Source organism: Dendrobates tinctorius, unplaced genomic scaffold, assembly GCF_039654945.1.
Source record: "Dendrobates tinctorius isolate UK_male_01 unplaced genomic scaffold, ASM3965494v1 ptg000082l, whole genome shotgun sequence".
NCBI classification, from domain to species: Eukaryota; Metazoa; Chordata; class Amphibia; order Anura; family Dendrobatidae; genus Dendrobates; species Dendrobates tinctorius.
The window spans coordinates 3,899,289-4,187,646 of record NW_027361750.1 but is presented as its reverse complement, the minus strand read 5'-3'; the positions used below and the strand labels follow the sequence as shown (position 1 = coordinate 4,187,646).

General features: G+C 42.5%; 2 protein-coding genes across 6 annotated transcripts; both read right to left on the bottom strand.

The window, feature by feature from the left end:
* Positions 1–61,286: 61,286 nt before the first annotated feature.
* Positions 61,287–223,899, bottom strand: EYA1 (EYA transcriptional coactivator and phosphatase 1). 4 transcript variants are annotated; one of them, XM_073583848.1, is made up of 17 exons: positions 223,801–223,899; positions 221,782–221,909; positions 198,061–198,138; positions 193,909–193,975; positions 192,947–193,092; positions 189,543–189,680; positions 182,623–182,705; positions 181,975–182,161; positions 148,744–148,883; positions 148,276–148,359; positions 113,730–113,819; positions 76,208–76,266; positions 73,699–73,859; positions 71,478–71,592; positions 71,251–71,372; positions 70,500–70,600; positions 61,287–64,813 (listed from the first exon to the last, which is right to left on the bottom strand). In XM_073583848.1, exons 2-17 carry the CDS (start codon positions 221,903–221,905, stop codon positions 64,733–64,735), a joined length of 1,776 nt encoding a protein of 591 aa, XP_073439949.1. In that variant the 5' UTR covers positions 221,906–221,909; positions 223,801–223,899; the 3' UTR covers positions 61,287–64,732. The 4 variants fall into 4 exon arrangements, with proteins under 4 accessions (XP_073439949.1, XP_073439952.1, XP_073439951.1 ...); XM_073583851.1 differs by having other exon boundaries at positions 189,543–189,665; XM_073583850.1 differs by having other exon boundaries at positions 192,947–193,089.
* A 59,716-nt stretch (positions 223,900–283,615) lies between these two features.
* LOC141096933 (uncharacterized) lies at positions 283,616–288,207 on the bottom strand. 2 transcript variants are annotated; one of them, XM_073583847.1, is made up of 6 exons: positions 287,634–288,207; positions 285,053–285,231; positions 284,850–284,980; positions 284,699–284,777; positions 284,549–284,620; positions 283,616–284,437 (listed from the first exon to the last, which is right to left on the bottom strand). In XM_073583847.1, exons 2-6 carry the CDS (start codon positions 285,221–285,223, stop codon positions 284,324–284,326), a joined length of 567 nt encoding a protein of 188 aa, XP_073439948.1. In that variant the 5' UTR covers positions 285,224–285,231; positions 287,634–288,207; the 3' UTR covers positions 283,616–284,323. The 2 variants fall into 2 exon arrangements, with proteins under 2 accessions (XP_073439948.1, XP_073439947.1); XM_073583846.1 differs by having other exon boundaries at positions 283,616–284,620.
* Between the last annotated feature and the right edge of the window lie 151 nt (positions 288,208–288,358).

Below are 288,358 nucleotides of genomic sequence, written 5' to 3'. Positions count from 1 at the left end.
GTATTACCCAATTTTTTTGGAGCCTCATCTTTTGCATTGTAGGTTACCTGCCTGCATTGTAATAGCTCCAAAAAGTTGGTGATACTATCAGTTTCAATTCTTTGTTCTCATACTTTGAGTTTGTTTCAAACAAAGAAACCACATAAAAAGTTCACCAAACACTACATTTTGAACTTGTGTAGGCCACATCAGCTCCTATTAAAGTCTAGTCCACACACACACACTTCATAAAATTAGTGTTTCTTGTACCTGTAACCAGCTGTTCAGGAATAAGCACACTAAGGCCCCCCTTTGTCCTTTTTTGCCTATCTTAAGCAGTCTTGCAAGATGAAGAAGGCAGGGAGTAAGGCGCGGGGGCGTGGGCGTGGGCATGGAGTTTCAGCAGGGAGAGGACGTGGGGATTCTGCAGGGAGAGGACGTGGGGATTCTACAGGTAGAGGACGTGGGGATTCTGGGCCTGCTGCGGGCACCAGTGGATCAGCATCCCCCAGTTTTAGCAGGCAACAGTCCTTTATGCGCAGCTTTGTAGGACCTCAACGTACCCCACTGCTGCGGGAGGAACAAATTGAAGCCGTTGTCGGATGGATGGCAGCTAACGCATCGACTTCAATTACTTCCGCATCCTCTCAGGGTCAGAGCACCGAAGAGCAACCATCTGTCTCTTCACCACCTGCCAAAGTGCCCAGGCAGTCAGAGAGACATGGACAGGAGCCATCACAATCTCTACTTCTGTTCTCGGAATCTGTTGGCTTGGAAAGAGGGGGCCAGCCAAGCAGCATTCCTGAATGTGAAGAAGAGGGAGTATGCAGTGATGCGCAACTTCTTTGTCCCTCTGAATCTGAAGAGGCGAGTGGGCCAGTGCCTATGGTCAGCACACCTCAGTACGCATCAGATGATGACGAGACTCAGTTGCCACTTTCTGGTGCGTACGGTGCTGGCGAGACAACCCCGGAGAAGCAGCTGTTTGAAGAGGGGAGGGAAGATGATGAGGTCCTTGACCCATCATGGCGTGAGCAACAGGAAGGTGGTGGGAGCAGCTCGGAGGAAGAGATTCCCCTACCGGCCAAAACAGGAGGCAGAGGGAGGGGGAAGACTTGGTTGCCTGTACCCTCCACTTCGGCACCCGTTAGGAGCATTCCTCCTTCCAAAGGCAAACCGGGCGCTCACAAGAGTTGCAGTGCGTGGTCCTTTTTTGACACAGTTGCAGATGACATTTGCTTTGTCAAATGCAAGCTGTGTCATCAGAGAGTCAAAAGAGGGAGAAATGTCAGCAACCTCAATACCACAAATATGTGGAAACATGTGCGCACCAAGCACGAGTTGGAGTTGCATAGACACCCTCAAGACGTAGGCCAACGTACAGCACCACCTACCACCTCTTCAGTTCGTGTTGGGCCCTCTTCCTCCAGCTCACACACTGCTGGTTCGGCTTCCTCACAGGATCGCCAAGGAAGAACCTCTGCCACTGTTGTCCGGAGACCCTGTCAGATTCCACCCATAACAGCACGTTCCCATCCATCACAGCCATCGGTAGCACAGGCATGGGATAAAAGGCGCCCTTACTCGGCAAACCATCCCCGAGCACAGTCTCTGAATGCTGGCATTGCCAAACTTCTGGCAGTTGAAATGCTGTCATTCAGGCTGGTGGACACTGACACCTTCCGGGACTTAATGGCATTGGCAGTCCCCCAATACAACGTGCCCAGCCGCTTTTATTTCAGCAGGCGAGCCGTCCCTGCCCTGCAGAAACATGTTGAGGGCAAAATAAAACATGCGCTACTAAACGCCGTTAGTAGCAAGGTCCACCTGACCACCGATGCGTGGACCAGTAACCATGGACAGGGACGATGCCTTTCCCTCACTGCCCACTGGGTCAATGTTGTGGAGCCGGGTACGGATCTGGAGAGTGGCGCTGTACGTGTTCTTCCAACGCCACGGATTGCAGGACTCCAGTCTGTACACATAGACTCCTCCTCCTACTCAAGTTCCTCAGAAACAGCAGAGCAGGAGCCTGTTACGACCGATATGAGCACAGCCGTGGCCAAACGTCAACAGGCTGTACTCAAATTAATTTCTTTGGGGAATCGAAGCCACACAGCGCAGGAGCTCTGGAATGCTATCAAGCTGGAGAGCGATGTGTGGTTTGGGCCAGCGAATCTCCAGCCGGGCTTGGTAGTGTGTGACAATGGCCGAAATCTGGTGGCAGCTCTTGGCCTAGGCAACCTCACACACATCCCATGTCTGGCACATGTTCTTAACTTGGTCGTGCAGAGCTTTCTGAGGGACTATCCGGATCTTGATGCACTGTTGCACAAGGTCCGCATAGAGTGCGCTCACTTGCGACGTTCCAGCACGGCAAGATCGCGCCTCGCTGCTCTGCAGCGACGATTTGGCCTTCCAGAACATCGCATCATATGTGACCTACCCACCCGGTGGAATTCAACGTTACATATGTTGGAGCGGTTGTGTGAGCAGCAGGCAGCAGTCATGGAGTACCAGCTGCATCAGGCGCAAACAAGTCGCACTGTGCGCCGTTCACACTTCAGCACCATTGAGTGGGCCTCTATGAAGGACATCTGCCTCGTTTTGCGTGCCTTCGATGAATCCACGCGGATGGCGAGTGCAGATGATGCACTAGTCAGCATGACTGTCCCCCTTATCTGCCTGCTTCAACAAACACTGCAAGCACTAAGGGATGAGGTTTCAGAAGAGGTGGAGGATGAGGAGTCCCAAATGCCATCTGCTTCTGGACAGTCTGCGCTACGTGTTTCCTCACAAAGGCCTAGGCAGGGGACACTTTGTGAGGAGGATGAGGAGGAGTCGATGGAGGAGGAAGACATCTCTCCAGAGGAGGGAGGTACACAAACCTCTACTCAGTATGTACAGCGAGGGTGGGGTGATGCAGAGCAGGTCGAGGTCACGCCTCAAACAGGGGACAGCGGTTCTTTGGCAGTTGGGAGTCTGCAGCACATGGTTGATTTCATGCTGCAGTGCCTGAGAAACGACCGCCGCATCGCCCACATTCTCGTCTCGGCTGATTATTGGGTGTACACCCTCCTAGATCCTCGCTACCGGGACAGCGTACAAAGGCTCATACCAACGTTGAACCGGGAGCGTAAAATGCGGGAGTACGAAGAGTCACTGGTGCAGTCCATAATGTTTTCCATTCCACCCGACAGCATTGTTGCAAGTGCTTTACAAAGCAGCTCTGTGCGTCGAGGCAGTGGAGGAAACTCTGCACAAAGAGGGAGCAGAGGCAGTGCCGCAGCACAAGGCAAGACCACTATGGCCCAAATGTGGCAAAGTTTTGTGTGTCCACCACAATTGTCTACACCATCAGCGACGCCTCGAGTCAGCAGGAGGCAACGCTTCCGTCAGATGGTGTCAGACTACATGTCTTGCCCTGTCGCTGTACTCCCAGATGGCTCTTCCCCCTTCAAGTTTTGGGTCTCTAAGCTGGATACATGGCCAGAGCTTAGCCAGTATGCATTGGAGGTGCTGGCTTGCCCTGCTGCCAGTGTATTATCGGAACGTGTCTTTAGTGCCGCAGGTGGTGTACTAACAGACCGTCGCACGCGACTATCTTCCGATAATGTTGACCGGCTGACTTTTCTGAAAATGAACAAGGCCTGGATCTCCAAAGACTTTGCCATTCCTCTTACAGACTAAATTAGTGGTTGGCAACTGTATCCAGGTCTGCTGGTGTGTTCATTTTTCTACCACCTGAACTATAATCCCTGTGCTTCAACACAGCCAGTTGTCGCTCAGATGTGTCGTCTGCACAGAGAAACACACTAGCTCCTGTGTTACTGGGGTTCAGTAATGCCAGCTGATCCCCTGCTGTGTGGACGGCAGAGTCACCAGCTCCATCAACATTCAAACCACTACTGATTTTTAACCGTGCCCAACTTAGGTCTCTGGCTCCACTGTCTCTACTATTTCCCCTGACCTCCAACCCCGCCATCTACATCTCTGAAGTGGCGTCAGCACAATCTACACTTGTTCCTGTGTTCCTGTGGCTCAGTTCCATCAGTTTATCCCCTGATGTGTGTCCGGCAAGGTCTCCTGCTCTGTCCACATTCCCATAACCAGTAGTGGGAATGAGGACAGAGCTGGCGAACTTGCCGGACAAACATCAGGGGATCAACTGATGGGACTGAGCACCAGTAACACAGGAACAAGTGTAGATTGTGCTGACGCCACTTCAGAGATGTAGCTGGCGGGGTTGGAGGCCAGGGTAAATAGTAGAGACAGTGGAGCCAGAGGCCTAAGTGGAGCATGGTTAGAATCAGTAGTAGTCCACAACCTCCATAAAAACCGCTGCCCATTGGCCTCTGCATGCGGCATGCGTAATCCTGGGCACCAACAGCGTCAGTTGGTGTTCAGAAGTGTCGTCTCCACAGAGCCAAACACATTCGTTCAAGTGTTAGTGGGGTTCAGCACTGCCAGCTGTTCCCCTGCTGTGGAGATGGCAAGTCTCCTGCTGCCTTCACCTGCCCAAATCCAGTAGGCCCCAGCCTGCTCCTCGCCTAATCCTGGGCTCCAACAGCGTCAGTTGGTGTTCAGAAGTGTCGTCTCCACAGAGCCAAACACATTCGTTCAAGTGTTAGTGGGGTTCAGCACTGCCAGCTGTTCCCCTGCTGTGGAGATGGCAAGTCTCCTGCTGCCTTCACCTGCCAAAATCCAGTAGGCCCCAGCCTGCTCCTCGCCTAATCCTGGGCTCCAACAGCGTCAGTTGGTGTTCAGAAGTGTCGTCTCCACAGAACCAAACACATTCGTTCAAGTGTTAGTGGGGTTCAGCACTGCCAGCTGTTCCCCTGCTGTGGAGATGGCAAGTCTCCTGCTGCCTTCACCTGCCAAAATCCAGTAGGCCCCAGCCTGCTCCTCGCCTAATCCTGGGCTCCAACAGCGTCAGTTGGTGTTCAGAAGTGTCGTCTCCACAGAACCAAACACATTCGTTCAAGTGTTAGTGGGGTTCAGCACTGCCAGCTGTTCCCCTGCTGTGGAGATGGCAAGTCTCCTGCTGCCTTCACCTGCCAAAATCCAGTAGGCCCCAGCCTGCTCCTCGCCTAATCCTGGGCTCCAACAGCGTCAGTTGGTGTTCAGAAGTGTCGTCTCCACAGAGCCAAACACATTCGTTCAAGTGTTAGTGGGGTTCAGCACTGCCAGCTGTTCCCCTGCTGTGGAGATGGCAAGTCTCCTGCTGCCTTCACCTGCCAAAATCCAGTAGGCCCCAGCCTGCTCCTCGCCTAATCCTGGGCTCCAACAGCGTCAGTTGGTGTTCAGAAGTGTCGTCTCCACAGAACCAAACACATTCGTTCAAGTGTTAGTGGGGTTCAGCACTGCCAGCTGTTCCCCTGCTGTGGAGATGGCAAGTCTCCTGCTGCCTTCACCTGCCAAAATCCAGTAGGCCCCAGCCTGCTCCTCGCCTAATCCTGGGCTCCAACAGCGTCAGTTGGTGTTCAGAAGTGTCGTCTCCACAGAGCCAAACACATTCGTTCAAGTGTTAGTGGGGTTCAGCACTGCCAGCAGTTCCCCTGCTGTGGAGATGGCAAGTCTCCTGCTGCCTTCACCTGCCAAAATCCAGTAGGCCCCAGCCTGCTCCTCGCCTAATCCTGGGCTCCAACAGCGTCAGTTGGTGTTCAGAAGTGTCGTCTCCACAGAGCCAAACACATTCGTTCAAGTGTTAGTGGGGTTCAGCACTGCCAGCTGTTCCCCTGCTGTGGAGATGGCAAGTCTCCTGCTGCCTTCACCTGCCAAAATCCAGTAGGCCCCAGCCTGCTCCTCGCCTAATCCTGGGCTCCAACAGCGTCAGTTGGTGTTCAGAAGTGTCGTCTCCACAGAGCCAAACACATTCGTTCAAGTGTTAGTGGGGTTCAGCACTGCCAGCTGTTCCCCTGCTGTGGAGATGGCAAGTCTCCTGCTGCCTTCACCTGCCAAAATCCAGTAGGCCCCAGCCTGCTCCTCGCCTAATCCTGGGCTCCAACAGCGTCAGTTGGTGTTCAGAAGTGTCGTCTCCACAGAGCCAAACACATTCGTTCAAGTGTTAGTGGGGTTCAGCACTGCCAGCTGTTCCCCTGCTGTGGAGATGGCAAGTCTCCTGCTGCCTTCACCTGCCAAAATCCAGTAGGCCCCAGCCTGCTCCTCGCCTAATCCTGGGCTCCAACAGCGTCAGTTGGTGTTCAGAAGTGTCGTCTCCACAGAGCCAAACACGTTCGTTCAAGTGTTAGTGGGGTTCAGCACTGCCAGCTGTTCCCCTGCTGTGGAGATGGCAAGTCTCCTGCTGCATTCACCTGCCAAAATCCAGTAGGCCCCAGCCTGCTCCTCGCCTAATCCTGGGCTCCAACAGCGTCAGTTGGTGTTCAGAAGTGTCGTCTCCACAGAACCAAACACATTCGTTCAAGTGTTAGTGGGGTTCAGCACTGCCAGCTGTTCCCCTGCTGTGGAGATGGCAAGTCTCCTGCTGCCTTCACCTGCCAAAATCCAGTAGGCCCCAGCCTGCTCCTCGCCTAATCCTGGGCTCCAACAGCGTCAGTTGGTGTTCAGAAGTGTCGTCTCCACAGAGCCAAACACATTCGTTCAAGTGTTAGTGGGGTTCAGCACTGCCAGCTGTTCCCCTGCTGTGGAGATGGCAGTCTCTCCTGCTGTCTCCGCATTACAAAGACAGTAGGCCTCTGCCTACACCCTCCTATTTCCTGGGCTTCAACACAGCCAGTTGTAGTTCGGAAGTGCCGTCCACACGGAAAGAGATACTTGCTCCCGTGTCTCAGTGGGGTTCAGTAACGTCAGCTGATCCCCTGCTGTGTGGATGGCAGTCTCTCCTGCTGTAAACTCATTCAAAATACAGTAGGCCTCTGCCTACACCCTCCTATTTCCTGGGCTTCAACACAGCCAGTTGTAGTTCGGAAGTGCCGTCCACACGGAAAGAGATACTTGCTCCCGTGTCTCAGTGGGGTTCAGTAACGTCAGCTGATCCCCTGCTGTGTGGATGGCAGTCTCTCCTGCTGTCACCTCATTCAAAATTCAGTAGGCCTCTGCCTACACCCTCCTATTTCCTGGGCTTCAACACAGCCAGTTGTAGTTCGGAAGTGCCGTCCACACGGAAAGAGATACTTGCTCCCGTGTCTCAGTGGGGTTCAGTAACGTCAGCTGATCCCCTGCTGTGTGGATGGCAGTCTCTCCTGCTGTCACCTCATTCAAAATTCAGTAGGCCTCTGCCTACACCCTCCTATTTCCTGGGCTTCAACACAGCCAGTTGTAGTTCGGAAGTGCCGTCCACACGGAAAGAGATACTTGCTCCCGTGTCTCAGTGGGGTTCAGTAACGTCAGCTGATCCCCTGCTGTGTGGATGGCAGTCTCTCCTGCTGTAAACTCATTCAAAATACAGTAGGCCTCTGCCTACACCCTCCTATTTCCTGGGCTTCAACACAGCCAGTTGTAGTTCGGAAGTGCCGTCCACACGGAAAGAGACACTTGCTCCCGTGTCTCAGTGGGGTTCAGTAACGTCAGCTGATCCCCTGCTGTGTGGATGGCAGTCTCTCCTGCTGTAAACTCATTCAAAATACAGTAGGCCTCTGCCTACACCCTCCTATTTCCTGGGCTTCAACACAGCCAGTTGTAGTTCGGAAGTGCCGTCCACACGGAAAGAGATACTTGCTCCCGTGTCTCAGTGGGGTTCAGTAACGTCAGCTGATCCCCTGCTGTGTGGATGGCAGTCTCTCCTGCTGTCACCTCATTCAAAATTCAGTAGGCCTCTGCCTACACCCTCCTATTTCCTGGGCTTCAACACAGCCAGTTGTAGTTCGGAAGTGCCGTCCACACGGAAAGAGATACTTGCTCCCGTGTCTCAGTGGGGTTCAGTAACGTCAGCTGATCCCCTGCTGTGTGGATGGCAGTCTCTCCTGCTGTCACCTCATTCAAAATTCAGTAGGCCTCTGCCTACACCCTCCTATTTCCTGGGCTTCAACACAGCCAGTTGTAGTTCGGAAGTGCCGTCCACACGGAAAGAGATACTTGCTCCCGTGTCTCAGTGGGGTTCAGTAACGTCAGCTGATCCCCTGCTGTGTGGATGGCAGTCTCTCCTGCTGTAAACTCATTCAAAATACAGTAGGCCTCTGCCTACACCCTCCTATTTCCTGGGCTTCAACACAGCCAGTTGTAGTTCGGAAGTGCCGTCCACACGGAAAGAGACACTTGCTCCCGTGTCTCAGTGGGGTTCAGTAACGTCAGCTGATCCCCTGCTGTGTGGATGGCAGTCTCTCCTGCTGTAAACTCATTCAAAATACAGTAGGCCTCTGCCTACACCCTCCTATTTCCTGGGCTTCAACACAGCCAGTTGTAGTTCGGAAGTGCCGTCCACACGGAAAGAGATACTTGCTCCCGTGTCTCAGTGGGGTTCAGTAACGTCAGCTGATCCCCTGCTGTGTGGATGGCAGTCTCTCCTGCTGTCACCTCATTCAAAATTCAGTAGGCCTCTGCCTACACCCTCCTATTTCCTGGGCTTCAACACAGCCAGTTGTAGTTCGGAAGTGCCGTCCACACGGAAAGAGATACTTGCTCCCGTGTCTCAGTGGGGTTCAGTAACGTCAGCTGATCCCCTGCTGTGTGGATGGCAGTCTCTCCTGCTGTAAACTCATTCAAAATACAGTAGGCCTCTGCCTACACCCTCCTATTTCCTGGGCTTCAACACAGCCAGTTGTAGTTCGGAAGTGCCGTCCACACGGAAAGAGACACTTGCTCCCGTGTCTCAGTGGGGTTCAGTAACGTCAGCTGATCCCCTGCTGTGTGGATGGCAGTCTCTCCTGCTGTCACCTCATTCAAAATTCAGTAGGCCTCTGCCTACACCCTCCTATTTCCTGGGCTTCAACACAGCCAGTTGTAGTTCGGAAGTGCCGTCCACACGGAAAGAGATACTTGCTCCCGTGTCTCAGTGGGGTTCAGTAACGTCAGCTGATCCCCTGCTGTGTGGATGGCAGTCTCTCCTGCTGTAAACTCATTCAAAATACAGTAGGCCTCTGCCTACACCCTCCTATTTCCTGGGCTTCAACACAGCCAGTTGTAGTTCGGAAGTGCCGTCCACACGGAAAGAGACACTTGCTCCCGTGTCTCAGTGGGGTTCAGTAACGTCAGCTGATCCCCTGCTGTGTGGATGGCAGTCTCTCCTGCTGTAAACTCATTCAAAATACAGTAGGCCTCTGCCTACACCCTCCTATTTCCTGGGCTTCAACACAGCCAGTTGTAGTTCGGAAGTGCCGTCCACACGGAAAGAGACACTTGCTCCCGTGTCTCAGTGGGGTTCAGTAACGTCAGCTGATCCCCTGCTGTGTGGATGGCAGTCTCTCCTGCTGTAAACTCATTCAAAATACAGTAGGCCTCTGCCTACACCCTCCTATTTCCTGGGCTTCAACACAGCCAGTTGTAGTTCGGAAGTGCCGTCCACACGGAAAGAGATACTTGCTCCCGTGTCTCAGTGGGGTTCAGTAACGTCAGCTGATCCCCTGCTGTGTGGATGGCAGTCTCTCCTGCTGTAAACTCATTCAAAATTCAGTAGGCCTCTGCCTACACCCTCCTATTTCCTGGGCTTCAACACAGCCAGTTGTAGTTCGGAAGTGCCGTCCACACGGAAAGAGATACTTGCTCCCGTGTCTCAGTGGGGTTCAGTAACGTCAGCTGATCCCCTGCTGTGTGGATGGCAGTCTCTCCTGCTGTAAACTCATTCAAAATACAGTAGGCCTCTGCCTACACCCTCCTATTTCCTGGGCTTCAACACAGCCAGTTGTAGTTCGGAAGTGCCGTCCACACGGAAAGAGACACTTGCTCCCGTGTCTCAGTGGGGTTCAGTAACGTCAGCTGATCCCCTGCTGTGTGGATGGCAGTCTCTCCTGCTGTCACCTCATTCAAAATTCAGTAGGCCTCTGCCTACACCCTCCTATTTCCTGGGCTTCAACACAGCCAGTTGTAGTTCGGAAGTGCCGTCCACACGGAAAGAGATACTTGCTCCCGTGTCTCAGTGGGGTTCAGTAACGTCAGCTGATCCCCTGCTGTGTGGATGGCAGTCTCTCCTGCTGTAAACTCATTCAAAATACAGTAGGCCTCTGCCTACACCCTCCTATTTCCTGGGCTTCAACACAGCCAGTTGTAGTTCGGAAGTGCCGTCCACACGGAAAGAGATACTTGCTCCCGTGTCTCAGTGGGGTTCAGTAACGTCAGCTGATCCCCTGCTTTGTGGATGGCAGTCTCTCCTGCTGTAAACTCATTCAAAATACAGTAGGCCTCTGCCTACACCCTCCTATTTCCTGGGCTTCAACACAGCCAGTTGTAGTTCGGAAGTGCCGTCCACACGGAAAGAGATACTTGCTCCCGTGTCTCAGTGGGGTTCAGTAATGTCAGCTGATCCCCTGCTGTGTGGATGGCAAAGTCTCCTGCTGCCTACACAGTTGTACCACTACTGATTTTTAACCGTGCTCCAATTAGGCCTGTGGCTCCACTGTCTCTCGTATTTCCCCTGTCCTCCAACCCTGCCAGTTACAGCTCCGAAGTGGCGTCTGCACAATCCACACTTGTTCCTGTGTTACAGGTGTTCAGTCCGATCAGTTAATCCCCTGATGTGTGTCCGGCAATGTCGCCTGCTCTGTCCACATTCCCATTATCGGAATGTGGACAGAGCAGGCGACATTGCCGGACACACATCAGGGGATTAACTGACCGGACTGAACACCTGTAACACAGGAACAAGTGTGGATTGTGCAGACGCCACTTCGGAGCTGTAACTGGCGGGGTTGGAGGACAGGGGAAATACGAAAATCAGTGAATCCACAGGCCTAAGTGGAGCTTGGTTCAAATTAGTAGTCTACAACCGATCTTAAAATTTCTTCAATGCAGCCTAAGCCTGCTCCGTGCTTGTCCCTGGGCTTCAACACAGCCAGTTGTTGCTCGGAAGTGCCGTCTTCACAGAGTAAAACACTAGCTCCTGTGTTTGTGGGGTTCAGTAACGTCAGCTGTTCCCCTGCTGTTTTGATGGCAATCTGTCCTGCTGCCTCCCAATTGACAGCACATCAGGCCTCAGCCTGCTAAGTGCTTGTCCTGGGCTCCAACATCGCCAGTTGCTGCTCATAACTGACTTTGGCACGGGTACTCCCTCCTGCCCAGCTTGGTTCCAGCCCTGCCTGCTGTTTCCGGGAAGTGTCAATGTCAGTTTGCCACCCCAAGTTGCCATGTCGTGTTGCGGTTGGGTTAGCCGAGGCTAGGGTGCCAGCAGTTTAGGTGCTTCCTATGTGGACTGCGGGTTCTGGTAAGAAAGGTTTGTTCCATAGTGCCAGTAGGACAAGCACCCCCTGTAGGACTGTGTGATTCGGTAACTGCGGCCAGCTTGCGGCATGCCAACTTTGCTTTTCAGGGGTAACTTCTGATACCCCTCCGGGTTCCAGCACCGTCAGCTGGTTCTCATCAGAGCCTTTGGCCTAGGTGCCTCCATCTCGGTATCCGAGTTCCAGCAACGTCTGCTGGTCCTTGGTAGTGCTTTGTAGCACAGGTACCTCCTGCTTAGTAACCGGGTTCCAGCACCGTCAGCTGGTCCTCGGTTGTGCCATTGGCTCTTATTCCTTCTGCTGCCCCTCCGGGTGCCAGCACTGTCAGCTGGTCCTCGCTATTTCCATTTGCTCTTGCAGCTTATGCTACCCCTCCGGGTTCCAGCACCGTCAGCTGGTTCTCGTCAGAGCCTTTGGCCTAGGTGCCTCCATCTCGGTATCCGAGTTCCGGCAACGTCTGCTGGTCCTTGGTAGTGCTTTGTAGCACAGGTACCTCCTGCTTAGTAACCGGGTTCCAGCACCGTCAGCTGGTCCTCGGTTGTGCCATTGGCTCTTATTCCTTCTGCTGCCCCTCCGGGTGCCAGCACTGTCAGCTGGTCCTCGCTATTTCCATTTGCTCTTGCAGCTTATGCTACCCCTCCGGGTTCCAGCACCGTCAGCTGGTTCTCGTCAGAGCGTTTGGCCTAGGTGCCTCCATCTCGGTATCCGAGTTCCGGCAACGTCTGCTGGTCCTTGGTAGTGCTTTGTAGCACAGGTACCTCCTGCTTAGTAACCGGGTTCCAGCACCGTCAGCTGGTCCTCGGTAGTGCCATTGGCTCTTGTTCCTTCTGCTGCCCCTCCGGGTGCCAGTACCGTCAGCTGGTTCAAGAGGACAAAGAACAGGAAGACAACCACCAAGATGCAGAACAACAAGAGAGAGAAGACAAAGAAGCATAAAAAAAACAAAGCAGAAGAACATTAAGCATAAGACTAATACTCTGAGCAAATGATATTATCTTATTTATAAGCAGAAGAAGACTAAGCAGTGTATGGGGGTGAGTCCGTTCCTCCTCGTGGTGCCCCTGGAAAAGGCCTGCTTCTGCAGGCCAAACTGAACGCGGACAAATCCTGTTGTAAATCTTTTGTGACAGGCAGAACGGAAGGTGTAAACTTCTAACTTTTCTAGATAACAACTACAGGAATGCCTGACACAAACAAGAATATGATGAAGAAGAATAGGAAGAAGATGAAGAAGCTGAATATGTAGAATAATAATTGTTGAATAAGAAGAATATGAAGAATGTAAGAAAAGGAAGAAGAAGAAGAAGAAGAAGAAGAAGAAGAAGAAGAATGTAAAAAAAGGAAGTAGAAGAAGAAGAAGAAGAATGTAAAAAAAGGAATAAGAAGAAGAATGTAAAAAAAGGAAGTAGAAGAAGAAGAAGAAGAATGTAAAAAAAGGAAGTAGAAGAAGAAGAAGAAGAATGTAAAAAAAGGAAGTAGAAGAAGAAGACATACATGTCTGGCAAAATATAAATGAGGCTAACATAGTCAATATCTTTGTAACTCCTAACATCTTTAAAAAAAAAAGTTTAATTCCTGCTATTCCATTTGATTGGGCTAAACCTCTATGGCTTTAATGTCTCCTCCACCTCCCACAATACATTCTACATTATTCTTAGTTGTTTTTCTTCATGTAGAATTAACCTACAAGGAAAGAAAGGTTTTTTTTTAATTCCGATATTTTGGCCCCATTGACTTGCATTGGTTCCCGGTATCGGAATCGGCGATACCGATACTTTTTTTTAAGATCGGCCGATCCATTCCGATCCGATATTTTCAAGTATCGGCTGGTATCGCTCAACTCTAGTTATCAGTTATCAGGTATCAGGTATCAGTTATAAGTTATCAGTTATCAGTTATCAGGTATCAGTTATCAGGTATCAGGTATCAGGTATCAGTTATCAAGTATCAGGTATCAGTTATCAGGTATCAGTTATCAGGTATCAGTTATCAGGTATCAGGTATCAGGTATCAGTTATCAAGTATCAGGTATCAGTTATCAGGTATCAGTTATCAGGTATCAGGTATCAGGTATCAGTTATCAAGTATCAGTTATCAGATATCAGGTATCAGTTATCATTTATCAGTTATCAGTTATCAAGTATCAGTTATCAGTTATCAGTTATCAGTTATCAGGTATCAGTTATCAGTTATCAGTTATCAGTTATCAGGTATCAGGTATCAGGTATCAGTTATCAGTTATCAGGTATCAGTTATCAGGTATCAGTTATCAGTTATCAGGTATCAGGTATCAGGTATCAGTTATCTGGTATCAGTTATCAGTTATCAGGTATCAGTTATCAGTTATCAGTTATCAGGTAACAGGTATCAGTTATCAGGTATCAGTTATCAGGTATCAGTTATCAGGTATCAGGTATCAGTTATCAAGTATCAGTTATCAGTTATCAGGTATCAGTTATCAGTTATCAGTTATCAGTTATCAGGTATCAGGTATCAGTTATCAAGTATCAGTTATCAGTTATCAGTTATCAGTTATCAGTTATCAGTTATCAGGTATCAGTTATCAGTTATCAGTTATCAGTTATCAGGTATCAGGTATCAGTTATCAAGTATCAGTTATCAGGTATCAGTTATCAATTATCAGGTATCAGTTATCAGGTATCAGGTATCAGGTATCAGTTATCAAGTATCAGGTATCAGTTATCAGTTATCAGGTATCAGTTATCAGGTATCAGTTATCAGTTATCAGGTATCAGTTATCAATTATCAGGTATCAGTTATCAGATATCAGGTATCAGGTATCAGTTATCAAGTATCAGGTATCAGTTATCAGTTATCAGGTATCAGTTATCAGGTATCAGTTATCAGGTATCAGTTATCAGTTATCAGTTATCAGGTATCAGTTATCAGGTATCAGGTATCAGTTATCAGTTATCAGTTATCAGTTATCAGGTATCAGGTATCAGTTATCAGGTATCAGGTATCAGTTATCAAGTATCAGGTATCAGTTATCAAGTATCAGGTATCAGTTATCAGGTATCAGTTATCAGGTATCAGTTATCAGTTATCAGGTATCATTTATCAGGTATCAGTTATCAGGTATCAGTTATCAGTTATCAGTTATCATTTATCAGGTATCAGTTATCAGGTATCAGGTATCAGTTATCAGGTATCAGGTATCAGTTATCAGATATCAGTTATCAGGCATCAGGTATCAGTTATCAGGTATCAGTTATCAGGTATCAGTCATCAGTTATCAGGTATCAGTTATCAGGTATCAGTTATCAGGTATCAGTTATCAGATATCAGGTATCAGGTATCAGTTATCAGGTATCAGTTATCAGTTATCAGTTATCAGGTATCAGTTATCAGTTATCAGGTATCAGTTATCAGGTATCAGTTATCAGATATCAGGTATCAGGTATCAGTTATCAGGTATCAGTTATCAGTTATCAGGTATCAGGTATCAGTTATCAGGTACCAGATATCAGTTATCAGGTATCAGGTATCAGTTATCAGATATAGAATCATAGAATCATAGAATCATATCAGTTATCAGGTATCAGGTATCAGTTATCAGATATCAGTTATCAGATATCAGTTATCAGGTATCAGTTATCAGGTATCAGGTATCAGTTATCAGTTATCAGATATCAGGTATCAGTTATCAGGTATCAGTTATCAGATATCAGGTATCAGTTATCAGGTATCAGTTATCAGGTATCAGGTATCAGTTATCAGGTATCAGTTATCAGATATCAGGTATCAGGTATCAGTTATCAGGTATCAGTTATCAGTTATCAGGTAACAGGTATCAGTTATCAGGTATCAGTTATCAGGTATCAGTTATCAGGTATCAGTTATCAAGTATCAGTTATCAGTTATCAATTATCAGTTATCAGTTATCAGTTATCAGGTATCAGATATCAGTTATCAAGTATCAGTTATCAGGTATCAGTTATCAATTATCAGGTATCAGTTATCAGGTATCAGGTATCAGGTATCAGTTATCAAGTATCAGGTATCAGTTATCAGTTATCAGGTATCAGTTATCAGGTATCAGTTATCAGGTATCAGTTATCAGTTATCAGGTATCAGTTATCAATTATCAGGTATCAGTTATCAGGTATCAGGTATCAGGTATCAGTTATCAAGTATCAGGTATCAGTTATCAGTTATCAGGTATCAGTTATCAGGTATCAGTTATCAGGTATCAGTTATCAGTTATCAGTTATCAGGTATCAGTTATCAGGTATCAGGTATCAGTTATCAGTTATCAGTTATCAGGTATCAGGTATCAGTTATCAGGTATCAGGTATCAGTTATCAAGTATCAGGTATCAGTTATCAAGTATCAGGTATCAGTTATCAGGTATCAGGTATCAGTTATCAGTTATCAGGTATCATTTATCAGGTATCAGTTATCAGTTATCAGTTATCAGTTATCAGTTATCAGTTATCAGGTATCATTTATCAGGTATCAGTTATCAGGTATCAGGTATCAGTTATCAGGTATCAGGTATCAGTTATCAGATATCAGTTATCAGGCATCAGGTATCAGTTATCAGGTATCAGTTATCAGGTATCAGTCATCAGTTATCAGGTATCAGTTATCAGGTATCAGTTATCAGGTATCAGTTATCAGATATCAGGTATCAGGTATCAGTTATCAGGTATCAGTTATCAGTTATCAGTTATCAGGTATCAGTTATCAGTTATCAGGTATCAGTTATCAGGTATCAGTTATCAGATATCAGGTATCAGGTATCAGTTATCAGGTATCAGTTATCAGTTATCAGGTATCAGGTATCAGTTATCAGGTACCAGGTATCAGTTATCAGGTATCAGGTATCAGTTATCAGATATAGAATCATAGAATCATAGAATCATATCAGTTATCAGGTATCAGGTATCAGTTATCAGATATCAGTTATCAGATATCAGTTATCAGGTATCAGTTATCAGGTATCAGGTATCAGTTATCAGTTATCAGATATCAGGTATCAGTTATCAGGTATCAGTTATCAGATATCAGGTATCAGGTATCAGTTATCAGGTATCAGTTATCAGGTATCAGGTATCAGTTATCAGGTATCAGTTATCAGATATCAGGTATCAGGTATCAGTTATCAGGTATCAGTTATCAGTTATCAGGTAACAGGTATCAGTTAACAGGTATCAGTTATCAGGTATCAGTTATCAGGTATCAGTTATCAGGTATCAGGTATCAGGTATCAGTTATCAGATATCAGTTATCAGGCATCAGGTATCAGTTATCAGGTATCAGTTATCAGGTATCAGTCATCAGTTATCAGTTATCAGTTATCAGGTATCAGTTATCAGGTATCAGTTATCAGATATCAGGTATCAGGTATCAGTTATCAGGTATCAGTTATCAGGTATCAGTTATCAGATATCAGGTATCAGGTATCAGGTATCAGTTATCAGATATCAGTTATCAGGCATCAGGTATCAGGTATCAGTTATCAGGTATCAGTTATCAGGTATCAGTCATCAGTTATCAGTTATCAGTTATCAGGTATCAGTTATCAGGTATCAGTTATCAGATATCAGGTATCAGGTATCAGTTATCAGGTATCAGGTATCAGGTATCAGTTATCAGGTATCAGTTATCAGATATCAGTTATCAGGTATCAGTTATCAGATATCAGGTATCAGGTATCAGGTATCAGGTATCAGTTACCAGGTATCAGTTATCAGGTATCAGGTATCAGGTATCAGTTATCAGATATCAGTTATCAGGCATCAGGTATCAGTTATCAGGTATCAGTTATCAGGTATCAGTTATCAGGTATCAGTCATCAGTTATCAGTTATCAGGTATCAGTTATCAGTTATCAGGTATCAGTTATCAGTTATCAGGTATCAGTTATCAGGTATCAGTTATCAGGTATCAGACATCAGGTATCAGGTATCAAACATCAGGTATCAGGTATGAGAATCAGGTATCAGACAGAGTATTTCTGATGTTATCAGGTATCAGTTATCAGTTATCAGGTATCAGGTATCAGGTATCAGTTATCAGATATCAGGTATCAGACATCAGGTATCAGGTATCAGACATCAGGTATCAGGTATGAGAATCAGGTATCAGACAGAGTATTTCTGATGTTTGATTTTGATATATGATTGATTTTGATATATGATCATGTCCTAAAATGGACACTGTACTAGTTTACAAATGCGTGTCTCCAGAAGCACAGGCTGGCCATAATGTAGTGGTGACTATAGCGTACTGGTCACTACAATGACAGTTTGCTATTTTCACTCAGCAACATTCATTGCTGCTTGTTTCTGGAAAATACCCATGGAGTCAAAATCATCACTACACTAGATGAATTCCCCAAGACGTATAGTTTCCAAAATGCGGTTCACTTGAGGGGGGATTCTTCTCTTAGCAATTTTGGGCTTTGTATATGGAGTCCGCAAACTGTTCTAGGAAAATCTGCGCTCCAGGAGGCAAATAGCGCTCCATCCCTCCCAAGTCACTCAGTGTAGCTAAGTAATACTGTACATCCAGATATGGGGTATTGATATGCGGTGTCCACCGGCCATCTGGAGGCATATTTACCCCTCTCCTATATACTGAAAAGCTCATTACCTTAGAGAGATCATTCTCCTCAATGCCTAAAGCACCATCGTCCTTTCTGATAGATGCCTATAAGCTCAACACAATCTATATACCACACGTAACTGAAGAAGGTCACATTGACCGAAACATCTTTTTTCGTGTACTACAATAAACGGCCTTACAAATACCTTTAAGTTGAGTGCTAGGTTCATATTTGTTGCTTTAACGGTTTGGGAACCTAACCTTAGCACCATCTTGAGTTGTGCTCACGGTGTTCTTTATACAAATGTAAAATCTGGCACTAAAGCAAAATAGTGGTGTTAAAAATGTAGTTATTTTTTCTTCACTGCCCAATGGTATAAAATTCTGTGACACACTCATGGTCTCAATATGATCACTGCACCCCTAGATGAATTCATTGAGAGGTGTAGTTTGTAAGATGGGGTCACTTATGGGAGTTTCTACAGTTCTAGCACTTCATGGGCTCTCCCAGTGGGTCACAATCTGGCACTCCTTGTCTTCTGAGCTTTGCACTTTGCCTGAAAAACATTTCTTGATTACATGTAGGGTATTGGCACACTCTGCTAGGGACAGCGGAACGCACTAAATATTAAAAAACAGAAAGTGAGTTCGCCGCCCGGGGTCCACCGTGCAGAGGTGTTAAACTGCTGCTATATAATGGCAGACACGTTATATAGCGGTATAGCACATGTGGGTTATACGTCACCTGATGTGCATTGTCGAGCTCTGTTAACCTCACAGAGACGCCTAAGTTATAAACATAAAAGCCGAGCCTGTTGACCTCACAGGTCTCAGCGGTGTGCACACATGGTATACGGTCACAGGACTAGGCCCAAGACTCAGGGTCAATGTCCGACTAGACCTACCGTGCATGTGTCGTCGCTACCGCGGACGCCAACAAGTGCTGCTGACTGCAGCACGGCGACCGACTCAGCCGCCACACGACAATGCCCAAGAGGGGGTGCACTGTCGGACGCTAGTGCTGTAAGATATGAACTGTGGCCTGTAGCGCGCCACTGACTGGCGCTGACTCTATGGCTAAGTCCCTATCCACACACGTAATATCAGAGGGAGGGGATCTTAATGAGTCATTCGCAGGCACATGCATTCATCATCATTCACGCAGATAGCAATTAGAGTCTATACTAGCGCATGGACGTGCGGCCATGCGGGCCTTTTATAGCCGTACGCTTCCGGGACCTTCCAGATCTCTGAGATGGACCAATCAAATCAGGAGAAGGACCTGAGCATGTGACTCCCGATCTCCACTAGGAGATCATCTCGTGAGCATGCCCAGTAGCGCGGCGAGAGGACTTAGCCTCTGAAGTGGCTTGCTGCAGAGCAGGCTGCGCTACTATTGGTGGTCTAGAGGTGGCAGCAACAACCAGACCCAGAGAACTGGTCTGAGCAGGGAGTCTGGATCGCTGAGATTGCTGTGCAGGTCCCTGAGAGGTCGGAGGGGAATGGGAGATCGCTGGCTGCATGGCTCTGGATTCCTGCTGTGCAGCTGCAGGAACCTGATGCCTAACATTACCCACCTCCTAGGGCCTCTGAGCCTCGCTACGCTCAAAGGCCGTGATCAGGAGCGGAGTGTGGATGTTCTGCACTGGCTCCCAGGTCTGGGCCTCTGGACCATGACCCTTCCAGTCCACCAAATAAAATCTTTTGACACGCACAATCCTGTGTCCCACAATGGCATTAACCTCAAACTCATTCGAAGACAAGTCTGATGAGCCGGCAGATGACTCGGAGAACCAGGCCATGTGAACAGGTTTGAGAAGGGACATGTAGCAGACATCAGAGATGGCCAAATGTGGTGGAAGAGCCAGGCGGTAGACCACCGAGCTGATTCGCTCGAAAACCTTAAAAGGTCCGATGTATCGTGGCGCGAACTTGGTAGTCTCAGCCTGCAGCTTGATATTTCAAGCAGAGAGCCACACCAAGTCGCCAGGGGAAAAGGTTGGAGCGGGACGCCGATGTGTGTCGGCGGACGCCCTCATTCTTTCTTTAGAGGCTCGAATAGCATCCTGGGTGCGATCCCAAATGTCGTGAGCCTCCACTGCCCAGTCTGCCACCCTGGAATCAGTGGAGGACACAGGTATCGGAACAGGGACACGTGGATGCTGGCCGTAATTAAGAAGGAACGGCGTCTGACCAGTGGAATCAGCCACTGCATTATTCAGGGCAAATTCAGTCCATGGTTGCAAGGATGCCCAGTCATCCTGCCTGGCAGAGACAAAATGCTGCAGGTACGTGACCAAGGTTTGGTTAGCTCTCTCAACCAACCCGTTCGTCTCAGGGTGATAAGCAGAGGACAGGTTTAGCTCAATGCTGAGTAGGCTGCAGAGCTCCCTCCAAAACCAGGATGCGAATTGGGGACCTCGGTCACTGACAATTTTGTCTGGCATGCCATGCAAACAGAATACATGTTTTATGAACAGTATGGCAAGACCACGAGTGGAAGGCAACCGTGCGAGTGGCACCAGATGCACCATTTTAGAAAAATGGTCGGTGACAACCCACATGACCGCACTGCCACCAGACTTGAGCAGGCCAACCACAAAATCCATGCCAACCATCTCCCAAGGTCTGTCTGCCACCGGCAGAGGATACAATAACCCAGCTGGCCTCTGTCTAGAGGACCTGTTCTGCACACACGAGACGCATGCCTGTATGTATTCCTTTGTGTCTCGAGCCATGGACGGCCACCAATAAGACCTTGTCAGGAGTTCTGTGGTCCGCTTATTGCCGAAGTGACCACCCACCCTGAACGCGTGTGCCCACGCAAGAACTTCCGGCCTTAGCTGAGGAGGGACAAAGGTCTTGCCCGGCGGCACTGACTCGAGAGCAACTGGAGCCTCGGTCCTAAAACTTTCAGTAGGGAGAATTAGCCGAGGCTCAGCCTCCTCTTCCTCCGCTGAAACCACCAAGCGCGAGAGAGCATCCGCACGGACGTTCTTCTCCCCAGAGAGATAGTGCAAGGTGAAGCGGAAGCGGGAGAAGAAGAGCGACCACCTAGCTTGACGAGAGTTCAAGTGCTGGGCCGTTTGTAAATAGACCAGATTTTTATGGTCCGCATACACCTGGAAGGGAAACCGGGCTCCCTCCAGGAGATGTCTCCACTCGGAAAAGGCCAACTTCATTGGCAGCAGCTCCCTGTCCCCGATGGAGTAGTTCTTCTCTGCCGGTGAGAAGGTCTTAGAGAAGAAGAAGCAGGGATGCTTCCATCCTTGAGCATCCTTCTGGAAAAGGACTCCTCCTGCACTGACGGAAGAAGCATCTACCTCTAGGATAAAAGGTTTCTCCACATCCGGACGGTGTAAGATGGGAGCGCCAGCAAAATGGGATTTTAGAGATGAGAAGACCTTGGAGACTTGTTCAGACCAAGCCTTAGGATTAGCTCCTTTCTTTGTGAGAGCGACCAGAGGAGCTACCAGCGTGGAGAAGTGGGGGATGAACTGGCGATAATAGCTGATGAACCCCAAAAAGCGCTGCACCGCTTTGAGTGAATGTGGTTCCTGCCAGTCCATTACCGCTTGCAGTTTGGCCGGATCCATAGCCAACCCCTGGGCCGAGATGATGTAGCTCAGGAACGGCAAGGACTCCTGCTCAAACTGGCACTTCTCCAGCTTGGCGAAAAGAGAGTTCGCCCGCAGATGGTCGAAGACCCTGCAGACGTCTCTCCGGTGGGAGGTCAAATCTGTCGAAAAGATGAGGATGTCATCCAGATAGACCACCACCGAGGTAGAGAGCATATCGCGGAAGACGTCCTTAACAAAATCCTGGAAGACAGCAGGCACATTACAGATGCCGAAGGTCATGACCAGATATTCATAATGGCCGTCCCTGGTGTTAAATGCTGTCTTCCACTTGTCTCCTTCGCGAATGCGGATCAGGTAGTACGCCCCCCGTAGATCTAATTTTGTAAAGATCCGGGCCCCTCGCAACCTGTCAAATAACTCAGAGATCAACGGAAGAGGGTACTTATTTTTAACCGGTATGGCGTTGAGACCTCTGTAATCAATGCAGGGACATAACTCTCCGCTCTTCTTCTGCACGAAGTAAAACCCTGCACCAGCCGGCGGCACCGACTTCCTGATAAAACCTCTTGCCAGGTTTTCCCGGATATATTGAGACATAGCTTCCATCTCGGGGAATGATAGCGGATACACGCAGCCTCTAGGAGGTTCCATGCCTGGCAATAGATCTATAGGACAATCGTAAGGACGGTGCGACGGAAGCGTCTCCGCAGATTTTTTAGAGAAGACGTCCGCGTATTGATGGTACAGTTTGGGAAGCATGGAGAGATCCACGGGTACTTCAGTGGAAGCTACCTGAACACTGCCCCTCAGGCACCTTCCCTCACAGTCCTTGCTCCAACCCAGTATATTCCCCGAAGCCCAATCAATATGAGGGGAATGGCAACGGAGCCAGGGAACTCTGAGAAGCACCTGGTCGATGCCATCAGGCAAAATGAACAAGGACAAAATCTCACGGTGGGACGGTGAGATTGAGAGACCGAGTGGTGCTGTCAGGTGGGTCACCGGAGATGGTAAAGGTGCACCATTAACCACCCTGATGGTCAGGGGTTGGGTCAGTAACACCAGAGGAATAGCGTGCTTTATTTAGGGCGAAGGTCGAGGACATAAAGTTCCCTTCTGCCCCAGAATCCAACGTGACCTCTACCTCCCAGGTGGAAGCTCCGCTATCTAAGGTCCCTCGGAATACTGGTTTGGGAGAAAAGGGTTTCATATTAGTTAGACTACCACCTATGACCACTGAACGTGATCGTTTTTTTGACCACAGAGGACACATGCTACCGAGTGACCAAACTGCCGACACTGGTAACAACGTGCGGAGCTTCGCACCGGACGTGGCTTGGGGCCGGCGCGAGACACCTCCATGGGTTCAGAAGGTGTAAGCTCCTGAGCGTGAAATCTTAGCGGCACGGAGAAGGTGGGAGCAAAGTTAACCCTTCGTCTGGATTGCACACGTTCCAGCCCACATTCCGTAAACCGGAGATCAATGCAGGTGGAGATGGCAATCAATTCCTCCAGACTTGTGGGGACCTCTCTGGTTGTTAGAGCATCTTTGACATGCTCCGCTAACCCTCCCCAAAACACAGGGCTATATCAGGCCACTCCAGTTCGGAAGCCAAAGTCCAGAATCGGATGGCATATTGGCTCATCGAGAGAGACCCCTGTGTTTGGGCCAATAATTGGAGAGAGGTGTCGTGCATGATCCGTGATCCCAAAAAAGACCTGCTTCAGGGCCGTGAGGAACTGAGCAGCGCCCTGAACCATGGGGTCATCACGCTCCCACAATGGCGTAGCCCACTCTAACACCCTGCCTGATAGGAGAGAAACAATGAACCCCACCTTAGCCCGCTCTGTAGGAAATCGCGTGGCCAGTAACTCAAGCTGGATAGAGCACTGATTCACAAAACCCCTGCAGGCAGTGCTGTCACCGCAAAACTTATCGGGCAATGGGAGGCGGGTTATTGTCGGCATAGGCGTGGGTGTGGACACACGTGAGACAGCCTCTGCGACTGCCTGAGCAGCGGCCACTGTAGCATTCGCAGCTGAGGTGGAGCTCTCAATAGCCGCCAACCTGCTCTCCAGCTGCCGAATGTACCGCTGTAGCTGCTGCAGGTCCGCCATTACTAGCCAGACCCTGGTGCTAGTATAATGTTAGGGATGGTGGAATGCATTAAATATTAAATAACAGAAACTGCGTTCGCCGCCCGGGGTCCACCGTGCAGAGGTGTTAAACTTCTGTTATATATGGCAGACGCGCTATATGGCGGTATAGCACACACGGGTTATACGTCACCCGATGTGCGTTGGCGAGCTCTGTTAACCTCACAGAGATGCCTAAGTTATAAACATAAATGCCGAGCCTGTTGACCTCACAGGTCTCAGCGGTGTGCACACACGTATACGGTCACTGGACTAGGCCCAAGACTCAGGGTCAATGTCCGTCTAGACCTACCGTGTGTGCGGCATCGGTACCGCGGACGCCAACAAGTGCTGCTGACTGCAGCGCAGCGACCGACTCAGCCGCCACATGACAATGCCCAAGAGGGGGCGCACTGTCGGACGCTAGTGCTGTAAGATGTGAACTGTGGCCTGTAGGGCCACTGACTGGCGCTGACTCTATGACTAAGTCCCTATCCACACATGTAATATCAGAGGGAGGGGATCTTAATGAGTCATTCGCAGGCACATGCATTCATCATCATTCACACAGATAGCAATTAGAGTCTATACTAGTGCATGGCCGACCGGCCATGCGGGCCTTTTATAGCCGTGCGCTTCCGGGACCTTCCAGATCTCTGAGATGGACCAATCAGATCAGGAAAAGGACCTGAGCACGTGACTCCCGATCTCCACTGGGAGATCGTCTCGTTAGCATGCCCAGTAGCGCGGCGAGAGGACTTAGCCTCTGAAGTGGCTTGCTGCAGAGCAGGCTGCGCTACTATTGCTGGTCCAGAGGTGGCAGCAACAACGAGACCCAGAGAACTGGTCTGAGCAGGGAGTCTGGATCGCTGAGATTGCTGTGCAGGTCCCCGAGAGGTCGGAGGGGAATGGGAGACTGCTGGCTGCATATCTCTGGATTCCTGCTCTACAGCTGCAGGAGCCTGATGCCTAACACACTCAGGAAAAAAAGGACCTCAGTTTGTTGGAAAAAAGTCCTATTAGCTCTTAGGAAAATTAAAAACTAGGGCTAAAACAATATTTTAGTGGAAAAAAAGGTAATTTATTCTTTCTTCACCGCCCAGTGGTATAAAATTTTGCAATGCACATGTGGTGTCAATATGATCACTGCACCACTAGATGAATTCATTCAGTGTATTTTGTAAAATGAGTTCACATATATGGGGTTTCTGGTTTTCAGGCACCTCAGAGGCTCTGCCAATGTGACATGGCACCCACAAACCATTCCAGCAAAATCTGAAAGTCAATATGGCACCTCTTCCTTCAGAGCTTTGCACTGTGCCTTAAAAGTAGTATTTCCCCACATATAGGGTATCAGTTTACTCCAGAGAAATTGCACAAGTTGTATGGTGCAATTTCTCCTGTTAATCTTATGAAAATGCAAAATTTGGGGCCAAAATAATATTTTTGAGGGGAAAATGTGATATTTTTATTTACACATCTTAACATTAAAAACTTCTGTGAAACACCTGGGGGTTCAAGGTGCTCAATACACATCAAGATAAGTTCCCTAAGGGGTTTAGTTTCCAAAATGGTGTCACTTGTGGGGGATTTTCACTGTTTAGGCACATCAGAGATTTTCCAAATGCGACATAGTGTCTACTAATTATTCCAGCAAATTTTGCATTCATGAAGTAAAATGTTGCTCCTTCCATTCCGAGCTCTGCTTTGCGCCCAAACAGTGGTTTTCTCCTTCATGTAAATTATTGCCATGCTCAGGAGAAATTACACAACAAATTTTGTGGTTCATTTTTTCCTGTTACCTTTGTCAAAATAAATAATTTTGGATCTGAATTATTTTTTTGGCAAAAGTTAAATGTTCTCTTTTTTCCCCCACATTTTTTCCCACATTCCAAAAATTCCTGTAAAGCACCTGAAGGGTTAATAAACTTGACGGATGCAGTTTTTAGAATGATACTTTGGGGTATTTTTTTACCATACAGACCCCTCAATGTGACTTCAAATATGATGTGGTCCCTAAAAAAAATGGCTTTGTAAATTTTGTTGGAAAAATGAAAATCACTGGTCAACTTTTAACCGCTATAACTTCCTAACAAAAAAAATTGGTTCCAAAATTATGCCGATGTAAAGTTGACATGAAAATTCAAAGATTGAAAATTGCAAAATTTTTGCCAAATATATGGGTTTTTTTCACAAACGCAAGTCATACCAAATAAATTTTACCATTATCATCACGAAAAACAATTTTGAAATTACCTGGATCCATTGAAGCATTCCAGAGTTATGACCTCATAAATTGACACTGATCAGAATTGTAAAACTGGCCTGGTCATTAACGTGCAAGCCACCCTTGGGGATAAAGAGGTTAAAAAAAGCATCCTGTAACTTTGTTTGCCTTTTTTTGCTGCTGCATCACACTGTTTACTCAAGTGCAGTCTGTGATCTATTAGTATACCCAAGTCTTTTTCACATGTGCTGTTGCTTAGTTCTATTCCTGCCATTCTGTACATGTAATTTTCATTTTTCTTACCCAGGTGTAGAATCTTGCATTTCACCCTGTTAAATACCATTCTTTTAGTCCCTGCCCATTGTTCACGCTTATCTAGATCCTTCTGAATCCTGTCCCTGCCTTCTTTAGTGTTAGCTATCCCTCCTAGCTTTGCATTTGATTAGTTTACCTTCAGATCCCTTATCTAGATCATTTATAAAAGCATGGATAAGAACAACAGTAGGGCGAGGACAGAGCCTTGCAGCACTGCACCTGAAACACTCTTCCAATTGGATATGCAACCACTCATTGAATACAATCACTGAGCCAGTTATGAATCCACGTAACCGCACCCTTGTCAATCCTATATTTGGTCATTTTTTAATAAGGATAGTATGAGATACATATATACATACATGCTGTTTAATAATTTATTCAAAGATCTTTCCTGGTATAGAAGTAAGGCTCACTGGCCTATAGTTTCCTGTCTCCATCTTTCCTTTTTTGAAGATAGCGACTATTGCCCTTCTCCAATCTTCTGGGACTTTTCCTGTTCTACAGGATTTTTGGCTGGCTTGTGGTTCTGCAATTTCCTCTGTAATTTCCTCAGATGTCTAAGTTCAAGGTCACACATTGTGTGAGTGGTGATGGTGAGATGCTACAGCAGGTATCACTGAAATGGCACCCTTAAACCAAATAGGTATCCCACCAAAGTATACAAAAATCACTGACAGTGGTGGAAAAATAATAAAACTTAACTTTTAATAATATTGTGAATAAATAATTAAGTAAAACATCCACCGTGCTTGTGTGCAGTCTGTCCAACAGACCCCTAAAGGGGATCACAGAGGACATTGATATAGATAATAAAAATATATATGACACTAAAGGGTTGATTGTGAATTGTAGGATCGCTACTACCAATAGGTGGCGCTGTAGAGTAAAAGTCCTCTTTCTTTCTGAAGAGGCAATTTGCATATTATTTTCCCAGAGGAGCATTGCACGGCGAATAAGTCTGCTTACCTTGACAAGCCACAGCTGGCATGTCACTCTCCGCAAGGAGAAACCTTACTTCTTAGACCCTAGTCCAGAGCCTCTCACCTTGCCAAATCAGATCTCATACTTTGCACTGACGAGAGCCAACAGCTCGAAACACCGTGTCTGCAAATTGAGATTCTGATTTGGCTTGTATCCTAAGTCATACTACAAGACTCGTTAAAGGGTTGATTGTGACTTGTAGGATCGCTACTACCAATAGGTGGCGCTGTAGAGTAAAAGTCCTCTTTCTTTCTGAAGATGCAATTTGCATATTATTTTCCCAGAGGAGCATTGCACGGCGAATAAGTCTCCTTACCTTGACAAGCCACAGCTGGCATGTCACTCTCCGCAAGGAGAAACCTTACTTCTTAGACCCTAGTCCAGAGCCTCTCACCTTGCCAAATCAGATCTCATACTTTGCACTGACGAGAACCAACAGCTCGAAACACCGTGTCTGCAAATTGAGATTCTGATTTGGCTTGTATCCTAAGTCATACTACAAGACTCGTTAAAGGGTTGATTGTGACTTGTAGGATCGCTACTACCAATAGGTGGCGCTGTAGAGTAAAAGTCCTCTTTCTTTCTGAAGAGGCAATTTGCATATATTAACAGATTCATGGACACCCTCCAATATTAACCTCTCCCTATAATCATCCTCCACCTTACTATTTTTCTGATGATATGGGAAAGGATCACTAGGTATCCTTTCTTAAGGAAAGTGTTTGGTAATTATTGCACTATGCCATTTTCCTGACGATATAACGATGCATTATTCCTAATTACTGACAGCCAATTCAAAAATAGACTGACAGCAAACAAAAGTGCTCATATTATTGCATATAGACCCCATTAGAATAATAAGTCTTCCTGATATAGTGTCACTATATTAAATGACTACAACTAAAGGCTTGTTTTGCTCAGATGAGGCAAGAGAATGACATCCAGTCACTGAATGGATCACCTCACACTCATTCAGTCCTTAGATGCCACCCCTCATAGGCACATACTATCCCTCTATTTATAATGGGACTAATATATTCACAGTCTGCCAGAGATGCTGAGCCATGATAATGGGCCCTGTCACACCTCTGTAATTTTACCTCAACGCGTTTCACCCTACACTCTTGTATTAGGGTACATTAGGAGGCTTATCTATTTAGCTTTGTACTTAGCTATGAATTTACATCAGAGCATTATAGTCTCGGCCACGATGAGACCCGCGCAGCAACATGGACGCCAGGCATATATAGACAATGCCCCGCCTCCCACCTCTGATGCGCACATGCACTGACCAACCAGAAACTCTGTAACAAGGAGCCAATGGGAGGCGGCCATGTGTAGTGACGGTGCCACTACATCAGCAGGAAGACGTCCGTCGCTAGGTAACATATGCACAGATAGAATTGCAAAAGAAGCTAACAAATTGTACCGCTAAAATTCACTTTACATAGCGCCACATCCGATATCTTAGGTCCAACAGTAAAACATGCAAATGGTAAAAGAAGGGGGAAAGACAGTGAATATCTATCGCCCCACTTTCTTATATTGCACATCATTGGGGGAAAGGAGTACCTCGAAGCATAGAATCCAAAAATATATATCAGACCACAAGGAATATATTCAAATGAAAAAAACCTTTATACAAATTGGCAATAGAGTAGTGCTATATATTAAAAACAAGTGCCTGTGCACGGGTTGACAGATACATAAAAATGTGGCAATCAATATAATGTATTGATAAATCAATGGTGGACCCAAAAAGAAAGGGTTTTATTTACATTCAAAAGAAAAGTGGCAACAAATAATTAAAATATAATCTGGTGCATATATTAAAAGGAGGAACCCACAAATATAGAGAAGATACTATCAAAGTGCCATAGTGCAAAAAGAAACATATAGGCAAATAGCCTAAACCATAAGGTGCAGAGTGCAAAAAGTGCAAAAATTAATACCAGGTGGATATACCTTTAAGGGTCCATCAATGTGCTGGCACAGCACACTCCAAGATGCGCGTTTTGGAATTGCTTCCTTCGTCAGGGGGTGTCATCTGCGTAAAACCAGGGGCTTTAATTACATGTCGAAAGTCAGTATCGCCGATGATTGCGTCTGAAGTCTGTACGGCGCATGTGCAGCCAGGAGGACCAGGAAACCCAAGAGCCCATACCATGTAAACGGATGCACGGGGTCAGAGTACCCAGCGTTACAAAGGACACGCAACACAGGACACTAGGGAGCCGTGACACAAACAGCGCATGCGCACAAACACTGGACACTCAATATGGGCACTGTATGAATGAGAATGGTGGCCAAATAATGAGTATATAAGTAGACGAGGCAAGAGATGCCTTATCTATAAGGAATAGCAAGTGTACATATATAATTGTATGGAAGAAAAACTAAATAAATAAAGATAAATACATATATGTGTACGATTAAACAGAAAGGATAAAAATAAATCTAGTTAATAAATAAATGATAAATTAAATAGTAAATATTGTGAGTAAAAATAATTAATGAATTAATCAATCAATCAATTAATTAGATGTGAACAATAGTAAATAAAATTGTATAAGAATATCAGTTTATACGGTATATATGCCAAGAGTGAATAAGGATATTACAGATCATGAAAAAACATGTGATAATGATCAAGAAACTAATAATTATAAAACTAATTACGATAAGGAATAGGATAGAGAAAATGATGAAAAATAAATATATTCAAATTCAAAGAAGCTTTATTGGCAGGATTAAATACACATTAGTTTTGCCAAAGGAAGTGTACAAACGGAAATAGGGATAGAGACTGTAGGGATGTTGGGTAGGGGCTGTAGGAAAGGTGGATGGGGCAGATCCAGGATGGGGCTATAGAAGTCCATGGCATAGGGAAGGTGGATAGGGGGATGGGGGCAGATCCAGGATGGGGCTATAGAAGTCCATGGCATAGGGAAGGTGGATGGGGGATGGGGGCATATCTAGGATGGGGCTATAGCAGTCCATGGCATAGGGAAGGAGGATGGGAGGATGGGGCAGATCCAGGATGCGGCTATAGAAGTCCATGGCATAGGGAAGGTGGATGGGGGGATGGGGGTAGATCCAGGATGGAGCTATAGAAGTCCATGGCATAGGGAAGGTGGATGGGGGCAGATCCAGGGTGGGGGCCATAGAAGTCCATGGCATATCATAGTTCTCTTTCTCACAGTCTATGACATTCGCTCACATACCGCGTTGCTATCTCCACTGCTTTTTCTTCTTCCCCCAGCAGGATATATGTTTTCTCTTCCTCCTTCATGGTGATGAAATCAGGGAAGAGATGTGAGAGTCTCCTGATGTGAGTGTCCCTCACTGCTGAGTATTTGGAGCAGTGTAGCAGGAAGTGGGTTTCGTCCATCAGGGCCTCCTGGTCACAGTGTTGGCACAGTCTTTCCTCCCTGGGCTTGTAGCTCTGCCTGTGTCGGCCGGATTCGATAGCCAGACTGTGGGCACTGAGTCTATATCAGCTCAGGATCTTGCGGTCTCTGGGGTCCGGGAGTTTCTCCAGGTATGGGGCCAGTCTGTAGTCTCTCTGTAGACTCCGGTACATGGTCAGTTTCTGTGAGCTGATGATGTCGTTCTTCCAGTCACTTATGTACCTCTCCTGGCCTTCGTCTACCATCTCCTGATTCCGGCTTTTGTCAGGTTGTTGTTATTGGTATTCTGGTCAGGTTGGGTTTGGGAGGGCTGTTCCGAGGGTCCTGGTTTTTCTGTTTCACCTACATGTGTCAGGGCTTTATGTTGATGGGAGCTTGGATTGCTCCTATGTAGGTGAGCCTGGAATGACAGTGCCCTCTTTAGAACCGTTTGGTGTAGAGGGAATCTGCCCAGCTCGGCCCGGCAAGCACTGTTGGAGATGCTCCGATTGACTTGGAGAAGGTGCTTGCAGAATTCTAGGTGGAATATTTCTGTTGGGCTGGAATCCCACCTTGACCAGTCTGGGTAGGTGTGAGGACCCCAGACTTTGCTGCAATACAGGAGGATTGGGTCGAAGATTTTTAACCAGACCCTTACTGGTGGCTTCAGATGGTAGAGTTTCCTTCGGATGGCATAGAAGGTTTTGCAGGCCTTATCTTTCAGGGTCTCTATGGCTTGTTTGAAGCTCCCTGACCGGTGAATCTCTAGGCCCAGGTAGGTATATTTGTCCGTTCGTGTAAGGGCACAGTTGTTGAGGACAAATGAAGGGTGCTGGTCTGATTTTCTCTTTCTCTTCTGGAACACCATAATGGTTTTCTTTAGGTTGACCGGTAGTGCCCAGGTGGAGCTGAATTTCTCTAAGATTTTCAGGTTGTCTTGGAGGCCTTTCTCAGTTGGTGACAGAAGCAGCAGGTCATCTGCATACAGCAGGAATTTCACCTGCGCCTCATGGAGGGTGAGACCTGGTGCTGTGGAAGATTCCAGAGAGGTAGCCAGCTCGTTGATGTAAATTTTGAAGAGCGTTGGGCTTAGGCTGCAGCCTTGTCTGACTCCCCAGCTCTGCTGGAAATAGGCTGTTCTTCTGCCGTTCACACTCATGCTGCAGAGGTTCAGGTGTAGGAGCTTTTGATAGCATCGTAGGTCTTTCCTCCGATTCCGCTCTCCAGCAGTTTCAGGAATAAGCCTGGGTACCACACAGAATCAAAGGCCTTTTTAAAGTCCACGAAACAGGTGTATATCTTCCCGTTCTTTGTATTGTGGACGTGTCTCTGAATGAGGCTGTGCAGGGTGTAGATGTGGTCAGTGGTGCGATGGTTTGGCATGAACCCTGCTTGGCTCTTCCTGAGGACATTGTGCTCGGTGAGGAAACTGAGAATCCTCTTGTTCAGGATGCTGTTGAACAGTTTTCCCAGGTTGCTGCTGACACATACTGTATTCCTCTGTAGTTGGCAGGGTCATATCTGTCCCCATTCTTGTGGATGGGTGTGATGAGGCCTTGGTTCCAGGTACGAGGGAAGTAGCCGGCACTTAGCACAATATTGAAGAGTTTAACCATTGCAGCCTGTATTTCTGGTGGGCTCTACTTCAGCATTTCTGGTAGGATTCCATCTAGGCCACCGGCTTTTCTGCACCTTATGGAGGAGATTCTTTCTGCTACTTCCTGTAATGTAATAGGTGTATCCACAGGGTTTTGGAAATTTTTTACTTTTTCCTCCATTGCTTTTAGTTTTGCCATTATGCTTTCCTGTTCTTGGCTTAGTTCTTCCTTTAGAATGTCTTTATAGGGGTCTCTGAAGTACTGGAGCCAGATGTTACCATTTTGGATATAGATGTTGTTTTTTTTGTCTTTCGTGCCCATGTGGTTCCATAGTTCCCAGAAGGAGTTGACTTGGAGGGCGTCTTGAAGTTGGATAAACTTGGTAGAGATGTAACTCTGTTTCTTCCTCCTGAGGATGGTTTTGTACTGCCTTTGTATGGTTTCATAGACTTCCCTTAGACCCGGGTGGTTGGGGTTTCTGTGTTTCTTGTTTGAGGCTGTTCTCAGGGTCTTCCATACGGCTTTAAATTCTCTGTAAAACCATCCATTGATCTGTTTTTCTTTTGGTCTCTTGTAGTTGACTTTTTAAAGGTCAGACATTCTGGCCATTGCATAGAATATATTGTTGAGGTTTTTTGCAGGTTGACTCACTCCCTTTGGGTTAGGCTGGTACTTGTAGTTGTAGAAGTGGTGGAGCATCCGCTGTATTTCAGGTCTGCTGGGAGCCTCTTTATACTTTAATGCTGACATTTTGTGCCATTTATAGGCTGGAGGCCGGTTGAATAGGCCACTCTGCTGAGGCTTTTGAGTGGATGGTTTCTTTGTAGATTTCAAGTACAGAAGAAGTTGGCTGTGGTCTGACAGGTGTGTTTGTGGGGAGACTATGAAGGCTCTGATATTTGCTAGGTTCATATCTGTAATGGCATAATCTACTACACTTCTCCCTACATGGGAGTTTACTGTACACTTCCCTAAGGAGTCTCCTTTGATTCGTCCATTAAGAATATGAAGTCCTAAACTTCTACATACGCTTAGGAGCTTTTTACCACTTTTGTTGACTGTACTGTCATAGCTGTTTCTCTCTGTGAGTACTGAGTCTTGGCCATAATTCTCTCCTCCAAATATATAGATGTTCCCATCCGTGGTCAGGAAGTCGTTTTCTCTCCCTGTTCTTGCATTGAGGTCTCCAAAGATGAGAACTTTGCCCAGGGCTTGATAGTGGGCGGCTTCTCTTTGCTAGATCTTGAACCAGTCAGGATTGAAGTAGGGTGACTCTGGTGGTGGTATATAGGTGGCGCAGAGGTGGACATCAGACTGAGAGGTGAGGATGGAGCTGCTGATCCTGATCCATATGTGGCTGCCTCCTCTCTTCACCGGTTTGATGTACTGAATATAAATAAATGTACATATAAAAATAAAAAATAAAGAAAAAAGAATAAAAATAAATAATGAAGATGAATTGATATATGTGATATCCTTCCAGAAAAAAAAACCAAAACAAATATGCTGTCAAAGTCCATATGAACACCCCAGTCTTCAGAGGATGAGAATCCCTCCAGAATTACAGTTCAAAGTACAGTAACGTGGCAACAATCGCGAACGAAGACCACAGGGACATCAAGTGGAAGACCAACAAAGGTAAGTCATGTAAAAAAGTAAATCTACAAGGAATAAAAGAGATATTAATATCACGTAAAATACACACAATAAAGATATAAAAAATATAAAAAGGATAAAATAAAAAGCATAATTTTACATAGACCAGAAAGTGACTCGCACAAAGGGAGCAAAATTCAAGTTCTTGTTTAGGCCACCGGGGGGAAACAGTTCCTAGGGTCCATATCCATTTTGCCTCCAACCTGGCCAGGGGGATGCTTATTTGACCACCCCATTAGTTTTGTACAATCATATCAATCCCCAAAACTTTCAAGAGGAAAGCATCACACCTGTGATGTAGCTTAAAATGTTTTGGAATTGTTTTGAGTTTGTTTTGCAGCCTGTATGCCCAGATCATGTTCCTGAGTGTGGATTTTGAGCTGACGGGTTGTTAGACCTACATGAGTCAGGGGGCATGGGCATGTGGCATAATATATTACTGTTTTAAATGTGCAAGTTATTGCATGTTTAATCTCATAAGTCTCTGTCCCTTTAGAATTGGAGAATTTGTAAGCCCTATCAATGTTGGGACAAGCCACACACTTGCCACAAGGTTTACAACCCAGATTAGGTTTAAAATCGGATAAAAAAGTGCAAGGTTCATTAGTGTAGTGGCTACTGACAAGATAATCCCTTAGGCTCTTGGATCTCCTAAATGTAATACTTGGTTTGGTCCCAATATATTGTGGTAGAAATGCAATATATTGTGATAGAATTGGATCCCCATGTAGGATTGACCAAGGTTTCTCAAGGATTGAATGAATTAGATCAGACTGCCCATGAAATTGGGTTATATAACTGACCAATTTGTTTGAGGTTGGTGACTTAGTAGAATAAAGTGCTTGATGGTGTGTGGTGTGTTTGTCCTGATTATATGCTTTTTTAACTAACTAACGGCTATAGCCACGGTCTAAAAACCTTCTGCTTAAGTTCTTCATCAATAGAAGCAGTGATATACCGCATCACAATATGTACATGCTCCCTTAGTTTAGTCCATATTAATATATTCCATAAACTCCCTACACTGTGTGAATACTATTTTACCTATAAATTGTCTATCTAAGGGGGAAACTTGTAAAAGAGGTGGGAAATAGAAAAAAAGAGGAGGGAGAGTTGATGACTTCAACCAGCTCTCTCTTCTATGAACTCTCATTTACTGCTACATTCCTCAATTGCCACCACTAAAGAAAAAAAAAATATATTTTTAAAAAATGTATCTTTACCTCATTAATATCCTATATTCAGACAACTATAACGTATTCCTTTAACCCCTTCATGACTCAGCCTATTTTGTTTTCAAATAATTTTATTGTTTTTTTTTAAATAAACAGGGTAGGGAAAGGAAGGTAGGAAGGGAGGGAAGGGAGTGGGGAATAAACAACCTTGTACAGGTACGGAAAAAAAAATTAAAAACTAGAGAACCCACAAACAGGCATAGAATAACATATATCGAATAACAACATAAAAGAAAAAAAAAATTGACAATCCTTATCATGGGGTAACATTCTTGGAAGGAGATACAGCATCCCAGTACTAAAGCGCCCAGGTTTAAACTTCAAAATATAGTGCATTTTGTTAAGTCTAGTTGATATGAAATTTGTTGTTCCAGGTCTTCCATTATTTTGAGTATTTGTGAATGTGATTGTTGTTAATCGCAAATCTGCGTTCTAAATCGCTGTGTTGGCCTATCTTGTCAAGTATGTCTGAAAACTTGGGAACCTCTGCTTTCTTCCACCATTGTGCTAACATGGTCTTGGTCACTAAGAGGATGTGTATGATAATGTGTCTTACTGAATCATCAAATTGTTCCATGTCTAAAGAAAGAAGTGCTCTTTCGGGTGTAATTATGAAGTCCTTAGCAATGAGGTCAATGTGCTGTGTGACTTGAAGCCAGAGGTTTTTGATTTTTGAACAACCCCAGAAAATATGGTAGAGGTTCCTTTGGTGTCCACAATCTCTCCAGCACAAGGAAGATAGCTCTGTGCTAAAATGCGATAACCTCGTCGGGGTATAGTACCATCTATTTAACAATTTGAAATAACTCTCATGAAGACCCATTGATATGTTGGAATTGTAAGTGTTTTTGATGGCATCGTTCCAGTTCTCGAGACGGATATCAGCACCAAAATCGGACTCCCATCTCTTCATGTATATGTTTTTGTGGCTCTTTAGGTCTTTGACAACAGATCTATACAAATTACGCAAACTCCATAGGTTTTTATTTTTAAGGTTGCACAGTAGTGAAGAAATGCATTTCATAATTCAAAGTCTTCCCTTTTAATTATATTTAACCCTGATCTCACCGAATTTCAGGAACTCCACTCCACTAAAAACATCCCCCACCCTTTTAATTCCAGATTTCCCCCAAACCTCCGGTATCGGGAGATCATCCATCAGTGCCAATGAAGATAGAGGCAACTTTAAGATTTGCTCTGCTTTTTTGATATTTTTAGTCGGCTTAATGAGATCCCTCCAGGCTGAGAATATCGGCCGGAATATAGGATGAGATGAGTTCGCACTGGGCTTTTGCAGAAGGAAGTGAAAGAAAAGTTTTTGAATGGAACCTCTATCACTAGCATCTCTCTCCAAGCCATACCAAGCTGGATGTGTCATGTTTTCAGTAAACCAGTGCCAGCTCTGTTTGATGAGCGAGGCCTGATAATAAGCGTATATGTTGGGCAGTCCTGCGCCCCCATGTTTTTTATTTTTGTACATCAAGTCTGCAGATATTCTTGCTTTTTTACCTTTCCAAATAAATAGTCGGATGAGCTCTTGAGCTTTATCAATGGTTTGGCGCGGAAAGCTAACTGGTAAAGTCCTAAATATGTATAAAATTTTGGGAAGAATAAAAGTTTTGACTGCCAGAATCTTCCCAAAGATGGAAGTCTCTAGCTGAGCCAAAAAGGATAGATCACCTGTAATAGTCTTTATAATGCTGTCTAAATTGGCCCTAACTGTGGCTTGGATTGATCCAGCTATTCTAATCCCTAGATAGACAATCTCTTTCTCCTCCCAAATGAACTGGGTTTGGGCCTTTATTTTGCTAATTTCAGATTGTTTCACGTTTAGAGTTATACATTTTGATTTGTTTGCATTTATCTTAAAATAAGATGCTCTAGAGAATTTTTCTAGTTCAACTGAAAGGGCTTTAATGGAGTTTGCAGGATCCAATAGCGTAAGGAATAGATCATCTGCGAATAATCCAATTTTAAAATTTCGTGATGGCAGTTCAAAGCCTTTAATATCATTGTTTTTTGGCTTATTTTTTTGGCTAGGGGCTCTATGGCCAGCACAAATAGAAGGGGGGACAGGGGGCACCCCTGTCTCGTGCCATTGGTAATGTTGAACGGGTCGGAGAGGAAATTGTTTGCATAAATCCTGGCACTCGGACCCGAGTACAAGGCGAAGACTGTTGATAGAAACTTCTCATCAAAGCCAAGTCTAGCGAGAGTTGCTTTTAAGTAAAGCCAGTTTAGCCTATCAAACGCCTTCTCGGCGTCCAGTGCCAGAAAAGCAGTTTGGGTACTCAGGTTGGTCGCTAAATTTATCAGATTCAACACCCTTCTAGTTCCGTCTGAGGCCTGGCGGCCCTCTGTAAAGCTTATTTGATCATCCACCAACAGACGTGGAAGGATGTTTTTTAATCGGTTTGCAATGATCTTTGAGTAGATTTTAATATCGCTATTTATGAGCGATATTGGCCTATAGCTCTGTATCCTCTCGGGGTCCCCCCCCCCTCCTTTGGAATCATGATAATTGTTGCCTCTAACATCTCCTTTGGGAAGGAACCCCGAGAGGACGCCAGATCAAAGACGGAAGCCAGCTGTGGAGCCAGAACTTTTGAAAAGGATTTATAGTAGTCTCCAGAGAAGCCATCCGGCCCTGGTGATTTTTGGGACTGCAGTTTCTTGATAACGTCAGCAATTTCTCTCTCTGTAAAAGGGCTATTGACATAACTCAAGTCCAGCTCATCGACTCTTGGTAGATCGATACTCTGTAGAAAAGAATCTACAAAATTCGAGTTAACCACCGGTGTTTGGGGGTCATCTTTCAGGTTATAGAGATTTTTAAAGAATTCTGCAAACGAGTTGACAATGTCCCTAGGGTGAGTTTTGGGGTCACCCGAGGGAGATACTATCTTATTTGTTCTCCTTTTAATTCTTTCTCTTTTTATTTTCCTCATCATAAACCTGGTAGGCTTGTTAAGAGACGCATATGATTTGTACCTAGATGCTTTGATGACTGCATCATATTCCTGGTAGATTTCAGATCTCAAACTCTGTCTAAGTCTCAAAATCTCAGCCTGGACGGTCTGGGAAGGAACTTTTAAGTTTGTTTGTTTTTTCTCTAGATCATTAATTTGGGCCTGTAGATTTGAAATATTTTCCCTATTTCTCTTCTTATGTTTAGAAAGAATTTGCATAAGACACCCCCTCAGGACCGCTTTATGGGCGTTCCAGACCGTGAACTGATCTACTTCACCAGGTACGTTTTCCTTGAAGTAGTTTAAGAGAGCGTTTTCTATTTCTTGTTTGTAACCTGGTATATATAGCAAAGCTGAGTTAAGCTTCCAGCGGAATGGTTTGTCAGGGGGAGGACCCACAAGGAAGTCAATGAGAACCGGGGTATGATCTGAGATGGACTTCTGCATGAAGCGAATGTCCTTAATTTTGGACAGAGTGAATATGTTAGTAAGTAGAAGATCTATCCTGGATGCTGTCTTATGTACATCTGAAAAGTGGGAATACTCACGTGACGATGTATTCAAGCAGCGGAAAGCATCATAAAGCTCATTTTGAATTAACCAGTTTTTTAAAGCTGGGACCTTGTGGCGAACTAAAGAGGATGAATCAATGCTGCTATCTGGGACAATATTAAAGTCGCCCAATAAGATGAGTTCGCCTGTTTTAACTTTGTCATTTTTTTTGATAAGCTTGTTCAAGAAGCAAATGTGTCCCTTGTTGGGTGCGTATACATTCACTATTGTGCATGGCCTTTCATGGAGTAAACATATGAGTATATGAAACCTGCCCAAGGAGTCTGGTATCTCTTTTATGAGCTGAAAAGGAATGGTGCCACCTACCAATGTGATGACCCCAGCATTTTTCTTTGTGGAAAGTGACTTGTACATGTGTGGGAAGTTCTTGTGCTGGAAGACCGGGTGTCGATCGGAAGCCAGTTTAACCTCCTGAAGGCATACCAATTCTGCCCGGGTTTGATTGATCTCCTTCCATACCGCATACCTCTTATTCGGACTGTTGAGCCCCCTAACATTGTACGATAAATTTTCATCGTTAGAATGCAATATCAAAACAGGAAAGGGAAACAAATAGAACAATGAAATACAGAAAAAAAAAAAAAAATTACGAACTTGAGAGTTCTCCTGGAGGACTCCAAACTGGTTGGTGTCTCACCTTTGATCGGGGGAAAAACGAGAAAAAAATTAAGTGGCAAGTTCCCACAGTGACAACGATAAACTGTAATTACGGGTACTAATATTCATGTTCAGGAAAAGGAAATAATAGTGACCCCCTAATAAATTCAAACATAAGACAAAGGTCAATCCTAATCCCTATCTCTAAAGGATGGCTCATCCATCAGGAATTTAAGAAACCTCTGACCCTCGTGAGGAGTATAGATGGGGTAGTGTTTATCTTTATACCAGACTAAAAGCTTGGTAGGGAAACCCCATCTATATGACACTCTAAGTTCCCTAAGTTTAGAGGTCAGATCTCTGAAGGAGCTTCTTGCGTCCATAGCCTCTTTGGAAAAGTCTTGGAAAATCTTAAGATCCTTATAAGGCTCAGGGGGTGAACCTCTCTCTCGCAAAAATTTTAAAACCTCCTTGGCTTCAAAGAAATGGACCCTGAGGATAGTGTCCCTGGGCTTTTCCTGTGGGACCCCTTTGGGACGTGGGAGGCGGTGTATACGATCGATATTGACTTCTAATTCTGTCAATTTTGGCGATAATTTTTTAAACAAATTTTTGGTGTAATCAGAGAGATCTGCCTGGGAGTCCGACTCAGGGATACCTCGTATGTTTAAGTTATTTCTCCTGCTTCGGTCTTCCAGATCCGTCAATTTGTTTTTAAGGGAAATAACCTCCTTTTTGAGGAGTGAATTCTCCTTTGAGAGGTAAACTATATCCCTCTCCGCCTGTACCATCTTTACCTCATATTTCTCAACCTTTTGGCTAAGATTTCTGCAAGTTTCCTGTAGGGCCTTGGCCTGAGTCTCAAACCCTATTTTTAGGGCATCACTGAAGGACTGGAAGAGATCCGCCATGAATCCTTCAGTGGCTTGTTTGTTGGACCCCTTGTATTCCCCCAGGTTAATGGATGGAGGAGGAACCTCAAACGAAGGGAATGGACCTCCATTATCCCTCCTAGGCTTCTGCCTTTCAGGGCTTGTGTTTGGAGTATAGTCAGCTAAGACACTGTCGGAGTCCTCAGATGAGAGACTCCCAGTCTTTCCTTGATCGCCTGGTCCCTTCCTTTTGTTTGATTTGGAAGTGTCCATTTCCTCCGTAAGAGTCTCAATTGGAGGGGGGGGTTTAATGTTGCCCCCTAAATTTTTATTTTTTTGAGGCGTTTCAGGTTGTGTTTTAGATAGGGTTTTGGTCAATGAGCTATTAGTACCTGATCCCCCTTTTGCAACTTTGACAGATGCAGGGTTCTGAGATTTTTTTATATAAGGCATTTTTGGCTCGTCTCCTTTCAGGGGTGACCTAGATTTTATTGGTCTTAACAAATTAGAGATATCGTTGTATGATTTAGAGTGTGCCCCAAAATTGTGCCTTGTGACCCTGTGTGGGCTATTGGAAGCTCTGCCCCTACCTGACTGCATCTTGGTTTGCCACAAACCCTTCCCAGACATCAGATCTATGACCCCTTTAAATTAGTCAAACAAGTTAAGAAAAATGGTCAAAAAGCAAGTTTCCCAAAGGAGTTAACTGAGAGACCCTTAGTGAGCGCGAGTAAAGTCACACAATTCTGCAGTATCAATATCAGCACCCCACTGTATCTCTGATCCTCAGTTGAAATAAAGGTAATCTTCTGTTATAATTCACTGGTCAGATGGCTACCAGGCACCAGGACCACCAGCCATGAACTGCAGACTCTGTTATATTGTATGCCTGCACCGCTGATATGCTGAAAGCAGCCAGTGAACAATCCCTAGCGACGCTATATGGGGATAAAGAGTGCCTCCCAGATGCTTGTGTCCTTTCCCCAGTACCCCTGTGGTTAAGTCTCTGCTGTGTTGTACAGTTTGTGGGAGTATCTGTGCCTGTCACAGGGGAGACCGCTGACTGAATGCTGCAGGGCCTGTGACGTCAGGTCTGCTCAGTGCTGACAGGCTGGAAGCTGGGAGCGGTCGGATCTACTTCCCATTCAAGTCTATTGTGGCTGTGAGCACTAATCAGCAGCCGAATCTAGTGGCCCAAACTCGGATGTGCCTCACCTCTGCTGTCTTCAGAGGCTCCCCCTGTGCTTGTCGCCCCTGTCCGGTCCTCAATGTGGCTGTGGAACGCTGTTCTTAGCCGTTCTGATGTCTGTTCAATGGGTCCAGTGGTATCCCTCCGCCTCTCTGCTCTGTGACAAGAAAGTAATCCCCGCTGGTGTCCTCTGCTTATATCCTCGGTGTATCAGTCCAGAAAGGGTCCAGATCAGCTCCTCTGCCCCATTCTCCTCACCCTGGCCGTGAAACTTCCTGATTTCGGCGGCACTCAGTCAGAAATCCAGAAGGGAGATTGTACATAGTTCCGTATCCCTCAGCCGCAGCAGTGCCATTATCCTCTACACCCCACAGGCAAAAAACATTGCAGGCAGTTAGAATCAAGTTGTGCCTTACCGGGAGGATTCCAAATAAAGTCCTTATTGTCCTTATTCCTGGCGATGAGCCTCCAGATCAGTCCTGGCTTATATACAGCCCACAGTAGCACTCCAGTCACTTCCAGGAAGGCAGATGGTGGGAGGGTGATGTCCCTCTGTTTCTCCTACACCACTACTGTCCCAAACTTTTAAAAGTTCATATCTTCGGTCTCCTTTGGACCAGGGTCCTAGTTTTAGGCTCAGAATGTGCACCAGAGTTTCAGGAATAGAATAGGGTCCAGTATGGGTTGTTTTTGTTAACCCTTTGCACGCTTTTTTGTTGCTTTAGTGTGTGACTGTGGGAGCTTAGAGCTCTTGCCTCCTACATGCTCAGAGCCCAGGCCACGCCCCACATGACTCAGCCTATTTTGACCTTAATGACCTGGCCATTTTTTGCAATTCTGACCAGTATCCCTTTATGAGGTAATAACTCAGGAACTCTTCAACGGATCCTAGCGATTCTGAGATTGTTTTTTCATGACATATTGGGCTTCATGTTAGTGGTAAATTTAGGTCAATAATTTTTGCGTTTATTTGTGAAAAAAATGGAAATTTGGTGAAAATTTTGAAAATTTTGCAATTTTCAAATTTTGAATTTTTATTCTGTTAAACCAGAGAGTGATGTGACACAAAATAGTTAATAAATAACATTTTCCACATGTCTACTTTACATCAGCACAATTTTGGAAACAAAATTTTTTTTGTTAGGAAGTTATAAGGGTTAAAATTTGATCAGCGGTTTCTCACTTTTACAACAAAATTTACAAAACCATTTTTTTAGGGACCACCTCACATTTGAAGTCATTTTGAGGGGTCTATATGGCAGAAGATACCCAAAAGTGACACCATTCTAAAAACTGCACCCCTCAAGGTACTCAAAACCACATTCAAGAAGTTTATTAACCCTTCAGGTGCTTCACAGGAACTAAAGCAACGTGGAAGGAAAAAATGGACATTGTAATTTTTCCAACAAAAATTTTCTTTTAGCATCAATTTTTTTCATTTTCACATGGGTAACAGGATAATATGGATCCTAAAATTTGTTGGGCAATTTCAACTGAGTACAACGATACCTCATATGTGGTCATATACCATTGTTTGCGTGCACGGTAGGGCTCAGAAGGGATGGAGCGCCATTTGACTTTTTGAATGGAAAATATGATGGAACATTTAGCGGTTGCCATGTCGCCTAGTGTGCCTAAACATTGGAGCTTCCCCACAAGTGACCCCATTTTGGAAACTAGACTCTCCAAGGAACTTATCTAGGTGTATAGTGAGCACTTTAAACCCCCTGGTGCTTCACAAATTGATCCGTTAAAAAAAAGAACTTTTTTTTTCACAAAAAAATTCTTTTAGCCTCAGTTTTTTCATTTTCACATGGGCAACAGGATAAAATGGATCATAAAATTTGTTGGGCAATTTCTCCAGAGTACACAGATACCTCATATGTGGTCATAAACCACTGTTTGGGAGCACGGCAGGGCCAGGAAGGGAAGGAGCGCCATTTGACTTTTTGAATGGAAAATTAGCTTCAATCGTTAGCGGACCTCATGTCGCATTTGGAGAGCCCCTGTGTGCCTAAACATTGGAGCTCCCCCACAAGTGGCCCCATTTTGGAAACTAGGCCACCCAAGGAACTTATCTAGATGTGTAGTGCGCACTTTGAACCCCCCAGTGCTTCACAGAAATTTATAGCGCAGAGCAGTGAAAATAAATAATCATTTTTTTCCTCAAAAATGAATTTTTAGCTCGCTATTTTTTATTTTCACAAGGCTAACAGAAGAAATTGGACCACAGAAGTTGTTGTGCAATTTGTCCTGAGTACACCGATACCCCATATGTGGGGGGAACCACTGTTTGGGTGCATGGGAGAGCTCAGAAGGGAAGGAGTGCCATTTTGGAATGCCGACTTGATGGAATGGTCTGCGGGCGTCATGTTACGTTTGCAGAGCCCCTGATGTTCCTAAACAGTGGAAACCCATCACAAGTGACCCCATTTTGGAAACTAGACCACCCAAGGAACTTATCTAGATGTGTGGTGAGCACTTTGAACTCCAAGTGCTTCACAGAAGTTTATAACGCAGAGCCATGAAAATGAAAAATCTTTTTTTTTCCACAAAAATAATATTTTAGCCACCAATTTTTTATTTTCCCAAGGGTAACAGGAGAAATTAGACCCCCAAACTTGTGCAATTTTTACTGAGTACGCTGATACCCCATATGTGGGGGTAAACCACTGTTTGGGCACACGTCAGGGCTCAGAATGGAGGGAGCACTGTTTGACTTTTTGACTGCAAAATTGGCTGGAATAAATGATGGCGCCATGTCGCATTTGGAGACCCCGCGATGTGCCTAAACAGTGGAAACCCCTCAATTCAAACTCAAACCCCATCCCCAACACACCCCTAACCCTAATCCCAACCCTAATCATAACCCTAACCACAACCCTAACCCCAACACACCCCAAACCCTAATCCCAACTGTAAATCAAGCCACAAGCCTAACCATAATCCCAACCCACCCCTAGCCTTAATCTTAACCCTAATTCCAACCCTAACCCTAATTCCACCCTAACCCTAGTTACAACCCTAACCCTAATCCCAACCCTAATTCCAACCCTAACCCTAATTCCAACCCTAACTCCAACCCTAACCCTAATTCTAACCCTAATTCCAACCCTAACCCAAATTCCAACCCTAACCCTATTTCTAACCCTAACCCTATTTCCAACCCTAACCCTAATGGAAAAATAAAAATAATTTCTTTATTTTATTATATGTGCCTGCCTATGGAGGTGATAAATGGGGGGTTTATTTACTATTTTTTTTTCATTTTGATCACTGTGAAAGAATATCATAGTGATCAAAATGAATGAATCAATCTGCAGTGTTTTCAGATTCAGGCGGGCGCACTGCGCATGCGCCCGCCATTTTCTAAGATGGCAGCGCCCATAAATCATGACTGCGGGACACCGGGAGCTGGAGCGGGACTTCGGAGGTACCGTGGGGGGTGAGGGGGGGTTGGAAGGTGGGGGGAGCAGAGAAAAGGGGGAGGGGAGCAGATGACGACGGCGGCGGTACATTACCGCCGTCAGTCGGTATCGGGGCCAATCGGCCCCGTGAGTCGTCGGGGGGTCAGAACTGGGTCTCCAGCCATGTCCAATGCTACTGCAGCATCAGCTATGGCTGGATTGTAATATTTCATCAATTTTCATTGATGAAATATTACTATCGCTCTGATTGGCTGTTTCACTTGTAACAGCCAATCAGAGCGATCGTAGCCACGTGGGGGTGAAGCCACGCCCCCTGTGGTGAAGTACAAAGCCTCCTGTATCTGTGGGTCGGGTGACCTTTCAGTGACCCTGGTCACCCGACCCGCAGGGGGGCTTTGAAGTCATGACGCAGCATATGCATCATGGGTCGGATTGACACCGACTTTCATGGCGCATACACTGTGTCACAGGTCGGGAAGGGGTTAATTTTTCACCCATGTTGATAATATGACCCCCATGTCAAATTAAAGAGGTTTCAGATGACTAAATAAAGGTGGTGTAGGAAATACGTTCATTGAGACCCAATGGATTGACCATCCATTGGGCCTCTTTTCTCAAAGTACACTTCACATCATTTGAATGTTGGAATTCTTTTCACAGACTGAGACTCTTCCTCCAATTTTCTATTCAGTACTTTAGAACTGATGAAGTACAATACAATCACATTAGACCTTTTTCTATCCCTATCCTGTGTGCTCAGAGCTCCTAATCCTACACAGTACTGGCATAAAATGACATTTCTTGGCCAAACTCTTCGTTTTATACTGACTGTGAAATCCTTCTGATTTTCTATGATGGGTTTGATGCCATTACAGTCACTGAGTGTGCAACATTTGTAATTTTTTTTTGTAGATTAGGCCTCTTTCACACATCAGGTTTTCACCGTCAGGCGCGATCCGGCGCTTTTGACAGAAACCGGATCCGGCGAAATGCAATGCCGGATCCGGTTTCCCCCCCATTGACTTGCATTTGCGCCGGATCGCGCCGGATGGCCATGCGTTTCATCCGGTTTTCGCCGGATCCGGCAATGTGTCGCAATGTGTCGCGATCCGGCGTCTGGAAAAAACGTCTACTGTAACGTTTTTTGTCTCCGGCGAAAAAGCCGGACACGCCGGATCCGGCGCGTCCGGCTTTTTCACACAATGAAAGCCTATGAGCGCCGCAATGCGCCGGATCCGGCGAAAGCCTGATCCGGCGGCCGGATCCGGTTTTTTGGTCTGAGCATGCTCAGTAGCTCTGCCCACAAGACATATATAAAAGCAAGACAGTGGGACCCACAGCCACACCCAACATGCCACCCAAGACAGCAACCAGGCGCAGGAGAAGGCAGGAGACCACTGCAGCACCATTCGCACCACCACCACCCCAAATGGAGCAGCAAATAGAACATGCTGAGGAGGGGAGGCCAGCAGCAGAGGAGAGACGGTAATTATCAAATAACCCATTCCTCCAAACTAGGGCTATTGAATATCAAGATATTCATTGGCCCTTTGTTTCTCTTTATTCAACAGCCGCCCAATAGATGCAGCAGCAGCAGCAGCAGCAATGGCAGCAGCTGCAACACCACCCACAGGCATGGAGTATGGCCACCAGGAAGACAGCACATCATCTTCTGGGAGCCCTCCCTCGCATCGTCAGCGTTTGACGGTAAGTTTTTATTTCCAAAATCCATCTTCTCTGTAATATATGTCTATTCATGGCCTTTTATTTCAAAACAGGAATCACAAGATGAAGAGGAGCTCCCAGAAGAAGAAGGAAGGGGTGGACAGACACCTGGAGTGGGCTCACAATTGGTAAGTTTTTTGCATCAAACGCAGAAACACAACATCACACTACACACAACACATAGAAAACAATGTTCTGCAGACCACACACAGCAAACAAATGCCTACATCCAAAGACATAACTTTTTTTGTTTTCTTCTCTAGTCTTCCCAATCTGGTGCTTGGCCAAGAGGTGCTCGCAGTGCCTCCCAGGGTAGTCGGCGACAGCAACGCGGCGGTCACCAGCGTGTAAGTATAAATATTTTTGCTTTGTTTTTTTGCACTTTTTATTTCATTTCTTTTGTGGAGGCTAATTATGTTATTTTTGTCTTTTTCTTTAACAGCCTTCACAGCGTGCTCCCGACTCTGACGTTGAGGATGGAGGGATTGATATGGACCGCCTCATCGATCTTGTCAGAGAAAGGGAGCCGCTCTGGAATATGGCTGACCGCCGCCACACTGACCTGATCGTTACCCGACGACTCTGGGAGGAAATCTGTTCGCTCCTTGTGGGCCGCTGGGAGGACCTCGATGTTCGGGCCCAGATTACAGAGCGTAAGTATATACAGTACCGGTTGCTTGATGTAAACCAGTGTTTCCCGAACTCCAGTCCTCGTGGTCCCCACGGATCATGTGTTCAGGATTTCTATTTACTATGGAAATCCTGAAAACATGACCCCTGGGGACCATGAGGACTGGAGTTTGGGAAACACTGATGTTGTATACTAACCACTCCTTTCTCGTTTCAGGGAACAGAATTGTGAATCGGTGGCGGTCTGTGAGGGATCGTTTCAAGAAGGAGTTCAATAAAGAGATGCGGGCCCCGAGTGGATCTGGAGGACGCAGGAGCAAGTACAAGTACGCAGAAGCCCTGTCGTTCCTCCGGGAAACAATGGTCACCAGAAGGTAAATATTACACACCACATGTGAAAAAAAATGTTAGATGTAAATTTTTTTTTCAGCCAGGGCCATACCATGTCAGTATTTTAATTGTTTTTTTTTCTCTTTATTCCACAGCACGGTGAGCAGCACTCGGGAGCCTGCACGATTGGACCCTTCTGAGGCGATCCCTGAGGAGACCGGCACCGAGGGACACTTCGACCGCCCCGGTACATCTGCACCTTCCCAGCATTCCCACACATTCGACCCATCTGTCCCATCCACCAGCACAGGAGCATCGTGGCCGTCTACATTACATGAAGCTGCTGGTGAGGAGATCGCTTTCCCTTTACCCCACCCTTCTGCCCCTGCCACCTCTAGTACACCTGCGGGTACTGGGCGGCAGCGGCAGAGGGGTCAGGAAAAGACTTATGCGCCAGAGTTCTTGCATCTGAATGCATCTTTCCAGAACTGTCTAAAAGTCTTGTCAGAGCAAATCTCCGCAGGCTATCAGCAGATCAACTCCAGCATTCTGGAGGTGAAGACACTTCTGCAAACCATGCATTCAGAAGCAAGATCTTCGCCAAACCACACCTTTTTCAGGTCTGTTGTGGAGCGCATGGAAACGCTCTCTCCTGCCCAGCAGATGCATGTAATGCATTCATGCCACGCTGCTCTCCAGCAAGTTACCTCCCAACCTCCTCCTCCTCCTCCCACCACAGTAGTTCCTCCACCTGCACCCCCTCCAGCCACTTTCCATCCTCCCCCTCCTATTACATCTACACCCCCTCCAGCCACTTTCCATCCTCCCCCTCCTATTACATCTACACCCCCTCCAGCCACTTTCCATCCTCCCCCTCCTATTACATACCATCCACCTCCAGCCACTTTCCATCCTCCCCCTCCTATTACATACCATCCACCTCCCCAGCACCAGCCACCTCCCCAGCACCAGCCACCACCCCAGCACCAGCCACCTCCCCAGCACCAGCCACCTCCCCAGCACCAGCCACCTCCCCAGCACCAGCAACCTCACCAGTACCAGCAACCTCCACAGTACCTGCAAACTCCCCAGTACCAGCAACCTCCCCAGTACCAGACATCTCCCCACTTCCAGCAACCTGCCCCGTACCAGACATCTCCCCACTTCCAGCAACCTGCCCCGTACCAGACATCTCCCCACTTCCAGCAACCTGCCTCGTACCAGACATCTCCCCACTTCCAGCAACCTGCCCGGTACCAGACATCTCCCCACTTCCAGCAACCTGCCCCGTACCAAACTCCTTCCCCATACAACTTGCCATCAACATCATCTGCTCCTACAGTCCCTGCCCAACCCTCCACTCCACCACCCACCACCTCTTCTGCTTCCCACATGTCCACCCATTCTGTAGTTTTTTCCACACCTTCACCTCTAACTGTTCCTTCCCCACAACGATCCCAGTCCTCTCTCCACACTCCCAGTGTCGAAGTGTCCCGCAGCCCCTACAGCAGTATTTCCACCACACACTACACAGAATTATAATGTGTGTTTTTAAATAAAAATGACCAGTTTTATGGTTTCAGTTTTATAGTTTCAAATTTTTATTAAACATGTTTATTAAAATTTTAAAAAAGTTTACTAAAAAAAACATTTTTCAATAAAAGTTAAATTATTTTACACTGGTTGTCTGTCATTTCTTTCTGCGGCGAAAAAGGTTAAATACAGGGTATTTAAAAGGTGAAATGGTATTCAAAACTAGGTATATAACTGTGGGTAAATTTTAGCTTTTTGCCACAGATGTGTTCCTGGTTGTGTTTGAAGCAAAGTATTTCACCTAAAAAGTTGTGTTTATTGTTGGTGATTTCCTAACAATGTACACAACTTTTGTTAAAAGGTGAAATACTTTGCATAAAACACAACCAGGTACACACCTGTGGCCTAAAGCTAAAAATAGAGACCATGACAAGATAGCCAACTTTGGTTGGCAAAGGTATATACTGTTGGTACAGAAGGTACACAAGTTTGGGGCACAAATCTTTCACACTCTGTCATCCTGCCAGTGTACTCTGCCTTGAGGTGACATAAAGTATAGTGCAAAATTGTCCCTCATTACTGAAACCGTCACAGAACTTCTAGTGGTAATGTCATGGTAATCTTGCAAGGTGGTTTCTTCAGAGGTGTCCTCAATGGAAATGGGTTCCTTGCATATAACAAAATTGTGGAGTACCACGCACGCTTTGATCACCTCGTCCACAGTTTCTGTCTTGAGGTTGATCACAGTCAATAGGACCCGCCATTTGGCTGTCAGAATACCAAAGGTACATTCAACCATTCTTCTTGCTCTTGTGAGGCGGTAATTAAAAATGCGTTTTGGTCTTGTCAATCCTCTGCTAGAGTACGGTTTCAAAAGGTGTTCTGACAGCTGGAAGGCTTCATCCCCTACACAGACAAATGGCATAGGTGGACCAGATGTTTGCGGCAGCGGTCTAGGTGGTGGGAACTGGAAGGTGTTTCCATACAGTTTACGCCCCATGGCAGACAGTTTGAAAACTTGAGAGTCATTGGAGCGGCCATAGGCCCCAATATCAACTGCAATAAATTTGTATTCCGCGTCAGCGATGGCCATGAGAACAATTGAAAAATATTTCTTGTAATTGAAATATTCCGATCCAGATCCAGCTGGCTTTACAATGCGGATATGTTTCCCGTCCACAGCGCCCAAGCAGTTTGGAAACTGACATATCTGTTGAAACTTGTCAGCAATTTCAATCCACCTCTCTGTTGTGGGCTCTGGTAAAAACTCTTCAGCTAAGGAGTCCCACAGTGCACGGCATGTGTACTTCACAATTCCAGATATGGTGGAAATCCCGAGTCTGTACTGGAAATGCAGTGACAAAAGTGATTCTCCAGTTGCAAGAAATCTGTGGGGAATTAACAAACAATAAATTAGTTTTAAATCACAGCATTATACCAAAACTGACCTAACACTTGGAGATACAAATTACCACCAACAAGATTGCAGTGAAAGTGTGCTCTGATGCGATCATATCCAATAAATGTGGCTTACCTTAAAGTCACCATCAGACGCTCTGCGGGTGAAACGGAGAAGCGGCAATAGGTGTCCGCTTTTCTTATGAGGTGTGCAATGCGCTCCACCAAGTAATCAAAATTCTCCATTTTCATCCTAACATATCCAAAAAATTTATCCGGGTTTCGTCGAAGGTCCATGCATAGTGTAGAATAGACCCCACGCGTCATTCTCTTGGCTGTGATGGGGTGGATCCACAAACGTCGTCTACGATGCCTGATGCGCTGCTGTCTCGCTCTCTCCTTCTCCAGAACAATCACCCTCAAACGATTTGCCTCCGCTGTAAAATCCGCCAAATTCTTCAAAATATTTCCAATGACAACATCCATCTTCGCCAGTAACTTGCTCTTCTCTCCAACCTGCACTTTCTCCTCTACAACCTGTCAAAGAAGGGCTGTAGGAACATGCTATATATAGTTTTCCAGTAGCCAATCCCGTTCGGAAGGCCACAAGGGTCAATTTTAAAAACCGGATCCGGCGTAATCCGTCGAAAAACGGATAGAAAAACGGATGAACCGGATGAGACGGATCCGGTTTTGTCTGTCAAGAAAAAGACGGATCCGGCAGAAAACCGGATCCGTCACATCCGGTTTTACTAAACATTTGCCGGATCCGGCGTTCCGGCACGACGCCGGATCGCGCCTGACGCCGAAAACCTGATGTGTGAAAGTAGCCTTAGTATTTACATGGAACTGCTGATTTCAGGAAATTCCACTTGAATTTGATTGTCTGCAGATCAATCCACTCATCGTTACTCATACATATTTCTGTTTTCTTTCCACATGAACCTTTGCGCCCTCTAGTAGTGGTACCCAAGAACTGAAGACTTGGGTACCACTACACCATCTACAAATACTCTGCTTTTCCAGTTTCTAGCTAATATAGGCACTCTATCATTATCATCATTATCATGTCCTGCTAGCTATGCTGTTGAGTACCATTGAGATGGAATAGCGGAAAATCAGGTGCTGAAAAATCAGCATTCAACTTCTTCTTTATACTTTCGATGTCTTATTTTACTTGTCTTCGCAAAATTTGCTTTTCCAGGCCATAAACATCAGTACAAAACAAGATATCCACTGTTTTCCCACATAGTTAATTGCATAGATTGTTCTTTTTGGCAGTGGTTTGTATGTATTTCAATATGTGATTTGTATTATTCTAACCGTAAAGCAATGCAGAATATGTTGCCAGAAATATGCATAAAAATTATGGGATTAATAAAAGATAATTAAATATTGCAACAAAATGTACGCTTTGCATTGTGGCCTCTAAATGCCCTTAAAACTTTTAGCTTGGTTCCTGAGCAACAAATATAAGTTGTATTCTTAACTTTCAGTTGCCCTTCTTTCCCAATAAAGTAACCAAACAGGCTTTGTATTTGGCAAGAATTGATGCTGATACAAACATGTTCTGTGCTAGGATTTCTCAGTGTTTAATATATTTATAGCAATATGTTGCACGGTATATAATGTCTCCCAAACAGCATGACTGTGTGTATTATTACAATTCAACGTGGAAAAAGTCCAGATACAAAATTTGTTTTTATCCATTTGTGCAGTCTGCTTTAAGAAGATAGAAATAGTAGCTAAAATCGAACATTTATAGGCATCTGTTAAAACACAGTAAAGCCCCCGTTACACATAGCGATATCGCTAGCAATATCGCTGTAACGTCACCGATTTTGTGACGTAGCAGCGATATTGCTAGCGATATCACTATGTCTCATACTTACCTCTGACCGGCTCCCCCGCTGCTCATCGCTGGTCGCGCGAGAAGGTCCTGGACCATTTCTCGTCGGGTGCTTCCTGCTGGGCTTCCTGTGGCGCCGACGAGCGACGCGTGGACGCGGGCGGGATGACGTCAGGATCGCCTCGTCTGACAGGTAAGTAGCGACCCCCGACCGCTGCTATGTCGCTGGTGAGATCTGCCTGTGTGGCAGCTCACTAGCGACCACTTAGCGATGCACCAGCGATCCATATCGTTGTCGGGATCGCTGGTGCATCGCTAAGTGTAACGGTACCCTAACAGTAACTTATTGCATGTTTTAGCAACTCGCTCATTAAATCTGAATGATAGATAAATGATTATAAATGTATGTAATACACTTTTTTGACCTAGAAATCAGAATTCTGTCTATCATCTTCATCTATTTGTCTTGCGTGGTCTGAGTGTTTTCCTCTACTACTTTAGACACTTTAACCCCTTAACCCCTCAAGCCTGTTTGCACCTTCATTGAAGAGGCCAAATGTTACAATTCTGACCAGTGTCACTTTATCAGATAATAGCTGTAAAACGCTTCAACAGATTCAACTGATTCTGTGACTTTTTTTCGTGACATATAGCAATTCATGGTAGTCGGAAAATGTATTCGATATTTGCGTTTATTTGTGAAAAAAATCTAAAATTTTGGACATTTTGCAATTTTCAAACTTTTAATTTTTATACCCTTAAATTAGAGGGTTATATCACACAAAGAAGTTTATACATAACATTTACCACATGACTACTTTACATCACTTTTGTTAGGAAGTTATATGGGTTAAAAGTTGACCAGCTATTTCTCATTTTTCCAACAAAATTTACAAATTAATTTAGGCCCACATCACATTTGAAGTGACTTTGAAGGGCCAGGGAAAATGAAGATTGGAGAAGGGCAAATGTTGTCCCTATAGTCAAAAATGGGAAGAACATGAAGCCAGGAAATTACAGGCAAGTGAGCCTTACTTTTATAACAGGAAAGATCTTTGATCAAATTAAACAGCATGTTTGTAAGTACTTGGATAAGAATACAGTAATTAATCAGAGCCAACATGGATGTATGCCAAGTCATGCCAAACTAATGTAATTTCTTTCTATTATGGAATCATAGTATGGTATTGATACTTTAATTTACCTTTACAGAATTTTCTGTAAGACCTCCTCTACACACTCCTTTTTATCAGTGTTTTTCAAAACAAATGAGACAGGGTCACTGCTGCAGGCAATGCTTGGGCTCTCATAACATGTCGACTCCGGTGAGTAGAGTTCCCATTACCATTGATTTGTTAAAAGGGCGCATGAGCAGATTGAGATCACTGTCGCTGACATCTTATGAGAGCCCAGAGCCCGCATTTTCACATCGCTTGGACTCCTCCTTCAAGCCCTGGTTCCGCAGCATTGTTCTACCCCTGCCACTGCCGGCCTCCTGAAACAGTGACCCTGCCTCCTGTGACCACACCATCCCTTGCCACCGCCCCCTAGGTAAGATACCATTAAAACTGACTATATGACACACCACCATTTTATTTAATCTTTTTTTTCCCTATTTTCCACCTTAAAATTTAGGGTGCATCTTATGGTCCTGTGCATCTTATGGTCCACAAAATATGGGAATTTTATAACACTTTCTCAGGTTTTTCCTGGCATTTTCGAAACTTCTATGGAAAGCAACGAAGACTCACTCACAAAAAAGCCACACCGAAAGTAGGCTGAGTTTTTACTCTAAAAACTCTGCAATAACAATATTGAATATATAGCCATTTTCATATTTTAAACTTTTAAGAAATTCAAGGAACATTGAGCTGCAGAACTTTAAGGAGAGAAAAGGAAACGCTAAGAAAAATGTAGCTGAAAACGTGTCACAACAATGTGTGTAAAACTGGCCCAATGCTTTATTATTTTTTGCATTTCTTCATGAGGTGGTTTGACTCACACTTTTTAGCTGGTTATTGCTTACTAGATTATGGCCCGATGCTATCGCATCGGGAGGATGCGATAGCATCACACCTCTTGCCATGTTAACCCACGCCGGCGACATGTTCTTGCAGCGACGCCATCTTGAGTATCTTGAAATCCCGCAATACTCAAGATGGCGTCGCCGCAAGAGCATGTCGCCAGCGTGGATGCCGTTGGGATCCAAAATGGCGTCGGCAAAATCTCGCGAGTTTTCGCCGACGCCATTTTGGATCCCGACGTCGTCCTCGCCGGTGACATGTTCTTGCGGCAATGCCATCTTGAGTATCGCTGGATTTTGCCAATCCAAAATGGCATCGCCGCAAGAACATGTCGCCGGCGTGGATGCCGTCGGGATCCAAAATGGCGTCTGCAAAATTTTGCGAGATTTCGCCGACGCCATTTTGGATCCCAACAGCATCCACGCTGGCGACATGCTCTTGCGGCGACGCCATCTTGAGTATCGCGGGATTTCACGATATTCAAGATGACGTCGCCGCAAGAACATGTTGCCGGCGTGGAGGACGTCTGGATCCAGGATGTTGCCGGCGGAAGAAGATGTCGGGGATCGTGGATCAGCGGCGATGATGGCGTGAGTATGAGAGACGGAGTGAGAGAAGGGGTTGTATGTGGAGTGAAAGAGTGAGTGGACGTGAGTGGAAATGGTGAAAGGTGGGAGGAGTGTGTGTTGAGGAGTGGGTGTGTTGAGGAGGAGTGGTGTGTTGAGGGTTAACATGGAAAGAGGTGTGCGGTGACGTCACCGGTTACAACTGGACGGAAGTTGTTACAACCGGAAGCTGCTTAGGGCATTTATTATTATAAATGAAAAATAATGTACATATGAATACAAGTTTTCTCAGTGCTGCTGTGTACTAGTATAGAACTTATATATTGAACTAGCTGTTTCCAGCCAGCTAACGCTCGGCATGCTCATTGCTATCGAATTAACGCTGCTGGCGATTAAACTAAATAATGACAACATTCAATAGCGCTTACGCAGGTGGTAAAATTAAAATGAAGTTAATAACAATAATAATCATTAAAAATCTGAATAATACTAATGATACATTTTATTCACAGCCTCGTGTGGTAATGTGTGGGGACGGAGCCTCGTGTGGTGATGTGTGTGGGAACGGAGCCTCATGTGGTAATGTGGGGGGACGGAGCCTCGTGTGGTAATGTGTGGGGGCGGAGCCTCGTGTGGTAATGTGTGGGGGCGGAGCCTCATGTGGTAATGTATGGGGACGAAGCCTCGTGTGGTAATGTGGGGGGACGGAGCCTCGTGTGGTAATATGGGGGAATGGAGCCTCGTGTGGTAATGTGGGGGGGTGGGATTATGTGTGGTAATGTGGTGGGTGGGCGGGATTATGTGTGATGATGTGGTGGGGGGGCGGGATTGTGTGTGGTGATGTGGTGGGGGGTCGGGATTATGTGTGGTGATGTGGTGGGGGGTGGGATCATGTGTGGTGATGTGGTGGGGGGCGGGATTATGTGTGGTGATGTGGTGGGGGCAGAATTATGTGTGGTAATGTGGTGGGGGGCGGGATTATGTGAGGGGTGGGATTATGTGTGGTGATGTGGTGGAGTGGTGGAATTATGTGTGGTGATGTGGTGGGGGGCAGGATTATGTGTGGTGATGTGGTGTTGGGGTGGGATTATGTGTGGTGATGTGGTGGGGGGCGGGATTATGTGTGGTAATACGGTGGGGGGTGGGTTTGTGTGTAGTAATGTGGTGGGGGGCAGGATTATGTGTTGTGATGTGGTGGGGTGGTGGGATTATGTGTGGTGAAGTGGTGGGGGGTGGGATTGTGTGTGGTAATGTGCGGGGTGGGATTATGTGTGGTGATGTGGTGGGGGGTGGGATTATTTGTGGTGATGTGGTGGGGGGCAGGATTGTGTGGTGATGTGGTGTGGGGGCAGGATTATGTGTGGTGATGTGGTGGGGGGGCGGGATTATATGTGGTAATGTGGGGGGTGGGATTATGGGGGGGGCAGGATTATGTGTGGTGATGTGGTGGGGGGCGGGATTATGTTTGGTAATGTGGTGGGGGGTGGGATTATGTGTGGTGATGTGGTGGGGGGGCAGAATTGCATGTGGTAATGTGGTGGGGGGGCGGGATTGCGTGTTGTGATGTGGTGGGGGTGGGGATTGTGTGTGGTAATGGGGTGGGGGGCTGGATTATGTGTGGTGATGTGGTGGGGGGGACGGGATTGTGTGTGGTGATGTAGTGGGGAGCGGGATTGTGTGTGGTGATGTGGTGGGGAGCGGGATTGTGTGTGGTGATGTGGTGGGGGGCGGGATTGTGTGTGGTGATGTGGTGGGGCGGGATTGTGTGTGGTGGTGTGGTGGGGGCGGGATTGTGTGTGGTAATGGGGTGGGGGGCGGGATTATGTGTGGTGATGTGGTGGGGGGCGTGATTGTGTGTGGTGATGTAGTAGGGAGCGGGATTGTGTGTGGTGATATAGTGGGGAGCGGGATTATGTGTGGTGATGTGGTGGGGGGCGGGATTGTGTGTGGTGATGTGGTGGGGGCGGGATTGTGTGTGGTGATGTGGTGTGGTGGGATTGTGTGTGGTGATGTGGTTGGGGGCGGGATTGTGTGTGGTGATGTGGTGGGGGGCGGGATTATGTGTGGTGATGTGGTGGGGGGATGAGATTGTGTGTGGTGATGTGGTGGGGGGGCGAGATTGTGTGTGGTGATGTGGTGGGGGGTGGGATTGTGTGTGGTAGGGGGGCGGGATTGTGTGTGGTGATGTGGTGGGGCGGAATTGTGTGTAGTAATGGGTGGGGGGCGGGATTATGTGTGGTGATGTGGTGGGGGGCAGGGCTACTGTGCAGGGGGCGGGATTAGCGAGTAATCACGAGCCTCATATATATATAGATAGGAGGGAACCATAGATGTGCATGCTCCACAAAGTGTTCATCTAGAAGCCTATTTTCAAGTAATGCTCTATAAACAAACAATAGCCATAAAATGCCTTTGGCTTAGAACATTGACAAGAATGAGATAACATATTAATTCTGCAAAACTATTTTTTTGTGAATTTCCCATGGGACGTTCTGTACAAAAGTCTGCACTTCCACAAGTTTGCAAAGATGTATCCCACGATCATTTAAAATCTCAATCTCAACTCTAGCCGTATTTCCAGAGATATATTTATGAGGCCGTCCAAAGGATAACTTTGTATTACTGTCAATCACAATAAAATGCAATCATGTAAATATGTTGAATTTTTTGTTATATTTATTTCAAATACTGATTACAGTTGTCTATAAAGATTGATAGGCACTGTAATATTGTATTCAGCTTATTGGTTATATGATCTTTGGATATAGATGAGAATACATGAACAGAATTAACCCTTAGAAGTAATGGGTAATGTTTGTTTTTTTGTTTAAATCAAATATCTATTAAACATTTTTAAATGCATTATTATTTTTTTCTACTTTTTTTAATTTTCATTGTCATTTTCTGTATTTAAAAATTATAATTAAAGTACCACTCCAGCATTTGTTTTCTTCCACTGTGGCAGTGGTGCCACTAATCTAAGTTTCCTGCCCCTTTTGATCCAACACATTTATCAGTCTTTAGTCCAATAAAAAAATGAAATTATGATGTTGTGTCTAAATACGATTGATATAGAATAGAAAATAATGCAAAATGAAATAAAAGGGTACCGTAAGGTTGTCATGACGATTGTGCTAATGGTTGAGTGTTAAATCTATTTATATAAAAACAGGAGCATGCCCATTGTTAGAAATGGAGGTGTTATGGAACCCCAAAACATTCATATCAGCTTGGATCACAAAACCTCTAGTAAAATGTTTTGACATTGAGAAATACTATCCTCAACAATGAAAATGCAACACCAAGAAGGAAAATTCATGGTTTATTAAACTCATAGGATTGATAGACTTGTAAATAATATCAAAATGATGAAAAAATGGAAACTAAACATTCAAAATATCTCAATTTCTTCAGTATCTAGAATGAGCATACATGCACTTGGCTGCAGTCAATGAGATTATTAATGGTTGCCTAATGAATGTTTTGCCAGGCTGAATACTTTTGGACAAATCATCAAGATCTGCTGCTGGAAGTAACCTTTGAAATTGCCAAGCAAAGATGACGAAGAGCGATGGGGCCGGAAAGGTGGTATATACTATATTTTTTTCTGTATTTTTTTTGTGCTGAATCCATATGAGGCAAATTTACAAAAATCTGTATTCTCAAAAATGTAGATTTTTTTTAAATATTCAAAGTAATTTCACTTGAATAAATAAGCTCAGTTCCACTTAAGGCTGTGTGCACAAGTAGCATTATTTTTGCAACTTTTTTTACGAGTGAAATTGCCGTGAAAACGCAAAAAAAAGCATCCTATGCAATCCTATGTCAACTTTCCACGGGAATTCCAGACGTGTGCACATAGCCTACAAATGCTATGGATTTTACATATTTGTTGAGTTATCTTTATGACTAAAGTTCATCTCTAATTTTTCTTTCTACTAATTCATATGCCTTAGCATTGCTTCTTCATCACAGGATAAAAAGCTGTTTATAGCAAACTACATGATTGGAAAGCAAAGGAAATGCTTAATGTTAAAGTGAATCTGTCAGCAGGATTTCACCACTCAAACGATATGCACATGTAGCTCTTTCAAAGAAAAGATCAGCCATACCTTTACATGGCCGGACGCTTCCTCCTTGTCTGAGAAATCAACATCTGAATTAATTTGCAAATGAGGCTGAATAGCAAATATGGATCTTAATTCTCTGTCACTCCAGCCTTAGACCCCCAAATCTATTGTGCAATAGCTTATGAGTATGCTTATAACCCATAAGTGGAGGAAAACCATGGCAGGGCATGGAAGGGAAGAAGTGACGTTTTGGAATTGACTTTGATGGAATGTTCTGCAGGTGTTATGTCACGTTTGGAGCGCCCCTGATGTGTCTAAACAGTGGAATGCCCCCACTAGTGACCCTATATTGGAATTCACCTAGTGTTTTCCTGGTATGTGAATTTTTTTAAGTGGTGGCGTATGTGAGGTATGTAGTGTACATCAGTTTAGCATATGTGAGTAGTGTAGAGTACATCAGGTTGGCAAATGAGTTGTGTGGTGTACGTCACATTGGCATATCTGCATTGTGTAAATCAGAAATAAATGTATTAGTCCACGGATGAGTGGCAGACTCTAAAACAATCTTTTATACACAGACCAGGTTTGTCAGGGCAGATTTTACACTGATAAATGGTGTCCTTTTTTATCCCCCTTCTGTAACACACTTTGCTCCTTTGTTGCATCTTTCCTCTCTTTGCAGTTAAAGGGACCTCAACCGGGGAAATGTTGCCCTGGTACAACATGTGCACTTTCACTTCCAGAAGTACTGGGGTCCACTCCTTCCTGACTGCCAAATATTATGGCCTTGAGCATTACTTCCTGGAACTAAAGGAAGGTAAAAATCGTGATAGCACATCACAATAGCACAAAAGCATTGTACATTGCTATTGGTACAATGTGCACGGCCAGCTTTTGCTCCACACCTTGGCTTTTCTCTTGGCACTGTACGGCTGGATATGATCAGAGAGACCTACTCCCCCCATGTTCTTGTTGTACCCCAGTACACAGAGTGGATTGTAGAGCTCCTTGTACAGCAGTGGGGCGCTGCCAACACCATGTATGGTGGTCAAGAAAAGGACATCACTCTCGTCCTTGTACTTGACCATCAGCATCTTGTCGCTACATTGGGCTCTGCTCTCACTCTAAGCAGCTACCCAACTATCGTAGTAAGGAGACCTCTCCAAATGTTGTGGATAGTACACAGGCTGCGGTAGTTCGCGCAGAGAGGGACTTGAACAGTGAGATTCTGGTATAAAATAGATGATAACCTTGATCCAGCAGTGGGTGCACCAAATCCAACATAATTTTCCCACTCACTTCTAGGACAGGGGGACATTCATGGGGTTGAATCTGGGTGTCCTTCCCTTCATAAACGCTACTCTCACACAGTTTATAGAGTTTAATTTTGTTACTGCCCTGTTACTGGGCAAGTAATGCTGGAATTTAAGCCTACCCTTAAAAATGGATTAGGGACACCACCGCCATGTTCCCTACTTAGTCATGGTAGTCACATAATAACATAGTAACAGTTAGCAAGGCCGAAAAAAGACATTTGTCCATCCAGTTTAGCCTATATTCCATCAGAATAAATCCCCAGATCTATGTCCTTCTAAAGAACCTAATCACTGTAAGATACAATATTGTTATGCTCCAGGAAGACATCCAGGCCTCTCTTGAACCCCTCGACTGAGTTCGCCATCACCACCTCCTCAGGCAGGGAATTCCAGATTCTCACTGCCCTAACAGTAAAGAATCCTCTTCTATGTTGGTGGAAAAACCTTCTCTCCTCCAGATGCAGAGAATGCCCCCTTGTGACCATCACATTCCTTGGATCCTAGGAGAGCATGATTGGCATGACATATACATACTGCATCGAGGACTTCCAACCATGACGTATATATTCTGCGAATGTCGGGAAGGGGTTAAGGGCTCTTGCAGATGACCATATTTTTGGTCCGTGTGCAACCTGATAAGACATTGAATTGCATTGGATTGCATTCAGACCAATGTATGGACCATTGGACCAATAAGATGGCAAACATGTCTGAATTTCTTCCTCAGATAGAGTCTCTCTGAGGAAAATATTGCGGTATATCCGATTTGGATTTGACATTCGGATCGCTCATGGACATGCAAGTCAATGAGTGCATGGAAAAATTGGACTGAACTTGGATGACATCCAATTGTAGTCCAATTTTAATGGCTGACAGAATGGAGAAGGATAATTTTTTTTCCATTTTCTCCTCATGCGTGAAAATCGAATCACACTATGATCACACTCTGATCAAACTCTGAACAGATTTTGATCAGACTGTGACTAGCATAATCAGACAGATTTTTTTAGACCACAGAAAATATGGTCATGTGAACCTAGCCTAAGACCTTTTTTAGTGAAGTGAGTGAGTGATGTATGCTGAGAGATTTTAATCATTCCCGAATATTGGAAAATGTACCTTAAATAAATTGTATTATGCATTATTAGTTTTCATATATTCAAATAAAGAAAAATATATAATTTCAGTCAGACACAAAAAAATAAATAGCATAATTCCTTAATTGTAGTCTTCTGATTTTATTTAAAATGATTCACTCTTTTCCAAAGTTTCTAATTTTTTTCATTTTCCAGAATTAAAAATAACAAAAGTAATACAATAATAATTACATTAGGTACATGTAAAAATAAAATTAAGCACAATTTAATTTTTCACAAATTATATTTAATTAATTTAACACAAAATTGAAGAGAAGGAAAAAAAACTGTACATATCTGTGAGTACAACATGCTACTTTTATACAATACAGCTCAAATATTCATTGTTATTTAAACTGTTAAAAAATATTATAATCCCTGTGAATTTTTTTTATTAAGAAAAAGATGCAAAGTAATTGTAAGATCCAAAGTTACTAATTCTAGCAGCAGTGTGAGTTTATAGTTTTGGAGGATTTGTCATATTTGTCAATGTAGAGAATCAATTCATATACAACAATTTTCAGGTAGATCTCAAGCAGGTAAATGGAGTTTAAGAAAAATCAATTCAAAGAAATAGAGTGATATTTAATACATTTATTTAGCCTTCCATGGAACAATGTGTCAAAGACACATGTGCTTGAGATGTAGTAGATGAACTTTTGTTACTTTTTTGTTTGGAGTCACCAAAATTGAGCCCTTATATTAGGTTTCCATATGATTTAATAATGCCAAGATATTGGCATTCTAATTTGGTAGGAGTGGCAAGTTAGCACCCACTGCATGCAAAGCAGTACTTTTTTTACTCATTGGTCCAAAAGGATCACCTATACTTTTACTATAGTACATTACAAGGAGAGTACCCTCCAGAAGGAAAATTGGGCCAAGGTGAATGTACTGTCTTATATACAGTATGTGCTAAAGTCAAGGTGAGGTCTGATAGACCCGTGAATAAATGGAATAGAAGGGAACATGTATGATCATCACTAGTTGTATGGACATTGAGTGAAGCAGAGGTCACACATATTAATTACCATTCCATTCCATGGCAAACTTAGTGATCTTCATTCTCATGAATGGTGAGGGACCAAGTGGTCATACCCCTCAGCATTCCTGTATCTATCACCTGCTCTGTATATATACTACCTTAAAAATGACTATAAATTTGTCAAGTATGGGCAGTCTACATGATACCCTGTGCTTGATCTCTGCTGCCTACTTCACTTAGATCAGTTTTCCATTAATTCTGCTTTCAAGATGGTCAGTGGCATAGGGAACACAGTGGTAAATCTAAACCATGCTTTTCCTGATTTTTCTATCCCTTAGCACAGGAAAGTCTATGAAAGAAGGCATAGTTTAGACTTGTCATTGCCCTCTCCTTGCTATTGCTGCATTCATTTTAGATGCAGGAGAAATGGAACAGAAGTCTGAGCTGAGGGACAGAAGGAGTCATTAGAGTGTGCCAGGTACGGAGATTAGCTATAAGTGAGAAATGTATTGTTATTTTATGGTGTCAGACTAGGGTTACTTTATTGGGAATCGGTCATGTAAAAAAACGCAATTAACCTACACATATGGGGTTAATTTGCAGGTTAAAAGCATTCTGAAGCTGCCCGGTGCGCTGAGAGCCACACTGCCAGGAGGAAATGAACTTTATTCCTCCCGGCAGCCTCAGGCTTTCAGTGATACAGGTGGGTCGGCATGACTGCAGTCACCCACAGTGCATAGTGAGCGGAGGCTGTAAATACGCCCCACCACTACTGACAGTCGGCTCAGCAATGCATCAATACATTGCCTGCTGTCAGTCAGTGCAGGGGGTGCGGTTACAATCACCACTCATTATGCACTGAGCATTGACTAAAGCCATTCTGGCCTGCCCCTATGACTGAAAGCCAAAGGCTCCCAGGGAGAATAAAGTTAATTTCCTCCCAGCAGTGGGGGCTTTTAAGGCCCCGTTACACATAACGATGTCCCAGCGATCCCACCAACGATCCGACATAGATGGGATCGCTGGGACATCGTTAGGCTGATCGCTGGCGGGCTGTCAAATAGACAGCCCCTCCAGCGATCAGGACCAGCGAGCAAGCTGGTTTCCAATGTAAACAGCGGGTATCTCAGAGCGGCGTGGCTCTTAGATACCTGCTGTTTACATTGGAAATCAGTGTCCTGCAATGCGCGCTGGCTAGCTGGAGACCAATGATCAAAAAATGGCCCAGGACGATGGAGTGCGATCAGCAATACCCGGCGGGGGGGGGGGGGGGGGGGGAGTCGCTGATCCCCGTCACACACGCTGGCGAGATCGCTGTGGCGTCACAAAATCGGCGATCTTGCTGGCGATATCGCTGTGTGTGACGGGGCCTTTAATGTGGGCGCCAGGCAGTAGCAGACCACTAATAACCTGCAGATTAACCCCATATCTGATGGTTAATAGCAATTTTTTTTTTACATGACAGGTTCTCTTTAAAGCTTCCTCTGCTGTATAACTTCATAACTGATTAATCTGTTATATACTTTGATAGATTACTTTATTGATTCTGTAACTGTGCAGTGACAAATAACTATTGTTGTGGTTTGAAAAGCTGAACCGCTTTATATAACTGTCAAAAAAGAAAACTTTGTAAGAAGTTATTGACACGTGACATCCAATGTTTGGTCTTCACAAATTTAACTACAAAAACAAAAAACCTTTATCTACATATTTATAGCTAACTCTTTGATAAGGCACTGCACAACAGTTTGTACACACGCCGTCCTGCGCATCTCATATACCGAGGCTTTGCTATCTCAACAATATTTACCTAAACAATATGTAAAAGAATCCGTTATTACAAATTTACACACAAAAATTTCTCTGTACATAATTGTAGCTTTGATCTACATATTTCTATTTTAAATTACAGTATACATATTTTAGATCAAAGGTAGACAACCTACTGATTACCTGATTGGGCAAAAGCAGTCCCAGAAACCTCGGCTGGGATTCATAGTTTCCGGACAGCAAGACATCCAAGATTGCCTACCTTTACTTTTGCCTTTTTTGTCCAAAGTAGTTTCCGAGTCACGAAGATGGGTCTTTACTATTACCTTTGTTCTACTATATCTCTGTGCATCAATCTGAAGTATCCATCCATAAATAAGATGTAGAAACTTTCTAGGGCACTATACTAAGAAACATTAGCATAGCTGTTTATTGTGCAGTAAAACCTGCCATTCCACAATCAACTTTCCTTACGTGGAAATCATGAAGCCTATAAAGGTGTTTGTAATGTCTTATATTTCATATTCTTCACAGGTATGAACCCATTATTTTGCCTGTGGAGCTATAGTGAAAGCTAGTGTTCTTTCATTTATTAGTATTTTTTTCATTTAAAGTCATATTGCTTAAATTATCAGCAGTGTATCGAACAGAAGATATGTGCTTCCGGTTGAAATTCCAATTCAGCAATGTTGCACAGGGACACCGGAACATCTGTTTCATGTAACCCATCAGCAGGGTTTGTTTGTGTTCGGAAACAAAGTGCTGTTTTCCTGCTACAAATATTCAAGTTCCAATGCGTGGTGTAGTGCCATTAAATCTGAGTGGCTTGTTATTCTCCAGAATGGCATCGAATGCTGAAACAATAATAAACACAGAATTAAAATTTCATCATGGGGCAAACTTTTTTATTTTGAATAAAAAGAGTTTTCAATTCTCCTGGAAATGCAACTACCAAGCTAATCTATGATATAATCAATATGCAGTCTTTTAATTCAAACCTAAATAAAGTCCAGGTTCAAATCACATTTTAGCAATATGTCAGTGGTTCCATCGGGGCTTCCATCTGAAACCCTAAAAAACAGAATTCAAGTGGATCCAATGATAATAATAATCTTTATTTTTTTGTGTAACAATCTTTATTTAATAATCTTTATTTTTATATAGCGCTAACATATTCCACAGCGCTTTACAGTTTGCACACATTATCATCACTGGGGCTCACAATCTAAATTCCCTGTTAGTATGTCTTTAGAATGTGGGAGGAAACCGGAGTACCCGGAAGAAACCCACGCAAACACGGGGAGGACATACAAACTCCTTGCAGATGTTGTCCTTGGTGGGATGGAACCATCGAGTTAATGAAGCAGATTGTTAGGTGCTTCACTACACGGGGTAGATCCCAAGCCTTGTCTACCTCTGCGGTCTCCCGTTCTGCTTTGGCCGCAGTGGGAGCTGCTCAGCAAAGATTTCGGCCTTAGCATCTCTCTCAAACTCATACTGTTCACTTGGTTACTGCTGGCTCTCCAGCCAAAGCTATAGTAACTAGCAATAGGCAGCGATGGTCAGGCGTTCCAGAGGCTAAGTCCAGAAATCATCCAAATGACCATGCTCGTGAGTTGGCAACCTCTCATGAGTGGTCGGTCGTTAGCTGCTTGGGTGACATGGCAGTTTCAGATTGGTCCACGAGCAAGGTCTTGTCTGATTGGACTTGAACACAAACATATAAAAGGTTCCTTGGAGTACGCATCAGCACGCTTAGATCTTATGTTTTTGGTGTGTTGGTGGATACGCTACCACCCTGTGTGCACGTGTGCCGCTTCTAGCACGGCGATTGTGTGTCTAGGCAGGCAGTGTAGGGAGGGAACTCCCACTTGGCTCTACATCTGACTCCGGGCATCCTAAGCCACGTGTGCAGTTAGCTCAGCCGAGTGCCAGAGTGAGCACAACAACCAGCCTAGACTTTCCTGGGGGATCAGCCCTGAATGTAATAATATAGTGCAAACAGTAAATACTGATAATCAAGAATCTCAGAATAACCTAAGAGGAGTTTGCAAAATAATGTGCATGACCTCAGCAATTATAAGATGAATCAGTGCCCATAATAAATAAATATGGCATATGGTAACCACCAAAAATACATACAAATCAGTTTATACATAAGGGCAATCCCTGTGTGGCTATGTAGCATATCATATCAAGCACCGCAGTGCAATCGCAAAAAGACCCATGCCGGTCAAGTCACCACTGCTTCCATGGAAAATATAAATTGCAGAGTACAACGGAAGGACAGCATAAAATCTTCTGAAGTAGGACTCCCCGACGCGCGTTTCGCGTTAGCTTCGTCTTATCTGGATACTGTGTTTATATGCCTCTTTACTATATGGGCATTTCTTCTGCTCTCTGATAAGTGCCTTTTATGTTTTTGCTTAGGCACTATATGTACACATACACTCACTGGCCACTTTATTAGGTACACCATGCTAGTAACGGGTTGGACCCCCTTTTGCCTTCAGAACTGCCTCAATTCTTCGTGGCAGAGATTCAACAAGGTGCTGGAAGCATTCCTCAGAGATTTTGGACCATATTGACATGATGGCATCACACAGTTGGCGCAGATTTGTCGGCTGCACATCCCTGATGCGAATCTCCCGTTCCACCACATCCCAAAGATGCTCTATTGGATTGAGATCTGGTGACTGAGGAGGCCATTTGAGTACAGTGAACTCATTGTCATGTTCAAGAAACCAATCTGAGATGATTCGAGCTTTATGACATGGCGCATTATCCTGCTGAAAGTAGCCATCAGATGTTGGGTACATTGTGGTCATAAAGGGATGGACATGGTCAGCAACAATACTCAGGTAGGCTGTGGCGTTGCAACGATGCTCAATTGGTACCAAGGGGCCCAAAGAGTGCCAAGAAAAAATTCCCCACACCATGACACCACCACCACCAGCCTGAACCGTTGATACAAGGCTGGATGGATCCATGCTTTCATGTTGTTTACGCCAAATTCTGACCCTACCATCCGAATGTCGCAGCAGAAATCGAGACTCATCAGACCAGGCAACGTTTTTCCAATCTTCTACTGTCCAATTTCGATGAGCTTGTGCAAATTGTAGCCTCAGTTTCCTGTTCTTAGCTGAGAGGAGTGGTACCCAGTGTGGTCTTCTGCTGCTGTAGCCCATCTGCCTCAAAGTTCGACGCACTGTGCGTTCAGAGATGCTCTTCTGCCTACCTTGGTTGTAACAGGTGGCAATTTGAGTCACTGTTGCCTTTCTATCAGCTCGAACCAGTATGCCCATTCTCCTCTGACCTCTGGCATCAACAAGGCATTTCCGGCCACAGAACTGCCGCTCACTGGATTTTTTTTCTTTTTCGGACCATTCTCTGTAAACCCTAGAGATGGTTGTGCGTGAAAATCCCAGTAGATCAGCAGTTTCTGAAATACTCAGACCAGCCCTTCTGTCACCAACAATCATGCCACGTTCAAAGGCACTCAAATCACCTTTCTTCCCCATACTGATGCTCGGTTTGAACTGCAGGAGATTGTCTTGACCATGTCTACATGCCTAAATGCACTGAGTTGCCGCCATGTGATTGGCTGATTAGAAATTAAGTCTTAACACACAGTTGGACAGGTGTACCTAATAAAGTGGCCAGTGAGTGTATATACCTATGTTTGCATATGTACCTTGTGTACGCATATTAGACATATATCTCCTTTTATGTATTTTAAATGTTTTGTCACTATACTTTAATAAAGGCTATTTATTTTATGGCTATGTACTTCCTGAGTCTTGTTTGATGTTATAGTTGATTGGAAGTGCCATTTATTTAGGCCCAATATTTTGGATATATTTCCTGTGGGGGTAGCAATGGGAACCCCTACTAGCATCATTACCACTATGCTTCTGTGACATCTAGCAGGGTATAGTCTCAAGTGCTCTCTGTACCGCTCTGTGGAGTAACAGAGTAAGGTACTTTGCACTCTGTTCACACTGAGTGACCTTTAACTCAGTGTGTTTACGGTGCTTGCTAGCAGCTTTGCTCCGCCATTGTTCTATAGCTGTGGTTTTCCATCACTGTATGGTGGACCTCGGGTTGCGATTGCACTTTACCATCATTTATATTCAGTGCGATCCACAAACCCTAACACAGATGAATCACCTAGTGATCTTTGATCTCACTCTCAGCAGTATCGACTGATTTCAGGCAGGCATGAAAACGTTGTTGACCATGCTTTTATGCCCACTTGAAAATGAAAGGTCAGATAGAGCACAAAGTGTATCTGTTTTCTTCAATAAACTCAATAGCCTCATCGGCAGCTCTACCTGAATCCCATTTTTAGGGATTTATTTGGAAGCCCCGATGGTGCCACTGATGTATGGCTAAAATATTGTGACCAAAGCCTAAGATAGAGAAGTGTCCTTTGGAATGTTCGTATTTAGATAGGATTAATATGAATTAGAGTTGAGCGAAATGGGGCGGTCAAATTCAAAAGTTGCCGACTTTCGCTAAAGTCGGGTTTCGCCGAGCGAAACCCGACCATAGTGTGAGGTCGGCCATGCGGTCGCCGATCCGATCGCCAAAGTTGGATTTCCCAGAATGCTTGCACGTGACTTTTTTCAGCCACTGAGCAAAGACGTACACTGTGGGCAACGAGATGACATGTGCAGCATTTGGGGAGAGAGAGAGATAATTTTAGCGCACTTTAAAAAAGCAGTATGGCATGTAGGTGTGTTTACTGTCCTCCACTCCCTGCCGACTATGCTTCCCCATTGACTTGCATTGGGTTTCGTGTTTCAGTCTGACCTTCGACTTTTCACGATAGTCGGACGATTTCGTTCAACTTGACTTTTGAGAAAGTCGGGTTTCATGAAACTCGACTGGACCCTAAAAAAGGCAAAGTCGCTCATCTCTAATATGAATAAAACATGCTAACAAAAAACACATATCTATACTTTTCTAAACGTAAAAACAGTTAAAGCCCCTTTGCACATTCAGCCATATTTGCATGAAAAATTGTAACCTTATGGGGAGATGACTAGTATAGAAAGAATTGAAAATTTGTCACAGGAAATCTATTTGAGGTAAGAGAGTACTCTTCTGAAAGAGGTGTCCTTTTGAAAATGTTTCTCTGAGTTATGTAATGGAGTCAATATAGAGAGCAGCACTGTATATTTAGCTGCTATATCCACTGTATAAAATCTTTTATCTTGTGTGTTGTAGCAGAAGGATATAAAGCTGACAAATTTTATAGACTTATAAGGGTTTCCCTCAGGTTTTCAATGTAGATGTGTTTTTTTTAGTATATAAAAAATTCCAAACTCTTGAATCAAAGTGGAATAAAGAAGTTAAAAGTGATTTTCAAGTTTGTTTAAAAAACCTACAGTGGTAAGTCATCAGCATAAAAGAAGATATACTCATCCCTAGAATCAGCTTCCCATTCGAGTCCTGCTGTTCCAATAATTTCCACCAGACGGGAAGTGATGATCTTCAAACCATCAGTCCACTGATCTTGCAGCCTATCAGTGGCCAAAGTGGTCATGTCATGTGACTGGAGGTTGTTACATCATAGTTATTGGTCTGATGGATACTGACGGAACAACAACGTAGAAGTGGGGGAGTAGGTGCAAGTGGGTGAGCATAACTTCTTTTTTTATCTCCATGGTAGTTTATTGAACAAACATAAAACCCATTAAAAGATTAACTAAGCTTTATTGATTTTAATAATTGTGTCCGACATCTAAAGTTAATAAAATTTGAATTCACTACACCAGTCAATTAGATTTTTTTTCCTGGTGAAAAAGAAACCTAAAGTGGCCTGTAGTTCCTCAGTCTACTAGCCTTGATCCAGTGTAATCGTTCTCTAGCAAGGTACCACAGTCAGGATGAATCTGCTGCAGCATGCTTCCCCCAAACCTCCAGAGTTCTTCCTTTGTTGATGTGTCAGCATTTCTTATTGCCCCTATGCTCCCCACATGAGAAGATTAACACAAGAAATTCCACACAGCAACTAGACTGTAACCCTAAATGGCCCTCGGAAAGCATGCTGCAACAGATGTCACAATGCAGGAGACCAAGTGCTCGAGAGCAAGTACACTCCTGTAGGGCCACTCCTTCCAAATAGAGAATCTTTACTCTAAGTACAAAGAGACACAATACGGATAATGAATAAAAATAGCTCACGCCTGACAAGTAGATTGGGGTATAAAAGGGGTTTAGAGGCCACTTTGGAGCAAATTTTGACTGAGAAAATAAGACAAATTGGCTGATGAAATGAACTTTAAACAATACTAACTTTACATATTGAACACAATTGTTTGTTTGTTTGTTTGTTTTTAAAAGAAGCCAAAGTTTAGGTATTCTTTAAATAGTTTTTTGATTTTCGTATAGTTTACTTATCCCCTCTTATAACATATATACTCATGATAAATTGTACACCTTTTTAAAAGAAAAGCAACTTTTTTCTCTTATTGCATCATGTACATACATGAAATACACGTAAACGTAGTAACATATCATTTTCTTAGTTACCTTTTTGGCTCCTTGCTCTTCCTCTACACCATCTCCAACGACAACATAGACTACTTTTCTTCCAAACCTTTGAACTATCCTTTCAAAGCAGCTTTCTTTACCTATGCAAAATAAAAAAAGGAAATGTTATAAAATACAACATCACATTGTATTATATGTTCATTTTCTAATTTATTAAACTAGAAATATATATGCAGTATTTACTGTAAAAATGTTTGATGAGAACCTGTAATCTACAAAATAACTTTGTAATTAATCATTGTAATTTGTTTCAATTCATTACAATGTTCAATGTCTAGGTTTTTAAATTAATAAATAAAAACTGCAAAAATCAGAGGCCGAGACAGCCGTGGAAAATAAATTGTGAATTTGTCTGCTTTTGAATTAATAACTGGAAAGATTAGGATATCTTTACACATAATGGATTGCTGTGGAAAATTTTTGCATCAGTTCTCCAAAATTCCACAAAGGTCAATTTTCACCAAAGTTCATTATGTAAACCAGTTGTATGAAAAAAGTGATGTCATGTCCGTGTGTTGTGATGTCATGCCTTATGATAAAAAGTGGAGCATATAGTGATCTTAGCTATATTGTCAGGGCTGATTTATTTATTTAATTCTTTAGTAAATAGTAATTCGGTAGTTTCGGAAAATCAATTAACTTTTAATATAAATGATATCTATATGTACATTTCTGAGCCAATGAGCTCACACAGAGTAAATGTGTACATCGTACTTCATACTGTACTCACCGATTTTAGTTGCACTATAGATATTTTCTATTGGAAACACAACTCCTAATCCATATAATAAGACTTTTGCTAGTGCTGGTATAAGTTGTGTAGTTGTGACTAGTATATTTACACAATTTGTCCTATAAGACAGCAAACACAGCAAATGAATCATATTTAATAAAAAAAATCATGTGTAACAAGTACATTTCTCAATTGATTGCGTGTATTTAGCCAAAGAAAGTTACCTGGAGTGGATTATTGTAAGGGCTTTCAGTGCAAGAGTTAACCATGAGTCTGTCAGAGCTTCAATCTCAGCCCTTAGCTGTAACCAGGCTTCCCTTTTTGCTGGGCCAAGCAAACCTGTGATTAGGCAAAGAATTCGGTTTATGCATCATTACAATTGTTCCTATGAATTTCAGTTTAACATATAATGAAAAGGAGTGTAGAAAAATCTGTAAGAAAAAATGCTTAGCTTTTATTTAATGGGAGAGGCTGTTCCATCAGAGAAAAAGCCCTGTGTTCGTATGTAATATTATGGCATATGGACATGGATTTGCTGATTTCAGCTGTCCATGTATCAAATGGATAGCCATTCAATCAAATGGCTATCAATGTTATACTATAAGGGCCCAAATAAATTAGCTTAATGCCAGAGATCTTAGGAATCATACCCAATCAAACCCAAAGCGATTATCTGGACTATTGAGTAGCTATCGGGTTAAAGTGATTGTCTGTTATTAGACAACCCATTTATTTAACTTTCATTCACTGAAAAGTTGTACATATATCAATTTGAGAAAAAAATTGGACAGTAGCCATAGTGTTGTGGAAAGAAAGTATCTTTTAATTCAGACATGAAAACAAACGTCTAAGGGTATGTTTCTATAAAAGCGTGCTCCGCCCAATGCGCTGCCCCCTTTTCACCGCATCCTATCCATAGACTGGGCTATTTATCTTGCAGAGATGGAGCATCTCCACAAGATAAATAGACAAGCTGCCGTCTATAAAGAAGCGCCGCATATCAGGTGGGTGTGTCACCCGCATCTTTGTACGCATAGTATATATTAAGAGAATTAATACTGCCGAGTCTCTTAATATATGTAAATGGTGTAGGAACCTACTCTGGCACCTACGAAAGCTGTGCACATGCTTATCTATTCAACTGTTTGTACGCATAGTGGAGACGGGATTTCATAAAATCCCCTCCACTATGCTGTAACATCTGGACGCTGCAGATTGAACGTTGCGGCTGCATGCAGCGTTCAATCTGAAGCAAATCCTGATGTATTACGCCACGAGGAAGCATATCCTAAGGGTGGCCATGCACATTAAAGGAAGCTTAACAGCTGACAGAATGCTGTCTGTGGATTAGGCAGCATGCATCATACACTAGCTGCATGATTTCAGCCATATACTGTATGTTTAACTCTCAAACGCAGCAGGATTTCAGGGAAAAACATACATTAATAACCACCAGGAGCCGAAAAACATGGGAGACTAGTCAAACAAGCTGATCTCTGATGGCTTTTCTTTGTTCACTGCTCTTGAGTGACAGGTCTTACCATATATACACACTCAGGGAGAGACCTATCACTCTTCCAGGGCAGCGGGCAGGAGAAGGTGTCAGGGACCAGTCCAACTAGTCTCGTGTGCAGCTAAGTCTCTGGCAACTATTAAACTATGCTTTTCTCTGAAAAGTTGCAGCATTTGAAATTGAGCAGACTGTGTCTGAAACATGCTGCCTGTGGACATTCCCTTTAAATATAATGGGGTTCATGGTTCAGCCCTAAACAAATGATCAGCTGGTGAAAGCTCAAGAGATAAAGTACTGTATTTCCAAGGCACCAACGAAGTTGTTTCTTTTCTATATTATCCAGAGTGTATAATCAAACAAATTTCAGCTGATAAAAGGCCTGTTTCAAGCTAAAACAAGCGACAAATAGCATAGGTGATGGGAAGTTGTTCCAAGAAAGCAAAAAGCACCAAGATTGAGTTATGGTGCAAAAGATAAATTATGTTTCTGAGGATGTTCCTATCAGGAAAAAAGCTAAAGGCCCCATTATACACAACGATATTGTGAAAGATATCGTTGCAACGTCACCAGTTTGGTGACGTTGCAGCGATGTCGAAACGACATTGTTGCGAGTGACAAGTAGCAACAATTAACGATCAGTTGGCTGATCGCTAATCGTTGCCTAATGGTCTGGTCCATAATTCTATCATTGGTCTCCCACTGGAAAGCACACATCGCTGTGTGTGACAGCGAGAGACCAACGATCAGCGATGTTGGGAGCTGGTATCCAGGGTAAACAGCGGGTAACTAAGAGCCGCGCGGCTCTTAGATACCCGCTGTTTACCCTGGATACCAGCGTGCAAGCTGGTATCCAGGGTAAACAGCGGGTAACTAGGAGCCTTAGGTCCCTTAGGCCCTTAACGCTTTCAGATGTTGGCAATCTATGTACTTACCTCCAACATTATTTTTATAGGTGTTGTAGATTTCTTTTACTCTTCTATAACGAAAAGCTAATTTTCTCATCCAGTCTACACCGCCGCGGACCCCCGTTGCAAGGCAAAGGTTTGCACTAGTTGCTGCAGCTGGAAAGCCATCTGTCCCGAAGTTATACGTGCTATATTAGTGAAAAGATTAACTTGTTAAAGATGAGAGAAAATCTTTACACACTATTTTGGATACTAATATGTCACAAAATTTTGCACAACATAAAAATTGGGCAAAAATGTTGCTTTTGTCACTTTTACTCCAGTTTTGTTGCCAAAGTGGAACTGTTGGGGGACATGGAATGGTAAAGCCCACCTGAAATATTAATCAACAATGTGACATAACTTATGGGGGGGTAATATTACTTCAATCCTTGACTGGAATAACATTTTTGTCTGGAAGCGCTCTTCAGTTGTAAAATGCCAGTAGGGTTCTGTGATTTTTGCAACATGCAGCAATACTATGGCATTGTTGTATTTAGCATAAGTGATCAGAGGGGCCACAGGTTCAAGTCCCTTAAAGGTACTAACAAGAACAATGAAAAGTAAAAAAAAATAAGAAAAATAAAAAAAATGAATAAAAACGTTCAAATCTTCTCCCTTTTCCACAATAAAAAAAAATTAAAAATAGAGATAATAAAATAAAAAAAACACATATGTGGTATCACTGCATCCAGAGAAGGTTGTCAAAAAATATAAAAATAATTAACCAATCAATAAACATCATAAACGGAAAAAAATTCCAGAACACCAAAAGAATGTTGCTTTTTTGGTTGCTGCAATACTATAAAAAATGCTCTAACAAGCTATCAAAATGTCATGTCTATCCCAAGATGGTATCAATAAATACCTCCTCACCACATGCAAAAAATAAGTCATCTCAGCTCCATCGACTGAAAAATGGAAATGTAGTGAGTCTCTGGAAATGGTGACACAGCCTAAAAAATATATATTTTTTCCAAACTTCTAATTATTTTTTCAACATAAAAAACTTGACATGCTTGAAACCGCCATAACCATACTGATGAGCAGAATAATACTGCAGGGTCATTTTCACCACAAAATATATGCTGTGTAAACAATTCTCAAGATGTAATGTCAGAATTGAATTTTTTTCACAATTTCACCGCACTGAATGGAGTCCCTTAAGAGTACAACTCGTTTTGCAAAAATAAAGCTCTCAAATGTTTCTGTGAACAGAACAAGTTATGGCTCTGGAAATAAGGGGAGGAAGAAATGAAAACGCAAAAAAAACAGAAAAAGACCACGTCGGTCAGGGGTTAAACAATAGAATATGCAGAATACACTGTATCCGAAACGCGTTGTATCTCTTTTTTAACCTATGAAATAAAAAAATATGGAATATCATCTTTGGATGTGAGTCCTGGGAAGCGTTGCCGTTTATGGGCTGTATGTGTTTTCCTTGACGAACGATATCAATGTGTCAGGATCGCTGGTGAATCGCTAGGTGATCGCTGGTGAGCTGTCACACAGACAGCTTCACCAGCGATAAGCACAGCGACGCCCAGTGCCCGGCATCGCTGTGCACGTTAGTAACCAGCGCGCTGATGCAGGAAGCTGGTAACTAACGTACACATTGGGTATCCAAGGGACATTCATCCCTAGATACCCGATGTGTACGTTAGTTACCAGCTCCCTGCATCAGCGCGCTGGTAACTAACGTACACATCGGGTATCTAAGGGACGCACGTCCCTTGGATACCCGATGTGTACATTAGTTACCAGCAGATCGCTGGTCTCCCGCCTGTCACACGCAGCGATGCGTGGTGGCCAGCGGGAGACCAGCGACCAAAAAAAAAAAAAAGTCCTGGCCTTTCCTGCAGCGATCAGCGATACCGGCAGGGGGGCCGGTCGCTGATCGCTGTCACACATAGCGATCTCGCTGGTGAGATCGCTGTTGTGTCATAAAAATTGTGAATCCGCAGTGATCTCGCTAGCGAGATCGCTATGTGTGGCGGGGCCTTTAGGGGAGACCTAATATATATGTACAAGTATATCAGAGGGCAATGAACTGTTTGTACCAAGAACTGTGACAAGAACAAGGGGGCTTTCTCTTCGTTTGGAGGAAAGACAATTTCTGCACCAGCATAGAAGAGGGTTCTTCACGGTAAGAGCAGTGAGGCTCTGGAATTGTCTTCCTGAGGAAGTGGTGATGGCCAACTCACTGAATGAATTTAAGAAAGGAATGGATGCTTTTCTTGTGAGTAACAGTATAGAAGGTTACGAATAACAGAATATTATAGGTAGATGGTTGACCCTGCTTAGGGGAAGGAATTTTTTCCCTATGGAGAAAATTGGCTTCTACTCTGTGGGTTTTTTGCCTTCCCCAGGATCAATAATGCAGAACAGCTGCACTAAAAATAGGCTGAACTAGATGGACATAAGGTCTTCCTTCAGCCTTCAAAACTATGTTACTATGTTACTATGACTTGAATCAATTCCAAAAATGTAAACGTACCTTAGATCTTGTCCGTTGTCATCCGATGATACATCATCTATATGAACTTGGTCACATTCCTGCAGAAAGACAGATATATTGAGTATTTATTGTGTCTGCCACTTAACACAAATAAGTAGACAATTAATAACTTCATCCTGAAATGTTATTGCATGCCTTTTAAAGCAGTAGGTGGTGGTCTTGTAAAATATCCACTTTATGCTTTAAGTGCCTTCCAAAAACGTTAGCTGTCATTACTTTTTACTGACCTCCAACTCATTCTCAATATTTACTAAGCTGCTAAGAACAATTAGTATATGCACTTCATAACGGTCTCCTTACTTTTTAAGGTACTTTAAATATCGTACTGTTTAAAGCTGACACAGCCAGTACTTAGCCTAACTGAAACCAGACATTTTCAGTAATGTAACATGCTACAAAAATTAAACCCGATGGAAACCGCCAATGAAATTATGACCTCTGATTGCTGTTGAGCCACACACTAACACAGCCTGGGGCCAATGTTTCTGAACAGTGTACACCAAAAAATCTGTTACTAGTTTTCCATTTATTTGAGACTTGCGAGTTTTATTTATTTTGCCTTGGTTAAAAAGAAAAAAAAAAAATAAGAGTGTTCAGATTCTGAAAATATGAAATCGGAAAGGAGCAGATCAGACAAACTTTATTTTTTTTAAGGTTTAAAGGTATTTGCTACTTGTGCTGCCTACACAAAAGAGCCTTGTTACTAATCTTTTTAAAATAGAAAGTACGTGAATTATAATTAGAGCAATTTACTGGAAGAAATTCTCATTAATTTGTACTAAAGGTTCACATGATTGAATAGAATCTCATAGCCGTGATCGTTAAGGTGTTTATTTACAAATCCTCAGCCAAATACTTGTATTACACAGCTCTTTACAGTGCACGCTGAAAGTGAATTTGGGGTTTTGCGATCCAATGCTATTGTGGAATGACTGACAAAAAACCTTATGCTAACATTCCACATACAGGAAACCAAGGAATGCTTAGCATCCAGGCATACCAAGAGAGCCAACAATCGCAAATGACACACTCAATTCTCAAATATCACAATGGCTTAGAGAGCAAAAATCTCACATTGATCGGAATTTAATATCAGTTATCATGCTTGTAGAATACATTTTTCTTATTAAAAATATGTAACAAACCAGCAAATGATCACCAAGCTATGACTTGCTTACTTTGGACACATCATAGAATGATAACCATCACTAGTAAAGGACATCATGGTCAGAAGAATAGAAGGGACAAGGATAAGAAGACCTAACATGATGCTTTTATTTTTTTAATTGTTTTAATTTTAATGGAAGAAATGGAATGTGATTTTAACTTTTGTATCTTTTTTCATATTTTTAAAACATTTTTTTCTCATTTTTACTATACTTGTTAGTCCCCTCAGGGACACATCACAGGCAAGCCTATGGGCATATGGAATGATGAGTAACCCTGATGGCGTGTGTTAAATGCCGAAATTAGACAGCAGCACTTAACAGGTTAACAGCCTCATGTGAAGCTCCACTCCACCTGAAACTGTCAGCCATCATCAGCCAATGAAGATGCGGGCTCGGCTTGCAAGCCTGAATCAAAGGCAGAGATACGATATGTGACATAACTGTCCTTGTGGACCCCAATGTAAAATCCTCAACAGGGTTCCCAAATATCACAGACCATTAATAGTACTGACCTTTTAATATGGGCCACAGAGACCTTTTGGGCCCCTTAGGTTTCAGAGACTGAATGTGGTTTCAACCCCTGCACCTACCATAGTTATGGTCCAGGATGTAACTGCTCAATATATGCTTATTAAATGATGCACTGAGTTACTAAATTTCCCTTTGAGGGGAACCGTGAACTTTTGCTATCTCACTCTACAAGTCGGGATTCCACAGACTCGACTTTTGCTAGAATTGCAGGTCACTTTGCCTGGCATTAGGGCATATTTGTTGATAAGATATATTTAGTAAAATCATCTGACCATAGATGCTCATTGTTTTCGGAAATAAAATGGGCAGCTACAGACAGGTGAGAGGTAGTCTTTAAGCAAATTATCTATTTACAGAAATTTTAATTTACACATTTCTTTACATGTTCCCAAAGCCTAGTTATACGGAACTAGACTTTCATTATAATAACTTCCCTCAGATCACCATATTGTTTATCTCTGATTTGGACGTTTAAAAGTGCCCTAATTGGTCATCTATGTCCCAAAACATCATTTTAAGTATTTTTTTTTTTTAAAAAATGAACACATTAGACAATTGATGTAGTTTTATAGAAAAAAATGAAAAAAAGTAGCTACCAATCTGTTCCTAGCTAAGGTTGGGTTAGACTCTTTTTTTATGGTCCTTATGAACCTGCTCAAGATCCCCAGACATTATGGTGATGTTCCCTCTCTAGTGGAAGGGTAATGTTAAGATTTAAGCCGCTCTTCTCCTAGATACAGGAAGGAATGGAAACAAATTTTGGGCTATCCTGCCATTGCTTGGCAGCATATTATCCTATATAAAAGGGAAGCAACAAATGTATAGACATATGAAGAATAAAAAATGCACTTTAGTAACCAGAAAATATACACAATAAAAATACACTAAAAAACAAGGAGTAGTGTCAAGAGTACACACAGCACCAGGGTACCGGTAATATACGATACGATACACTTTATTGATCCCGAGGGAAATTATGGTATCACAGCAGCGTTACAACAGCATTACAAACAAAACATTAAGAACAGCATTACTACATTACAAACAGCATTACACAGAGTAATTACCAGACACAGATCTTGCACATGACTAACCACAATACGTATCAAGCAAAGGTACTCAATTCTCTGATCATTTCCATTAGTATGCCAGCCCTAGGTCATAGCCATCTTTTACCCTTAGTGAATTGTTATACATCCCCATAGCAGCCATAGCAGTAGGCACATATGATTTCCTGAATTTGTCCTTGCACTTCAGAAGGATTAGACGGCTGCTGAATGTGCTCTTCTGATTCAAGAACAGCCCGTATAGTGGGTATGTATTGTTGTGCATTATAGCCCTACACTTCTCTGAATCCTATCTTCCACTACCTCCGCAAAAGAGCCACACAAATGACAGTATGTAATAACAGATAAATCAGACGACCAACAATAAGTAACAAGCACTCACAGATAAAGTGCTATGTGCATAGGAGACCATAGTAAATTCATCCTGTCATAATATCTGTAAGAAATGCATATAGTGGTCCCTAGGAGTAACAACACTCAAAATAGAGCTATAAGTATTACCTGATGCTGTGGGGTGACAGAACCCCTTCGCGCGTTTTGTGTCCGCTTCTTCGGGGGCGAAACACGCTCTGGGGTTTGCCACCTAACAGCATTAGATAATACTTATCACTCTATTTTGAGTCCTGTTACTCCTAGTGACCTCTATATACATTTCTTACAGATATCATGACAGTGTGAATTTACTATGGACTCTGTGGTTGTTGCAGTGATATGGCACTTTACTACATTCTGGGATCTCTTCCATTATGACTAAGCATTGAATATATACATTCTTTACCTTTGTAATTATCAGTATATACGAGTTCCCCTGTGATCCTGACCCTTCTATGCACATAGCACTTTATCTGTGACTGCTTGTTACTTATTGTTGGTTATCTGATTTATCTGTTTTACATACCATCATTTGTGTGGTTATATCACCTGTACCCTGGCGCTGTGTGTACTCTTGAAAATTCTCCTTGTTTTTAGTGTATTTTTATTGTGTATATTTTCTGGTTAATAAAGTACATTTTTTATTCTTCATACCTCTATGCATTTGTTGCTTTCCTTTTATATAGGATATTACACTATTGGAATTGCATAATATAGCTGACCATTTATATTGGGTAACATTGTATGGCAGCATATGAAACAATGAACCAATACTAGCAGACATGGATGATTATTATTTTCTAGGGGACATTCTCTATTTTATATATAGCAAAGTTATAAGGAATTATAATATTTTTTTTCCTGAAGACATTATTCATGAAAGGTATACAGAAATCCCATTCACTAATATTAAAAACACTGAACCCAAAACAAAGAGCCACCACCAATTGTCAGATTTCTTTTTCAATCATGACATCAACACTAAGCTCATACACTTTTGCTCTTGTATCCAATAAACAAAGAATAGACATTTAGTTTGCATTTGATTTGCCTTCTATGTAAAATAACTATCACTTTATAACATAGGGTTTGACTTCTTTACAGAAACAATGAGTTCTGGCTCTAGTGTTTCCTAAAAGTAGCATGAAATGTCGACAAATATTGAATCAAAATGTGAACATAAAATACAAAATTTAAATATTGCCTTATTGATTGTACAAGCAGATATTTTGCATTACCAACGCCTTCCGAATATTTAGCTTTTTTTCAGTAGATTTTAAGATGGGGGAGGGAGGTTGGAGTTGAAGAAAAACTCAAACCAGCTGTTCTGTAACTGAATTAAACAGTGACCCTCAACCTCACGTTTAAAACATCTATTTTCCAGCCACCCTTCTCTCAGCGAGCAGCAAGACCCAAGGAGGAAAAGACTTTGACCCTATAACCTTTTACTCCTCTCTTGAGGTCAACTGTTCTAGATAAGGGAAAAAAAGGCATGATGAGGCCTAGATGAGAACTGAAAAGGTAGATTGTAAATAAATTACTGGTGGCAGTGTGTACGAAGACTTCTGAAATATCCTTAGCATATCTTTTTTTTAAACAGATCTGTTTTATTAATTCATTCTGGTTCATATTTGTATCAAATAGCTGTATAAGTGTATGCGATGTCCCAGTCATCGGTGATAATGTTCAGCAGAAACAGAAATGGTCAACATATCTATTTATGGTGGCATAAAAATAAATTGGGTCAGCACACCTTTAATGCCAGATAGCGTCACTCATTAGTATATAGATAACTCAATTTTAGATCTTAAGGCCCCGTCACACTAAGCGATGCACCAGCGATCCCGACCATGATATGACCCGGTCAGGATCGCTGGTGCATCACTAAGTGGTCGCTAGTGAGCTGCCAAACAGGCAGATCTCACTAGCGATGTAGCGACGCAGCAGCGGTCATTACTTACCAGTCAGACGTGGCGATGAAGACGTCCTCCTGCCCGCTTCCATGCATCGCTCGTCGGCGCCAGCAGGACGCCCAGCAGGAAGCGGCTGACAGGAAATGGCCCAGAATGTTCTCGTGCGATCAGCGATAACCAGCGGGGGAGCCAGTCAGAGGTAAGCATCACACATAGCGATATCACTAGCAATATCGCTGCTGCGTCACAAAATCGGTGACGTTTTAGCGATATTGCTAGCGATATCACTTAGTGTGACGTGGCCTTAAGATTGCTCTCATACTATGCTTGAAGAAGAGATCTACAAGAAGTCTCAAAAGCTTGCTTTATTTTATATTTGATAGCCATTAAAAGTATCATAACTACAAGATTATCTTGTTGTTTGGCCTGATTTCAGTAAAGATAGAACTTGCCAGTACAGTACAATTAGGTAGCAACCTTTGTTTAAAGTGAGATTTCTTGGCATATCATTAAAAGTTAACTGTTACTGCTGCTGAGATGTTAAGATATGATTCAGCCAGTTAACATGCCCCGATTGCCATTGAAGATAACGCTGCACATATTTACCTTTAACTACTGCATGACCTCCTTATCTTTTAGCTGATAAGGAGGCTATTATGCAAATTTCCTTATTTGCTCCCTATTGTGAAGGTGCTGCCACTTGTGTTTGCTCACAGCACAATACTGAAGAATTTCAAGCAGCTCTGTTTGTCAGCAGCTTGCAATTTTCAATTAATGGACACAGCTCATTGAGATCTTGCTAAATGTTTAGGAAGGAGGGCTGAGAAGGTGATGATGGCAATTTATTACTTATCTATAGTGCATTGCCAGAGGATATGCCTGGAAAATCTACTAAGGCTGGGTTCACACATAGCGGAATTCTCGCGGAAATTACCGTGAGAGTTCCGGAATTGCATTCCGCGGGAAAATCGCATTTTAAATTCCCGCGATTTTTCTGCTGAAAAACTAGCATTTTGCAAGCGTAATTAGCTTGCAAAATGCTAGCGTTTTACAAGCGATCTGTAGCATCGCTTGGAGAACTGATTGACAGGTTGGTCACACTTGTCAAACAAAGTGTTTGACAAGTGTGACTAACTTTTTACTACTGAGGCCGCCTATGCAGCATCAGTGGTGAAAGATAAAATGCAAAAAATAATAAAAAATAAAAAAATGGTGTTAATCTTACCTTCCGACGTCCCACGGAGCCTTCCCGCCTCTCTCCACGCTCCCGTTCCCAGTAATCCTTTGCGAAAATGCCCGCGATGACGTCTGTTCTCGCGGGATCACGACGTCTCGCTGTAATTCGCTATGACGTTGGGCGAATGACAGCGAGACTTCGCGATCCCGAAAGAACGGACGTCATCGCGGGCATTTTCGCAAAGGCTTACTGGGAACGGGAGCGTGGAGAGACGCGGGAAGGCTGCGCGGGACGTCGGAAGGTGAGAATAACAATATTTTTTGTTTTAAATTCTATTTTTTACAGGGATATGGTACCCAAAGCCCGGAGGACAGTCTCCTCTCCTCTGGACCGTAGGTACCATCCACAATTGTTCTGCTTACTTTTCGCATGGTGTGCACAGCCACATGCGGAAGGTAAGCAGAACAATGCATTCCTATGGGTGCGGGATCGCCGCGATTCCGCAAAATTAATGAGCATGCTGTGGTTTTTACCGCGAAGCGATTCCGCAACATTAGCACAGCATTGCAGAATCCCATAGGAATGCATGGGATGCTTATTTTTCGCGTTTTCGCGGCAAAATCGCACGGTTAAAACCGCCGCGGAAACGCGAAAAAATGCCACGTGTGAACTCAGCCTTACAGTTGTGCTCAAAATTGTACATACCTCAGCAGAATTCTTGCTTTCTTGGCCTTTTTCAGAGACAAATGGATGATAACACCAACATTCTTTCTCCACTCATGGTTAGTGGTTGGGTGAAGCCATTTATTGTCAAACTACTGTGTTTTCTCTTTTTAAATCATAATGACAACCAAAAACATCCAAATGACCCTGATCAAAAGTTTACATACCCTGGTGATTTTGGCCTGATAACATGCACAGAAGTTAACACAGATGGGTTTGAATGGCTACCAAAAGGTAACATCCTCATCTGTGACCTGTTTGCTTGTAATCAGTGTGAGAGTTTCTGGGATCCAGACAGACTCTTGCATTTTTCATCCAGCCACTAAATTTTCTGGATTGTGAGTCATGGGGAAAGCAAAAGAATTGTCAACTGATTTATGGGAAAAGGTAGTTGAACTGTATAAAACAGGAAAGGGAAACAAAAAGATATACAAGGAATTGATAATACCAGTCAGCAGCATTCAAACTGAGATTAACAAATGGAAAATTAGGAGCTCTGTAAAAACAAAACCACAGTCAGGTAGACTAACAGAAATTTCGTCCACAACTGCCAGTAAAATTGTTCGGGATGCAAAGAAAAATCCACAAATAGCAACTGAAATACTGGACTCTCTGAAAACTAGCGGTGTGGCTGTTTCAGGATGCACAATAAGGAGGCACTTGAAGAAAAATGGGCTGCATGGTCGAGTCACCAGAAGAAAGCCATTACTGCGCAAATTCCACAAAGTATCTCGCCTACAATACACAAAACAGCACACAGACAAGCCTCAAAACTTCTGGAACAAGATAATTTGGAGTGATGAGACCAAAATTGAACTTTTTGGCCACAACCATAAATATTACATTTGGAAAGAGGTTAATATAGGCCTGTGATGAAAGGAATACCATTCCTACTGTAAAGCATGGAGGTGGATCGCTGATGTTTTGGGATGTGTGAGCTTCAAAGACAGAGGAAACTTGGTTAAAGTTGAAGGAAAGATGAATGCAGCACGTTATCAGCAAATACTGGAAGCAAATTTGCAATCATCAGCCCAGAAGCTGCGCATGGAACATACTTGGATGCTTTGCCGAGATCCTACAACCTCCATGGTGTTGAACTACACACTCTTCTCAATACAACTATTTGTAAAAAAAATAATAAATGCTTTGGCAATATATATCTAAGGTAGTATGTATTGTCAAACTTACATTTTTTTGCATTAAGGCAGAATTTATTCAGAATTACAAAAAAAATTTACTACTGGCCTTTGATTCTGAATATGCTACAATAATTCTTAAAATAAATGCACAATTAACAATACTTCCTTCTAGTTGGGGAAATGAGTATTGTCAATGGAGATTTTTTTTTTCAATCCAAATACAATCATCCCCCCTAAAAAGGAAAAAATATTAAAATAAATTATTGGGGAAAATTTGTTAAAACTGGTATTATATACACTCCTAAAGTGGTTAACCAGTCAGAATGTGTAGATTCATTAAATGTGTAGTGGCTGCTGCTTGGTATTACTGTAGAACAGTAGCTATTTAAGATCTCGGGAGCCGAGATCTCAATCTGCGCATGTACTGCCTGCAGTGGCCATTTAACCAAAGCTCACCGCAGTGAAAAGGATGGAAAGCACAGGAACTCACAACATTTTCTGAAGGCCTAAGCCCACCGAACAACCCCACGCTCCTAGCCCAGTGACAACACAGTATCACCCACTCCTACTGCCAACTCCCTGCAGCAGCAACCCTGCCTCCAGGTATCCCTCTCCTGGCTCCACTATAGCCGCCTCCCGCCCGATACGCTACATTTCTATTATAAGATGCAACCCCATTTTTCCTCCAAATTTTGGGGGAAATAAAGTGGATCTTATAATTTGAAAAATACGATATTTATTTAAAAGCGGAGACAGATTGAATGTTAAAAAGAATAGGAGCTGTTTTTCGGGACCTGGCAATTGCCACTGTATTGTGCAGCTCTGCTCTATGTGTTTACATCTCACTGATGCTGCAGCTGGTAACAGATGACTGGTGGGGGAACTGGGGTCGGTCCTAACCGATCTGATATTGATGACCCTTCCTAATTTAGGCTAATATCTAATGAAAATAATACAGAAAGGTCACATGGAGAATGGAACTACCTCTTTCTACTAAGCTCTATCCACTCAAACGTCAAGACCAGAACATTTAAAAGTTTTGCCAAATGAGGAGCACACCAAAATATTCAGATTTGTACTCCCACTCTTCATGGCTTTTAAAAAAATACCCCCTGATTATCACTGATGACCAGTTAACAAAATGCCCCCCAGTTAAAGCTTCTGCACAAAGATTACAACATCAGTTGGAGAATGTCAGGATTTTGGTCAGTCACATACCATAGTAGTTTACCGTAAGGAAATTAGGTTTTTTTCCATCATCTGCATAAAGAACAAAAATTTTTTTTTGATAAATAACTTCAAGCCAAGATAAATCTATCCTATAGTTAGAGCTTTTATGGTAAATGGTTACAGATGAAGGTTTTTATGTTATGTTTTTATGTCTTTATTTTACTATGGGTTTAGGGAGTGATTATGAATGTTGACCTAGAGAGGCACAAATTCCAACAATGATTGTGTGTTAAGGTGAAAATATAACACCGTTTATGATGTAAAAACAAGTTGTATGAAAGGGCTTAACAGCGTTACGATCCTCTAAGTATGATTATTATGGCAAAAATAACACACTTCCACATTTGCTCAGAATTCCCAGTTTATCGTGAGAAAACTAACACCGTCCCAAAGTTTAATTGTTTCAATGCCGTATTCTGAAGGGTAAAGCAGAAAGAAAATTCCCTCTAGAAGCTGCAATTTTCGTTTTCTTTTTACATCAGCGAGCCCATTGAGACGTGCTGGAAACAGGCCAGCATACAGGAAATGATCAGTGCATTCTCTGTTCTCTTCATATCTGTCATTAGGCAATTACTTCAACTCCTTCCTCGTCCGTGTTGAATAATATAAATCCCTGGCTGTATCTGTGAGAACCTGCATTACATTAAAATGTTCAAACTTCTGTTTTTATAATGTTTGTTTGCCATCTAAAAGTATTAAGAGAAATATATATTCTATACCTTTTAATTTTGAAAACTACTAGCCAATGCGATAAATAAAGTTATGATTAAAGCTGCTAGTTGAAACGCATCAACATGTATATGGAGATTTTTTTTAACTGGATTGTCATTAAAATTATCTAAGAATTTTTAACGGAGATAATAGGTATTTTTTTTGTTTTCTTGAAGTATCTTTGTCTGCTCTGGCCGACAGGCTTTCTGGATCTCTGTAACTTTTCAAGCTGTGGTGGAGACAGCTACCTGGTGAGTTATAATCTTTTGAATAATACTTGATAGCATATAGGCTATAAATTAGATTAATTTTGTGCTGAATTTTTTCCTTTTGTACAATACATACCAAGAAAAGTTCCCATTGTATACGTTTAATAGAAGCCTGTGTTGGATACCATACAGTGGCATCTATCACCCATATGACTCCAATGAAGTAGCTAAGGCTTTTGTGCCTTCCTAAAAACCAAAAATGATATGAGCCTAAATTCATTCCACTAAACAGAGGTCAAATTGATTTTTGGGTAAATGGGGTCTATGGATGCATTTAAAGAGAATATGTCATTAGGATCAACCCTCCTAAGCAGTCTATATGGGCATTTTGATCAAACGAAGCTGAATAAAATGATACCTTGATAACTGCGATCTGACATCTTATTTCCGAGATATCCACTTTTTTATTATATGCATATGTCCCACTTGCGCATATGGACTGGGGTTGTCTTCAACAACACTTTCAATTATTAGCTCCAACAAGAACAAAGGCTGGTAAATCCATGCCACAAAATATATTTGTGCTATTTAAAAAAAATAGTTGATAGCATCGCTAGTATCAAATAAAGTTATGCTTGACAACTACGGAAAAAATGTTAGAAAAAAGATTGTGTGTGACAAATATAAGTGAAAAAAAATCAAATTAGGAAATGCTAAACCAGAGCTAGGACACTAATCAGCATTTAAGATGAAATTTAAAATTGGACAGATAAACTGGATTATAGTTTTCAGTCCAAGTCAATTAAATCCTTTGATCAGGAATGAGTGTCTTTAGCCCATCATTATTTGCCTACCATTCAGAATGAATGCATGTGAATAAGAGGTGTCCTTAGTTCACAGGATTTCATCACTAACAGTTGGCAGAGCCTGTCACACCTTGCCTTGAGTGTACTCTGCGACCCCCTTCATTTTCTCTACTTTCCCACCACAATTACTGAAGAAAGAAAGGTACAGATTACCTGTGGATCCAACACAGGATATAGAGAACAAAGCCGTCTTCAGATAGCCAGCATTTTGTTTGACAATCCAAGAAGGAACAAGTCTATATTCAGTTTAAGTCACAAGAAAAGACTTTACGTTTTTCAAAAATGTTTTGCTTTACAACAACCTGACTTAAATATTAATGCCATTAATCTCTTGCATGCTTATTATATATATATTTATTTATCCTTAACTTCCAAAACGTATATTAACTGCAAGCTACTGATACAATATTTCTCCATGTCAATAATATAAAGTGGGTGGTACTGAAAGTATTCAGACACCTTTAAATTTTTCACTCTTTTTTTCAATGCAGCCATTTGGTAAATTAAAAAAAAAGTTCATTTTTTTCTCATTAATGTACACTCTGCACCCCATCTTCATTGAAAAAAACAGAAATGTAGAAATGTTTGCAAATTTCTTAAAAAGGAAAAACTGAAATATCAGTTGGTCATAAGTATTCAGACCCTTTGCTCAGTATTGAGTAGAGGCACCCTTTTGAGTTAGTACAGCCATGAGTCTTCTTGGGAATAATACAACAAGTTTTTCACACCTGGATTTGGGGATCCTCTGCCATTCTTCCTTGCAGATCCTCTCCAGTTCTGTCAGGTTGGATGGTGAACATTGGTGGACAGCCATTTTTAGTTCTCTCCAGAGATGCTCAATTGGGTTTAGGTCAGGGCTCTGGCTGGTCCTGTCAAGAATGGTCACAGAGTTGTTCTGTAGCCACTCCTTTATTATTTTAGCTGTGTGCTTAGGGTCATTGTCTTGTTGGAAGGTGAACCTTCGGCCAAGTCTTAGGTGCAGAGCACTCTGGAAGAGGTTTTCATCAAGTTGTACTTGGCTGCATTCATGTTTCCATCAATTGCAACCAGTCATCCTTTCCCTGCAGCTGAAAAACACCCCCATAGCATGATACTGCCACCACCATGCTTCACTGATGGGATTGTGTTGGGCAGGTGATGAGTAGTGCCTGGTTTTCTCCACACATACCACTTAGAATTATAACCAATAAGTTCTATCTTCATCTAATCAGACCAGTGAATCTTATTTCTCATAGTCTGGGAGTCCTTCATGTGTTTTTTAGCAAACTCTTTGCAGCCTTTCATATGTCTTGCACTGAGGAGAAGCTTCCGTCAGGCCACTCTGCCATAAAGGCCCGACTGGTGGAGGACTGCAGTGATAGTTGACATTGTGGCTCTTTCTCTCATCTCCCTTCTACATCTCTGGAACTCAGCCACAGTGATCTTAGGGTTCTTCTTTACCTTTCTCGCCAAAGCTCTTCTCCCATAACTGCTCAGTTTGGCTGGACGGCCAGGTCTAGGAAGACTTCAAGTGGTCCCAAACTTCTTCCGTTTAAGGATTATGGAGGCCACTGTGCTCTTAAGCCCCCGTCACACACAGCGATCTCGCTAGCGAGATCGCTGCTGAGTCACAAGTTTTGTGACGCAACTGCAATCTCACCAGCGAGATCGCTGTGTATGACACTTATCAGCGACTGGCCCCCCTGCCAGGTATCGCTGATCGTCCTGGAATGGCCAGGATATTTTTTTGATCTCTGGTCTCCCGCTGGCCAGCACGCATCGCTGCGTGTGGCAGGCGGGAGACCAGCGATCAGCGAGCTGGAGCTGGTAACCAAGGTAAACATCGGGTTTCTAAGCGCCACGCGGCACTTAGAAACCCGATATGTACTTTAGTTACCAGCGCGCTGGTACAGGGAGCTGGTAACCACGGTACACTTCGGGTTTCTAAGCGCCGCGTGGCGCTTAGAAACTCGATGTGTACCTTGGTTACCAGCTCCCTGCACCAGCGCGCTCGTAACTAAGGAACACAGTGCGTAACTAAGTGACGTGCGTCGCTTGTTACACGCGTGTCGCTGTCCTGATCGCTGGTGAAGCTGAATGTTTGGCAGCTCACCAGCAATCATGTAGCGACACACCAGCGATCCTGACAAGTTCACAGCGTTGTCAGGATTGCTGGTGAGTCGCTATGTGTGACGGGGCCCTTAGGAGCCTTGAGTACTGTGGAAATTCTTTTGTAACCTTGACCAGATGTGTGCCACAATTCTGTCTTTGAGCTCTTGGCCAGTTCCTTTGACCTCATGATTCTCATTTGGTCTGACATGCACTGTGAGCTGTGGGGTCTAAGGGCCCTGTCACACATAGCGACTCACCAGCGATCCCGACAACGATATCAACGTGTCAGGATCGCTGGTGAGTCGTTACATGATCGCTGGTGAGCTGTCAAACAGAGCTGGTAACTAAGGTACACATCAGGTATCTAAGGGACATGCGTCACTTAGAAACCCGATGTGTACCTTAGTTACCAGCTCCCTGCATCAGCGCACTGGTAACTAAGGTACACATCGGGTTTCTAAGTGACACACGTCCCTTAGATACCCGATGTGTACCTTAGTTACCAGATGATCGCTGATCTCCCCCTGTCACACGCAGCGATGCGTGCTGGTCAGCAGGAGACCAGCGATCAAAGAAATGTCCATGGCTTTCCAAGAGCGATCAGCGATACCGGCAGGGGGACCGGTCGCTGATCGCTGTCACACACAGTGATCTCGCTGGTGAGATCGCTGTTGTGTCACAAAACTTGTGACTTTGCAGCGATATTGCTAGCGATATCGCAGTGTGTAATGGGGGCTTTATACAGACAGGTGTGTGCCTTTACAAATCAAGTCCTATCAGTTAATTAAACACAGCTGGACTCCAATGGAGTAGAACCATCTCAATGAGGATCACAAGGAAATGGTCAGCATGTAACTTAAATATGAGTGTCTGAGCAAAGGGTCTGAATACTTATGACAATGTGATATTTCAGTTTTTCTTTTTTAATAAATTTGCAAAAATTTCTACATTTCTGGCTTTTTCCAGTTATGATGGGGTTCAGAGTGTACATTAATGAGAAAAAAAATTAAGTTTTTTTGAATTTACCAAATGGCTGCATTGAAAAACAGTGTGAAAAATTTTAAAAAGGGGTCTGAATACTTTCCATGCGCACTGTAAATGACAGAAAAGCAACAACCATGACAATATCAGAAACAGTTTTTTAGAGTATTAAACACTATTTTTTTATAAATTCGGTAATACATTTCATGTTAAGTAGAAATGTTTTTTTCATCTCAGTTGTTGACAAGGACAATATTGATGTGAAATGCACACAATGCACCATATTTCAGCATGTCATGTCATGGACATAATGCCATTTCATAGACAAAGATCAGTAAACCACAATATTTTCTACAGTATGTACTGTGGATACAGATTTTTAAAGATGATTAAATATATTCGCTTTTAGAATTATTTCAGATTTCTTCCATGGTGTCAAAAATATTACTGGACACAGAGGGGGACTAACACATGGGATTCTACAGCTGCCGTCATACCATGACTAAGGCTAGATTCACACTAGCGTATCTTCACGCAGCGCACGGCGCCGCTAAGCCCCACCCCCTCTGGTCATCTCCTCCCTACTATCGCACAGCGCTGCATGCGATCTGCGCACCATATCTTTAGCATGGGGTGCGCAGACCATGCGCTGGCCGTGCGCTAGTAGGATTTTTGCGTGCGCTGCGCACTTTTGAAGGTGCGCCGATGTGCGCCGAATGCACCACGTTGCATTTTGGGGCACTCGGCGCACCTTCAAAAGTGCGCAGCGCACGCAAAAATCCTACTAGCGCATGGCCAGCGCACCCTATGCTAAACATAGGGTGCGCAGATCGCATGCAGTGCTGTGTGATAGTAGGGAGGAGATGACCGGAGGGGGCGGGCAGGGGGCAGGGCTTAGCGGCGCCGTGCGATGTGTGAAGATACGCTAGTGTGAAACTAGCCTAAGAAATACTTTACTAAACACTCATGCTCCCTTAGATGAGAGAAAAATGAGGTATTTGCATTCAACATCTAAGATCCAGTCATAAGTAAAACTTTGATTTTTTATGTTCTACATCAGGACATAATAAAAAAAACACCTAGTCTTTAGAACATCTTAACATTGAGAAAATATTACTTCAGATGAATAACGACACATAAAAAGTTACACCATGTTATTATTTTTTTTAACAAATCTAGGCCAAAAAGGGTAAGTAGCATCCAGGTGCTGCTAAGCAAATGCTCTTAATTATTGATTAATCGGCAAGCATGACCACCTCTGTATAAGCGAAAGTTTTGGCAGTTTGGGGAAATAGGGCATGTGTTAATATAAAGCCAAAGGGGAAAGAAATCAGCAATAATCTTAGATAAGCAATTGTTGTTATCGATCAATCTGGGATTGGGTTACAAGGCCATTTCCAAACAATTCGGAATCCATCTTTCTACAATGACAAAGATCATTCATGAGTGAAAAATATTCAAGAAAGTTGACAATCTTCCCAGGAGTAAACATGCCAGCAAATTCACCCCAAGGTCAAGACATGCAATGCTCCTAGAAATTGTAAAAAAGCCCAAGAGCTATAGCTCCGGCTCCAAATGTCTCAGTTAGCATGTTAAATGTTGACATGGTCACATTCCTGACAGAACAATTAAAAAAGCATTGACCTATATTCATAGTGAGAAGGCTACCAAGTGACACATCAGTTGGCCGTTTATTTCAGGGAGAACAACGTGATGGAACAGAAAAACTTAAAAACCCTCCTGCAATTTACAAAGGTGGGGCTAAAGAGTCCAATAGCATTACAGAGAGGGGATGGGGCAGTGGGGATAGCCCTGTAGGTTTTTTTTTTTAAGTTTTTCTGTTTGACTTTTTGGAACCTTGTTTTCTTTGTTAATAGTCTCATTTGTAAAGAACAATGTGATCGATAGTCTGAAATCGGACAAGCTCGATTGACATCTCTACCGACAAACAGCCTTTTGGAGTCCTCATGCACATTAGACCGTGGGCCGAAACCATCAGTATCAGAGAGTTCAGTGGACATTAGTCTAATGTGTATGGGGCCATAGTAGTATTTGAGCATGTTGAAGATACTTCACTAGCACACGAGCATGCTCGAATAACACCATATCGGAGCATACTCGCTCATCACTAATGATTAAGTAGACTTTCATGGCAAATCCAATCTAAAATGACAACACATTTTAAAATCAACACAACACAAGTTTTTTTTTCAAGTGTAATCCTTCATTTCAACAGGTTGCACGAGAGTGTGGTATTTAATTGTTATGTCAGCACCTCCTCTTTGCACTGCTGTTCTTATCTTATCTGTTCACTTAACCTTCTGCCACTAGTCGTTAAAATACTTTCCTAGTTTTCTGAAATGTCTAAAATCTGGAAAATAGAGTACAGGCAAACATTTTTTATAGTCTCTTATTCTTTGACATCGCATGAGAAAAGTTTATAAAGAAGCAAAATATAAACAAATGCTGAGAGAAATCATACAAAAGTCACCTGAGTGCCAAAACGGCCTTAAGCAATAACACAATTTATAAAATATACAAAAACATTATAAAAAAGAAAAATGACATGTGAAGAGAGGGTGTGGCAAGAAAAATGCAGTGGAAAACGTAAAGAAATAGGCTGGTATGGCTCATGAGCAAAACATTGGTTTAAAACTAAGCCCTGTACAACAAATGCACATGAATTTAATAAATATATTTATTAGCAAAGGTACACACATCTAAAAAAGTACCATGAGCATAAGCCAACCCCCAGTCTCACAATATAAATTGATGGCATATTGCAAGGATATACACTATTGTATTGGTAATGGATGGATTGCTGTATGTGCCATTGATAGCTAGAGCTAAGAGGTATTGGTTCTAGAAGATGTATGTGCCACTTCATCCCATAAAAGCTTGTTTCTAACTTTTCAAAAGCCGCATCGACCATAGGCTATGATATCCTACTACTTTGTTCTGTCAAATAGCTGGGTTTTGCAACATCTATACTGACATGTCATCTTCAAATATTTACATCTTTTTAAACATATAATAAGAAATTGATCATTTCAAGAAATATATATTTTTTTCCTTTTTAACCTCTTAACGCCATGGCCATTTTCCGAATTTTCTTTTTTGCTTTTTTCCACCCGTTCTTCCAAGAGCCATAACTTTTTTCATATTTTAATCAATATAGCTCCATTAGGTCATGTTTTTGGGAGATGAGTTGAGTTGTACTTTTGGATGGCGCCATTGATTGTATCATATAATGTATTGGAAATGGGAAAAAAAAATTCCAAGTTTGGCAAAATTAAAAAAAAAAGTGTAATTCCACAATTGATTTTCGTGTTTTTTATTTACCGGGTTCATTTTATGGTAAAATTGACCTGACTATATGTGTCTCCAGGTCGGTAAGAGTATGCTGATACCAAATATGTTTAATTTTTTTTTATTTACGTGGTGAAAAAAAAATTCTGAAATTTGTATGAAAAAAACATTTTTGTCTTTGTCGCCATTTGCCAAGACATGTAGTGTTTCAATTTTTCTGGATCTGGGTCTGGGTAAGGGCTTATGTTTTGCACACTGAAATGAAGTTTTAATTCATACTATTTTGAGATAGATACTATGCTTTACTTGCCTCTTAATGCATTTTATTGCAATGTTGTGTCGGCAAAAAAAGGAATTCTGGATTTTAATTTTTTTTTCTCATTACGCAGTTTATCAATCGGATTAATTTATTTTATATTTTGATAGATTGGACTTATCTGAGCACAGCGATATTAAAGTGTAATTTTTTTATTTGTTTTATTTTCAATGGGGCAAAGGAGCCCTGCAACATATGTATAGCACAAATCACAATCTACTATGAATGCCGGCCATAATCTGGCATTCACAGTTTTGTAATGACAGGCATGGAGGTCTTCTGAGAACATGACAATTCATTCACACACCGCGATTATGTGACGAAATGCTGATCAACGGGATTTATGACGCGATTCCATCTGGCGCATGCTAAATCCGCTGTCAGAAATTGACAGTGAAATTTAACTGGTTAACATTGTTAGGCGTCTGGGTTCTGCGTCTGCTCTGCAGGAATCCGGAGCCTCACATTCTGTGGTCTCCTGCTGTCTATCTACTGCAGAGAAGATTACTTTGCAGCAGACCACTCCAGAGACTAAGTTCCTCTGTGCTCCTACTGGGCATGCTCACGAGGCTATCTCCCATTGGAGATCGGGAGTCATGTGCCCAGGTCCTGCTCCAGATCTCATTGTTCCATCTCAGAGATCTGGAAGGTCCTGCACGGCTATAAAAAGCACGCATGACCGTTCGGCCATGCGCTAGTATAGACTTTTCAAGCTAATGTGTGAATGGTGATGGATGTATGACTCTGGTGACTGACTCATTTGAAACCCCTTCCTCTGATATTACGAATGTGGATAGGGAATTAGTGCAGCAGTCAGCGCCAGTCAGTGGCAAGCCCTAGGCCACTGTGCACGCCGCACCTCTACTCTAGCGTTCGACATTACGCCTGCTTCCTAGCTTTGTCGACTAGCGGCCGTGCCCTACCCCGCACTGCAGTTGCAGCCCTCCTTGGCGTCCGCAGTAGCGACACCACACACAGGTCTAGGTAGGTCTAGATGGACGCAGCTCCTCTGCCTTGGGTCCTGCTCCTGTGACCAGATACCGTGTGTGCATTTCCCTGTGGTCTGTGACACTAACCGGCTCAGCGTTTTCGTATGTTTATGTTGCGGCGCCTCTGTGTGTGAACAGAGCCCGCTTTGCGCACTTCGGGTGAAGTCTAACATTATACCGCCATATTGCTCGTCTGTCATTACCTAGCAGCGATGTAACATCTACTGCAAGGTGGACCCCAAGCGGTGAACGCACTTTATTATTTATTTTTATTTAGTGCGTTCCGCCATTCCAAAAAACATCAGCGGGTGGAGCTCCAATCCATCCACTGCTGTTAAAGGCACATGACAGCTGATTAAATCGAAGGCAGGGATGTGACAAACAACTTAAATATATGTCATATGTAGAGAAGGGGTTAATTAGATATAAAAAAAAAAAGAGCAAAAGCGCGGAGAGAACCGATTCCAATTGCAAAACTGTAGCTGATTGATGGCACCATAGCCACTCTTGTTCCCACCTCTTCTATTCTTTTTATGTTACCATTATGGAACATTTGGCGAGAGGGTGTGGTGCTCTGCTTCACAATCTGAATTTGGAAAGGTGATGATGTCAAAAAGTTTTAAAGTGCTTAGTGGCCCCACATTAGCTAAGGCTACACTTCAATATCTTTTTATAATATTATTTTGCTCTGTGTAAACCCGACAATGAAAATACCTGAATTGATCATCCTCTAACAGTGCAGAATTTCTGCTAGCAATGTGAATTCATATATGATTTTGCTATTTGGTTTTTAATTCTTTATAGAAATCAGAGTCTTCGTAACACATTATTTACTTTGCTATTTGCCAAGTTACAGTAAAAGAAAGCTGTAACATAACATCAGCCAGAGACAAAATGTGTATGACGAGCCAGCAGAGCGCAAGAAATGTGGCCCGTGCACATGTGGTTTCCTGAGAACACTGATCTTCGTTCCAATTATTGGGGTCCTGGACCAGGTTTATGAGGAAATAAAAGAAAATCAGCTCTAACCTCCATTAAGACACATCTGCATTATTCTACTTTGCTGAAAAAAAGTATCTAAAAGCTGCTCAGGCTGTCAATAGCTATAGTTCAGGTCACTTTTAGATAGCAGTGGGTTTTTGAGACCTCCATGTGGGGTTGTCTTGCAATTTGTCACAAATATCAAAAAGTTTGTGATTTTTACATTCACTATTACTGTCTTCATAACTCTTTTCTACAAACATAGATACGTATTTTCTAATATGCAGGCTATTATGCTGGCAAAATACATTATATTATTACCATAAGCATGTACAGTTTGTTATGTGCAACAATTTGTTTGACTTATCTCCTGGGGAACAAAAAAAATCCAGCACATTAAAATCCAAAATGACAGATATTTTATTGCACAGGCATTTTCTAATGAGGGACTTGTTGGCTACATTTTAGCTTTAATGGGCAAAATGTTTGCTTTTCTAGTTGGAATTGATAGTTTTGTCCAACTGCACTAGTGTAGCCAGCACTGCAGGTGGCTGTAAAGCTGTACACAAGCCAGCTATAGTATACAACACCTAGCAAATGTTATATCAAAGGTTTGTTACTAATATATATATATATATATATATATATATATATATATATATATATATATATATATATATACACACACACACAGTGGGACAAGTAAGGATTTGATCCCTTGCTGATTTTGTAAGTTTGCTCCCTGATAGAGACATGAACAGTCTATAATTTTAAGTGTAGGTTTAATTTTAACATTGAGAGATAGAATATCAAAAATAAAATCCAGAAAAACACATTGTATAAATTATATAAATGTATTTGCATTTTGCAGTGAGAAAAAAATATTTGATCCCCTACCAACCATTAAGCGTTCTGGCTCCTACAGACCAGTTTGACGCTCCTAACCAACTCGTTCAAGAAATCCCATGTCCACTATGTGTCCAGAGACACCCATGGCTCACCCGCGAAGACTGACATGTGTCTTTGAAGACCACAGCATATCAATTTCTCTTGCGGATACACGAGTCCCGAAAGAGAAATTTGACCCATACAATATATTGGACGCGGTGAATCCGTGCGGTTCAGTGAACACATGCAGATTCACCTGCGTTCAACAGACGGCAGTGCATTCGGTGCAGCGAACATGCGCTGCGTCCAAAGCGCTGCCAGTTTTGGATCGTAGGCACAAACCCTTAGTTGTGGTCATATCCTAAATAAAGTACTTAGAGTGCAGTTTCTTATATGCATGTACATCAAATAAAGATGAAAAAAATTGTTTCACAGGACCTTGGAAAACCATCATATCAATATTGCATTTCTATTGGATATGTGAACTGCAAACCTATCCTACTTGTCAGCATCCCAGAGTCCTACAAATCTATGTGCTCATTTGTAGCAAAAACATCCAAGAAAAGGGGAAACGGACAACTAGAGCTCTACTGTGGCTTAAGTTAAAAAAAAAGTGAAATTACTCAAAAATGTTTCAGAATATATAATTTAATTTTATTATTACAAGTGCCGTTCAACATGAAGCTACCTGTAAAAAGCAAAATGTTTACTTAATATGCAAAAGAAATAAAAAAAGATATCGGGAATATGGCACTTTAGGAACAAAATCAGAAGGAAAGTCTAACTATGAAACTAGTAATGTTTGCGATATCACTCTGTGGTTTTCATCACTTCGTGCTTTATTTTCATTTCCCTTTCTATCATTGTTGAAAGTAAAAGAATTCCTTTCGCTCTTGTCATGGTTATGCAAATCATTAATGAGATGACCTGCTGATGTATTTATTATGTTAGTCATAACTGTGGAAAGGAGATATATCTGCAAGACACTTAACCGGCTAATTGGAAAAATGAAGTGTGAGAACTCGGCACCCAAAAAGAATGCCACAATGTTAGCAAAAAGGATCCATCATTTAAATGAAGCAGAAGAGACAATGTGTTTGTATTACTTTCTTATACTATTGATTGGCTGTAATGTTCTTATAGTAGATCACTCTACAGATCTTCTTAAAAATATAACTCTTTGGTCCTTCAGATAACCATTAATATTCACAGGGATTTTCAAGCCACCAAAAACTAGGCTCCATAACTGCAAACATATATAAAATACCATAAAAAACTACATTGTATTGTATAAATAATAGGCTACTAAGTTTGGACAGGTTTTAGTACATTTTCTTAATGACATTTATTAATCATAATGAGAAAACTTTAGAAACTGTCTTCAAGAGAAACTATCTGCATCACCCATAGCTCTCTTTTAACCTTTTAATGACAAAGACAGGCTTGGACTGGCCAACTGGGGAATCCTCCGGTGGGTCCCTGTGCAGGAGTGGGCCATCACCCTCTTATATGATCAGTACTTGGCACTATGTACTTGAATCACTATGTACAGAAAAAGGCAGCATCTTATTCATTTAACAATCTACCCAGTTTGTTGATCTATAAATTTATAATTGAGGATAATGTAACATTTGCATTTAGTTGTAAAGGGGACCTCTTAGTTGACCACTGGAATGCCCTTGGTACCTCAGTCCGACTCTGGACACAAACATCTTTTTTTGCCCTCTGTTCCTTTTCTGACATAGCCGTACACAGGATTGGTTTTTTGTGGGTCGAATTGTATTTTTGAATCACACCATTTATTTTAATACATAATGTACTGAAAAACAGGAGACAAATTCCAAATGGTGAGAAAAAAAATGCCACTCTGCAATTATTTTAGGAGTTTTATTTTTACGGCATTCATTGTCAAAAAGAAAAAAAAATTACCTGGCAATATTATTCTGCAGGTCAGTACAACTATGCCGATACCAAATTTATATTTTTATTTTATATATTTTTTATATTTTTTGTGGTTAAACAAATCAAAAGTTTGTAAAGAATTGTGTTTATCATTGTTCCTTGAGACGTATACATTTTTTTGCTAACTGAGCTCACATTTTTACTTATTGCCATTTTGGGGTACATATGATGTTTTGATTTATTTTATTTTTTTGGGGGGGCAAAGGGAGGAGTGCGGCAACAGAATAATCGGATCACTTCTGGCATTTCAACTTTTTTTCATATTTAACATGGAGTTTTAACAATTTTCATAGTTTGACTTTTTCAAGAGCAATAAAACTAAATATATTTATTTTTTAAACATTTAATTTTTTGGGTTGTTGAGGGGGAATGGGTGCAGTTTAATTTTTTAACTTTTTTTATATTATTTTTTAGTCTTCCTAGAAGACTTCAATCTGTAATCAATCGATCGCTTAAACTATATCCTGCAGTATCACAGTATAATAGTATAGTAGTATACTATTTAATTGCTGTTTTCCTATGTAGCTCAGTCTGGCTGACTTTTACAAGAAAACCCATATATTCCTCAAGATTGTGGACCACCAATGGGAGCTGGTGCATGCGTACACTGGTAATGGCATTATTTAAATGCTGTTGTCAGAGGCTGAGAGAGGCATTTAAGTGGTTAAACTGCAGCAATCAGTGCAACCACCAGTTGCTGCAGTAGCATGCAGATGCCAGCTATATAATACATCTGCATTTGCCTGGTATGAAGCAATCTCAGCTCTTACTGAGCCAATAAAGTCTGTTTCTCTTTTACTAATTTTATACAGTGGGGAAAATAAGTATTTGATACACTGCCAATTGTGCAAGTTTTCCCTCCATAATAGAGAAGTCTGTAATTTTTATTGTAGGTACACCTCAACTGTGAGAGACAGAATATAAAAAAAAACCCAGAAAACTACATTGTACGATTTTTAAGAAAATAAATTGCATTTTATTGGATGAAATAAGAATTTGTTCACCTACCACCAGCAAAAATTCTGGCTCTCGCAATTAGTTTTTCTTTAAGAAGCCCTCCTACTCTGCACTCATTATCTGTATTAATTGCATCTGTTTGAACTTGCTACCTGTATGAAAGACACCTGCCTAAAGGTCCTGTCACACTTAGCGATACACCAGCGATCCCGACTAGCGATATGACGCGGTCAGGATCGCTGGTGCATCGCTAAGTGGTTGCTAGTGAGCTGCCACACAGGCAGATCTCACCAGCGACATAGCAGTGGTCGGGGGTCATTACTTACCTGTCAGACGAGGCGATCCTGACGTCCTCCCGCCCGCGTCCATCGCTCGTCGCCACAGCAGGAAGCCCAGCAGGAAGCTGACGACGAGAAGCGGCCCAGGATGCTCTCGTGTGATCAACGATAACCAGTGGGGGAGCGGTCAGAGGTAAGTATCAGACATAGCGATATCGCTAGCAATATGGCTATAACATCACAAAAACCAGTGACGTTATAGTGATATTGCTAGCAATATCACGATATCACTTAGTGTGACAGGCCCTTAACACTCAATCACACTCCAACCTCTCCACCATGGCAAAGACCAAACAGCTGTCTAAGAACACCAGGTACAAAATTGTAGAACTGCACAAGGCTGGAAAGGGCTACAAGACAATAGGAAACAGCTTGGTGAGAAGGCAACAACTGTTGGCGCAATTATTAGGAAATGGAAGACACAAGATGACTGTCAATCTTACTCAGTCTAGGGCTCTATGCAATATCTCGCCTCGTGGGGTAAAGATGATTCTGAGAAAGGTCAGGAATCAGCCCACAACTACACGGGAGAACTTGGTCAATGACCTTAAGAGAGCTGGGACCACAGTCTCAAAAATTATCATTAGTAACAGACTACGCTGTCATAGGTTTAAATCCTTCAGGGCACACAAAATCCCCCTGCTTATGCCAGAACATGTCCAGGCTTATTTGAAGTTTTCCAATGACCATCTGTATGATCCAGAGGAAGGTCAAGTGGTCAGATTAGACCAAAATAGTATTTTTTTTGGTATTAACTTCACTCGTCGTGTTTGGAAGAAAAAGGATGAGTACAATCCCAAGAACACCATCTCAACCGTGAAGCATGGTGAGGGAGCCATCATACTTTGGGGGTGCTTTTCTGCAATGGGGACAGGACAACTCCACGGTATTGAAGGTAGGATGGATGGGTCATGTATCGCAAGAGTTTGGTCAGCAACCTCCTTCCCTCAGTAAGAGCATTAAAGATGGGCCATGGCTGGGTCTTCCAGCATGACACTGACCCAAAACACACAGCCAGGGCAACTAGGGAGTGGCTCCGTAAGAAGCATTTCAAGTTCCTGGACTTGCCTAGTCTCCAAACTTAAACCCAATGTAAAAACTTTGGAGGAAGCTGAAGCTCAATGATGCCCAGCAACAGCCTCGAAACCTGAAAGATCTGGAGAAGATCTGTATGGAGGAGTGGGCCAAAATCAATGCTGCAGTGTGTGCAATTTTGGTCAAGAACTACAGGAAACGTCAGACCTCTGTAATTGCAAAGATTTCTGTACCAAATATTTAGTTCTGTTTTACTATTGTATCAATATTATTTCTTGCAATAAAATGAAAATTAATAATGTAAAAATCATCATACAATGTAATTTTCTGGATTTTTTTTATTCTGTCTCTATTGCAAAATCGGCAGTGTGTCAAATACTTATTTTCCCCACTGTAAATGTCTAAATGAAATAAAAAAACATCTGAATAAGATTTAAGGAATAATTATGTCAGTCACTTATAGTCAACTGGAACCCAAAATGTGCAACATTAAAGCAAATAAAATCTTGCATATGATGCCTACATGTATTGAAAAATATATGAAAGGGATGTACCATATAATAGAATTGTTTAGTTTTTCCAGCACTAAAGAGGTATTCCCATCCACCATTTACCAAAAATATATTTGCAAAGGAAATGTGGCCCCATTTTAGATAGAAAACTTTTTCAAGAACAGAGCCCTATTGTTCAATTATTTCATTAGGGAGCAATTCGAAAATCCTATTCACATTGATGAAAACTCGGACCATCTCTCCACTGGCAATGAGGTGTGCGAGTAACTTACAGGTACGACATTTTTGTCTATTTATAACTCTACAAGATGGGAATACACCTTTAAGTAAAAAAAGAGCAGTGAGTAGTCACTGTGCTTCAAGGTATTCTGCTACTTTTAGTGCACAAAGCCAGCTCTAATGCAAACCACTGGTAATTCACAAGATGCAAACTTGGTTGGTTTTTAGATAAGAAAAGTTGAACAGAGCTATGGTCAGCTGTTATTACATTGAAAATGCCTCCATCCTATGTAGGCGTAAATGTGGGAAGGTATTTTCAACTGAAATGAGTATACGAAAAATTTCAATAGATCAAAGACAAGTTTAAAGCAGATTACTTCCATATTATCAGTTTTATGACTGGGATATCAGCTGGAGGATGTAGAGAAGAATTAGACTTGGCATGAACTGTAGGAAATGCTTATACCGGTACGTAAAGAATGTTTTACTATGACCCTTACTTGTTTTGACTTGTCAGGCTACCCAATGCATCAAGATCCTTTTGCCAAGTAATTTATTGTCATTTTTTTTTAAATTATGACCGTGTTATAGACAGAACAAGAATATCCCAGGAGTCAGTTTGAGGCTGCACCAAAAGTTTACTGCTGACACCTGCTGAAGACAATTTCTATAAATTCCGCCTGACTGTTCTTAATCAGCAGTTGTCTCCTTGATGACACCAACAAACACATAAATTCCACATTAATTTATACTCAATGTTAATTCAAATACAATTCTATGCACGTAAAGCATATTTCTGCTGCATATTTGCTGTTCCAGACTGTCACTATTTCCGGCATATGTTAGGTGCTGGGATTCTTCCCCGGCATAGGAGGGATCCCAAGCCTTGTCTTCTCCTGCGGTCTTCCATTCAGTCTCGACTGCAGTGGATGCTGCTCAGAAGAGATGTTGGTCTCAGTGTCTTGCTCAGACTCGGGCTGTGCGCTTTGTTACCGCTGCCTCTCCAGGTCCAGCTATGGTAACTTGCAATAGACAGCGGCGAGCAGTCGTTCCTGAGGCTGTCCAGGATTCGATCTACTGAGAAGGCTCGTTGATGGTCGGCTGTCAGCTGCTCAGGTCCTGTGCCGGCTCTGGATTGGTCTCCTAGCAAGGTCCTGTCTGATTGGCATTATCTATTAAAGGATCTTTGGCACAACCATCAGTGTGCTAAGATCATTCATATTTGCTGTGTGTGTTGGTGGGTCAGTTACCATCCTGTATGCACGTATACCACTTAAATAGAAAATGGTAGCACACCAAATATGAAATATGTGAAATACGAATAGCAAAATGGCTTTAGTAATACATTTCATAATGGCTTTTGTAAGGCATATCAAATATGAAATAAGTGAAACATGAATAGCATAATGGCTTTTGTAATCTAGAAAAACATATGAGATACTTAGCACAAAATTTGGCCAAAAGATGTGAGCCCATTCACCAACGACAAGGTGATCTCTAAAGCTATTTTGCTATTCGTATTTCACATATTTCATATTTGGTGTGCTACCATTTTCTATTTAATATGTAAGTTACCTTTTGGTATGCACCTATTCAGACTAGTTCTAGATGTGCCGTCAGTTTTTCTATTACTTGTATACTGTTTTTCTGACTGAGCACTCCGCCCTTCATCAAGTGGTAATTTTAATCGCATTCAATCACATGTTTTGGTTCCTATCGTCCTATATATACAGGCTTTATCATGTTACTAGCCAGAGGTCAGTTCACACTAGGCAGTCAGTATAGGGACCAATTCAATCTGAGATCACCTTGTCGTTGGTGATTGGGCTCACATCTTTTGGCCAAATTTTGTGCTAAGTATCTCATATGTTTTTCTAGATTACAAAAGCCATTATGCTATTCATGTTTCACTTATTTCATATTTGATATGCCTTACAAAAGCCATTATGAAATGTATTACTAAAGCCATTTTGCTATTCGTATTTCACATATTTCATATTTGGTGTGCTACCATTTTCTATTTAATATGTAAGTTACCTTTTGGTATGCACCTATTCAGACTAGTTCTAGATGTGCCGTCAGTTTTTCTATTACTTGCACGTATACCACTAACAGCACTACGAGTGCATTTCTAGACAGGCAGTGTAGGGTAGGAACTCCCGCTTGAACTTAGCATCTGCACCGGGCATCCTCAGGCGCGGGCTCAAATGCCACCGTGTGTCAGAGCAGGTTCAATCACCAGCGTAGTGGTCGGGTGAGTTATAGGGACCCCACTAGTGTCTATTACTCTATGCTCCTGTGACAGCTAACAGGGCATAGCTTAGAGTGCTCTCAGTCTTGGTACTGCCCTGTGGAGTAACAGAGTCAGGCATGTTGCACTCTGTTCACACCGAGTGGTTTTTAACTCGGTGTGATCACGGTGCTTGCTCGCAGCTACGCTCCACCATTGTCCTCTAGCTGCAGTTTTTCCATCACCGCATTGTGGACCCCGGGTTGCAATTGCACCTTCTCATAATTTACATTTGGTGCGATCCACAAATCCTAACAGCATATTTGCAGTTCTAAACTGTTACTATTTTCTATCTTAACCACATGAAATACTCCCCTTATTTGATTTAACAGAATTCTTCACCAGTGATAATTGTGAACAAAGTGGTATAACTACTAGAGATGAGTGAACCAAGTCAATACAAATCAAATTACAGTGAGTCAGAAAAATGTGAGATTTCATTCACGCAAATCATCAAAAAAGGCTGCTGAATTTTTTACAAGTTGCAGAATATTGCATCATTTACAGAAGGCAGACATGACCTTTGGCAGGCTTCCCCATAATGCCTTTTGGCTATCACATGACTTGGTAAAGCACAGCAAATCAGTTGGGATTATCATAGTCATTAAAAAAAGGGAAGAGGTGGAATATATGATACATCAGTAGTTTAAGTCACAACAGATGATGTTACCTCTAACAGCGACACCGTCATTTTGAGACGGTGTTCTGTAAAGAGTCTGCCTGATTGCAAATGACCAAAAGGGATTGTTTTTGGACTATTTTGAAAAAAATGTGAAAAATCTGTTTCTATGACGTGGTAACATTGACATTACCTAAGGCTGTGTTTATTTTAAGCAGCTTCAGCAGGGTTAGAAATATCGCTAGGAGACCTCTGAGTGTTACAAATGTTTTGTTAGGGCAATTGGACGTTTTGCAGTATTGATATTCACAGTGAAATGATTAGCTCCAAATGAAAACATTTTTAAGAGATTGTTGAACCTAGCTAATGTGATTTTGAAAAGATGTGATCATCTTTAGTGTTTACTAGCATAAAGACAAGCTTATTAACTAGCTTTAGGCTGGAACTATACAGGATATTTGGCCGTGACTTTATTCTGCTTCTACATACCAGCATAGGGTAACACTGCAACACACAAGGTGTCAAGATTGCAACAAGCAAATTGCAAAGAAAACAACTGTTTCTGACTTTGTCAGACTTACTTGTTACAGTACCTTGCAAATCTCAATGTCACATACGAAGATCATTGCAAGCTGAATATCTCATTGTGCAGCCCCAGACTTAGGACTTTTGGCCTTTTCGTGTTACTATGGATCCAAAAAACAAGAAAACAATTCGGCACCGCTGTCACCTTCATATGCACTATAGTGCGGTACAATTTTACACACCGGCGCTGCACGCCAACTACCCATAGAACGGGTGCTCAATCCAAAGTAAAACATGCATAGCCACGTTATATAAAGAAGAACAAAAGGGATGGCACTCACCATTCTGAAGTAGTGAATTTATTATAGGATAAAAAGCATAGGCTCGGGAGAGATGTCTGAACTGTGGACAACGGCCGGGTCCCATTGAAGCGCAGTTGGCATGAAGCGGCCGTTGTCCACAGTTCAGACATCTCTCCCGAGCCTATGCTTTTTATCCTATAATAAATTCACTACTTCAGAGCGGTGAGTGCCATCCCTTTTGTTCTTCTTTATATAACGTTACTATGGATCCATAATGGGTGGAACCATTAAAATGGCAACCGTAATGTTCTATGGGGCAATACTATCTTGTAGTTGTGATTCCAGATCATGCATTCTACAAAGTCAGGTGTCACTTTAAGGTGCCATAATATAGAGATATTCTCTCCAAAAAGTAATACTTGTAATGGAATAAATGTTCAATTCAACCATGTTCAATGGAGCATGGCACAATTTTGTTGGATTTATAAGAGAAACTTATTTTACATGTATTTCCATATAGTATTACAGGTGCGGTATGGCCCCATAGACTTCTGTCAGTGCAGTATTTTAGGTTTTACATGAAAGCAATTGCATTGTAAGTATGAAGACTTGCATGCAGTAGGCTTGGTTTTCAAGAAGCAATTTTGACTTCAGACAGATTATCTTGTCATCAGAAAAATCAGCAAAAAACAACCAAATTGGCACAAAAATTTCCTACTTGAAAAGGCACAAAATAACTACCAAATTCTTATTTAATGTATATTAGTTAACAAGGATACTGCCATTGTCATTATTTGGGTATTCCTTAAATCATAAGCGACAAGATAATTTTTTGAAGAATTACCAAAAATCAAGTTAACTCTTTAATTGGACCTTTTACTTTTCCTTTAACTCATACTGGCAGGTAGATTACAGATTTAAGTATAGTAATTAAAAATTAAACAGACGTTTAAGAAATAGACTAATATAGTAATGCCAGACCTAAGGAAGGGGAGTTTATATTTCCCTAGATAAACACAGGGAAAAAAAAAATGAATGTGACATAAAATAATTCCTAATAATTCTGACTCTGGAGTGAAAGGAATATTTTTCCCCGGAATGTAAGGAAAACAAAGTACATGTAAATTATTTGATTGCGATATAATTTGCCAGTTCATCCGCGAGGAGTTTCTCTTCAGATGAAAAGGAGTCAAAATACAGGACAGATGTTGGAGAAACCACACTGGGAGCCTGTCATATACTGGCATTTTTAAATGATTTTGGCTCATCCATTGAATAAGGTGTGTTTCGTCTGATTTTGTAAAAGGAAACATGAGGGAATATTTAAAGGCCAATTGCTGCCAATTAACTTTGATCAGGAGAAGATGAATTCAAAACCTTTCAGATTCCTTCTTCTGTCTGAAATAACATACATTTCCAAAATCCAGTGAAACAGCATCTTGATGATTAATGCCTGTTGGCAGCCGTGCCACAAGCTTGCTTAACAGTCGGGCTTTAAATAAACAGCTGCCTATATCCTGGTGAAACTGAATGTGGCTTGTATAATGCGCTCCAGTTAAAGTATGGGAGAAAGCAGTTTCCTTAATTAAATAAGCTTGTTGAGGTAATATGCCCATCATTCTGTACCTACAGGCAAGTATGAAATCCCTGAGTGGGCAAATCTCACTCTAAAAAAAAAGTGTTTTCTTTTTTACAACTCAACTACCAATGTCTTAGCTCAAATCTTGACATGTTGCTCAGACGGCTATATAGTTATGCAAATATAAAAAATGTGCCTGTTTACTTAGGAAAAATAAAAAAAAAATATTGTGCTGCTCAAGTATAGCCTAAAAGTTTTAAAAGGAACTTTTTTTTTAAAGTAGATTGATTCATTAACAGAAGTCATTATTGGCATCTCTTCATCACATCCGTGTGATGCTGTATTGAAGCCGAAATTGTTTATTTTTGCAAAAAGGAATAACACCAGTCACACCATCTCTTAAAGGTTTATTTCCATTTTCTCAAGTTATTATCACCCATTCACAGGAAGAACCCTTTAAGAAATGGGACCCTTTTTGTCTTTTAGCAGTCAAGGCTGTAACGAAATGTGACATATTCCCTACTTATTTCTGAAGTGTGCCAAATCAGCAAAGCAACATATGTGGTCAACTGTTTTCTATTAAGCAAATAATAGTAGTTGTGAGGGGCTTAGACCAGTTTATTTGTACTATCATTCTATAAAGGAGATGTAATTTGCAAATTTTTGCATAAAGCATTGCTAATTAGACCTACATAGAATCATAGAATCATAGAATCATAGAATCGTAGAGTTGGAAGGGACCTCATGGGCCATCTGGTCCAACCCCCTGCTCAAAGCAGGATTCGCTAAATCATCCCAGTCAGATGTCTGTCCAGCCTCTGTTTGAAGACTTCCATTGAAGGAGAACTCACCACTTCTCGTGGCAGCCTGTTCCACTCATTGATCACTCTAACTGTCAAAAAGTTTTTTCTAATATCTAATCTGTGTCTCCTCCCATTCAGTTTCATCCCATTGCTTCTAGTCTTTCCTTGTGCAAATGAGAATAAAGTTGATCCTTCTACAATGTGACAGCCCTTTAGATATTTGTAGACAGCTATTAAGTCTCCTCTCAGTCTTCTCTTTTGCAAACTAAACATTCCCAAATCCTGCAACCTTTCCTCATAAGACAGGGTTTGCAGACCGGTCACCATTCTGGTCGCTCTTTTCTGAACTTGCTCCAGTTTGTTGATGTCTTTTTTAAAATGTGGTGCCCAAAACTGGACACAATATTCCAGATGAGGTCTGACCAAAGAGGAGTAGAGGGAAATAATGACTTCACGTGATCTAGACTGTATGCTTCTGTTAATACATCCTAGAATTGCATTTGCCTTTTTTGCTGCTGCATCACACTGTTGACTCATATTCAGTCTGTGATCTATTAGTATACCCAAGTATACTAGCAGAGATGAGATAATCATTTTGGAGGACTATGGTCCAGCAGCCCCCTACCCAGTGGAACCTATGGCACCTCTTCTGAATTATAGGCCCATCATGATAACATGCGTGCATTATGCCACAACAATGACGTTACGCTAAGCCTACAATTCAAAAGATGTGACGAGGATTGTGGTAGGTAGGGGGAGGATTGAAAAGTTCCCACCTAATTGCCATAAAATACTGAAATAGCCACTGGACCAGGGTACAGCAATTTGGTTTACTCATATCTAGCACACAGTTGGTCTTCTTAAGCAGAACCTGTATATCCTAAAGATTTTTACTGTCATCCAACTTTAGTACTCATTTTAATATCACTTGATGTATCAATTACTGTAAATAACAATATCAATTGTTTAACAAGTGACTAAACTTTTTCATTTAACCTGTTTATGACTTTGGATGCATACACACATCCAAGGTCGTGTCACTGCATTTGATTCGGGCTCCAGCACTTAGCCTGCATCTATCTCTGCACATAACAGCTAATCTGATCAGCTGTCATGTGCACCTAAGAGCCATGGGTGGATTTGCAATCCAACTGCGGCTGTTAAAGGGACTCTGTCACCTCATTTTGGCGGGCTATGTAAATGTCCTGTGTCCGGTACGATGGGCGGTGTTACGTCTCCTTTCCTCTACCCCTCCTTGGCCGCTGTCCACAATAATTCCAGGAATTTCAGTAGTTGTCCTCCAGAGTATGCACATGCGCAACGCAATCTGGACTCACACACGCGCAGTATGCTTTGCCCAACTGTGGGCAGAGCTGAAAAGCATTAGTGTGTTGCGCCGGTCAACTATGTCCCGGAAATATTTTGCTGTGTTCCGGGACATAGTTGGGCAAAGCATACTGCGCGTGCGCGAGTCAAGATTGCCTTGCGCACGCATGTACTATGGAGGACAACTACTGAAATTCCTGGAATTATTGCGGACAGAGGCCAAGGAGGGGTGGAGGAAAGGAGATGACACACCGCCCATCAGACCGGACACAAGGCATTTACATAGCCCACCAAAATGAGGTGACAGATTCCCTTTAACAAGTTAAATGCTGCTGTCAATCTCTGACAGTGGCATAACACACGCTAACCATAATTGCGTTACAAGAAATGCCCATTAGCGCACCTGTCATGTGACCATGGGGTGCCGATGGGTTGTCATGACAGATGGGGGTCTGCAGAAGACCCCCATGCCTGTCATTGTAAATCATGATTTCTGCTACACAAAGCAGGGCTGAGTATTAAAAAAATTAAATGAAAATATAAAATTTCAAATCATTCCCCTTTTGCCCCATTCAAAATAAAATAAAAAATACATGTTTGGTATTGTTGCATTCTGAAATGTCTGATCTATTAAAATGATCTATATTAATCAGATCGTTAAACAGTGTAATGAGAAAGAAAATCAAAACGCTAGAATTACAATTTTTTGGTCACCGCAAAATTGCAATAAAATGCTGTTACGGACGGTGGAAAGCACTAAATATAAAATAAAAGAAAGTACTTCGCCACCCGGGGTCCACCGTGCAGGGGTGTTAAACTGCTGCTATATAATGGCAGACACACAATATGGCGGTATATCGCACACGGGTTTAACATCACCCGGTGTGCACTGGGCGTACTCTGTTAACTTCACAGAGATGCCTTAGACATAAACATAAGTACTGAGCTTGCTGGACTCACAGATCTCAGAGAAATGCACGCACGGTATATGGTCACAGGAGCTGGGCCCATGGCAGAGGGACAGAGTCCGTCTAGACCTACCGTGCGTGCGGCGTCGCTACCGAGGACGCCCACAGGTGCTGCAGATACAAGCCGTTATGCGACAGTACCCAGGAGGGGTGCACTGTCAGACGCTAGTTAGGTGATGATATGCACTGTGGCCTGTAGCGTGCCACTGACTGGTGCTGACTCTATGACTAAGTCCCTATCCACACACGTAATATCAGAGGGAGGGGAATCTTAATGAGTCATTCGCAGGTTCATGCATCCGTCATCATTCACACATGTAGCAAGTAGAGTCTATACTAGCGCATGGCTGAGCAGCCATGCAAACCTTTTATAGCCGGGACCTTCCGGAAGCTTCCAGATCCCTGAGATGGACCAATCAGATCACGACAAGGACCTGTGCATGTGACTTCCGATCTCCAATGGGAGATCGTCTCATGAGCATGCCCAGTAGCGTGAGTTGAGGACAGCCTCTGAAGTAGCTTGCTGCTGAGCAGCCTGCGCTGCTATTGCTGGCCCAAAGGTGGCAGCAACAGCCAGACCCACAGAGCTGGTCTGAGCAGGGTGTCTGGAATGCCAGAATTGCTGTGCAGGCTCCTGAGCGGTCGATGGAGAATGGGAGACTGCTGAATGCAAGGCTCTGGATTCCTGCTGTGCAGTTGTAGGAACCCAACGCCTAACAAAATGCAATAACGGACACTCAAAGTGGTATCAATAAAAATGTCAGCTCGGCACACAAAATAAACATCAACCCTCACCCAGCCCCAGATCATGAAAAATGGAGACGATACAGGTCTCGAAAAATGTTGTCATTATTTTTTGTTACAAACTCTGGATTTTTTTTCACTATTTAAATAAAAAATAACCTATATATGTTTGGTATCTGCGTACTCATAATGACCTGGAGAATCATATAGCCTCATCAGTTTTAGCATTTAGTGAACAAGTCAAATAAAAAAAAACAAAAAGCAATTGTAGAATTGCACTTTTTTTTTGCAAATTCACCATAATTGGAACTTTTTTCCCGTTTTTCAATACACTATAGGGTTGAATCAATGGAGTCACTGAAAAGTGCTACTTGTCTCACAAAAAGCAAGCCCTTGTATGGCTTTACTGAAGGAAAAATAAAAAAAAAAGTTATGGCTCTGGGAAGAAGGGGAGCAACACACTGAAATACAAAAATGGAAAATCCCAAGGTCGAGAAGGGGTTAAAGAGTAACTGTTGGTTTAATTTTTATTTCATAAATCAATTGTACACATGAAAACAAACAATTTTGTAATATATCTTATCAGAGAAATCTGCCTCCTTCACTGACAAAATTGATCAGTTAATATTGAAATTCTCAATTCAGATGTAAAATCTGTATTCAATGAAGACAGACTTTCCCATTACTGAGATAGCAGACGGCAGCTGCTACTGATTAGATGGAAGGGAGGAGCTGTCTCTAGCTCCTCCCATCTATATAAGAGATGGCAGCTACCACTAATTAGATAGTAAGGAGCTCTGTCTCTAGCTCCTCCTATCTATATAGAATTGTATCCACAGTACTTGCCATCTCCTATCTCAGTAATAGTAAAGTCTGTCACTGAATACAACTTTTACTTTAGAACTGAGAATGTTGTTTATAACTGACCAATTCTGTCAGAGAAAGAAGCAGGTTTCATCGATAAGATATATTACGAAATTGCTTATTTTCATGTGTACTATTGATTTATTTAATACAAATTAAAACAATTGTTACTCTTTAATTATTGATTAGCCTTTGCATTATTATTATATTTATGTAATATACTTCATTGTCTTATTTTGCCTCCTTCTTTCCCAAACACTACTGCTGCTGCAATACAGTTTCAATTCAGTTGAAGATCCTGTATAAGCTCCTGTATAAGCTCCTATCAACTGTTGCTTAGCAAGGAACTCCCTCGACATGAGTAAGGGTATGTGCACACGCTGCAGATTCTGCTGCGCTGTACAGTACTTTTATTTCTTATGGAAATAAAAAACCACAGTGCACATGCTGCGGATTTTTCCGCGCAGATTTGCTGCGGGTTACAATCCGCAGCATGTCAATTCTTTGTGGGGTTTCCTACCTTCACCATTGTGAGGTGAGAAACCGCAAGACAAAACCGCAGGCTAATCCGCAGGTAAACCTCAGGTCTTTTGACCTGCGGATTTACCTGCGGATTTAACAAAATCCGCAGGGAGAAATCCGCAGCACTAAAAACTACATGGGCACATAGCCTAAGGGGTAAACGCAGAGAGCCTCAGAGAGGGAGAGTCCCACACACAGATTGTAGAAAGACAGTGTTTGCATTCTGCCGGTGAATGGTTGAAATGCATCTCTAAAGAATATCGAATTGGGAATTTAAAGAACATTGCAATGTAGCGTTGGGGAAAGAAAAGGCAGGAAAAGGTAATGAAGTACACTACAATTATTTATACAACTTTGGTTGATTTCAACAATTAGTGATACTTCCAACACAAAAAGTGTGGATTTGAATCTACTTGATCAACCAGTTACTTAAAATTCACACTGCTGCCTAGCCAAGTCTACATACATGTTCTTTCTGTATCTTTCATATATAACCACTAATGTAATCTGTAATCTGCTTTCCACAAGAAACATTACTATTTTGTTACATTTTTTACACTTTTATACCATTTTTCAAGTCCTATAAAGAAGTCTGTGGGAAAATGCCATAAAAAACATTAAACCCAGTTCAGTTCATGGTGCAATTGAAAAGAAAAAACATATAAAATCCAAAAGTATCATAAAAACACAAGGTAAAATTGCTGTGTAACTAGACATCTCAGTAATTTGCTATACACTTAAAAGAGACATCCAGGGGCAAAAATTAAACCCTGTTAAACATTGCATGTCCAAAACTCTAAGTACAAATACAGACTTAATCCCACTTTATAGATTAAACAAATTAATTCCTTTTTATAGTGTAACATTGATAGAAATTCACTAAATGAACTTTAGAGCAACAATATCTGAAAGTTCAGGTGAACATAAAAATAAATAAAAAATAATAATACAAAAGAGCATCAGCTATACTTGCACCTTTAAACTTGTTCCCTGTTGAAAAGGACCTAAATGCAATCTGACAGAATAAGGTTTTGTCATGAACAAACATTGTATGTATTTGTGTGGTCAATTTTCCTCTACCCATTTTATCAGGGCTGAAAGTAATTAGTTCTTCTCTTTGATAGAAATTGAGTGATAGGAAATATCAACTGTGGAGGACACTATAACTCCTAGTATGGGTAATAAGGGAGCTTGTCAACTCCATGGACACGACATAATGTAACACAGAACCATAGTAACTTGACTAAGATGGTTAAATCAAATGGAGTACTTACTTCTAAATCATTGAAGAACAAATGTGTATCTGCCAAGTTGAAAATCATTTCCTCCATGCGAAGTCCAAGTGACACAGATGATGGTGGATCCTTATGGGATGAAAAGAAATATTAAGTCTGGGTTTATCAATTAAATATTCCTCAATATTCATGCATTAGATAAATCATTAAATTAGTTATCCATTTTCCTAAAACTAATGGCTTATTATTATCCTTTCCTTGCAATAAGCCCTAAATAGTAGATTGGTATTGGTCAACGCTCAGCAAGTCCACAGATCAACTGTTTGAATGGGCCAAGGTGTCCCATTTGTTATTTTCTAGGCACTGTTAAATGCATTTGGTAGTGGATGTGTCCAGAAGTAGAGCTCAGTCCTATTCACTTTAATAGAATGAAGTTGTAATAAATTGCAATACTAAGTATAAGTTAGTAAACTTCTAAAATTATTGATGTGTCTGATAAACAACGAAATGCCTTCGACCTTTCAAATGGGTGATCTGCAAAGGGGCAGTTATTTCCTATATGTTATCACAATAGTACAGTATAAACAAATATGGCCATAATAATAATCTTTATTTATATAATGCTAACATATTCCACTGTGCTTTACAATTAAACATGTTCATATACAACAGTCATAAGTAACAAAGTTAAAGATAATACAATAATTAAAGCAAAAATAAGGTTGACCCTGCTCGTAAGAGCTTACAATCTACAATGAGATGTGGGAGACACAAAGTACAGGTGCTTATTTACAATGATGGTCCAACCATCATACAGAATGGGGGGATAGATAAGGGCTGCATGAGCTAGTCACCAGCCAATTTTTGTAGTGCTTTTGGTTATGGCGGAGTTTGATGGAGAATTATGTTCAGAGAAATAGTGAATGGGCGATATAGAAAAAGGACTTTGATTAAGGAACGTGATAGGATGCCCTAAAAAGATGTTTTTAGGGAGCACCTAAAACTGTGTAAGTTGTGGTCAGTCCTAATTTATAGGGGTAGAACATTCCAGAGGATTGGTGCAACTCGGGGGAATTCTTGGAGTCGGTAGTGAAAGGTACAGATTAATGTGGATGCTATTCGAAAGTCGCTTGCAAAGCGTAATGAGCAGGTAGGCCTATAAACAGAAATGAGGGAGGAGATGTAGGGGGTTCCACACTGTGGAGAACTTTGTGGGTGAAAACAAGCAATTTAAATTGAATTCTATAATGCATTCACAGCCAGGGCAATAACTGGCACAGAGCGGAAGCGTCAGAGTACCAATTAGCCAGAAAGATGACCCTGGATAGACTGGAGAGGGGAAAGTTTAGTAAGGGGGAGGTCAATTAATAGAGAATTACTGAAGTCAAGGCGAGACTGGATCAGGGCAATAGTGGGGGTTTTGTTGTTTCCATGGTGATAGCGGGGTAGATTCTGGAGATGTTCTTCAGGTGCAAGCGACAAGCGCAAGCAAGAAATTATATATAGGAGGTGAAGGAAAGATTAGTGTCAAACATATCACCCAGACAGCATGCTTGCTGCCTGGGCATTATTGTGGTGCCACACAAGGAGATGGTGATGTTAGATTTAGGGAGGTTAATAGACGGCGGGAGCAGAAGAAGGTCAGTTTTGTAATGGTTGAGTTTCAGATAGTGTTGAGCGATACCTTCCGATATCGGAAAATATCGGATTGGATCGGACCGACACCCCAAAAATATCGGATATCGCCGATTCCGATACAGGAAACCAATGCAAGTCAATGGGACACAAATATCGGAAAGAAAAAAAACCCTTACTTTCCTTGTAGGTTAATTCTACATGAAGGAAAACAACTAAGAATAATGTAGAATGTATTGGGGGAGGTGGAGGAGACATTAAAGTCATAGAGGTTTAGCCCAATCAAATGGAATAGCAGGAATTATTTTTTTTTTTTTTTAAGACGTTCGGAGTTACAAAGATATTGACTATGTTAAACGGGTTGTCCGGACTTTTCACATAATCTCAGTGCATATCTGGGCTGAAGAATGCAGACAATAAGTAATTTACCTTCTGTGGCTAGTCTGCACTGTTTCCAAGATATCATCTCTTGCTTCTAAGATAAACGTACGGGGGGGTGTTCTGGCATTGAAATGACAAATGGTCGTTTCCTCCTCCCTCACTAGTTTCACTTTCCATAGATCACTGTTCAGCGTGTGTCTGGGGGAGGAGCAGCTTGGTGGCCTGCTCGCAGCCAATCACAGCCATGCCATTAGTTACCATGCCTAACATGCATAACAGGATGTGCCCACACTTCTTAGGATTCCTCATTGGCTGAATAAAATGGCTCATTGCATTATGGGAACTTCCGATTCCGGTATTCGATATTCTAAAAGTATCGGAACTCAGTATCGGAACTCCGTTACAGCGAATATCGGCTGATACCCGATATTGCAGTATCGGAATGCTCAACACTAGTTTCAGATACAGAGTGGACATGATGCTGGAAACTGCATTCATATAGTCACTTGTGTTCTGTAGTACAGCAGGCGTGAGGTCAGGGGGATGAAGTCTATAGTTGTGTGTCATCAGTATAAAGATGGTACTGAAAGCCAAATTTGCTGATGTTCTGTCCAAATGTGGCCATGTAGAAGAAGAAAAGAGGGCCAAGGACTGACCCCTGCAGGACCACAATAATGAGAAGAAGAGGAGATGAAGTAGATCCAGCGAATGATACACTGAAGGAGCTGTCAGAAAGATATGAAGAGAACCAGAAGACAGCAGTGTCCTTTATGCCTATTGATTGGAGAATAGAGAGTAGGTGGTGGTGGTCATCAGTGTTGAAGACTGCAGAAAGGTCAAGCAGAGAGTAGTCACTGTTAAGGTTTGCTGTCAAAAGGCCATTGGTCATTTTGATGAGTGCAGTTTCTGTAGAATGTAAGGGGCAGAAGCTAGACAGTGATGGATCTAGGAGAGAGTGAGTGGAGAGGTAGCGAGTAAGGCGGGAGTAGACCAAGCGCTCCAATAGTTTAGTGATGAAAGGGCCATACTACATAGAGAGTGTAAAGCACTACACTATCATGCATCTATTTATATGTAAATAAATGTTATCCTGTTCAAATAATGTTATATTCAAAAGTCACTCATTTGTATCAACTCTTGATGTTTTTTCTGTTTGTAAACCGAATGCATGTGAGCTCTGAAATAAAACTTTTGAATTGAAAATGTTTGCCGTAAACAGATGGAATCTGTTAGAAAATGAGAGACTTCATCTTAGAGATTTCTATAGACAGTTGTTCTATCACTTTACCAGTATTAATCTATATTAAAGGATTTTTCCAGCCTTAGGTCACAAGTCTGCAGTTACTCTATGTGACTGCAGACTTGTGAGTAATCATAGCGTGCGCACTGCAAGTATTCTCCGGTGCCATCGCTGGGAGTGAACCATCATGTGACCACAAGTATGCGATTTGCATACTCCCAGCCACATTATTCCCACTAGACTGTGTGGCCTCGTTCACTACATTTGCATTGAGCAAAGCCATGCCCATCAAGTTAACACGTGACCAGATTTAGGCAAATCACATACTTGCAGCCATGTGCCTCCACTGGGAATGGAGAATTCTCACAGCGCTCAGTGTCTGTATTTACATACTGTGAATGCAGACTTGTAGCCTAAGGCCAGTCAATCCTTTTAAGGTCTTAATAGGTTGCTCTGTTTTGCACAAAATGTTTTTCTTAAATTGATCCTCCGACTTCAAAATATTCCCATATGTTCCATTGTTGGGAACCTCAGGGTTCTCCTGTGATATGTGAGGGAAACTGTCAGCTTTGATTTCCATTAAAATCTGTTTGCTGTCTATTTAATGGGATTGTCCAGTACTTTAATATTGACGGTCTTTCTTTACGATAGATCCTCAATATCAGTTGGGTGTGGGTGCAACACCAAGCACCCCGTCGATTAGCTGTTGCCGGCGACAACCGGCTTGGTTGATGTTATCAAACTGCGCATCTCCATCAACTGCATAGTGGCCACAAGAAAGCATATATGGCTACCAGCAGGATTGCTCTCCCATCAACCTCGTATTGATAACCTATCCTAACGAGAGGCGATCAATACTAAAGTACCGGACATCCTCTTTAATGCATAAAAGTACTTGCCCACCAAAGTTGGATGGTTGCCTCTCTTTACTCTAACAGATGAGATTCATGATGGTGGACCCCCTATTAATAAGAACTTCCACTGTCAACGATTTGAAAGCGGATTATCTTTCACAAATATTTGTTGCTGTTTATTTTATTAAACACATGCATTTTAAAGATATTTTTGAAGTCTAAAAAACAGAAGCCTACCTGAAAAAAAAGGAGAGAAAAGAAAACCTTATACCTCATTGCATAATATTTTTTATAGAAAAACACCACAAACGCCAAAATTGTTACAAGCCAAAACACCAAATACAAAAAACACTGATAGTCATCAAGCTAAAAACTCCTGAATTCTGACGCAACTCGTGCCAAAGAACTATCATTTGTAAGTCAGGCTGTGTGCCCATGTTGTGTTTTTGTAAGCATTTCAGCAGCATTTGAGCCAGATCAGACGCTGCAGAAACGCTTAATTTAATGCATTTTTGGCTTTTTGTGCCAATGCATGCGTTTTTAAACGCTCAGAAAACACTTAGCGGCTAAAAACGCAGCATGTTCATTAATTTCTGCATTGCTCTGCGTTTTTAGTCCTTTTCAATGTTCCCAGAAACCGCGCGGAAAAAAAAGCGCATTTTTTGTGCAAAAATCGCACAAAAAACGCGCAGAAAAAAACGCGCGGTTTCTGGGAAGGAGTCCGGTTTTCTGAGCGCTTAAAAATGCTAACGTGGGCACATAACCTCACACTCCATTTATTATGTGTTCTTGACACTGTCCAACTTGTTCAAAAATAGGCGTAGCTTCAATGAAAGTGAAGTAGTTCATTGAGAAATGGGATTGGCCAGATGTGAGACAATGATAAAGATTTGGTGCAAACTTTTATCACAAACTAAGCCAGCTATGCCAACTATTAATAGGTGTTGTAAACTTAGAGTGCACAGTCCGAAGATGGGCCAAAATAATCAAAAATCATGAACCAGAAGACTGTTTAATGTAAGTTTACACTGTCTAAAAATTAGCCATCACTAATAAATATGCCCTAAAGAACTTAGAGTTTGCAATAATTTGCTACACAATTTATAATAATATTTGGAAGCAAAACAGCTCTGTGAATGATGTGTATGAATCCAGCCCTGAGTTTATACCAGGACTGCTGACATGTTTTATTACCATGGAATTTATTTATATTTAGTAGACTGATACCATCATAATCAAATTCACTTCATACTGCAGGTTTCTGATATTCCAAGTAAATCAGTGATCTACAAAATATCTGCAGAGAATCACTGATGTTATGCGAGCCAGGCCACCCACAAAGACTTAAGGCCTTGTATTTGCGATTAACGTATAACACACTTTATGTTCTCTGAAGAAATTACCGTATCAACTGGCTTCTTGCTGAGCTAATAAAATAAAACACAGTGTCCAAACCCGCGGTTTCTAAATATAATGCAGATGTCTGCCTTGTTTTCATTTGTACGACATTTTCATGATTTTATACGTGGAACATATGCATTGATCGCTACATATATTTGCGAAATTATGTATTTGGGAAAAGCTTCCAGTTTGTTTAAAAAACATAAATTTTATGATGGGAAAAAATTAGCTCACATGAATGTGTTCTTGTTCTTTACATAGTAAACATAGCACATCGGTTTAAAGAATTTATGCTAAAGTGTTATATTGTCTTACATCAAAATGGGTCATCTAAGGGCCCCCGTCACACACCGTGAGATTGCTAGCAAGATCGCTGATTTTGTGACGCATCAGTGATCTCTCCAGCGATCTTGCTGTGTGTGACATCCATCAGCGACCGCCCCCCCCGCAGGGTATCGCTGATTGTGCAGGATCGCCCTGGGCCATTTTTTGATCGTTGGCCTCCCACTGGCCAGCACGCATCGCTGCATGTGGCAGCGGGAGACCATCGATCAGCGACGCTGCGCGCTGGTATCTAGGGTAAACAGTGGGTAACCAAGAGCCACGCGGTTCTTGAATACCCGCTGTTTACCCAGATACCAGCGTGCACGCTAGTATCTAGGGTAAACAGCAGGTACCTAAGAGCAGCGTGGCTCTTGGATACCCGCTGTTTACCCTAGATACCAGCTTGCTCGCTGGACCTGATCGCTGGTGAGTCTGTCTATGTGACAGGTCACCAGCGATCAGCCTAACTATGTCCCAGTGATCCCATCCATGTCGGATCATTGGTGGGATCGCTGGGACATCGTTGTGTGTAACGGGGCCTTACGCCTATATGTAGGATAGACAGTTTGTTTCCATTTTCTTTTTGACTGTTGCATTTTGTAGATTGTATTGTTGTCAATAACACAAATCTCTTATAACCGCCATAAATATTTATCAACTCTAAGTGATGAATGTTATACTGGTAAGGACCTGATTCCTCAGACATTCATCAGTAGAGTTGGTGACCTCCTACCTACAGTATCAGTAGTAGTAGTAAGGCGGAATTGTATACGGTTGTGGTTGTTGGCTAAATATATGTGATGCCTCCCCATTCAACTCCATGGGAGGTATGAAAACAACCCATTGGCAGGGGTCATAGCAATCGGTTTCCTGTGGATAGATGATAAATGTTCATGATTGAATTATACTTTAGCACTAAATATTTCTGATACTGATTATTTTGAAATTATACTTGCAGGCTATTTGTAAGGTAAAGTTGGCTAATAATTGTCACGGTTCCACCCCTGGTATGCAGTTACTGACAGTTCAGTCATCCAATCTAGTACAGGGGCGCGCTGGAGCTGTCAATACTTTGATTGACAGCTCAACTATCCAATCTGATGCAGGTGCATGCTGAGCTGTCAGTGTGTTGATTGACAGCTCGACTATACAATCTGAGCCTGGGAGGCATCGATTGTCTCCAAATGTTCATTATTCCAGGTGATTGCCATGCTACTTAACTGAGCTTTTTCTTCCAGATCTCTGCCAGATGCACATGCAGCTGGTGTGGTTTGTTTCCTCTGTGCCTCAAGTTCTGTATGTTGATATTTCATTGCCTGACCTTGGACCTCATTCTGACCATCCATCTATTTAACTCCTTCTGCTCTGATCTGCTATCTTCTGGTATTCTGACTTCCGAACGTTACCTGACCTTGCTTTTGTCTCTTCCCTTTGTTTATGACCTACCCTCCTGACTTCTGACCTTGGATTTCTTGACTATCCTGACTCACAGCTTGGTCACAAAAATAACATTTTTGTGGATTTCCAAGCTTATGATATTGATGACCCACTCAATCATCATCATCAATATCAAAGCAGTGGGAATCTGATACCTCCACTGATCACTTGATTTTAGTAAGGCAGCAGCTGGATGTAAACATTTAAAAGCACCAAATAGAACAGCTCCATTCACTGTCTAGTGGCTGTTGTCAGGTATTGCAGCTCTGTTTCTAGTTAACTAGATAGAATCTGAGTAGCTGCAGTTCTTGTTAATGGCTTCTATATAGTACATAGAGTGTGCTGTTTCTGCTCTGTTCGCTGTTTACATCTGATTTTCACTAGAGCAGAAACACATAATTGGTGGGGGGTACCGGTATTGAACCCCAACAAATTGATATTGATGACCTATTGTGAGAATAGGTCATCAATACATAAGCCTGGATAATCCTTTCAATTCCTTTGTGCAAATGGTCTTACTTGTACGCCCACATCAGGGTTTGCACATGTGAAGGTGGCCCAGGAGTCAAACCCACTCCACACACAGCAGATAGCAGCTAAAAAAAAACTCTTCCAAAAATTCCAAAAGAAGGAGAATACCCTGAAGGCAGTTTCCTCTTGAAAAATGTGTCATTTTTAACTACCTGAAAAACTAAGTCTGCACATGGCTAAAAAGCTCACATGTTAATAGCAAATAACTGAGGTGCTAAAAGTTTATCAATAGTACCAAACAGATGGTCTAATCTGCAAACTCAAATTTTAATGTTTTTGGTAAAATTTAGAATTTTAACTGAATAATGTAATTTAATTAAACGGAGTTAAAAAAAAATTCAACAAAGAAATAAGAGTATCACTGATTCACTGCTCATTAAGAGTATAAATGTTTGTCCACCTGTCTCTAGATATCTTGCTTCTAAATGAGTTGTCGACATAATTCATCTTCCAAAACTAGACTGCAAGCAGCAGCTGGTGTATTACATCAGAATGAGCAGTAGGAAATGAGAAAAGCTCAGATTTCATTAAAGGGAACCGGTTATCAGATTTGTGCTGTGCGAACCACTGGCAGCATGAATTAGACTGGCTGCACAGGTATGTTTCACGTTGAAATGATGCGGTATATCAGAGTAAACAAACTTAGAAAGCTGTTCTGAACTGTGGGCCTGATTCATCAAAGCATTCATGTATAAAAAGCTTTGAAAAGTCACAAAATTTTGGCGCAAATTAAATCTGCGCTAAAGCTTTGCGGTTTTGGACACTCTCGCGTCATTTTTTCCAACTCTGACAAACTGGGCAGAGCTGGGGAGAACAGAGATGAGACATGGCATTCACTACACAACTAATCTTACTCAAGCAGGGATTGGATTGGGATTTGTGGTAAGGTGTGCACCACTCGTCAGACACTCTTGATTCAAGAAGAATCAGCATCTCACTCCAGCACATCTCCTCATTAAAACTGGTATGATCAACACTGGTCTTGATGAATTAGGCTCTGTATCGCGGCTGACCAGTCTGATGTGGCCCAACCAGCCAGCTTCTACTTTGCTCCACTCCAGCTGACTGGCAGGTCCCTATGTGTGCCCTTCTATAATATAGATGTGGTACTGCTATTTTTACAATGGTTCATTCTTCTACAATAGTTAATCACCGACAGGAGAGTTCATCTGGAATTTGCAGGACGTTCGACGCTCAAATTTGTACATGTTACTATGGTGGTATGTGAAGCATGCACAATAGATACATACTGGCCGGACCATGAAAGTGAAATCCTCATTGTACTTCATCAAGATGGAGGTGTTACCAAGAACTGCACACGATCGAGAGGCTGGTATGACATCATTTTGATCATGGTTGAATAAATAATGTTTGTAATTGTCAATCATATTAATCTGGTATTAATTGCTTCATGTGCACATGCTCCTTAAGCTCCTTAAGTATGGTGAAGATGTTTTTTTTTGACTGGTGATTATACCTTATCAGGTACCTCGCTTGTATTATGCATTGTGTTGCACATTTTATTATCATGCTTGATTTAGGCTGTTTTGCCAGTTAAAATATTGCTATCCTTTTTCTGTATTATGTGTTGGAAAATAAAGAGTACACAGCTGGATGGAGCATGATGACATCCATTCAAATTTATTAGGGCTCATACTCACATGCGAGAAACTCGGACGAGTCTCACATGTCAATACCCGGCACTGCCGTCGACACATGGATCAGAGCGTTCAGCTGCATAGAAATACATGCAGCTGAACACTCTGATCCGAGTGCCGGCGGCAGTGTCGGGTATTGACGTGCAAGACTCCTCCGAGTTTCTCGCATGTGAGTATGAGACTTTATAGCGTGAAACCTGTCAGGCATGGAAAGCAGGGTGGCAAGAAGTCGGACGGTAACCACATTGGACTAGTTGGCCAAGACACATAATCCCTGGCTGGCTTTTCAAGTGTCTTTACTCTGAAATGTCAGAGTTAGGGCACATTCAGATGGCCAAATATCCTCTCGGATGAGGAGAAGATGGAGAAAAAGTCTCCATCTTCTTCATTTCCTCATTCTGTCAGTTTATGGAAATTGGACTGCACTGAGATGTCATTCAATTTCACTTTGATGTTTTCCACAGACTCATTGACTGAGTGTGATCTGAATATCAGAGTAAACTCAATCATGCAGCGATTTTTCTCTCAGACTGGCTCGGTCCAAGTAAAAAGTCTGACATTTGCAAGGACCCATAGACTAACACTGGTCCGAATGTGATCTGATGTTTTGTCAGATCTCACTCAGACAAAAAATACATCAGGAGAAAAACCCCATCCCTGTCATTATGATACACTTGTGAATGCCAGCTCAAGATCGCAATTACTGCTATACATAGCACTGCTGAAGCCCTGCTATGTATTTCACAGGTAATCAGACTATTGCAGCATTAAGTCTCCCAAGGGAACTATTAAATACAGTATAAAAAAAATATGAAAATAATTAAAATAACACAAAACTTCAAATCACCCCACTTTTGCTCCATTGAAAAAAAATAGTTCAGAAATATCCACTCTATCAAAATATAAATAAAATTAATCAGATCGGTAAACGGCATAACGAGAAAAAAAGAAACACCAGAATTACGTATTTTTGGTGCTGCAACATTGCAATAAATTTCAATAAAAGGTTATCAAAACATTGTATCTGTTAGGGTTGGCAGATCGCACTAAATAAAAATAACTAATAAAGTGCGATCGCAACACGGGGTCCACCATGCAGAGATGTTAACCTGCTGCTAGTGAGTAATGGCAGAACCATGCAGCGAGCGATCTCTAAGAACACACGGGGTTAAACGTCACACGAGTGTCGCTGGGAGCCTTTTATACCTAAAGCTCCACCCCAAACACTCACGCCGACATTGTCTGGTGGTCAATCTGGAGCTGCCAGATCACCAGAGCAGCTGACGTACGACCACCAATGCGACGCCACATCATGGAAATGCTCAGTAAGGTGATTTCTGGACTTAGAATCCAGAGCGTCCGGTCGTCGCTGCCTATCGCTGGTTACCATAGACTTGGCTGGAGAGCCAGCAGTGACCAAACGAACAGCAGGAGCTTGAGCAAGTTGCTGGGACCAACGTCTATGCTCAGCAGCACCTGCAGTGGCCAAAGCTGAACGGGAGACTGCAGAGGCAGGCAAGGCTTGGGATCTACCCTGTGCAGTGGGAGAATCCCGATGCCGAACAGTATCTACACCAAAAAGGTATCAATAAAAATGTCGTCTCAGGGTGCAACAAATAAGCCATCCACCTGCTCCAGATCCCAAAAAAATGCTATGAGATGTCGGAAAATTGTGACAAGTTTTTTTCCATACAAATTTCAGAATTTTTTTTCAACACTTAAATTAAAAATAAACTATAGATGCTTGATATCTCCATACTCGTACTGACCTGGTGAATCATATTGGCAGATCAGTTTTGCCATATAGTGAGCATGGTAAATAAAAACTTCAAAAACAATTGTGGAATTGCACTTTTTTGCAATTTCCCCACACTTTTGGGGAACTTTTTTCCTGTTTTCCACTACACTATATGGTAAAAATCAAAGGTGCCAATCAAACTTGCAACTCATCTTGCTAAATACAAGCCCTCATAAGGCTATATTGATGGAAAAATAAAAAAGGATATGTTTTTTGGAAGAAGGGGAGGAAAAAACAAGAACAAAACAACTAATAATGACCCAGAGGTGAAGGGGTTAAATAATGACAAGAGGAATGGCAACATGTTTATGCAAATTCCTTATTCTTAAAATGGAAAGCGTCACGGAAGCATTGCTAGTATCTATGTTATCTTTAGGAAAATACCATTAACAAACTTTAGATGATGAATCAAAAACTAAAGCATTGGTGACAGTGATAAACTGAGACAGATTCAATTTGGTCTAATGGGTTACTTTATCAATTCACTCATATGAAATAAAACTATCAGCCAGTGAATAAAGTCTGCTTTAACCCCTTCATGACCCAGCCTATTTTTACCTTAATGACGTGGCCATTTTTTGCAATTCTGACCAGTGTCCCTTTATGAGGTAATAACTCAGGAACGCTTCAATGGATCCTAAGGATTCTGAGAATGTTTTTTCATGACATATTGGGCTTCATATTAGTGGTAAATTTAGGTCGATAATTTTTGCGTTTATTTGTGAAAAAAAATGGAAATTTGGTGAAAATTTCGCAATTTTTAAATTTTGAATTTTTATTCTGTTAAACCAGAGAGGTATGTGATACAAAATAGTTACTAAATAACATTTCCCACATGTCTACTTTACAGCAGCACAATTTTGGAAACAACATTTTTTTTTGTCAGGGAGTTATAAGGGTTAAAAGCTGACCAGCGATTTCTCATTTTTACAACAAAATTTACAAAACGATTTTTCTTGGGACCACCTCACATTTGAAGTCATTTTGAGGGGTCTATATGGCAGAAAATACACAAATGTGACACCATTCTAAAAACTGAAACCCTCAAGCTACTCAAAACTACATTCAAGAAGATTATTAACCCTTCAGGTGCTTCACAGGAACTAAAGCAACGTGGAAGGAAGAAATGGACGTTTTAATTTTTCCAACAAAAATTTTCTTTAGCATCAATTTTTTCATTTTCACGTGGGTAAAAGGATAAAATGGATCATAAAGTTTGTTGGGCAATTTCTCCCGAGTACATCGATACCTCATATGTGGTCATTAACCACTGTTTGGGTGTGCGGCAGGGCTCAGAAGGGAAGGAGCGCCATTTGACTTTTTGAATGGAAAATATGCTGGAATATTTAGCGTTTGCCATGTCGCGTTTGGAGAGCCCCTGGGACGGCCAGGGGGGTTAGTGAGTATCGTGGGGGGGATTGGAAGGTGGGGGGGAGTGGAGGCAAGGGGGAGGGTGGCAGATTGTGACAGCGGCGGCCGATTGCTGCCGGGAGTCATGGCGGCGCCCTATCGGCGCCGTCAGTCGGCGGGGGGGTTAACTTAGTGTCTCCAGCCATGTCCGATGCTATTTCAGCATCAGCCATGGCTGGATTGTAATATTTCATCAATTTTCATTGATGAAATATTACTATCGTTCTCATTGGCTGTTTCACTTTTAACAGCCAATCAGAGTGATCGTAGCCACATGGGGGCGAAGCCATGCCCCCTGTGGTGAAGAACAAAGCCCCCTGTATCTGCGGGTCGGGTGACCTTTCAGTTACCCCGGTCACCCGACCCGCAGGGGGGCTTTTAAATCATGACGCCACATTGGCATCATGGGTCGTTTTGGCACGACTTTTCATGACGCCTATGTGGCGTCAAAGGTCGTGAAGGGGTTAAAGATGTTTTCTGTTTGAACTATTATCCCTGACAGAAGTTATATCGCTGATTCATGTTATGTAAATTAAAGCTTATAACCTGACGTTAAATTCATCCATTGGTTGTATAAATTATTCTTTTGAGAGCTGAAACCCTCCAAATTATGGTTTAGGTTAAGAAAATAAATTGACATCAGTGCAGAAATATTGATCATTTAATGGACACAGAATGGTCAGATTTTGGCAAGACAAAAGTTTTGTCGCCCACAGAAAGTAATGTGATATTCAAACAAATAATTAACTTAAAATACAAATATATGTTGCATAACATTGGTGAAAGAAGTTGTGGTGCTATTAGAGTCATATTTAAAATTTTGTGTGACTTCCATGAGCTTGAAGGACTGAATCCATGCGGTTCAACAATGATTCATACAATTTATTAATGAAGACATCAGGAATAGCAAAGAATGCAGTCTTACATGCCTCCCAGAGTTCATCTAGATTTTTTGGTTTTGTCCTCTTTCATCCTACTCCAAACATGCTCAATGATGTTCATATCTGGTGACTGGGCTGGCCAGTCCTTGAGCACCTTGATTTTCCTGGAGGAACTTTGTGGCAGAGATGGATGTATGAGATGGAGCACCATCCTGCTGCAGAATTTGACCCCTTTTATGATTTAGAATATAAGAGGTAGCTAATACTTCTTGGTATCTTAGGCTACTGATCTTGCCTTCCACCTTGCAAATGTTTTGCACACCCCCATACTGAATGTAACCCCAGACCATGATCTTTCCACCACCAAATTTAACTGTTTTCTTGGTGTATTTTGGATCCATATGGGCTCCAGTAGGTCTCCTGCAGTATTTGCGGTAGCTGTGGTGTAATTCTACTGAAGAGTCATCAGAAAAATCCACCTTCTGCCACTTTTCCAGCCTTTAGCAGGCTGTGGGACTTTGCAAATGCCACACGGTTTTTTATTTGCCTTTTGTTTAGTGCTGGCTTCTGGGCACTGTTTCGACCATGGAGGCCATTTCGACACAGAATCCTACAAACTGTTCTAGTTGACACAGGGACTTGAGGTGACCAGGCTTGTTGGAGCTCTGCTGCAGTGGGAGAGGGGCTTGCTTTGGATTTTCTAACCAACAAGCATTCGTCCTGAGCAGTTGTCTTGCGGGGTTTGCAGGACCTGGGCTTGTCAAACACATCTCCAGTCTCTTCGAAGCTTTTTGTTAATTCTTTGTACTTGATGCTGAGACACATTAAAGGTGCCAGCCACCTCTGCAGTGGATCTGGTCTTCAGCACCTTGATAATCCAGGCTTTGGTCGCAGGGTGGATTTTTGGCATGTTGTCAGAGCTCAAGTTGCAGCTCAAGTGAAGGTCTGGGGTGCTGGGTTTCTTTTTATACACACCCACCTATTAACCAATCATTTACAGAGCACAGGTGAGGATGTAAACTAGGATTGGGTGCATTATATGACCAGGCAACAAAACTTTTGTCTTGCCAAAATGTGACCATTCTGTGTCCATTAAATGATCAATATTTCTGCATTGATGTCAATTTATTTTCTTAACCTAAACCACATTTTGGAGGGTTTCAGCTTTCAAAAGAATAATTTATACAACCAATGGATGAATTTCACGTCAGGTTATAAGCTTTTATTTACATAACATGGATAAGCGACATAACTTCTGTCAGGGAGTGTATCAGTGCTTTGACTGACCCAGGGATGGTTTTGGACAAAGTGGGGCCCTGGACAAAAGTTTAAAGTGGGGCCCCAAATGCTAATATATTGCACCATCACACAGAAACATTTTGGTTGTATTTACATGTGCTGAGTTCAGGCGGTTAACTGAGCGTGATCGACAATATTGAAGTCGTTCGACGCAGCCCCCTCAGAGTATTATGCAGCCCCCTCATAGAGTATAATGCAGCCCCCCTCAGAGTATGTTGCAGCTCCCCCTCATAAAGTATACTACAGTCCCCCTCAAAATATAATGCAGCCCCCCTCGTAGAGTATAATGTAGCCTCCCTCATGCAGTATATTGCAACCACACACCGTATAATGTAGTCCATCAAAGAGTATAATGCAGCCCCCTCAGAGTCTAATGCAGCTCCCTCAGAGTATAATACAGCCCCCTCAGAGTATAATACAGCCCCCTCAGAGTATAATGTAGTCCCATCATAAAGTACAATGCAACTCCCTCAGAGTATAATGCAGCCCCCTAAGGGCATAATACAGCCCCCTCATAGAGTATAATATAGCCTTTCTCATGCAGTATATTGCAACCCCACACACAGTATAATCTACTCCCATCACAGAGTATAATACAGCCCACTCAGAGTATAATGCAGCCCCCTAGAGTATAATGTAGTCCCATCATAGAGTACAATGCAATCCCCTCAGAGTATAATGCAGCTCCCTCAGAGCGTAATGCAGCCCCCTCATAGAGTATAATGTACCCTCTCTCATGCAGTATATTGCAACCCCACACACACAGTATAATGTAGTCCCATCGTAGAGTATAATGCAATCCCATCAGAGTATAATGCAGCCCCGTCACAGTATAATGGAGCCCCTTCAGAGTATACTGCAGCCCCACACACAGACAGTATAATGTAGCCCCCTCATAGAGTATAATGTAGCCCCCTCACAGTGTATGATGCAGCCCCATCACAATGTATCATGCAGCCCCCTCATAGAGCATAATGCAGTCCCCTCATTAAGTATAATGCAGCCCCCCCACACACAGTATAATGCAGACCCCTCAGAGTATAATACAGCCCCCCACACAGTATAATTCTGCCCCCACACACAGTATAATGCACCCCTCCCACACACAATATAATGCATACACATATATACACATGTATACACACAACATAATGCAGCCCCACGCACACAGTGTAATGCAGCTCCCCCACAAGCACACAGTATAATGCAGCTCCCTCCCACACACTGTACAATACATACACATATACACACATGTATACACACAGTGTAGTGCATGCACACACACAATAGTATAATGCATACACATATACACACAGTATAATGCATACATACACGCATGCATATATATTCATAAATAATACTCCTTATTCCCCGTGCTAATCCAGGCTCTGCTCCAGTCTCATCAGCTCCACTGCTGGCACAGCATGGTGCATGATGAAGTTATGTCATTTCGCGCCCACTGAGTCACAAGCAGAGCGTAATGATGTGAGAGCGAGCATCATGTGACCATCTGTTCTCCATCACTTCTTTCAACTTATCGGTATCAATAATGCCGATAAGTTGAATGCGCGATGCGGGAGGGTTGCGACCTCTTACTCACGGGTCCCATAGCGGCCATGTGGTGTGCCATTATTAGCGACACGCCACTGGCTGAGGGCCCCTGCCTGGTCTGCCTGCTCCTAACGCTGGCCCAGGATTGACCAGCTGATCCTCTGCTACTCTGATGGGCCTGTTCAAACCTAAATAGGAATGAAAATGAATGAGTCTTAGGGTATGTGTACGCAGAGGGCCAAATGCATCAATGCTTTCAAGACAGAATTCTGATGTAATAGCTTTGAAAAGTCAAAACATTTAGGCAAAACATGAAATTGTGGAAATAATTTAAGACTTTTGGCTCTCATTCTAATTTCTCAGAGCTCTGACAAAATTGGCGGAGCTGGGAAGTGAAGAGGGCATGGTGACTGCCCCTTGTCAATTTCATGACAAGAGTTGGCATTCGCTATGCCACAAAACTCACTCCAGCAGAGTCTGGAGTAGGATTTGTGGCAAGGTGCACACCGAGGTGTATGCCACTTGTCCGTTGGTCCTGATTCATGAAGAGGTGTATGTTTTTTCATGAATGAGGAGCCTCTGACTCCAGCATGCCCACTCATGTAAATTGGCTTTTCACACCTCTCCACCCCGGTTTTGATCAATCGGGCCACAGTCTTTTTGCAGAATCTTTGAAGCAGAAAATGAGTCGAACCTCCACTTTTTTTTTTTTTTTTTTTAAGAGATTTGAGATTATAAAGATTTAGAAAGTTTATGTTCAGTTTCTGCTCCAAAAGCTCAGCAAAGAAACTCAGTGTGCATATACCTTTATACCATGTCTACACAGAATCTTTTTTCTGAGTTTTGGAGCCAAAACTGGCTATCTACACACAACAACTTTTAAACTCAGACAAATTTGATGAGTTTTTCAAGCAGGATACTCTTCAGGAAATTCTGGTATCTTTTTTTGTTTTGTTTTTTACCTTTATTTTCCAAACGTTTTTTTCAGACTTTTTTTTCTGCTGGCATTTTTTTGGAGGGTTTTCCTATGATCTTTGTGAAATCTTTTTAATGATATATTCAAGTGTGCTGAAATGGTGTAAAAAAAAAAAAATTCTAATTTCTCCACTGTTTATTTGGTTTATTTTTATGGTCCTAATTGTGCAATAACCGCATGATTCTCAAACTAAATACCGTTACAGTGATACTAAAGATGAAAATTATTTTTTTAATATATTTTTATGTAGAGATGAGCGACTTTGCCTTTTTTAGTGTCGAGTAGGGTTTCATGAAACCTGACTAGCAAAAGTCGGGTCGATCGAAATTGGCCGACTATAGGGAAAAGTTGGAGGTCAACTGAAACACGAAACCCAATGCAAATCAATGGGGAAGCAAAGTCGGCAGGGAGTGGAGGACAGTAAACACACCTACAGTGCCCATTTCAATGCCAAAAACATCAATTCTTATTACTGAAGCTTATCAACCTTAATTTACTTCATAATAATAGTTACGCATTGAAAACTGGGGGTTATTTGGCTAAAGTTGTGGGGGGGGTAGGGCTGGCGCCAGGTTTTCGTGTGACCTGGGCCAAAGAGTGTGAAAAATGAGGATGAATGACCTCATGGAGACACCATCACATGTTTCTCAATGCAGTCATTCTAGAGCAATGCCCTGCCCGTGGTTGTTCCTTCCCGGAGAAAGACCTGGCTAGTCATTGCTTGCGTTGAGAAACATGTGATGGTGTCTCCGCGGCTTGTGATTTGCATATCTGGGCCAAAGAGTGTCAGTGCGCATCTTTAACACATACCACATCTCATGAAGCTCCGATACGGCACAGAAATATAGGTATAGTACAATGACAAATAATTCACTGCTTACATAGAATCATAGAATCATAGAATCATAGAATCGTAGAGTTGGAAGGGACCTCCTGGGCCATCTGGTCCAACCCCCTGCTCAAAGCAGGATTTGCTAAATCATCCCAGTTAGATGTCTGTCCAGCCTTTGTTTGAAGACTTCAATTGAATGAGAACTCACCACTTCTCATTCAATTGACATGACATGACTGATCTATTTTAACTTGTATAATAGCTCAAAAAAAGGACAGTATATTACTCCATACAGTATTATGGCCACCTCATTGTGCTCCATACAGAATAATGAGCCCCATAAATTTCTCTATACAGAATAAGTGGTCACATATAATGTTCCATACAGTATATGATGAGCTCCACATAATGCTACAGTATATGATGGTCCCTATGGACGATGCTCCAGTGTGTTATGGGCCCAAATAATGCTCCATATATAACGGGCCCCATTTCTAATGCTCCAGTGTATAATGTGCCCCATAGATGCTGCTCCAGTGCCTGATCTGCCCCATTTAGAATGCTCCAGTATATGATGGGCCCCATGGATGATGCTACAGTGTCTTATGGGCCCAAATAATGCTCCATATATAATGGGCTCCATTTCTAATTCTCCAGTGTATAATGTGCCCCATAAATGCTGCTCCAGTGTCTGATGTCCCCCATTTGGAATGCTCCAGTATATGATGGGCCTCATGGATGATGCTCCAGTGTATGATGGGCCCTAATAATGCTCCATATATAATGGGCTCCATTTCTAATTCTCCAATGTATAATGGGCCCCGTAAATGCTTCTCCAGTGTCTGATGTCCCCCATTTGGAATGCTCCAGTATATGATGGGCCCCATTTTTAATGAACCCAGGCATGGCATGTGAAAAGAGCTCCATGGAGTAATATGAAGTGTGTGCTGTCGCATCCTTCACTTTTGGTGTGGGTGAAGGACCCAAGGAAAGGGGTTGCTCCTGACGACTCAGTGCTTACATTTTTTTAAACTTCAGAAGAGGAGGTGATAGAGCTGGAGGCTGTTTCAGCAATGTTAGCCAAAAACAGTTCCTGATGCTCTGGCATTAAAAGCAGTCTACCTACTCCCAGAAAAGGGAGCCTTACAGACCTTCCGGAGCTACACCATGACGCAGGCTCAACACCTCCTGCCTTAGCTGCTATTGTGTTTTTGGCACTACCAGCAGATGCACCATCACCACCATCAGTACCAGGTGGCCCCCCACATCCATGTCCTCTTCCACCATACTTCCTCATGTTTTGGAAAATGGACCCAAAATACCAGCAGATATATGGTACTGTATCAGAAGCGTACAGCTCTATACAGTCTAGGGATAACAGTAAATCTCCGTATATATTTCATGAGTCATACACAGACGCTCACAGGCTCAGTATGGATTACACAATAAAATAAAAAGTTGAAAAGGGGTACAGTATCACCAGATACAAGGTATATATAGTATAGTATAGTGTAAACATTCTGAATCTCTGTATATTTCAGGAGGAAGACACAAACGCTCTCAGGCCCAGTATGGATTACACAAGAATATGAAAGCTGTAAATGGGTAATGTGTTGGGGTAATCTTAAATCTCCAAATATATTTCCAGAGTAACAGACAGACATTCACAGGCTCATTATGGATTACACCAGAATCTAAATAGCAAAAAAGGTTACTGTATCAGAAGCGTACAGCTGTATACAGTGTTGGCCAAATTTGAAATCTCAATATATTTTTCCCGGAGTCACCCTCAGACGCTCACTCAGTCTGGGTTTGACCATAATAAAAAATGTTGAAAAATAGGTACTGGATAACAAGATAGCAAATATATATATATATATATATATATATATATATACACACACACATATATAGTACAATAGAAATCTCCGTATACTGTACATAGTCCCATAGTCACTCTCAGATGCTTACCCAGTATGGATTTGACCGTAATACTAAATGTTCGAACAAAGGTATTGTATAACAAGATACAAGCTGTATTGAGAATAGGGTAAAAATTGGTATCTCCAATTCATCGTATATATAGAAGGCGTAAACCACACACGCTCACTCACTATGGATGATATCGTAATAAAAAATTTTGAACAAAGGTACTGTATCAACTCATACCAGGTGTATACAGTCTAGGGGTAATTGTAAATTTCTGTCTATACTTCTGTCAGACACAGATACTCACAGGCTCAGTATGTATTACACCAGAATTTAAAAAGTAGAGAAAGGGAAAGATATTCGAAGAGTACACCAGTATACAGTGTTGTGGTACTTTTAAATCTTTGTATATGTTTCAATCTCAGTAAGCCAGTCCAGACTCTCCACTACTGGAAACTACATGGATACAAGTACAGACGGAAAGTCGAGGGTTTGCAGAAATTTGGGAATTTGGGAAATTTGGGAAAACCTCCCGGTAGATGTTGCAGAGACGATGCAGACCATCAATTACTGTGTCTGTGGAGACAGCAAAAACGGTTCTTTGTGAAGAAAGGATTGCTTTATCGCAGTAGCGTGGATCACATCACAGATACTCATCTCCATCAAATTGTGATCACAGGGAGAGATGTAGACATGGTCCTCACTGCCTATCATGATGTGTCTGGTCATTTTGGAGTGCAAAAGACAGAAGCCACAGGCTGTAGGCGATTCTATTGGATTGGCATGAGAGGAGACATTGATAAATGGTGGCAGGAATGTCACACGTCTGTGACTAATCACAACTGTGAAAGGTGATCATAAAGCACCACTGCATTCGCTTGTAAGTTGACGTCCATAACAAACGGTAGCCATTGATCATCTGAAGGTAGAGGCCAGCAGGACAGGCCATAGCTACATCTTAACCATCATCGATCAATACACCAAATTTCTAGTGGCTGTCCCTGTGAAGGATTTAACTGGCCAGACAACACAGCGGTGGAGCAGGGAGAGGTAAGTATTGCAACTTGCAAGTGCTGTGGCCATGACCAAGCAGGGGGGACACACTCATGGGCGACGGTACTGGCACAGGGCCCCTCATAGTACGCTGGTGTGTCTGATGGCGAGTGGGCCCCCCCACCATCAGAGACACTGTATTGTACTATGAGGGGCCCTGTGCCGTTGGACATCAGTGGGCCCATCCACCTGTTCAGAGCAACGACACTTGCCCGGGTGCGCCAGGTATTGACCCCAGCCATTGGGGGGGGTGGGTGGGCAGCCCAGTTAGGGAGGTTTAAAAAATGGCATATGTAGGCTGGACATTCAGCAGCTGCAAATGGCGGAATTGGGCAAGTCCGAGGAAAAGGAGGACAAAGCGAGGCAGTTTTCTGGCAACCTATGTGTCATCAGGGAAGGTGGGACAAAATCCTTTGAAACCCATGCATGGTTCATTTTAATGAAGACTAGATCTTCAACATTTTGGGTCGACAGACGGGTTCCTTTTTTCTGTCAGGATTGATCCAGCAGCACCGAACACTCTTTCAGATAACACACTAGCAGCAGGGCAAGTGAGCTCCTGTAAGGCATATTGTGCCAATTCAGGCCAAGTGTCCAGTTTAGAGGTCCAATAATCAAAGAGGAATGACCTGTGAGGGAGAACATCGATTTGGCAGGAGAAGTAGCTTGTAACCATAGTTGACAATTGCTGTCTCCTGTCACTTTTAATCAATGTAGTATTAGCAGTCGTGTGAGCGGTACTTGAGAAATCAGTCCACAACATGGTCATGAAACCTATGTCTCCAACGCCACTTCGGCTGTGTGCACCACAAACACCTCTTCCATTGTGCCCACTATGGCTCATGGGAGAACCAGCACCACTGCTGTGTGCTGGGAAAGCCTCAAACAAATGGTTTACCAAAGTTGCTTGTTTGTTAGCCAATATTATCTCTAGGTTCTCCTGTGGCATGATGTTGGGTAATTTGCCTTTGTAGCGTGGATCGAGGATGCTGGCCAGCCTGTAGTCGTCATCCTTCATCATTTTGGCAATGCGGGGGTCCCTTTTTAGGGTCCGCAAGGCTTAATCGCACATGTGGGCCAATGTTCCAGGTGTCAATAATACACTGCCCTGCTGGGTGGAGGAGCACTTTCTGGCAAATCCACATCCCTACAGTCACGCACAAACCCTGTACCTGACCTTGGAATGCCAACATTTTCTCTTGCCCCCTGAGAAGCATCCTCCTGCCCAAAATAATCATCCCCCTTATCCTCCTACTCCTCCTCTTCCTCCACATCGTCCAGGACACCATCACATGTTTCTCAACGCAGTGATTCTAGAGCAATGCCCTTCCCGTGGTTGTTCCTTCCCGGGGAAAGACCTGGCTAGTCATTGCTTGCGTTGAGAAACATGTGATGGTGTCTCCACGGCTTGTGTTTTGCATGGCTCAAGATGTAGACTGCCCAGCCATGACTCAGTTTTTCGCTACAAGTAGTCGGCCAGTACCTCTGCGGTGTGTCTGTTGTCGCCCAAAGACATCATTTTTAACACAGCCTGCTGATGCTTACCACTAGCTGTTTGATAGTGGGACACCTCGTGTGCAACACTCCCAGCTGCGGATTGAGTGCTCGTGTGACTGCGCTCTGTGGACGAGCTTTCGCTTATGGAGAAGGAGGAGGAGGGTCAAAAACCTACAGCCAACTGTTTCCTATACCGTGGGCTAGGCAGCACTGTTCCACTGCCGCTGTCCCCTGTGGAGCCTGCATCCACCACATTAACCCAGTGCGCAGTGATGGACACGTAACGGCGCAGGCCAGGCCTACTGGACCATGCATCTGTTGTGAGGTGATTGCTTGAGTGCATGGACAAAACGGTCTTTCACATGCAGGTGGAGGGCTGGGATGGCTTTTCGAGAAAGAAGTGCCGACTGGGTAGGTCATAGCATGGGACTGCGTAGGCCATGAGCTCATGGAAAGCTTCGCTTTCAACCAAATGGTAGGGCATCATCTCTAATGAGATTAGTTTGGCAATGTAGGCTTTCAAACACAGTGTATGCGGATGAGAGGATGAGTACTTTCTTGTCCTACTCAGTGTCTGGTAGGGTGAGCTGGACTGGAGAGCTGCATATGGGGGAAGTAGCGGTGGACAGGACGGAGTGAGAGGGGGTTGGTGATGGTATTGGTGGTGATGGCCTAGATTCAGTGTTGTGTTGCAAAACCATTGTGATTCCCTGAGTGCTTTGGCCTTGCGACGACACCTCAACATTTAGTGCTGGTGGTGTGCTTAACGGTGGTGGTGTTCTTACAGTGGGGGAAGTGATGGAGCGTTGCTGGGTTTGGCCTAGCGACGACACCTCAACATTTCTTGATGGTGGTGTGCCTAGCGGTGGCCTAACAGTGGGGGAAGCGATGGAGCATTGCCGGCTAACTTGAGTCGGAGCAGGTGCACATGTGCCACCTGAGTTTTTGCAGTCCGTCCACGCTTGCAAGTGCATGTTGATTAAATGTCTAAGCATGCAACCGGTATTCAAATTTCTGAGTTGTTTACCTCGACTAAAGGTCTTTCTGCACTTCTTACAGGTAACCGTTGCCTCATCAGTAGGATTTTGGACAAAGAAGTGCCACACTGCACTCTTCCTACTATGGTATACATTTTCTGGCCTTGCACGCTGTGCTAAGTTGACCGTCTGGCCAAGCTGTCCTGCAACTCTTTTAGTTTTTGGTCCATGTTTTTGGACAGCTACGGGCCTGCCAGATAACCGCTGCTGTGATGTCAATGCCTGTTGTGGATCCTTCTCCTTATCTGAACTATTGCCAGTGCCACCCTCCTCCCCCAATGGATGCCAATCCGGGTCAAGAACTTGGTCATCCATCACCTCTTCTTCAAATTCATCTGCACCTTCCTCTTTACCTTCCTCTGTGTCACCATGGAAGGTGGTATAGTATGCGGGAAGGGGCACCTGAGTTTCATCAGGGTCAGATTCTGGCTCAGTAGACTGTGAGGGCAATGTAGTGCTCTGGGTCAATGTACCAGCAGAATTATCTAGCAGTTGCTGTGCATCAGTGCACTCCATGTTAGATTCATCTTGGACTGGGGAATTCAGGATTTGACTGGATAACCCAGGCATGGTATGTGAAAAGAGCTCCGCTCCATAGAGTAATCTGAAGTGTGGGTTGCGCATCCTTAACTTTTGGTGGGGGTGAAGGAAACAAGGAAAGGTGTTTTTCCTGACCAGAACGCTGCACTGATGACTCCGTGCTTGTAGGTTTTTCGACCGTTCAGAAGAGGAGGCAATAGAGCTGGTGGCTGTTTCGGCAATGTATGCCAAAACCTGTTCCTGATGCTCTGGCTTTAAAAGCGGTTTTCCTACTCCAAGAAAAGGGAACCTTACAGGCCTTCTTGGGCCAGATGATGACGCAGGCTCAACACCTCCTGCCTTAGCTGCTATTGTGCTTTTGCCAGAACCAGCAGATGCATCACCACCATCAGTACCAGCCACGCCCCCCTGCCCACATCCGCGGCCTCTTCCACCATACTTCCTCATGTTTGGGAAAATGTACCAAAAATATCAGCAGAGAGATGGTACTGTATGAGGAGCTTCCAGCTGTGTAAGGTGTATTAAAAAAATTAAATCTACGCATATATTTTGTTAGTCACAGACGCTCTCCCAGTATGTATTTGACCGTAATCCAACAAGCAGATATACGGTACTGTATCAGAAGTGTACAGCTGTATACGTTTTTTGTGTAACTAACAATCTCCGTATATGTATTTACGGAGTGTCACACACACACAAGCTGACTCTGTATAGATGTGACTGTAATGCGAACAGCAGATATACAATTCTGTTTGAGAATCGGACAGCTCAATACGGTGTATGGAGAAATGGAAATGTCCGTATATGTATTTATGGAGTGTCACACACACACACGCTGACTCTGTATAGATGTGACCGTAATGCGAATGGCAAATATACGATACTGTTTGAGAATTGGACAGCTCTATACGGTGTCTGTATGGAAAATTGTAAATCTCCGTCTATTTTTATACGGAGTGACACACGCTGTCTCTGTATAGTTTTGACCATAATCAAACAGCAGATGTACAAAACTGTTTGAAAAGTACACAGCTCTATAGGGTGTAGGTCTGGAAAAATGGATAATCTCCTCTGTTTGTTTTTCCAGAGTCACACACAAATAGCTTTTATCTGTCCGTGATACCAGCCGGTACATGGTAGTGTGTGAGGAGCATACACTGCTATACGGTGTGTGAAAAAATGAACGCTTGGTAACTGACCAGAACAAAATAATAAAAGTTGGAGTGCTTTGAAAAAAGCAGTTTGATCTGCAGTGTACACACAGCAATGCAGCTATCAGGTAGCCTTAAAAGGCAGCCTAATCACCATTAGCGCTGCTGCACACAACAAAAATCCTCCCCTTTCACTGCACACTGCACAGTGAAAAACGCTATCAGCAGAAGCTATTTTTTTTCTTCTTCCCTGCCTAATGCTCTCCCTATTCAGAATCAGCAGCAGCACCTCTCCTTATTCTAAGATCGAATATGCAAATAAGGTCCGTGGAGCCTCATTTAAGAGTCTCAAACACGGGACTAGCCAGATGTGGATGGATACCTGGCCTTGGTATTTCCCTTGTCATATCTGTAAACTCGTAAAGAGCTGGATATTGACTTAAAGGGCCACTTAATATGGTGGCAATGGTGGTTTCCGAAAGGAGCCACTCCTTGGCTGGGTCCTTCCCTGGAGGAAGATCTGGCTAGTCCTGTGTTTGAGACTCTTAAATAAGGCTCCACGGACTTTATTTGCATATTCGTATTTCCCAGGGAGCAATGCACCTAGGATTTCACTGATTGAGCGCCTTTGCCGGCTGCCGCAGGGTTTTCTTTGACTTGTCTCCCTGAGGTCAGTGATTGTTTTGTGATCTTATTCTAAGATCGGCAGAAGTAAGATGGCGGTCGGCGGTCATGGCCTTTTATAGCCACTGTGACGCCACAAAAAGCCAGCCAATCACTTCAATGCCCTTCTCTAAGATGGTGGTGGCCGCTGCCCATGTCATCCCGTTGCCCACAGTGTGTGTCCTTCATCATTGGCTAAGAAAAGGCGCTGGAAGCATTATTTGAAATGAGACTTTGCCGCTCGGGTCGGCAACCTCATGGCCGACCTCATGCTATGGTCGGGTTTTGATCGGCGAAACCCAACTTTAGCTAAAGTTGGCGACTTTTGAATTTGACCAACCCATTTCGCTCAACTCTATTTTTATGACTTTAAAAAATTCTGAACTTTGTTAAAAAATATAAATAAACAAAAAAAATTTATTCTGTGCTACCATTTTTCGAGGCCCATATTTTTTTCCTACTAGTAGAGCGGTGAAAGGGCTTGTTTTTTAACATCTTCAGCTGACCTTTTTATTCATACCATCTTAGGGTAGAAACAATGCTTTATTCACTTCTTTTTGTATATTTTTGCAGTTTTGAGGCAACCAAACAAACACAAAATTCTAGCATTTTAATTTTTTCCCCTTTACAGCATTTACCGATTGGGTTAATTTTCTTTTTTGATGGATTGGTATTCTAGCACCCGTAAAAGACCAAATATGGATTTTTTTATATTTTTTTTTATATATATCTATTTTTAACTGCAGAAAAATAGGAATGATTATCTGAATGTTTTTTTTAATTTTTTTAAATATTTTTTAAAACTTTTTATTTTAAATTTCTTTCTCACTTAATTTTTTTAGTCTTCTTAGGGAACTGGAACTTGGATTGTTGGATCTCTTTTACTATATACAGCAAACCTTAAACACTTCTACAAGTAAGAATCAGTGTCTCCAATGACACCCAGTCTGTGGTGGATAGTCGCAGAAAAAATTACGTGATAGGTGCTGAGACTTTCAGCTGGTCCCATCTGTCATGGCAACCCACAGCTCCCTGCAATCATGTTGGAGACTGGGAAAGGTCATTGGATGCAAAAAGGAATAATCGAGCCTAATTTTGCACTTAATTGCATCTGTCATTGATAGCAGCATTCAAGATGTTATATTATATATACAGCTCTGGCAAAAATTAAAAGACCACTGCACAGTTTTATAAAAATCAGCTTTTCTACATGTCTGACAGTGTCAATTGAATTCCAACCAGAGTACACCTCATTCTACTTTATGTGCTTCTGATTAGGTGATCATCTGAACCAAATCTTATTTAGTGAAGAAAAGTATAAAAAAAACCTAGGACAAGCTGGATGGCAAAACAAGTGCTAGTAATATCCAAAAAGTAATAGGAATGAAAAAATAACTTTTAACCATGCAAATGGAGTTTAAAAGAAAAGTCTTGAGTGAGGAAAAGAAGGGCTCAATTCTGGCTTTACTAGCAGAGGAATACAGTGAGCGTCATGTTGCCTCCATCCTTAAAATTTCAAGGACGGCAGTCAATTAAACAAGGTCAAGCAGCAGACATTGGGGACAACAAAGCTACAGACCGGCAGAGGGTGAAAACGACGGTGTTATCTTCCTTCTGTAAAGCTGGAAATAACACAATTTATTATCGTGCCAACACAGACCACCCTCTGACACAGACTGCAGGGGGAGCCCAGAATCAGGAACTTCTCTTTGTCTGGCATGAAGCATCCTCATTAACTTAAAAATTCAAACACAGATTAAAAAAAGAAACATAAGATCGATTTCTCCAGCCCAGGTATCATTTTAATCAGTGTAACAGTGCCAAACAGACAATGTTAGCTCTGATGGGATGATGTGGGATATTAGCGGTAGTAGTCTGGTGGCTCTGATGGGATGATGTGGGATATTAGTGGTAATAGTCCAGTGGCTCTGGCTGACGGGATGAAGTAGGATATTAGGGGTAGTAGTCCGATGGCTCTAAAGGCATGATGTGGGATATAGGGGTAGTAGTCCGGTGGCTCTGATGGGATGATGTGGGATAATAGTGGTAGTGGTCCGATGGCTCTGACGGGATGATGTGGGATATTACAGATAGTAGTCTGGTGGCTCTGGCTGATGGGATGATGTGGGATATTAGGGGTAGTAGTCCGGTGGCTCTGATGGGATGATGTGGGATATTAGTGGTAGTAGTCTGGTGGCTCTGGCTAACGGGATGATGTGGGATATTAGGGGTAGTAGTCTGGAGGCTCTGGCTGATGGGTTGATGTGGGATATTAGTGGTAGTAGTCAGGTGGCTCTGGCTAACGGGATGATGTGGGATATTAGGGGTAGTAGTCTGGAGGCTCTGGCTGATGGGATGATGTAGGATATTAAGGGTAGTAGTCAGGTGGCTCTGGATGATGTGGGATATTAGGGGTAGTAGTCTGGTGGCTCTGAAGGGATGATGTGGGATATTAGGGGTAGTAGTCCGGTGGCTCTGGCTGAAGGGAAGATGTAAGATATTAGGAGTAGTAGTCTGGTGACTCTGGCTGATGGGATGATGTGGCATATTAGGGGTAGTAGTCCGGTGGCTTTGATGGGATGATGTGAGATATTAGGGGTAGTACTCCGGTGGCTCTGATGGGATGATGTGGGATATTAGTGGTAGTGGTCCGATGGCTCTGACAGGATGATGTGGGATATTACAGATAGTAGTATGGTGGCTCTGGCTGATGGGATGATGCAGGATATTAGGGGTAGTACTCCGGTGGCTCTGAAGGGATGATGTGAGATATTAGGGGTAATAGTCCAGTGGCTCTGGCTAACGGGATGATGTGGGATATTAGGGGTAGTTGTCTGGTGGCTCTGATGGGATGATGTGGGATATTAGGGGTAGTAGTCCGGTGGCTCTGGCTGATGGGAAGATGTAGGATATTAGGAGTAGTAGTCCGGTGGCTCTGGCTGACGGGATGATGCTGGTTATTAGGGGTAGTAGTCCGTTTGTTCTGGCTGATGGGATGATGTGGCATATTAGGGGTAGTAGTCCGGTGGCTTTGATGGGATGATGTGGGATATTAGGGGTAGTACTCCGGTGGCTTTGACGGGATGATATGGGATATTAGGGGTAGTACTCCGGTAGCCCTGACTGACGGGATGATGTGGGATATTATAGTGAATGTGGCTAGGCGAAGTGGGTGGGATAAGCACTCAGCTTTATATATTGTAATAAAACACTCCGGGATCGCCTTTGCTGGGGTCAAAGGTCACGTGCGTTCAGCATAAAACTCAGGCGCACAGCCGGGATCCAGGTATAACTGACACTGGGTCAGGTTTATTAAAGGTGAAAGCAATGCATAAAGAAAAAAAACCATAAAACAAATCCTTGCCTGTCCGGCACTAACTAAACAAGGTACAACCTAACTACTAACTGGCGGGCTTCTCCCGTCCAGCCAAACCACAGTTGCAGTGGACACTGCTTTTACTCACGTGTGTCTCTCACACAGACAGGCTCTCTGTGTTCCCAGGCTGAGACACTCACACAACCACCTGGCATCCTTTTATATCCGCCCTCCCATTATTCATTAGTCACCAGGTGAGAAACTGACCAGACTAGGCCACATAGGAAAGGTATCTGGGCGAGATATACCTGCCCTCATCCACTATTCCCACATGATTCTCACTATATATATATATATATATATAGTGAGAATCATGTGGGAATAGTGGATGAGGGCAGGTATATCTCGCCCAGATACCTTTCCTATGTGGCCTAGTCTGGTCAGTTTCTCACCTGGTGACTAATGAATAATGGGAGGGCGGATATAAAAGGATGCCAGGTGGTTGTGTATATATATATATATATATTATATATATATATATATATATATATTATCATTATAATTTGTTATAACTAACTACAGCTATTTACTATGCCCGGGAAGCACCGGGCTCTTCAGCTAATATATATATATATGTTATCAGATGCTTTTCTGTCCTAGATCATCTGTTAGAGGATGACCCAAACACACTAGATGATCATCCAGTACCATGTAAGTTGGCATGTTTGGCTGACCTTATTCATGTGTATAGGAGTTATATGATAGTTATAGGTCAAATGCTTTTTTAGATGGGAGTGATTTCAGTTATCCCCTCATAAACATGCATGCAGGGTTTGGCTAAGTGGTCCTTTTTATTCAATAATTGAAATACAAGACCAAGACATTGCCAATTAAATTCTTAATTTACGCTGTTCATTGATGGGATCTATTGGGATTTGGCTGCTTATGGAGACTCCGACAAAGTAGATTTTTCCTAGTAAGATCAGTTTCACAACTACAATTTCCATTTTACTCATTTTACCTATGCTGTTGCCAAGACAACTACATTTATACAATAAAGTTTTCAATCAGTGTAATTAGAAATGTATTGTCTCCAGGAAATCAAGTAAAGAACCCAGGCTTACTTTGTCATGGCAACTACACATGTATCTAGTGACTAAAAACTGCTATCTTTCATCTACACTGGCTGTAGAACAGTAGCAATTACCTCTAATGTGAAGATTGCTGATGCATTAGGTAAAATAAGTGCTGTCTAATGAGATAAGAAGAGAATCACCTTCCCATCTCCGCCCTCCTTTCACTAAAAGCACACATTATTATTGGTAGGCTAATTGACCTTTTGTGCCATTCATTCCACAGACCTGGGTTATTGTTCTTCGCAGACAAGTATAGAGTCATGTCCTGTCTGAAATGTGTAGGCATCGCCTATTACAAATGAGGTGCAGCATCTAAATTACTGCCTTTAATATATGATCCCAGCCTCTATTACAGGAAAATTGCAGGACAAAAACCCTAGATCAATTCAAGCTTTTTTACCCCAATTACTGTATAAATGCTACTTGATAACAGAGAATACCAACATTGATGAACAGCGAAAAAACACAAAAATTGAGCTTGGTTTGAGTTGGTACACATGCAGCATATAAATGCATGCTCACATGGCCAAAAAGCATACAAAACCTACAAAAGACAAAATGAAAAAAACCCTGCTGTAATTAAATAAGAAAAAAGCAAAAGTGCATTTAAATCATACAGAGTTCTTAGTAATACTTTTTGATCAAACATAGCATGAAAGCCGTCCCACCATCGACAAGGTGACTCTGTGGTCGGGGCAGTCCTACACTGTCTAATATTAAAAACCTTATCATGTGTCAAAGTTGACGTCTGTGTGAATAAGGGCAGTCAAGGACCGGGTCCCAACAAGTGGATACCAGTCAGGGGAAGCCTTTAAATCCAATTTCCAGCTCAGGCGAGGGAGGCTGGTGTCCGGTGGTTGGGACCCGGTCCTTGTCTGCCCTTATTCACACAGACGTCAACTTTGACACATGATAAGGTTTTTAATATTAGACAGTGTAGGACCACCCCGACCACGGAGTCACCTTGTCGATGGTGGAATGGCTTTTATGCTATGTTTGATCAAATACAGTATTACTAAGAACTCTGTAGGATTTAAATGCATTTTTGCTTTTTACTTATTTAATTACAGCAGGGTTTTTTTTTTCATTTTTTATTGATGAACAGCGGTCTACCAAGGAGCTCTCATAGAATCCACATTCTATCAACCGGAATTTTCACATTGTAGTAATTATAGTGGAATCAGTTTGCTGGAGTCAAAACAAAGTGAATCATGCTTTAAAATCAGTAGAGATTTTTTGAAGATTTGTTAGTCTCTACTTATAATTTGTGATTATCAGATGTAAGCTAGCATCGATCAGACAGACAATTTGTATACTAGGAGTAAATGTGTTTATAATATTGAATTTAGAAGAGTTAATCAATTTTTAGCAACTAAAGCTCTAAAGGAAACCTCCACTCAAAGACCAAGCATGATATCAGGCATGCTTTTGGGAAAAGGTTTGACAAAACAATTTTTCCTGGTAATTTTTTTCCCACAAAAGAAATTCCATTTTTAAGGTAAGAAGTATGATATCTTTGCATGTGGATTTTTTAGATGATGGTAAAAAAAATGCTACTATTCTAAAATTGATCGTGAAAATGTTAAAACAATATTTCAACTGATAGCACAAATTTCAATTAGTCATCATAACTATTTATTTTGGTGGAATCAATATCCATTGGTCATAGCTATTTATCTGGGTACTGTACATTTTCATTTGGTCATGGCAATGTATATTTTAAATAATGTTATCTTAATATCAAAAAGTTTTATGTCAAGGGTGTACAGATCACCTATACTTGGTTTGAACAGTCATTCTGTGCTTTCAGTCTCCCTTTAACACATATTGAAACATAACATCAACATGATAAACTATCGACATTAAATTATCAGCCAATAGAAATGACATTGGTAGGTATGGCCGGTTTAATCTTTTTGGCAAGAGGTTGTCAAATTTTGGACATTTATGATATACTTACAGGATATATTAGATACAGTTGCTACAGGTACCACCTATGGGATTTGCATCTGTCTTGAAAACTGTGTCTGTCTTGTTTTATTAGTAATGAAGAAGTGGCCATGCAAATACTGATCTCTTTGTTCCAAAAATAGCTGTGCATACTTGTTTGACTATTTTATGAACTTTCTTAGAAGTCAATGAGGAGAACAGAGTATTAGCACCTCTGTTCAGACAATGACACACAATGGGTCCTGTTTTCAAGATTGAGGCAGGTCCCAGAAATGGAAAAACCCATGAAATGAGGAGGAGCAAAAGTTACAGAATTAAGCACTGGGTATATCCTCCAAAAAAGATTCACGTATATATAGCAACTTGGAAGTGAAATTAAAATATAACTTTTAATCAATAATCTCCATTAAAAGAATTTTTCTCTTTTTTCAAAAAACTCATGAGTATGTCACTATACAAGACACAAAAATTGTGACATGCAAACAAGGTAAAGTGCAAACCAGTGATTAATCATACAACTGTGCTGCACTATCTTGTGCCAAAGTCAGTATATATACATATAATAAGCAGTCCAACCAGTATATGCAGCAATTCAGCTGATTATACTCAATTTTTGGGTCAGATATCAAAATCAGGGCATTCAAAAGAAACCTCACAAATGCTGATAACCAAGTCATCAAATCAGCCTATTAACAAAAAAATGGCCAGAATGAACCTCATATTTAAAACAGTGTTACCAATATATATACCAACACCTAATTATATACACAAAAGAAAATAGGCCCATATTAAATATATTGCAGATATTGGGCCCAATACATGGAACAATCTCACCCTGCATTTTCATGTCAGGGACCACTAGATCCATCAGGTGGTGAGATCACAGAAGGCAATGCCACTCCCGATGCGTTTCTTCCTATAAAGCTTCTTCAGGGAAGTATTAGGCTATGTGTAGGGGTCAACATATCCCCTCAGGAACTGTTATTATTATTATACATTTATATAGCGCCATTTTACCCGCTGATATGGCTCACGGCCACAAAACGGCACAGTGGTAAGCACAAGCTAGCATACAAGCAGCTTGCGAAAGCATATTCAGACTTTGGCCAATTCACAGACAAACCCCTCCCCCGGAAAAAAAATAAATATGGTAAATGAGCATATACCCTATAGCAAGTAAATAGGTAAATAACATAGGGTACTTGGCTAACATTATTCTGGTCAAAAAGCATAAAGCCATCCCACTGCGAAAAGGTGTACCCAACTAAGACAATCCTATCCTGTCTCTAGTATCGAACCCCTACCTTGTGTCAGCCGACGTTAATGTTACTAAAGGTACTGTCACACTTAGCTATGTACCAGCGATCCCGACCAGCGATATGATGCGGTCAGGATCGCTGGTAGATCACTAAGTGGTCGCTAGTGAGCTGCCACACAGGCAGATCTCACCAGTGACATCGCAGGGTCGGGGGACGCTATTTACCTGTCAGACGAGACGATCCTGCGTCCTCCTGCCCACGTCCATGCGTCGCTCGTCGTCACAGCAGGAAGCCCAGCAGGATGCTGACGACGAGAAATGGCCCAGGACGTTCTAGAGCGATCAGCGATAAACAGCGGGGGAGCGGTCGGAGGTAAGTATCACACATAGCGATATCGCTATAACGTCACAAAAACCAGTGACGTTACAGCGATATTGCTAGCGATATCGCTTAGTGTGACAGGCCCTTAAGAGCAGAGTACTATAGGGGCCTAACAGAACAGGACAGGGGCCTGACTGAGTCCATGGGAAGCTATATAGATAAAATGCCTAGCTCAGAAGGTTCTAAAGATGGTACCATATCTACCAGACACTTATGGTACATCCTGTAGATAAACCATAAACATCCATGATGGAAATACCCCTGAAAAGCTTGATGCTGCACATGGACTTTTGTAGTTCTACAAAAAATAAAGCTTATAATACTAATTTATTTTTTCATAATTGCATGAAAAAATCTCAGAAAAGATTGGACTACAGCATTCATGCTACATAAAGTCTGTGGGTAACCCCAACATTTTACAGGTGAAATAAAAGGAAAAAAATGTTCTAATTTTTTTTTACTCACCCTTCCATATCTGTTTGCATAGGATCCTGTCAATAATGAGTGGAAAACAATGATCGTCTCATCCAAATCCCAAATAAATACTCTCTAAAAAAAAAAAATCAATGAAGAAATAATATTTAGATATTTAACAAGAGAAAAAATATCATATTATCAATGTCCAAAATTCAATGGAATTAAATTAATAATTTATTATGCAGTATGAGTTCATTCTACTCTATCAGGATGGTAATAATAAAATAGGAATTCATTTAATAGGGGCGTTTTGTTCTGACCTACATATTCTGCATACGCTGGCACATGTAGGCTGCAATGAATTATTACTCTCTGCAAAAAATAATCAATAAAAAAATGCAAAAACCTAAAATAGCTATGTTATATTTCTAAGAAACCTCCAACATGACTAATGTTTAATGGATTCTACTGGGAAATAAGTTATTTCTATTGGACTCAGGTTACTGTATTACATACTTCAAGGTCAGAGTCTGGAGGTGGGGATGGGTTGTTGTTTCTGCGTCCTCGTCCCCGTGATTTTCCCTCTGATGCTCGCTGTAATCGATCAGAATCTGAATCTTTAATAGGTGTTGATGGACTATGGATAATGCTGTATTCTGTAAAAGAAAAAGAAAGGAAACAGTATTCATTTGGATTATTCATTAAAAGCTGATCTTTTATTTGCCCCAAACATAAAACCCCCAAATGTTCATAAATTATTATTCTTACAGCTCTAAAAGAAAGAACAATTTAGTTTTATTTTAGTATCTAACAATACGAGGAATTCGTACTTAATATTATTCAGAGGCACATAGGTTTTCATCAGATTAGTTACGAAGCTAAAAATCTTAAAAAGGAAAAAAATTACGAATTATTTCCTATTAGACTAGATCTTTATTGCGGTTTCCCTGAGGAAGAGGTCCGTTAGATCCAAAAACGCATTTGGGAATAAACTACAATCTATTTTTATACCTAAGTGAATTCCTTACCTTCTGCGATCCATCACCATAAATGGAATTAGTATTCATGCATGAATATATCGACGTTCCTGACCTAATAGCCAAATGTTTCACCCTGATGTATGCAACTGTTTGCCATGCAGATACATTGACTCCCGCTGTCAGGCCAAGTTCGGTGGACCACATTTTCAGTTTGAGCGCTGACCATGACAAAAATGGACAGAACGCAGACCATTGTTATACAATCGGGCTGTACATATGAGCGTTTTTTTATTTCATAAACCAAATCTGCCCATGAAATAATGGCAGGATGCACTAGATTTCCCCACGTGTCGGATGAAACTCTTTGCTTCAAGTCTTTGGGCGTGCCAAAAAAATGGATGCCATACGGAGCCACCATTTAGCATCCTTTTCTAATAATACATTGAAATTCTTTAACATAGGAAACTGTATTTAGTCTTTTTAGTATGTTTTTAATAACTGCTGATGTATAAAATGGATTATGCACAGATTGAATCCCTCAATGTCTGTCCACTATTTCATTCTTCTTCTCCGCTAGATTTCTGAAACTTAACATGGACAAAACAGAATTCATCATCTTTCCCCCATCTCACATGACCCCCCCAACAAACCTATCCATTATAGTAAATGGCTACCCACTCTCCCCAGTCCCACAAGCTCGCTGCCTCGGGGTAATCCTTGACGCTGATCTCTCCTTCAAACCACATATCCAAGCCCTTTCCACTTCCTGCCGACTTCAACTCAAAAATATTTCACGAATTCGTTCATTCCTCAACCAAAAATCTGCAAAAACCCTAGTCCATGCCTTCATCATCTCTCGCCTTGACTACTGCAACCTCCTGCTCAGTGGCCTCCCCTCGAACACTCTCGCACCCCTCCAATCTATTCTAAACTCTGCTGCCCGACTAATCCACCTGTCTCCCCGCTATTCCCCAGCTTCTCCCCTCTGTCAATCCCTTCACTGGCTCCCCATTGCCCAGAGACTCCAGTACAAAACCCTAACCATGACATACAAAGCCATCCACAACCTGTCTCCTCCATACATCTGTGACCTCATTTCCCGGTACTTTCCCGCACGCAACCTCCGATCCTCACAAGATCTCCTTCTCTACTCCCCTCTTATCTCCTCTTCCCACAATCGCATACAAGATTTCTTTCACAGATCACCCCTACTCTGGAACTCTCTACCACAACATATCAGACTCTCACCTACCATCGAAACCTTCAAAATGAGCCTGAAGACCCACCTCTTCCGAGAAGCCTATAACCTGCAGTAACCACCAATTGACCAAACCGCTGCATGACCAGCTCTACCCTCGCCTACTGTATTCTCACCCATCCCTTGTAGATTGTGAGTCTTTGCGGGCAGGGTCCTCTCTCCTCCTGTACCAGTTATGACTTGTATTGTTTAACATTATTGTACTTGTTTTTATTATGTATACCCCTCCTTACATGTAAAGCACCATGGAATAAATGGCGCTATAACAATAAATAATAATAATAATTGAATAGAAGTAACAAATGAGAAAAAGAATATACAAGTTTTCAGGGAGAAACTGAAACAATGTATTTATATGCTTGTGTGAACTTAGCCCCCCAAAATACTATGTGTTAGTCATTTCTGTGATCATCTGTATTGGTTCCCAGGCTTTTTGTTAGCACATTGCCCCTAAATATATGGAAAAAAGACAATAGACACTTTTGCATTGCATGGCAGGAGCATATATGGCACAACATGCACCATGCACATGGTGCAAATAAGGTAGATTGTCACGTTAATGACTGGCAGCTGCAAAAGACTATAATGGCTCTACTACTGATTACTAAGCTCTGCTGCTACGCTTTTCTCATGTTCTTTGAAAAATAAGTTTGGTCTTAAAATTAATATGTCTCCTAAATTCTATGCAACTTTGTCAATATTAATAATATGGAATTTTGCACTGAGGACTGAGAATGCCAAGGTTTCCTGTTGTCGTCAGTTGATTGCTTCTGAATATTCATGAGAGGCACAGTAAGCGCTCCCTTCCTTCTGCTAAGTTCAGACTATCACATTACAGGAGGAAAGAACAGAGAAATGCCAAAACCCTTTACTAACACAAAGAAAGCCTGACACAGGAGAATTATCGGAGACGTAAAAATCACTAAAAGAAAGGAAAGTGCTACAACTGCAGACCATGACTAACTGAGCTTGCAAAACATGGCAAAATAGAGTCTCTAAATATCACAGCATGTTTCCTAGGAAAAGACTTATAGTATTTATTATACATATCAGAAGAAAGAATACAGTAAAAACATAGAGTTAACTATAGGACAATGAGAATTGACAAGGTGTATGCACAATTTCTATAAAAGGAAAGCTTAGCTACAGAAAACTAAAACTATACTGTAAGTTGTTGGCTTTGAATTAATCTTTACAAATTGTTTGCAAAAATAAATTTGGAAAAAAAATTACATTTTTTTCTGACAGTTTAATATACATACCACTCTGTTATGATACCATAATAACTTTTAGATACACTATTATTCCCTGCAATATTTTGTTCTAGAAAACTTGCTAAAGCTATGCTCAATGTTTTTCGAAGACTTTTCAAAGCAGAAACTGAGCTGAAGTTAGGCAGAAATGCTATATATCCTCCTCAATAACTCAAAGCTAAATAAAAACTTCTCGTTATGAATCTTCTGCCCAGTTTATGCTCCAGAATCTCTGCAAAAAGACTCCGTGTGCACTGGTTATGCTGAAACTAAATGTGGACTTTGTGCATACAAATTGTACACCTGTAATTGACACTTAGGACTTGTGCCGACGACCGTAGTTTTAGTCCGAGTGGGATCAGTCAAAACATTGGTCCGCACCTGGCTGGTCATAGGAAAAAAAATCACAGCATGCAAAATTTGTCTCTGATAATCGTGTCAAACTCAGCCATTAAAGTCTATGAGTCCCTGGAAAAAATCCTGTTATCCGAGTGTAGTCCGATTTTCACGGACTGACAGAATGGAGTAGAAAGAGAAACTTTTTTCCTTTTTCTATTTAAATTCTTCACATCTGACAAAATCTGAGTAAACTCTAAACACACACTGATCAAACTCTGATCAGAATCGGATTACAGTGTGATTAGCATAATTTCACCAATTTTCTCAAGTGGAGAACGTACAGCCATCTGCACCTGCCCTAAGGGTGAATTAACAAATTAGTTAGTTAATATAGAAATTAGTTCTATATTAGTCGATTTGCAGCAATAAATCACAACTGATCGGTAAATATTTATTATCCATTTATTACCCAATATGTTGTTATGCAGGTCTGCTGTAGTCAACGTTCTCCCTTGTCTTCGGCGTCTGTGAATAGCAAGAAAGTGACCACTGTTTTTAGGCGCCGGGAAGTGACAACGATGCTCATCAGAGAAGCCGGGTCTCACTGCGCTCAGCTAGACTCGGCGACGGTGATGAGCATTGATGTCCCACCAGAGACATCGGGGAACATGGACTGCATCAGACCTGCGTGGTAACATTTTGAATAATAAATTGGCTGAACCAGGGAGTCGTCTTTGTTTCTGTCTTTTTATGTCTTTCAGGTATCCTTTTCTGGACTATTTGATGGATTAATTTGAACCTGCAAGGGTTTTATTTTTTTTCTTGAAAAATTGGTGAACAAGAGAAAGTGTGAGGGAGTCTTTATTTAAGTGAAGTGTTTTTTTCTGTGTGTTTTTATTACCAGGTTAGTATTGGGGGTATCTGATAGGCTAACCCCAGGGCTTGATGCCAGCTGTGATTTTTGACAAATCACAGCTGTCATAAACCCTAACTACCATTACCCAGATTGCCACCACACCGGGGCATTCGGGAATAGACAGGAAAAGCATCAGCATTGGTGCATCTCATGTGATGCACCAATTCTGATGCAGCTGTGGGCTTGAATTTTCTGGTTGGAAATGGCCCAGTAACCATGAACCTTCCCAGCCTGTGATTCTTCTTGGCTGGCTATCAGTAGGGGGGACCTCACGTTATTTTTTCTAAATTATTTATTTAACCAGGCTAAAAACACCTGTGTGAATGCACTTACAACGCATGTGCTATGTATTTAACTGCGGATTTACTGCATCTAATGCAGGTTTGGGGGGAAATTCGGCACAGAAGACTGAGTGTTTCCGCAAGAGAAATTGACATGCTGTAGCTCAGAAACCCACACAACAGATGACTTTACACAGAGTAAAAAAGACATACAGTGGACAAGGGATTTTTAACAGTCTGTACAGCGCAGCATTTTGGACTCAGTGAAAATGCGCTGCATCCAGATAGTATTACTGATCATGGGCACACAGCCTAAGGGTGTGTGCACACGCTGCGGATTCTGCTGCGGATTGATCCGCGTGGATTTTGCAAAATCCGAAGTTAAATCCGCAGGTGAAAAGACCTGCGGTTTATCTGCGGTTTTGCCTTGCGGTTTATCACCTCTATAATGGAGGAGATAGTAAACCGCAGCGGAATCCGCAGAAAGAATTGACATGTCAATTCCTTCTGTGGATTAGAAACAGCAGCAAATCCATGCGGAAAAATCTGCACCGTCTGCACTGCAGTTTCCATTTCCCATAGGATATTATGGTACTGTACACTGCAGCAGAAACTGCTGCGGATCCGCAGGGCCAAAACCGCTGCGGATCCGCAGCATGTGCACACACCCTAAGGGATGAAGAAGGCATTTTTTTCTCTTTATAATTTTGCTTTATATACAAGTCATTATACAGGAAAGAATGATTCCAAACATGTTTTCCTGTAAAATCCATGTTATCTTTAGTTTTATATGTTTATTGTTAGTCCGTAAAAGTGAAGTAATAGTCAGGCAACATTGTTCCCAATCGCTTTCATGCGATTTTTGATCAAGAAAAGTATTACTAACAACCCTTTGTTATTTAAATGCACTTTTTGCTTTTTACTTAGTTATAGCAGGGTTTTTGTTTATTTTGTTTCTTGCAGGTTTATTCAATGCTTTATGGCCAAAGTGAACATGCTTTTATATGCTGCCTGTATACCAACTTTAATTAAGCTCAATTTTTGTGCGTTTTTTTCTTTGAATTTTTGCATTTTGTGCAAGTCGGGGTGTGGCTTCACCCTCCTGAGCTGTAAATCACATTTAAAAGCCTCCCCGGGCTGGTGTCCTTAGGTCGGGACCTGGTCCTTTTGTCTGCCCTTATTGACACACTGAGGTCGACTTAGGCCGGTTTCACATTAGCGCTTTTTAAGCGCACACACGGCCGGGGGTAGCTCCGCCCCCGAGCCGGCTCTCTGCCCGGCGTGCCCGCCCCTTGCTTATAGCGCCGCCTCCTAGCGGACAGAGGCGCCTGCGATCGGCGCACCCTATCTTTAGCATAGGGTGCGCAGATCGTGCGCAGGCCGTGCGCTAGTTGCGCTTTGACCTGCGCTGCGCACTTTTGATGGTGCGCCGTGCGCGCCAAAATCGAACTTTTCGGATTTTGGCGCGCACGGCGCACCGTCAGAAGTGCGCAGCGCAGGTCAAAGCGCAACTAGCGCACGGCCTGCGCACGATCTGCGCACCCTATGCTAAAGATAGGGTGCGCCGATCGCAGGCGCCGCTGTCCGCTAGGAGGCGGCGCTATAAGCAAGGGGAGGGCACGCCGGGCAGAGAGCCGGCTCGGGGGCGGAGCTACCCCCGGCCGTGCGTGCGCTTAAAAAGCGCTAATGTGAAACCGGCCTTAGACACATGGTAAGGTTTTAATATTAGACAGTGTAGGACCGTCTCGATCAGTCACCTTGGCGACAGTGAGATGGCTTTCATGCGATTTTTGATGAAAAAATGTATTACTAAGAACCCTGTGTTATTTAAATGCACTTTTTGCTTTTTACTTAAGTAGTTATAGCAGGGTTTTTGTTTATTTTTTTTCTTGCTGGTTTTTTCTACATTGTTCCCAGCAGCGACCTGGGACTCAGAGATGCGTCCAGGCGTCTACTCCTTGCTGTTCCCATTCCATCTGAGTGCTGTTTACTTCCATTTCAGTGATTTTCCTGCTTCCCCAGCCCTCCTGTTAGGGTCTTCCAAAATAAATGCTCCAGTTTACCATTGACTTCCATTATACATGGCTCTCAAGTCGAGCCCGTCCGTGAGTCCGAACAGCTCGATTCAAGTGCTGAGCACTCGAGCATTTAAATGCTCAATCATCACTATTCAGGATCCCATTCATGATGTTATGAATCACCCTTCATCAGAACTGAGTGCAGTACTTACTGTGGTTATCCACGACTTTTTTATTTGTGAGTATGGGGCTAAGAACTAACAGGCAGATAGTTGCTAATTACCTGCATGCTTTGCACGAGGACTAAGTCTGCCAGCTTAGCTGACGATTCTCCTGCTTCATTTCACCCTTTGTAACAGAGCAGCACCTTCTTTTCTTGTCTGCTATGTTGACGGGGTAACCAAAGACACCATAAGGAGTACAAAGTCCAAAGAATATAAAATATATATAATTTTATTAGACATAATTGTCACAAACATGACGGCACCTTGAAAAAGAGCAGTGAAACGCGCGTCGTGGCATGAGGCTTTGGTCTTGATTCATATCGCTTATGGGTAAGCACTTGGGGCATTTATTTATGATGTATATTTAATTGTATTTTGGCCGGTTCCAACAGTGGGGGATTTAGTACATATACTGGCCAGTACTTTTATAATCTATTCCCATGGTGGTATAATGCACTTTGGCATTTTTTACATGGTATTTAATCTCTGACCTTGCTTTCATTACCTGATCCTTTTGTATGTATTCATGTTTGTGACAATTATGTCTAATAAAATTTTATATATTTTATATTCTTTGGATTTTGTACTCCTTATGGTGTCTTTGGTTATCAAGTTCTAATGTGGAGTGTCCTGTGGAAGCCCTCTGTTACCTATCACTGATATGGGTGGAGTGGGTGTTCTATCATACATTGTGCTTTGGATGGTTTGTTATTATATGTTGACGGGGTGTCACGACAGACGTCTTACTGATTGACCGCTGGCTGCCCGCAGTAGAGCATTCGGGAGCCGGCTATTAATCACCATGACATCAATGTCAATAGAGCAGAGTGGTAGAGAAGATGCTGCTTTGTCAATGTGAAATTAGCAGAAGTTGCAGAATTGCCAGCAATAGCCATCTGTCACCACTCTAATGCGGCAGAGATCATAGAATCATAGAATCATAGAATCGTAGAGTTGGAAGTGACCTCCTGGGCCATCTGGTCCAACCCCCTGCTCAAAGCAGGATTCGCTAAATCATCCCAGTCAGATGTCTGTCCAGCCTCTGTTTGAAGACTTCCATTGAAGGAGAACTCACCACTTCTCGTGGCAGCCTGTTCCACTCATTGATCACTCTAACTGTCAAAAAGTTTTTTCTAACATCTAATCTGTGTCTCCTCCCATTCAGTTTCATCCCATTGCTTCTAGTCTTTCCTTGTGCAAATGAGAATAAAGTTGATCCTTCTACAATGTGACAGCCCTTTAGATATTTGTAGACAGCTATTAAGTCTCCTCTCAGTCTTCTCTTTTGCAAACTAAACATTCCCAAATCCTGCAACCTTTCCTCATAAGACAGGGTTTGCAGACCGGTCACCATTCTGGTCGCTCTTTTCTGAACTTGCTCCAGTTCGGCTAAAGGCAGAACAGGCAGGTACTTTTAGTTAGCAATTACCTGACTGTTAAGGGCCTGTTACACATAGCGATATTGCTAAAGCGTCACTCACCTCCGACCGGCCCTCCCGCTGGCTATCTCTGATCGCGCGAAATCGGCCTGGTCCATTTCTCGTCATCGGCTTCCTGCTGGCGCGACGAGTAAGCCATGGACGCAGGCGGAAGACGTCACCCTCGCAGCGTCTGACAGGTGAGTAACGACTGCCGAGCATTGCTGTGTCGCTAGTGAGATCTGCCTGTTTGGCAGCTCACTAGCAACCATTTAGCGATGCACCAGCGATCCTGACCGGGTCATATCATGGTTGTGATCGCTGGTGCATCGCTAAATGTAATGGGGCCTATAGTTATTAGCCCTATAGCAAAAAATAACAAAGGTCCCAGATAACCCCCTTAACTGCCAGCATCATGTATATCGGAGATACATGGAAGACAAGTATGCTGTTATACTTCAAGGTATACTGACACTGCCCCTATGCAAAAAGCAGGGTACATGTGAGGGGGTAGCTAACTTTTACAAAAGTACTCTTTTCCAATGAATATCATGCAAGTATCACAGGATCTTGCAACAAGATCTGGTGTTCCAGGTAAATAATTTTCAACCACATTTATGATCTATTCATCAAAATGAATATATAAATAAATATCAAACAAACAGATAATAGTACTGTTAAAAATAAAATATAGAGTAGAGTTGAATTAACTGTTTTGTGTAGTCCCAAATAAAAGAAAACAGCAATATTCTTTTAAAGGGACTGTGTAAAAAAAAAAATAAATCCTAATTTTTAAATTAGGCTTTTGTGTTACATGTATTTTTTTTTTTTTAAATATTTGGCAAAGTTTTTTTTTCACATATCATGATCTTAAATGGGTTTTCCATTATTATTTGATCCCCTTTAAAATGTTCTAAGGCTGGGGTCACACTGGCGAGGAATACGGCCGAGTGAGAGGCGCTAAAAGCCCGCATTAGACACGGACGAATGATTCTCTATGGGGTCCCTCGCACCAGCCGTATATTTCTCATCCGCATTCTACGCTCCGTGCTGTGATTGTCAGCGTACTATGACCGTAGTACGCCAATGCAAGTCTGTGGGTGCGCAAAAAATACGGATTACACACAGAACACCCATGTGACTTGCGAGAAATACGCACCCGGTGTCTTTTAGAAAAGCCGGCAATTCAGTGCGCTATACAGTAAACTCACACTGACAGGTTTAATAAAGAAAGAAAGAATAGGTATAGACACATAGAATACATATATATATATATTCATATATATATGCATTCTATGTGTCTATATCTATTCTTTGGTTTCTGTTAGAAACCCTGTCATAGGGCTCCATTATATGTCCATTTTGCAAGCCTGCGAGAAAATCTCCTCATACGGATGCCATACGGATTACATACGGATGCTGACATGCGCAAAATACGCGAACACACCTTGATTACGGATGACATACGGAGCACTGTTTAGGGGCCATTCATCCGTATTACGCATGTAAAATACTGACCGTATTTTGCGTCGGTTAGTGTGACCCCGGCCTTACTCTTTTTAACAATGGCTTCTTTAATATATTACATTACCTGGACTTCTTCGATGAGCGCAGCTGACGTGACTCCTATTTGTTAACATGCTACCACTGCTTCCAGTCATTTACGTCGGATCCAGGCCTCTTCTGGGCCCAGGATTTGGATGAAATGCAAATAGCACATGACTCTGCTCCTGATGAGAGAGAAGCTGCCTATAAATGATTTGCCAGCATGTCCGAGCATGCAGTTCAGATCAGTCTCCATGGATCCTGTATAATGTGTCTTCAGGTACACTGTCAATCATTTCAGCACATCCGTCCACATTCTTATTCTGTCTGAATCCTGTGCCCAGATGATGAGCAGATTGGATATAACAGACAGAAAGTAATGCCTGCATGTCAACAGAGGAACACATGACCCACACCAGATGCAGAAGTGCAGGTAATGAAAGTATATTAACCCTTTTATGCCACAGTCCAGTTTCATTTTTACGTTTCTTTTCTTTTCTCCCCAGAACCATAACTTTTTTATTTTTCCATCACTATGGCCATGTGAGGGCTTGTTTTTTGTGGGACGAATTGTACTTTTGAAAAACTTCATTGGTTTTCCCATATCGTGTACTGGAAAAATGGGAAAAAATTCCAAGTGATGTGAAATTGCAAAAAAGTGCAATTCCACAACTGTTTTTAAGGGTTTTTTTTACCATGTTGACCAAATGCTACAGTACATCTGACCTGCCACTATGAGTCTCCAGGTCATTACGAGTTCATAGACACCAAACATGTCTAGGTTGTTTTTTTATTTAAGTGGTGAAAAAAATTCAAAGTATGTTAAAAAAAAATTGAGTCATTTTCCAATACCCGTAGCGTCTCAAGTTTTTGTGATCTGGGGCAGAGTGACGGCTTATTTTTGCGCTCTGAGCTGATGTTTTTATTGATAAAATTTTGTTGTAGATAAGATCTTTTGATTACCCATTATTGCATTTTAATGCAAAGTTGTGGCAAACAAAGAACGTAATTCTGGCGTTTTGCCTTTTTTTTTTTGCTACGACATTTACCGATCGGATTAATTCTTTATATTTTGATAGATTGGGCCACTCTGAACACGGCAATACCAAATATGTGTATATTTTAATTTTTTTGAATTGTCTTATTTTGAATGGGGAGAATGGGGGTGATTTTAATTTATATTTTTTATTTTTTTAACATTTTTAAAAACTTTTTTTACTTTACACTTGCTTCAATAGTCTCCATGGGATACTAGATGCTGTGATCATCCAATCACTTGTGCTACACACAGCAGGGCTTCAACCTGCTCTATGTAGCAGAAATGCACACTTGCCATGAGCACTTAACGCTGGGCGGCGCTCATAGCAATCTGGCAATGACAACTACAGGAGTCTGCTGAAGACCTCGGGTTGTCATGCCAACCCATCGTCGACCCGTGGTCATGTGACATGGATGCCAATGGGCGGGATTAGTTGCGCACTTCCAGCACGATCACATTAAATGCCAGATATTGACAGCGGCATTTAACAGGTTAACAGCCGTGGGTGGATCCCACTTCCACCTTCAGCTCTTAGGGGCACATGTCAGCTGTTCAAATCAGATATGATGTGGGCTCAGTGCCAGAGCCCACATCAAAGGAGAGACACGACATACGCAGGACATGTACTGCCCATGTCCTGAAGGGGTTAAAAATACTAACCAACATGCACCCATAGAAAAAAGCCACCTATGAAAATATATTAGAAAAGTGATTGCTATGAAGAGTAAAGACATAAGTAAGGGGGCAAATAGCACTGGAAACCCCCTTTATTTAAAAACCTAAATTAGCAGTCTTTCAATTTTTACACTGGCCACTGGGGGTTAATTGCTCTCTATTTTCAAGAAAACATTTCAGCAGGCTCTTTAACATCAAAGACTAGATTTAAAGGACAGGTGACACCTCTATTCATTGCTAATTGCACAGGAGCCACCATTCACATTAGATAATGTCACAGCTCCCACTGATCCCCTCCCTTCACATTGACCTCATTATATATTTCAATACAAAAGACATGGACTTAGTCTATTGCTGGTAATTTACATGCAGAGTTACTGAAAGAACATGAAGTATCAGTATAAAAAGCCTCAGTGACCAACCTGAAAATGGCAAGGTTTCTATTTTTTATTCTTTAATAAAGGTTGTAAGATGGAAGAAAATAAATATATTTTATTTTTTTTGCATTAGCACAAAAAACTGATTTAAACAATGACTTTTTCTGTTGACACATTAGGTTTAAATGAGAATTAGACACAATAAGGCTAGTTTCACACTAGCGTTTTTGAGCGCAGCGACGGCCTGCGCACGGCCGCTGCTAAGCCCCGCCCCCTGCCGCGCCTCCTCCGGTAGCTCCACCTACCAGCGCATGACGCTGCATGCGCCCTGCGTCCCCTATCTTTATCACTGGGGGTGAAGGCCGTGCGCAGTATGCGTTTGGCGGTGCATGCGTCCTTTCGACGGTGCGCCGACCTGTGCCAAACGCAACCTTCTGCAGTTTGGTTGCGCCGGCACACCGTCAAAAAGGCGCATGCGCCGCCAAACGCATACTGCGCACGGCCTGCGCCCCCAGTGATAAAGATAGGGGACGCAGGGCGCATGCAGCGTCATGCGCCGGTAGGCGGAGCTACCGGAGGAGGCGCGGCAGGGGGCGGGGCTTAGCGACGGCCGTTCGCAGGCCGTCGCTGCGCTCAAAAACGCTAGTGTGAAACTAGCCTAAATGGTTTACCTAGAAAAAAATGGCCTAGGCAATGGATCACCCATGGTCCATATTTTGCAATGTCCTGATGGTTGTTAGTTACCTTATAACCAAAATGCTAGATTCCCGCACCATTCAATGGTGCAAGGCTGGAGTCACACACAACGAATAAAAAATCGGTCCCATTTTAACGGTCCGAAATCGCACAAAGGTATCTTAACCAGTGATGCGTTTTTGATGCGATGTTTCTTCATTGATGCGACTTTAATCACATGTAAGGATCCGTTTGACATCCGTCTGGTGACATTTTCTCGCAGGGTAGCTAAATGGACATATAATGGAGCCCAATGACAGGTTTCCCCACACAAAGAATGAATAGATCTAGACACATATATTTTTATACATGTCATAGAGACACATTTATACATATATTTCAAATTCATACAGTTCATCATAGCAGAATAGCCGCAGAAACATTTGCCGGCTTTTGTATAATTATTCTCCTGCCCGACATGAAATGACACATGGTTTACATATAGTTAACCATTTCATTTCATTTTTTTTTGTTATGTCTATCACTATTAATTAGATGAGGGTTTGTGGGTAAAATTATGGAGTTGTAGGGGTTAATTTAAGGGGTTAATTAGTTGTATTAAATTGCAGGGACTCCTGCTGACGTCACTGAGGCTGAATGGAGTCAGTATCACACAGGATAGGATTAGATACACAGCTCAGCAGTCAGTATCACACAGGATAGGATTAGATACACAGATCAGCAGTCAGTATCACACAGGATAGGATTAGATACACAGCTCAGCAGACAATATCACACAGGATAGGATTAGATACACTGCTCAGCAATCAGTATCACACAGCATATGATTAGATATACAGCTCTGCAGTCAGTATCACACAGCATAGGATTAGATATACAGCTCAGCAGTCAGTATCACACAGGATAGGATTAGACACATGGCTCAGCAGTCAGTATCACACAGGATAGGATTAGACACACAGCTCAGCAGACAGTATCACACAGGATAGGATTAGATACACTGCTCAGCAATCAGTATCACACAGCATAGGATTAGATATACAGCTCAGCAGTCAGTATCACACAGGATATGATTAGATACACAGCTCAGCTGTCAGTATCACACAGGAGAGGATTAGACACACAGCTCAGCAGTCAGTATCACACAGGATAGGATTAGATACACGGATCAGCAGTCAGTATCACACAGGATAGGATTAGATACACGGATCAGCAGTCAGTATCACACAGGATAGGATTAGATACACTGCTCAGCAATCAGTATCACACAGGATAGGATTAGATATACAGCTCAGCAGTCAGTATCACACAGGATATGATTAGATACACAGCTCAGCTGTCAGTATCACACAGGAGAGGATTAGACACACAGCTCAGCAGTCAGTATCACACAGGAGAGGATTAGACACATGGCTCAGCAGTCAGTATCACACAGGATAGGATTAGATACACGGATCAGCAGTCAGTATCACACAGCATAGGATTAGATATACAGCTCAGCAGTCAGTATCACACAGCATAGGATTAGATATACAGCTCAGCAGTCAGTATCACACAGGATATGATTAGATACACAGCTCAGCTGTCAGTATCACACAGGAGAGGATTAGACACACAGCTCAGCAGTCAGTATCACACAGGAGAGGATTAGACACATGGCTCAGCAGTCAGTATCACACAGGATAGGATTAGATACACTGCTCAGCAATCAGTATCACACAGCATAGGATTAGATATACAGCTCAGCAGTCAGTATCACACAGGATAGGATTAGACACATGGCTCAGCAGTCAGTATCACACAAGATAGGATTAGACACACAGCTCAGCAGTCAGTATCACACAGGAGAGGATTAGACACAGGGCTCAGCAGTCAGTATCACACAGGATAGGATTAGATACACTGCTCAGCAGTCAGTAACACACATGATAGGATTAGGTACACAGCTCAGCAGTCAGTATCACACAGGATAGGGTTAGATACATGGCTCAGCAAACGGTATCACACAGGATAGGATTAGATACACTGCTCAGCAGTCAGTATCACACAGGATAGGATTAGATACACGGCTGAGCAGTCAGTATCACACAGGATAGAATTAGATACACGGCTGAGCAGTCAGTAACACACGATAGGATTGGATACACAGCTCAGCAGAAAGTATCACACAGGAGAGGATTAGGTACACAACTCAGCAGACATTATCACACAGGATAGGGTTAGATACACAGATACACATGTTGTTTATCAAAAGGCTCTTGAATGAGTTGAAAATAAAATACTATCAATACTTGGGTAGTCGTTTAGTTAATTTGTGTTGCAAATCTGTAGTGTTGAATATATGATGTGAAATGTTTTTATGTGCAATATAATCATTATAATTTGTTATAACTAACCACAGTTGGTTACTGTGCCCAGGCAACGCCGGGCTCTTCAGCTAGTATTCCATAAGAGCCATAAAAGCAGGTATCACAATGAGAACATTATGAGCCTTCAATAGGGATGCAATTACTGTGTACCTCCCACAATACACATCCCTCTCCCTGAGTTTAAAGTTGTGAGGTATGCCCTTCTGTGACTGTGCATGTGTGCCAAGACCCAGCAGCAAAAAAATTTTTGGGTGGAGTGAGGGTGAGTGGAAGGGTCCAATTAGAAATTTTGTTATCAGTCCCCATGGTTTCTATTTTTTTAAACAACATCCCCAAACATGAATGGGGATATAGAGGCATTGACACAGTATTAATTAAAATAATTTTATTCAAACATGGTGAAATAATGACACCTAAACAAGGAATCCTCATAGGTAAAAAAAACGGAGGTATAGAAAAACCCGGAAAGCTATAATGTCATGAGATATATAGTTACACACATAGCAAAATAGAAATATATATGAACATATATTATGTAACTAACAAAACAATGAAAAGTGCACCGTGCAATTGTGCCACATAATAATCAGTACAGAAAATTAAAAAAAAATTTTGAAAGTTTTTTTGCAATCAGAATAAGCAATATAAAGTGCACAGTGCAACTGCGCTGTATGAGGGCCAGTTAATGAAATGCAGTGTACAGTACACCATTCCTTGTAATTTCCTGACCAAAATGTATCATACTGCATATAACAAAACTGACATGATAAAAATTAAGGTGCTTCGTGCACTGTTCCAAAAAGCTACCAGCCAAAAATGTTTGATCCGGCAATCATTATGTATCACAAACTCTCCTCGCTACTCCTCCGCTTCTCCCCTCTGCAAATCTCTTCACTGGCTCCCATTCCCTCAGCATATCCAGTTCAAATTACTAATACTGACCTACAAGGCCATCTATAACCTGTCTCCCCCATATGTCTCTGAATTAATCTCCCGATACCTTCCCTCACGTAATCTCTGGTCCTCCCAAGACCTCCTTCTCTCCTCCACACTTATTCGCTCCTCACCCAACCGCCTCCAAGACTTCTCCCAAATAGCCCCCATCCTCTGGAATTCCCTGCCCCAACACGTCCGGCTATCAACCACACTCGGATCCTTCAGACGGAACCTGAAAACCCACCTCTTCAGGAAAGCCTACAGCCTGCAGTGATCCTCACCACTACTGGAGCTACCGTCTCACCATCACTGGAACCGCTGTAATCCTCCAACTTACTGTCTCCTTCCCCACCATCCTGTAGCATGTAAGCCCAAAAGGGCAGGATCCTCTCTCCCCTCTATATCAGTCTGTGATTGTTAGTTTGTTTGCTGTAAGTGATATCTGTAATCTGTATGTAACCCCTTCTCATGTACAGCACCCTGGAATCAATGGTGCTATATAAATAAATAATAAAAATAATAGTAATCCAAATGTATTACTCACAGTGAAAAGGTCCTGGTTGACCAGACCACCCGGGCGTACCCCGACAGCACTGTTTCGCCTGACCGGCTTCCTCAAACAGGGACTGTGCATGTGTGCCAAGACCCAGCAGCAAAATTTGTTTTTGGGTGGAGTGGGGGTGAGGGAAAGTGTCCAATTAGAAATTTTGTTATCATTCCCCATGGTTTCTATGTATGCCCCTGGTGCGGACCGCCAGGTATAAGCCGCTATAATAATTATCGGATGCCTCACAATCACACCTGCTCATTGTATGACCCACATTAACATTTCCCAAAGAAAAGAAAAGTATTGTAAAATTTGCAAATATAATTTCAAGCACATCCTCCATGTGAGTGACATCATTGATGGATTTTCACTACCGTGAGACCAGATATAAATATGCCTATTTGATCAGAGAAGAATAAACTTGGCATATATTTCTCACAGTTGTTCTCTTCCAAATCCACCTGTGGCTCAAATGTTATGTGAAATAAGCTTTGGGTGCTGTTTTTCACTTCAGAAGTTCAAAGTGTCCTCCTTTTCTTAACATAAGTTTTTCTTTAAGATCTTGCAAAACAGAATAAAAAAAACTTTCAACCCACAAGAGTCTTATTCCCAGACTACCTCCTGACTACTTATCAAGGAATGTACGTTTTTCACATCCAACTGGACCACAAACATGAACCGTCCTGTGCACAGACTGCTTCAAGCGTTGCTCACAAGGAATGATAACATTCAACTGGTTTGCTTCAATTGAAAAAAATGACTGCAGGTCTTTAGAAAAATTCATGACACAGCCATATTTATGGACCCTTTATAAACGCTCTATAATCACACCAACAAACGCTACATTTTTCTGTCATATTTATTTTTTTATTAGACTAAACTCATAGCTGAACAACTGACGTGCTGTCCATGTTTATTACCCTTCTTAAAAAAAATCAGTAAAACCCAACATGGAGAGATTCAACAAACATTCTGGAGCTAAAAATTAGAATCAGAGCTTAAACATATGACATATAACAAAACTGTAGTGATAGATATATTTGCAAATAATGTAAAATGAGAATAATTAGAAGGAAAAGCTGGTAAATAGTACCAATAATTATTTTCTAGAAAAATATCAGATGTTCAATAATCCAGCCTAACTAAATGACAAATCACAAAAAAAAACTGATACAATCCTTAAAGGGGTTTTACGGGAATAGAAAAAAAAATATTTAACTGAAGGAAATTTCATAATAAATTCCAAAATACATTTAATTAGCAAATCACAATAGTTTTGTCTAGGAAGGTTATCTCTATAACAACCTGAGAGAAACCTGTCCTAGAATGTTAGGACAGGAATTTGTGAACATGTGCAGCAGGAAGCTCTGCCTTCCTTTATATGTTGTGGATGTGCTCCACTAATAATATTGGGGATACTAGATGTGATGAGGTAAGAAGAGGCTGCTCACACTGCTGTCCATCCTGTACTGGAGATACCAGAGTTGCTGAGGTAAGTAGAGGCCGCTCATACTACTGTCACCCTGTCTATCTGTTCTAATACTGGGCATACCAGGGATGCTAAGGTGAGAAGAGGCTGCTCCCACTGCTGTCCACCCTGTCTATATAATCGAATACTGGAGATACCAGAGGTGATGAGGTAAGAAGAGGCTGCTCACACTGATGTCCACCACATCTATATAATCCAATACTGGAGATACCAGAGGTGCTGAGGTAAGAAGAGGCTGCTCACACTGCTGCCCACTGTTATGAATGGGTCACCGAGGAGGATAGCAGGACCAGGCTAAGTCACCAGAAAACCAGAGAGGTTGGTAACAAAGCAGATTGCAGACCCCTGATCCTATCCACACAACTAGCAGTAGCCGTGGAGCGTACCTACGATGCCCTAGAGGCCTCGGCACAGCCAGAGAACTAACTCAGCCTAAAGGAAGAAAGGTGAAATCTAAACTGCCCTGGAGCAGACCCCAAAGGAATAGACAGCCCCCAAACATATATTGTCATTGAGACAAGATGAAAACACAAATGCAGGCAGAAAAATAGACTGAGCAAATGATGGGGCCCAAACTGACAGGAAAGGAAAGACACGGTCTGCAATCACACAAAAACCATTACAAATCCAACAAGTCTGATGCACAAAAAACACTGAAGTCACACGACTTCGCCCCCACTATATCAGCACTTTGGTATATACTGAAAGCAAAGCAAAAAGAGACCAATATAACAGGGGACAGAACAAACTGACATAAGCAGTAACATATGGGCGGTGATCCAGCACAGCCCCAGCAGGAGCAAGCTGACCCACACAAAGCAGAGATAGACAAAACCATATCAAAATGCAAAAAGATTAGCAAATGAACCACTTAGCTGAACCATGCAGGAACAGAGCAGGAGACATCAGACATCAGACCTCAAAAGGCACAGAAGAAAATCACCAGCAAGGATTGAAGGAAGTCAGCTGTCTTAAATACACCAGTCAGAAACCCTAGATCTCCAATCGTCATCATCATTATCAGGCGGCAAGCCTCTGTTAATCTGACCAGCTCCACTACCTCCAGTAACCACCAGAGGGAGCCCAGAAAGAGAACTCGCAACACCTGTCAACCTGACCTGCTCCACTACGTTCAGTAACCACCAGAGTGAGTCCAGAAAGAGAATTCACCACAGTCCACCATGGTTATCAAATCCAATACTGGAGATAGCAGAAGTGATGAGGTAAGAAGAGGCCGCTCACACTGCTGTCCACCATGTCTATCTAATCTAATACTGGAGATACCAGAGGTGCTGAGGTAAGAAGAGGCTCCTCACACTCCTGTCCACCATGTCTATCTAATCCAATACTGGAGATACCAGGGGTGATGAGGTATGAATAGGCTGCTCACACTGCTGTCCACCATGTCTATCTAATCCAATACTGGAGATAACAGAGGTGCTGAGGTAAGAAGAGGCTGCTCACACTTCCGTTCACCATGGTTATCTAATACAATACTGGAGATACCAGAGGTGCTGAGGTAAGAAGAGGCTGCTCACACTGCTGTCCACCATGGTTATCTAATCCAATACTGGAGATATCAGAGGTGCTGAGGTAAGAAGAGGCTGCTCACACTGCAATCCACCATGGTTATCTAATCCAATATTGGAGATACCAGAGGTGCGAAGAGGCCGCTCACACTTTTGTATGCCCTGTCTTCCTGAAATAACAATATAAGTATCTCCAGGTCACAGCACCAAAGCTTCCTACTGCACATGCTCATAGGCTTCAGTCCTAACATCCTAGCACAGGGTTCTACCAGTGCAATAATTTGGTGGTCATTTCCTTTTGCTAATTAAATGCATTTAGGAATTTTGTTTATAACAGCATTTCTTTTAGTTATTTTTTTCCTATTCCCGTAGAGCTCCTTTAAATACTTATGCCAGATATTGGATAAATTTTACCCGAAGATTACTCAACTATTTGCTTTCAAGAAAGAAAGAGAACCTAAATTATAGAGATGATGAAATTGATTCAATTTGAATCAAATTTGAGCAAAATTTTATGAAATTTGATGATTTCATACAATTTGCATTTCACCCTATGCAAATTGACAAAAAATGCCTACCGCCTCTTTACACATTAAAGAAGATTGCATCACTTAGAGAAGGCTGACATGATTTCAGGTAAGACTTTGTGGGATTACACCTAATGTCTTGCAGCTTCACTTCACATAGTATATCTCAGCCAATAAGGATAACTATCATAAAAGCCTGAGTTGGGAATGCAGCGGCAATTTTAGGGTTATTTTAGGATAGTGAGAATCTCAACAATAGAGACAGGAAGAGAAGCCCTAAAACATTGGACAAATCCTCCAGACAGTAAGATGTTGTATGAAGACGATGATAGGAGTAGTCTGCAAATAATACATGTATTTTGATGTTATCTAGCACTCTGTTATGCACAGCACCACCATCTCTGGCCATAGACACAAATTGATAGGATCATTTGTTCTCTGTGCAGCCTGAGTGGCTTCTTTTCCCCCTCTCTTGCTGTGAGCTATGCCTCCTATGACATCACTGTTCAGAGGTCACTGCTGTGAGAGCTGCTGACTGAGTCTTTCCTCCTGCTGTGCAGGAATGTCAAGCTACATTTCATTTGAAGCACAGACAGGAAATTTTTGTACTCTGTGCTTGAATGAATAGTATCAGGATGTGAGGAGCTGCAGGACGCATCACTACTAGAGTTGAGCGATACCATCCGATACTTCAAAGTATCGTATCGGATGGTATCGGCCGATCTTTAAAAAAAGTATCGGTATCGCCGATTCCGATACCGGAAGTCCCATTCAAGTCTATGGGACTTCCGGTATCGGAATAAGAAAAACCCTTTCCTGCCCTTGTACAGCCTCTCTGGGGTCTGTACGGGCCTTTCGGGGGGCTGTGCCGGCCTGCCAGGGGGTCTGTGCAGGCTCCGGTGGTCTGTGCCGGCCTGCCGGTGGTCTGTGCAGGCTCCGGGGGGCTGTGCCGGCCTGCCGGGGGGCTGTGCCGGCCTGCCAGGGGGTCTGTGCAGGCTCCGGTGGTCTGTGCCGGCCTGCCGGTGGTCTGTGCAGGCTCCGGGGGGCTGTGCCGGCCTGCCGGGGGGCTGTGCCGGCCTGCCGGGGGGCTGTGCCGGCCTGCCGGTGGTCTGTGCAGGCTCCGGGGGTCTGTGCAGGCATCGTCCGATGGGACTACAAGTCCCATCGGGCGATGCCTGCTACCATGACAGTGATTGACACATTAGCCAATGATGGGACAGTAGTAGTCCCATCATCCGGTTAATGTGTTAAATGTAAAAAAAAAAAAAAAATTACATGCTACATTCATACTACATACTACATACATGCTACATTCATACTACATACTACATACATGCTACATTCATACTACATGCAACATACATACTACATATATACTACATGCATGCTACATACATACTACATATATACTACATGCATGCTACATACATACTACATATATACTACATGCATGCTACATACATACTACATATATACTACATGCATGCTACATACATACTACATGCTAGCTACATACATACTACATGCTACATGCATGCTACATACATACTACATACATGCTACATACATACTACATGCATGCTACATACATACTACATATATACTACATACATACTACATACATACTGCATGCTACATACATACTGCATGCTACATACATACTACATACATACTACATACATACTACATGCATGCTACATATATACTACATGCTACATACATACCACATACATACTACATGCATGCTACATATATACTACATGCATGCTACATACATACTACATATATACTACATGCATGCTACATACATACTACATGCTACATGCATGCTACATACATACTACATACATGCTACATATATACTACATACATACTACATACATGCTACATATATACTACATACATACTACATATATACTACATACATACTACATACATGCTACATATATACTACATACATACTACATATATACTACATGCATGCTACATATATACTACATACATACTACATATATACTACATGCATGCTACATATATACTACATACATGCTACATACATACTACATACATACTACATATATACTACATGCTACATACATACTACATGCATGCTACATACATACTACATACATACTACATGCTACATACATACCACATATATACTACATACATACAATACATTCATACAATACATACATAGACATACAGTACATATAACATAGAGTAACATACTTACCAATACTTGTCACATTGTTCCCCGAAGCCATTGTCGTCTACGGAATAAATATTAACATAACAAACCACAAAAATACTCACCCACGATCCGAAGCAGTCCACGAGTGTGTCCCACGACGATCTTGGGTAGAGAACGGCAGCATCAGCTGATGCTGCCGTTCTCTACGGGCTGCAGGAATCCAATGACGGAAGGTAGGTATCCTTCCGCACTGTATTCCTCCGCCACTTAAAAAAAAAAAGTCCCTAGTCTCACTTTATGCCATTGCTGTGTGGGAATTTCCCACACAGCAATGGCATAAAGTGAGACTAGGGACTTTTTTTTTTTTTAAGTGGCGGAGGAATACAGTGCGGAAGGATACCTACCTTCCGTCATTGGATTCCTGCAGCCCGTAGAGAACGGCAGCATCAGCTGATGCTGCCGTTCTCTACCCAAGATCGTCGTGGGACACACTCGTGGACTGCTTCGGATCGTGGGTGAGTATTTTTGTGGTTTGTTATGTTAATATTTATTCCGTAGACGACAATGGCTTCGGGGAACAATGTGACAAGTATTGGTAAGTATGTTACTCTATGTTATATGTACTGTATGTCTATGTATGTATTGTATGAATGTATTGTATGTATGTAGTATTTATGTGGTATGTATGTAGCATGTAGTATGTATGTAGTATGTATGTAGCATGCATGTAGTATGTATGTAGCATGTAGTATATATGTAGTATGTATGTAGTATGTATGTAGCATGTATGTAGTATATATGTAGCATGCATGTAGTATATATGTAGTATGTATGTAGTATATATGTAGCATGCATGTAGTATATATGTAGTATGTATGTAGTATATATGTAGCATGTATGTAGTATGTATGTAGTATATATGTAGTATGTATGTAGTATATATGTAGCATGTATGTAGTATGTATGTAGTATATATGTAGCATGTATGTAGTATGTATGTAGCATGCATGTAGCATGTAGTATGTATGTAGCATGCATGTAGTATATATGTAGTATGTATGTAGCATGCATGTAGTATATATGTAGCATGCATGTAGTATGTATGTGGTATGTATGTAGCATGTAGTATATATGTAGCATGCATGTAGTATGTATGTAGTATGTATGTAGTATGTATGTAGCATGCAGTATGTATGTAGCATGCAGTATGTATGTAGTATGTATGTAGTATATATGTAGTATGTATGTAGCATGCATGTAGTATGTATGTAGCATGTATGTAGTATGTATGTAGTATATATGTAGTATGTATGTAGCATGTAGTATGTATGTAGTATTTTTTTTTTTTTTTTTTTTTTAACATTTAACACATTAGCCGGATGATGGGACTACTACTGTCCCATCATTGGCTAATGTGTCAATCACTGTCATGGTAGCAGGCATCGCCCGATGGGACTTGTAGTCCCATCGGACGATGCTTGCACAGACCCCCGGACATCAGCACAGCCCCCCGGCAGGCCGGCACAGCCCCCCGGCAGGCCGGTACAGACCCCCACAGGGTGCACAGCCCCCCGGCAGGCCGGCACAGCCCCCCGGCAGGCCGGCAGAGACCCCGGGCAGTCCACACAGCCCCCCGGCAGGCCGGCACAGCCCCCCGGCAGGCCGGCAGAGACCCCCGGAAGGCCCGAAATGACGGCGCATCATGATGCGCACACACCGCGCATCATGATGACGTCAGGCCGTCAATCAACTGAACTTCCGATGCCGAATTCCGATATTGAAAAAATATCGGAAGTCGGTATCGGAATTCCGATACAGCAAGTATCGGCCGATACCCGATACTTGCGGTATCGGAATGCTCAACACTAATCACTACATGTGACTCCTCTGAAGAGACAACCAAGCAGCATGTTAACAGCAAGTAAATTATGAAGTTCTTTCATTTGCCATTGGCTTTGCAATGTTTTAATCATTTTTGCTCTTGGAAAACCATTTAAAGTTTTTCTTTGACAAGGGCAGTTAATTATCTAGAAGAAGTGGCATCTGTCAAGAATAAGATATATCAAGGAGCAACTAAACAGTCACTTCTTGAAGTTGATGTTTTGGAAGAAAAAAAAATGAGTACATGTAAAGATTCAAGTGAATTTGACAAGTGCCAATTTGGGCATGCGAGCATCAGAATTGAAGTATGTAACAATGAAAGCAGGTGGCCTTGTCTGATGAATTAATTTCTTGATTGATGTCATTTGCAGGTGTGGCAATGGTCTCTGCTCGCTCTTTCTCTCCTTACAGTGCGCAATGACAGTGCGCTCTGTTGCTGGCTTATCACTTCTGATCATAGCTGGTGAAAGAGCGCAATGCCACTGTGCACTGAAAAGAACAGTGCATAGTGACAAGATTCGACTGACTATCCATTGGAATTGACAACCAATACATGCTCAGTACAGCAGGGACTAGCCCAGCTCCTGAGACAGATCTCAATGATGGCACTTCATTTCAGTGTGGGGGCAGAGGCTACTTCACTGGGATTCTCAAACTAACACCTCATCACAAAGGTAGTAGTAACAAAATATAAAGCAGTTAGAATTTTCAATTAAAGTCGATTTACTATTAGAAAAAAATTAGACTATGAAATTGATTAGATAGAGATTTAGAAATAAAATAAAATTTAGTTTCGGACCACCCCTTTAACATACAAAGCTCTCATAGATTTGCGTCAGGGAATACTGTTATTCTTGCACAACTGTCATTAAACTAAGAGATATATCACTGGAATCAGGGTCTCTGTCCATACCTTATGCTGCGGTCAGATTACATATCGAAAACCTGCTGTATAGATGGGTTAGGAGGGCGGATACATGAGCAGTATGTATTAGCCACTAGCTGTATGATCGCAGCCATGTATGTTTGTCTCAGATGCTGTGGCGTTTCAGAGAAAAATGTACTTTTAATAGCTGCCGAGGACCAAGCTGTGCAGGTGACCAGTCATACAGGCGGGTCCACCTTGGCTTCTCCATGACAGCTGACAGTGACTGAAAGTGCAGGGCGGAGAGTAGTGGTGGGCCCTCCTGTACAACTAGTCACCCGTGTAGCACGGTCCCTGGTGGCTATTAAAAGTATGTTTCTTTCTGGCTGTGATCGTATAGCCAGTGGCTGATACATATTGCCCACAGATTAGGAAGCATGTATCAGCTGACAGGTTCCCTTTAATGATGCAAAATAGCTTAGATCACTAATAATTAAAGTGTTTTATCTCTTTTCCAAATTTCCTATAGTTTTCTAAAATCTGAATTCATTTTGAGAGGAATCATTTTAATGAATCGGTCTCTAATCGGTCTCCCTCTTACAAAACTCTCCCCTCTCCAATCTGTCTTGAATGCTGCAGCCAGGATCATATTCCTCACCAATCGTTACACCGATGCCTCTACCTTGTGCCAGTCATTACACTGGCTACCCATCCACTCCAGAATTCAGTATAAACTTATTACCCTCACCCACAAAGCCCTCCATGGCTCAGCACCACCCTACATCTCCTCCCTTGTTTCAGTATACCACCCTACCCGCGCCCTCCGTTCTGCTGATGACCTGAGGTTAGTATCCTCAATAGTCAGAACCTCCCACTCCCGTCTCCAAGACTTTACACGTGCCGCGCCAATTCTTTGGAATGCACTTCCCAGGTCAATACGATTAGTCCCCAATCCCCACAATTTTAAGCGTGTCCTGAAAACGCATTTATTCAGACTGGCCTATCGCCTCAACACATTAACCTAACCTATCCCTGTGTGGCAGAGCCAAAAGTTTTACCATAACCAGGTTCCCAGCATCATGTTCCCACATGCTTTATGCATCCATTAGCCCTCTGTGTCTGTACTGTTACACACTTAACATTATGGCTGGTCCATACAATCAGGGCAACTGTTACCACCCACCTTTCGTGTCTACCTCTTTCCTCATAGACTGTAAGCTTGCGAGCAGGGCCCTCACTCCTCTTGTTATTTGTTATAATCTACTGTATGTGATTATTGTTATGCTGTAATGTCTATTGTCTGTACAAATCCCCTCTGAAATGTAAAGTGCTGCGGAATATGTCGGCGCTATAAAAATAAAATTTATTATTATTATTATTATTTATGAACAGCAGACTCTGACTAAGGTCGGAGTCACACTTGCGAGTGCAATGCTGCCGGCGGTTCGGACCAGAGCGTTCAGATGCATAGAAACACATACAGCCGCACACTCCGGTTCTGAGTGCTGGTGGCTAGCACTTGATCAAAAATGTTAGAAACATAGAACGGGGGTCTGTTTTTTTTGTATGACCACTATAGCTTTATATCGAAACTAGTGGAAATTTATAGCAGATGTCACTATTATCTACATTTTTGCTATTACTATATTTTTATTTACTGCGCTTTTGAAGGCTTTATTACATAAAAGAATAGCCTTCTTCGGCGTGTCATGGAACAAGTAAAAAGTGTCTGCAGAAAAAGACAAAACCTGCCTGTCCTACACATGTGGTCACTTTTATTAGGAAAGAGTGCTCTCAAACACCTACCATCACCTAAACGAGCGAACAAAGACTTAGTTTCTCCCCCGCTGTGTTTGGAATCACATCCAGTATAATATACTTACCACCAGCTCCTAAGAAAAGAGCTAAGCCAGCTTGTAAGACTCCCTGCTATAAGGGATAGCACAGTTACAAGTGGCAGCCAGCATGGTGTCGGGAACTTAAAACCAGGACCAACTCAGCTGTTCCCTGTGACTTGAAGCCGGGTGTTAACCTCCTTTTACAAGCTCAGTTTCCTGATAAAACAGCCAATCTGGGCACCAAAACCCAGCGCACTTGTATCTTAATAGCAACTCTGCAGCTGTGTTCACATTTACAAGTAGAATGAACACAGATCCCCGCTGAGCGCCAACACATATTATTCCCATAGTATACCTGCAAAGCAAATTCAGCATCAGATAGACCCTTTCCTTTTTCACTAAGGACTGGAATCTCAAGCAGTATTTTTGTATGAGACCAAGAGCCTGAGAAGCACGTACCGTCTCTAAGCAATGCCTGAATGTTCTCCTAATAGACGCCAACCCACAGTCAACCTCCGGCACTAATAATAGTTTGCATACACGATCACACCGAGATAAGGCATCTAACAACGCTTACCACTCATAATATCGCTAGGAAAATGATGAGACGATCCATTTTATAACATATTTTTAAAATAGTTTGTTACATTTAGCCAATGGAACAGAACAGTCTATTACTAAGGTCTACTACTATTCTGGATTTTGCTATTTTAGACAATCATATACAAAAACCGCTCTATGAAAAAAACAGTGACCTTTAGAAAAGGGAAAAGATGAAGCCCAAGACTAAGAACATTAAAAAAATAGCTGAAATCATGGACAGGTTTACTGGGACACCTGAGAACACAATCAGATGAGAATATGGTTTGATGAAACGTTAAACTAATCTCACAGTTTTCAGAGCTGGAACCAACTTACAGGAGTATTTCAGTGTAAAGAAGCTATTACCTATTCACAGGTCTGACTATGAGACACCATATTCTGTTCCAAAAGGTGAACCTCCACCAATCTAAAAGTTATAGCTGATCCAGTGGATAGGCGATAACGTCGTTTCATGGGAATACCCTTTAAATGCACTGAAAACGCAGATGCCATGATTCAGACGAAAGAAAGAATGAAAGGGAGAGGGAAAAAGAAAGAACAAAGGAGAGATAAAGAGAGAAAAAAAAAAAAAGAGAGAGAAAGAAAGAAAGAAAGAAAGAAATATGAAGCAGCACTAGTCTCTTGCAGTGCAGGTGGGTGCAAACCCACCCATGGAAAGTTGATAACATCTTCTCATGGGAATACCCTTCGGAAGGAAGTTTTGAAGAAAGAAAGTTAGAAATAAAATAAAGAGAAAAAAAGAAAGAAAGAAAGAAGGAAAGAAAGAAAGAAAGAAAGAAAGAAAGAAAGAAAGAAAGAGAAAGAAAGAAAATTGAAGCATCACTAGTCTCATGTGCAGGTGGGTGCAATCCCACCAGCCACAACCCAATGATCCCAATAAACAAATTCGTCACAGAATCAACATTCCAAAGATTGTGCAAAATATCTGAACCTTCTATGCATCTAATGTACAGCAATGTTTCCATATGAAATGCTAGGACCTTTTTCATTTCCAGAACTAGTTTGTGACCAATTCTTACAGTTTCTACCTTTAAACAATCAAAGTATAGAAAACTACATGTTATGCACATTTATAACACCACTACATATTTCTCATAAAGAGAAAGCCATATGATGAATTAACCCTTAGTGACAACCAATATGACTTAAAACTGACCTGAGATATAAGTGATTAGCATCCTTCAATGGGTGAAAATGCAGCAGCTGGGAGCTGTACACTATAGGTGAACCCCTGCTGCAATAGTCACAATCAGAGTTGACAATGACCATGGCCATTTTCCCCCTTAGATACTGTTGTCAATAGTGACTACAGCATCTAAATGGTTAACAGAGTTTGGGGGCTCCCTCTTTAACCCCATTGGCCCTCTGAGATCATTATTGTGTGGTCCTCATTTGCCAAGGCAATTCATGGCCAAAAAACAGCCTGTGTCTGTAAGCTATAGTGACCTGTTCAGAAGATTTAGGTGGTTACTGCAACAATTTCAACATTTCTAACATTCTAACAGAATAAAAGAACATTTTACAGATGAAGCTGATGTAAAGTGTACTGCTCGCTCCCTGACAGGTTGGAGCATGGAGGGTGTGGCCCCACTGTGCCACAAACCAGACTACCCTGGAAGGGGCATGACTAAGCAGCTATCTTGGTGTTCACTAGAGCCTCTGATGGTGAGGTCAGGCTTTTGCGGCAGGTAGCTGCCAGGTACCACTCCAGGGTAGTGTCTGGCTGTGGCTGCTGATCCCACTGAGGGACAGAACGCTAAGACAGAAGCGGGATTGACTGGCAGACAGGCAGGGAGCACAGCTGGTACTCTGGTGGGTAGCGGGCTTGACTGGTAGACAGGCAAAGAGCACAGCTGGTACTTTGGTGGCCAGGCGGGCACTGCTGAGACACTGGCATGCGGGCATGGCTGCGACACTGGCATGTGGGCATGGCTGAGACACTGGCATGTGGGCATGGCTGAGACACTGGCAGGCGGGCACGGCTGAGACACTGGCAGGCGGGCACGGCTGAGATACTGGCAAGTGGGCATGACTGAGACAAAAGGGACAGGAATTGACTTGGAGTGCACAGGAACACGTGCAGGAATGAGTGGTGTATGGGAACAGGTAGAGTTCTGTGCAGACCGGAGAAGCAGGGACGGACTCGGAAAGGACAGAAACATGGACAGGTAAGAGTAGTGTGTGGGAATAGGTAGGGACCTGTTCAGACTGGAGGAGCAGTGACAGATAAAGAGCCACAGGAAGTGGAATGAGAGCGGAGCAGAACCACAACGTTGCGTAGTGAAGAGCAGAACAGAGTCGCTGGTTGCAGTGCAGCGAGCTGAACCGCAAGGAGCATGGAGCAAAGGCAGAGCCGCAGGAGTGTGGAGCAAAGGCAGAGCGTCAGGAGCGCGGAGCTAAGGCAGAGCTGCAGGGCAGACAGAGAGGACACAAGGATAGACACAACAGGGAAAGGAGCCACACACAAGGAGACAAACAGACAGAGGATAGCACTGAGTTCAGAATAGGTTAGGTACAGGAGCAGGATAAGATACATAAAAAGGACACAATACAGACAAGGACGGACATGGGAACAGATACAGAACATGGACACAGGCCTGAGTATGCAGCCCTCAGGGAGGCGGGAACATAGGACACAAAAGCACACTTTAAGAGGTCTGGGAATGCAGCCCTCCTCTGAAGGCAGAAACAAGACAGGACTTGGCACCTCAGCAGCAAAACACTGAATGAGGGAAATAGTTGCTCAGGCATCCTCCTATGGGTGGGGATGCCCTAAGTAGTTGAGGCCTCTTGACATTTGGCTGGGGACATGCACACTGACTCAATAAGAGTACTGGCGCTGCCCCCCTATGCACACAGCCAGTAAGTATGCAAAGAGCAGGCAGGAAGCAAGTGGCACCCAGCATGGAGCCGGCAGAAGATAGAACTCACCCCATGGCCCGGAGTAGTGAGTAAGATGGTGTTTAAGGCAGGTGGGGGATGGGAAACCATGCAGTGATGCCGGGAGGGTTCTACATAAAGCAGACTAGAGGGAAAAGTTATTTATTAATGTTTTTTGTGTGGTATAGCTATCTGGATTAAAGGGATAATCATTCAAATTTTGAAAATTAGAATTTTTTATCAAACTTCTGAAATTTTTTTAAATAAACAGAAAACGGGGATATGTTGAAACATTCCAGAGTTACTGCCACATAAAATGACACATGTCAGATTTGAAACATTTGACCAGGTCACTAAGGAGTTAAGCATGCATAGATCAATACCTATATAAATCAGGACATAATCGGCATTTACTGCCCCAACAGACGAAGCTTGAGCATATTTGCAAGTCCCTAATGGGGCAGAGGAGCTTCAGAAATGTGTCTACAAGAGTGGATGTCTTTACATGCACAGTGCGCGGTCAGTTGATAATAGGGCCATCTTTATTTAGGTGAATGTCTATATGCCTAGTACAGTGCCTGGACTCTATATCAGTGTCTATAGAAAGGGAACCAACTATGGAAGGTTAATGCTAAAAAGTGCTCATCCAAACTCAAATCACTGCTTAGAACCTAAGCAGACAAAAATATTAAATAAAGTATGTTAAATACAGGCAATGCTAAAAACTAAACCATTTAAATTGGGTAAGACGCGATCCTAACTAAAATTAAAACACTTATTTTTGTTGAATAAACAACAATAAAAAATAAAAACAAGATAAAAAAATATAGGGCTAAAGCCTACAAAAATGAGAGGAAATCTACAGGCAAATTATAGATTGTAGGTAAATTGGAAGATAAAAAGGTAATATGAAGGCCAGATTCAGTGGAGATTGGGGGTCCAGATTCAAAAGGAAGGAAATACAAACACTGCTGATAGTATTTCCTGGGAATCCAATGGTAATCGTATTCCTAGGTGCAGTCCATGCTATATATAGGCTCTGCATTCCTGATTACTCAATATAATCCACATAGGAGTTCAGCATTCAGCATATGGCCTCAAACCACCAGGAATCAATTGTTCCATAACTGGAAAATTATCTTATGCAAAATAGCCATCATTTTAAAGAAAGAAGTGAGCAGAAAACGGCGTCCCTCGAGTATGAGGGGAACACATTAAAAAATAGAAAAAAGAGGCCGCACTCCAGTATTTATCAAAATACAAAAAGGACTTTAAGAGCCCTGGCAATGTTTAGGCTACAATGAGTCTTTCTCAAGCATTTCAATCTGCTTGAGAAAGGCTCATTTTAACCAAAACATTGCCCCTCCGTCAGGGCTATTAACCCCTTAACCCCCGGGCCAGGGCATTTTCGTTTTTTGCTCCCCTTCTTCCCAGAGCCATAACTTTTTTACTTTTCAGTCAAATTTGCCATGTGAGGGCTTGTTTTTTGTGTGACAAGTTGTAATTTTGAAAAACACCTTTGGCTTTAACATATCATGTACCGGAAAACAGGAAAAAAATTCCAAGTGCGGTGAAATTGCAAAGAAAAGTGCAATTCCACAGTCGTTTTTTTTTTATTTATTTTTTTACAATGTTCAATAAATGCTAAAACTGACCTGCCATTATGATTCTCCAGGTCATTACGAGTTCATAGACACCAAACATGTCTAGGTTATTTTTAGTTTAAGAGGTGAAAAAAAAAATCCAAACTTTGGAAAAAAAAAAAAATGCTCTATTTTTTCCAAGACCTGGACACCATTTTGGTGTAGATAAAAAATTTTGATCGCCCATTATTGCATTTTATTGCAATGTAGCATGACCAAAAAACAATTCTGGCATTTTGACTTTTTTCTCATTACACCGTTTAGCGATCAGATGAATTCTTTTTTTATATTGATAGATCGAGCAATTCTGAACTCGGCAATACCAAATATGTGTATGTTTTATTTATTTTTTTATTTTGAATGGGGCAAAAGGAAGGATGACTTGAATTTTTATATTTTTTAAATTTTTAAAATATTTTTAAAAACTTTTCTTTATCTATAGTCTCCGTGGGAGACAAGTAGCTACAGTTGTCCGATAAGCTCTGCTGCATACAGGCATTGATCAGATCGCCTGCATGCAGCAGAAATGCTCACTTGCTATGAGCGCTGACCATATGTGATGGGTCAGTGATGGGAGGAATTCTAGCATGCTTCCTGGAAGCATGAGTTAAATGCTGTTATCAGAGCTTGACAGAGGCATTTAATGGGTTAACAGCCGTGGGTGGATCACGGCTCCACCCACGGCTGTTAGAGGCACACGTCAGCTGTTCAAAATAGCTGACATATGCCAGGAAAGATGAGGGCTCAGCACCAGAGCCCACATCAAAGGGAGGGAGTCCAATGTGAGCGTAATATTACGTCCAATGTCGGAAAGATGGTTAAAGTCCTTTTTGTATTTTGATAACTACTGGAGTGCTGCCTTTTTTTCTATTTTTATTTTCAAAAGCAAGGAAGGGATTCCAAACCTGAGAGGCCTTGCACCCGAAGTATTATTTTATTTGTGCTGTTCCAATTTTTTGTCTTAGATAGATAGATAGATAGATAGATAGATAGACAAAATAGAAGCAAAAATTGTAGACATTATTCAGCCCAAATGGCAATGTTTCAGTTCACAGAACCTTTTTCAAGCCCTATATACAGCAATTCAGCATTAGGGACCTGCTGTCAGCCAGTGGCGGAGGCGTGGTTACAGCCACTATTTTCTATACACAGAGCGGTAACTAAACCCACACCGGTGCCGCCCCTATAACTGGAAGCCAATTGCTGCCAGTGGGAATAAAGTTAATTTTTACAGCTCACACAGTTCTTTATAATGAACCATCTAACGACGAATAGATAAATATGACAGATCGTTGCAAACTTAGCAAAGTCTCAAAATATAATAACCACATATACAGGCATAGCTAATCACACAGAGAGATAGCAGAAATTCATTGGACACTTAGATGAACATGACCACAGCGCAGTGATAAATGGCGGCTAATTACCTGTGGACGGATCTGTTACTGCTTGACTGGTGATGCCAGATGGAGGCTCTTGCAGCTGGTATGTTGCAGTAGTTGAGGGAATAGTGGGACTTGTGTTGCTACTTGTCATGTAGTGTGATGGATATGGAGAATTGTTGTAATACTGCGCATATTGACCTTGGCCAAAGTTGGGATATGATGGATATTCCTAAAACACAAAACAAGTAACTAAATGAAACGTGTTGCTACTTTAGAGAAAATATTGCCAAATATAAGTGCAAACATATGTTGATGATACTTCCCACATGGAATTTATTGACCAGCTTGTTTGCACATGGTAACAGATAAGTGCAGGGGATGGAAAGAGTTTAAGTGTGCCACAAATGTATCTTTCTAACATGACCTAATATACAGATGCAACACAAATGTATGTAGGGTGGTCGAACACATGGTACCCCTCCATCGCATTACAAGCCCATTACTGCAGCACATCTGTCAGCGATGGAATTAAGTCCGGATTTATAACACAGCATGGAGAAACACTCGGAGGTTGGAAGGACAACGTCACAGCCTCGGAGTCAAGGTAAGAACACAGAAGAAAAGGGAATTGGGGGGGAAAAAAAGGCTTGTTGTGTACAACTGAAATATCCCTTCTTCCCCAACCTTTACCTGCTGGGAGCTATTAAATCCTGTTGAATTTGTGAGTGAATTGCTTCCTGCATAGATTACTGATGCTGTGGTGAAACTGCTCCCTGAAATGAAAGGAGAAAATGCTTCAAATTACTGAAACGTGTATACACCCAGACCTCCCAGACTGCGGCATCAATAGGCTCCATGTGTCGGCAAGGTTTGCTGCTTTCATGACGTGCACAAGCAGAGGAGCGATCCTGATGACTGACATCATCTGGAAGGAAAACCCACCTCATATGATGCATTTTGACTGACAAAGTAATGATCATTGTGTAATGGCTTAGGGACCATCTCATACATATGTTTTAATAGTGGTGACCAATTGCATTATTTCATTATTTTATTTTTACTACAAGCACAGGTATTTATACACATCCATGAGAGACGAGGAGTATATGACATTGGGCTGACTCTCCCTTGCATCATCTTAGCTGCAATCACTGTGGAAGCCAGGGGCTTTACATTAGAATTTGTGGAATGTCAAATGGTCACAAATAGACGGGAGCAGATTGCGGGGCAGCTTCCTTGTATCGGATCGGCTAATGACTCCCAATGCTGTTCTATCTGGAGAATGATATCAAATGGCATGTAAAAATAATTGATAAAAGTTGCAGATCACATCAAAGTTAAGATGGTCAGAAACAGGCAATAGAATCATAGAATCGTAGAGTTGGAAGGGACCTCCTGGACCATCTGGTCCAACCCCCTGCTCAAAGCAGGATTCGCTAAATCATCCCAGTCAGATGTCAACTGATATCATGTCAACTTTTATCATGTAGCTTCCTCTGTGAAGGAAAGTTTAAAGCGCCACTCCAGCAGGTTTTTTCAATGCAGGAGTGGTGCTACTAAACAGAGGTCCTTGCCCCCCGTCTTATACTTACACCCTGCCATTTTTACCTTTTTTCGATGGCACTTTGGTCCCGCAGCCTCATCTTGTGACCGCAGCTTTTTACTGGCCGGAATTCAGAAGCTACATCACAAGTTCTCAGTGCAAGTCTATGAGGTCAGAACGAGACTCTAATAGACTTGTATTGAGTTGTGATCTCCGGCTCTCCCAGCAAACACTGGATCCATCCAGCAGGTCACAAACTTCTGGAGACAGCCAGTAGTATTGGTGATAAAGGTGAAGACAGCGAAAGGTGAGTATCAGACCGGGATAGGGAACTTAGATTAGAAGCACCACTCCAGTGCTGTGATGAAAAAAATGCTGGAGCAGTGGTTTAAGAAAAAAGTCTGTTATTGCGCTCCACGGGAAAACCTTAGAGTGTTTGTTCACAACTGGACAACCCTTTTTTAAGACTATGTTCACACTTTGCTTTTTTTGTAGATTTTTTTTATGCAGGCAAAACCTGCTCTCTTGGCAGTAAAAAAAAGGCTGCTTACAAAAAGCAGGTTTTACAGTTTTTTTTTTACATTTATTTGTTGCAGATTATATGTGTCATTTGTCTACACTACATGTTTAATAAATGTAGTTTAATTCACCCAAAAATGCTGCAAAAATGCTGAAAGAATTGACATACTGCAGTGTTTGCATGAGATTTCTGAAATCTCAGTTTTTGCTGGTGCTGTAAAAAACAGCTTTTAATTTGCATAAGAAATGCAGCAAAAAATACTGCAAAAATGTGAACATCGGTGAGAAAAAAATGATACTCATCTCCCAGCCCAATGCCGGGCAATGCATCCGTGGCCTGTACCCCAGTGCCGCTGTGGTCAGCGCTGCATTCTGCAGGTATCAGCATCCGGCAGAGGTGTTAAGTGGGTGCTGCAGCCAATCAGCGGCCACTCATTGTTTGCAGTGTTCACAGTTTGTCTGAGAGGTTGTAGCATTATCACTTTGAAAGAGTTGAAAAAGGGTTTGCTTTCTCCATAAACAATGATACTCTTGGCAGTGGACTGTGTCTAAAGGCCCCGTCACACACAGCGATCTCGCGCAGCTCTTAGATACCCGCTGTTCACATTGGAAACCAGCTTGCTCGCTGGTCCTGATCGCTGGGGGGACTGTCTATGTGACAGCTCACCAGCGATCAGCCTAACGATGCCCCAGCGATCCCATCCATGTCGGATCGAAGGTGGGATCGCTGGGACATCGTTATGTGTAACGGGGCCTTTATATAACAACTTATACAATAATGGAGGAAGTTGTAATACCAGATACAGTACAATAATAAGAATGCACAATATATGGGTAATCCCTGACAACCCCTAATCTCATTTATAGTATCCTCTGGACTGCCTAGATTAGGGGGATATTCCTGATGCCCACATAAATCTTATTGGCTGACACTATTATAATCCATAGGAATAATCTTGGATTTGGGATAGGATTTTGATCTAATGACCACCTTCACTTTTCTCACGTCAGATTGCCGCACAGAGCTTATTATAAACAATGCACATTCTACAATTCTCACCAATAGACTTAAAGGGGTGTTCTCAACTTGGATGTTTATATCTAAAGTGGGAATACACCTTTAACTTGGACCTGCAATGAATGCTGGGAGATTTTCACTGTGAAGACTGCAGTATGGTGAGTGCAGTAGTGGGTTATAATAATTATAACTTATAATCACAATGCTCTTTATTTACTAAGTTATTCAACTTTTCTTATACATAAAGTCTTTTTTGAATATTCAACAAGGCAGTAGGAACATGAACCACTATAATTCGTATCAACACTGATTTATATATAATGGAGTTTATCAACATTTTTATGTAGTTTTAAATATTAAGAAGACAATTTAGAGCTGAGATAAACAACCTAAAAAATTCTCCCAATCACCATAAAAATGCACATTCAGACCAGCTGAGAGTGCATGTTTATTTCAATGAAAAGAAGGAAATTTGCCATTGCATGACATTTCAGACAACAGATTGACTCGCAAGGAAAACGAAGGTTGTCTGGCATTGTGCATAATCAATTTTATATTAATTTATAGAGATACTGTACAAGATAGCTCTAGTTGAGGAAGTAGTGTGTGAAACGTGCATCGGGGTGCAAGTGTCCTATGGTTGGTTTGAGTATTTATCGTATTCAATATGGTCTTCATTTAATCTAATATATAAAGCTCAAGTGTGTGTGTGTATGTATGTATGTATGTGTGTATGTCCAGGATTGGCATCCGCACCGTCGCAGCTACAGCCACAAAATTTGGCACAGTCACATGTCTGGACCCCGAGAGTGTCATAGGCTATGTTGTGAGGCAAAATTTTAACCCTGCGCGTTCCAATTCACCAAACAATTTTGCCCCTATCTACATAATGGGGAAAAAGTGTGTGTGTATCAAGCCCCGCCCCTCATTATGATGTCATAATGGTTGCCATGGTGATGCTGATGTCATCATAGGATGCAAGCCCTGCCGCTCATTATGATGTCATAATGGTTGACTATGGGATGGAGGATGTGTGATGGGTATATGGGCACTGGACTATGGGATGGAGGATAAGTATGATGGGTATATGGGCACGGGACTATGGGATGGAGGATATGTGATGGGTATATGGGCACTGGACTATGGGATGGAGGATATGTATGATGGGTATATGGGCATGTGACTATGGGATGGCGGATATATATGATGGGTATATGGGCATGGGACTATGGGATGGAGGATATGTATGATGGATATATGGGCATGGGACTATGAGATGAAGGATGTGTCATGGGTATATGGGCACTCGATTATGGGATGGCGAATATGTATGATGGGTATATGGGCATGGGACTATGGGATGGAGGATGTGTGATGGGTATATGGGCATGGGACGATGGGATGGAGGATGTGTGATTGGTATATGGGCACTCGACTATGGGATGGAGGATATGTATGATGGGTATATGGGCACGGGCCTATGGGATCATGGATATGTATGATGGGTATATGGGCAGGGGACTATGGGATGGAGGATAATTATAATTTGCTATAACTAACCACAGTTAGTTACTATGCCCGGGCAGTGCCGGGCTCTTCAGCTAGTACACTTATATAATCACGTATAAATATATTCATGCACTTTAATATAAATGGACTTAACTCTTTCTTGACTATGTGTGATATTTTAATGGCTATCTGCATGATTTACCAATTACCTTATTAATTACATGATCATAATTATGCACTACATGACACTTCTGCCAACAGATGGATTCTCAAGGAAACCAAAGGTTGTCTGTCATTGTGTAAGGTCAATTTTATACTAATTTATAGAGTTACTGTACAAGATGGGTCCAATTGAGGAAGCAGTGTATGAAACGTGCATCGGGGTGCAAGTGTCCTATGGTTGATTCGCGTATTTACCGTATTCACTATGGCATTCATTTGATATACTTATCTAATCACATATAAATATATTAATGTACTTTAATAAAAATGGACTTAACTCTTTCTTGACTATGTGTGATATTTTAATGGCTATCTGCATGATTTACCAATTACTTTATTAATTTCATGATCTTAATTATTACTATACCATTGTCACTAAATACCCAGTTGATGTGCTCAATGTTCCCCTGGAACATGTGTATATATATTTTTTTATTTTGATGTGATTTTATTTTACTCAGCTATAAAGCGCCATTAATTCCACAGCGCCTTATAGACATTACTGTCCCCATTGGGGCTCACAATCTAAATTCCCTATCAATATGTCTTTGGAATGTGGGATGAATCTATCAACGATCCAATAAATGCTACTGCGCAAGCGCCATCTTGGTGCAGACAAATTTTTTCCCTCTAGGAAAATGGTGTCAGCGGTGCACAGTAGCATCTATCGGGTTCCGAATTATGCTACTGCGCAGGAGCGGCCGGCGCCATTTTGAGGGAAGAATTTTTTTTCTCAACAAATTTATATCACTAAATAAAATTAATATAAGGAGATTACAGATACGGTCATGCTACAGCGCAGGTGCAGCCGCCTGCATGATGAACGTAATTTTTTTTCAAAACAATAAGATATACAGTATGTAAAATTGGTGGCAGTGACCTGCCATAAGCCATACAGGTGAATATGTAAGCAGAGCACAGTATAAAGACTCCACAAGAATCTCATTAAATGAAAACTACAAATAAAAATTAAACAACAACCACAAGACGGATTTCATCACCAGGTATCATTGTAATCAGTATAACGGCGTCGACCTGACAGTGTCTGTAGGTTACTGTGCACAATCCTGATGACAGGTTCCCTTTAAAGAAGTTTAAAAAAAATATTTTGTAGTAATAAACTATTCTAAACCGACGTATCATAGAGCTGAACTGCCATTGGACAGAATGTAAAAGAAAAAAACAAGCAATTCTTTAGATATAACATATGTACATGTAGTGTATATGTACATAGATATATCTCTATATGGTTTTTTCTTTCACTTTTTCTTTCCTTTCACCCTTTCTCTCCCTTTATATGTACTTCTGTGCTTCTAGTAAAACTTTTAGTCCCGGGATATAAAAATTCCCCTCAAAACAACACATTTCAGTTCTAGGAAATCCTGGATTTTTGCGTCTGTTTGGATGGTTACAACATAGGTCTTAGTTTGAGACTTTGAACAGAAGTTCATTTGCTTCCTATAATCAGCCTTCTTGCCATGGGCTATGTCTATCATCAGTGTACAATATACGAGGCAGAAGTTAGTGCCGTCCTCTAGGGAAAGCTCTATGAAGGCCAGATGGGCTCTTTAATCCCAGATCTTTTCCCTTTTTACATTTGCTGCTGTTCAGACATCATTTGCACTGTTTTTAAAATGTCTCTCTTGGTTCCTGGCCATTAGACACAAACATAAAGTACTTTCCCGAAAATCTGTTTTCATTATAGACCATACAGAGAACAGTTGGTCTTTACAATGACTGCCTGAAGTACATTTCTGTGAGAAAACACTATTTCAGCACAGGTTACAAAATGCCATAGAACTATATATTTATCTATATTTATCATAACTTTTTATTTTTACATCCCCTAATAATAGGATATATAAATGCAAATACTTGTTACTATTTACGTGAACAGCTTTATACATATAGGGGTATATATATATATATATATATATATATATATAGATTTATTTGAATTTAACAGATATCTATAAATCTAATATAGATAGAAATATCCATATATATAATTATATATATAATTATGCCTAATTCTAGTAATATATTTTATTATACTCATAATTATATTTATATTATACATATACATTTTTTAAATATTTAATTATAATATGGTATCATTATTATACATAATTATATTTATATAATGATATATTTAATATATTTATTGATTGCTAATTTACAATGTTTAAATACATTTTATGGAAATTAATTTCACAAATCCATAGGAAGGCAAAGAAGAGGCATAATAAAATATTCTGTTTCAATAGCTTTTAATTTATTTTAAAAAACTAAGACAGATATAAACATGTGCATTTGGTATTATATCTCTTCTATCTTTTGAGAGGCATACTGAAATATTGATATTTTAACTTCTGTAGTGTATGAAGTCATGTTCTCAAAAGGACTGATTAAACGAATATCTATAGCATATAGACTGCTGAATGGCACCTTTACAAATGGCGTCAATTGTTTGCTTTTTAACCATCTGTAAAGCAGATCTAGCAGAGTGCCCTCACTTAAGGGACTTTGTATCAGATGGTCAGTCCAGCAGCACTGTGGTTACTCAGCCAACAGTTCAAAGGTACAGAGACCTCACCAGATTCTGGCATGCCCAAGATCAATATGCATTAAGACAGCGAGACACAAGTGTTATTTCTAGAACATCAAACACCATTAGAAAAAGCAAATGTTATAAGACATTATGTCAGACTTGTATGGAACAGTGATGCAAACAATGTAGATATTACAAAAGACAATATGCCATACGAAACAACCGTAATATTTAAGGAAAATCCCTACCTTGCATTTGGTAACTATATGGAGCTTGGCCTGGCTGTGGTGCACTGAAACTTGAACTGTAGCTTTGAAATCCCGCTTGTCCTGGGGATTGAGACTGCGGTAATCCTCCTTCTGTCTTGATGCCTGCCCATAATGCACCTAAACCAGTTAGTGACATCAGATTTTTTGTCCAGATACAGTTGAAGACTACATCTTTCTGCACTAATATGATAGACTTCAACAAATGGCGTAGGCAGAAAATGGAATTGAATAAAAAATCAAAACAGACATAGGCATGAATCCTGCAAAGATACTCACAGAATATATATCAGAAAAGTCGTAACAAACATTGGCATAATTTGAAGCTCGAGATCCCTAATTGCAATATCTACAATTGGGGAGTGCCCAACTATTGCAATATCTATAACAGAGTACCCAGCTATCACAGGGACTTTATAATGTTGATCTCATGAAGGCCAAAGTGACCTTTTTTGCAATGCTTGCTTCCAAGGCACAGGCGTAAAGGCAAGCCCTGCACAATTTATAGTTATGCCCATGGTTCAATGTGAATGTCTGATGTTATCTCCTGATACTGCACCATTCCAGCAGAGGTCAATTACAGCCAGTCTTGGCACTTGTCTCTCCATCCACCATAACATAAGAGAACGTACAAGTCTCCACCACCATCCCTCTGTTAGTGTGGAAAGAAGGGGACTTCAAAAAGAAAGATGTTTCACCATGGACCCCCAGCAGCTACAAGACTATCTCTATGGTTTTAATATCCTTGTGTGATGCTTTTTTAAATAAAAACTCAATCTAAGGGCATGCAGAGTCTCGAGAATTATTCAGGTTCATCAACTGCGTAAGCTTCAAAGCCAAAAGTAAACTATTTCAATGACTCTTGAGACAAGTGACATACATTATGTGAGAACTTCTCAGCCAGTTCTGAAAACCTCAAATCATCATAAATTTATTTGAGGACCAGGTGTTAGTGATAAGTAATCCAGAGCATTTCTTGTAAAGTACTTTGGGAAATGTAACTGCCACAGCTGGAATGCTGCAGATGACATACCCACAGTGTATAGGTCTTACCTCTTTATACTTCAGATATTCACAGTAAAAGTTAAAAATATAATTTTTCAACTACAACCTATTTTTTCGAGACTACTAATACATATGTGTGTGTGTGTGTGTGTGTGTGTATATATATATATATATATATATATATATATATATATATACACACACACACACACATATATATTCAGCTCTGACAAAAATTAAGAGACCACTGCACAGTTTTAAAAAAAATCAGCTTCTCTACATGTCTTAAGGGCCTTTCACACATAGCGAGATCTCTAGCGATATCACTAAAGCGTCACCGATTTTGTGATGCAACAGCGATATCGCTAGCGATCTCGCTTTGTGTGACATGTACCTGCGACCAACCCCCCGTTAGATATCGCTGATAGCGCTCGAATTGCCTGGGCCATTTTTTCCTCCTTGGCGTCCCGCTGGCGCTGACTAGGGATGCATGGACGCAGGCGGAAGTCGTCATCATCGCTGCGGTGTGACAGGTAACAGTGACCGCCGACAGATCACTGTATCGCTGTTGCGTCGCTGGTGAGATCTGCCTGTTTGGCAGCTCACTAGCGACCATTTAGCGATGCACCAGCAATCCTGACCAGGTCGTATCATTGTCGAAATCGCATCGCTAAATGTAACGGGACCCTCACAGCCATTCCATTCCAGTGTCAGTTGAATTCCAACCAAAGTACACCTCATTCTACTTAATGTGATTCTGATTAGATGATCACCTGAAACAAATCTTATTTAATGAAGGAAAGTATAAAAAACTGTGGTGTTCACAATCTTCTTGCAATAGGACAAGCTGGATGGTAAAACAAGTGCTAGTAATATCCCAATAGTAATAGGAATGAAAAAATAACTTTTAACCATGCCAAAGGAGTTGAAAAGAAAAGTCTTGAGTGAGGAAAAGAAAGGCTCAATTCTGGCTTTACTAGCAGAGGGATAACAGCGAGCGTCATGTTACCTCCATCCCTAAAATTTCTAAGATGGCAGTTCATTACAACAAGGTCAAGCAGCAGACATTGGCGACAACAAAGCTACAGACCGGCAGAGGGCGAAAACAACCCTCCACTGACTGGGATGACCGTCATCTTATTCGAATGTCACTCAGCAACCGCAGGATGACATCAAATGACCTACAAAAGGAATGGCAAATGGCAGCTGGGGTGAAGTGGATGGCAAGTACAGTTGGTAACAGGCTCCTAGAGGCAGGGCTCAAGTCATGTAAAGCTAGAAAAAAGCCTTTCTTCAATGAGAAGCAAAGGAGAGCCAGGCTACAGTTTGCAAAAGACCATAAGGATTGGACCATAGAGGACTGGAGTAAGGAAATGTTCTCTAATGAGTCTAATTCTCTGCTTTAACCAACACCTGGTCATCTAATGCTTAGACAGAGACCTGGAGAGGTGTTCAAGCCACAGTGTCTTGCACCCACTCTGAAATTTGGTGGAGGATCGGTAATGATCTGTGGATGCTTCAGCAAGGCTGGAATTGGGCAGGTTAATCTATGCGATGGACATATGAATCAAGCCGCATACAAGGTTACCCTGGAAAAACAGTTGATTCCTTCTGCTCAGGCAATGTTCCTCAATTCTGAGGACTGTTTTTACCAGCAGGAAATGCGCCATGCCACACAGCAAGGTCACTCACAGTGTGGATGAAGGACCACCACATCAAATCCCTGTCATGGCCAGCCCAATGTCCAGACCTGAACTCCATTGAAAACCTCTGGAATGTAATCAAGAGGAAGATGGATAGCCACAAGCCATCAAACAAAGAAGAATGGCTTAAATTTTTGTACCACAAGTGGCATAAGGTCACCCAAAAGCAGTGTGAAAGACTGGTGGAAAGCATGCCAAGACGCAAGAAAGCTGTGATTAAAAATCATGGTTATTCCACAAAATATTGATTTCTGAACTCTTCCTGAGTTAAAACATTAGTATTGTTGTTTCTAATTGATTATGAACTTGTTTTCTTGGCATTATTTGAGGTCTGCAAGCACAGCATTTTTGTTATTTTGAACGCTTCTCATTTTTTGAAAATAAATACAAAATGTAGTGCTTGGAAATTTGAAGACATGTTGTCAGTAGTTTGTAGAATAAAAGGGCAATTTACATTTTACTCAAAAATATATCTATAAAGAAAAAAAATCAGATAAACTGAAAATTTTGCAGTAGTCTCTTAATTTATGTACTTGTGTGTGTGTGTGTGTGTATATATATATATATATATATATATATATATATTAAAGTTTTCTGAAAGGGTCTTCGTATGTCTGTCAAGAAGAAAAGTAAGGTAGAATGGAAAGAGTGACATATAATTAATGACAGACTGCCTACCGTAAGGAGGAATTCCATAGGGTTGTCCCGGTTGGGGGTATGTAGCATATGCTGTGGCTTGTTGCATTCCTGTGGGGAATGGAGTCTGCCCATATGCAGCCATCGCTTGTGAGGAAGGGGTGGGCAGGATATGTGGGTAAGCTCTGCTATTAAAAAAACAGAAACAAGAAGAAAAACACTTTACTAAAAATAATGACTTGTCAACATCTTCATCAACATTACTTCTCTGGTGAATTAAAAACCCTAAAAAGTATGCCGAGCTGACATGTCTACTATGGATTCCAGGAAATGAGTGAAGTAGTGAATGAAAAAAAGCACAAAAAAAAAGAAATACTGAGCTTTAAACTCGAGTACGGGGTCCAGGAAATGAGCGGAATAGTAAAGTGAATATACTCAGTCACAGAAAACGATACATGAAGTGTAGAAAAACTACTGTAATACATTAGGGAACAGTATAAACAGCAATGGCAGGGGTACATTTACTAGAAAAGGTTGATGTACAATATAAAGGAACATTCTATGATCTCATTTATGTATGGGTTGTCAGCAACTCTCATTAAAATTGGGTCTGGAATGCACTAATTTTCAGCATCAGAGGTGTCTCATGGCTTTCAGACACCGCCAATGTGAACACACTTTGATATATTTTTGGTCTCAGTAATTTCAGAAAAAAAGAGGTCAGAGAGAAAATGAACATGGAAAAGGGAGTACAATGTTACCTTTAGAGGAAAACAGAGGAAAATATTAGGAAAGTTCAAGAGACAGCGGGAGACAGGACAGAGAACGTAAGAGCAAGTAAAGGTGGTAACCCAATGCCTTCGCTGTCTCTTAGAGCACAGCAGTTCAATATGTCAGAAAGCCGCCACATTGAACTGGCAGGTATACACAAAAAAAACCATGCAATGACAGATTTATAGATGCCATGTGTTTATTACATTAGTACATAAGGAATGAAATCTTACTTGGATGTGTAGATTTGTGGGGAAAACTGGTGTGCTTGTCTGGGGCTAAATCCACTGCTTCCAATTACTGCACGCAGAAAAAGTGAAAGAAACAAATTTAATTATCCGTATTCAGGAAATACAACAGTAAACGTATTAAGATCAGAAACATTATAATAACTGTTCAATAGATTAAATAATATGAAATTAGAAAATAAATTATTAGCTTGGTGCCTCATTTCTTAGCAACACTCAATGTGCTCAAATCTTGTCAATTAGAGACATTTTCAGAATAAATAATTATACCACGGATATATATATTAAGTGAAATTAATGGAGCAAGTTTGCATGCTTAAGGGTACAAAACCATGGAGGGAGGTTAAGGGGGTGGCAAGACTTGACTGCCGATAAACCATGCAAGTCAGCCACAATTTTATGACCTGTTTCCGACATTTGGCATAATAGTACACCGATGTTGGACTCCCCCTGCTTGCTGCGGGCTCCAGCTCTGAGCCCGCACCTTTCCGGGCTTATGACAGCTGATATATATAGCTGATGTGCCCGCCACAGCTGCAGGTGGAATCGCGATCCAACCACGGCTGTTATCTAGTTAAATGCTGCTGTCAATTTCTGACATCAGCATTTAACTCATGCTTACCAGAAGTGCGTCACTAATCCCACCCATCAGTGATCCCGACACATGATCGCGGGTCACAAATGGGTCGGCATGACAACCAGCGGTCTCCAGCAGACCGGTAGTGTTCATAGCAAGTGAGCATTTCTGCTATGCACAGTCGATCTGATCATCGCCTATGTGTAGCAGAGGCGATCAGACAACTTCAGCTTCTAGTCTCCCATAGAGACCTTTGAGGCATGCAAAAAGTAAAAAAAAAAGTTTAAAAATATTTAAAAAAATAAAAAAATATAAAAGTTCAAATCACCCCTAATTTGCCCCATTCAAAATAAAACAATAGAAAAAATCAAATATACACCTATTTTGTATCTCTGCATTCAGAATCACCCAATCTATCAATATATAAAAAGAATTAACCCAATTGCTAAACGAGAAAAAAATTCAAAACGTCAGAATTATTTTTTTTGGTAGCAATAAAATGCAATAAGGGGCGATCAAAAGATTGTATCTACACCAAAATGGTATCCATAAAATGTCAGCTAGGTGAACAAAAATTAAGCCCTCACCCAGCCCCAGATCATGAAAAATGGAGACTCTAAGGTCTCGGAAAAATGGCGCCATTTTTTTAATATATATTTTTTTAACAAACTGTTTTTTTTTTTATCAGTACTTAAATAAAAAAATAACCTGGACATGTTTCGTGTCTATGAACTTGTAATGACCTGTAGAATCATAATGGCAGGTCAGTTTTAGCATTTAATGAACATGGTAAGAAAAAAAAACAACTGTGGAATTGCACTTTTTTTTTGCAATTTCACCGCACTTGGAATTCTTATTCCCGCTTTCCGGTACATGATAAAACCAATGATGTTGCTCAAAAGTACAACTCGTCCTGCAAAAAACAAGGCTTCACATGGCCATATTGATCAAAAAAAAAATGAAAATATCTCTAGTGGTGAAGGAGTAAACTTGTCATTTAAAGAGTATTTTTTCTTTTATTGAGAATTTTCTCACTGTTTTGCAGGTCGCTCTATTTGAAAACTTAGGTGGCGGGCATGTTTCTGGCTGCCCCAGTGTATTTGTACCCTAAGAGTGCGTTCACAAACTTATACCACAGATATTACAATGTAATATTTTTAACATACTTATATAGATGATTCTCCCTATAGGCCATGATTTTGGGGAATCTGTGATCACTGCATCTGAGTGGAACTATAATAAATAAGGTATGACCTAAATTGTTGCATTCATGTAAAAAAAAAAAAAGCTGTATGACAGTTTTACAGATACATTGCCATTATTAATCTAGGAAACTGTATTTGATACTGTACATTTTAAAATGTTGATCTATAAAAACGAATGGCACAAGGATGGCAAAACATAATAATCATCCAAGTTGTCTCCATGAAAATGAGACGATCTTTCATATTCTCATCTAACCATTAAAATGATGTATACATGTGTATTTGACAATGTCCCTCTTATTATTTCTAGAGGCCTGAGAAGATGTAAGTGCTTCCAGGCTTACAAACATGCGGAACTTCCCTGCCAAATCGCTTGTTTTTAGAACTCCCATTCGCATAAAGAAAATACAGAGTGAAATAAAGGATTACTAAGCTTTCCAATGATTCCACACTCATGTCCTATGACATAGGAGGGAATTATTTGGGTAAGAATATACTTAAAACAATATTTATAATAAGTGTTCTTCCCATAATTCTACAATGGTCATGGCTTTTACACACAGTTGTATTTGCATCATTAGGGAGAGAAATGCAAGCAGTGGTCATCATGAGACGTAATACAGCTTGCACTTAAAACTGAGCTATTTTTCAAAGCATTATCTGATAGAGATCTTTTTTATTCATGTACATGCACACTTGGTGCTGATCATGCATGTATTTCCAAATATGGGAGGGGAGTAACCAACTGCAGTAAGCTTCTGGTGGTGACTTAAAGGGTGTTCACATTTCACAAGGTTCCTCTTCCTTTTAATTTACATAATCTGTCAGGGAAGAGTTCTGGATGCCTCCATAAACATCAGATGGTCAGCTGATCCAATTAAAATTATTACGCTAGACCAGACCTGGGCAAAGTGCAGTCTGCGGGCCACATCTGCCCCTTTAGCTATGTCTGTCATGCCAGCGGACGACACAGCCAAAGAGCTGAAAGCATTGTACCATAGACCACAGCATGTGGTCACTCTCGCCCGCGTCCCGATTTCACCATTACCTGCATCATTGAGAATACAATGGTGATTGAGGTTGCTGCCGACTCTTTCTTCCACAATTCAGTGTGTGCGACTGAGAGCACAGCAGACACAATTACATCATTACATCATATAAGCTGTGTGGAGCCTCAGTGCACAAAGCAAAGACTGGAACAGGACGTCGGGGAAATGGGAGAGCAAGAGTGAGGTATGTGTGGGGGCTCCTACTGAATATAGGGGGAGGTGAGATCCATCATGCAGTGTGGGGATCATACAGTGTATAGGCGCCTGTGAGAACATTATGTCTTTGTAGGAGGGCTAGAAACAAATTAATTTGGAGTACTACATCCAAAGAATTAGTAAAAAAGTATAAATTTATTAAACATGTGTAAATTAAAAACCAAAGTCACATGAATCAGTATAAACATAAACAACAGTACAAGAGACACAAAAAGCTGCAGGATCGGATAGACAGTGGCTCAAGTGTCTGGGTTAGAATGGCCATATAAATAAAAATGTGCAAAATGGCTATTTCAGATGGGAACAGGTAGAACACCTTGAAGAAGCGAGCGCGAAACGCGTGTCGGTGGAGGTGTGGCGCATGCCCTGGTATAGCGGAATATGAGTAAGCACTTTTAGGTCATGGGACACTCAGGAAATGGGAATGTTTTGCACTCTTTAAGCAATGACATGTTAAAAATGCTGCTGTCCACCCTACCTGTTCCCATCTGAAATAGGCACTGTGTGACAGTACCTTAAGGAAATCCTGAAAACATGATCTGTTGGTGGGCCTTGGGGACTGGAGTTGGGGAACCCTGTACTAGGTCATCCATCTCACTAAATAACTGGGTCAATTTTGCATGTTTCAAAAGTCACTAATTAATCAAACTAATAGAGCTCTTACTAAATCTTACAGCTATTATGCTTTACCAAAGGTATAAGAAATCAATCTGTTGTGCTTTCATTGCGTTATTTCAGCTCACACCATATACCTGATCTAACTGTAATACATCCCAGTAGAATGTGTAGACTGATCACGTAATCCAATTGACCTTCATAGATTTTTCAGGACTTGATGCTTCATATCCTTTTAATATAGAATTCTATTTATTGCAAATGTCGAAAGTAAAGTCACTATGAAACCTCTGGTCTTTTTGCAGCTTGGTAGGACGTAATATAATGTATATTCAATAATTTGGTTAGACAGAACTGTGTAACTTGTGAACTAACGTGACTACAGAGCAAAATAAATAGCTGTCATTTTGTCACCGTACTGCTATGCAAACACTTAAGGAGAAACATCGGCACTTTGTCATTACGCCTTACTTACCTGACCCTGAGTAGTTGTCTAAAGATCCGTCTGCAGTCGTTGCAGTGAGGTCACTGCCGCTCATTGGCTCTGCTTTAACTAGGAATATAACAGCAATTATTACAACCACGTCATTAATGGAATATGGTAAGAATACTTAAAACTAATTCATGCATGCATATCTAGAAACTGGAAGCAGACCTATGGTATTCATAGGCGAGAAAAATAAGAATATATTCAAAAGAATTTACTCTAGTGAATTTACTTAAAGAAGCACAGCCCAGGCCCAGCTACTCTTTTATTCCCTAATCCCTTCTAAATATGTAGTGTAGTCAGGGCCGGACTGGCCATCTGGCAATTCTTGCAAATGCCAGAAGGGCCTTTCTGGTCGTGGGCCGCCTTGTCCACTATGTTAACAGAATCAGTGTTCTCAAGACACCCATACTGTTAAGAGTTGTGACTGAGCACAAAGTCGCTGACTCCGTCACTTACCCCAGTAGGCCACGGGTATCATTAGAAATATTGGTCTTGTAGTAAATCTTCTTTTATTCCATCCAGGGTAATATTAGTGATATATCCCATCTGGTGCTTGGGGACAATGACAGCATGTGCCTGTGTGATTTCAACTGCCAGGACTGAATGTCAGTCCCAGTCCGTACATGAGTGTAGTGTAAATGGGTTAAAATGCTTAATGATCGCTGTCTTCTCCAGTTTCTAGATTTGCTCCGGTCCTCTTCTGGATCACGTGTTATCAAATCAGACGAGCTGATTCACGTTGTGGGGTTTACACGTGGACTGGAAGACACTTTTTAAATGTGAGTTTAGGGAGCCTCGTAACGAGTCTTACATTACAAAAGCTGGACCATGCCCATGCTGTAAGACACTGTATGAGTGGGAAAAGTTGAAAAGAGGTTGCATGGTCCAAAAGGGGAAGGTAGAGGTGCAGGAACCCAGAGAAGACAGTGATTAGTAAGTGTTTTAATACAACTATGCACAAATTTCAAAACTTTAGGGAAATATAGCTGGAGGTGCTTCATTAAGTGATTCAACTGAGTTTACTTTGGATAACCTCTCCATGATGCAATATTTTAAGGACTTTTGCTGTAAAACATCTAGATGATACTTTCTCCTTAATTTGTTTAACTCATTAGTGACTGGGCCAAATTTTTGAAATCTGACCAGTGTCACTTTATGTGGTAATAACTCTGGGAATGCTTCAACACATCCCAGTAATTTTGAGAATGGTACATTTCGGTGGATATGTTTTGTGTTTATTTATAAAAAAAAATTAGAATAGCAATTTTCAAACTTTGAACGATTATCCCTTTAATCCACATAGTCATACCATAGCAGATCATTAATAAATAACATTTCCCTCGTGTCTGCTGTAAATCAGCACCATTTGTAAAATATTATTTCATTTTGTTAGCATTGTAGGAGGTTTAAAAATGTAGCAATAATTTTTCCTTTTTCCAGGGAAATTTACAAAAAATTTTTTAGTGACCTACTCAGGTTTGAAGTGCCTTTGGGGGTGCTATATAAGGGTAAACCCCCAAAAGTGATACCATTTTAGAAACAGCACCCCCCTGACATACTGAAAACTTATGTCAGGTAGTTTATTATCCCTTCACTTACTTTCAGGAATTAATGCAAAGTGACGTGACATGAAAAGTGCATTTTTACCACCTAAATGTCGCTAACTTCTGAACAGGCCACGATAGCCGGGAGACTCTAAGGCCGCTATTTGGTCATGAATTGCCATGGCAAACATCAACACCACACAATCATGATGTCTGGGTGCCGATGGGGATAAATAGGAAGCCCCCACACTCTGTTAACCATTTATATGATGTAGTCACTTTTGACAGCAGCATCTAAGGGGTTAAACGGCCATGGTCGGGGCTAACACTGATCGTGGCTAATGCAAGTTGTCAGATATTGTGTACAGCCCACAGCTGCTGGATTGTCACCTGTATGGGGATGCTAGTCTCTTATATCTCAGTTCAGTAAAAAGACATATTGGTGGTCAATAAGGGGTAAATGATTTGCTATATGTAAAGGAAAGTCTCTAAAACTCTGAATGCATACATAGAGCCCTTTATCTTATGACATTTTTATCAAAAATGACAGTTTTCACAGTCCAATCAAGAACTGTAAGACATTCTGAAATTACCAGTGATAACGTTCAGCAACCAATCCAGGTAGGCAGAAACATGGCAGACGTCACGGCTATAAGTTACGGAATCAAAGTCCGAGAGACGATTTGACATTAGAAATGCTCAAGTTCCACTTTGTTGACATAGTCTTCTGCAATCTTTTTAAAATGAATGTGTTACCAGATTTTTGCCACCTAATATGAGAACTGCATGATGTAGAGACAGCAACCCTGATTCTAGTGATGCGTCACTTAGTTGCTATAGTTTTAGCACTGATTGGCAGCTTTCTGCTTACGTACAGCATACTGAGGAAGCTATCAATCAGTGGTGTGGGAAGGGTTATATACAGCTAAGGGAACTGGTACATCTGTAGCAAAAAAATATATATTTTAATCAAAACTGCAGAAAGCAACCCAGTAAGTGATAAATTGGTGAAATCAGGATCTCTGCTCTTACATTACACTGCTCTTCAAATGGGGTAGCAAAATCCTGGTGAGAGATTCCCTTTAAAAATGTAATAAATTAATACACATACATGCATGCTCAGTGAATATACACAAATTTTAACTGTGGAGAGGGAAGGAAACCAAAGGCAGATACTTCTGCTGGTGGCTTATCTCTCTTAAGAAGTGTGCTAATCCTACCACTACCTTCTCCAGGATCCAGCGCTCCTCTTCTCAGTGACGTCACCGCTCTTCAGACTCTCCGGCTCACTCTATGCTCTGTGTGAGCTGGAAACCTGTTTTACAATGTAATTCTATGGTGGCTCGTTCTGACACTCCATGGGCATACGTTGAAAAAGCCACTTCCAGGTCATGACCTGAAGAGTCTGCACTGCAGTGACGTCACTGAGAAGCAAAGCATAACGGCGCTGCATCCCACAGAAAGTGGAAGTAGGTGAGTGTATTTAATGAAAAAAAAATACATGTCAGGCTTCTTTAAATGGTTACTGGTCCTGCCAAAACTGGCAGCTTTGGCCAAGATTAACATAATGTGTGTGGTCAGCACTAGATATTTGTTGGCACATCCAGGTAATTTCTATGGAAATTGTTGACAATTTAATGTCTATGATGGGACTGCCAAAGTTATCTGGAACTGCCAATAAATATTAAATGCTTACAGCAACCATAGCTTTGCAAAAGTGATTGCTGAAAATAACATTTTTACTGGCCATTTTATGGCTGCATAGACAAGTCACCAACTAGAATATGCTAAAAACATTACACAATACAGAAACAACCTTTTTCTCAAAACCGCTATAAGATTTCTACTATTAATACACATTTGCAGATAATTCGCTTATTACTAAAACCTATATAGATCTCTACAGTATTGCAACACTAAAATTCCACAATTCCATGTTGCAGTATGATGTAATAAAAGTACATGTTGTAGAATGATGTATAAAAGTACTTGTGATGTAATAAAGGAACATGTTGTTTTAGGATCTAATTAAGGGACATGTAGTATGATGTAATAAAGGAACATGTATGATGTAATAAAGGGACATGTAGTATGATGCAAAAAGGGATATGTAGAATTATGTAACAAAGTGACATTGTGAAGATATAATTTCATGTCAATCATTTGTATACTATTTGGCATGGGAGTATAAACCCCCCTTTTCTTTGTACAGCAAGGACAGGAAACCTGGCTTAGCAGGTCTTACAGTATTCTCAAAGCCTCAAAGAGAAAGCTGGTACCTAGCTCAGCTGGTGGTCAAGCCTCAAAAGAGTGTGAATGACAGATCTCACACCTTTTGCCAGCTAGGCTCAGGCCAAGGGTTTTCTTGAAATATAGAGTCATGCTGAATCGACGCTGCAAAGAAAAGCTTCTAGAACATTCTAGAAACATAATCCCATAATATGTTATGGAGATAATATATGTCTTAGCCGCACTTTGTGCATATTTCTGAGATCCCCAGAACAGGCCAAACGCCTATCAGGGTCTCGATCTGTTTTAGCACCCCAGAGTTGGGAGTTACGTAGAATGGCTAGTAGGAGCCAGGTGGTAAAGGCATGTTTGATCTCAATGCGTAGCAGGGGCCTGGTCGAATCTGATGGTGCAAAACCACCTCCCTAGGATCATCCATTAAGGAGTTATGACCCATCTAGGTTTTGAAGATTTTAGCTGCTTGAGGTGCAAGGGGAGGGGATTTAGGTTCAGTCCAAGGGGGCAGAAGTGGAGTGACCAAAAGGCATGGTCTATTGTTTTCTCTGTGGAGGTCACAACAACACATTGTGTGGGGAGAAATCAAGGAACAGAGGGGACCACCAGCCTGCCATGTAGCAGCCCCTCCCCCCACAAGCCAGGCCTTTCAACTGACAGGTAACTGATTCTGATATTCGGCATACTTTTGTAATACCACTATTTGTATATCTGACCATTGTATATGTATAACCATTGTGTATATAATATTTTGTCTTCTGTACTCTTAAGGTTATTAAATATATAATTTAACCTTGTGCTACTCTTTTAACTCGATCCACGAATACACACGTCCATGTTCTCAGCTGAACTTTCTATTCTACCGGGGATCATTTCTGACCCGATATAATCCCATTAACGGACCAATCTTATATCTAGCAAGGAACTTGTTACAGTCCTTCTTGTGATTGTGAAAGGGGCTTGTCAGAGGTGAGAACTAGTGTGGTGCCATGGCAGTGACTGCGTGGGCCATCCTATCTCACTCCCCATGCCTCCCTCGGCCCTTGTGAACAGGGGATGTCTGGGTAAAACTCTGCCAAGCTGACCTTATGTGTCCCCAGGGGGTGTGGAAGGTTACATTGGTACATGTGAGGAGACCATACCGTGTGATCCTTCTGATGTGAAATTGACATCAGGCAAGGTGGGTGGCGAGGTGAGGGTTCCTCCCATGTGGTGGCACCATAGCAGCAGTAGGATTCTGAATGATCTCTCAGGTGTCAAAGACATGTTATCTTATGATATGAGAAAGGGATAGGTTTTAGTATGATTCAATAAAGGGACATGTAGTATGATGTAATAAAGGGACATGTAGTATAATATAATAAAAGGGCGCGTTGTAGTATGAAGTGTGGTATAATGTAATAAAGGGACATGTTGTAGTATGATGGAATAATGGGACTTATTGTAGTATAATGAAATAAAGAAGCATGCTGCAGTATGATCTAATAGAGGTACATTTAATAATGTGATATAATAAAGATGTATGTAATAAAGGGACATGTAGTATAATGTAATAAAGGAACATATTGTAGTATGATGTAGTAAAGTAACATGTGTAGTATGATGTATCAAAGTTTTGACTAAAGTTTATGGATGTATTTTTTTACTTATATTTGCTGTATGTGGAAGTATCCATTTTTGTAGATCATACTGTGAAATGGATCTTTTAAGATTTCACCAGCAGTAGTTCCAGAAAAGAAAAGTTGGTTCCCAATGCTAAGTTCTCACTTGTATTACAGCTGATTTGCATTTCTTTCTAAAAGGAAAAGTAACATCCTCCTGTCCATCCGTGTTATGTTTCTTCTGCATTAATAATACTGTTGTAGGTCTCATTGTTGCTAGATCTAACAAGGAATTTGTTCTCCTTGTCAAGCTCATAATGGGGTTAATTATCCTTGCAGAAGACAGCTTGAAGACTTTATAAAGGTCTATGTTAAAACAATGCAAATAGAATAACTGTGGAATTAATTATTTATTTTACATCTCAGTACGCAAAGTTCAAGCAAATGCAGATTTTTAGACAGCTGCGTTAGCCGGCAGTGATAATGCCCAAGTCATACTATATGTAGCGTTCTAATTATTTTGTAGCTTCTATATGTACAGCGTTCTTTATGAAGGAAAAAAAGTCATTTCCATCAGAACCCTATTAAGAACTATGGAAATATAAACTTATTACCCTCACCCACAAAGCCCTCCATGGCTCAGCACCACCCTACATCTCCTCCCTTGTTTCAGTATACCACCCTACCCGCACCCTCCGTTCTGCTGATGACCTGAGGTTAGTATCCTCAATAGTCAGAACCTCCCACTCCCGTCTCCAAGACTTTACACGTGCCGCGCCAATTCTTTGGAATGCACTTCCCAGGTCAATACGATTAGTCCCCAGTCCCCACAATTTTAAGCGTGTCCTGAAAACGCATTTATTCAGACTGGCCTATCGCCTCAACACATTAACCTAACCTATCCCTGTGTGGCAGAGCCAAAAATTTTACCATAACCAGGTTCCCAGCATCATGTTCCCACATGCTTTATGCATCCATTAGCCCTCTGTGTCTGTACTGTTACACACTTAACATTATGGCTGGTCCATACAATCAGGGCAACTGTTACCACCCACCTTTCGTGTCTACCTCTTTCCTCATAGACTGTAAGCTTGCGAGCAGGGCCCTCACTCCTCTTGGTATTTGTTATAATCTACTGTATGTGATTATTGTTATGCTGTAATGTCTATTGTCTGTACAAATCCCCTCTGAAATGTAAAGTGCTGCGGAATATGTCGGCGCTATAAAAATAAAATTTATTATTATTATTTATTAAATGTTCTGGAACCTCATTTCTGAGTTGAGATCACACTGTATCACTCTCAATATGTTACATAATCATTCAGCCATCTTTTCAATGACCAGCATATGATCAATAGAGAAGTTTAGGGCCCCTCTGCCACATAAGATGGCAGTAGTATAAATTTATTATTATTATGCATTTATATAGCGCCATTTATTCCATGGCGCTTTACATGTGAAAAGGGGAAATATAGACAAGTATAATAAACATGTGTAAGACAAGGGACACACAAGTACATAAGGAGCGGGGACCCTGCCCGCGAGGGCTCACAGTGTATAGGGATGGGTGAGGATACAGTAGGAGAGGGTAGAGCAGGTCATGCTGTGGTTCAGTAGACCGAGGATCATTGCAGGCTGTAGGCTTGTCGGAACAGGTGGGTCTTCAGGTTCTTGAAGGTTTCCGTTGATGGTGAGAGTCTGATGAGTTGCGGCAGAGAGTTCCAGAGTATGGGGGAAGCACGGGAGAAGTCTTTTATGCAGTTGTGGGAGGAAGAGAAAGGGAGAGTAGAGTAGGAGATCTTGAGATGATCGAAGGTTGCGTGCGGGTAGGTACCTGGAGACCATGTCACAGATGTATGGCGGAGACAGGTTGTGGATGAATTGTATGTCATGGTTAGGGTTTTGAATTGGAGCCTCTGGGCAATAAGAAGCCAGTGAAGGGCCTGACATAGGGAAGAGGCTGGGGAATAGCGTGGAGACAGGTGGATTAGTCGGGCAGCAGAGTGAAGGATGGACTGTAGTGGTGTCAGAGTGCTAGAGGGGAGGCCAGAGAGTAGGAGGTTGTAGTAGTCGAGGCAGGAGATGATAAGAGCATGCACTAGTGTTTTTATGGTTTCGTGGTTAAGGAATGAGGGGATCCGGGAAATATTTTTGAGTTTGAGGAGGCAGGAGGAGGTGAGGGCTTGGATATTTGGTTTGAAAGAGAGTGCAGAGTCGAGGATCACCCCGAGGCACCGAGCGTGCGGGACTGGGGATAGAGAGCAGCCATAGACATTGATGGATAGGTCTGGTGGAGGGGTGGAGTGAGATGGGGAAAGATGATAAATTCTGTTCAGTTTGAGAAAGCGAGCAGAGAAGAAGGCTGAGATAGCAGACAGACATTGTGGGATTTCAGTCAGTAAGGAGGTGAGGTTGGGTCCAGATAGGTAGATCTGTGTGTCATCGGCATATAGGTGTACCATTTGTATAAATGACAAATGGTAGACAAGGGTCCCTGAAGCAAAATTTGTTTTGGAGCTCTAGGCAATATTTCTACATTTCATCTGCAGTAGAAATTTATGGTCAGACATACCACAGCTTTCCCTGGTGATAAAGGTTTAATGTCTGTCCACTGGAAGGTTGAAGTTTGATGGAGTTTTCCAGTCAATTAAAACAGGCATTAAATATAATATAATGAGATTGTAAAAAGTATATTTAATTTGCTCAATAAATCAAAGTTCCAGAGAGAGTTATTTTTTTCTTGTTTCTAGTCAATGGACAGAGTTTGACTACAAAGTTGATATGCACCCACGGCCTGTGATATATACAAAAATTAGCTTGGAAATGTAATCCCTTAGTGACCAAGCCAAATTTTTCAAATCTTACATGTGTCACTGTATGTGGCAATAACTCTGAAATGCTACAACTTATCCTAATGATTTTGAGAATGTTTTTTCCTGACACATTATACTTTATGTTAGTGGTAAATTTAGGTTGATAAGTTTTGCGTTTATTAATAAAAAATATCTTAAATTTGCCAAAAAAATAATAATTAGCTAACTTCAAATTTGAATGATTATCCTTTAAAGCCAGATAGTCGTACCACACAAAAAAGTTAATAAATAACATTTTCTTCATGTCTGCTTTACATCACCACCATCTGTCAAATGTCCTTGTTAGGATGTTAGAAAGTCTAAAACTGTAGCAGTAATTTTTATTTTTTTTCAAAGAAATTTGCAAAACATTTGGGGGACCTATTTATTGGAACCCCCCTCCAAAACAAGATACCATTTTAAAACATCACCTCTCTCAAGATATAATTTGGCCATGAGTTGCCATGGAAACTATCAGCACCACATAATTATGATGACAGGGTGTCGATGGGATTAAAGAGGGTGCCCCAACACTATGTTAACTATCTAAATGCCGTAGTCACCAATGACCGGAGCTAGAGTTGAGCGACTTTAGTCGGATCGGGTTTCATGAAACAAAATTTGTTTCAGATGAAACTGGTCCGACTAGGGCAAAAAAAGTCGGAGTTTCATCCGAAACCCGACCCCAATGCAAGTCAATGGGGAATAAAAGTCGGCATTGAGCGGATGAATGTCATCCGCTCAATGCAGACTTTTATTCCCCATTGACTTGCATTGGGGTCGGGTTTCGGATGAAACTCCGACTTTTTTTGCCCTAGTCGGACCAGTTTCATCTGAAACAAATTTTGTTTCATGAAACCCGATCCGACTAAAGTCGCTCAACTCTAACCAGAGCATCTAAGGTGTTAAATGGATAATGCCAACACCAATCATGGCTGATGCAACAGGATATAGTCGGCTATAGTGTACTGTTGAGAGCTGCTGCATTTTCACCAGTCGAAGGACGCTATTCTCTTATATCTGTGTAAAAACACTTATTTGTGGTCACTAAGTGGTTAAAACTAAAAGGTTAAACGTAGTAAGTATGGTTAATTTGGACTAAGAAAATGGTATAGAATGCTTGTTGGATCTAATATTTGACCTTATGTAGAGGTATTTTGACTAGAATTTCATCTACATTTAGCCTAAATTCTGCAATTGCACTATGCTTTATACAAGCCATCCTCCATTCCTATTCACATATCAGTACCTGTCTCACATATCATTCGTGCGGACAGAACCATTATGCCAGCTCTTGGAAACTGAACACTGCTTCAACAATTTGAACTTATTTCCGGTATATTTCTCGCACAAAATGGAAGGAATGGCTGCCTCGTAATCCAACAGAATGATTTGCTTCCTAAATGTTTGGCCAGTTTGACCATCGTAATATCTTTTTTGTTGCTTATACTTCTCCCCTTTTACCTCCTGTCTCTTTCTGATGGCTCAGTACCATAAAGTGTTGCCAATTCTCCTTTCATTCCCATCTGTGGACATTATTCAAACATTATAGGTTCCTACATGCTTCATTCGATAGCCGAAAAAGGTAAATCCAGTACCAGAAATCTGATGTACGGTATATAAAATGATCAAATTTATTAGGTAACTTAAAAATAAGACAACAGCATGATAGTCACAGCCCCGGCTTGGGGAGATGATAGGCAGACGCGTTTCAGACCCTCAGGTCTTTAATCAATGCAATGGCTTATTTTTAATACACCTAATAAATTTAATACTTTTATGTACCGTACAACGAATTTCTGAAGCTGGATTTACCTTTTTGGGCTATTGATTGATCTTCCTGCTGCTGCATTGCTAGATTTTCCCTGCTCCGCTATGGGTGAGCTGACATAATCCCCTCTCTTCTCTTTACCTACACGCTTCATGTTTTGCAATATTATATATATACAAACATATATTTATTGCATTCCTGTGAGTTTCCTTATATTTTGCTCTGCGTTTACACTTTTTTCTCTATTATTGTATTTACGTGCTATAATTTGTTGCACCTCATTTACCCACGCTTTCATATAAATGTTTAAATAAATTATTAGTAAAAAATGTTTCTTCAAATAAAATTTCTAAAACCCTTACAATAATTTAATGGATAGGTTGTAAAGCAGAATAGTTTGATGGCATTTTGCCTTTGTCCATCAGGTAGACATATGATCAGGTTACAGGCTCCAGCAGTGGAAACGCTCTGATGAAAATACCAACTCAGGGGTTATTTCTAATATATCTAATGAGAGTTATTTGACTTGATCGTTCTAGGTTTTATTTAGAAGGAATGTGGTACATATGTATTGCCTTTACTGTGTTACTAATGCAGCTATGCATGCAATTTAGCTATTGCTCACTAAAAAAGCAACAACTTGTTTTGAGAATTGCAATATACCCCCTTTGGAATATATTGGCTGAATAGATGTAACATGTTAGACGTTCACTTTTGATATCTTCCGCCTTTTTCTATATTTGAATATGTCTCGTTAATTATCATCTAATTAATAAAAAAAAATCTATAGCTCTAATTTATAAAGCAAGCAAAAATAATAGTAGATAAAAGAAGCAAACAAACAAGAAGATCAATGAAATGTAATCTATACTTTTCTGTCTATAAAACACACCTGACTGCAGGCGGCATCCAGATTTAAACACCAGAAAAATAATTCATAATAATGTAATTAAAAAACCTCACAATGAATACATGATATATCTCGTTTATAGATAGAAATTTATGTGTGATAGTAGCACAGTGGCTCAGTGGTAGCACCGTCGCCCAATGGGAACATTGATGTATGTAACGCATTGTGGAATATGATGGCGCTATATAAGCAAACAAAACATATATAATAACCCTATTGCTATATAAAGTATTTTATTTTGATAGGTTATACACTGCATGTAAAACATAACTGAAGGGAAAGGAGAACCATTGGTCCCCACATCCTATCAAGACTCCATTTTACTCAATAAATATCAAATAGTAAATAGCCCAATGTGAGTGTTTAATATATAACCTTTAATGATAACTTCAAAAATTCTTTGCAGCTACAAACACTTAAAGGAGATAATTAAAAGCCTCCTATCCATACAGGTGATAAATAACCAAAAGAAACGCGAAATGGAAAAGACAGACCAATAACTATTTCAAAAATCAAGCAAACTTCTCATAGCAGGACACGTGGGTCATAATTCTTACTGACAGTGGTCAGTTTTTTAAAAGTGGTTCATAACCCCAAAGACCCACCTCAATTATTCATGGGATAAATCCACACGTGATATCATCCTTCAACATACCACAGAAGCATATATCCGTGCATGAGTAGAAAAATAAAGGGAAGTAAAAATTGAAAAAATCTCAATCATCTCGAGGTTCAGTAGAGTCATCACATAATAGTTCAAGTCTAAGTGACTCCTGTTCATCAATAGTAGTAGTCCTAGTTTTAACCATAAAAACTTCTCGCCTAGACAAGGACAGTCCATAGTTATCCCTTACAACAAAGATGCCCTAGACTGTTCCTCCGTGCTTCCCGACATATTTTCTCCATTTAGATTCATCAGGGGAATTTACATGCACATGTCCATTTGGCCAAGATACAGGGCTATGGTGCTGACATTCCTAATTGGAAAGCGCACTTTAAACAAAATGTTCTTTGTTATGAATGGGTCACTGAGGACAGGAACAGGCTAAGCCACCAGAAGACCAGAGAGGTTGGTAACTAAGCAGATTGCAGACCCCTGATCCTATCAACACAACTAGCAGTAGCCATGGAGCGTTTCTATGAAGCCCTAGATGCTTCGTCACCGCCGGAGAACTAACTAAGCCTAAAGACAGGTGAAATCTAAACTGCCCCGGAGCAGATCCCCAAAGGAATAGAGAGCCCCCAAACATATATTGTTGGTGAGACAAGATGAGATACAAACACAGGCAGAGAACAGACTGAGCAAACGGTGGGACCCAAGCTGTCTAAACAGGACAGAAAAGATACTGTCTGCAATCATGCACAAAACCCTAAAAAAGTCCAACACTTCTGATATACAAAAAACCTGAGGCCACACGACCTCACCCCCGCTAGATCAGCACTAATATAAACTGGAAGCAAAGCAAAAAGATACTAACATAACAGGGAACTGAACAAGCTGTAACATATGAAGCAGGGCCCAGCACTGCCCCCAGCAGGGAGCACGCTGAACCTTAGCAACAAAGCAGAAAGCAAAAAAAAGGTACATCCATATTAGATGCAAAGGATTAGCAAAAGAATCACTTAACTGAACCATGCAGATCAGGCAGGGGACAAAGTAACTCCAAATGCACAAGGAGGAAATCACCAGGAGCCTCCAAGAGTAGCAAGCTCAATTATATGCTCCCAGCCAGTAATCCCAGGTTCCCAATTATCGTCGTCAGGTGGGGAACTTCCATCAACCTGGCCAGCTCCACTACTCCCAGTAACCACCAGAGGGAGCAGAGGAGGCTTCGGCTCAGAAGTCCAAGCAAGGGAATTCACAACAGTTCTTGGTCCAGCGCCTCCCATCTTCTTACAATCGCTGTCCTCCTTGCTTCGTGTGCATGACGCATCCCTGCATCATCCACAGTCTCCTCAGCTTTCCACTCTTGTGCAGGTGTACTTCTCTGCCCTGTTGAGGGCAGAGCAAAGTACTGTAGTGCGCAGGCATCGGGGATCTTTGACCTTTTCCCTGTGCCTGCACACTGCAGTACATTGCTCTGGCCTCAAAAGGTCAGAGAAGTACGCCTACATAGGAGCGTGATGTCGAGGATACTGTGTGGATAATGCAGGGACACATCATCCACACGAAGCAAGAAGGAGAACAGAGATTGTAAGAAGGGAGATGCCGGATCAAGAACATCAACACCCCTCAGACTGGGCCGCCTCGCAGGTGAGTATAATGACATTTCTTTTTCTTGTCAGGTTGGTGGCAGATATACATCATTATAGAATGCTGTATATAAGCCCTGACAGGTGGTTGCCGTATCTCATATTGGCGAAACCTGGTGACAGGTTCCCTTTAAACAATCACATTATGCCAGTTACTACTAGGTTTAACGCAACTATACTTTTTACATTGCACTTTTGCATATGAATAGACACATTTATGCACATAATAAAATTCTCCCGTGAGATTGGTGCCGTGACAATATGAAATTGCAGAACCAGCATAAGGAGACTATAGATATTAGATACTTGTGAAATCTGTTGGCAACCTGATGTACTTGGTAGACCACATTAACATATTAAGTTGGTGTTCTGCCAAAATTCTGTATTGCTTTTGATTACTTGAAAACTGGCCTGTAATTGAGATGATTGTCTGCAGAATGCACATATCTCTCCCAACTCCATGATACACGTACATGATCGGCCAAAGTATCAGCCTATCCCTATCTCCCTCAACTTCCTGAGTATGATCACTGCCATAATGAGAAGAGGACAAGCTGCCATCGCACAGAGTAGCCGAATATCCAGTTAGCCATGACAGCAGTTATCATGGAGTCAGGCTGTACCAATGCACATTACAGTTGACACTAAGGTACAGGACCTGTTTTATTTAATCTACCTTCTCCAGTTGTGCCTACAGTTTTTAAACAACTGAGGAAAAATAGGTTGATCTTAATCCCTTGCTCAAGTGTTGAACAGGAAGTTTTTATGTCACCTAAGGAATACAAATTAGTTGCCAAATTGGATGAAATTTAGCTATTCAAAGCTCAAGCACCTAGGCAAATTATCTCATCTGCATTTTACACTACCACTGTCTTCTTATGTTTTGAGCAGCTATTGGACCATCAGCCACCCTGACCTGGCCGTGTCTGCATTATATTGGCTCCATATGGTTAGACTCCTGATCAGGTAGAGAGATTACATCCCAGTGGTACTTATGCTGGCCATATACATCAGATAGGAGTCTGTCATCAGTGATCCCCCATCCAAATTAGGTTTGGCTCCACTGAGCATGCATATGTTCAGCTTGGGAAGAGGGGAGTAAGCCAATGCCATGCTCATCTGGCAGCACCAAATCTCCAGGGAAAATGATCAAATCCCTGATCTTTCTTCTTCCATGACAATTAGCTGTTGAAGTAGAGTGAAAGCACTCTTACAAATTACATAATCAAAATAAGTGGGTTTGCCAACTTTAAAGGAGTTGTCCAGTTCTATCCTACAAGTCTACAGTCTCTCTACGTAACTGCAGACTTGTGAATCCTCACATCATGCAGTGCTCTGATACCGGCATCAGATGTGGGAGATCAAGTGATGACAAGTATGAGATTTGCACACTTCTGGCCACACTCTGACTAGATTTCATTTGTCCTCACTCAATACACTTGTATAAAGCAAGGCTGCTCACATCTAGTCGGCACATGACTGCATGTATGCAGATAACACACTTGACACTCCCGACGCCTGCATCGGAGAATCCTCGCAGCGAGCATTGCGCGTGCTGTGAGGATTTCTAAATCTGAAATAGCACAGAGTGACTGAAAATTATCATGACTTACCTGGTACTCATGTGATCCAAATGGTATAATGTTTATTGACGCAGCATAAGTCTGTATAGAAAAGGCCAATGTTTCGGGTTGCAGACCTTTTTCACACCTAGACATATGCTGCATCAATAAACATTATATCATTGGGATTAAATTCATGGTAATTTATACTTCTACTACAACTGAGTACCATAACCTACCGCTAGGTTCCTGCCATATTTGCCTCATAAAATGACTCCAGACTTAAGACCGGTAAACGCCTTTAAACCAATATGCTCGGGGACTGTAAGCACTATGATAGTAAAGTAGTAGAACAAAAGGAGTGGGTATCTATAGAATGTTTACTACTTACTGTATAGCTATACATTAAAAGATGTATCCTTAAAGGGTTTTCCTACTAACGAAGTTAATTTTAATCAACATTTTAATCAATAAATCTTTGAATAATAAGTTCCAAAATTGGATGTGCTTAAAAAAATGTTCCTGTGCTGTGTTAATCTTATAAATGTGCCCCTGATATGTTCTATGTAATGCCTGTGTCTGACCATGGTGGAACATGGTCTGCTCATATCACATCTCCTGGACAGCATGGGATCACAGCTGATTCTTTATGTGAGGCAAAACATTTCCCTGCCTATTTTTAAGCAATGTTTTACCTCAAAGAAATAATCATCTGTGATCCTCTGCTCTAATGTATATGTACGCTCTTTTGCTTCCTCCCCTGCCCAGGAGATGTGGTATTATCAGACCATATTCCTGCACAGTCAGACACAGGCAGTACACAGTACAAAGCAGACACATTTATAAGATTATCTCAGCACAGGAACATCTTTTCTAAACACAAACAATTGTGGAAGTTAATTTTTTTCCAAGATGTATTAATTGAAATGGACTTAGTTCATAGAAAAACTCCTTTAAATAGTATGGGGTTTCATTTATCTGTTACATCAGGATCAGTTTCCTTGTACTAAAATTCACAACAGGTCAGGTTTCAAGACTGCCCCAGTTGTCACCTGGTTGTTTGTACAAGAGTCAAGAAAAGCAACATGCAGCATTTTTGGTTCTGGCTCTTTGAAGAGTCAATCGCAATAATTGATGACTAAAGGCCCTTTTACATTTAGCGATGCACCAGCGATCTGACCAGCGATCCGACCCGGTCAAGATCGCTGGTGCATCGCTAAATGATCGCTAGTGTGCTGTCACACAGGAAGACCTCACAGCGATGCAGCAGCGATGCAGCGCACGATACTCACCTTTCACACACAGCGATCCTGGCGTCCTCCCGCCCGCCTCCACGCGTCTCTCGTCGTCACAGCAGGAAGCCCAGCAGGAATTTGACGACGAGAAATGGAGCCGGACATTCTCGCGCGATCAGCGATGGACAGCGGGGGAGCCGGTCGGAGGTAAGTATCACACATAGCGATATCGCTAGCGATATCGCTATGTGTAAACTCCCTTTAGAATTTTTCTATAGTATATAGAAAACTATTAAATAAGTTCCCAAATCAGTTTCCCGCCTACATTATTATAGCTTGAGAAAAAAAAAGAAAGATGGATGGCTAAATAGAAACAAAGCCTGACAAGCTTCTGAACTCTTAAAGGTGTATTCTCAAATTTGGAAGTTGTCTTTCAACCATGGGACAGCGGATAACTTTCCAATCTGACTCCTAGGACCATCACTGATCCTGAGAACCAGTGTGAATGGAGTGGTAGTTGGTCATCCACACTATCAATCTATTAATTTTTATGGTAGTGGAGAAGACACTAGTTGGTCATCCACACTATCAATCTATTAATTTTTATGGTAGTAGAGAAGACCAGCCGAGTACTGCATTGAGCTATCCCCAGTAGTCCTTTTAAGAATGAATGTAGTAGCAGTGCATATGATTGACCACTGCTCCACTCACACACTCTTCAGAGCCCCAGTTCTCCAGATTATGGGGGTCCCAATGGTTGTACCCTGACGGATTGAGTAGTTTTTCCCTATCCCATGGATATGGGATAACTTTCAAATGGGAGAATACCCCTTTTATATTGTTTACTTGTGATATATTACTTAAGGGGATTATAACAAATATACAATCTATCAGGACAGAATACTGAAATTCTGTATCACATACAGGCAAAAATTTCCAGATAGCTTCTCTCTATGCTATTAATATTATATTTCTTCAGAAAATGTACAGAAACCTTCAGTGGTCTGTGTACTAGCACATAGCAACCAGTCAGGATAGCCATGCTGTCTCCTGAAGGCAAAAGACAAACAAAAAAAACCCTGCTGGGCATAATTTCATGCAGGTCTTCCTTTAATAATACTTTTTTGTGTAAATAATTTATGATTTGGACTTGGTAGGAGCCGACTACCCTACTGATTTCTTTAGATGCCAAGATGTACAGTTTGAGAAAATATCTCTACAGGAATGTAATATATGACAAATATAAAACAAACCTAAGCTTTGTAATTTCCATGTAAGCAAATATGTAAAAAAAAGTGTAATGCAAACAATTTCTTTACAGCTTTTTATTTATTTCCAATGCTAAGGACTGAACATATTGCACTAAGTAAATGAGTTAACTGTGGATACACATGGAGAAAATGTAGCAATTTTAGCCTAATTTTGTAATGTCATTTTTTAGGGCTTTTATTAATTTAGTTATTTACAATTTTTTTTTACAATTGATTAAAACGAGTCTGGCAAAATGGTTTTGTTTCAAAATTGGAAAATCAGTCTAGAATTTTTATGATAATCATCATTTTTATTGCACATTGAGGCTGCAACACTGATGTCTAGTGATGAGCGAGTATGCTCGTTATTCGAGTTTTCCGAGCACGCTCTGGTGTTCTCCGAGTATTTTGGGAGTGCTCGGAGATTTAGTTTCTGCTGCCGCAGCTGCATGATTTGCGGCTGCTAGACAGCCTGAATACATGTGGGAATTGCCTGTTTGTTAGAAAATCCCCATATGTATTCAGGCTCTCTAGCAGCAGAATATCATGCAGCTGCGGCGACACAAACTAAATACTCGAAGAACCCCCGAGCATGCTCGGAAAACTCGAGTAACGAGCCTACTCGCTCATCACTACTGACGTCTCATTTAAATTTATTGTCCAACCTTTTATTTGTTGATCTAAATGAAGAAAAAAAATGGTCAGGGCTGATATATTTTTCTTATATTTTAGTCCTTTTTGAGTCCTGAAAAAAATCAATAATAAAAATTCACCTTTGACTGAACTACGTTTTGTTGTATCTCTATTTGTAGCAATGAAGAACAGTGAAATGCTGGCAAGGGTTCCCCATCCTAGCAGTGCAGAAAACTACTCTAAGATATAATCTGAAGAATTTTTATATAAAAGTTCCACATAAACTCTCACTGTAAAAATCAAGGATTTCAGAATGGAGATAATTGTGCTTTTACATAAGATTTATATCTATTTACAGCGCATCTCTTAAGTGGTAAAAATCATGTAAGATGAGAAAATTTCTCCATGTCTGGATCAGAGAAGAAATCACAGTAACCTTGTATTTATCAGGGACTGGTTTTATGATGCAGGATAATTTTAAGAAAAATCTTGTTATTGCTACCTTGCATATAATGTTAGAACGCAGCCAGTAGTCAATAAAATATTGGTGACAAATTAACTTTAAAGCCATAAAAAAAAAATCGGGGCAATAAAATAAATTGTACTAAAATTCTAAAGTAATTCAAACCTAGAAACTATTAAAAAAGAGTCAGAATAAAAAAGGGAGTCTCATTTAGAAAACATACATATTAACATATTTTTCCTAAGAAGCGGCATTGACACTTTTTCCAATTTCCGGTATGTACAAGAAGTAAGCCATAAAATACTAGCATAAGATATTTCCTACCAGAATAATTCCTTAAGTGCTCAATCATTAAGCAAATCTATGAGTAAGACTCAAACAGTAAATAATATACCACTATACAATCAAAAATCAGTGTGTCAAAAAGAGAATTATTTTCAAGATTATTAACCACTAGGTTCTAGGTTATGTAATCCTGATCTATTGGTTGTAGAAAGAACTGCAGTATAATAAACATAATCAGTGATCTTCTACTGAGATAGTAATAGTAAAAGTAGTAGTAATAGTAGCTGCAGTAATGATAGTATTCGCAGTAGTTGGTGTTGTAGTAGCAGTGATGTGGCTCCTATAGTAAGTGAATCCTCCAGGCTAAAAGTAAGAAAAAAGATCAGAAAAGAGAAAAGGTTTGAAAAAATTCAGTTTACCGTTTTAGAGGTTTATTGATACATTAACTAAGGCCTCCATCATATGTGATACAATATTATTACTATTTATTATTATAGTGCCATTTATTCGATGACGCCTTACATGTGAAAAGGAGTATAGATAACAAAAACAAATACTATCATCTTGACCAAAACTAGTCACCAACTGGTACTGGAAGAAAGAGGACCCTGCCCGCGAGGGCTCACAATCTACAAAATTAGACAATGGGCAGGGGCAGTACTGCAGTCAGAACATGAATGAAATCTGACCGGGGCAACATCTACATGGAGTGTGTGTATGTTCATCTATGTTCATCTTTGCTTATTTGGGTTTCCTTTGGGTCCTCCAATTTTCACCCATGCCCTAAAAATATACTGATGGGTCAAATGACGTCCTATGAAATTTTCTTTAGTGCGATAAGAAAACAAGAGCAGGATTGATGCAAATTATTAGAAACTGATCCCAATGCTGAGCTAAACAGCAGCATCAATTCAAAAAATAAAAAATGGTGAATCTACCCATTAATGAAAAGCTTTGAACATATTTTTAACAATTGTTATTCCTGAAATATCTGTAAGTAATAACCTCTATTCTAGGTTAATGAATGCCGGAAATTACCCCTATAGATAAGTCTAAAATGTGACTGCTAAATATTTACGTAGATTGAAAAAAAGGCATAAGTCCATCAAGTGGAACCTTTTTGTGTTTTGACTCTTATGTATTTGATTATATCACACTACTTAAAGTCCCTATTCGTCCCGTTTTCTCTTTTTAAGTGGCTTTTCTTTATTATTTTGTGGTATTTCTAGCTGTTTATTTGTTCCCAATTCTTTAAAATGGTGCACATGGGTTGATGACTTTTGCTCAAAATTGAAGAGGGTTTTTTGTTTCTTTTTTACCTTTTTTTGTGCCTTTGAAAAGTAAAAAGTCTCATGATACTTTAAAATGTCACTTATTAGTCTTCAGCTGTGCAAAAATAAAAATTGACAGATTTTGCACTCCTTTACGCAAAAAAAGTTGCAAGATTTCAAAAAGTCACAAAAGATGAATTCACCTAAATATTTGCATGTGGAAAAACACGCATTATTGAAAGAAAAAAAAAGAACACACCAAGTAAAGTTAACTTAAAAAAAAGTGCAAAATAAATAATGGAAAAAGCGTGAATATAAAATCACTATTACAGCTATTTTTACTCCAGAAAAAAGGCGCAAAGGCAATGATGGATTGGGGTCTTAGTGTCCTCTTAAACTTTACATCTCTGTGATCACTTTACCAGATCTGGCCTATCAGACATTAATGGGATCTCTGGCACGCTGAACTGAAAATTCAGATGCATTCTGTCCAGCTCCATCAACATGCTAAAGATGGCAGTGTGTAGTTTCAAAATGGGATCCACATTACAAGCGACTGGTGACATTGTGGGAGGGACTTGTATCTCACCAGATCACTTCTGTAACCAAAGATAACAGTTGTGATCGTAATATTATATGATGTAATTGTTCCATAAGTAGATTGCATATAATTTCAGAATAATACACTCTCGCACCCCTCCAATCTATTCTACACTCTGCTGCCCGACTAATCTACCTGTCCCCCTGCTACTCCCCGGACTCTCCCCTCTGTCAATCCCTGCACTGGCTCCCCATTACCGAAAGACTCCAGTTCAAAACCCTAACCATGACATACAAAGCCATCCACAACCTGAGTCCTCAGTACATCTGTGACCTCGTCTGCCGGTACTTACCTGCATGAAACCTCTGATCCTCACAAGATCTCCTTCTGTACTCCACTCTTATCTCCTCTTCCCACAATCGCATACAAGATTTCTCCCATGCAACCCCCCTACTCTGGAGCTCTCTACCACAACATATCAGACTCTCGCCTAGCATGGAAACCTTCAAAAAGAACCTGAAGACCTACCTCTTCCGACAAGCCTACAACCTGCAGTAACCACCGATCCACCAAACCACTGCACGACCAGCTCTACCCTCGCCTACTGTATCCTCACCCATCCCTTGTAGATTGTGAGCCCTCGCTGGCAGGGTCCTCTCTCATCCTGTACCAGTTGTGACTTGTATTGTTTAAGATTACTGTACTTGTATGTATCATGTATACCCCTCCTCACATGTAAAGTGCCATGGAGTAAATGGTGCTATAATAATAAATAATAATAATAATAATAATAAATAATAATAGCTTTATGGCACGTAATCAATACCCAGTAAAAAGAACTGTCACAATAAGGCAAAAAATATGGAAAACTGTATATTGTAGTGAATGTTCTTAGCAATATCCAAGAAAGTCTTTAATAAAACTCAGCTGTTAACAATGTATTTCAGTTTATAGTAACAGACAAATCCTATAGGCCTCAGTCCAGACCCAGACAAACCAAACCATTCCAATAAGCCAAATGCCCTGGCAGTTCTAACCACTCGTTATTTATCTATGTCCCTTGCTATAGCTTATTTATGAGCGGTATAAAACTGCAAAGTTCTATATGCTGCTTGCATTACTAAATCCAGTAACATCAGTGGCATGTAACACTGCTTAGGAGCTAAAACTTAAAACCATCTGCTCTTTGGGTCATCGTAGTTGACCATTTGGCTTGTGAAAATTGTAGAGACAATGAAAAGAAAATGCTTAATAGTCAACACTGTCCACTTTGAGCTTATATTCAGTGATCAAAAAACTACCAATAATCAGGACAAAGAAAATCTCATTCTATACTTTATATTTCTCTAGGTATAGTATTTTTATCCCACTTTCTAAAAGCCAGTCTGCAGAAACGATTCATGGAAAGGAATCGTGTTCTCTACAGCTTGCACTAATAGTTGATCGAATCCTTAGCAGAAACTTTTTGAAGTTTTGCAATATCTTACATGCTCCCCCGTGAGGTATGACATGAGCAAATATTAACTCTTACTGTAATTTCTTTTTAAAGATTGTGTAAAAGACATTCTAAAATAATTTTCACCCATTAGTGGCAAGAAACGACAAATAATAGACTACTATGGTTATCCAACAGCCAATGCACATCTGGGAGTTGGGCAACATTTGGCCGACCAACTGAAGTAATGGTTTTGCAAACTTATGGTTATCAAGGTAACAAAAGAGAGGGGATCATATAATCAGCCTAATTAAAGGGTCACACAATATCTTATACCTGTACAAAGGATGTTAAGGTACTGTCACACTTAGCAATGCACCAGCAATCCCGACCAGCGATATGACGCGGTCAGGATTGCTGGTATATCGCTAAGTGGTCGCTAGTGAGCTGCCACACAGGCAGATCTCACCAGCAACATAGCAGCGGTTCGGGGGCCATTACTTACCTGTCAGACGAGGCGATCCTGACGTCCTCCCGCTCGTGTCCATGCGTTGCTCGTCGGCGCCACAGGAAGCGCTGCAGGAAGCTGACGACGAGAAACAGTCCAGGATGTTCTCACGCGATCAGCGATAACCAGCGGGGGAGCGGTCGGAGGTAAGTATCAGACATAGCGATATCGCTAGCAATATCGCTATAACGTCACAAAAAACAGTGACATTATAGCGATATTGCTAGCGATATCGCTTAGTGTGACAGGCCCTTTATGCTTTACTGGTTGCTGTGAAATACTTGTGTTTGTAATATTACGTGTAGACACCTTTTCACTACATATAGGCCATCTGGTCCATAGATCCTTTAAGATTGTTATAATAACTAGTATCAAAACAAGTAAAAAGCTTATATATGAAGCAAGCCAAAAAGCAAGTAATGAGAATTCAACAAATAACTTATCGAGGAATACTTATAGTACTTTTCGGTTGTCACTGACAAGATACAAGTCAAAGGACATTACAATCCACAGGTTGAAGACGTGAAGACATCTAGTCTAACCAATCATATTCATCAATGGCTTCCACCAAAGACGTGAACTACACCAACTCCATTCATCATATTTATTTCTAAGATCCTATTCCAAAGGCCATCACATAATAACCTACCTAATGTCATTGTAGTCAAATAACTTCTCAATGAAGCTCGATATGAGACTCCAAATAGCATTCTACCAACTATTTTTGTGATATTCCAGGGAAATAAAGTGTACATTATGATTCAATAGATCCTAATTAATGATGAGCGAGTGTGCTCATTACTCGAGCTTTCCGAGCATGCTCAGGTGTCCTTAGTATTTGGAAGTGCTCGGAGATTATGCTTGAGTCCCTGCAGCTGCATGATTTGTGGCTGCTAGACAGCCTGAATACATGCAGGGATTGCCTGCTTGTTAGGGAATCCCCACATGTATTCAGGCTGTCTAGAAGCTGCAAATCAAGCAGCTGCGGAGACACAAACATAATCTCTGAGCACGCCCAAAATACTCAGAGGACACCTGAGCATGCTCGGAAAGCTCGAGTAATGAGCACAGTCGCTCATCACTGATCTTTAACTAACTGTACATTTTTGATGTGTTATCGTTCAGGGATATTGGTTGGACTCATTTATAACATTTTCATCTAATATATTAAATTATGATTTTTTTTTATTATCAAGTTTTTACAGTGTGCACATTTTAATATCTCCTTAAAATTTTTAGTCCGTCTTTGACATTTTTCACATTTTATGCACAAGCACACAGATTCAATAAAATGAACTATGAAAAAAGAAAGGCCATTGTTGGAGACCACTTGCTTCATGCCACTTACCTTCTGTGCCATTTGGTGTCATGGAATTGTTGTTTATGCGAGAGTTATCAAGGCTTATCCCACTGGGAGAATCACTACTGCCACTAAGTCGACTATGAGGACTGGCTAGATCCTGCATTTCCATAGACCTGAAATGAAGCCAATTTCAGCCATGAATACAATGGACAGCTATCATAGCTAATCCTCCCAGCCCCCTCTGCTCTACCACAGAAACAATCTATTAGTGCAATTCTGTACCATATGTTCAAGGCTCCATGGCATAAAAAAAACTCAGCCTGTTGCCTGTTCTTTAACAATAATCAAGTATGATTTTGCCATTGCGACGTTTGAAAACTTAAAAGCAGATAGTGAAACCTAAAACATATCTTCCTATAGTAATAAAATAATATTATACGAGTCAGCATCACCATAGTACAATAATTATTATTGACTTAGTGTATGAATTATATTATTATTAATATTATTTGTTATAATTTATACAACTAAGCTACAATGAAATATTGTACAATGTACCAAAAAAATCTGCAGTCAAACTTTCCTTGTATTTCCGTAAGGACTCCGCGTTACAATAATATGATAATTTTCCTTGTATTTCCGTAAGGACTCCGCGATACAATAATATCATAATTTTCCTTGTATTTCCGTAAGGACTCCGCGATACAATAATATGATAACTTTCCTTGTATTTCCGTAAGGACTCCGCGTTACAATAATATGATTATGACTGTATACGCTTTGTTCCAACGTTATACGCTATGGCCTATTATGTTTGTACTTTCTAAACACCAATACTAATACAGATGATCAGCTGCTGCCCTAAAGGTAGACACCATTAGCCGGTGGCCAACGTGACTGTGCACATTCAATATGGCATTGTATTAACCCTCCGCCTGCCTTCTGATATAGATAATTATCTGCATTATCTGTCTATTAGTGCAAACAGCCTACTGTCATTGAATCAGCCCTCAGCACCCGCAAGCTGCCATGATTTATCGTCCAATTGTGTGTTTTTAAAGGGCCTACAAACACTTGAAGCAATTGATGTAGCCTGCAGTCCTGTGACAGCAAATGGGGTATTCATGGCGCACGTGTTTACTCTGGCAAACTACTTAATTGTTCCTCTGTTTCCGTTGAAACAAATGCAGCATTAAAACATTATTATGTCTGCTTAGTTGTTTGCTTTGTGGATTATATAAAGCGTGCCCAATTGAAAAGGGATAAGGCCGACCCATAGAGTGGATCCATACAACTATTTTACTACAGGGCTGGAGCTCAGCTGTCACTGAGGCCATGAGACTGCATCACAATAAGTTCCAGCACCAAGCGCTTAATACTTTCTGTACACATTGGTTATTATTAGAAAAGAAATAAAAGAGCAGCTTCTAGAAAAGGTATCGTCATTTTACGAACAGAAATGGTGTGTATATTTTACCAAACTGTAATAGTAAAAATAATAATAAAAATAATAATAATATAAGAATATTAATAATAGCTGTGTGATATCTATCACATCTCAGATCATTGCAACTGAAATACTTTTTACAAGGTTTTTATTCATTTCTAATTATAGTCAGTGTTATTAATTATATTTAGCACCAAATTGTGCTGGTGATATTACAAATAAGATGCACAACATTATAAGTAAATTATAGAAAGTAAATGGCGGTACTTAATATTGACTCAGACCATTTAAAACATAAAGAAGACCTAGAAATGTTGCTTATATATAAGATAAGCAATGAGTTAACATCATGATCAACTGTAGATAACCAGCACCAATATTATCTATCTATCTATCTATCTATCTATCTATCTATCTATCTATCTATCATCAATCACATATCTATCTATCTATCATCTATCTTATCTATCTAGATAGAGAGAGAATTGCAACCATAAATCAAAGCAACGTCCATCCCAGTCACTTATTATATTCAAGCAGTTCATGTGTTACAATCAGACCACACAATTAGTTTACAGTAAAGTTTTAAAAAGCAAGAAAAGCAGAATGATTCCTACCTTTGATAAGGAGAAACCGCAACATCTGACCTGATCTAAAAGTTGTTTTCTTTTATACCTAGAAGTCACAACATACAAGTAGCGTTATTATTATATCCAACTCTCGGTGGCCACAGAGGAGCCTCGCTAGACTGATACTAGACAGAAGAAGACACTGGCCAGTAGAGTCATTTTGTCTTCATGTTAGAAGTCTGAAGTGTGGATTCTCCCTGCTGTTCCCCTCCTCTTTCTCCCCATCAGGGGGAAGGCGGCCAAATGGCAGGGATAGTGATTCATCATTGGTCTATGACAGCTGCAAAATGGATTACCCCTCCCCCAATCAACATGCAAAGCAGTTTTTCTAAGGTAGCCAGTACAAGGTGCATGGATAAGGTAGCTATTAACAATAATCATACTGAACAGAAGTAGATGAGGCAACAAACTGAGGGTAGCATCCTTGAAGAATCGCTGATCTCTTGTGATCGCTGCCATCGATCTCCCCCTCAGACAATTTTACTCCTGACAGTATCATAATTTTGTCATCCAACTTTTGCCTTTCAACTTATTTAAAAATTTACGTCTCAAATTCCAGGTTTGCTAAGGGAAAAATGGAGGACTGAGGCTGTAATTTGTAACGTGATTGGACAGTCCTTCTATATTTCTCGCCCTAATTGGGCAAACCTGAAAACCGCACACGAGGTAAACACCGAAAATGCAATGTAAACAAGTGTAAATTTGTACGCTGTTTAATCAGGTTTTGACGTAGAAAACCAGCGCACTATGTTTTCTTTCAAGGAGAGGATGATTCAATTTCTGTGTATTTGTATAAGTGAGTTTGCAATTTGTATGTATATAATGGAGCGGCGAGGACTGCACTCTCCCTTTTGTGCGCGACGTTGTGGATCTCACGCATATTGCCTTTTACTTGGATAGAGACGGACTCAGAGATTGGATCTCCGGTAAGTTTTGTGAGGAGGTTTCCAAGATCAGTCACTTGTTAATGATGTGCATTAATTCAGGCAGTGTATACAGAAAACAGGTGATAAGGACCAAGGTGTAGAAAGACCTCAGGTTTAGGAAGCACAAACAAACTTTTCATAGGCAACAGGAACATATTGTCTGTAGACCAGCGCCCGGAAACTTTGATGTGTGCCTCCATTCATTCTCCACTGATGGCTCTTTGATGCTTTCAGCACAAAAGATAGAGATGAGGTATTTTAAGTGCAATCTGGTCTGTTGAGAAAAGTTCACTTTTTGGGGGGCCTTTTACTAATGTCTATTATTTCCAAAACATTCCTGTTTTACACAAGAATTGCCAATTTAAAGATATATCTTCCTACTCCACCTACACTATGTATAAGGTCCGTCTCCTAAATCCTTATGTAGCATATAGTAACTGTATCAACTCGCCTATGACATTGATTCTCTTATACATGTACATAATATATGTGGATAGTAATGTGTGCATAGTGGTAAAGAGAAAGAATCGGGTGTATGTTTATTAAAAAAGGAGGATTTCTATCTTTAAGCTAATATTTATGTAATGTGTATTGTTATGGACAAATGGATAGATAGATAGATAATAGACAGATAGATAGATAATAGACAGATAGATATGAGATAGATAGATAGATAAAAGATAGAACAGATTGTTAAACAAGTAAATCGATGACAATTGACAGATTGATAAATAGGTAGACAGATAAATCAGCTAGGTCTATAAATTAATTTAAATGGTATGTGTATAAAACATGATTGACAGATACAGAGAGACAGAAAGACAGACGTACAGACAGGTAGATAGATAGATAGATCAGATTGATGAACAGGTAAGCAAATCAGCTAGACCTGTTAAGTAATTTAGCCTGTGTATTCATAAATTGTTTGAAGAAAAGAAAGAAAGTAGGAGAAAGAAAGAAAGAAAGAAAGAAAGAAAGAAAGAAAGAAGCCTGCAGGCTGTATAGCTATAGATGGTTGGATGACGAGATGAGGGATCAGTAGATACTTAGACAAGTAGAAAAGTAGCAGATAGATAGATATATAGATAGATAAATAGGTACATAAATAAATAGATGATAGATAGATAGATAGATGGATAGACAAGATAGATGAATAGATAGATAGATAGATAGACAGACAGAGAGACAGACCGATAGATAGATAGATAGATAGATAGATAGATAGATAGATAGATAGATAGATGGTAGAATTATTGAACGGTAAGCTGATCAGCTAGGCCCATAAATTTGTTTATCCTATTTAAGAATAAATAATGTGAGAAGGAAAGAAAATTAAAAATACAGAAAGACAGAAACAACGAAAACAAGCATGCTTGCTGTGTATATATATATATATATTTATTTTTTGATGATGAGCAGATCAATAGATGCATAGACAAGCAGAAAAGTAGCAGAGGGATGGATGGATGGATGGATGGATGGATGGATGGATGGACGGATGGATAGACAATCTAAATGCAATAATTTATGCGAATTTACTAAACAAAATCCATACTATATCAAATAATGCAAACACCAGTTCACCAATACAAAACACACCGAGTCATTTATATATATGTATAAAAAAAGAAAACAAGGTATCCAAGTGTATTTAAATGAGTATTTAAACCATGTGTTCTGTGTTACCAGATTAAGAAGAAATGACTCCTTAATCAAAATAACTTTAAGACAACTAATCCTCACTTAGGCTGGTCAGCTGAATCCACATAGTGGCCCAGAGAAAATAAATGGACTCTTAAGAATGTGAAGGCAGACAACAATTAGACACAGATGTGAGCAAAATTAGTTACAGTTTACAAAATGCTACACTTCACATGCTCACACCCCCCATCCCTCATACGCCCTCCGTCCGTCCGTGGTAAAAAATTATGATGTTGAAGAGGGGGGTAGAAAGCCAGACGGGGAAAATTCATCTCCGGGTATAGTGCTGACATGGATTTTTTCACCACTGTATGTGTTATTCTAGAGTGATCCCACACTTATTCATTGATAAGTGATAGACACGTTGACCATTTCCATTCTACATGAAATCTATGTGAACTTACAACATACAGAAAAAAGTACAGATGAAAAAATATCGACGTACCGCTCCTGTATATGGGGACTGAGTTTTGTGCTAGCGTCAGCAATCTGCCTCTGACACGGGGCATCAGGGACGGGATCGGCTGATGTAAATTTAGGGGCAGCAAAATTCAAGTACTGATTAGTTAATGAGGTAGTTAAGTCGCCTGTTTTTACTAATTAAACACATAATTCTTCACAGATGGAAATTTCCCTGATTGGCTGACAGAAGCATTTTTGTTAACCTCTGTAAGGCTGGGAAGAATTATAGGGGTGTTTCAAGGCCCTGTAGGGATGGAGGGGTTAAACTTCGCCTGGTATCCCACCAATCCATTGAATAGCCACATTAAATCTGTTAATACCATGCACTTCAACCTCCAAAAATTATTTCCAGAAGGCAGACTTGCTACGCGAGATCATCAAACAAGGCTTTGGGTTCACATTTTCTCACATTTTCCCTACCACAGAGCTCAGGACGCGGAGCCGAATTCATGACTTTTACAGTGTTTATTATACTTTGTAAAATTACGAAATCAAAAGCGTCTGACAGCAAAACTGCCGGATCAGGCCAAAAAAGTTAATAACGTTCTATGAAACGTAAACTGTAAATGGGAAAAGGATTGGAAATTTCAAAGCAAAACCATAATCTACACAAATTATGGGTTTCGAAGCCTTGTATTTTTGCTTACTTGAAGCATTTTTTTTTTTTTAGAAAATGACTATAATTTGAAATATTTTTTTTTTCCCCTAAAGCTCAGAGATTTTCAAAATGGAAGCAGCCGTCTTATCAAAATAAATGCAGCTGACATAAAAGTAAGTGATTTTTGTTGAGTTGTTTTTTAATCTTTCCAAAGAAAACAGGAGATTTTGCGCTCTCTGCATTTATTTAATAATCATATCGCAAAAAAAAATATGCTTGCGTGGAATTTTTTTTTATTAAGAAGGGGCATTCATGGGATGTTAATTGCGTGTAGAATATTTGTTTTATTGTCAAACTGATTTTTTTATTGAATGCAAATTGCAATACATTTAGTTTATTTGTCGTTATGTACAACTATTAAATGTTATGTCAAAAAATGAAATAAAAATGTCATTTTTTTAACAATATTTATTATTGTAAAAATAAAATTGCTATGATCAATATTCTTGAATTTGACTATAAGCTATGGATCTCCCTTGACTTTGGTCTTACTAAAAACAGATAAAAATGTCCAATGTAGGCCTAATTCATGCCTTTTCTATATGTATATGTAAAACATTTACATATATATAGTAATGGAAACAGTAAGTAATAATAACAATAATTTTAAGAGGAAACTATAATAATAACATTAATTATAACAAATTTAAGAGGAAACTAGAATAATAACATTGACTATAACAATTTTAAGAGGAGACGATAATAATAATAATAATAGTAATAATAATAATAATTTTAAGATTAAATAATAATAATAATAATACTTATTATTATTATTATTATTATTCCTATAAAGCTTTCAGGCTAACATGAACATTTAGAAAAAATACTACTAAATTTACAGCAACAATCTGTATTGTATATGTGCTCATTTGCTTTAGGTTGCTTTACAAATTTTAAAAAATGATAAATAATTTGAAACATATATAAGCGTTGCCTATACGTACACAATAGCTAAGGAATTAAATTGGACATTTTTCACGTGAAATTGGTGAAAATGTTGGCGATTGGTGCATAAATCTATACTCACGGTAGTTTTGGAAGTCACTCTGAATTGTCTTCAGCCATCCTCCCACACAATTCCTATAAAAGGAGATTCCAGGACAAAATAGAGCAGAGTTTTACTTTGCGCCGTCCTGGAGGGAACATCAGAGCTCGGAGTTCCTTTTTTTCCAGAGAGAGAAACCAGAAGAAAATAGTTAAAAACCTTGATTAAAGTCCCAGGATCTGAAGCCGAGCTGCTGCGAGAGGGAGAATTAGGGAATGGGGCTTCCTAATGGAGGCTAGAAGCAGGAGCTGGCAGCCTGCTGGTTGCACTGCAGCACTGAGCCCCTGGCCATCACTCTGTACACCCAAGTCAGTTTCTTCCTCTGTAAAGAAGATAAAATCTAAGATCCCAAGACAAAGAATCGTCTTCCCTCCTATTTGTTTGGTTTCTCCAGTAGATCTGCCCATATAGCCGGAGGGCTTTTTTTTCCTTCTTTTGGATAGCAAACCACACCAATTCCCTTGTTCGGATCTTAGTGGTTGAAATCTAACAATTGAAAGGAGTGATGGTGTGCTGGAGCTCTCCGAGACAGCCTTGGAGCTTCAGAAAATTGTATTATGTAAATGAATCCATAGCTGTGTCTCAGTATACAGCTGTGTGTAAAAAAAAAAAACTCCTAGGCAAAGCTGTCTGTCAACAAGTTGTGAACTTCTTCTGTGGCTACCACTTGATAATCTAAGGTTGCATTGAGAAACTACATCTCATCAGATGCAAACCTTATTCTACTGAACAGAAGGCATTTAACTGGTTGTAGCCTAAAGTAAAGATTGATAGATAGATGGATAGATAGATAGATAGATAGAGCCATCTGTCATTGTCATCAGTCCTTTCCCTGTAATTGCAATCTATTAGCCAACCAATAAAACACCCCATTATTACCATTTTTCCACGTAAACACTACAGATGGACCCTCACCTCCTCCTCCTCCATGCACATCGTCACTGTGTAAAAAGTATGGTGATGCTTGTTTGTTCACGAAAACAATTGAACTGATCTGTGCAACATGTTGGCACGTTATAAAGACATTACAACGATAGAATTTGCAAGAAAAAAAATGATGCGAGAATGTATGACAGATGTTGTTGTGAAATATGACACTGCACTATGGCTGTCTGGTTGTGTGTGTCTGTGTGTTTTATTCTTTATGGCCCTCAAAACAGAACACTGTTCTACATAGGATATATGCATGGAATTATGCACATATCTGTCTATGTATACACTGAATATAAGTAGTGAATAACAACAAAAACACTGGTAAAGAAAATATCCCACCTGGAATATAAACACAGCAATCAATGTATATATCATTATTACTGTACAGTATGTTATGTTAAGTACTAGTAGGAATATTAATGTAAGTTACAATGTAATTACTAGCATGGTTATTACAGTCTGCTATGAAAATTACATGTATGAATAATATTATATATTATTGTGGTTACAAGTTAAATTACCGTATGTGATTTTATTATTATTATGCTTTGCTTATATAGCGCTATCATATTGCCCAGCGCTTTATAGACATTATTATCACTGTCCCCAATGGGGCTCACATTCTAGATTACCTACCAGTATGTCTTGTGGAGTGTGGGAGGAAACCGGAGAACCCAGAGGAAGCACACGCAAGATATCAACACAACTAACAAACATCACATACAGTAATGTAACTTGTAACCACCAGGATATACAGTATAATGTCATTTTCATATCATACTATAATAATCATATTAGTAATTACCCAAACACTCTATCTATACAACTAATAAACACCCGATTTTATTTTTTATTTTAACGACCTACGCCTCAATCTCGAGCCATGGCGACTCAATCGAAGAAAAATCTGTAGGATGATCGATCTTGTGCCAACCGCCATAGGTCCACCAGAGTCTTCTCTGCCGTCATCTTGATACTATCAAGCCACTGGGTTGCTGGTCTTCCTCTCTGCCTTGTTTTTTCTATTCTTCTCACCATGATGTTCATCTCCAATGATTACTGTTGTCATATGATGTGTCCAAAGTAGGCAAGTCATAGCTTGGTGATCCTTGCCTAGTATGGACACATCATACAAAGAGAGCAATCATTGGAGAAGGACATCATGGTAAGTAAGAAGAATAGACCCCCAAAATCACTGTGGCTGAGCTCCACAGATGCAGTAGGGAGATGAGAGAAAGTTCCACAAAGACAACTATCACTGCTGCCCTCCACCAGTTGGGCCTTTATGGCAGAGTGGCCCCACGGAAGCCTCTTCTCAGTGCAAGACATATGAAAGCCCACATGGTCTATGAGAAATAAGATTCTCTGGTCTGATGAGATGAAGAACTTTTCGGTGCTAATTCTAAGCGGTATGTGTGGAGAAAACCAGGTACTGCTCATCACCTGTCCCATACAATCTCCACAGTGAAACATGGTGGTGGCAGCATCATGCTAAGGGGGTGTTTTTCAGCTGAAGGGACAGGACGACTGGTTGCATTTGAAGGAAAAAGGAATGCGGCCAAGTACAGAGATATCCTGGATGAAAACCTCTTCCAGAGTGCTCTGGACCTCAGACTTGGTTGAAGGTTCATCTTCCAACAAGGCAATGACCCTAAGCACAAAGCTAAAATAACAAAGGTGTGGCTTCAGAACAACTCTGTGACCATTCTTGACTGGCCCAGCCAGAGCCCTGACCTAAACCCAATTGAGCATCTCTGGAGAGACCTGAAAATGGCTGTCCACCAATGTTCACCATCAAACCTGACAGAAATGGAGAGGATCTGCAAGGAAGAATGGATGATGATCCCCAAATCCAGGTGTGAAAAACTTGTGCATCATTTCCAAGAAGACTCATGGCTGTGCTAGCTCAAAAGGGTGCTTCTACTCAATACTGAGCAAAGGGTCTGAATACTTATGACCATGTAATATTTCAGTTTGTCTTTTTTAATATATTTCCAAAAATTTCTACATTTCTGTTTTTTTTCAGTCAAGATGGAGTGCAGAGTGAACATTATTGAGGAAAAAAAATGAATGAACTTTTGTGAATTTACCAAATGGCTGCAATGAAACAAAGAGTGAAAAATGTAAAGGGGTCTGAATACTTTACGTATCCACTGTACATCTGTGACGCCCCTGAGGGTCCAGTCACCACAGAGGTATTTCACCTCACCCAGAGGTACCCACCCACCTTTCAGGTAAGATGTAAACACCTAACCTGGCTCCTACACAACACTGCATCCACCACAGACTATAGCAGCAGGTGCTTCTTAATCCCTGCTGGCTAGGAAAGAGTGTTAGAAGATGTGTGGAGCTTGGGTTCAGAGCGGGAGAATAGAGGGAAATTAGGACAGTCTTCCCTTAGGGGAGGAAGTGAGAGGACGTGTGCAGCAGCTCCCTGTCAGCAGGGACTGCAGGAAGAAGTACTGGTACGGAAAGAAGGACGGAAGGAAGCTCCCTGAAGGGGAAAGGGATTTCCCAGAGACACGGGTGGAGAGAGTGCTCCCCATGGGGCTCGTTCCATGCTGACGGACATCATGTGGGGGGAGAATCCAGGTTGCAGAAGGGTCTCGGCCCCTTAGCCTAGTGGAGTGTACAACAGGGCTCATCTAGCAAGCCGACAGCTGTGGCAACTTTAAGGGCCACAGCCAGCAACCACAGTTATTTTCTCCAGAAAGGCAGCCAGAAAGGATCCAGGAAACGCTTTGGGCACGTTATCCCACAGGATCCACAGCTGCTGGGCTGGGACACTGACTATGAGGTGCTGAGAAGAAAGAGAAGTGGAAATCAGCACTGTGAGATGGCCAGGAAAGGCATATACTGACAGGGAGTTCTGGAAAGGTGTTCTCTATCTGCCTGGAAGATGGCTGGATCCCTCACCTGGAGGACGTAGCACCAAGTGGGCATCGCTGGCTCTTGAGAACTGTGAATAAAGCTTTGGAACTGCATTTAGCTGTGTCTTCTGCCTTCTTCGTGCGTTACCTACACAGCACTGCTACATCCCTTGCTCCACACTACATCATTCTCTTTCTCAACATCTTCTATCTGCCCTGCGACTAAGCTCTGCCTGTGGAGAGCTATTTCAACTCTGCTGCATCACACCATCAGTCCCAGAGGATCTGCACTGCAGCGCCGGTCGCCTTTGATCAGATACCACAGGTGGCGTCACGAACTCTTATCACAAAACTCTTTATTTTTCATCTCCTGTAAATATTCCCCTTTTATTGGACGCCCAGGGCCATGGACCGGTCACCGCCGCTGTGACACTGCCCCTTTGAGAAAGTGGCTTGGTACCAAGTATCCCCACGGCCCTGGCGGGGCGCTCCACATCCATCAACCATCATGGTTTGAGATTAAGCTGATGTCCAGAAAAATAAAAAAATTAAAATGTGTTTATTAGTTGTATAGATAGAGTGATTAATTGCCATAATTATTACTGTATGTTACGGCAATTACTTGCATGAATATTAATGTATGTTATAGTAGTTAGATTTATGAATATTACTATATTTTATAGTACTTAAATTTTGCTATAAATTGCTATTATAGATATTAATGTATGTTATGGCAATTACTTGTATGAATGTATGAATATGTATACTATGGTGGTTACATTTATGAGTATTACTATACTTTATGGTAGTTACATTTTACTATAAGTTACTATGTAGATATTACTATATGTTATGGCAATTGTTTGTATGAATATTAATGTATGTTATGGTAATTACATTTATGAATATTCCTATACTTTATGAAAGTTACACGTATGAATATTACTATAAGTTATGGCAATTCCCCATACTGATATTACTGTATGTTATGGTTATTACTTACTCAATTTCACTGAATACATGCGAAAAGAGGACACTAGGAAAACACACACAGCCAGCAGTCCCATGCATACAATAACAAATGCCTCTACCCTGTACTGTGCCAGACTACTCCCTCCTCTATCTTTGCACAGGAGCGGCCAGCTTGTGTCACTGCCCCTTTCCCAGTCATTCTTTGCTAATGTTTTGGTGCCTGTACAGAGAGAAGATGTACCATGGCTAGGAAAGGTGGGTGGCAGCTGTAGCTGGGGCCTTTCTTCAGATTTCCCTATTTATATTTGCTATGAATAAAAACATATTCAAGCATTCAAGAATCATTGGAAGTAAACAAGATGATCTTCACAAACTGCAATACTCTATAATAATTACTTATAACAATGAGGAACGCCGGTTCAGGACTTGTCCTACCTCAGACTTGGTCCAAGTGGTGAAAGGGTTATGTAACGCTCTGCAGCTTGGCTGCTCTTTCCACTCTACCCCCATAGGAGGCTCTGAGTATCTACTGATATGTTTTAGTTTAGCCACCTCCAGAGAGAATAGAAAGCAGTGAGGGAGGTGAAAAGTCACAACTTATTCTGAGCTCCAGGAAGACAGAATGCAGTGGAAACGGAAAGCCAAAGAAAATGAACTGGGTTTTTAGCTTCAGGTTCACAATAATAGTTATAGTGAAAGAATTTTTCAATAAATAATCTCTTCTGTCTGAATTCTGTCCAATATTTCATGTTGTCTTTAAAGGAGAATAAATGTACATTATTATCTTTGTTTAGGCACGGTATTATTTTGCTTTGACTGTTTTCTTCAGACTATGTTCACACAATGTCACACCTTCCAACATAAAAGGTGAGCATGTCCATATATTATTATTGGCCCAATATATGAGATGGGAAGATTTTTCTGTAGCATGTAATGGCATATTCTTTTCTCTATGTTGAAAAGAGCAGTTGACTTTCCTTTGCACAGTTAGTGGTAAAAGCTGTCAATCAGTGATAAATGAACGGAGTTAGCTTGTCGCTCATGAATACCAACGAGTTAGCAGCATCTGTATTAGGCCTCATTCAGACGTCCGATTTCTTCACGTACGAGAAAATCGGACAGATTTTTCAGATCGGACTTTGATCAAAGCTTGATCAGAGTGTGGTACGAGTGTCATCCGACTGATGTCATCTCCACCTTCTCAATTCGGCTAAGTCTGTGAAAATTGGACCGCACTTTGAGTTAGTCTGATTTTTTGACTGACCCATAGACTTGCATTACTGAGTTTGATCCAACCCTCGGATCAGAATCGGACATGTCTCTGATATTTTCCCAGACCACTCGGCCTGAGGAAAAAAGTTGGACTTGTAATTGGCCCCACAGATTGTCACACGTAGAAGTGTGATCTCTGAAAAACTGGGATAGCACTCGTACGCAAAATTCAAATGTCTGAATGAGACCTTAGAACACGCTCACACCACCATACAAAATCGGACGAGTACTATCTGTTTTTTTTTTATCAGATAGCACTCAGCCGAGTGTTATTCAGTGAGGCAGTGATGAGGATAGATTTTTTTTTTACAGATAGAATGTGTCAGTGAAAAATATCGCATCATGCAGCGATTTCACTCCAAAATTAGATGGTGTGTGAAAAAATACAGATGCCATAAAGAGCCACAGTATAACATCCATTTTTTACATGTACATTACAGTTCTACTTTATAACATTGGAAACTAACTGTAAATGGTCCTGTAAATGATTAATAGCTGCTGAGTAAAAAAAATGGATTGCACAAGGGCTGCACATGGATAACAAGTGAGAAAAAAAATCAACAACTTTCTGGATGAAAATCGGACCACTTTTTAATGCGCTGGTGTGACCCAAGCTTTACACTGAGAAGGCCCCTTTACTACAGTTAATAAAGGGTGATTTTATGAAAACACTGCACAACAAAAGTTAGTGACCCCGTGCTGGAATCGGGATTTGTCACTACGTTACAGGTATGGTTCACTTGCTCTTATTATTTGCCTTTGTATTTGTTTTTGCTTCTGTATTTCGGTAAACCACATTGTTACATACAAAACACTTGAGCCCTTGAAACTGAGCTTATAAATCCTGTGGTAGATTGGCTTACTCTGCTGCACATAGAGGTAGACATAGGAACACTGTTTCTTTAAATCTTCCACTGGTTTATAAATGCTAATGCATAAACTAGTGCAGTGTTAGCAAAACAAATATGAAATTTGTGGCCTAACGGAAAAACAAAACATAACGTATGGCACAATCTGTGTTGCTGCGGGGATCCACCCGCTCAGGAGTAAACAACAAAAAGTTCAGCTTTCCTTTATCATGAAAGCACAGCTCTGGAGCTTGCACCTCCAGGCATACCCAACACTGAATGAGCCATAAACCTGTGTATTTATCCTCTGGATTCCACCCACTCTACAGCTATTCACTCAACCTAGCCCTAACTAATTAACGCCTTTCAGCACTTAAGGCCCCGTCACACACAGCGAGATTGCTGATTTTGTGACGCCACAGCGATCTCGCCAGCGAGATCGCTGTGTGTGACGGGGATCAGCGACCAGCCCCCCCGCAGGGTATCGCTGATCGTGCTCGATCGTCCTGGGCCATTTTTTGATCGCTGGTCTCCCGTTGGCCAGCGCGCATCACTGCGTGTGGCAATGAGAGACCAGCGATCAGCGACGCTGGACGCTGGTTTCCAATGTAAACATCGGGTATCTAAGAGCCACGCGGCTCTATGTGACAGCTCACCAGCGATCAGCCTAGCGATGTCCCAGCGATCCCATCCATGTCAGATCGTTGGTGGGATAGCTTGGACATCGTTATGTGTAACGGGGCCTTTAGTGTACTGGAGCGTTTTCCTAGGTTCATGTCAGTGATGATAACAACCGCAGTGATACATATCTCCTCTCCAGTACTTTGCCAGTGACTTCGCCATATATACCCCCCTCTGCCCAAAACCAGGGGTTTTGGCACTTTCAGTCACCAAACAGGGAAGTCTAGACAGGCCATCTGCATTACCGTACAGCTTTCCAGGCTTGTTCTCAACATGAAAGTTAAAGTCCTTTAGCTCTTCCTTTCCCTCATCCATCTCTGGGGCACACGATCTGACACTAGCCTGAATATCTGGCCTAACAGGTAGTACCTCAAGGTTTCAATTGCCATTTGATGGCCAAGTATTCTTTCTTTATAATGGCATAGTTTTTCACATAGGAGAAGAGTTTCCTACTGAAATATAGGACTGGATGTTCCTCCTCCATTTCTTCTTGGGACAAGACAGCTCCCAGCCAAACTTCTGAGGTGTCAGCCTGAATTCCCTACTGAAGTCTAGTGCAATCAAGATTGGGGGCTTTCATAGGGTGATCTTCAACTCTCTAAATGCCATCCCTCTTCAGGAGACCATTTAGCCATCGACGTCATTGTGCCCTTAAGAAGGTCAGTCAGGTGTGCGGCTATCATGGAGAAATTCTTGATAAACTGCCAACAGCATCCCACCATTCCCAGAAATGCCCAAACCTTTTTCTTTGGATTGCCTCCACCTTATTCACTTGGGGCTTTATTTTACCTCTTCCGACAATGTAGCCCAAGTATTTTGCCTCCTCTTTTCCCTTGGTGTACTTCCTTGGGTTTATGGTAAACCCCACCTTCCTCAGTGTGCAGGGCCGGTATTAGACAAAGTGGGGCCCTAGGCAAAAGTTTAAAGTGGGGCCCCAAATGCTAACATTGTAAAATCACACATTTAGGTTACATTACATGAACAGGTGGCAGAGGGGCCTGGAGCCAGTGCTGGCACTGTGTCCCCTATATTCAGGGGCCTTATATCGGCCGACGGGTCTGCCACTATTAGCATTACACAGGATCATTGCTAGGGTCAGAAAAGATTGGGGGGCCCAAGCCCCAAAGACAAAGAGTTGTCCCCCAACCCCCTCTTAATTTTTTTTAACACTGCAGATAACACAGCAGGGCTCCCAACCGTCCTGGATCCAGCGGGACAGTCCCGATTTTGACAATACCACCTGCGGGGTTGTAGTTTTCCCGCACTGCGAATCAGCCGCCATGCCCACCTGTCATTTCAGAAGGGACTGTGTACCGATCGCCATACAATTCCCTCTATGCACAGCACACTCCAGAACAGAAGCCTTCCCTGGCTCACGTGACCAGTCACATGACTGTGACCTCATCCTGTGTAACACCAGAGATAGCAGTGATAACTCTCTGAGAGCAGATAATGTAGTAGATCTCACCTGCAGTCCTATGTAACACCACAGATAGTCTTACTCTGAAACGCTATGGCTATGTTCACCCGCATTTTTTTCAGTAGCCAAAACCTGTTCTATTGGCAGTAACAATGTTGCCTTCAAAACACCTGTTTTTCAGCTTGTTTCTGGTGTTCTTTACACTTTTTTCAGCTTTTTTTTAAGTGAGGATGTTTGCTTTGTCTACAGTATGTTTAAGGCTGGTTTCACACGTTGAGTATTCGGTCAGTATTTCACATCAGTATGTGCAAGTCAATAATAATAATAATAATCTTTATTTATATAGCGCCAACATATTCCGCAGCGCTTTACAGTTGAACAGTTTCAAACACAACAGTCATAAGTAACAACGTTAACAATACAATAATTAAAGCGAAATAAGACGACCCTGCTCGTGGAGCTTACAATCTACAATGAGGTGGGGGGGATACAAAGCACAGGTTTGTATTTACAATGATGTATTTACAATGACGGTCCAGCCATCTTCAGGGGGTGGGGGTTAGATGGAGATAGTGAATGGGCTACACACACACAAACATGACTTTGATTACTGAATGTGATAGGCCGCTCTGAACAAATGTGTTTTGAGCGAGCGCCTAAAACTATGCAAATTGTGGATGGTCCTAATATTTTGGGGTAGAGCATTCCAGAGGATTGGCGCAGCACGGGAGAAGTCTTGGAGTCGGGAGTGGGAGGTATGGATTAGGGCAGAGGTTAGTCGAAAGTCATTTGCAGAGCGCAGCGGTCGGTTAGGCCGATAGACAGAAATGAGGGAGGAGATGTAAGGGGGTGCCGCACTGTGGAGAGCTTTGTGGGTGAGAACAAGTACTTTGAATTGTACCCTGTAATGAATTGGCAGCCAGTGTAACGACTGGCGAAGAGCGGACGCGTCTGAGAAACGATTAGCCAGATGGACAACCCTGGCTGCTGCATTAAGGATAGACTGGAGAGGGGAGAGTCGAGTGAGAGGGAGGCCAATTAATAGAGCATTACAGTAGTCTAGGCGGGAGTGGATCAGGGCGACAGTGAGAGTTTTTGTTGTTTCCATGGTGAGAAAAGGGTGGATTCTAGAGATGTTCTTTAGGTGTAAGCGGCATGAGCGGGCAAGAGATTGTATATGGGAGGTGAAGGAGAGATCGGAGTCGAACATAACACCCAGACAGCGCACCTGCTGTCGGGGTGTTATTATGGTGCCACCCACAGAGAGGGAAATGTCAGATTTAGGGAGGTTAGTAGATGGTGGGAGCAGAAGAAGTTCAGTTTTGGAGAGGTTGAGTTTCAGATAGAGAGCAGACATGATGTTGGAGACTGCAGACAGACAGTCAGTGGCGTTCTGTAGTACAGCGGAGGTAAGGTCAGGGGATGATGTGTACAGTTGTGTGTCATCAGCATAAAGATGGTACTGAAAGCCAAATCTGCTGATGGTCTGTCCAATTGGGGCTGTATAGAGAGAGAAGAGAAGGGGGCCAAGGACTGAGTCAAAACTAGGAGGGTGAGAAAAACAGAAATGGTGACGGGTTTCTACTATACTTTTCCTCTGATTGTTCCACTGCTGTTTCTGCATTACAAATACTGATGTGAAATACTGACCAAATACTAAACATGTAAATGAGACTTAATAGTTTAATTCACCAAAACCACTTAAAAAAATTGCAGTGAAAAATGCCATTGCAATATCTGCAGCTTTCTTTTTTATATTCTTTCATTGCTTTCTACGGGAGAAAACACACTGAATGAAGTGACACGCTGCAGATTTAAAAAGTGCTACAGTTCTGAAATTCAGTCAGAAAAAAACAAGCGCATGCAGGAGATTTCAGAAATCTCATATGTTTTGCTGGCACTTTAAAAAGCAGCTTTTGGCCACGTTCATAAGCAGAATTTTTCAGCTTTTTCTTCTGCAAATAAGTTTACAGCATTTTATAGCACAAGCAAAGACTGAGATTTTCAGAGATCTCCTGCACACCCTTTTATTTTCTCCTGACTGAATTTCACAACTGCAGCATTTTTTAAATCTGCAGCGTGTCATTTCTTTCAGCAAGTTTTTTCACCTGTAGAAAGCAATGAAAAAGTTTCAGAAAAGCTGCTGTCAGAAACACCGCACTGAACTTGCTCACTGAGCCAGTGCGCGTGTCCTGAGTAAAGCGAACTGTGCTCAAAGATCCCTGTGGAGCGGGCAGCAGCCGAGTAGATGCGTACTTCAGAACCGCAGGACCTGAAGCACGTGATTGCTAGGGGCGTGGTCTAAACTCCAGAGAGCTAGGAGCTGCAAGAGAACTCCTAGCAGGGTAACTGCGAGACAAAGTTACCAAGGGGCATAGACAGGGAGGATAGTCAGGACATAGCCAATGAGTCATACACCGAGATAGCTGCATGGTACAATAAGGGCGAGCAGAGAGTAGTTGGATCACAGGCAATGAGTCATACACAGAGGATAGCGCAGTACAGAATCAACAAGCAAACTCACAACGGGAAACAGAACCGGGTCAGAACCATATAAACAAGCTATAACAAAGAACAGGCACAGGCACACAGAGGTCAGCAGACTTCGCCAAAGGCAAAAGTATAACTGGCAGGGATTAGAGCTTCCCAGGGATTTAAAAAGCTCTCCCAGAACCAGAAAGAGGCCACAATCATTAACCCCAGGTGTGCAGGTCAAAACCTGCACTGAGCTCCAGACATTAACCCCTGACGAGCAGCTCAAAAACCTGCACTGGGATCATGACAGTACCCCCCTCTCAACAGGGGGCCTCTGGACCCTCAGGCTTCCCCAGGTACTTGGCATGGAAAGCCCGAACGAGGTGATCTGCATGTACAGAGCGAGCAGGGACCCATGAGCGCTCCTCTGGTCCATATCCCTTCCAGTGGACCAGGTACTGCAAAGAGCGGCGCACCCGCCGAGAGTCCACAATATGTCCGACCTCATACTCCATTTGACCCTCCACCAGCACTGGAGGAACAACAGGCTCGGAGTCTTCTTTGACAGACCCTACGGATTTCAACAGAGAATTATGGAACACATTGGATATTTTTAAGGAGGCGGAGAGACGCAACCTATATGCCACTGGGTTGACTATCTCCATAATCTCGTATGGACCAATGAACTTTGGTCCCAACTTAGCTGATGGTACCTTTAAGTTGATGTTACGTGTGGAAAGCCAAACCTTCTCTCCCACCTGAAACATGTCTCCCAAGGCTCTCTTTTTGTCAGCAAAAACCGGATTACTTACCGGTAATACTCTTTTGTAGAGTCCACGACAGCACCCACTGAGAGAGGGGATCCACCCCTAGGAACAGGAAACCTACAGAGAGATAAATGGGGTGGCCCCCCTCGCTCCCTCAGTTTGTATTACAGAGAACAAAGGAGGAACCGCCATACACGTTTTAGTCAATTTGTTTAGATGATTCATCTATCCTTACACATATATACTTCTATGTTTGCTAAAGTTATCAACATCTTAAATTCTTATTATAATCTCCACCACCAAGGAGAACCACTTGTGAAAATTTTACGGGCGGGAAGTGAGCGGGTGCTGTCGTGGACTCTACAAAAGAGTATTACAGGTAAGTAATCCGGTTTTTCCTCTTCGCCAGCACCCACTGAGAGATTTTCAGAGATAATCACCTGGGAGGGCACACCGTGTTAAGGACAGATCTACCAAAAGTCAGATCCTCGGTAGAGGACAAATCTAGTCTATAGTGACTATAAAAGGTAGACGGAGAAGACCAGGTTGGAGCCTTACATATTTGCTCAATTGGGACGTTTGCCCTCTCGGCCTAGGAGGATGACATGGATCTAGTAGAGTGCGCCTTAATACCCTGTGGAGGGTCCTCTCCTTTTGCCGAATATGCCATTGTGATCGCATCTCTGATCCACCTGGACAACGTGCCTGTCGTAACTCTAGCCCCCCTCTTGTTACCCTGGAAGGAGACAAAAAGAGACCTACTCTGCCTCCAGGGACTGGTCCTTTCTAAGTAGGCTAGCACAGCTCTTCTTACGTCTAAAGTGTGATATTTAACCTCGTCCTGTGTTGTTGGGTTCTCATAGAAAGAAGGTAGGCAGATCTCCTGAGACCTATGAAACTTAGTTGCCCATTTGGGAAGGTAGGACGGGTCCATTTTCAATACCAGTCTGTCCCGTGTTACTGACAGGAACGGGGGGTCTACTGACATGGCGTGAAGATCACTTACTCTTCTAGCTGATACTAAGGCTACTAGCGTAGCAGTTTTTAATGAGAGGCATTTCATTGATGCTGAACTTAAGGGTTCAAACGGGGCCTGAGTGAAGGCATCCAAAACAAGACTAAGGTTCCATGCTGGTAGCTAAGGAATATGACCTGGCTCTGACTGCAGACAAGCTGAAATTAACCGGGCCACCCACCTATTACCTGCCACGCTGTAGTTAAACAAGGCTCCTAGGGCCGATACATGGACCTTTAGAGTATTTACTGGGAGCCTCAGTTCTCGGCCTTTCTGAAGGAATTCTAGAATGGCCGTAATGGGCACTTCACCGGATGATTTTACTGGGTGAAAGGCCAGGAATTTCCTCCACACCTTAGTGTATATTCTTGTTGTAGATTCCTTCCTACTTTGCAGAAGGGTACTAATCAGGTTTTTTGAGAAGCCTCTCTGCTTCAATAGTTCCCTTTCAAATTCCAGGCCGCTAGGCGCAGGGCTTTGACCTGTGGCTTATAGAAGGGTCCCTGCAAGAGAAGGTCCTGGTGTAGCAGCAGAATCCATGGGTCAGTTATTGACATGGCTCTCAGCCATGAGAACCATGGCCTCTTGGGCCAAAACAGGGCTATCAAGATGACCCTCACCTTTTCTTGCCTTATTTTCCTGACCACTGTTGGTAACACAACCATTGGAGGGAAGACATAGGCTTGCTGGAATGTCCAGGATGCTAGGAGGGCATCTTGTATGTCTGGATTGTCTGCTCTGTAGAGAAAAGCAAACTTTTTTACACGCCTGTTGGCTCTGGTCGCGAACAGGTCTATTTCTGGTCTGCCCCATCTCGCCGCTATCATCTTGAAGATGTGCCAGCTGAGGACCCACTCGCCTTGATATAAGGTTTAATAGTCTAATTCACCGCACACTCAGAGGGATTTATGCAAATAAGTGCTTATTTTATTATATACAAAACATGTGGGAGCCAAACAAGAATATATAGCACGAAGTAGAAGCGATATAATAACACGACGTTTCGGCTCAGTCTGAGCCTTTATCACTTTTATCGCTGAATTGAAAGTCGGATCTTTGAATAAAGAGGAATAGAACTCTCAAGAGAATAGCCCAAGAAAGATGGCTGTTGATAGGGTGCTATACAGCGGCGCTCCCACGCCTAGCTGCAGTGGCGTCATGAGCCGTCATGAGCCGAAACGTCGTGTTATTATATCGCTTCTACTTCGTGCTATATATTCTTGTTTGGCTCCCACATGTTTTGTATATAATAAAATAAGCACTTATTTGCATAAATCCCTCTGAGTGTGCGGTGAATTAGACTATTATTAGTAATAGGACCTACTGGTCCGTTACACCTGCACCTCGCCATTGGACTTGAGTGCACGCTATCCTCCTGGTTACGTTTGATATAAGGTTTGGCGGCTGAGGTAGTCTGCTCGAGAATTGTCCACTCCTCTTATGTGGAGTGCAGATAAGGAGTGAAGATGCACTTCGGCTATCTCTAAGATCTTTTCCGCGATAGACATCAATGGTCCTGATCGCGTACCTCCTTGCCGGTTTATATATGCCACTGCGGTGGTATTGTCTGACTGGATCCTCACATGGGTTCCTCTTAGCTGCGGGAGAAATTGAGATATAGCATAAAAAATTGCTGTTAGCTCCCTCATATTAGAGGAGCTTTCTGCTTCATGCTCCAGCCACTGGCCCTGCACCATCTCTTCCTCCAGGTGGGCCCCCCACCCTGAGGGGCTAGCATCCGTGGTGAGTACCATAGAGGGGTAACCCACCATTGAACTCCTTTTGACAAATTGGTAGGATCCAATCACCAACCTAGGGAGTTAATAACTTCGGGCGATAGGGACATTCTCCCTTCCAACCGCCCCTGCAGTCTATCTGTCTCCTGTAAAATAGCCCACTGCAATTTTCTGGAGTGAAATTGGGCCCATTGCACCGCTGGAATGCATGATATTAGGGACCCTAGCAAGGACATACCCTGTCTCAATGATATTACGGGTTTTTCAGCAATGTTCCGTATTTTACCAACTATGGCCTGCACCTTAGCATCTGGTAGAAAGCATTTCTGACTTACGGAATCTACTTGAAGGCCTAGAAACTTCTGACAGGTTACCGGTTTTAGCCTGGACTTCTCCCAGTTGATTAGCCAGCCTAATGTCTGTAGGGATGAGACAATATCAGCTATTCTTATTTCACATTGGGAAACAAATTTTCCCACTATGAGCAGGTCGTCCAAGTAGGGGACCACTAGGGTGTCATTCAGCCTTATATATGACATCACCTCAAAGAACATCAATTTGGTAAACACTCGAGGAGCCATAGATAGTCCGAACGGCATTGCCGTAAACTGGAAATGTTGAATCTGACCCTTGAACCAGACTGCTACCCGCAGGAACTTCTGGTGCCCTTGGTATATGGGGAGATGATAATAGGCATCCTTTAGGTCCAAGACTGCCATATAGCACCTGGGGAACAAGAGTTTTATTGCTGAATTTATTGACTCCATTTTAAACGGCCTCAGCTTCAAGAATGTATTAAGCTTTTTTAAATTTATTATAGTCCTAAAAGAGCCGTCTGGTTTAGGGACTAAAAATAGGGGAGAATAAAAGCCCCTTCCCTTTTTGTCCCCCGGGACCTCTATTAGAACACGCTTAGTTAACAGTGCTGCAATCTCCATCTCCAGTGCTTCCTGCTGTGTTTGGGACTTCATAGACGTCAATAGGAAGGAGTTCGGTGGATGCCGAACAATTTCTAGTTTTAGGCCTGATGAGATGATATCAATGGCCCAGGGGTTGGATGTAATTTTTCCCCATTGGTGGCTGAATTTCAGTAGCCTGCCACCTACCGGTGTACTGGTACTAGCGGAACCTGTCTCCTCTGAAGGGACGTTTCCCAAATAGGCTGCCCCTCTGTTTGGGATCCTTATTTCCCCAGCGGTCCTGAGGTTTGAAATCTCTCTTTTTCCCAAACGGAGGCTTCCTGAAGGCCCTCCTGTTAAAGGGAATATATGGGTTAGGAAAACCTTTCTTTCTCTCCCCCGCTTTTGTTAGGATCTCATCTAACTCCGTGCCAAATAGGTACTTACCCTGGCAGGGTATAGCACAAAGTTTAGTCTTTGTCTGCGTATCTCCTCTCCATCCTTTCAACCATAAGGCCCGCCGGCCTGAATTGGTTAGCCCTGCTGCCCTAGCAGATAGTCGGAGAGAGTCCGCTGAGGAGTCGGACAGAAAAGCCGCTGCTCCTTTAATCAGGGTATAGAGGAAAGGAGCTCGTTTCTAGATACTCCGCTTTTAATTTTCCCCTCCAGGTCATCCAGCCATACCAACATTGACCTTGCTGTGCACGTGACTGCTATTGCGGGCTTAAAAGCTGCCGTGCATGCCTCCCAGGATCGTTTAAGAAAGGTATCTGTCTTACGATCTAATGAGTCAGCCAATGACCCTGAATCCTCCACCGGCAGGGAGGATCTACGAGAGGTAGAGGCCACTGCCGCATCTACTTTGGGGGCTCTCGACCAAGATGTTAACTCCTTGTCGTCAAATGGATATTTGCGTTTTGAAGTTAAGGGGAGGAAGGTTCTCTGACCCTGCTTCCCCCACTCCCTCTTTACCAGCTCCTTAATAGCTGGGACTACTGGGAAAGCACGCATCTTCCTTCGGGAAATTCCTGTGAACATCATGTCTTGCCGAGTTTTGTGGTCCTTAGTCTCGGGTAGCCCCATGGTATTTTGGACAGACATAACCAAGTTATTGACACTGTCCGTAGGGAAACAAGTCTGTTCCTCTTCATCTGAGGAAAAGTATTCCTGGGATCTATCGGAGTCTAGTTCCCCAGTTTCTGACGGCGATCCCGACGCCAGTGAAGCTACTTCTCTCGGTGAAACTGTTCCTTTGACAGAGGAGTGACCCCCCCGACTACTGGAGCTGCCCAAGGCCCGTAGCTCCTCTCAAATTATCGCTCGGATATCCTCTTTTCTCCCTGAGGATTCCTCTTGTAAGGTCTTTTCAATGCAAGACTGGCATAAACTCTTAGGATGGCCATCTGGAAGGGGCTGAGAACATAAGGCACACTCTCTATTTGTCGCCTTCTCCGTTCTTTTGGCCTAAAAGGTATGGATCAAGGAAACGTCATCAGCTATAAGCCTGACTAAAAACACTCACCCGTGAATTTAGTCAGCAAATTATCGGCTGAGGGGTTCGCGACTCAGGCTGAGGCGAGGCGTGGGATGGCTTTTTCTCCTTCCGTTTTTTCTCTACGGGCTCATTCTGCCTGGAATGGCCACTGGACTCTCTTCTGGAGCTGCCACTTCTCCTGGTGCTGCTGCTCCTTCTTGTAGCACCGCTCTTTCTGCTGCCCAATGGGGACTCGTCTGGCTGGCTCAGTTGGAGCGAAACCGGGTCGTTTGTGGACGACATAGCTGCTCACCGCTGTAGCATTACCGGTGTCTTTTATGCAGCTTACTGGTTCCGCCTCTCTTTCTCTCCCTTTTTCCTTTTTTTTTTTTTCTTTTTCGGTCATTTTTTTCCCCACTCTGCCTCCTACTGCGCATGCGTGGCTCCTGCTCCCGCGATACCGCTCTTACCTGCGTCCTCTGACCCGGGAAGCTGTTGCAGAACTTCCGGGTCGCCTCAGCCTGGGAGTGCCGGCTACCTGCCCGACCTGTCGCCCCATCGCTGCCCCTTAGACCGCCGGACATCTCCTGCTACCAGGTATTTTCCTCAGCACTGCCCCGCACCTCATAATCTGTGAGCTCGGGTTTTCATGGCTTACCCGGCCTCGCTGTAACGGGGGGGCATCCCCCGATGCCGCGCTCCTGTAATGCGTTCGTATCCCTCTATGGGGACGGGGGGACCCTGCCCCACAAAGTGAGCCTCGGTATTCCACACCACGGCCTCACCTGCATTACCAGCCAGGGGGGAGGTCTTCTCTCCACCCGACACTGCATCCAGTCCTGGAGCCCCCGCTGCTCATATCATGCATGCGGGCGGCTACCAGACCAGGCATCCTCTTCTGCGGGTTCCTTCTAGGAACAGGAAACCAAACTGAGGGAGCGAGGGGGGCCACCCCATTTATCTCTCTGTAGGTTTCCTGTTCCTAGGGGCGGATCCCCTCTCTCAGTGGGTGCTGTCGTGGCGAAGAGGAAAATATTTATACCTCCCCTGGGCCCGAGAGATATTACGCTGGACATCAGCCCAGAGGTTTTTTAACCATTGAACGGACCCCTCTATCCTTGGACAACCTTAAACCATCCGTGAAAACTCCCCAAAATGCGGATTAAACCCATAGTTAATCAGGAAAGGGGATATGTTGGTGGACTGACTCACCCGGTTGTTAAAAGCGAATTCCGCCAACAGTAACGCATCACACCAATCCTGTCTGGCAGAGGTCAGACACCTGAGAATTAGTTCCAGGTATTGATTGGTGCGTTCTGTCTGACCATTACTCTCCGGGTGATATGCCGACGAGAAGGAGAGTGAGATGCCTAATTTCATACAGAACGCCCTCCAGAACACCTGTCAGACACAACATTCAGGGGTACCCCATGCAATCGGACCACATGCTGCACAAACAACCTTGATAATGTTTCTGCTGAGGGTAATGCTGCCAAGGTAATGAAATGGGCCTGTTTAGAAAACCTATCCACCACCACCCAGATCACGGTATTGCCCCTGGAAGGTGGAAGGCCGGTAATAAAATCCATGGAAAGATGAGTGCATGGCCTATCAGGAACTGGTAAAGGTATGAGTTCCCCAGCCGGCTGGTTATGCGAGCTTTTGGAATGGGCACACACGCCACAAGCAGAAACAAATTCCTTGACATCGCACATTAATGAAGGACACCAAAAACCCCAGGCTACTGCCTCTCTAGTGGCCGTGATACCTGGATGAGCACTCAGCCTAGACTCATGAAACTCCTGCAGAAGTCTAGGCCGCAATGAATCTGGACCAAACAGTTTATCCCCTGGCCTGGTTGCCGGAGCTAGGGCCTGAGCCCTTAGAATTTCTTGTTCCAACTCAGTTGAGACCCCTGCCAATACCACCCCTGGGGGAAGAATGGAGGACGGCGGCTCAGGGGGAGACACTGGGTCAAAACTTCTGGACAGGGCATCCGCTTTAACATTTTTGGACCCCGGTCGAAAAGTAATGGAGAACTGAAATCATGAAAAAAAGGGACCAGCGGGCTTGTCTAGGAGTCTAGGAATAAGCCTCTTAGCAGATTCAAGGTATGCCAAATTTTTGTGATCCATGACAACCGTGATAGGGTGAGCCGCCCCTTCCAAAAAGTGCTTCCATTCCTCAAACGCCAGCTTGACCGCAAGAAGTTCTCTATTGCCTACATCATAGTTTTTCTCAGCTGAGGAGAACTTCTTGGGGAAGAAGGCACAGGGTTTGAGATTGGTAAGGGTAGCCGGACCCTGGGACAGCACAGCCCCCACTTCAGAAGCATCCACCTCCACAATGAATGGTTTGGATGGGTCTGGTTGTACCAACACCGGGGCAGACATGAAACATTTCTTAATCGCTGAGAAGGACTCCTTAGCGAGTACAGACCAATTTTTTACATCAGCGCCCTTCTGGGTAAGATCAGTGAGTGGTTTAACCACTTGTGACAAACCTTTAATGAATCTTCGATAATAGTTTGCAAGTCCTAAGAAGCGCTGGAGCCCCTTGAGATCTCGAGGCTGAACCCAGTCAGCGATCGCCAGCACCTTCCTAGGATCCATAAGAAACCCCTCACAGGACACAATCAACCCCCAAAAAGACAGTTCCTGTACAAAAAACGAACATTTTTCCAATTTAGCGATCAATTGGTTCTCCCTGAGTCTCTGGAGAACTGTCTGTAGATGTTGCAAGTGAGATTGGCTGTCCGGGGAATACACCAAAATGTCATCCAAATAAATAATAACAAAACGGCCTATCGGGTCAGAAAACACAACATTAATGAAATTCTGGAAAATAGCGGGTGCATTAGTTAACCCAAACGGCATTGCCAGGTTTTCAAAGAGTCCTTCTGATGTGAGGAACGCAGTTTTCCACTCGTCCCCTTCCCAAACCCTTATCAGATTGTAGGCCCCCCGCAGATCTAACTTGGAGAACCATTGGGCCCCAGCTAACTGGTTACATAAGTCTGGGATGAGGGGAAGCGGGTAAGTGTTCCTAACCGTTATCTTGTTCAGTTCCCGAAAGTTGAGGCACGGACGCAAACCACCATCTTTCTTCTTCACAAAGAAGAATCCTGCGGCCACAGGTGACACAGAAGGCCTGATATGCCCTTTACGGAGATTATCAGCTATGTACTCCTTCATGGCTTGGCGCTCAGGCCCAGACAAATTGAACAATTGAGCCTTAGGTAACTTGGCTCCGGGTACTAAATCAATGGCGCAATCGTAGGGTCTATGTGGTGGCAGTGCCTCAGCCTAACTTTCGGAAAAAACGTCTTCAAAATCCTTCAGGTACTCCGGAATCCCTTCCAGACCGACAGACGACACAGATACGGATTTAACAGCATTAAGAAGACGTCCCAGGTTACCACATTTATCCTTACATCCCCATTGAGTGATCTCCCCTGTAACCCAATCAATGGTATGATTATGGCATTGAAGCCAAGGCATCCCCAGTACCAGTCCTGCCGGCAAGTTATGTAGCACAAGACAACTTAGTTTTTCCACATGAGTGGAACCCACTTTTAGAGAAAAAAGTTCAGACCTGCAACAGATACCATCCTGGGTAAGAGGAGACGAGTCAATTGCCACAAGTTTAACAGGATCCTGAAGCCTGACTGTCCCTATCTTATTAAGAGTCATAACTTTGGTATCAATCAGGTTCACAGCAGAACCACAGTCAACAAAAGCAGTAGTCTGAACCGGACCATTACAAAGTTAAAGCTCCACCTACAGCACCATTTTAGCACGTGAGGAAAATTGTACCTGAAGGTCTGGGTAGACTCTTCGACTGCTACCCCAGGCCTAGTCGTTTCCCGCCATCTTGGAGGATGACGGACAGGAGGGGCAGTCCTTCTTCCAGTGTCCAGATTCCCCACGATAGAAGCACAACTGCTTCTCCCGGCAGCGTCTTCTTTCCTTTTCCTCACAGGTGACAGCGCTCACCTCCATAGCCACAGGAAGAGTCCGGGTCTCATTTCCACTGAAGAATAAAGGTGTTTCCCATTGCATAACGCCTCTAGCCCGCAGTCTGCGATCCATGCGAACCGCTTGGGTTATGGCATCCTCCAGGGAGTCAGGCGGAGGATGGAGTGCAAAAGCATCCTTCAAATGTTCACACAGGCCTCTACGGAACAGCCCCCGAAGGGCGGCATCACTCCAGGAAATCTCGGCTGCCCAACGTCTGAATTCAGTACAGAACCATTCGGCTGAGTGTTCCCCCTGACAGACACTCATCACCTTGTCCTCAGCCAAACGCACTCTATCCAGCTCATCATAAATAAGCCCTAAGTGTTATGAATGAGTCACCGTAGGAGGCAAAAACAGAAATACTAGCTAAGTCCAGAAAACCAGAGAAGTTGTCAGCTATCGGATTGCAGACCCCTGAACCTAACAACAACAACTAGCAGTAGCCGTGGGGGGTTCCTACGGTGCTCTAGACCCCTCGATCACAGTTGGAGAACTACATAGCCTAAAGACAGAAAGGGAAATCTAAACTGCCCCAGAGCAGACCACAAAGCAATAGGCAGCCCCCAACATATAATGACGGTGAAGCAAGATGAAAAAACACTCACACAGATAGAAAGATAGGCTGAGCAAATGATGGGGCCCAAGATAACTAAATAGGACAGAATAGAAAAGCTGCTGACTGCAATCCGCCAAAACCCTCTCAAAAACAAGAGCCAACAGACTGATAAGGAAAAAAGCCCTGAAGACGCTAGGCTTCAAAAAGACTATATCAGTACTCAGGTATTATCTGAAGACAGAGCAAAAAGGAATTCAGCTCACCCAGCAGGGAAAAGCAGAAATCCAGAAAAACAAGGCAAAACAAAACCAAAACACAAATGCAAAAAATAGAGCAGAAAACTTAGCTTTTGAGGAGCAGGAATCAGACTGGTCTCCAAGAATCCCTCAGAGTAATCACCCGCAATGCAGAAGGGCGTCGGCTGCCTTATATCCAGTCAGCAATCCCAGTCACCCAGTCATCATCATTCTACTCAGGTGCTTTGTAATCAGCCTCACTACCTTCCTTCACCAGAAGAGGGAGTTCATCAGACCTCAATGGTGAAGGGGAAACTGAACTCACAACACCTAAGGCTTCAAAAAACCAAAAAACGCATCCACAGACATTCTCTCAGGGGCAGAAGAGGAAAGCGAAAATGCCCAGGCTTGTGGGGACCCCCTAAGCATGGACATAACCACCCCCACCCTCTGTTTCTCATCCCCTGAGGTGCGGGGTTTCAAAGAGAAAAAGAGCTTGCAGCTCTCCTTAAATGCTCTGAAATCATCTTTGTTACCATAAAACGTATCTGACAATTTAACCGGGGATTCGGGTTGGACTAAAATGACATTTCTATTCCCCACCTGCTGGAAGCCTGCGGAAAGTACCCCCTGAACTGAGTCCTCAACTAGTCGTTGGGACTGGGCCAGAGCTTGGTGTTCCAAACTAAGCTTCTGCAGCGACTGAGTCAAGCATTTCACCTGCTCAGATTAAGCACACATTGGGTCCATGCTGCAGAAGTGAGGAGAGAAAAAAAATCTGCCTGGTCTGCCTGTCCCAAACGCTGGCCCTTTCAGTGTGGTCTGGTTCTGCAGATGACTTCCTCAATCTGGGCTGAAATCACAATATCATCAAGGTAAGCTGTGGCATACTTTTTGTGAGCGGCTAAGTTCTGGTACATGGCCCTCTGGAAAGTAGCTGGGGTTCCTTGCAGTCCAAACGGCTTTCTGGTAGTCTGGAGGCAACCATCAGGTATAGAAGGCCATCTTCTACTTGTCACATTAAGAAAGGAGGATTTGTCAGTAACCTTTTTTTAAGTCCTGGATGGTGATGTATCTGGCTGAAAATAGCCTCTCTATGAGTTCATCTGCGAGGGACATCAGATACACGTCAAATTTAAATTGCCACTCTATCAGGCTTCAGTATGAGGAAAATGGGGTTGGACCAGCCACTTTTTTGACTCCTCGATGATGCTAAGGCTTAACATTCTCTTCATCTCCTTTGAAATGGCCTCGTGGCAGGCTTTGGGGATTCTATATGGCTTTTGGTTCACCCACACAACTAGTTGCATCAGGGTTTCATGTTCAACAACCTGGGTACGTTCTGGCAACTCCACAAACAGGTCCTAGTTCCACTGAAGCAGTTCTCGGCACTGTTGTTTCTTGGACGGTGACAGTGTCTCTGCCATTGTGGCATCCTTGACCCTGGCCTCAGGATTGGCCCCTAGGCATGTAGCTTCCACCGGCTCCCTGTGTTGCCATTGTTTAAGAATGTTGATGTGGTACACCTGGTACGGTTTTCTTCTCCCTGGCTGATGGACCTTGTAGTTGACATCACTCAGCTTTTCAACTAACTGGTATGACTTCTGCCACTTGGCCAGAAATTTACTTTAAACTGTGGGGATCAACACCAACACTCGGTTTCCAGGGCTAAGTTGTCTCTCTCCTATTGTTGGCCCTTGCCTGGGCCTCTTGTTCTTGAAAGATACTTTGGTGAGATCTAACCTCTACTTTCTAGGTCTCCTTCACAATATCCAGAAGTCCCTGAGGGTGTCGTCTGTATAAAAAACTTGAATGGTGAGAATCCTCTAGCGGCCTGTGGAACTTTCCTAATAGAGAACAGCAGGTACGGACAATCCCAGTGTCGGCCATCCTTTTCAATGACATTCTTAAGCATGTACTTCAAGATCTTATTGAACTTCTCCACCATCACGTCCTTCTGTGGATGGTACACTGACATCCTTAGTTGTGCAATCTGGAGCGTCTCGCATAACTCTCTCAATACCTTGGACATGAATGGCATTCATTGATCCATCAGGATCTCCTTTGGCAGGCCCATCTGGAAGAAAATATAAACTAGCTCTCAGGCTATGCTTGTGGCGAAGGCGTTTCTTAGTGGTACCACCTCCGAGTACCATGTTGTATAGTCCACGACCACCAGAATGTATTGGTGCCCTCTTATGGACTTAACTAGGGGGCTGACAAGGTCCATGGCAATCCGGTCAAATGGAACCTCTATAATGGGTAACACCACTATGAAACTGTGGAAGTGGGAGATGGGAGCAGTTAGCTGACAGGTAGGACAGGACCAGCAATAATTTACAATCTCTTGGTGACACCCAGGCCAGTAGAACATTTGAAATGCTCGCTCCTGGGTTTTGTCTATTCCAAGATCTCCACCTAAGAAATAAGAATGGGCCAGGGGAAGAGTCCTGAGGAGAGAATTTGCATATTCCCAGTGCCTTCTGGGATAAGTGAAGAGTCTCCGCGAGCTCAAAGATCACTGGATTTTGGCCTTTGCAGCTGAAAAGAGGAAATCGGTAAACCAGGGGAAGAGTCCTGAGAAGAAAATTTGCATATTTCCTGTGCCTTCCCAGAATTTTGGCTCATTTTTTCATCGCTCTGAAATCTCTAACAATAACAATATGGAAGAGGCCAGGAGCCATTTGGTGAGCTGCATTTCTTGCTACATGTTCACAGACTTACCAGTCGAAAAGCCTAACTTCACATGCCACAAATGCAAGCTTGTGTCCCTGTTAGAGGAAAAGTTGCAAAATCTCGGAGAGGTTAACTACATTGAAGATCATTAAGGAAGGTGAAGAGTTCTTAGACAGAGCAGAATTATCTCTTCTTGTTACAGAAAGAGAAGAAATTCGAAGTGCACCTGAAGATTCAGAGGAATGGAAACATGTGACCCAGAGAAGCAGGAGGATCGGGAGGCAGTCTGTGCCCATACTACTAAGGAACCAGTACCAGGCTCTTACACAGGAGAATTATGAAGAAATACATCAAGATAAGACTTTACCCACAAAGAACAACCTTGTATGCCCTCAGAGTCCTCCTGGATGGAGAAAGAAAAATGTGAAGAAGAAACGGAGAGTGGTGGTCATGGGGGATTCCCTGTTGAGAGGAACAGAGGCCGCTATCTGCAGACCGGATATAACCTCAAGAGAAATGTGCTGTCTTCCAGGTCCAAAAATTAAAGATATGTCTGACAGGATATCAGGACTCTTCAGACCTACAGATGAATACCCATTCCTGCTAATACATGTGGGGACAAATGACACAGCAAGAAACAACCTGGAAACCATCTGCAGTGACTTTGGAATCTTAGGTAAGAAAGTGAAAGAACTGGGAGCACAGGTGGTCTTCTCTTCCATCCTCCCAGTGGATAGCCATGGAACAAGGAGTTGGAGTAAGATTCTGCAGGTGAACAACTGGCTACATCGATGGTGCCGTCAGCAAGGATTTGGATTTCTGGATCACGGAGTGAATTACCTATACGATGGACTACTTGCTAGAGATGGGGTGCACCTTACGAAGACTGGAAAACATGTATTTGGAAGTCGCCTTGCTACACTCCTCAGGAGAGCTTTAAACTAGAACAATGTGGGAAGGGAAGCAAAAGGCCAGAAAAAGCCATACACCTGACAAATGCTATTGCGAACTCTGCTATTAGAAGTGGAAAGGAAGAACAAAGACAAAAGAATCTAAATAATAAAAATATTGGAGAAAGAGAAACCAATCACAAACTAAAATGTTTCTATACTAATGCACAAAGCATGGGCAACAAACAAGGAGAATTGGAACTACTGACGCAGGAAAAGAAATATGATGTCATTGGAATCACTGAAACTTGGTGGGACAATACTCATGATTGGAATACAAGGCTAGACGGATACAACTTATTTGCAAGAAACAGACTTGATAAACGAGGAGGGGGTGTCGCATTGTATATTAGAAATGCTTATATCTTCACAGAGATTGAAACTTCAGAGACTGGGAGTTCTGTGGAAACTGCTTGGGTAAGAATACAAGTACAGAACAATGGAAAGGACCCCATTGTAGGCATTTACTACACGCCGCCTGTGCAAGCTGAAGATATGGATGAACTCTTTATGCATCAAATGGCCAAGTTCTCCAAAAAATATGACATAGTTGTCATGGGAGATTTCAACTATCCTGACATTTGTTGGAATCTCTCTCAGGCAAAACTAACAGGTCAAGGAAATTGTTATCCTCTCTTGCTGACAACTTTATCTTCCAAAAGGTAGGGGAGAAAACAAGGGTAACTGCTACCTTGGATCTAATCCTTATAAACAGGGAGGAAATGGTTGAGTAGGTAAAAGTGGCTGGGACCCTAGGAGGTAGCGACCATGCTATTTTAGAATTTTAGATAACTAGAGGAGGAAGACCTGTGAAGACTCAGATGTCAAGGTTAGATTTCAGAAAGGCAGATTTTAAGGGATTCAGAAAGAGAATTGGAGGGATCCAATGGCTTAAGGACAAAAATGTCCAGGAAGGATGGGAAATCTTGAAAAATGAAATTCTCAAAACACAATTGTTAACAATTCTGAAAAGAGGGAAGAATAGGAAGCATTTAAGGAAACCAGGATGGATGAACACAGAACTTAAGCACATGATAAAAAGGAAGAAAGAAATGCTTATGAAATGGAAAGAGGGAGGCATATCTAAAGAAGAATATAATGCTGTCTGCAGAACTTGCGGGGCACAAATCAGATTATCTAAAGCTGACAATGAATTGAGGCTTGCAAGAGACGTCAAAAGCAATAATAAAGGATTTTGGGGATATGTCGAAAGTAAAAGAAAAGTCAAAGATGCTATAGGATTTTTACAGGATGAAAATGATGAAATGGTAAGACAGGATGTTGAGAAGGCCGAACTTTTAAATTCCTATTTTGCATCTGTTTTCTCTCAGAAAGGAAATGTAACATCAACTGTTCTTCACTGTCCTATTAAGGGAATAGAAGAATCCAGGCTATCTATAAACAGAAAGATAGTGAGGAAACACTTAGCTAACCTAAATTAATTCAAGTCTCCAGGTTCAGATGAATTACACCCCAGATTAATGAAGGAGATAGCAGAAGAAATTTTTGAACCCCTCTCCATAAAAGAAAAAAAAGAAAATTCTTGGAGAACAGGAGAAGTCCCAGAAGACTGGAGAAGAGCAAATGTTGTTCCTATCTTCAAAAAGGGGAAAAAGGAGGACCCAGGCAACTATAGGCCAGTGAGTCTGACTTCTATACCAGGAAAGATCTTTGAAAAAATTATTAAGCAACATGTATGTAAGTACCTGGATAAGAATGAAGTGATTAAACAGAGGCAGCATGGGTTTGTAACTAATAAGTCATGTCAGACTAACTTAATTTCCTTCTGTGACAGAATCACTGATTGGGTGGATCAGGGAAATGCTGTAGATATAGTATATCTTGACTTCAGCAAAGCATTTGACAAAGTATCTCACACAATCCTTATTGAAAAAATGGCTAAGTATGGAGTGGACAAGGCAACTGTTAGGTGGATTCATAACTGGCTTAGTGATCGGACCCAAAGAGTGGTCGTAAATGGCTACACATCCAGTTGGAAGAATGTCTCAAGTGGAGTACAACAGGGATCTGTTCTGGGCCCTGTATTGTTCAACATCTTTATCAATGATTTAGATGAAGGAATTGAGTGTAAACTGATTAAATTTGCTGATGACACAAAGCTAGGAGGGATAGCTAATACTAGAGAAGAGAGAGAAAAGATTCAAAAAGATATAAATAAACTGGAGCAGTGGGCAGCAGCTAACAGAATGGTTTTTAACAGGGAAAAATGCAAAGTACTACATATGGGCAATAAAAATGAAAAAAGCATATACAGAATGGGAGGAATAGGGCTAAGCAACAGTACTTGTGAAAAAGACTTGGGTATACTAATAGATCACAGACTGAATATGAGTCAACAGTGTGAGGCAGCAGCAAAAAAGGCAAATGCAAAAAAACTTTTTGACAGTTAGAGTGATTAATGAGTGGAACAGGCTGCCACGAGAGGTGGTGAGTTCTCCTTCAATAGAAGTCTTCAAACAGAGGCTGGACAGATATCTGTCTGGGATGATTTAGCGAATCCTGCTTTGAGCAGGGGGTTGGACCAGGTGGTCCAGGAGGTCCCTTCCAACTCTACCATTCTATGATTGCAATTCGCCAATTAACCTCTCTCAGCACTTAGTGTGTTAGAGCATTTTCCTAGGCTCGTATCACTGCAATGATACATATCTCCCCTCTAGAGATGAGCGACTTTGCCTTTTTTCGTGTCGAGTCGGGTTTCATGAAACCTGACTTTCTCAAAAGTCGGGTCGAACGAAATTGGCCGATTATCGTGAAAAGTCGAAGGCCGACTGAAACACGAAACCCAATGCAAGCCAATGGGGAACCAAGGTCGGCAGGGAGTGGAGGACAGGAAACACACCTACAGTGCCCATTTTAATGCCAAAAACATCTATTCTTATTACTTAAGCTTGTCAACCTTAATTTACTTTATAATAATAGTTAGGCATTGAAAACTGGGGGTTATTTGGCTAAAGTTGTGGGGGAGGGGTAGGGCTGGCTCCAGATTTTCGTGGGCCCTGGGCCCAAGAGTGGCATTGGTCTCTTTTAACACATGCCACAATTCATGATCCTCTGATACGGCAGAGAAATAGCGGTATAGTACAATGAAAAATACTTCACTTCTTACATCTCATGACTGATATCCATTTTAATTTCTCCAATAGCTCCAAAAACGGACAGTATATTACTCCATACAGTATTATGGCCACCGCATAGTGCACTATACAGAGTAATGAAGACCATATATTTCTCCATACACAATCATTGGTCCCATATAATGTTTGAAACAGTATATGATGAGCTCCACATAATGCTACAGTATATGTTGGTCCCCATGGATGAAGCTCCACTGTGTTATGGACCCAAATAATGCTCCATATATAATGGGCCCCATTTCTAATGCTCCAGTGCATAATGGGCCCTGTAAATGCTGCTCCAGTGTCTGATGTCCACCTTTGGAATGCTGCAGTGTATGGTGGGCCTCATATATCATTCTCCAGAGTTTAGTGCTCCCCAAAAATAGCTGTCCCAACATTGAAAACAATTAAATAAGTCTCCTCGCTAGGGAATCCCTGTACTAGTCTGGATTCCTCGTCGTCCCCATCTTCCATCTCACTGCACTTGGACTGTTTAGGCAGAGGGCGTACAGACGTGATGTCATCGCGCTCTCTGACCAGAATGTCACTGTCAGGAAACGCGGAAGACGTCACGGCGGTGGAGCAGGGAGAGGTAAGTATTTCAACTTTGCAAGTGCTGTGATCCTGAGCAAGCAGGGGGGGCCCACTCGTTGGCAACGGCTCTGGCACAGGGCCCCTCATAGTACGGCGGTGTGTCTGACGGCCCCCACCACCCCCACCGGCAGAGACACTTTTGCGTACTATGAGGGGCCGTGTGCCAGTGCCGTCGCCCATGAATATGCCCCCCCACCTGCTCAAGGAACCTGCACTTTCATCTGCACCTTCCTCTTTGTCACCGTGTAAGATGGTATAGTATGCGAGAAGGGGAACCTGAGTTTCATCAGGGTCAGATTCTGGCTGTGTAGAGTGCGAGGGGAATGCAGTTGTGTGGGTCAATGTACCAGCAGAATCATCTAGCAGTGGCTGGGCATCAGTGCACTTGTGGTGCCCCCAGGAGTACGGTCGCCACAGTGGCATTACCTTCCTCCTAGGGAGTGTGATGTCATGCTTGGGAGCAACGAAGGATCTCTCTAGTAGTTAAACCAACACACAACACAGTTCCCACTCGCGGCCAGCAGGGAGACCTCTGAACCTGACTTCTGAGGAGCTGCTCTTTGTGGTCGGGAGGAGGTAAGTTAGGGCAGTCTGTGAAGTGAAGGGGAAGTGTGTGGACGTGAGAAGGGGAGCTGGAGGATGAGCAGAGTTTAGGCTCACTCCTAGCTGGAGCGCATGGTCCGGATTCCGGTCTCCGAGTTTGTAGGGACACTGACGGTCCTGCAGCAGAAACCGGAGAAAGTAGCAGCTGTAAATGCTCTGCTCCCAACTAAGGCTCGGAGGACCCAGCAGCGACGTGTGTGAGCCCGAAGGAAAAGGTTATGGCTGCCTGCCATACGAGAAAGTTCCAAAAGAGAGTCAACAGGGGGAACTTCAGTGAACTCAGTACTGCGAGTACCTCAGATAAGCGCTAGAACGGAGGCCACACTACCTATCTGCAGAGAGAGAATTCCAAATTTGCTTCCAGGCTGACCAACTCCTTCTCCATCTGTTCTCTGGGTCCTGGACGGCACTTACCAAGTACAGGTAAAGGAACTGCACGACTGTGTCTGTCATCTTTCTCCTGCGCCTGGCGCACAGCTCTGTTACATCCTGCACTGCACACCATCTACCTACTCTTTCATCTGCCCTGCGACTACGGCCCTACTGTGCAGGGCTTCTACATCTTAGCTGCACACAACATCTGTCCCAGAGAAGTGACACTGCAGTGGGGGTCAATCTGATCAGAAATCACAGGTGGCGTCACCTATCATTCACCTATAAACGTTATTCACCCCTTTGCATGGACACCCAGGGCCACGGAACGGGTCATCACCACCAATGTGACACATCCCTCTAAGACACCGGCCCGGAACCAATTAACCCCACTGCCCTGGCTGGCCACCCACACTCCATGTCAGATTCATCTTCGACTGGGGAATTCACAATTTGACTTGATAACCCAGGCATGCTATGATAGAAAGAGCTACATGGACTAATGTGAAGTGTGGCCTGCTGCATCATTCACTTTTGGTGGGGGTGAAGGACACAAGGAAAGGGGTTGTTCCAGACCAGGAGCCAGCACTTGACGACTCAGTGCTTGCATTTTTTTGAAACTTCAAGAGAGGAGAGCATATTTGCTGGAGTCTGTTTCGGCAATGTAAGCCAAAACCAGTTCCTGATGCTCTGGGTGTAAAAGCGGTTAACCTATTCCCAGAAAAGGTAGCCTCCAGGCCTTCTGGAGCCAGACCATGACGCAGGCTCAACTCCTCCTGCCTTAGCTGCTATTGTGCTTTTGCCACTACCAGCAGATGCACCACCACCATCAGCACCAGTTGGCCCCCCCACGCCCAGGTCCTCTTCCACCAAACTTCAAAATGTTGCAGAATATGAACCCAAAATAACATCAGATATATGGTACTGTATCAGAAGCGTACAGCTCTATACAGTCAAAGGATGATTGTCAATCTCCCTATATATACCATCAGTCACACAGAGACGCTCACAGGCTCAGTATAGATTAGACAAGAATATAAAAAGTAGAAAAAGTGTACAGTATCATCAGATAGCAGGTATATATAGTATAGTTTAAACATTCTAAATCTCCGTAGATATTTCAGGAGGCACACACAGACGCTCTCAGGCTCAGTGTGGATTACAACACAATATAAAAAGCCGTAAAACAGTAATGGATCTGAAGAGTACAGCTGTACACAGTGTAGGGGTCATTGTTGTCAATCTCAGTATTTATTTCCACAGTCAGAAAATAACTCTCACTTGGTCAGATTGGATTAGACCAGAATATAAAAAGCAGTAAATGGGTAATGTATCACAAGCGTAGAGCTGTATACACTAGTGTTGGGGTAATTTTTAAATGTACATCTAAATTGCAGGAGTAACCCACAGACTGTCACACGCTCAGGATGGATCACACAACAATATAACAAGAAGATCCGCAAGAAATAATCACACATGTGGGACAATGTTCCAGGTGTCAATGATACACTTAGAGTGGTGGGTGGAGGAGGACTTCCTGGCTGAAAGGGTTCAGTATCACCAGATGCCAGGTATATATACTGTAGCATAGTTTAAACATTAAAAATGTACGTCTATATATTCAGGAGTAGTGTTGAGCCACCCCGCTATTGTTCCAGTTCGTTTTGGTTCGTCAAACACGAGGCAAGTTCGTTGAATGTTTGTCGAACGTTCGACGAACAACGTCGAACACCATTGAAAACAATGGCAGGCAAACACAAACACATTCAAACACATAGAAAACAATTACAAAACACCTTAAAAGGTGTCCCAAAGCAGATAAAATGCTCAGAAGACACAAATAACATATTGAAAAGGGCAACTACATATAGAAAAGAGGTAGAGGAGAAAAAGGAGGAGGAGGAGACACAGATATAGGCTTGTCATGCCCTTATGAAGTCAAGAAAGGCTGGAATAAAAATGTAAAATACCAAAACAACAGTAAAAATCTGAAATTGAAGACGATCATATACCGTCGGACTTCCCACCATAAATTAGGCCAACTGCTGATCGGGCGGCGTTATTCCCACATACCTCCGAACAGCGTCCATGATGGCAAAGTGTTTGGTTTCTGGGGGCAGTATGGTTGCAAAGCTGAACCTTAAAGGAATGTCCAGAAGGGCACCATCAGGAGTGGAGTCTGCGGCTTAATTCGACTCCACCCGGGAAACCTCAACCATGCCAGCTACAGAAAAGATTGACAGATTGCAAGCTTTGTTGATTCTGTGGATGGTGGTGGATGTCCGTTTTTAGTTGTGCTAGCGATTTGTCAGCTTAATTCCGTTAATGAGCGAGTCTCCGGTATGCCCCCGCGGTACACATCAAGCTTACTAGAGGGACACGCGAGGCTCTGGCACGCAAGATCGATCAATAACAGGTCTGTCATGCCCTTACATGTCCGGGGCTGCATGCGTGCTACACTGAAAGGTCTAGCGTGTGTTGCTTACAGGTGCAGGTTACACGCTGAACCCCGTTACTGATGGGGATCTGGGATTACAATTCTTCCCCGCGAACGAGGATTTCCCAGTAAGTGCAGGTCAACCGGAATTCCGGAATTAGGCCTAACCGGCATTCCAGAAAAAATGAAAAAATTAAGTGTGCTTGCTTATCAGCTGGGCTCCTATGCTGAGTAGCACGCAGTTCTTACATAAACAGGTGGCATAGCTTGGTTCACTGGTGGGCTCCTCTGCTGAGTAGCAGACAGTGCTACAAGGCCCAAAAGGATTTTCTGGACAAGATGCGGTAAAAAATAATTAGAAACACACACAGTGTAGCTCCTTGACAGGTGTACTACACCGCTTGCTACCACACACCGCTACTATGACATGAAACAGTCTATTAACATTGAAAGCTATTATTAATGTGAAAATGAAGTTACGCTTTTGGTGAACGAACCGTTCTCGAACGGAACCTCGAACAGCCGAATTTTAAGCAAAGTGTTCGAGTCCGACGAACGGCTCGAACACCGCCCAAAACAGCTTGAATTTTAACTTGGGGAAAAGGTCGACTCAAACACCGCTCATCTCTAATCAGGAGGCAGACTCAGACGTTCTCAGGCCCAGTATGGATTCGACAAGATTGTACAAAGTTGAGAAAGGGTACAGTTTCACCGGATAACAGGTATATATAGCATAGTTTAAACATTAAACATCTGCGTGTATATTTCCGGAGTACGACAAAGACACTCACAGCCTCAGTATGGATTAGACAAGAATCTAAAAAGTAGAAAAAGGGTTATGTATTCGAAGCGTACACCAGTATACACTGTTGGGGTATTTTTCAATCTTCATATATATTTCAGTCTCAGTAAGACAGTCCAGACTCTCCGCAAGAGGAAACGAGATGGATACAAGTTCAGACAGAAAGTCGACAGATTGCAGAAATTTTAGAATTACTAATCACGGTAAAAACTCCCGGGAGAATTCTCAGAGGCGATGCTGACCCTCAATTACTTTGTCTGTGGAGACAGCGAAAACAGTTCTTGTGAAGAAAGGTTTGCTGTATCGCAGTACCGTGGAACACATCACCGTTACTCATCTCCATCAAATTGCGATCACAGGGACAGATGTAGACATTGTCCTACCTGCCTATCATGATCTGTCAGGTAACTTTGGAGTGCAAAAGACACAAGCCACAGGCCATAGGCGATTCTATTGGATTGGCATGAGAGGACACATTTAAAAATTTGGGCAGGAATGTCACACGTCTGTGAGTCAGAAAACCGTGAAAGCTGATGATAAACCACCACTGCATCTCATTGTGAGTCGATGTCCATAACAAATGGAAGCCATTGATCATTTGAAGATAGAGCCCAGCAGGAGAGGGCATAGCTACATCTTAACCATCATCTACCATTTCACCAAATTTATATTGGCAGTACCAGTGAAGTATTTAACAGGCCAAACTACACAGTGGTGCAGCAGGGTGAGGTAAGTATTGCAAGTGCTGGTGCCCTGAGCAAGCAGGGGGGCCCACTCAAGGGCGGCGGGACTGGCACAGGGCCCCTCATAGTACGCCAGTGTGTCTGACGGCGGGTGTGCACCCCCACCGTCAGAGACACTTGATTTTACTATGAGGGACCTTGTGCCAGTGCCGTTGCCAAAGAGTCTGCCCACCCACCTGTCCAGGGCAACAGCACTCGCACGGGTGCGTGCGCCAGGTGGTAACCCCGGCCCTGTGGGGGGAGGCAGCCCAGTTAGGGAGGTGGAAAAAAATGGCATATGTTCATATTAGACATTCAGCAGCTGCAAATGGAGTAATTGGAGAAGTCCGCGTAAGAGGAGGACAAAAGCAAGTCATTTTTCTGGCAACCTACGTGTCAGCAGGGGAGGGTAGGACAAAATCCTTTGAAACCCATGCATGGTTCATTTTAATGAAGGTTAGATCATCAACATTTTCGGTCGACAGACGGGTCCTTTTTTCTGTCAGGATTGATCCAGCAGCACTGAAGACTTGTTCAGATAACACACTAGCAGCAGGGCAAGTGAGCTCCTGTAAGGCATATTGTGCCAATTCAGGCCAGGTGTCAAGTTTACTGGCCCAATAGTCAAAGGGGAATGACCGGTGAGGGAGAACATCGATATGGGAGAAGTAGATTTGTCAGGAACACCGCACTGCACTTGCTCACTAAGCCAGTGCGTGTGTCCTGAGTACAAAAACAGTGCTGAAAGATACCTGTGGAGCGGGCAGCAGTGGTGACGATGCATGCTCCAGGACCTGAAGCACGTGACTGCTGGGGGCGTGGCCTAAGCTCCACAGAGCTAGGAGCTGCAGGGAAACTCCTAGAAAGGTAACTACAGGACAATGTTACCAAGGGGCAAAGACATAGACAGAAACCAGATCAAGCCGGGTCAAAGCACGAGATAGCAGGACAGTACCAAAGGGTTAGATAGAGCGAATAGTCAGGACGTAGCAATAGATCAGAAAACCAGAACGGGCAATGGACGGTGCAATAGGGACAAACTGCAATGGAGTAACAATAGCCAAGCCAGGAGGTCAGAACCGGAGAAGACAATAGTACCAAAACGAGAGACGGAATACAGAGTGAGGGAACAGGCTGGGTCATACACGGGAATCAAACAAGCAATGCAGAATACACGCACACCAGGACGGTCAGTCAGACATACAGCCAGAATAACAGTATAGCTGACAGAGAATGCTAGTCTGGAGTGAGTATAAATACCCTTCCCAGATCCAGAGAGGCCGTCAAAAGTTAACCCTGTAAGAACAGGACATTAACCATGTCCTAACCATGACAGTACCCCCCTCTTAATTGGGGGCCACTGGACCCCCAGGTTTCTCAGGGTATCTGGCATGAAAAGCCCGCACCAGTCGATCAGCGTGCACTGAACTGGCCAGAACCCATGACCGATCCTCCACGGAATATCCCTTCCAATGAATAAGGTACTTAAGTCTCCGGCGCACCCAACGTGAATCAATGATGAGTCCTACCTCGTACTCCAGTTGACACTCTACCAACACTGGTGGAGCCACAGATGAGGGATCTTCTCTAACTGTCCCCACAGGTTTTAATAGGGACCTGTGGAAGATGTTAGATATTTTGAAGGAGGTGGGCAACTGTAATCTGTATGCCACCGGGTTGATCACCTCTACAATCTTGTAAGGGCCAATAAATTTTGGGCCCAACTTCGTAGAGGGTATTTTAAGTTTGATGTTATGGGTGGACAACCAGACTTTTTCCCCCACTGTTAACGCTGGACCCAACCCCCTCCTCCTGTCCAAAAAATGTTTATACTTCTTCTGGGCTTTGGAGATGTTCCCCGGTACCTCCCTCCATAGGGTTTTTAACTGTTGTACCATCCCCTCGGCACTAGGGCAATCCGAATCCATACGGGAAAATTCCTCAAACTACGGAACGAACCCATAATTGACCTGAAATGGAGACTTTCCGGTAGACTTATTAATACGACAGTTGAATGCAAATTCTGCCATGGGCAATACCTCACACCAGTCTTCCTGTCTGGAGGAGGCCAGGCATCTCAGAATCTGCTCCAACGACTGGTTGGTGCGTTCAGTCTGTCCATTGGATTCCGGGTGATAGGCAGAGGAGAATGACAACGTGACCCCCAACTTCATACAAAACGCTCTCCAAAACCTGGCCACAAATTGCACACAACTGTCCGACACCGCGTTCACGGGCACTCCATGCAATCGAACAATGTGCCGTATAAACAAGCGGGCCAAGGTTTCAGCAGATGGTAACGCAGGTAATGGCACAAAGTGAGCTTGCTTAGAAAATCTATCAACCACTACCCATACCACTGAGTTGCCCTTGGAAGATGGAAGATTAGTGATAAAGTCCATGAACAGGTGTGTCCATGGTTTATCTGGAATTGGCAAAGGCATCAATTCCCCGGCAAGCTGTACCTGAGAGCTTTTAGAGCGCGCGCACACCCCACAAGAATTTACAAACCTTTTTATATCAGTACCCATAGAGGGCCACCAAAAACCCCTAGCTACTGCCCCCCGGGTAGCTGCAATACCAGGGTGTGCACTTAACACAGAATCATGAAATTCTTGAAGGAGTGTGCGACGGAATTGTTCGGGTACAAACAATTTACCTGGCGGTTTATTTCTGGGAGCTTGTGCTTGTGCTTCCAGAATCTCTCTCTGTAACTCAGAGGAGATTTCAGCTACAACCACTCCCGGTTGAAGAATGGAGGAAGGAGGTTCTGGAGGGGACACAGAATCAAAACTTCGGGATAAGGCATCTGCCTTTACATTTTTAGACCCTGGTCGGAACGTGATGGTAAAATGAAATTGAGAAAAAAAAGTGCCCACCAAGCCTGTCTGGGGGGTCAATCTCTTAGCAGACTCGATATAGGCCAGGTTTTTATGATCAGTGATGACCGTACTGGCGTCCCCCTCCAAAAGATGCCTCCATTCTTCGAATGCCAATTTAACCGCTAACAATTCCCTGTTACCGACATCATAGTTTCTCTCGACCGAAGAGAACTTCTTAGAGAAAAAGGCACAGGGTTTGAGGTTAGTCAGGGTAGTGGGGCCCTGTGACAATACTGCCCCACCCCCACCTCCGAAGCGTCGACCTCGACGATAAAAGGTCTTGACGAATCTGGTTGTACCAACACAGGGGCTGTGGTAAAACACTTCTTTAGTGTAAGGAAGGAATTTTTTGCAGCCACGGACCAATTTTTTACATCTGCACCTTTAAGAGTGAGGTCCGTCAAGGGTTTCACCGCCTGCGAGAACCCTTTAACCCCTTCACCCCCAAGAGTGGTTTGCACGTTCATGACCTGGCCAATTTTTACAATTCTGACCACTGTACCTTTATGAGGTCATAACTCTGGAACGCTTCCATGGATCCCGGTGATTCTGACACTGTTTTCTCGTGACATATTGTACTTCATGTTAGTGGTAAAATTTCATTCAAATAACTTGCATTTATTTGTGAGAAAAATGGAAATTTGGCGAAAATTTTGAAAATTTCGCAATTTTCCAACTTTGAATTTTTATGCCCTTAAATCACAGAGATACGGCACACAAAAAACTTGATAACTAACATTTCCCACATGTTTACTTTACATCAGCACGATTTTGGAACCAAAATTTTTTTTTGTTAGGAAGTTGTAAGGGTTAAAAGTTGACCAGCGATTTCTCATTTTTACAACACCATTTTATTTTTAGGACCACATCACATTTGAAGCCACTTTGAGGGGTCTATATGATAGAAAATACCCCAAAGTGACACCATTCTAAAAACTGCACCCCTTAAGGTGCTCAAAAGCACATTCAAGAAGTTTATTAACCCTTTAGGTGCGTCACAGGAATTTTTTTGAATATTTAAAAAAAAATGAACATCTAACTTTTTTTCATAAAAAAAATACTTCAGGTTCAATTTTTTTTATATTACCAAGGGTAACAGGAGAAATTGGACTGCAAAAGTTATTGTGCAATTTGTCCTGAGTACGCTGATACCTGATATGTGGGGGGAACGACTGTTTCGGCGCATGGCAGAGCTCAGAATGGAAGGAGCGCCGTTTGACTTTTTCAATGCAAAATTGGCTGGAATTCAGATTGGACACCATGTCACGTTTGGAGAGTCCCTGATATACCTAATCAGTGGAAACCCCCTACAAGTGACCCCATTTTGGAAACTAGACCCCCCAAGGAACTTATCTAGATATGTGGTGAGAACTTTGAACCCACAAGGGCTTTACAGAAGTTTATAACGTACAGCGGTACAATTAAAAAATCATATTTTTTCCACAAAAATGATCTTTTCACCCCAATTTTTATTTTCCCAAGGGTAACAGGACCCTAAAAGTTATTGTGCAATTTGTCCTGAGTACGCTGATACCCCACATGTGGGGGTAAACCACTATTTGGGCGCATGGCAGAGCTCGGAAGGGAAGTAGCGCCATTTGACGTTTTTGGCTGGAATTGAGATCGGACATCATGTCGCGATTGGAAAACCCCTGATGTACCAAAACAGTGAAAACCCCCCACAAATGACACAATTTTGGAAACTAGACCCCCTAAGGAACTTATCTAGATGTGTGGTGAGAACTTTGAACCCCCATGGGCTTCACAGAAGTTTATAACATAAAGGCTTACAATTAAAAAATCATATTTTTTCCACAAAAATGATCTTTTCACCCTCAATTCTTATTTTCCAAAGGGTAACAGGACCCTAAAAGTTATTGTGCAATTTGTCCTGAGTACGCTGATACCCCACATGTGGGGGTAAACCACTATTTGGGCGCATGGCAGAGCTCGGAAGGGAAGCAGCGCCATTTGACGTTTTTGGCTGGAATTGAGATCGGACACCATGTCGCGATTGGAAAACCCCTGATGTACCTAAACAGTGGAACCCCCCAAAAAATGACACCATTTTGTAAACTAGACCCCCCAAGGAACTTATCTAGATGTGTGGTGAGCACTTTGAACCCCCCAGTGCTTCACAGAAGTTTATAACGCCCGGGCGTGAAAATAAAAAATTCGTATTTTTTCCACAAACATGATCTTTTAGTCACCATTTTTTTATTTTCCCAAGGGTACCAGGAGAAATTGGATCCCAAAAGTTGTTGTCCAATTTGTCCTGAGTATGCTGATACCCCATATGTGGGAGAAAACTACTGTATGGGCACACGTCGGGGCTCGGAAGGGAAGTAGTGACGTTTTGGAATGCAGACTTTGATGGAATGGTCTGCGGGTGTCATGTTGCCTTTGGAGAGCCCCTAATGTACCTAAACAGTGGAAACCCCCCACAAATGACACCATTTTGTAAACTAGACCCCCCAAGGAACTTATCTAGATGTGTGGTGAGCACTTTGAACCCCCCAGTGCTTCACAGAAGTTTATAACGCCCGGGCGTGAAAATAAAAAATTTGTATTTTTTCCACAAACATGATCTTTTAGTCACCATTTTTTTATTTTCCCAAGGGTACCAGGAGAAATTGGACCCCAAAAGTTGTTGTCCAATTTGTCCTGAGTATGCTGACACCCCATATGTGGGAGAAAACTACTGTATGGACACACGTCAGGGCTCGGAAGGGAAGTAGTGACGTTTTGGAATGCAGACTTTGATGGAATGATCTGCGGGTGTCATGTTGCCTTTGGAGAGCCCCTAATGTGCCTAAACAGTGGAGCTCCCCACAAATGACCCCATTTTGGAAACGAGACCCCCTAAGGAACTTATCTAGATGTGTGGTGAGCACTTTGAACCCCCAAGGGCTTCACAGAAGTTTATAATGCCCGGGCATGAAAATAAAAAAATCGCATTTTTTCCACAAACATGATCAATTAGTCCCCAATTTTTTCATTTTCCCAAGGGTAACAGGAGAAATTGGACCCCAAAAGTTGTTGTCCAATTTGTTCTGAGTACGCTGACACCCCATATGTCAGAGAAAACTACTGTATGGACACACGTCGGGGCTCGGAAGGGAAGCAGTGACATTTTGGAATGCAGACTTTGATGGAATGGTCTGCGGGTGTCATGTGCGTTTGGAGAGCCCCTGATGTACCTAAACTATTGAAACGCCCCACAAGTGACCCCATTTTGGACACTAGACCCCCCACGGAACTTATCTAGATGTGTGGTGAGCACTTTGAACCCCCAAGTGCTTCACAGAAGTTTATAACACTCGGACGTGAAAATAAAAAAATCATTTTTTTCCACAAAAATGATATTTTTGCCCCCAATTTTTTATTTTCCTAAGGGTAACAGGAGAAATTGGACCCCAAAAATAGTTTTGCAATTTGTCCTGAGTAGGCTGATACCCTACATGTGGGGGTAAAACACTGTTTGAGCGCATGGCAGAGCTTGGAAGGGAAGGAGCACCATTTGACTTTTTCAACTCAGAATTGGCTGGAATTGAGATCAGATGCCATGTTGCATTTGGAGAGCCCCTGATGTGCCCAAACAGTGGAAACCCCCAATTCTAACTCCAACCCGAACCCCAACACACCCCTAACCCTAATCTCAGCCCTAACCCTAACCCTAGCCCTAACCCTAGCCCTAACCCTAACCCTAGCCCTAGCCCTAACCCTAGCCCTAACCCTACCCTAACCCTAACCCTAGCCCTAACCCTAGCCCTAACCCTAATGGAAAAATGGAAATAAATACATTTTTTTATTTTATTATTTTTCCCTAACTAAGGGGGTGATAACGGGGGGTTTGATTTACTATTTATGGCGGTTTTTATGTTTGGCAGCTGTCGCACGCTAAAAGACGCTTTTTATTGTAAAAATAGTTTTTGCATCACCACATATTGAGAGCTATAATTTTTCCGTATTTTGACAGTCATGTCAGGTCTTATTTTTTGCGGGACGAGTTGATGTTTTTATTGGTACCATTTTCGGGCACGTGACAATTTTTGATCGCTTTTTATTCCGATTTTTGGGACACAGAATGAACAAAAACCAGCATTTCATGAATTTCTTTTGGGGGGGTGCGTTTACACCATTCCACGTGCGGTAAAATTGATAAAGCGGTTTTATTCTTCGGGTCAGTACGGTTACAGCGATACCTCATTTAGGTCGTTTTTTATGTTTTGTTGGTTTTATGCAATGAAAACTATTTTATATAAAAAATAATTATTTTTGCATCGCTTTATTCTGCGAGCTATAACTTTTTTATTTTTTCGCTGATGATGCTGTATGGTGGCTCGTTTTTTGCGGGACATGATGACGTTTTCAGCGGTACCATGGATATTTATATGCGTCTTTTTGATCGCGTGTTATTACACTTTTTGTTTGGCGGTATGATAATAAATCATTATTTTTTGCTTTGTTTTTTATTTTTATTTTTTAAGGGGTTTGCTAAAGGGGTTAACTAATGGGACAGTTTTATAGGGCGGGTCGTTACGGACGCGGCGATACCTAATATGTGTACTTTTATTGTTTTTTTTTTACTATTTCCAAAAAATGGATTTATTGGGGGAATATTTTTTTTTTTTTTTCTAATTTATTTGGCGATTTTTTTTTAATTATTTTAACACTTTTTTTTTAATTTTTTTTTAACTTTATTAAATAGTCCCAGGTGGGACATCACTGTCCTGTGACAGATCGCTGATCTGTCACATCACAGATCACTGTGACAGATCAGCGATCTGTCACAGGCAGTGCAGAAGGCTTCCCCATGCCTGCGCTTTGCAGGCACTGAGGAAGCCAGCTTCCTGCAGGCCCCCGAAGGCCCCCGTCGCCATCTTAGATTCGGGGGCTCTGCAGGAAAGGAGCCCCCGCAGCAGCGCTGCACATTGCGCTGCCGTGGGGGGCTCAGGGAAGCACGGAGGGAGCCCCTTCCCTGCCGATGCTTCCCTTTAACCCCCGGTACACCGCGATCATATTTGATCGCGGTGTGCAAGGGGTTAACGTGTCGGGGGCGGTCCGTGACCACCCCTGACACATTGTGCCGGGTGTCAGCTGTGATAATCAGCTGACACCCGGCCGCGATCAGCGGCGCTCACCACGTGGGCGCCGCTGATCGCAGTAGACGTACTATCCCGTCCATGGGCATAGGGGCCCAGGTCCCATGGACGGGATAGTACGTCGGATGGCAGAAAGGGGTTAATGAACTTCCTATAGTAATTAGCGAAGCCCAGAAATTGCTGCAACCCCTTCAGGTCATGAGGCTGCACCCAATCTGTAATGGCCTGAACCTTCCCTTTATCCATGCGGAATCCCTCCCCGGATACAATTATACCCAGAAAAGACAGTTCTTGCATAAAAAATGAGCACTTCTCCAGCTTAGCATACAAATGGTTCTCCCGGAGTCTCATAAGAACCGTACGTAAATGGTGTAAAGCTGGAGTCACACAGAGCGACTTACCAGCGATCTCGACAACGATATCAACGTTTCAGGATCGCTGGTAAGTCGCTATGTGATCGCTGGTGAGCTGTCAAACAGACAGCTTCACCAGCGATCAGCACAGCGATGCCGAGCGCGCGGCATCACTGTCTTTGTTAGCGCTGATGCCATCCCTGTAAGAAAATAGAATTAAAGTAAAAAAATATTGTTATTCTCACCTTCCAACGTCCCACGCAGCCATCCCGCCTCTCTCCACGCTCTGGTCCCAGTGATCCTTTGCACGAATGACCACGAAACTTCGCGCTCCCGTGAGACCGTGACATTCTCACGGTCATTCTCGCAAAGGATCACTGGGACCGGAGCGTGGAGAGAGGTGGGATGGCTGCGCGGGATGTCGGAAGGTGAGAATAACAATATTTTTTATTTTTTTTATTATTTTTTACAGCTGATCGCTGGTCTCCCGCCTGTCACATACAGCGATGCGTGCTGTCCAGCGGGAGACCAGCGACGAAAAAAAGTCCAGAGGTTTCTTGCAGCGATCAGCGATACCGGCAGGGGGGCCGGTCGCTGATCGCTGTCACACACAGCGATCTCGCTGGTGAGATCGCTGTTACATCACAAAAGTTGTGACTCAGCAGCGATCTCGCTAGCAAGATTGCTATGTGTGACTCCAGCTTAAGTGTGACTGACTGTCCTCAGAGTATATCAAGATGTCATCCAAGTAGATGACTATATAACGCCCAATCAAGTCACAAAAACAACATTAATGAAGTTCTTAAAAACAGCAGGAGCGTTAGTGAGGCCGAGGGGCATAACCAGGTTTTCAAACAGCCCCTCAGTTGTCAGGAATGCTGTTCTCCATTCGTCCCCCTCCCAGATCCTTATAAGGTTATAAGCCCCTCGTAGATAGAGCTTAGAAAACCATTTGGCCCCCATGAGTTGGTTGCATAGATCAGGAATCAACGGGAGAGGGTACGTGTTCTTAACAGTAATTTTGGTCAGTTCCCGAAAGTCGAGGCACGGTCTCAACCCACCATCTTTTTTCTTTACAAAGAAAAACCCTGCTGCCACGGGTGAGACCAAGGGCCAAATAAACCCCTTGCGAAGGCTCTCTTTGATGTACTCTTTCATAGCCTGGCCCTCAGGCCCGGACAAATTAAACAAGCGAACCTTGGGTAATTTGGCTCCAGGTACTAAATCGATAGCACAATCAAATGGTCTATGTAGTGGGTGTCAGGCGAAGGCTACTTTCACACATCAGGTTTTCGGCGTCAGGCGCGATCCGGCGTTGTGCCGGAATGCCGGATCCGGCAAATGTTTTGTAAAACCTGAAGTGCCGGATCCGGTTTTCTGCCGGATCCGTCTTGTTCTTGACAGACAAAACCGGATCCGTCTCATCCGGTTCATCCGTTTTTCTATCCGTTTTTCTATCCGTTTTTCTGTACCAACAGTATATACCTTTGCCAACCAAAGTTGGCTATCTTGTCATGGTCTTACTATTTTTACCTTTAGGCCACAGGTGTGTACGTGGTTGTGTTTTATGCAAAGTATTTCACCTTTTAACAAAAGCTGTGTACATTGGTAGGAAATCACCAACAATAAACACAACTTTTTAGGTGAAATACTTTGCTTCAAACACAACCAGGAACACAACTGTGGCAAAAAGCTAAAATTTACCCACAGTTATACCTGGTTTTGAATACCTTTTTACCTTTGAAATACCCTGTATTTAACCTTTTTTTAAAACATAGTTCGCCGCAGAAAGAAATGACAGACAACCATTGTGAAACGATAATTTAACTTTTATTTAAATTTTTTTTTTTTTGTAAAATGTTTTTAAAGTGCAAAAAACTTTTTTAATAAAGGTTTTAAACCCAATGGGCATTTTTATTACAAAAAACACACATTACAATTCTGTGTACTGTGGGGTGGAAATACTGCTGGAGGGGCTGCGGGACACTTCGACACTGGGTGTGTGGAGAGAGGACTGGGATCGTGGTGGGGAAGGAACAGTTAGAGGTGAAGGTGTGGAAAAAGCTACAGAATGGGTGGACATGTGGGAGGCAGAAGAGGTGGTGGGCGGTGGAGTGGAGGGTTGGGCAGGGACAGTAGGAGCAGATGATGTTGATGGAAAGTTGTATGGGGAAGGAGTTTGGTACGGGGAAGGAGTTTGGTACGGGGAAGGAGTTTGGTACGGGGCAGGTTGCTGGAAGTGGGGAGATGACTGGTACTGGGGAGGTTGCTGGTACTGGGGAGGTTGCTGGTACTGGGCAGGTTGCTGGTATGTAGTAGGAGGGGGAGGATGGAAAGTGGCTGGAGGGGGTGCAGATGTAATAGGAGGGGGAGGATGGAAAGTGGCTGGAGGGGGTGCAGATGTAATAGGAGGGGGAGGATGGAAAGTGGCTGGAGGGGGTGCAGGTGGAGGAACTACAGTGGTGGGAGGTGGAGGTTGGGAGGTAACCTGCTGTAGAGCACCGTGGCACGAATGCATTACATGCATCTGCTGGGTAGGAGATAGTGTTGCCATGCGCTCCACAACAGACCTGAAAAAGGTGTGGTTTGGCGAAGATCTTGCTTCTGAATGCATGGTTTGCAGAAGTGTCTTCACCTCCAGAATGCTGGAGTTGATCTGCTGAAAGCCTGCGGAGATTTGCTCTGACAAGACTTTGAGACAGTTCTGGAAAGATGCATTCAGATGCAATAACTCTTGCGCATAACTCTTTTCCTGACCCCTCTGCCGCTGCCGCCCAGTACCCGCAGGTGTACTAGAGGCGGCAGGGGCAGAAGGGTGGGGTAAAGGGAAAGCGATCTCCTCACCAGCAGCTTCATGTAATGTAGGCGGCCACGATGCTCCTGTGCTGGTGGATGGGACAGATGGGTCGAATGTGTGGGAAGGCTGGGAAGGTGCAGATGTACCGGGGCGGTCGAAGTGTCCCTCGGTGCCGGTCTCCTCAGGGATCGCCTCAGAAGGGTCCAATCGTGCAGGCTCCCGAGTGCTGCTCACCGTGCTGTGGAATAAAGAGAAAAAAAAACAATTAAAATACTGACATGGTATGGCCCTGGCTGAAAAAAAAAAGTTACATCTAACATTTTTTTCACATGTGGTGTGTAATATTTACCTTCTGGTGAGCATTGTTTCCCGGAGGAACGACAGGGCTTGTGCGTACTTGTACTTGCTCCTGCATCCTCCAGATCCACTCGGGGCCCGCATCTCTTTATTGAACTCCTTCTTGAAACGATCCCTCACAGACCGCCACCGATTCACAATTCTGTTCCCTGAAACGAGAAAGGAGTGGTTAGTATACAACATCAGTGTTTCACAAACTCCAGTCCTCATGGTCCCCAGGGGTCATGTTTTCAGGATTTCCATAGTAAATAGAAATCCTGAACACATGATCCGTGGGGACCACGAGGACTGGAGTTCGGGAAACACTGGTTTACATCAAGCAACCATTACTGTATATACTTACGCTCTTTAATCTGGGCCCGAGCTTCGAGGTCCTCCCAGCGGCCCACAAGGAGAGAACAGATTTCCTCCCAGAGTCGTCGGGTAATGATCAGGTCAGCGTGGCGGCGGTCAGCCATATTCCAGAGCGGCTCCCTTTCTCTGACGAGATCGATGAGGCGGTCCACATCAATCCCTCCATCCTCACCGTCAGAGTCGGGAGCACGCTGTGAAGGCTGTTAAAGAAAAAGACAAAAATAACATAATTAGCCTCCACAAAAGAAATGAAATAAAAAGTGCAAAAAAACAAAGCAAAAATATTTATACTTACACGCTGGTGACCGCCGCGTTGCTGTCGCCGACGACCCTGGGAGGCACTGCGAGGACCTCTTGGCCGAGCACCAGATTGGGAAGACTAGAGAAGAAAACAAAAAATGTTATGTCTTTGGATGTAGGCATTTGTTTGCTGTGTGTGGTCTGCAGAACATTGTTTTCTATGTGTTGTGTGTAGTGTGATGTTGTGTTTCTGCGTTTGATGCAAAAAACTTACCAATTGTGAGCCCACTCCAGGTGTCTGTCCACCCCTTCCTTCTTCTTCTGGGAGCTCCTCTTCATCTTGTGATTCCTGTTTTGAAATAAAAGGCAATGAATAGACATATATTACAGAGATGATGGATTTTGGAAATAAAAACTTACCGTCAAACGCTGACGATGCGAGGGAGGGCTCCCAGAAGAAGATGTGCTGTCCTGTTGATGGCCAGACTCCATGGCTGTGGGTATTGCTGCTGCCAGTGATGCCATTTCTGCTGCTGCTGCTGCTGCATCTCTTTGGCGGCTGTTGAATAAAGAGAAACAAAGGGCCAATGAATATCTTGATATTCCATGGCCCTAGTTTGGAGGAATGGGGGATTTGATAATTACCGTCTCTCATCTGCTTCTGGACTCCCCTCCCGTTCAGCATGCTGCTCCATTTGGGGTGGTGCTGATGGTGCTGCTGCTGCAGATGTCTGCTGCCTTCTCCTGCTCCTGGTTCTTGGCTTGGGTGGCATGTTGGGTGTGGCTGAGGGTCCCATTGTCTTGCTTTTATATATCTCCTGTGGGCAGAGCTACTGAGCATGCTCAGACCAAAAAAAAACGGATCCGGCCACCGGATCCGGCTTTCGCCGGATCCGGCGCATTGCGGCGCTCATAGGCTTTCATTGTGTGAAAAAGCCGGACGCGCCGGATCCGGCGGGTACGGCTTTTTCGCCGGAGACAAAAAACGTTACAGTAGACGTTTTTTCCAGACGCCGGATCGCGACACATTGCGACACATTGCCGGATCCGGCGAAAACCGGATGAAACGCATGGCCATCCGGCGCGATCCGGCGCAAATGCAAGTCAATGGGGGGGAAACCGGATCCGGCATTGCATTTCGCCGGATCCGGTTTCTGTCAAAAGCGCCGGATCGCGCCTGACGGCGAAAACCTGATGTGTGAAAGAGGCCTTATAGTCAGGGATCGGGTAACTGCCCGACAGCTCGGGGGACAAGCACACAGGGTAGTGGAATAATAGGCAGCTTCTTACCTAGCAGGGAGAAGCTGAGGCACCACGTGGATGCAGGAAAGCCGGGTCCGGGACCTGCGGGGAGGGCAGAGCGGTAGAGATGCGCTCAATGCCCGCAGGACCTGAGGTCACCTGACCGCGCGTCAGAGGGAGGGGCGGAGCTACCGCTGAGCTCTAACAGCGCTGCTGAAAACAGTGGCACTGGAGCGTCACAGAGAAGATAGACAAAGCCATGGGTCATACACAGAACAGGCAGCGCGGTACAAGAGGGGTGCTCAGTAGAGGGGTCAGACAAAGCCAGGGGTCATACACAGAACGGGCAGCGTGCTACGGGAGGGGTATTCAGGAGGGAGGTCAGACGTAGCCAAGGATCATACACAGCACGGGCAGAGAAAGTACCAAATCAGCAAACCAGAGACGTAAACCGTAACAGAACAGGATCAAATACCAGGCAGACAGACAATGATTGGCGTGCAGCACGGACGGAACAGGGTCGGGCACACTCAGATAGGAGTATAAACGACAGGGGACGGCTCTCCCCTGATGCTATAAGAACCCTCCCCAGATTCACAGAGAGGCTCTCCATATTAACTCCTACACCACCTGCCCTAAACTCACAAAACACCATGACACTGGGAGTGCCTCAGTCTCGCTTTCGGAAAATACATCTTCAAAGTCTCTCAGGTACTCCGTAATACCCTCCAGACCGACAGACAACACAGATACAGATCTTATTGGATTGACAAAAGGAACTGGGTTACAACACAGACTATTATCATTACATCCCCATCGGATGATCTCCCCCTTCACCCAATCAATGAGAGGATTGTGGCGTTGCAACCAGGGCATCCCCAATACCAGTCCTGCAGGCAGATTATTCATAATAAAACAACTTAACTTCTCCACATGAGTGGAACCCATTTTCATAGAAAAAACTTCAGCCATAAAGCAAATTCCATCCCGGGTAAGAGGGGATGAATCAACAACCACAATTTTAACAGGGTCTTTTAACCTGACTGTCCCTATCTTATTAAGAGTCACAACTTGGGCATCAATCAGATTAATGGAGGAACCACAGTCAACAAAAGCAGTAGTCATAACAGGACCGCCAGCAAGTTCCAATTCAACCTGGAGCACCATCTTTGTACATGAGAAAAAATGTACCTGGGAGACTGGACAACCTCCTCGATTGTTGCCAAGACTCAGTCGTTTCTCTGATGGTTTCTCTGAAGAAGGGCAGGAGGGGCAATTCCTTTTCCAATGTCCAAAGGCTCCACAGTAAAAGCATAGTAGGCTGTCTCTACGATGCCTTCTCTCTTTCTCCTTAACCGAGACTGACCCAACCTCCATGGGCTCGGATACAGGTGCAGTGTCACACAGCTTGGGGTACCAGGGAGACTCTTGTTGCATCATTCCTCTAGCACGGAGTTTCCGGTCCATGCGGACTGCCTGCATCATGGCATCCTCCAGGGTATCAGGGGAGGATGTAATGCCAGAGCATCCTGCAGACGATCAGACAGGCCCCTGTAAAACAACCCTGTCAGAGCGGCATCATTCCAGGATACTTCGGCGGTCCAACGTCTAAACTCTGAGCAGAACCATTCAGCAGAGTGCCTCCCCTGTGTCACACTCATCACCATATCCTCTGCCAGACGCACTCTATCAGGCTCATCATAAATGTGCCCCAGAGCCTCAAAGAACAAATTCACAGACATGCAATCAGGAGCAGAGGAAGAGATAGAGAAAGCCCATGCCTGTGGAGCCCCCCCGAAGTAGAGAAATGATGACCCCCACCCTCTGGAACTCATCCCCGGAGGAGAGGGGCCTCAGAGAAAAAAAAAGCTTGCATCCTTCTCTGAACGATCTGAACTCCCTTTTATCCCCTGAGAAAGGGTCTGGCAATTTGACCGGAGATTCGGGGGATGCCAATGACACATCTCTATCCCCCGCACTAGAAGCCCCTGCAGTGACAGCCCCCTGCACAATATCCACCAACTGTTGCTGGGTATGAGCCATCGTGTGCTGTTCCACGTTAAGTTTGTGGAACATTTGGGTCAGGTGCTTGACCTGATCAGCCAAAGCTTGTATGGGATCCATGAGGATAACACACTTTTTTTTTTCTTCAGAGAAAAAAAAACTGAAATGGTCAGCTATAATGTCAGGAACACCACACTGCACTTTCTCACTGAGCCAGTGCACGTGTCCTGAGTACAAAAACAGTGCTCAAAGGTACCTGTGGAGCGGGCAGCAGCGGTGACGATGCATGCTTCAGGACCTGAAGCACGTGACTGCTGGGGGCGTGGCCTAAGCTCCACAGAGCTAGGAGGTGCAGGGAAACTCCTAGAAAGGTAACTACAGGACAATGTTACCAAGGGGCATAGACAGAGACAGAAACCAGATCAAGCCGGGTCAAAGCACGAGATAGCAGGACAGTACCAAAGGGTTAGACAGAGCGAATAGTCAGGACGTAGCAATAGATCAGAAAACCAGAACGGGCAATGGACGGTACAATAGGGACAAACTGCAACGGAGTAACAATAGCCAAGCCAGGAGGTCAGAACTGGAGAAGACAATAGTACCAAAACGAGAGACGGAATACAGAGTGAGGGAACAGGCTGGGTCATACACGGGAATCAAACAAGCAATGCAGAATACAATCACACCAGGAGGGTCGGTCAGACATACAGCCAGAATAACAGTATAGCTGACAGAGAATGCTAGTCTGGAGTGAGTTTAAATACCCCTCCCAGATCCCAAGAGAGGCCGACAAAAGTTAGCCCTGTGAGAACAGGACATTAACCATGTCCTAACCATGACAAGTTTGTTACCATAGTTAACAACTGCTGTCTCCTGTCACTTTCGATCGATGCAGTATTACCAGTCGTGTGAGCGGCACTTGAAAAATCAGTCTACAACATGGTCATGAAACCCCTGTGTCCAACGCCACTTCGGCTGTGTGCACCACGAATTCCTCTTCCATGTTGCCCCCTATGGCTCATTGGAAAAACATACCACCGCTGTGTGCTGGGATAGCCTCAAACAAACGGTTTACCAGAGTTGCTTGTTTGTTAGCCAATATTAGCTCTAGGTTCTCCTGTGGCATGATGTTTTGGAATTTGCCTTTATAGCGTGGATCCAGGATGCTGGCCAACAAGTAGTCATCATCGTTCATCATTTTGGCAATACGGGGGTCCCTTTTTAGGATCTGCAAGGCATAATCAGACATGTGGGCCAATGTTCCAGGTGTCAATGATGCACTGCGAGTGCTGGGTGGAGGAGCACTTTCTGGCAAATCAACATCCCTCCAGTCACGCACAAACCCTGTACCTGACCTTGCCACGCCAACATTTTTTCTTCCCCCCTGAGAAGCATCCTCCTCCCCAAAATAATCATCCCCATCCTCCTCCTCCTCTTCCTCTTCTTCCTCCACCTCTTCCAAGAGACTTCCCTGAGCAGACAATGGCTGACTGTCATCAAGGCTTCCCTCCTCCTCTTCCTCCTCGGCTGCAGACGCCTGCTCCTGTGCATCAAAGTTTGCATGAGCAGACGCATAAATGGGATGCTCATGCTTATGATGGCGTCGTCTGCGCTTACCAGCCGTGTGCATTCCTCAAAACACTGAAGGGCTTTACAGAGGTCTTTCAGCTTCGACCACTGCACAACAGACAACTCCATGTCTATCTGCAAACTGCCTGCCCGTGTATCCTCCCACAAATGAATTACAGCCTGCCTCTGTTCGCACAGCCTCTGAACCATGTGCAGGGTGGAGTTCCACCTTGTTGCAACGTCGATAATTAGGCGGTGCTTAGGAAGGTAGAGCAATCGCTGCAGCTTCTGCATACGACTGGAGTGTACGGGCGACTGGCAGATGTGCGAGCACAGTCTTTGCACCTTAGGCCTCTTTCACATTTCAGTTTTTTGCCATCAGTCAAAATCCGCCAAAAATTTGAAAATGGCGGATCCGCAAAAATGGAAACAAAACGGATGCAAACTGATGGAACGGATCCGTTTTGTCGAGGATCCGCCATACCGATTTTACTGCGGATCCTCAACAAAACGGATCCGTTCCATCAGTTTGCATCCGTTGGATCCGTTTTTTTGCGGATCCGTTTTTCCACACCTCCAAAATGGGATGCTCCCAAATATGATTCGCTCTTGGAAAATGCTCTCAAATGTGATTGGATGCTGGAAGCTAGGGAGAAATATATCTAGGGTGTTGTGATACAATTTCTTTGAAAGGTTTTAGAGCTAGTGGCAGCGATGGAAGGAGTTAGTGCGAGTCTGGAAGGAGTTATTGCGAGTATTGACAGCTTCTGTGTGGAATTGGATCTTCACTTGAATCGGTTGGCAATTATTGCTATCGAGAGGGAGAAAAGAAGATTGCGAATCCTGCGTATGAGGAGACGGCGCCAGTGGATTCATCCCATTAATGTGCAGAGGTTCACCTGTGGCGTTTTTACCACACTGTACCTGGAATTGAGGGAGAATCCGGACAAGTTCTTCAACTACGTGCGCATGCGGATGGAATTCTTTGAGACATTGGTGGATCGTGTTGGAGAACAAATCCGGAGAAGGGACACCTACATGCGGTTTTCTATATCACCGGCGGAGCGTTTGATGGTGACCCTTCGGTAAGTTATCTACCTTTTAAAATGTTTCAGATTCTGCAGGCTTTTATTGTTATGTTATGGCTTGTAGTTTGTATTAATTTTACTTTTTTTCCCTTTTTTTAAGATTCCTGGCAACTGGAGAATCCTTCACCTCCCTCCATTTCCAGTTCCGGATTGGGATTTCCACTATTGCTGGAATTGTACAACAGACCTGCCGGGCATTATGGGATTCTCTACAGGAGGAATACATCCCAGAGCCAACCCAGGAGAGGTGGCTGGAGATTGCAGAGAAGTTTCAAGATATCTGCCAGTTTCCAAACTGCATCGGTGCCGTGGATGGCAAGCATATCAGTATTGTGAAACCCATGGGATCTGGTTCACAGTTTTACAACTATAAAAAATACTTTTCCATTGTGCTAATGGCCATTTCGGATGCAAACTGCAAATTCATTGCCGTGGACATTGGTGCATACGGTCGTTCTAACGACTCACAGGTATTCAAGAGTTCCACCATGGGCCGTCGCTTGTATGGAGACAATTTTAACTTCCCACCTCCAAGACCACTCCCTGGAACAACAGGCCCACCAATGCCTTTTGTGTGCGTTGGCGACGATGCTTTTCAACTTTCAAAACACCTACTGAAGCCATATGGTAGTCGTGGATTAACACACCAGAAAAGAATCTATAACTATCGGTTAACCAGAGCGCGCAGAGTGGTGGAGTGCGCGTTTGGAATTTTAACTGCAAAATGGAGAGTACTGTTAACGGCCATGAAAATGAAAACAGAGACTGTGGATGAGGTGGTAAAGGCCTGTGTAATCCTGCACAATTTTGTCCTTTCAAAGGAACCAGTTTCCATTGATGAAAATGTGTATGAAACCACCTTGTGGGATTATGAGCAGCAAACTTTTCGGAGTACTGGTTCAGTGGCAAGAATTAGGGACACCTTTGCAGATTATTTTGTTACACCAGAGGGACAAGTGGACTGGCAATATCACATGATATAATTTTCTTCATACCAATTGTGAGTAATTTTTTTTTTTTTTTTATCTGAAATTTTACCAAGTGTTTGCTTTGCACAAGCATTGTGTTTTACCATGTGATTTGGTTAGTTTTACACTTTGCAGTGTTAACAATTGTTGGGTACCAAGCGTAAAGTTATCCAAGTGTTGTGTACCAAGCGTAAAGTTACCAAGTGTTGTGTACCAAGCGTTTTACACTTTGAAATGTTCACAAGTGTTGGTTATCAAATGTTGTGCTACCAAGTGTTTTTTTGTACCTTGTACACCACCGGTGTACTGTGAAATATTACCCAGGGTTGTGTGTTGTGTTAACAAGTGTTGTGTTTACCTTTTACACCACTGGTGTAATTTGAATAAAGAAGCAAAAAATAAACATCACAATAAAGTTTTTTGAAAAAAAACAGTTTATTTCTGACAATTTGTATTAACTGTATTTTTTTTTTTAAATTTTTTTTCTTAACTTTTTTTGTACCTTTTTTTGGTATCTTACCTTTTTGGTAACTTTTTTTTGGTATAATATTACCTTTTTTAATTTTTTTTGGTATATTACTTTTTTAATTTTTTTTGGTATATTACTTTTTTAATTTTTTTTTGGTATATTATAACAGAAAAATTACAAACTATGATAATGTTGGGTGGAGATAGTATTGGAGGGGGGGTTAACAGGGTTGACCACATCGAGGGGGGGGTAGGGGACTGGGGAGGGAGTTGGTGAGGACCAGAAGTGGAAGGGGGGTTTAACACATGTGGTTGGGACGGGAGTGGATGGACAGACGAGGTTTGTGGGTACATTGAAGGTGTATGTGGGGGTGGGTATGGCGAGGGCATTGGGGTATAATGCAATGGGGAAGGTAGGTACTGGGAAGAATGGAATGGGGAACTAGAGAAAGGAGAGGGAGTTTTAGGAGGAGGGACGGCTGTGTGATTGATGGTGGTGGAAGGATGGACGGGGGGAGGATGGACTGTGGAAGGATAGACAGGGGGAGGATGGACTGTGGAAGGATAGACAGGGGGAGGATGGACTGTGGAAGGATAGACAGGGGGAGGAAGAGATGCTTCAGCAAGCACTTCCACTAGAGCATTCTGACAGGCTTGCATCACACGCATCTGCTGGTGAGTACTTAAACCTTCCATTTGCCGGACAACAGATTGAAAAAAGGTATGTCTCGGTGTCTGGTTTGATTCTAAACTCATCTGTTCCATGTATCTTCTGAGTTCCATGATACTTTGATTGATCATGGTCAACCCAGAAGATAACCGTTGTCCATAAGTGTGGAAACCGTGTTGAACAGTTGAGTTTAGACTCAAACAGTCAGACAAGGTCAGCCTTTCCTGACTCCTCAGACGCTGCCGGCCAGAACCAAAAGTTGGTCGAGATGTTGCGGCAGTGTCTGAGGGGTGGGGAACAGGGAACAAGTCGTCACCAGCAGCTTCATGTGATGAAGTCTGCCCTGCTGCTCCAGTGCTGGTGGAGGGGATAGAGGGATCAGACAAGAGGGAAGGTAGAGAGGGGTCGGATACCTCGATGTGGTCACCGGGGGCGGTCTCACTAGGGATCACTCCAGAGGGACGCAACTCTGATGCAGACTCCCGAGTGCTGCAGATGGTGCTAAAAAAAAAAAAAAAAGAAGAAAAAAATGTATATTAAAAATATTGATATTTAATTTAAGTCTGCTGAAAAAAAAATTGGTTAAACATTTCTACTACAGGAATTGTTTGGGGAATATTTACCTTCTGCACGCCATTGTAGATCGCAGGAACGCCAGGGCTTGGTAGTTTTTGTACTGGGGTCCCCGGCGTCCTCCCGACGATCCACTCGGGGTCTGAATCTCTTTGTTGTAGTCCCTCTTGAAGCGATCCCGGAGCGACCGCCACCGTGTGATAACCCTGTCACCTGTGAAGCAAAAAAAAAAAAAAAAAAATGTTTAGTATTCAACACTTCACATGCTGGAAATATAAGTTACTGAAGTTGTAATACTTATGCACAAAATCCCTGGCCCTCGCATTGAGTTCCTCCCAGTTGTCAATAACTGAAGAACAGACTTCATCCCAGAGCCGTCGTGTGGTTGGTTGGTCGGCATGAAGACGGTTTGCCATGTTCCACAGCGGCTCCCGGATTTCCACCTCATGGATGAGGTCATCACTATCAATAATGACACCCTCCTCCTGATGTCTGCGGGGAGCACGCTGTGAAACCTGTGAAGATAAAAAACAAAACAAAAAGCAAAAAATTACATTATATTCAAACACATGATGTTCATTTAAACAATTATCAAAATAGGGTTACTTACCGTTTGCCGACCACCAGAGGCATCACCTTGACGACCCTGGGATGTCCTGGGAGTCACTCTAGTGCGGGCACCGGATTCTGAAGACTGGGAAAAAAAAAAAAAAAATGTTTGGATGGATGCATAGTTATGGTGTGCACTGTGATGAATGTTTGTGTTGGGTGTAGCATTATGTATCTGTGTATGTGCTAAACTTACAATCTGCGCACCCCCTCCGTGTGTCTCTCCACCCTGCACGTCTCCTCCTGGAAGCTCCTCTGAATCAGCTTCCTGTTAAAACATAATAGGATAGTGTTTTTAACCACAAAAAAATTATTTTAAATAAAAAAAAAACAAAATTTTTTTTACCTCAGCTCGCTGATGTGAGGGGGAGCTTTCAGGAGAAGACATTACGGCTTGGGGCAGCTGTGTTGCTTCCTGAACTGATCTGCAAGTATAAACACACTTGTTAAGCTACTATACAAAGTATCATAATAAGCTTTCAGGCTTTTATACTTACAGGGAAAATGTTTGGCTGGCAGTATCTGCTTCGGCCTGGCTGGCAGTCTCTGTTGCGGTCTGGCTGGGCCTCTCTGCTGCAGCCTGGCTGGCTCTCTCTGCTGCTACCCTGCTGGTAGTGCTTGAAGTGATCTGCAAGTATAAAGAGACTTGTTAAGCTACTATACAAAGGATCATAATAAGCTTTCAGGTCTTTATACTTACAGGTAAACTAATGGTTGCCTGTACGCCGCGGTGTGGCTGTTCCTCTCTGCTGCGGTCAGGGTTGTTTCTGCTGCGGTCTGACCGGTCATGTCTGCTGCGTTGATCCCTGCTGCGGTCTGAATCTCTGCTACGGTTGGGCTGGCCGTGTCTGCCGGTATGGTGGCGCTTCATTGTGTGAACTGAAAGAAAATGATATGAAAGTTTAAAAAAAAAACAAAAAACCACATTTTGTATGTGTAATTCCCTGAAACTAATTATACGCAATTTTAAGTGTTTGCATGTCTACATTCCCTTATCTCAGAGTGTAACCAGTGATTGAAGGTGTATAATATTTTGTGTAAACCTACTTTCTTTGTGTTTTGTAACTGAGTGTAACCAGTAATTGAAGGTGTGTAATTGCTGTGTATACCAGTTTGCATTCCCTGAAACTCTCACCGAGAGTGTAACCAGTGATTAAAGGTCTCACCGTGTAACCAGTGATTGAAGGCGTGTAGTGTGTAATTGCTGTGTATACCAGTTTGCATTCCCTGAAACTCTCAACAGAGTATGTAACCAGTGATTGAAGATGTTTAATTTCTGTGTATACCCACTGTGTTAGCATGGTTTTGAATTCCCTGAAACTCACTTGTGTATACCCATTTTTTCATGGTATGTTGCAATCTCACTTTTAACCACACTTGTATACCAGAACACTTCAATTACCTTTATGGTAACTTAATTTTACCTTTTTTAAAATGATACAAAGTAGATTTTTTCAAAACAATTTATTTATTTATTTTTTTTATTATTTTTTTTTTTTCAAAAAAATAGGAGCTACTCTGCTCTTTATTTTAAATACCACAATACATGAAAAATAAAAAAACGCAAACACGCATAACACACAGCCAGGCTACACACTCCAGGTGTATTGCAGGTGGAAGATTTGCAGCGGAGTTTGAAATTCTATCAGTCAGGCTGGTGTTTGATGTCTGGTTCGGTTTCTTCAGTGTGGCTGTTGCCAGATGTCTGGGCCCAAACCACATACAATACCATTCAGGCCGGTTTCACATTTGCACTTTATAGCGCAGCGATGGCCTGCACACGTCCGCCACAAATCCCCACCTACTACCGCACATGAATGCTTGCGATCTGCGCACCCTATCTTTATCATAGGGTGCGCTGGCAGGATTTTACAGTGTGCTGCGCACTTTTGAAGGTGTGCCGTGCGCGCCAAAATGCAACATGCTGCGTTTGGCGCACAAGGGCACACCTTCAAAAGTGCGCAGCACACGGTAAAATCCTGCCAGCGCACCATCTACGCACCCTATGATAAAGATAGGGTGCGCAGATCGCAAGCATTCATGTGCGGTAGTAGGCGGAGATTTGTGGCGGACGTGTGCAGGCCATCGCTGCGCTATAAAGTGCAAATGTGAAATCGGCCTAAATGGTATTGAATGTGGTGTTATTGGGCCCAGACATCTACATTAAAACACCAGCCTGACTGATACAGTCAGGCTGGTGTTTGATGTAGATGTCTGGGCCCAATAACACCACATACAATACCATTTAGGCCGGTTTCACATTTGCACTTTATAGCGCAGCTATTTCCTGCACACGTCCGCCACTAATCCCCACCTACTAGCGCACATGAACGCTTGCAATCTGCACACCCCATACTAAAGATAGGGTGTGCAGATCGCAAGCGTCCATGTGTGCTAGTAGGCGGTGATGACCAGATGGGACGGGGATTAGTGGTGGACGTGTGCAGGAAATAGCTGCGCTATAAAGTGCAAATATGAAACCAGCCTTACACCACACAATCACAGCAAGAAATACAATATTAAAGTTGTATGAAAATAACATGCAGTACACATGCAACAGAGAAAAAAAAAAAAAAATGCAACACACACACACACGCTCCAGGGGTCTTGCAGGTGGTAGACTTGCAGCTGTGCAGACAGGTTTTATAGCTCTAGTTGAATCTTCTGTCAGGCAGGCTGGAGTCTGATATCTTGCTTGGAGTATTCAATGTTGCTGGTGCCGGATTGTCTGGGCCCAATTACACCACATACAATACACCACTCAATCGCAGCAATCACAGCATAAAAAATACAATATAATTACAGTTGTATAAAAATAAAAAGCAGTACACATGCAACAGAAAAAAAAAAAAAAAAATGCACACACAGGCCACACACATACACACACACACGCTCCAGGGGTCTTGCAGGTGGTAGACTTGCAGCTGGGCAGACAGGTTTTATAGCTCTAGTTGAATCTTCTGTCAGGCAGGCTGGAGTCGGATATCTTGCTTGGAGTATTCAGTGTTGCTGGTGCCGAATTGTCTGGGCCCAATTACACCACATACCATACACCACTCAATCGCAGCAATCACAGCATAAAAAATACAATATAATTACAGTTGTATGAAAATAAAATGCAGTACACAAGCAACAGAAAAAAAAAATATAAAAAAAAAAAAAACCAGACATGCAACACTCACAGACCACACACACACACACACACACACACACACACACACGCGCTACACACTTGCTACACACTTGCAGGCCATACACAGAAATGTCATAGGTATACTCACACTTGGTAAAGCTGGTACTGGCAGGCCTCTTGATAGCTGTGGCTGCAGGCTTGGTGGGTGTCTGGCAGGCTGGGTGGGTGGTCTGGCAGGCTTGGTGGCTGTCTTGCAGGCTTGGTGGTGGTCTGGCTGGCTTGCTGTCTGGCTGCTACTGCATGTCTGGGCCCAATTAGCCCATCTTATATAGTTTTGGGACTGTCTGGAAAAGTATCTTTTTTTCTGGGCATGCGCAGTGCGATTTTGCGGATCCTGCCGGCGGATTCCGCAAAATCGCGGATCCCGGCGGATCCGCCGCCCATAGGGCCCCATTCTACCACATGGCTGATGACGGCGGATCCGCCGTCATCCGCCATTTTGACGGCGAAAAAAAACGTTACATTCTCCGTCCCCCTCAGACAGAATCCGCAAAGAATTTTGCGGATCCGCCGAATATCGGACGCAACGGACGACCATCCGTCAAAATCCGCCACTAATGTATCCCAATGGGGAAATTGGCGGATCCGCAACAAGAAAAAGCGGATCCGCCAATTTCAAATTTTGGCGGATTTTGACTGATGGCAAAAAACTGAAGTGTGAAAGAGGCCTTATGGTGATTTGGAAATTTTGGCTGGGTGACTTTACCCCTGTGCATACTGTGGCCTGTCCTGATTAGACAGAGTCTTATTGAGCGCTCAAGGAAGGAAAGATGCCACACATTGTTAGCAGCAATACCTTCCAGCAGAACTCTG

Bases quoted from the DNA above. Each gene is read 5' to 3' on its own strand.
- EYA1 (XM_073583848.1), bottom strand. From the start codon at position 221,905: ATGGAAATGCAGGATCTAGCCAGTCCTCATAGTCGACTTAGTGGCAGT. The intron at 198,139-221,781 runs GTAAGTGGCATG...TTATATTCCTAG, and splicing joins GACACCAAATGGCACAGAAG to TTAAAGCAGAGCCAATGAGC. The intron at 193,976-198,060 runs GTAAGTAAGGCG...TTCTGCGTGCAG, and splicing joins AGACAACTACTCAGGGTCAG to TAATTGGAAGCAGTGGATTT.
- LOC141096933 (XM_073583846.1), bottom strand. From the start codon at position 285,223: ATGAAGCGCCACCATACCGGCAGACACGGCCAGCCCAACCGTAGCAGA. The intron at 284,981-285,052 runs GTAAGTATAAAG...TTATACTTGCAG, and splicing joins AGGCAACCATTAGTTTACCT to ATCACTTCAAGCACTACCAG. The intron at 284,621-284,698 runs GTAAAAAAAATT...ATGTTTTAACAG, and splicing joins CCTCACATCAGCGAGCTGAG to GAAGCTGATTCAGAGGAGCT.